General features: G+C 47.3%; 1 protein-coding gene and 1 non-coding gene across 2 annotated transcripts; both read right to left on the bottom strand.

The window, feature by feature from the left end:
* Positions 1 to 84,862: 84,862 nt before the first annotated feature.
* On the bottom strand, positions 84,863 to 213,038 carry BTLA (B and T lymphocyte associated). The gene is made up of 5 exons (XM_085621175.1): positions 212,820 to 213,038; positions 179,071 to 179,418; positions 139,430 to 139,588; positions 101,534 to 101,580; positions 84,863 to 87,302 (listed from the first exon to the last, which is right to left on the bottom strand). The coding sequence occupies exons 1-5, from the start codon at positions 212,884 to 212,886 to the stop codon at positions 86,970 to 86,972; spliced, it is 954 nt and encodes a 317-aa protein (XP_085477301.1). The 5' UTR covers positions 212,887 to 213,038; the 3' UTR covers positions 84,863 to 86,969.
* LOC146801710 (U6atac minor spliceosomal RNA) lies at positions 121,012 to 121,133 on the bottom strand. The gene has a single exon (XR_014968127.1). It is a non-coding gene; the product is annotated as a U6atac minor spliceosomal RNA (small nuclear RNA).
* Positions 213,039 to 288,358: the final 75,320 nt, after the last annotated feature.

Below are 288,358 nucleotides of genomic sequence, written 5' to 3' on the forward strand. Positions count from 1 at the left end.
CCTTCGCACGCTTTCATGTAAAATAGTAATTACAGATGGCACATGTATGAACGTTGCTCTGTGGGTTGAACAAAGGATTGGATGTGCAGGTAACATGAGCACCTGCATGACCCACCGGCAGGCACTGTGAGTAACTCACTGCTTTCATCCTCAATTCCAGAGTTCTTAATTGTTTCAAGTGTTATATACTCATCCTTAACCTGGATTTACCCAGACAGCATGAGGGAAACAAGGTCAGAGTATGCTCTATACAAGAGTCACATTTGCATTGAAAAAATGCGCAAAATATAAAATCGGATAAAAGCATATATTCTTAGGAAATACAAGATGAAGTAAAATGTGAACTGCAACCAGGCACCACATCACTGACATGGTTTTCACTTTGGTTTTTCTATTGCTTTTAGCGCTCTACAGAGATCCAAGAACTGGATGAGCATGTATTCTGAACCCCTGCATCAATTACTGTGCAATTTGTGAATCTCTCTATGTCATCAGTCTCAGCTCCAGAGCTTTCAGTCATTCCCCATCTTAAACACCCAGCCACAGCCAGAACTTACCCAGACACAGAAGTAACTCAGTTCACATTATGTGCCTTAAACATGTTAGATCTGTCAGCCTTGGAGTGGTCTTCCTCCCAACTTTTTGCTGTCCTCACAACTCTGATCACTTTCTACTGCTAACCAGTGCTAAAGTGCATGTGCTCTCTCCTCTAAACATGACAATATTGGCTCCTACCTAATTGCCATATTTAATTAACTTAGAAGTCACTAGTAAAGTAGTACTGTAAGTGGCCAGGGCCTGTAATTGAATGCTACTAATGGGCCTACAGCACTGATTGTGTGACCCACTTAAGTAGCCCTTTAAACATGTCCAAGGCCTGCCATTGCAAAGCCTGTGTGCGCAGTTTAAACTGCCATTTTGACCTGGCAAAATAAACCTTTGACCAAGTCCAAAGGTTCCTTTTTAATACATATGTCACTCCTAGGTTAGGCCCTGGACAGCCCAGAGGACAGGGTGCAATATATTAATTTTACATCTCCTAGTCGTGAAAAGCTCTTAAATTGTTTTTTTCACTACTGCAAGGCTTATACTGCCCGTAGGATAACATTGGGATTACCTTGTTACACTTTATAAGTGTCATTTCCTAATGTGAAGATATCATAGATTCTAGTTTGGTGTCTCTGGAATCTTACTTTAAGATACTAACTTATGGTGAAGTCGCTTTTTAAATTAAAATTCCATAAATGTCACTTTTTGAAAGTTGGCATTTTCTTGCCTTAGCCATTTGGAGCCTGCAGCGTGTATCTGGTCACCTGACTGTGTGTAGTTGACAGTTGGGCTTTGTGCATTCCTCCTAGAGAGCCACACACAATGGGAGTTTAGGTGTGACTGAGTGGGCCATTATTGGCCGGATTGGAGGGAGGAGTGGGATCTAGTTTCACTTACACCTGAATAGGCTGTGTCCTGTCTCCACATCATGGCTGAAAACCCCCTCTAGATAGTTTGGAGCCAGGACAGGGAAGGCAGGGCACCAGTGCATTACAAAGACATGCCTCTAGAAGTATCTCCCCACTTAAAAGGCTCAACTGTGTATAAAAGAAGGACCTTAGACACCACCACTTCAGTACACTTCTGCACCTGTGGATACTTTGCCAGGCGGGAGGCCTGCTGTGCTGCTGAAGGACTGCCACTCTGCTGGACTGCACTTTGCTGGACTCCTGCTTTGCTGTGCTGACCTGCTGCCTGCTGCCCTCTTTCCTGGGTGAGAGGGTCTGGACCTGCATCTCTTGAACCCAGAGTGAGTCCAAGGCCAATGGCTGGCCTCCTGATCTGAAGCCTCAGGGACATCACAGGCTTCCAACAACCTTGCACCTGTACCTGGACCCTGTCAAGTGGTGGCACCCCAGTCTTGGACTCTTGGAAGTAGGCCTAAGGTGCTTGCCAGCAGAACCGAAGTATCTTCTCTGCTGAGTGACGCATCCCAAGCAGAACCAATGCATCGCTGCTGCTGCATGGTTTGAACCCACCATAAAGACCTGCATCACCGCCACAGTCCTCAGAACGGATGCATCAATCAATCAACCAATCAATCAATCATGGCATTTGTAAATCGCACTACATACCTGTGAGGGTCTCAAGGCGCTGAAGGTTAGGAGGTCTTCGGTCTGACGTAGGCAGATGGGGAGGGTGTTCCACGTCTTGGCGGCGAGGCGGTCACTCTTCAGATGCGGGGGACGGTGGCGAGTGCGCGGTCTGCGGAGCGGAGCTGGTGGGTGGGGGTGTAGAGGCTGAGTCGGCTGTTGAGGTACGCTGGTCCGGTGTCGTGGAGTGCCTTGTGTGCGTGGGTGAGGAGCTTGAAGGTTATCCTCTTGTTGATGGGGAGCCAGTGCAGGTCTCTCAGGTGGGGTGTGATGTGGCTGCAGCGAGGGATGTCGAGGATCAAGCGTGCGGAGGCGTTCTGGATGCGTTGGAGCCGTTTCAGGAGTTTGGCCGTTGCCGTAGTCCATTCTACTGCTGACGAGGGCCTGGGTGACCTTCTAGTTTCCGTGGAGATCCACTTGAAGATCCTGAGAAGCATGCGGAGGGTGTTGAAGCAGGAGGAGGAGACGGCGTTGACCTGCTTCATCATGGAGAGTGTGGAGTCGAGGATGACCCCTAGGTTGCGTGCGTGGTCGGTGGGTGTAGGGGGTGCTCCTAGTGCAATCGGCCACAAGGAGTCGTCCCAGGCCGAGGGGGGTGGATCCGAGGATGAGGGCCTCCGTCTTGTCCGAGTTCAGCTTCAGTCGGCTGTTTCTCATCCAGTCGGCGACGGCCTTCATTCCTTCGTGGAGGTTGGTTTTGGTGGTGTGGGGGTCATTGGTGAGGGAGAGGATCAGCTGGGTGTCATCGGCGTAGGAGATGATGTTGAGGCCGTGCCGTTGGGTGACGTGGGTGAGCGGTGCCATGTAGACGTTGAACAACATTGGGCTGAGGGATGAACCTTGGGGTACGCCGCAGATGATCTTGGTGGCTTCGGAGCGGAAGGGGGGGAGGCGGACGCTCTGAGTTCGGCTGAAGAGGAAGGAGTTGGTTCAGTCCAGGGCCTTTTCCTGGATTCTGGCGTCATGGAGGCATGCTGTTAGTGTGCGGTGGCAGACCGTGTCGAAGGCGGCTGACAGGTCGAGAAGGATGAGGGCCGCGGTTTCTCCGTTGTTGAGCAGGGCCTGATGTCTTCGGTGGCGGCAATGAGGGCAGTTTCGGTGCTGTGGTTGCTGCGGAACCCGGATTCGGACGGGTCCAGGATGTTGTTCTCTTTGAGGAAGCTGGTCAGTTGTTTGTTGACGGCTTTTTCGATGACCTTCACCGGGAACGGGAGCAGGGAGATGGGTCGGACGTTCTTGAGGTCCTTGGGGTCCGCCTTGGGTTTCTTGAGTAAGGCGTTGATCTCTGCGTGCTTCCAGCTCTCCAGGAATGTTGCTGTCTCGATGTTGATGGTTTTCCGGAGGTGGGGTGCGATGGTGTTGCTGGCTTCGTTGAAGATGTGGTGTGGGCAGGGGTCTTCCAGGGACGGTGTTATGTTATGTTATGTTATGTTATTAGGGTTTATAAAGCGCACGATTACCTTGCGGTGTCCTGGCGCTAAGCAAATGATAACCTACGCTAAAATGAGAAACTAAAACTGAGAGAAAAACCAAGTCTTGAGATTTTTCCTAAAGGAGCTAAAATCTGATGCATTTCTCAGCATGAAAGGAAGTTCATTCCAGATTTTTGAGGCCCCATAAACAAAGCTCCTTCCTCCCCAATTTACCTTTTTGATGCAAGGAATTTTCACTAGCTTAGCTCCAGTAGATCTGAGCATTCTGCATGGAGTATACCAGGAAAACTTGTTTTTAAGAAACTCAGGACCTGTCCCGTTCAAGGCTCTGAACACTATACACGAAGCCTTGAACCTGGCTCTCAGGTGGGTCGGAAGCCAATGCAGTGTCTTCAGATCACCTTTAACTGACACACATCTGGGAGTCTGGGTCAAAAGTCTGACAGCTGCATTTTGAATAACCTGCAGCCTGTTTTGATATTGTGACTGCATATTGACATAAAGACTATTACAGTAGTCAAGACGGGATAATATGAGTGCAGTCACCACTGTACGGAGACACCCCTCAGAAAGATATGACCTGATTTTTCTGATCATTCTGAGTACCATAGAACATCCTGAGGTGACCCTGCTCACTTGGTCCCCCATGCTGAGTTTATCATCGACCACCACTCCCAAGTTTTTAGCTTTCCTACAAGGTGTGGGGCAGGGACCGAGTGAGTCAGGCCACCAATCGGGTGTCCACATACGAGGGTTATTACCAAACCTCACCACTTCTGTTTTAGCTGAATTAAGCTTAAGGCAATTAGCCGACATCCATCTGGAGATGGATAACATGCATTGCGAAAAGCGGGTACCTGTTTCCTTTTCAGCTCCCTCCCTCACAGACAGCACAATTTGCGTGTCGTCTGCGTAGGAGGTGAGTTGGAACCCAAAAGATCTAATGATGCCAGCCAGGGGTGCCACATAGATATTAAAAAGTGTGGGGCTCAAGGAAGAGCCCTGCGGCACCCCGCAAGGCAGGGAGAAGGGTTCAGATGTAGCATCATTTAGTTCGACTATTTGAAGTCTATCCTTCAAGAAGGAATCAAGCAGATTCCATGCTTGTCCTGTTATCCCGATCTCTGACAACCGATTGAGCAGTACTTTGTGATGCACGGTGTCAAAGGCCGCGGATAGGTCCAAAAGGATAAGCATCGCGCTACCTCCTTTATCCAGGACTTCTCTGATCTCCTCAGTCGATTTGATAAGAGCTAGCTCGGTACTATGATGAGTTCTAAAGCCATATTGTGAGTGATCCAGAGAATCATTCATCAGGAGAAAATCACTGAGTTGTTTATTCATGGCTTTTTCAAGCATTTTGGCTGGTAGGGGCAGTCTGGAGTTAGGGCGATAGTTAGCTGGACCTTTAGGGTCCAAAGATTGTTTCTTCAAGAGAGGGAGCACTGAGGCCTTTTTCCAGGGGCTGGGAAAAATAGCGGTTCAAAATATCTTGTTAAAAAGGGGGGTTATAACCCTGCAGGTTATATCTGCAAGCTGTTTAATAATCCATGTAGGACAGGGATCACTGGGAGCGCCTGATTTTATATTGTTCATGAGATTCATTGTTTCTTCTGTATTCAGAGGAGAAAAATGATCCAGGGTACTGGCCGGGGGAGAGGGAGCATTAATGGTAGAATCCGAATGCTTTTTATTAACCTGGTCTGACAGAGAGGAAAAAATAGTTTCTACTTTTGATTTAAAAAAAGCAGCAACAGTATTACAAAAGTCAGGTGCGACTGGACCGCTGGGCGTCCTAGGGTTTGATAGTTTGATGACTGTTTTAAAAAGCTCCTTCGAGTCAGATTTGGCTTTAGTAATTTGAAGTAGGAAATATTCTTTCTTGGCTAACAGGAGGGATACTTTATAACTCGCAATCGGTGATTTTAGGTCCATTTTATCAGCCGTTGCATAGTTTTTTCGCCACAGTCTTTCGGCCCGTTTGCATAGTAGTTTTTTTTCTCTGAGCTCATCTGAATACCAAGGGGCCGTAGGTAGGACCCTTCTCGGTATCCATTTTCTAGGGGGGGCTGCGAGTAGACACGCCTCGTCTAACCAATTGTTATACAGGCGTGTTGCTACTTCAGGGTCGGGTGAGTCTATAGGCATTGATTCCATGAGGGAAGATTCTAGATGTATAACATCAACTTTCCCCCAGGCTCTGGTCATAATCTCCTTCTTATCTTTTGAGTCTATAGGACCCCTCATATCATGTTTGATTTCAAAGGTAATTATAGAGTGATCGGACCAGGTAATCGGGAGGACAGAGATGTTGCCCAGGTCACAATTGTTTGAAAAAATCCCATCTAGGGTGTGTCCTTTTATGTGGGTGGGGAAGGAGACCAATTGTTCAAGGCCACCTAAGGCCATGATACTATTAAGTCTAGCCGTATCAAGGTCCTCCAATTTTTCCAAGTGGAAATTGAAGTCTCCTAATACGACAAAAGTTTGTTGACACAGAGCTTCTTCTAATAATATATTAAGAGAGTTAAGAAAATCAGTCTTACCTCCTGGAGGGCGGTAGATTAGGATCCCTTTAAAGGGTTTATAGTGTGCAGATGCAATGTTGAAAGACAGGGCTTCGCAGCCTTGATCAAACACAGGTAAGAAATGTGGAGTCTGTGAATCGTGATATATCACTTCAAGCCCTCCGCCCTTTTTATGAGTTCGGTCGTGGGAGTAGCAGCAAAAACCAGTGGGGGTGGCCTTCACCAAGTCAGGACCCGAAGTGCTGTCCAGCCAGGTCTCAGTTATTAATGCAAGTTTAACATTATTGTTTTCCAGAAAAAGAGCGCATTCCACTGAGTGTTTGACCAGCGATCTAGCGTTAAATAGGACACAATTCAGGTGATTGTCCGTTCCGGCAGTTTTAACCACGTCATGCGCATGTGTTCATGATCTTGATGGTGTCGTCGTCATTGAAGTTGGTCCAGGTGAGCAAGCAGTTGGTGCCGGTGGTGGTCGTGGGAGCGGGGGTATCGGCAGTTGCCAGGGTGGTGACGGCGTCAAAGCTGTTGTGGATGTCTGCGATCTTGCGATGGAAGAAGGTGGCCAGCGAGTCGCACAGGTCTTGTGATGGTGGGATGTCGTTGGTGTTGGAGCTGGGGTTCGAGAGTTCCTTCATGATGCTGAAGAGCTCTTTGCTATTGTGTGTGTTGTTTTCTAGGTGGTCTTTGAAGGAGGTCCTTTTGGCGGATCTGATGAGGTGGTGGTGTCGGCGGGTGGTGTTCCTGTGGGCTGTGTAGCTTTCCGGTGTTCCTTTGCAGGTCCAGTTTTTTTCTAGTTTTCGGCAGTTTCGCTTGGAGGCCTGGATGTCTTCGGTGAACCAGCTGGCTCTCTTGCTGGTGTGGGTGTTAGAGGGCTTCTTGAGCAGGGCGAGGGTGTTGGTGCAGTCGTCGATCCATTGTCTGAGGCTGCGGGCTGCGGCGTCCGGGCCGGTCGGGTCTGCGGGTGGGTTCTAGGCAAGGGTGGTCGTTAGCTGGTCCTCGGTGACCTTGCTCCAGCTGCGGCGAGGCATCTGCTGGGTGCGGTGGTGTATGGTGGGTTTCCGGAAGGTGAAGTGGATGCAGCGATGGTCGGTCCAGTGGAGTTCGGTGGTGCGGTTGAAGAAGATGTGGGGGCTTGCTGAGAAGATGGGGTCAAGCGTGTGGCCGGCAGAGTGGGTGGGAGTTGTGACGAGTTGTCTGAGTCCGAGGTTGTCGATCAGGGTGGAAGAGTTGGAGTCGTTGTTGTTCTCGAGGTGGAAGTTCCCCAATGGCGCGGTGCATCCACAGCCTACGTCACTGCATCTCTCGTCGACAGCAGCCTTGATGACGACACAGGGTTCCGCATTGCAGCTTTGCAACTCCTTGGAACCGATGCATCGCCAGCTGTGCCCAGCATCACCAATGCTGGCCTTCACATCGCAAGCCCCGTTGATGGAATCCTCGACGACGACACTACAGGACCTTGTACCGCAGCCTGGCTGCATCTCAGAACTTTGGCTGCGTGATGCATCATTAAAGCGGACCCACACAACGTTCTGCAGATCCAATCTTTGAGGCTCCTAAATTTCGTGTGCTCACAGATGCATCCCCGTATGTAGATAGTACCACCATGGCAAACACAACATGATGATGGACGGGGTGCTGAAACTTTTCAACCACTCATCCCTAGTGACAGATCCATTGTTCTTTTGCTCACCATGCTACCCCAGTTTGGACCCAGCCATATGCAAATCAGTCTTGACCCTGTTACTTATGGGAACAGTCCAGTCTGAATTGCCAGGCCAGGTCCTCCCTGGACCGGGAACAAGCATCCTGTGACTAGTTTTGGAGTAGTACCCCTCATCAGCCAGGCTAGCTTGAATCCAGTGGCACAGCGATCAAGGGACCCATAGGCATACTCTCTCAGAAAGACCAATTTAGCCAACCCTGTGTGGTGCTCATCTATGGCTAGTTTCCTCTGACAGGTAGAGTTGTGCCCTGACTGGACACAGTCATAACACCTGGGTATGTGAAAGTGCGCTCTAAGGCTTCCGCTCTGCGGGGTGTGGAAACTATCTCATACCCATTTGGGCAGGGTGGTAGCCATGGGGGACATTTGAGGGCCAGGACAGCACTTTTTTTTTTTTTTTTTTACATATTTTATTGGTTTTGTAGTTATAAACAATTCAAGTTTACAGTACGCCAGTATGCATAGAATAGATATGATAATTACTTTTTAAACATTCATACCCACCCCCTCCCTGATAGTAGAAACTATACAAGCCTCTCACCTTTCCCACTAGACTCAATCTTACATTATATCCTAGTCATATTGTCATTCAAGACATAGTACTCTGCATGTATTTTACATTTTAGTTTGCAGTATTTATAAACAAAGACCCACTAATACCATTCCGGGCCAGGCCAGCTCCAAAAAATCTTTGCCCCTCCCCCTCCCCCAAATGACCGAGGCAGATGGCACGGTATAGAGGTGCCAGAGTTCAGAAGGTGAATGGCCAATAAAAATGCCTTTACATTTGTTTTTATCTTTTTATGTTTGATGTGTGATCAATGACAGTATACATGTCAGGCTTTGTTTTATGACATAGTGCTGATTATTCTTTTAACAGACATGGTGTTTACTTTTCTTTCTTTGACGGTAAATGAAGATTCTGTAAAGTTAACTCTGTGACCATCTTTCTGGGGTACAGACAGGGCCGCTGGAATTATGCAGCAGGGAAAGCTTAAGTTATGCATCAATGTTCAGTAAAGTATGCAGCAAGGAAACACAAATGATGAGGCATAATGCAGCACATTTTGTCATAGTGACACCATCATTTTGTAATTCTTACACATTTTAGCACTATCTTGGCAAATGTTTTACTTCATTAGTACAAGTTCCAAATCCAAATGCAGATTTCAATAACTAGAAGGTGACCAGTCAGCCTTTGCTAAGGACTAACCATTGCACGGCAGCATCTTTTCCAGCATTTGTAGTATCTTTTGATAATTGGCTAATTTTCATAATCGTGCGGAAAACAGCCACAGAATCACATAATTCCAGTTGTCTTGTGTACAGTGAGTGTGAAAAGAAATACTGTAGGATGTCAATTTGTTTCTAATTTACAAACAATGTAAATATCTGTAAATGAACTGTACAAATATTTCAACATACACCAGTAGTTATGAAAAGACAAATGAAGCACATTTTGCTTTATTATTCTGAAGTGTGATGAAACAAAGATTTTGATAGGATGAAAACAAATCAATATCAAAACAAATCTTGGTGATGCACAAATGATAAATATTGTATTGTATTGTAATTCACCTTTGTACATTGCTTTCTACCCCAGTGTGCGATACTGAAGAGCTTACCTATATGGACATCAATCTACGCTATGTAGGGTGGTTAGTGCTTGGAGAGCTATTATATTTGTTTTGTGATCCTATGTGAGGGGCCTTTCGTGTCATGCATGATGACCACCAAGGTGCGGTTATTGTGTTATGAGATGCAGCGCCTAATACTGTGGTAGCTGATGAGATGTGCCAGATACAGATGCAGAGTTTTGGGTTTTTCAGTATACTGGTAGCTTTGAACTGCTTTGCAAGTCCCTTTATGGTATTTCTTATGATTATAATCTGCTCAGCTGGTTACTGTGCTGGGTTGTCTAATCAGAAATTTAGGGCAGATTTACTTAAATTTCATGCAACATAACAAGGCAACTTGCTGTGCTGTGTTGAGTGAAAGGCAGACAGTAAAAATGCACCATATTTACAAAGAAATGACACATTTCTGTTGTTTCCGTGCACTGGAGCACTGTGCGCTACCAAGTCTCAACATAGGCACCCTTATGCCATGGTGCAAGAGTGCCTGCATTAAGTTCAGGATTGATCGTGTGCAGGAAGGGACACCTGTCTGCAAAAAAACCCTCCTTTGAGGCATATTCCTCTTTCTAAGTGTGCTGCATAATGCAGCACACATAGCATGAAGAAGTAACAAGGAGAAATACAAATATTTCTTATTGTTACTCCTCACTGAGGAGGGCGTAGCATTTTGACGCTTTCCCAGATTTACTATCTTTAGTAAATCTGAGAATGCACCAAAATCCATAGGTGGATCGTGGAATGCCCACACTTCACTCTTGGAATGCCTTCCCAATACAATGTAACGTCAGGCAGTGATTTGAGCTGCCTTGTTGTACTTTGTATTTACTAAACTACGCAAAGCCATGAACAACTCTACAGGACATTGAGTCATGTTGTTCTTAAGTCAGCAACTTTCATGACATTACCTATTCCTGATACATAAGTGGTTGTCCCTATCTAAACCTACCAGTCATTCAGAAGCAATGCCCAGTCAGGAAATTCTAGATCTCAATTTGGCATGGTGCTTTGATTAGCCCATTGGACTGGGGAAGAGTCATCACAAGTCTGGTACGACTTACATTGCTCCACCCTACACTGGCCTGTTTTGAAATATAGCCTGGTGAGATAATCAATCTGCTCTGGAGATCTTTATTTTGCTTGCGGAAGCCAGATAGTTTGTTGCACTAATGTGCCTGCTGCAGATGGCTACAAATGCCTTAACTAGCAGTAGTGTAAATATAAAATTGCCCAATATAGCCTGCCTTGTCACAAAAGGTTGCTATAACAGACTATCTTTCATAAAATGGTTTAAAAATATAGATAGCCCTGCCAGGCTCAACACACTGAGGATTCAGATCCTTGACCCAAATATTGTGTAAATCGTAATCAGGGAGTGTGAAACTGAAGGCATTTGTATTGTGATTGACCTCCCCAGACTAAGGGTGGGCAGTACACTCATCTCTGCTGGCAGAGTTCACCGGGTTTTACCACTCCATGATCTACTTGGAGTGCAGCGTTTGGCAAAAACTCTGCCAATCGCCTTGTGGCAGAGTTTGCCGACGGAGCCTGAGGTAGCATCCATTCTCTGAGAGGACTCCATTTTCAATGAGGCAGTCCGGCTTCTGCGCTCAGCGCCACCCACGAGTACAGACAGAGCACCGCTTGACCTGCATGCACCATGTCTGTGGTGGACATAGACATGGGCTTCCAAAGCTGCTATATTGCAGTGGCCCATGCTGGTGGCATCGAGACTGTAGCCAATAAGTTCAGTGACCACTGCATGCTGTGAGTATCCTACTAACTCCCACAGAACAAATTGCGGCCACACTAGCCAAGGAGGCCTCAGTGAAGTGTGAGAGAAAGGAGAGTGTTTGAGCAGTTGACAGTCACAAAGTTAGGTTGCACATTTTATATAGCGCTAGGAGCTTTGTCTGAATTGTGGTGGCATGCAGAGTGATGTAGCTCTAGGCCATTAGTTCACGGAGTAATAGCGTTGCTCTAGATGCTTTGTCTGTGACTGTGGTACAAGTTACAAGCACAAAGTTAGGTTACACATTTACATAGCTCTAGGAGCTTTTTCTGTGGAATAAAGCACAGTTACACAGCTCTTTGTTCTTTCTTCATGACATCCAGTAGAGTTTTAGAATTTCTTTAGTCACTTTGCTGGGACAGAGCACAAGTTTTTTTTTTTTTGGCATTGATCACAGAGCATACAGCTCTGAGTGCAGGGAGCGCGCAGGTCTCTGGCTGTATTACCTTTGTTAATGTTGCAATGCACCATGTTACACAGCGCACAGCACTATACGAGCTCTAGGTTACTTGTCTGTGGCTTAGAGCACTGATACAGACAACTAGAGCTTTGTCGTAAGTGCATTGCACGAGGTCAGACAGGTTTGGGTGCTATGCTTGTATCTGCTGCAGAGTTATGAACTGCTCCAATATTATGCCAGTGGCACATTCCATCATCCCAGGCACTGTGTCTGAGTCACACAGGAAAGTTAACTTACACCCCCTAGCACTTTGTCCACCGTGCATGGTACATGGTTACCCAAGGCAGGGTGCTGTGAGTGTATCACAGTGCTGGGTAGGACAGTGGCAACTCTCAAGGCAACTAATTTAAGTTTTAACTAAGACTAAAGAAATTCCAATGCATGTTCAACTCATTGGCATCACTTCATTGGTCTAGTCTATAAAGTCCTAATTTTCAGACTTATTATGTTGAATTCAAAGCTTACATTGGCTTGAGCACAGCTTTGCCTGTTTTTAAAACATAAAGCCTCAGTCAGGACGACCACAGGTATTTTGTGAAGACGAGAACTTTTTTTGACTGTTACTCTTATTTTTACCTTGCTAGTTGAAGACCATGAATTTAACTTATAAATGCTACCCGTGATGGTGTGCACAAATGTCAATGAGCTATGAGGGAGTGCTGCGCTATATCCACCTACCCATTATAAAAGGGGAGGTGAAAATGGCTCTAACGTCATTGGTTGTAAATTAAAACTAGGGGTGGGCTGAACTCTGCAAAATCTTGTGGATTTTTTATGTAACTCTGTGGAATTCCATGGAGTAAAACTCTGCGAGTTCCACCCACCCCTACTCGAGACATCGCTGCAGAACATCCCCTATCATTGCCTGATTTTTGTATATTGTAATTTAAGATCTATGTAGTATGGATCTGCTTTATGAAATGTAAAGATACCTTTGAAATTCTGCTTTATCTTTATCTCAACCTGACAGCTGACCGCATTCTTGCACGTCTAGCTGCTGCTTCGCTGTGCCCTGCTACTAATTTCCTCCATTGTTTTAATATGTGAAATTTCTAAATGTGTTCTTGCTGCTATCAAATGAAATTAAATTTTAATCTGTTTTAAACCTTTGCACTATTCACTAGCGGGAGGGTGGTGGCCGGCTTTCTTGTGCAGAGCTGAATTGCCTCACGGTTGGGACATAGAGCGCCTCCATTTTGGGGAGGTGTGCACTCTAGTCTCACATGGTTAAAAGCAGAGATGCTGTGCGGCTGCGCCGCTGGTGCACCCAAGGCGTGCCAAAGGCAAGCCTGTATGCATCCGTCAGTTTCCCGGAGGTGGCCGGCGCCTGCCTAGCTGCCCGTTTGCCCTGGGATTCGACACCAACTATCCAGTACGGGCGTGAAAAACAGCTCAACCTTGGTACCTACTATTTCTGCCAGGGTGCAGCGGCTAGCTGCGATAATTGGGCTAACTTTCGCTGCCCGACTTGCAACTAGGCTTGTCCACAGGACATAGTGGGATCTCCCACGCTGTCTGCCCCAAGTAAGAAGGTCTGCAATCCTGTTGGATTTGAGCACTGCGTTTGATGCAGTGTCTCACTTCATTCTGTTAGATCGCCTTGAAGCCTGTGGGATTACGTGTCTGGCTCTGAAGTGGCTGAGGTCTTTTCTTACTGACTGTACTTTTCAGGTTAACAATGGGAGATAGCACACATTAGAGTTGACCTCTGGTGTTCTTCAGGGCTCTATTTTGAGCCCCTTACTTTTTAATATATATGTTCGCCCTTTGGCCAACATTGCGGAGAAGTCGGGTCTGCCTATCTTCTCCTATGCTGACAATACTCAGATCGTCTTCTCCCTCTCTGCTGCTCAGCACTAGGATCCTTCCTTATTGTAGCATTGCCTGAGGAATGTTTCATCCTGGCTGACCTGTAATGCCCTGAAGCTTAACAGTTCCAAAACTGAGGTGCTTATTGAGGGCAATTACCCTGAACTATGGGGTATTAAACAATGGCTTGATGATTTGGGCCCTGTGCCTGTCCCTGTGTCCAAAGTTAAGAACCTGGGCTTTATTATTGATCAAAAGCTCTCCCTTAAACCTCAGATTTCCAGAGTTGCCTTATCTTGCTTTGCTGATCTCAGATGGATTAAAAACATCCTTTGGCTAATCCCACTGACAGCTCAGAGAATGGTTCTGCAGGCTCTGGTGATATCCAGGTTGGACTACGGCAACATCCGGTACTTGGGCGCTGAAAAAGCCTCTTTACATCGGCTACAGGTCATCCAGAATTCTGCTGCTCACCTTCTTTTCCCACCTGCCTAGATCTGCCTCAGCTTCTCCTCTGCTCCACCAATTTCATTGGCTTAGAATCAGTAAGCGCATTGAGTTTAAGACCCTCTGTTTCATGTTTCATGTCAAATAGGGCCTTGCTCCTTCCTACATTCAAAGCCTGCTCACCCTTTATGTTCCAGCTCGACAGCTGCGCTCGTCCAGCCTTTCATTGTTCTCTGTTCCCAGGATTTGGTTGGTCCATATGAGGGGTCGCTCCTACTCATGTCTTAGACCCAGGCTCTGAAATGCCCTTCCAATTGACCTTAGAAACTCTCAATCCCTGTTGGCCTTCGGTCAGAGCTTAAAGACGTTGCTCTTTAGTGACTCAGTCTGATCTCTCTTTTTCCTCTTAATTTCTACTACTTTGTCTCTGCTTAGCTGTTTTGGCCCCCACATGTCCAGTGCCGGGAGACCCTATCAGGTAGCTGTGAGCTTTATAAATGTAAATACATACATACATACATACATACATATATACATACATACAGAGAGACATGTGAAGCCTTTTAGAGCAGTGTTGCTCAATACACACTTCCTTCAAAAACATGAAGCGCAAATTTATGACCTCCTGTCTCAGGTCCGCCCTGATTTTCTATTTCTCACGGAAACTTGGCTGTTTGACTCCTCTAACCCCACTATTGCTTCAGCCACCCCATCTGGATACAAAATACTGTGGATAGAACATTCGGTAGGGTAAGGAGGTGGTGTCGCCATTGTCTTTAATCAAGAGTTTGACTGCACCCCCATTACTTTGGACATCGCTGAGGGTGCGAAATGCATAGGATTCCGGTGCACACAATCTCCTCGGCAATGCATAGCGGGGATCCTTATTTATAGGTCCCCAGGGCTGCCTGGGAAATTCATATAGTCCCTTAATGAAGTTATTCACCCTCTTGCCCTTAGGTACAACCACCTTCTCATCCTACGCAATTTTAACTTACATATGGACAAACCTATGGATCCATATGTCATTTCATTGACTGAAGTAATGACAGCATGCAGTCTTGCCCCTTTTATCTCCTGTCCCACACATAACCTGGTCCACACCCTTGATCAGATTTTTTGCAATGGTGAACTGGAGACGGACCTGCCGTCCCCCATAACCTGGTCAGACCACCCCTCATTAATTTCAGGATACCTAGCATAGGGACAGATATACCCCCCTCACTGAATAAGGCGGAATACAAATATAGAGCCCTACACAAAATACACAATAAATGATTATGCAGAACACCACAATCTCCTGCATATGACTCAATCTGACTTCAGGGCCAATTACAGTACAGAGACGGCTCTGTTGGAAGTCACGGAGCACGTGAGGAAAAGCTTGACCAGGGGGCCAGAGCTATCCTGATATTGTTGGATCAGTCTGTGACCTTCTACACGGTCCCACATGATAAACTTTTGGAAAGGCTCAGGGATATTGGCATCGGTGGATCAGCACTTGCATGGATCACATCTTTCCTTATTGATAGAAACCAGGAAATCTGATTACACTCTTTTGCCTCCCCCATGCCCACTATAAAAGTAGGAGGCCCTCAGGGCTCCATCCTCAGCCCTACTCTTAATAACTTATACATGTCCCAAGTGCCTTCCTGGCAAAGGCCAGTGGTGCTGAGATAATCTCATATGCTGACGACACGCAGATGATTTTCATCTGCCACAAGGGAGAGGACTTTGAAGGGGAAAGAATGAGTTCCTTCCTCACAAAGGTGTTCAATTGGCTCAAGGGAAGACAACTCAAATGCAATTGGGAGAAATCAGAGATTGTCTTCTTTGGCTTGCCTTCCGCGATCAATTGGAGTCATTGGTGGCCTGAGGAGTTGTCCCCCCCTCTTAACCCAAACCACAGTAAAAAATCCTTGGCATCCACATTGACAGGGCTCCCTCTATGAGACCCCAAGTCCAGGCCTTAGTGGACACCTGCTTTAGCATGCTACACATGTTAAGAAAGTTCCTCCTGCTTCTTTCATTCAACACCAGGAAAACAGTGGTCCAGGCTTTGGTGACTTCTAGACTGGACTACGCTAATATATTGTACCTGGGTCTGCCTGGTTACCTCCATCAGCGCCTTCAGGTGATCCAAAATGCTGCGAGCAGGCTGATCCTTAGGTTGAAGCCCAGGATGCACATGGCCACTTATCTCAAAGTACTACATTGACTACCGGTCAAAGAAAGGATTAGGTTTAAGGTCCTGGTAATATTTTTTAAAGCACTCCATGGTAAGGGCGCGGGTTATCTCAAAAGGAGAGTTAGCTGTTACTCACAGGCCAGATCCCTGAGATCCTCCTCTTCGGACCTCGCTTGCATCCCCAGAGTACACCTGACCCGTATGGGGGGCAGATCTTTTGGGTCTTTGGGAGATCAAGCGTGGAACCAAATACCAGCTGCTCTGAAACCCCAACTGACTTGACAACCTTCACAAAACATCTTAAAACCTGGCTCTTCCAGTGCTAAATGTGTTTATGGGTCCTGTTTGCGTGAACCAATCAGCACCGGGACACTCTTGTTGAGTAGCTGTGCATGTACATGTACATGTACATGTACGCTCATTCATTCATCTAACGTATGTTCGTAGCAAATAAATAGCTGTCATGAGGTCCTATATAATTAATGTACAAATGCATAACTTTTGGTGAACATTTGGGTTAGCATTTTATTGATAGAAGTGTGGGAACACTAGGTGGAAGGAATTTTATGAATCCTCAGAAATTCTGGAATTTTCCTTCACAGAAATATGTGATTTAGCCAAACTTTGGAGTTTGTAGGTCATTCTTGGTGATAAAAAACATTGGGATCCACGCAAGCCACACCATCGCAGACCACTAGGTACCTATTTTTCAGAAATATCTGAGCCTGGCAGGTTTCCCTGTGTGCCGACCGAGACCTGGCCTAAATTCCACAGCTACCTACATCACCAGAATTGGTCCATTTGCAAGGCAAAACCTTGATCTTGCCTTGTATCTAAGGGGCCACAGGAGCCATTCCTTATGCAGGTGATAGCTCAGTCACTATGGTTGTAGGGAAAACTGGAGGAACGCTGTGTGGTAGGATACTTATGAATCCCTACAGATTCCATTAGCGCTGTTTGCTTTCATTTTTGTTGTGCTATGTATCGCCCTTGCGCACAGCGTGCTGCTTAATACTACAAAGCAATACATTAAACTTGGGAGTTCCGAGAAGCATTTTCCTTGCATGCCAACTTTGATTGTGGGAAATAAAATGTCAGGTGTTATTACCAAAAACATTTTCTTATCTAGCACTGTTGAAGTCCACCGTACTGTAAAAATAGTGTGTTGGACATCAACAGGTCGTCGTCTGCCCTAAAGCAGTTAAAACCCATCAAATCCATGAAGCCTGATGTCGTATCCAACAAGACTTATTAACAAACTGCACGGATGTAATGGACACATTGCACTAACTTCTTTGTCCCATGATAGTAGGGGACTTCTCTAGTTCTAGGAGGCCCCCCAGGAGGGCAGCCTTTTGAGACTAGGGAACAGCAAAAGGCACAGTGATCAAAGAAATGTGCCATGTGCTGCAATTGGCCATGCATAGCCAAAAGAAAGTTTCAGTTGCCATATGTGGTCTATGGAGAAGAGGGCTAAAGAAAGAATAAACACATTGAGAAGCACAAAGAAGATATAAGGGAAGATAGAGAATAGGTTCTATTAAAGAAGAGACGCCTAACAGAAAGAAAGGAGAGTAAATAGAAAATGCAAGCGAGAGCAGGAGAGTTAGGCATGACAAGAATGGGAAGATAGATGCAGCAGCAAACAGAAAGGGATCGTGGGGAAAAGGTTGAGAGGGGCAGTGATGGCTAGGTACATGTAAAGAAATAGTGATTGGAGATTGTAAGTGGAATGTATAACTTACATGTTTTGGTCAATACAGCTTGCCCAATGTGATTTTAAAGCACACTTTTGCACTTTATTTTCTAAAAGGAATCTTAGCATAAGATCCACATATCAACTTGGATCGGGGTCTTTAAAATCCTAATAAGTTCTTACCATTGTTACTTGATCCACAATCTCCTTCTTATTCTCTTCTGCCCCATATTTACAAGGACACGTAAAGCCACCCTGTGTTTTTTTTCGTGTCCTTGTAAATATGGCCCCTTTACACACAACAATTTGCATGAAAGGAGCGTGCCATGGGTGTTGCTGTGGGTGTTCCTACGCAACACCCATGACTTCTGCCACATTCGCAGATGTACGAGAAATTGTAAACCTGGAAATGAACCCGAATGCTACACCTCCCCAGGGGTGGTGTAGTGAGGTGCAATAAGGTGCGATGTTTAAATTTCTTCTCGTTTTTTTGTTCTTTCTATGTGTGGTGCATTTTGCACAGGAAATCACCTCTTGTGCTTGTTTATGTGCAGGAAGGTGCCCCTTCCTGCACTTCAACAATCATTAAAAAAAGTTATGTTTTTCAACTTCTATGTGTGCTGCATTAAGCAGCACACATAGAAGTTGAAAAACAACATTTCAGATTTGTTTATGTACAGAAAGGAACACCTCCCTGCACATAAACAATCATTACCCTCAACGCAGGCAGCCTTGCACTACAGTGGAAGGGTGCCTGCGTTGGTGCATGGCAGAAAATTGTGCGCCAGCGAATGGGAGAGCAAAGGGTTCCGTCAGTTCGTTGTAGATATGACGCATCCCTGTGCTCCGGATTTAACGCAGCGCGGCGCAGCCGCACGGCTTGCGGCACTACGCTGCGTTAATTCCTTGTAAATGAGGCCCTGAGTGCATATTCTGCATCTGGTGTCAAGTGAGAAATATAAACACACATTGAACATTATGTATTTTAAAGATGGATTCAGAGCCTGAGGCCTATGCTCCATTTAGACTCCATTGAGTCTTCGTCACGAGACATGCGGTGCAAAACAGCTCTCCGTGCTGAGCGTGTCATGAAGATTCTGCGAGGGAGCGTTATGCAAAGGGACCGCTGTGAGCTGGCTGGCAGGTCCCTCCTGATGTTAACAGAACTTTAATAAAGCTTATTATCTTAACTCTGGTCGCCGGCACCTCTTTTCAGCCTAGTTTAGTCTAAGCCAGAAAAACACATCACAATGATTTCATTTCAATTGTAATAGCTCCATGTCAATACAACTATATAATTCAAATGTGGAATAACTTCCACACCTGGAAAAACCTGGTTGCGCCCACCTTTTCAGATCGATTCTCACTTTGCATGTATGTGAAGGACATGACCCGAGAACATTTTACACACACATAGGACACAAGTGTGCACTATTCTACTTTAATTTGCTCACTATGTATTCATACATTTCTCCAGTAAGTCTATGACAGGGAAGTGTTTTATGACCCAAGACATTAGAGCCCTTGTGTATTGTACATTATTGCTAAACACTGTCACAGATTGATGACGTGCTGCTTGTTACTCTAGTATTTCAAATGTGGCTTGACATCACATGATATCTTTTGCAGCTGTGTGTGGTACTCATTGAGCTTCCATCACCAGCATGAAGGGGAGACACCCACTGAAGTGTTTACACATTTACATTAGGCTTCCACTTTTTACTTCTAACACAAAAACATGTTTTAACACCATAATACAACCACTGCTGATGTTCCTGTTCTTTTCTACTTTTCCAGCATGATCACATACTTCATTTTGCATTAATCTCCAGTACGGTCCATTTTATATGAACCAGTAGTATACCTTTATTCCATCTTACCTACAGGACACGTAAGCTCAGAATAGCAAAACTAAATGTCTGTGCCTTAGTCACTTATTTCATGGCTAGTCAGTGGCCTTCGAGCATTCATCACACTTGTTTCCTCATATTTCTTCTTAGGAATCTCAGAAATCATCTCAGCTGGTTCTCCTCTTCTCTCGCTGCCCACTTCTCTCTCCACTCCACGCTATCAGCTCAGTCTCAGTGGGCTTGGTTCTTTTCTCTCTGTTACTGTCTCCACTGCTTGCAATATCATGTCATCATTCAGTTTCAGATCAACTATTTACCGAAGACATCCATGGCAACTTCTCCTTCCTCCCTGGAACCCATAACTCCAAGACAGACTGACGGGCCAACCCAGAGCCATCAGTATCTATGTGGCACTTTGTTTTCTCTTGTTGAAAGTGGCAAAACTCAAACTCATCATCTTGCAGCATCGCCAGGCTTCATCACTGCCTCTTCCATCCCAGTGTCCTGTACCCCTCACCCATTCTTCCTGGCTCAGCAATGAGCAAGGACACTTTGTTTACTTACGTAAGCTCATCAGCAACTGCGTAGAGAAAGCTGGAGATTGCAGTGCCCCCTACTTTTGGGTGAAGGGCATTGCAGAATTACAGCTGCTGTGTAAGGTCCACCACACAGACCTGACACAGCAGTAGCAATCCTGCAACGTCCCATGCCCCAAAATTAGGGGGCAAGGCAATCCTCAGCTTTCTCTACGCCGATGACGTGATCTTGGGCAGTCACACTGAGGTGGGGCTGCAGAGGTTGCAGCAGCCCCTTAATGTCACGAGGCCCTACTCTATGGACAATGGTTTTACCATTAACCTTGGGAAAACCAAGACCATGACATATAACAACAACAAAAAACGAGCTTCGACATGGTTCTAGGGAGACACCCAGATTGAGAACACAGAAGAGTAAAAGTGTTTAGGGGTAATCATTGAAAAAAAGGCTCTTACATCGCACAGAAAGAAGCGTTTAAAAGGAAGGGCATGGTTCTTGCTGTAACACTTAAAACCTTTGAAAGGAAATTAGCAGGTCCTTCACTGGCACCCCTTCTTCGAGTAGTACAAGCCAAACCTGTACCGAAGAGTTCATACAGGAGCGAAACATAAGAGGCCAGGATGCTAGAGTTTTGGACAACATAACGGCACGCTCATCTAGAATCATCTTTTCACTTCTGTGCTTTACCTCCCTGGCACAGATTTGGCTACAGTTTGGCAGTTAAAACAGACACTGGCTAGGCGGGGTGCCTACCTAATATGCCGGAACAAAATCAGAAAAGCAGAGCCCAACACTCTGAATTCCCACCTATGGAAGAAGCTACAGGATTGTAACTTTTCGCCCGCAACTGCCTACCTTCAGGAATCACTAACAACTGGTAGACCTTCGCAGCTTTGGGACTCACCTCCTAGCCATCAAGTCTTCAAGAAGCTAGTTTGGAAATCACAAAAAATTCGCTCACCAGCCGAAGATAAAGCTTCACTGACGCACAGAGCCCACGAGTGGATGACACTCAATAAATGCAAGACTCTCACGCCACAAATGTAGTTTAACACCGGGTACCAAGCCTTTGACAAGGAGTAGTTTTAAGATACCAATTGGGGTTACTGCTCTCAAGATTTCATTCCCCCCTCCCCCGGATGCGGGAGAGCCATTCTGACACTTGCAGACTATGTAGCTCTGCGTCCGAAGACTTGCTCCAACTGGTCTGCTCTTGCACAGGGTTGCTTGATGAAAGGAGACATAGTGCCAATATCGGCAACAGTTATCACAAAACACATAAGTACATAAATAAAACACACGACACTGAATGTAAGTGGAGAAATATTGCTGCAGGTTTATTAGCATAAGCAATATGCAAACATGGTGGGTTATCTTACGGGCGATCCCAGGGCAGGCCAGCCCCTATGCCGCCTGCCCGTCTGATAAGCCTAGAGTCACCATGGCAACGCCAATTGGTGTATACCAAATGTTGGGAGGGTCCCCCCCTCCCATCCGTGGACCACCAGTCCACTTGCTTCACACGCCCCCCCGTGATGGGTGGGCGGAGCATACATGGCAGCCCCCGGTTGCTCAGACCCACAACCGCCTGTCGGATAGCGGGGCGCCGTCGGTCTTCCAGTGGACACGCTAAACATCCCTGGGTATCCTGGCTTAGCACCACGCGGTGCTGCTGCATGCTATACCCCTTGGTATGTGCAGACCCTGGATCGCCCTGTAACTCCTCCTGCAACACAAAGTGAAAATTGTTAGAAAACCTGGCCCCCCCTTTGTCCCTCCGGACGCCGGGTAAGCGGATGGGCGGGCAAGGCGAACGAGCGGACAAGAGGGCGAGGAGGGGGCGGAGACAGAATATGTACCCACCTGGCTCCTCCCCGCCGGAAGCAGCTATCTGCTGGGGTCTCCCTTGGTCTATCCCAGGGACACGACCTCCCACCCCTGTGCCTTCCTGTGGCACTAAGGCGGCCGCCCTCAAAGGGGCGGGCCGCTGCGCAACCCCCCCCCCGGGCAGCCTTACAGTTGTTAAAGGTCTCCTTTAACCGGAGAGTCATACGCACGTGGAGGCAGGCGGTGCTGGCCTGCTTCGATCCACCGGACCCACAGCTAAACCGCCATTTTGTTAAATTTTTGCTGATGGTAGGAAAAAAGATTCCTCACAGTACACCTAATCCCCTTGCTACAAGGGTGCCAGTAAGGACTCATGCAAGAGCAGCAAGGTATTTCTCATGGAGATGGCCCTGTCGGGGCCAGTGGCAAACTAATCACGTGCCTTGCTCTATTGTGATCAAGGGGCATGGTCTCCATGCAGGGACGAACCTCAGAGGCCTGTCGTCCCTCCCACGTCCTGCTGCCCCCCAGGCACTCGCTTTCAGGGTCGGACTGGCCATAGCGGGCACCGGGCAATCCCCCGGTGGCCCGCACGGGTGGGGGCCGGTTTTGGGCCCCTGGGGGACGTTATGGTTACACAGCTGTTTCTGCAAAATCGGCCGAAAACCGGCCCTGGCAAAGAGCTCGGCGGCACCCCCAAGGGAGGGGGGGGGGCTGCCAAGCTCTTTGCCAGGGCCGGTTTTGGTTCACAGTCCGGCCCTGCTTGCTTTCTGTTCTGCACTTAGCACTTTAAGTCAGGCGAGGTTTTGATCTCTTGCCATCTCGCTATTTTGAACAAGACATGGACAATATTGGCTGCACCAGTAAAATGAGTTTAAGCTGTTGTTATCATCTGTGGAGAACTCCTGTATAGTCATATTTTTAAGGATTGTATTACCTGTGGCACCATATTTAACCTTTTTTATTGCCAGTTTTACGCAAGGGATCTGTTTGCTTTTGCATGTGGCTGTTTAACTAAGATTAATTAATTTGTGGTGGATACTATTAGCCATTATAGAAATGGTATTTCATGTTTTAAAGTCATAGTATTTTATTGCAAAGTATGCAATTAATAAAAAATTCCAAATTCTAAAATTCATCAGAAACTGCTACCTATTACCATCTCCTAAATAGTAAGCCTGGGTGATTAACTCCGCTCCGCTTGCGTAGTTTGCAGAGTTTTCAGCACTCCGCGTTACGTGGAGCTCGCGGAGTTCCGAAAAAAGAGCTGAGATTTTTTCCTCGCTTGCACTCAACAACATCAAGTTGGCGAGCATGATTGAGAGGAAATCCACCTCCCGGCAAGATTTTTTCTCATTCGCGTTCATCATCGCCAAGTTGGCGAGCATGAGCTAGGGAAATCAACCTCCCGGCAAGATTTCTCAATGCGGGCAGTCAGATTTCTCAATGTTAGTGGCCGCGTAGTCTCGCGTCTGCTCACGTTGAGAAACCGTCCGTTCGCGTTGAGAGAGCTGCCGCTCAAGTAGATAATCTACTCGAGCGGCAAAAAGGAAGCAGCGCCCGCTTGTGCTGTGCATGGTGCCGTTTGCAAAAATTTCACAGCACGGACAAAGACCCGGTGCTGAAAATTACAGCAAACTGCATTTTTCTAACGCACTCCACCACTTGCAGAGCTCCAAGTAGCGCGGCAGAGTTTTTTCTGCACGTAGCGGAGTTGCACATAGCGGAACTCTGTGAACTCCGCCCATGCAACTAAATAGAAACCTAATCCAGTAACTCTTCTCATTTTACCCATCCAAAACCATTGTCAACTCCCTGTTCATAAAAGAAATATACTGTGGTTTTACCCTCTTTCATGAGCTCCCCAGTACACATCTCCTCTTGGGAAAGCCACTATTTTCATAATGTGTACCGTGCTTTTGCTTCTTGATACACCCCTGTCTCCCTCGACCATTTCCAAGCAGGCCGACTCTCCACACGGAAAGACTCTGCTCAAGTGTCTTATTCTGATGGTCAAAGCGGTCCACGGTCTACGCCCTCTGTGCGACAAGCATTATCAAGCCACCGACTATAACCCAGTGACCTTTGTCCTGCCATCACGTGGCTTCCACCCCCTTCCCCAAGTCCCCATAGTGAAGCACACTGGCTCTGAGTCTTCACACTCTTGAATGCCTTTGCTGGAATTTCCCACACTAGATCAGCAGGAGCTCACGCTATGTTCAAGAGGGCCCTCAAGTATTCATTGTATGTAAAAAAAAGTCCTTTGATAATAACCTTATCTTCATAATACAACAGATTGTGACACACAGTCACCCTTTAGCGGCTTCTGCATTCTGAGAATTAACTACCTACAACTATTGAGAGCAGAACTGTAGGCATCCTGAGATACAAGGAAGTCACTGCTGTATGCAAGCGTGGTTATTGAGGTTTCCTGCTTGAACGCATGTGCAGCATTATTTCCAAATGCTAACACTGACAGAGCTAATAGGTCTGTGATAGATCTACTGTGGGACGCTGCACAGACAAATGGCGACTCGTTCAAACCATACACTGGCAAAACACTGAATATGTACATGCAAATGTATACCTCCCCCAGAGTTAGGGCGTTGTTCAGATCTGCCACAAATATACACTGATGAAGCCCATGGGACACCAAGACATTGTGGATTCTCTGCATTGTACTGGCAGGGAGACAGGACAATGGTGCATGAACATAGAAAGAAGACTACAGAGTACACGATACAACGGTGGCTTTTGTAGAGGACTTATGACGTGTGAATGTACAAACAAGGTAGAAAAGGGACTTTTGCTTTCGTCTAGTCATTGTCATTCTCCCTCCCAGTAACTTCTCTGTCTGTGACACTCAGTCCTGTAAAATACCAATCCTCCTACTGTTATCACCACCAATCCTATGACTGCTACCTCCATCCCCAGGCCACCATGTTTGTTCAGCCCATTTTCCAATGCCCTGTAGGGAAAAGCTGTCCCTGTTAATTCTGACAGACCTCCATACTCATTTTTAAATAATTTTTTGGGAACAGTACCTTCTGTATGCCCCAAGTGTAGGAACTGGGTTTCTGTTGCACTAACCCCCCCCACTTTTTGCCAGACTACTGATGCATTTTGACTTGATACCAATCAGGTTCCCAGGGCCTGTGTTCTTTCACCAAAACGAACCCAATTGGCATCTCTAGCCACAGGTCAGCCCCTGGTAAATGATACCTTAGGTACCCAGGGCACTGTGACAAGGGAAGACCTCTATGGGCTACAGCACTTATTGAGCCACCCTTAGAGGCCCTGTACCATTACACTCACACCCTGTCCTTGCAGGCTGCGTGTTGTGGTGTAGAACAGTGAAGAGTCAGCTTGGCACACCTCTGTGTGCCATGCCTACAACCCATTGCCCTGGCAAAGGTCAGTCACCCCTCTAGCTGGGTGCACTATACCAGTGGTGAGGGTACAGGTGCATGAGCCCTGTATCCCATACAGTGTCTAAGTCCTTTCTTAGACATTGTAAGTGCAGTGCTGCCATTAAGAGTATATGGTACTGGGAGTTTGTCATTACGAACTCCTCTGCACCATAATGGCTACACTGAAAACTGAGAAGTTTGGTATCAAACTTCGCAGCACATTAAACCCACACGGATGCCAGTGTGGGATTTAATGAAAAATGCACACAGAGGGCATCTTAGAGATGCCCCCTGAAAACTAACCCACACTAGTGTCCAGGCTGAGTGGCTGCTTTCAGCTTCTACCACCAGACATGTTTCTGGACCTCTGGGTCGAGAGCCTGCTACTCTCTGTGGCCTGAAACAATGCACTTCCTGGGACGAGGTGCCAAGCCTCCTCCCCCAGGATGGGCAGGGTTCACGATGGGAAAGCTTCAAAGGCTTGCCGCATTTGTGAGCTTCCCCAGGCCACTTGCTGCCCTCAGCAACTGGTCCCCACTGGTTCTTACCCCCACCTTGGGCGGGAGAACCGGCGGGAAAAACAAGTGAGGAAGAGAAGTGTGCCCACCTCTGCCAACTCCACCCATCATGTGGGGGAGGCGAGGTGAAGCACAACTCTCAGTTCACACCATCTTGAAGATGGGGGGACTCAGCCAACCAGGGACAGGCTCATGCCCGCTCCCACTGGAGGGTGGCATAATAGAGGGTCTACCCACCCCAGGAAAGGGACCCATTGATCCCTGCCTTTTACCTACCTGTAACACCTCTAAATCTAGTATTTAGGGGCACCCTTGAACCTTGCTTCCTCAGACAAGAACCTGCAAGAAGAAGAAGAAGGACCAAACAGCTGTGCAGCAGCTAACAAGGGGAAGACGCCCACTGACTTGGCCCCAGCCCCCCGGACTCCTCCCCCTCGAACCTGCTCCTGTGAAATCCCGGTGTGTCCTGCAGCCAGCAACCTTGAAAACCCCGGCGAACCTGCCTGCCTTCAACTACAAAGACTCTGTCACCCGTGAACACCGGATTTGTTAATCTGCAACCTCTGGCCGGACACCGCCCCACTCTGCACCCGCCGTCCACGGCCCGAACTCAAGTGTGCAAACACCACGAGGAGGTCACCCCAGCGATCCTGACCTGAGATCTGGCTACGACCCCTGACCGCCTCAAGCCTCCAGCTGAAAATCCAGTAACCTAAATCCAGAATGCCCCCCTAACCGCAACCAGGAGCTGTTAAGAAGATCCAACCTCAAAAGGCACCTCTGCACCTGACGCCCCATGGCCTTGTGTGCCCAAACCAACGGTACCTAACCAACCCCTAACTTTCCAACTTACCTCTCGAAGTGGTGGTCACACCCAGAAGACCTTCGCCCCGAGCCTGCAGTGCCTTTGCAAACCAGAGGTCCCACATTGAAACCAACAGGGCGCCCGACGTCGAACCTGCACCCGGCCGCCCTAGTGCCGCTGAGGGTGCACCTTTGGTGCTACCTTGTTTCCCCATTTGACCTGAGCTAAAGTCCGGGAGCTTTGCTCCCACAACCCAGTGGCATGCTTGCCAGCAGCCACCAACCGGAGGCCCCCTATCCCCCATTGGAAAACATTGGGCCCCAGCACTCTGCACCCGGCAGCCCTAGTGCCGCTGAGGGTGTAACGAGAGTGCATACTTGACCCTGTGGGAACCCTTGTTCTAACCCCAGAAGCTCAACTCCAAAGACCGATTACTTACCTGGTAACCGTTAACTTCATTTCTCTCCATAGGAATCCAGTGACTGCTTTTTCTCTGAAAAATGTTCTAAGTGTGGAGTTCATTTGTATGGAAATCTGAAAAATAACAATTGTGCAAAACTGATTTTACTTACCTTTTCTCTGTGATCAATGACAGTCCAAATCTTAAAAAGACGGTCACAATCAAGGTAATCTTGTGGCAACGCTAAACCCGCAGAGAATTCCCATAGAAGCCCATGTTGACACCAGAACATGGGCTTCTATGGGAATTCTTCAGGGCATATTATCAAGCCCACTATCGCCGCTTTAGCGGCAGTTTTCTGCCGCTAAAGCGGTGATAATTTTAACGCCGTTTGTTGATAATATGCGCCCATATACTCAAAAACAAAACGACGCACTTGCCAAAGATAGCTACACTCACCAGCACCTACTCTGCAGAGACACGGCAAAAAGCAACAATCTCACACTGGAAAGAAAAAAAAACAATTACTCACAAGACAACAAATTACACATTGAGCACAAATGCAAAAAGATTTTGACACTCAAAAAAGAGAAACCAGACATACTGCTATTCTTACACCATTTGCAATAAGCACATTTATGCATGGAAATGAAACTCATTTAGAGTAAATAGTACAAAACAAATCTTTTAACTAACACATGCAACTACACAAACTGCAGAACCACCAGTAACAAAACTGCAACCTGGAACATCAGTCTAAAGAGCAAAAGCCTTGAACTAGAACAAAAAGGAGAAATTCAACATTAGAACTGCCATTCACAAGAAATAAAACAATTAACATTATAACATCCTATGTCACTACGCAAATGGTCAATCTGCCAGATGGGCCTTCAAATAGGGCCGAGAAAAATGGGGGGTGATCTTGCCCAAAGGATCTGGTGGGGTTTTCTACCAGGCCGATCTGTCCCCAAGTGGGGCAGAAAAGAACAGACAGATATTTGCCCCCTTGCTTAAGAAATAGACCCCTGGTGCCTAATTGGGTTTTCAGTCCCCCCTCCCGCCTGGGAGCAGAAAGGCCAAAAAATAGGGAGATCTGGCCTCAGAGGGGGCAGAAAATACATATACATAATTAAATCCCCTGGAAGCGACCCCTGGCCATGGGGCCGATTCCATATGCAATAAAAAAAGAAACCTTGGTGCCTAGTGACGAGCCAATCTGCCTCCGCGGGGGCAGAAAAAACGTAAACTTTATTTGAAGCGACCCAAGTGGTTGCTTCCAACTGCAATAAAAAAAAATCCCTGGTGCCTACTGGGTTTTCTGCCTCCTCTGGGGCTGAAAGACCAGAAAAAGGGCCGATTTTTCTGCCCCCCCCCCCAAGGGGGGGGGGGCAGAAATTTTTTTTACCCCCTTGTAAGTGACCCTTGCCCGCTTCCATTACACACAAAACAAAATCCCTGGTGCCTAGTGGGGTTTTCTGCCCCCCCCCCCCCTAGGTCAGAAAGGCCAAAAAAACGTGCTGAACTGCCACCGGGGGTGGGGGCGGCAGAAAAAACATGCACTCAATTTCACCCTCTTGAAAGTCGCTTCTATTATAATAAAATTCATTCCTGGTGCCTAGTAGGGGCATTTCTGCTTCACGATTGCGATGCTGTGCGCGATTGTGCAGTAGAAATGCCCTGTAAAGAGACATCAGGGAAGATGAAAAACTCTTTCCTCTCCCCCGATGCCTCGATGCACAAAGAACCCCCCCCCCCCCCGGTAACAGGAAGCACCTACCTGCTGCAAATGGCTTCCAGCGCTTCCGGGGCTTCTTGATGATGTCGGCCCACGCTGTGAGATGCTGACGCCATGAGATTGCCACGGGGTCGGGGGTGGCACGAAAACTCTTCTGCTGCCATCCCTGTTTATCAGTAGTTGATGGGCTGCCCATGGAGGGAACGCCAGCGCTTCCCTCATGGGTGGGTGCCATGACGGGACGGTTCCATTATGAGCTCACGTCCACAGTGGCTCATGACGGAACCGTTCCGTCATGAGCACAAAAGGTTTTAAAACTTAAAACAACAAATATAAAACATAAATTAAAGCTACAAACTCTATTTAGATAACATTATTAAAACTATTGGAGTCTAAGAATATTAAATATACTATTCTCACTCTAGTTTTTGCAATGGTAGGGAAAGTATTAGACTTTGGAAATGTACTATTCCCACTCCAAACAGCGCAACTGTAGAGAAAGTGTTACACTTTGGAGGGGTAAAATACACTATTCCTACTCCAGTCCATGAAAAAGTAGAAATAGAATTGGATTTTGGAGGGGTGGACTTTACTATTCCCACTCCAAACAGCACAACAGTAAGGAAAGTGTTGAACTTCGGAGGGGTGAAACTTACTATTGCCAACCACTACAAACAGCACGACAGTAGGGAAAGTGTCAATTTGCAAACAGGTTAAATTTACTATTGATAGAGCAGTCTAAATAAGAGTAGGGAGAGTATTTCACTTCAAATACATTACATATTCATGGTAACAACATGAATGTAGAGAAAAAATTAAACGTACTATAAAATTATTAATTAACATAAATATTTCTGTGTAAAAAATTAATCAAGTTACATAAACAATGTATAAATCTTTGTTATTCACTTACAAATTAACTTCCCTCCCTATTACCCTACAAGCCTAGCAGCCTAAGCCTTAAATATTACTTAAAAACAAGTATTTCATACATTCCGTATTTAAAATCAATTAAATAATCAATAAAAAATTAATAATTAATTGTTAATTAATTATTACTTTATACATTTCCCACCATGTACACCTGCAAACCTAACAGGCTGCAAATAACATATAATGAAACTAAATCAATATTGCATAATTTATTAACTAAATACATAATTCTTATTATCTATTTAACTACCCACCCCCTATAAACCCAGCAACTCGCTACAACACTATTGTGAGAAGTTGGCCTGGTATATGCTGTCCACTAGTTATAGTTGGCACCCTGTACCAGTCCAAACAACCCCTTATTGATGATAGGTTAAAGACAACCTTTATTGAAAGCTATCCCAGTGGTACCTATGGAGTGCAGCCTTCAGGCTAAGTCTTGAAGGAATGTAAAGCAGCTTGTTTTACCAGTCTATAATCTCTTGAATGGCTAAATGAAAGACATCCACATCAGGTATATATATAAAATATATGTATTTATTACTAAACACACCCTCCTAGTCTCTTTATGAGACTAGAGGTCAAAACACATAAGTTACACTTCAAATATTACAGTAAAATAGCACAAATACACGTCAGGCCCTAGGGGCGGGCCAAACCATATATTAAAATAGTGGTATAAGAACCACGACTTGACTAGACACAAGGCCCAGAGCCTGTAGAATCGCTGGGACCCCAAGGAACCACCCAAGGTAGTGACACAGGGGACCCACGGGTGCCGTGTGCAGTGTGAGAGCACAGCCGCGAGCTCCCCTTAGCTTTTATGGGAAAAATCGCGGTTGGATTTTTAAAGATTAGGGACACTTAGAAATGAGTCAGGGACAAACCCTTTGGGACTTAGGAAGTTCTAGGGCTAACACCCACGGGAGCAATGGCGTACTCGTGTTACCTCACTCAGGGAAGCCGGGTGCATAGGTGTCAAATGGTGTCGGTCGCGTCGTCGATTTCAATGTGAGCTGGCAAAGAAGTGCGGCTGCCGGGAAGATGCAAAGTGTCCGAAGGGATCCAAGCCTGAATCGAAGTCGAGAAGAACTTGAAAGCAGAGGGGACAGAGTCTGGGTCACTAGCCAGTGACCAGGAGGATGATAGGCAGATGCCCACCGATGTCGGGTGATTTCAAGTGAAGAAGGTGAAGCTTGACCCTTCAGCCACAAGGACCAGGAGGCGTCGAGGACAACCAGGAGCTGGATTCGAGCTGTCCCACAAAGGATGTTGAGTGCTGCAGTGTAAGTGCCCAGATTGGACACAACAAGCCTTGGCAACAGCAACCCACGCAGAAAGAGAAGAAATGCTTTGGTGCAGACTAGCAAGGTCTGAGGCACTCACCACTTGGTGGGGAGTCGGGGCACATCTGGAGCAACCAGAGAAGCCCAACGAAATTCAAAGTTACCCCCTCAGGGACCCACCAGTTGATGGATCAGGGATCGCAAAGGGACCTAAAAAAAAACACAAAATGGCAGCCCACGGGTCACTTGGGGTGACTAGGCTGACAATCTTCGGTGGATTCTCTGCTCGAGGTAAGGGCTACAAGTAAGCCCAAGCACAACTTCAAGAGACGTCGAGAAGTCAATGCACTTGCAAAAGTGCATGGTGACCAAGAGTTCCGGTTCCACGCTACTCACGAGAGCTGCGGGTCTTAGCTTTGCTGGGGACTCAGGTCTGCCTCTGAGATGTCTGGAAATCTTCTTCCTGGGCTACAAATACCTCAGAGTCTGGGGGGAGCTTTGGAAATGCAGACCGGCAAAATGCTTTGTTGGTGCCTGCCAAGCAGGGGAGTCATTCCTTGACCCCAAGGGAGAGTTATTCCGTCTTAGTAGAGCGTCGAAGTTCCAGGATTCAGCTTCAGAGTTTCGTCCAGGGATATCTAAAGTTCTGGTTACCGAGGTTCCTTACTTATACCTAAGGAAGGGGTTGGACTAGCTCTAGGGACCCACCTATGCGATGGTTTGGAATGAGGGGTGGCTTCACCCATTTCCTTTGTCCAGTTTCATGCCAGAGCACGGGCTGGGAGCCCCTGAACTGATTTGAGCTGGACTATGCACAGAGACACCAAATGTGCAACCAGTGCAGGACTTCAAAGCACTCTGAGAGTGCTCCCACCCAGCCCCAATACACATAAACCTGTCTGGGAGGTGGTTACACCTCCCTGTGACAGGAAACCTATTGTCCAGGCCTCGCCTGCCGGAGTTTCGGTCAGAAGCAGGAGGCCAGACCCGTGTCTGTGGCTGCAGCATCCATTTTGTTATGCCAGGGCTCTATTAGATTTCTACCGGGTATACCAGTACTACCATGTCTCTCCCTCTAGAAGGGTGGGATCATATCCTCACATCAGCAATTGATGTGGGGGTATGATTCCAAGGTGTTTGACACCAAACACGACATGTTTCTGTGCAGCCAGTCCAAAGTTAGCATTAACCATTTTAGATATAATGAACTCAAGAGTATATGGTCAGGCTGCACCACTGACAACCCCAGAGAAGAGATTCTGAAGGTTGCAGAGGGGCTCAGCTCATGCCTGGGTACCCACTCACGTATAACCTAGCACCCTGCCTTCAGGATTGATAAGGCTTGCCATAGGGGTGACTGATAGGTTACTATGTGCAGTGAAAGGTGAGGTACAGTGAACCTATACCTCAGTAAGGGGTGCATCCACCACCTTACCCAGGCTGTAGTAGCAGACCTGTAGTGTCATTTTGCATGGCTTTCCAGGGGTGGCACAATACATGCTTCAGCCCCTGGTAGGCCTCTGGGGTACCTATGCCCTGGCTACATAGTATACCATATACTAGGGACTCACAAGGGTACCCCAGTATCCAACCTGGAGTGTACCTAAAGTACATGCAATCAATTTAGAGAGGAAGAAGCTAGGCTGGTGCCCTGAATAGCAGGGTCCAAGCCAGACTAAAGTCGAAAAACAGTAAAACACCTGCAAAAAGTGGGGGTAAACATGTGAAGCAGATCCTACTCTCCTACAACTATGAACTACTAAAAAAAATTATAATAAAGATTCTAAATCACATAAAATTACAAGCTATATTTTAAACAAAATAATCTTTAAAACAATAGTAACACATAACATTAATGTATCAACTAAAACACATTCAAATAATTAAAAAACAATATTTTTAACCACTTTATTATTGAAAATGATATTACAACATCAATATTATTTAAAGCAATGTTACTTACCTAAAAAAACAATATCCTTGTCGACAATATTTGTGCATCATGATATTTGTGTATCACAATATTTATGTTCCAATATTTCTGCCTTCAGATACTTTTAAATCAATATTTTGGCCAAACACCATGGTCTATCCGCCCTTCTAGGGCATTGGCTGGCCACCTGCGCTCCCTCAATCTGTTCCTGCAACATATCGGCACCAGCTCTCCTCCCGCACTCCTCCTCAACTTTATTTTTGGAGGCAAGCATGCTAATACAGCAGCTGTCACCCCAACAGCTGCCCTCCTCGCTGGATGCATTGAGCGGTGGATCCAAGTCGGATCAAGTACTCCAAGCTTGATCAAGTCATCCCTCCCAGCCGCCTGCAAAATGTGAAAAGTCTTTAAAATTACTTCCCACCACTTTTTCCCCTTGCCCAACTGCTACCCAGCAGAACTATGGCCTGCACCACTTGCCTGAAGAATCCCAGAGGGACAAGATTTCTTCTAGCCTGCACTCCCTAAATCCCCTCAAGACACCCAAGAAACCAGCCCTGGAGAAATGCCTGGACGCATTGGGAGATTATATCTGAGCAGGGCTGAAACTAGCTCTCTGCATACTTGTATTTGAGGAATGCCCCTGCGCTGAACACCATCAGACCATAGTTACACACATGAAAACAGACCCGATTCAGATGGGAGACCCAAGATTTGAAAACCCCCAAATTGCTTCAATTTACCCTTCTCACACCAGAGATTTGCCCCACGTTAATGCAAGTTTAATGGGGGAAAACATCCTCCCAATTCTTTATTTAAAATATCACCGTTTCTGCTGTCCCAATGTTGGCATGGATGTACTTAGATCACAACATGTGTACCCCTCTTACACACCTGCACCATCACCATTAATATAGATCAGCATCATCTTCTTCTGACCCACTTAACAGGTCATCTCTCCTGACTCGTCCCTTACATTGACATATCCGCCTCCCCCAAACCACGAGCGCCAGATAACCAGCCCGTGCAAGCATCACTACAGACGTACGCAGTACACAGCTGAATCAAAGTTCAGATGGGCCTATAGGGCAATCTAGCGATCCTAGAGAGGCTGGTATGATAGGTCAGTGGTTTGGTCAGTTTTTGGGCTATCTATGAACCTGATTTATGGTCTGGGGAGTGGGTTTCTATTGTTGTTTTCCCTGATATTACCACAAATATTACCTTCAGCAAGCACTAATTCACACAGCCTCCCCTACCTTGCAAAACACCTACACAGCATGTCTCCATAAGTTCTACGCCACCCTCATTCGCTTTTTTGGCCATTTTTTAGCTATCTCATTTGCTAATGAAGCTACTTTTATTTTGGTACCCAGCCCTATTTTCTGTACCAGTCCGAGCCTAGCCAAAACAGTCATTTTGAGTTTCCATGACTGCCATCTCAGCGGATAATGAGTCTGATTACAACTTTGGCGGTGTGGCAGCAGGGTGCCACGCCAGTGCCCTGCTGCAACCCTGCCATACCTGTATTAACACCGTCCACCAGATTAGGAGTTGTATCCTGGTCTGGCGAGTGGTACTTTGGCACGCAATGGGAACACCAAAGCAAGTTCCTGCACGGCATGGACTGTCAAATCGATGCTGTGCAGGAACTGGGCATACATGCATACAGGGGGGCACATAATACAGGATGGCACACTATGTGCCCCCCTGCATGCATCCGCATGGCCCTGAGGCACCAGCCCTAGTTTCCTCACCGCCACAGTTTTCATAGGGGGCTGAAATTGTGGTTGTGAGGAAACTCATAATATGCAGCGGCACTGCCAGCATATTGCGGGCCTCACATCGATGCAAGACCGCTGTAGCGGTCCTATGGCGGTCTGACCTCCCAACTGGTAATAGGGTAGTCGGACTGCGGGTGTGGCAGTGCCCACGCTGCCACCATGGATACGGGTGCCGTAATCATAATCAGGCTCAATGTATTATTCAACATGCTTTTTTGGGGGGAGTTTTATATAGCGTTAACTAAACCTGAAGGTATCCGAGCGCTTTACATGAGCACCAGTTGCGTTACAGATTAACATATTCATTTTTGATAGGCCCGGGGAGATTAAGTGATTTGCCCAGAATCAAAGGATGTTGAGTGTCCCTGCTGAGACTCGAACCCAGTTCCTCAGCTTGGTGGTCGACCGCTCTAACCATTAGGCCATATTCTCTCAGAAGGTAGTGCCTGGGTGTCTGTTGTGCTTTTCTTTCTTTCAAGAGCTGCAGGAAAAAAAAGAATGACTGGTGCTATCTTAGCCTGAGCAGCTTTTCCTGTTCCCCTGTATATGCAACTACCTATCACAACAGACCTATGCTCTCTCAAGCCCTCTATGTGCGCTTATACTGGCCCCGGTTGATGCACAGTCAGTTGTTTCAGAGGCGGTTGCAGCTGGGAACACATTGCATCAATCTCACCGCCTCCAAGTTGGCCTTTTGATATCCTGAGAAGCTAAAGCATTGTGAGCAGGTCATGCATTTGTCTGCTTCACCACCTCCCTTTGTAGGTCTCTCCTAAAGCCTCATGTTTTCCAAAACATATCATACAAAAATACATACATGCATAGAGACTCTCAATTAACCCTTGCTCGCCATTGGTCTGTTCAAATATGACTAAAGTAAGGGCCCCTCTCACCACAGTACAAAATATAGGTCAATTAAGGAGCCCACTCCACCCATTATACACCTTCATTTTGACTAACTGCATTTTATCCTTACACATGTTTACATGCACCTGAAAAAAGGTTGTTCATGAATTTTTTTTTAGATACTTGTACCTTCCCGTGAATACTAAACACTATGTTATCAGCTATTTACATAACACTCAAAACATTTATTGTAAGTAGTAAGTTGCAATAATGACTGTTCACTATCATGCAGTTCTGGTATATTTATTTACTTTCTACTCTTTTGTGGGGACCTCTATTGGTAGTATACAATGACTGCAGCTCTTCATTTGCATTATACTCTTCTTTGAGGGCTTCAATTTGTATTTGTATTTGTCATAAGCCACGTACCTGGATCCCAGATGATTCCAATGGTGCGGCGACGCTAGTTCCCGAATCCTCCCGAGACTTGCCCTCGGCTTACAGGAGGAGACACTGCTCTGGTAGCAAATCCCAGGGGGAAGGGGGTTGGACTGGAGAGCGTGTAGAGTTAAAGATGCTGTGGCTCGTCTACTCAACAGCAACACTGCAGCAGGCATTCCCACCGGTCTGATGGATGGTAACGGCAGATATGGTACCTATAAACAAACAAATAATAAGGCTTTAGTCTAGAATTAACTCAATCTCTTAAGGTATCACCTCACAAAAGCTTCTCAAGTCCCAACCAACCTTTAGTTTTGTTGTTGTTTTATTTTAATTTAGATTGTCTGTAGCGGCCCTTTCATCAAATTTTCGCAATTGTAGTGAGTATGATTTCGGCATCAAACACACAACCAAATCTGGACGGGGTTAGCTTAACCCAGGTCCTCTCTAGCAGAGCCCTCCTAACCATATGTTCAAGTTGAACAAAAACACTTGTTACCTTGCTTGCAACACAATGTTGCGAATGAGCTGTGTAGTAAAATCAAGTCTGTTAATGCATCTCTCTTTTTCCATCCATGTGCTAGACTAATGCGGGATGTTCTTTTTGGCGAGGTCGAAGCGGGAGGATCAAGGAGCTGGCAAGTGGCAGGAGAAGAGGATAAGCAAAGGGGAGGAGTGTGGACTGTCTTTAAACAAGACTGCTTTAGAATGTTCATTGTAATTGTTTGTAAAATGGAACAGGTGCAGATAATTACCTTGATGAGGCTGTCATCTAGAGGGTGCTTCAGAATGTTTGTAAAGGCTTCGTTCTAATTGCTTATAGCAAGGAACAGGTGCAGATGATTAATTTGATGAGGCTGTCTTCTAGAAGGTATTTTAGAATGTTCACAAAGGCCGCGTTCTAATTGCTTATAGCAAGGAACAGGTGCAGATGATTAATTTGATGAGGCTGTCTTCTAGAAGGTATTTTAGAATGTTCTCAAAGGCCGCGTTCTAATTGCTTATAGCAAGGAACAGGTGCAGGGGATTAATTTGATGAGGCTGTCTTCTAGAAGGTATTTTAGAATGTTCACAAAGGCCGCGTTCTAATTGCTTATAGCAAGGAACAGGTGCAGGGGATTAATTTGATGAGGCTGTCTTCTAGAAGGTATTTTAGAATGTTCACAAAGGCCGCGTTCTAATTGCTTATAGCAAGGAACAGGTGCAGGGGATTAATTTGATGAGGCTGTCTTCTAGAAGGTATTTTAGAATGTTCACAAAGGCCGCGTTCTAATTGCTTATAGCAAGGAACAGGTGCAGGGGATTAATTTGATGAGGCTGTCTTCTAGAAGGTATTTTAGAATGTTCACAAAGGCCGCGTTCTAATTGCTTATAGCAAGGAACAGGTGCAGGGGATTAATTTGATGAGGCTGTCTTCTAGAAGGTATTTTAGAATGTTCACAAAGGCCGCGTTCTAATTGCTTATAGCAAGGAACAGGTGCAGGGGATTAATTTGATGAGGCTGTCTTCTAGAAGGTATTTTAGAATGTTCACAAAGGCCGCGTTCTAATTGCTTATAGCAAGGAACAGGTGCAGGGGATTAATTTGATGAAGGTTCACAGGGAGGTCATCTATGACGATTGTTTTATTTTATTTTTTTATTACACCATTTTATTGGGTTTTCAGCATTCCAAAAGCAGTATACATTATTATCAATCATAGGTAAAGGCATAACATCAAGGACATATCAGGGGGAACTGATGCATTGTTACAGGTAATAGTCATAAAAATGGGCAATGCTGAAGATCAGAGTGCTGCCTTAGAGTAGCAAGTCCCTCCAGGGGAAGGGGTTTGTCCTCCTATGAATATACCCTGGAAGAGAAAATGGGGAGAGATAATTAGCTACTAACTTGGGGTACCAACCAGGGATATGTGGCGGTTCGGGTTCTGGTCGATGGTGACTAGACGACTGAGGCTGTGGGCTTAGGCAAGAGGTGGCGGTGAATGTCCTCGTAGGGGGCTGCCGGTGATTAATGTATATGTGTGTAGTGTAGGGTACCTTGGGAGAAAAGGCCTTCTTTAGGTCCCGAGAGGGACGTTCTGCGGGGTGTCCCAGGTGAATCCTACTGTGGTAGGGGCGCTAAGGCATTCTCAGTGGCTTCTCAGAAGTGCAGGAGTAGTATAGATCATCCGGGGAGATGTGATGCCGGCACACTCCTCGTACCTCCTCGTGACGGATCGCGTCTTCTTCAGCAGCACCCCACCTACAGACTGCCCTTATCCAGGCGGCGAAGGGGGGCCCTGCAGGTGTGCGCCAATGCATTGTTTTTCCTCACTTAGCTAGGATGAGTGCCAGGGCTATAAACCACGTCTGGAATTTGTGGTGTGGTGGAGCAGGCCTCCCAGGTAGTAATGTCAGGAACCCCGTGACCTCACACAGTGTGATATGGATGACACCCCAGTAATGCTGTAGGGTGGGACAGTCCCAGAAAACATGTAGAAATGCTGCACTAGGGGCCCTGACAATGGGGGCAGGAAAACTGTGACTCCAGGTAGTAGTGCTGATGTTGCGCCGGTGTTAGATAGGCTCGTGTAAAATAAAGAATTGTATATTTTTGAACTAAGAGTTTTGGTATACTTTCTTCGGGAATTCTAGGGTACGTTCCTACTCCTTATTGTGTAGTGGGGCCTCTCAAACTCCTCTCATTTGTGTGTCAGTTGTGTAAGTGGTGCTGATGTGAGTTCCGAATGGCCTTGTATATCCAGGTAATTAAGTGATGGCTGGGGCCCATGGACAGTACTGGGTGGAGTACCAGGTGAGTTGCGGGTTCGCCCCCAGACAGATCCCAGAGACAGCGGCGGTCTGCAATAATTTGCCGGTGGAGAAAGAACTGCCCACCCGGTTCCTGCTCTCCTCTGCCAATTGGTTGAAGGGGAGAAGCTGGTCTTCAGCAAAAAGGGACTCTACTTCGAAAAGCGAGAGATCCTTCCATGCCTGTAGTGCATGGGCAGTGTAGTAGCTCCCGCCCCAGGGTAAGCCCGTCAGCGGCAACAGTGGGGTGCAAAGCGGGATCTCTTGGGACAGGCGATGGGCCTTGTCACAGCTACCTGGATTGAATGGGTTGAGGCAGGCCGGGCTCCCAGCAGGAGCAGATGTCTGACTGCCGGTATCGATAAGGGCCCAGCCTCAGAGCAGGCCTCTCCCAAATAACGGCCCGCCGTCCAGCACGATAGCCACTGAGGCTGTGCAGTGAGGAAATATGCTTCAAATGATGGGCCCCCATGCCTCCCCAGTCCATCTGCAGATGCATCTTCGCCACGGCGACTCGCTGACAACCTTATCCCTAGATAAGAGAGCAGAGTAGGGTCTCCAGTTCCTGAACAAAGGGGTTGGGGGCAATGACTGGAAGGTTCGCAAAGTGATAGAGAAGGCTATGTAAAAGGAACATCTTTGCCATGGCGAGTCTCCCAATGGGGGCAAGGGAAGGGTCCCCCAAAAACCAACTAGTGAGCATATGCTCACCAGTACTCTGTGGTGGTTGCCCTCAAAGAGATAACGGGGAGTGTGGTAGAGTCGGACACCCAGATAGCGAGGTGCCTACGCGCACCAGGCAAGGCAGGTATCGCCTATATATACCTCCCGTGGGGGAGGTCGGGGCTAAGAGTGTAAACAGATGATTTTGCCTAGTTGACCCTCAACCTGGCGGCAGCACAAAAGTCTGCAAGTGTGGCCCATATTGGTTCAAGGTCCATTAATTTTCCCGTATTTAGATTAGCAAGTCATCTGCGTACAGGGACACCTTGTGGCTATCGCCTGCCAATGGTATGCCCCAATGCTTTCCCTCCCCCTTGGGACTCCATTGCTAAGGAAAGAGGGGGGAGACTGGACATCCCTGACACCTGCCCCGTGACACTGGGAAGGGAGCCGAGATCTGGAGGCCTAGATGAACACGAGAGACAGGGTCCGAGTACAGCAACTTCGTATAGGCCAAGAGGCTGCGGCCCACTCCCATGAGCCGAAGTACCATTAATAGATCGGGCCAGGATAAGGTATCGAACGCCTTTTCCAGGTCCAGGAGCAGACAAGTGGCACAAGGGAAAAGGCCTCTCACTCGATCCTGGACGGCGAGTGTTCTGAAAGGTGTTCCTGCCCAGGACAAACCCGCAGTGGTCTGGATGCACAAGCACTGGGAGGATTTGGGCATATCGGGCTGCCAAGATCTTACCAAGAATTCTGTAATCTGTCGATAGAAGGGGAATCGGTCTATAGGAGGCCAGCAAGGTTGGGTCTCCATATGGCATTAAAAACGAGACCAAAAGAGATTCACGAAGTGAGCAGGGGAGCTTACCGTCTTGCCACCTTTTACATGTCCGCCAATCGAGGCGCTAGAAGAGCAGAAAAGGTGCTGTAATATTCTAGTGGTAGAGGCCATCTAAGCCTGGGCTTTACTGCGGGCCAAAGCAGAGATCGCCTGTTTCACATCAGCTGATGTAATCTCCGCGTCTAGGGAGGCCCTCTCCTGTGGACCGATCCGCGGCAGGATTAGGGTGAAGTGGAACCAACTTATTGATTCCGAGCAATCATGCTCCGGAGTCCTGTATACCTCGACATAATAGTCATAAAAAGTCCGTAGGATTTCCGCTTGGGGGTGGACCGAAACATCAGAGGGGGTGACAATTTCTGTAATGGGATGGACGTCGGAGTCTAATATACCAGGCCAAAAGTGCACCCGGTCTGTCTCCCTCTCGATGCACCCTGGCAGCGTGCGCCTTAAACACCGCCGGAGGTCTGCCAGCTCTACAGTGTAAGCAGCCTTTGCCTCCGCGGTCTGAGTCGTAGACGTCAAATTGGCATCTGCAGCCTTGAGGAGAGCCGCTAACTTGCGCTCCACCTCTTGCAAGTTTTTGTCCAGTGTTCCGCGGACTCCCACTATCTCTTGAATACATGCCCCCCTGGTGACAACTTTAAAGGCCATTTAATGGAGTATATCGTATTGGCAATAACTGAGAAGTAGCAGCGAATATTAGTTTCTTGCTCATGGTGAAATACTGGGTCCTCGCGGCAGTCGTGCGCCAAACGCGAAGGGGAAAAGGGGTGAAGAGGGATGCCACCTAAGGGTTATGAGGTGCGCGTCGTGATCTGATAGAAAAGGACCTAGGTAGTTTGTGCGCTGGACCAGGGGGGTGATTGCAGGCAAGAATAGGAAGCAATCAATGCGCATGCAGAGGTTATGCGGAATGGCGTGAAATGAATATAGTATAGGCGTGGGATATGTAAGGCTGCCCGGGGGGGGTTGCGCAGCGGCCCGCCCCTTTGAGGGCGGCCGCCTTAGTGCCACAGGAAGGCACAGGGGTGGGAGGTCGTGTCCCTGGGTTTGACCAAGGGAGACCCCAGACAGGTAGCTGCTTCCGGCGGGGAGGAGCAAAGGGGGGTACATATGCTGTCCCCGCCCCCTCCTCGCCCTCTTGTCCGCTCGTTCGCCTTTTACACAGCAACGGTCGCTGGTTGCTCGTCGCTGTGTCCCGGGTTTCACGCCGCATCGGTCATCGTCGCTGTCCCCTTAACGGTGAGTCTTGTTGCCTCCACTCCGCCCCGGCCCCGTCCCTGGGCAGTACCAGGCGACGGGGCCCTGTGGCTTGGATGACCACGGGCGGAGGGGGCACAAGATCAAAGCGGGGGCCTAATTTGTATGTAGTGCGGCGCCGATTGGGTCGGCGACGAGCAGTGTAGTTAAGCGCCTGGGGGGAGCGGGAGCATTATTCTCCTCGGTTCTCCGTCGGAAGGTCCAGCGTGTAGGGCACGTTGGTGCCGAGAGTCACTGTGGTAATGGGTAAGGCCTGGTACTCTTACTCGTAAGGTTACAGGTTCCATGTCCCTTGATTCTGCTCGATTATCTTTCTTTCGCCTGCAATCCCGTTTTAAGCAGTAAACCCCACTCCCCTCACCCCCGGGCCCGCCCGCGCATCGGGCTAGGCTCCGTAAGGTTTGCATTGCGCGGCATGCTGTGTCATTTGGTAGAGCATGACCCACTTAACTGCAGTGTAGTCGAGCGACTGCGGGCGCGCCTTGGGGGAGCGGGAGCAGTAATATCCTCGTTTCTCTTACTCTCAAGGTTACAGGTGTAATGTCGGGGATTTTCATCTAGATTTCTTTGCCGGCGATCCCGGTTAATTAGTATACCCTCCTCCACCAGCCCGCGTATCGAGCTAGGCTCCGGAAGGGTTGGCACGGCATGCGGTTTGACACTGGACGATTCGAGCGTGCGGGCGGGGTCACAAGCTGTTCACTCACCCTCCAACCCCCCCCCCCCGCGGGCTCCGAAGTGTGCCTTCCTTGATATTGTCCCGTCGGCTGCGCCACCGCCAAGTGTGAGGAGGGACGGCAGGGCTTCGAGGCACAGTGCGAACGGGGTCCGTCGGCCACGCGGGTGCGGCCAGACGGGGGGGGCGGGGGGGTTGAGCCCCGCGGCCTCAACCTGGGTGTCGGACCTGGTGCCTCACTTAATGAATGGCAGTAAATGCGCAACGGGTGTAAAAAGTACAACGCTCCGAGTTCGCGCTCGCTCATTTAAAGAAAAAAAAATATATATATATATCCCGGGTCGCTGGTTCATACCCGGTTCGCGTGTATTTAATCGAGCTTTGAGGTCGTGCCACATCTTGTGTCCTGGGCAAATCACTTAATCTTCCCGTGCCTGTATGGGTTTAAACACAGGGTCAGAAGAGTCCCAATAACCTTCGGGGCGAGTACATGTTATATGAATAGGCACAAATAATCGAACAACCTGCCCCGGGGGCTTCTAGGGGCTTGGGTAATGAAAATGCGATGCTAATGGAGGCGCTCGCACTGCGCCCCTTTGTACGGTGAATACGATGCCCAGGTAATGTGCTCCTATACCGTGGGACGATTTTGTGTCCGATCGGTATTACGGCACTGGCGCGACATAGTAGCGACAGGTCGGTTGGCTGCACTAGAGGTCTGAGACCAAGAGCTATGCTCGACAGAACTCTTCTTGTTTACGGACGCGATGCAATGCTCGCAATGTCCGATGATCGCGTACCGGTTGGTTGGCTGCACTACAGGGTTGGGACCAAGAGCTATGCTCAATGGCAAGTCTTGGGCCTGAGTACCGCAAACGCTGACAGAGTGACATACGTTGGTTCACTCAAAACCCTTCTTGATTATGGACGCGGTGCAAGGCTCGCAATGTCCGTTGAATGCGTTCGGCGCTCCAACACCTCCGCTAATTGGCGCGTTATATTAGGTAACAGGTTGGCTGGCTGCCTATCGGGGCTATGCGCGAGGCATGAAAGCGATGGGCACAAGAAACTGCCGCCAATTTCTGCAAGTCGGGTGAGTCACGTGGACCCATGGCTTGAAACCTGACCCACATGTAGGCATTGTCCACCTCGAGTCTATTTGGTACGGCGCACTCATACGGCCCTATAATACGTTGGCATGCAGGAAGGGGTAGGGAAACGCCCCGCTAGTGGGGGGCGCTATGTTAAGGAGACAATGGGGGCCACAATGGCTGTTGCAGGGGAAGGGTGCTGGGGATAGAAGGGGAAGAAGCGCCACGGGGCGGCCGAAGTATCTAGATCTATCCCTGGCATCTCCAGCCTTTGCCATGCTTATCTTGGACTTGAAATAGAGAGCTAGGCTGGCACCACGATGAAGGAAGAGATATTCCTTCATTTGGGTGGAGGCCCCCGTTTAAGCTGTCGGACGTCTGCTTGTCTAATCCCATGACATGGGTCTATCTCACTTTGGTAGCGGCTCGCTCGCGCAGCTAGCAGTATACTAATAGGCGCCCTTCTGACCACCCCCCCTACCGGAACGTGCTTCACGTGCCCCCCCCAGAGCATCAGCCCAAAAGGTTAAATGGGCCTCTACCAGGAACTAGGCCGCAGTCCGTAGGATTTGACCCTAGCTCCGGTGTACAACAGGAGTGTTAGCAAGAACAGGACAATTATTGTAATACAGAGATTGCTGGCATTAGGACCAAAACGGCTGTGGAGATTAGTTGAATAAGCAAATGGCCTGCTGTTAGGTAGGGCGGTGCACCGGGGCCCAGCGCACCGAGTGCGTGCGCCTTCGGGGGGCGCCGGGTTTGGAAGTTTATTACGCTTCTTGAAGCACCGGATGCTGCGCTCCCCCTGGAGAGCGAGCAGGATTTGTATAGTTGAGGTTTTGACTTCGGTGAAGTTCGTGCAGAGGGAATATGCCTGCTGCATAGAACGTGTGCCAAGTAGATTACAGAGTGCGTATGATGTAAATAGGTCAGCAGGTCACTGTTTTCAAAGAGGCATCCTTTGGTTATTTGCAATTTATAACTTAAAGTCCTAATATTCAACAGTGAGCTACAAACGTTCTTCTCAGAACTGCATACACATCGCAAAGTATACATTATTAGAACATTGATTATTGAGGCTATGAGTTAATTTGGCCAGAAAGCGACTCTGAGCTTGTGATTCTCCGGACTAAGCAACCTTTAACTATATTGCCTTCCAGTAGGGATGACATGAGAATCATACACTTTGAGTCCTTTGGCTTAGGTAACATTGCCGATACACCGATTCACACACATATGAATGTTTGGCTCTGCGTAATTTGTGTGCGAGGCAGAGTGTTCCGACACCCTACACTGGTAGGAGTGTCGCTATATACTAATTCAATGCAGCGGAGTGTGGTTAGGGAGACTTGGTCAAAGGGGGCGAGTGAGAGAATGCGTGGGGGAGGTGGCATTGGGGGGTGCCAACAAACATTGTTGCACAAGGCGCCACCAACACCTAGGCCGGCCCCGGGTTTAACCCCCGGCATCTCCAGTTCTATCCGGTTGAGGGGTGGGACCTTCGCCTGGCTTGGGCGCCCCTCCTGCCCGCGTGCCTTGCAGTCCAGGTGCCAGTGCTAGCCATGAGAGCATTTCATCCATATATCCTGCAGCAATGTGTGCATGGATGCGCGCACCAGCTATAGATAATTTTAATCAAGGCTAAGCAGCCTTGGTTGTGGAAACGTAAAGTGTAGTTTGGTAGACAGTTGTAATGGGGGATGCAACTTCTAAGTGACTGATTAGGAGTTACACAGCCTCTTCATTCCGGAACCATGACATGTTCAACGGAGCCACAGTTGTTGCTTAAGGTACGGAGGCAACTATCTCCCCAAAAGAAAAAAAAAAAAAAAAAAAAAACTGGGGCCGCACTTGCCACACACAGGCACTAGGTGGTAAGAGTAGGAGGTTAGGTATATGCCCAACAGGTTACGATGACTATGGAATTATATCGTTATTGGCGTTGAGTGAGGATCGGCGGTGCTGACGGTTTGCCTCTAACGGAAAGGGAAGAGCTGGGGGGGCCTTCCTTTGAAGGAGGTCACTGTATAGCCTGTGCATTTCCTTCTTCCTCGCCTTTTATTAAGGGATCCTCTGGGTGTTGTGTAGAATTTGCTGTCTGCGGGTGTGGGGATGCCAGCCCAGCTTTCGTTTCGCTGCAAGTCTGACATGAGGTAGAATAGCCCTCAGTTGGCCACGCAACTGAGCTATAATGGGGAATTATTTCACTACGTGCATTAGCAGTACTGATTAACAAATAGAGGGGCTTGTTGTAGGTAGTGCACCGTGTGTAGTAAATACAGGGATGCGATGATGTGCTCAGGATGTCAGGTAACTGGAGTCATGTTAAAGTTTCAACACCTTTGCGTTCACATACTCTTAATAAATGTATTTCTCAATGTGCATAGATTAACGCCATGAATGGTGATCAGTCAGGTTCGCAGTGAATGTTGTAAATATACCTGGTGAAGCAATGATCTGCCTGACTTTGCCAAAAAAAAAAAAAAAATAAAAAAATGCACCGGGGGCCCTGGCTCGCACGGTAGTGGGCAAAGATCTCTCACGCCACAGGTGCTGAGGCCTGGCGTTGGGCTCCTACGTTACTTCGGAAGGGCTAGGCCTCCAGATGCTGAAAGGATGTCCGTTGTTATTTACTCGCTTGTGTACGATGGGTTATTTCCTGGGTCTTCCAGGGGTGTAGAGCATTAGCTGCTTGTCTTTCCATCGGGTCGGTTTGATGCGGGATGGTGGTTTTTTGGGGCAGGTCACAGGCTGCCTCCTCTCGCTGTTTTGTATTTCTAGGTGTGGTCGGGTCAAGTGACGGAGGAGAGCATTCATCGCCTGGTATCGCTGGGGATGAAGGAACGCCAGGCAAGATTGTAGCATAGGCAGATAGTAGTACTTATCGGGGACTGGAGGTTGGTCTCAATGGAATGCCGCCATGCTAGGGGACCATGTACCTAGGTCACGTACATCAGGCAGTGACAGGTGAACTGGGACCATGTGTACTAGAATATACAGGAGTGGTTCCCACCACGGTCGGTCAGATGGGAAGTTGTCATCTTGATTCTCACTGGATACCCTCACTCCATCACGCCTATGGTAAGCTGAGGATGCCTGTTGACGCTGTTAGACCTGCTATTAGTTAGTACACTCACTGTTGTGCCTTGGCCCGGTTTGTCTCGCATCAGGGCCAGTTTGGGGGTACCGGCGAGTTGTTTGCTCCACGGCTGAAGCGGGCGCTGCTAGAACAGGGCAAGATTGATGAGGCCAGGCAGCATGACAAAGGTCTTTTCGGCACTGGCAGAATGGTGCAGGCTGCGAAGTAGTGCCATTACAGAACATGGATTTGTCAACATTCAGCTAGGAAATGATTAGCAGCAGGAAGGTATTAAACCATGGTGAGCAATTGGTTTTGGGTTCGTGCTCAACAGGAGCAAGGGATTTGCATTCTGTCCCATCAGGGTACGGGGACCGTCTATAGCACCAGGTACTGTAATGCTGCCATCTTCACCCTGGGCTGGGGGGTCAATGCCTTCCAACTTTACAGCCAGACTCTGAGCAGGCAAAGGCATACTTGCGATGGTGCAATGGGCACTCAGCAGTCGAGTTAGATGGGTCATCATACCCCGGTATGACGCAGTGAGGAAACCTAGGTTGTGGCTACACACGACCAGGCACTCGAGGGCAGCTGTGGCGGGGGTGTGCCAGTGCCAAGAGGGTGCGGGTTGCCTGAGTAGGGCTGCTGGCTTGGAGGGAGCACTACTCGGATCGCCACAAGGGCACGTTTGTTTCATAGAAGGTTGAATTGTTACTTTTATGGCATGGTGCCAGTTGCTTTAGTTATGCGCATGTTTCTTGGCAGCGTCAGAAACATTCAGAACTCAATGCTGGTGGTCAGCTTGTTGTCAGGCTGTTCAGAGGTATTTTAGCTCAGGCATGGCCAAGCATGGATTATAGGCCGGTGGTCTGCCCTGGGATTCGTGTTAACAGCCAGGTGAGGCAGCAGAACTTGGAGGGGCTTGGGTTTGGCCTCGGGGTACTAGGGCGGGGCCTGGTTGCTCACTTAGTAGCACGCCCTTGAGTTAGACGAAACAGGTACCTTTGATGCGAGCATCAGTACGGGGTAACTTCTCCCGACCTCCAGCACTGGCTGGCAGCTATGCAGGTGGCCTTCCAACAGGGCCATGGTCCATATGATTAAGGGAAGCACCGGGGTAACACTTTGGGCTACAAATCTGCAGGAGGACAATTTGGCTTTCCCAGTATTCAAATAGAGAAGCATTTTACACGTTGTTCTCCTCTGTGGTCACCCTGTCCTGTCTCTCCCTGGTATAATAGCAGAATTTTGGGAGGGCAAGGCTTCACATTGGGTGGTGACTGATGGAATACGATGGGCGTACTCCAACGGAGTGAAAGAGGAAGGAAGGCAGGCTTGCAACCCTTACCTCCTCCCGCATGGGCACTGCCAGGCAGGAGTGGGCGGAGCCTGGTTGCTCACTTAGTAGCCCGTCCTTTAGTTCGACGAAACTGGTACCATGGATGCGAGTATCGGTACCGGGTAACGTATCCTGCCCTTCAGCACTGGCTGGCAGCTATGCAGGTTGTGGAAGTGGCCTTCCTCGGGGGCGATATGGTCCACATGATTGAAGGAAACCCCGGGGTAATGCTTTTGGGCTACCAATTAGCAGGAGAACAACTGGCTTACCCAGTATCCAAGATAGCGAAGAATTTTACACGTTGGTCCTCCTGTGTGGTCACTCAGTCCTGTCTCTCCCTGGTATACTAGCAAAAGTTTGGGAGGGCAAGGCTTCTCATGTGGTGGTGACTGGTGGAATGCGATGGACATACTCCAACTGAGTGAAGGAGGAGGTCAGGCGGGCTTGTCAACTCTTACCCCTCCCGCATTGGCACTGCCAGGCAGGAGTGTCTTGTCAAGGGGATTGTTCTTCAGCCATTCAAAGGCTACATTGGACCAACGCCTAGTTATAGGTTTACGGTCATTTCAGTCAAAATCCACGGGGGAGTTAAAAAGGATGAGGGCACCTGCCCTGAGGGGCACGCCGCCCGCCGGTTCGGTTGGGCGTAGATTGTCTTGGCTGGACCTGGGAGAAGCCCGGTATCAGTTGCTGTAGGTAAAAAGGTCTACCTGGAGCCATGCGCAGTTGCGCAGAGCAAAGAGGTTTGGGCTTCATCAGGCATGGTCTTATACACGCCAAGTCCACAGGGTGCACCTCTCCAGTTTAGGCACGGTTCTTTTCCTACTGGACCTAGGGGAAGCTTTGGCTGCAGCCGGTTGTAAGTACATAGGTCTACCTTGGTGGGGGGCCCTGGTAGTGACGGTGGCCACTCCCAAGGCTGTGGAGGAGTTACAGGGCGATCCAGGGTCTGCACATACCAAGGGGTATAGCATGCAGCAGCACCGTGTGGTGCTAAGCCAGGATACCCAGGGATCTTTAGCGTGTCCACTGGAAGACCTACGGCGCCCCGCTAACCGACAGGCGGTTGTGGGTCTGAGCAACCGGGGGCTGCCATGTATGCTCCGCCCACCCATCACGGGGGGGCGTGTGAAGCATGTGGACTGGAGGTCCACGGATGGGAGGGGGGGGACCCTCCCAACATTTGGTATACACCAATTGGCGTTGCCATGGTGACTCTAGGCTTATCAGACGGGCAGGCGGCATGGGGCTGGCCTGCCCTGGGATCGCCCGTAAGATAACCCACCGTGTTTGCATATTTATTATGCTAATAAACCTGCAGCAATATTTCTCCACTTACATTCAGTGTCGTGTGTTTTATTTATGTACTTATGTGTGTTGTGATACCTGTTGCCGATATTGGCACTATGTAAGGCTGCCCGGGGGGGGGGGGTTGCGCAGCGGCCCGCCCCTTTGAGGGCGGCCGCCTTAGTGCCACAGGAAGGCACAGGGGTGGGAGGTCGTGTCCCTGGGTTTGACCAAGGGAGACCCCAGACAGGTAGCTGCTTCCGGCGGGGAGGAGCAAAGGGGGGTACATATGCTGTCCCCGCCCCCTCCTCGCCCTCTTGTCCGCTCGTTCGCCTTGCCCGCCCATCCGCTTACCCGGCATCCGGAGGGACAAAGGGGGGGGGGGCAGGTTTTTCTAACAATTTTCACTTTGTGTTGCAGGAGGAGTTACAGGACGATCCAGGGTCTGCACATACCAAGGGGTATAGCATGCAGCAGCACCGTGTGGTGCTAAGCCAGGATACCCAGGGATCTTTAGCGTGTCCACTGGAAGACCTACGGCGCCCCGCTAACCGACAGGCGGTTGTGGGTCTGAGCAACCGGGGGCTGCCATGTATGCTCCGCCCACCCATCACGGGGGGGCGTGTGAAGCATGTGGACTGGAGGTCCACGGATGGGAGGGGGGGGACCCTCCCAACATTTGGTATACACCAATTGGCGTTGCCATGGTGACTCTAGGCTTATCAGACGGGCAGGCGGCATGGGGCTGGCCTGCCCTGGGATCGCCCGTAAGATAACCCACCGTGTTTGCATATTTATTATGCTAATAAACCTGCAGCAATATTTCTCCACTTACATTCAGTGTCGTGTGTTTTATTTATGTACTTATGTGTGTTGTGATACCTGTTGCCGATATTGGCACTATCCGCATCTCCACACATCTGTGACCGACCAGTGGTTCACCCAGACTCGATAGCGCTCTGCCTGTGCGCAAGCCGGGAAACGGGGGAGGGGAGCGTGGGATCTGTCCAGGGAAAGGTCGAGCACACAATTGTAATCCCCTCCCAGAATCCATGGCAATGCTGTAAACTGGGCCAAGATACCCCAGAGAATCTTCCTTGTTCAGTGTTAGGTGCATAGATGCTACCTAGGATTACTAATTGGCCACCTAGGAACCTTTCTACAAGTTCATACTGCCCCTCCGTGTCATTCACCATGTGAATTTCTTGAAAGAGGACCCCAGGCCAAAGCCATATCAGCGCCCTGCTGAAATGCTGAGTAGGTGATGGCGCAGAAGGTGCTGTGTAAGCGCTTGTGCAGCCGGTCCAGTTCTCCTTCAGTAAGGTGTGTTTCTTGCAATAGGGATACACGTGTCTGCTGGTGCTTAATGTAAGAGTAGAGTGAGTAGCATTTACAGGCAGTGTGCATGCCTCGTATATTCAGAGTGAGGAGACAGGTGTCAGCTGGTGGGGTCATGGCGAGACAAAAGTGGTGCAACGAGGGAAGGGGCGGAAAGGGTAGCGCCCCAGAGGACTCGCCCTCGTCCGGGAGATAAGCATTTTCTGAGTTCAGTGCCACCTGCCCACCACATAGTTGGGGCTAGAAGGAGGTGGAAGGCCAGATGATGGGGTAAGAACTGGGAGTGGACATGTTCCCAATACTGAGGGCCTACTGCACCTGGCAGTACGTTCAAAACAAACATGGTGTAAGCGAAGTAGTGTATCGTGGGGGCGAGCCTCGTATGCACCCAGAGTGAGTGTCATGAGCAGTCCAGAAGAAACCTGAAAATCAGTTGGGGCCGGGAGCATGAGGAAGCTGCGCTACCGGCGCTTCGTTAACATTCGGAGTATGACATAGGCAAGAGTGAAAGGGGATCTGGAGATGCAGCAGTTATCATTTAGATGAGCGTGTCCGCTAAGGATGGGGTCTCTGAATCTGATTGAGAGGTGCTCGAGTCACTGGGGTCTTCCTCAGGGGTGAAAATGTGGGGGCCTCTCTCGTCACCTAAGGTTACAGAGGTAGGTCCCAAATCCACTGCAGCCTGCTGGACTCTCCTATGTTCAGCAATGATTTGTTTTAGATTGGGGTAGCCAGATACGGAGCAGAGGGGCAGAGATTTCTAGCGCGGCTTGGTCCTTTTCCCACAACATCGCTTGTTCCTAGGCCCCCATGCCCCATGTAGACTTCACCTGGCCTCTGAGGGCCGAGGGTCATGCAAGTGATGGTTGACCCAGTCTGATGCTTCTGACGAGTCAGTGAAGAAGGAGGTGGTACCATCGTACCATCATGAATTAACTTGACACATGCTGTGAACAACAGTGTGTCCTCTCTCCCCTTCTTGCCCTTCACCTCAAGAAAGGATGATCATTTGCGCTCCATCGCTCTAGTGTAGTCGGGAAATACAATGATGCGTTTTCCTTGCACTTGGATAGGTCCATTTTGTCTGACAACTCGTAGCACGGTGTCTCTGTCATGGAAGTTAAGAAGTTTCACCAGTTGTGGCTGAGGAAAAGACACCCGAGGTGGGTGGCGCGCCTTGACCCGATGTGCCCTCCCAATGGAGAAGAAGGTTGTTAGGTCTGAGGCTGGGGTGAAGGACTGGAGCAGGCCTCCACGTAAGCAATAGGGTCCGACTCACAGCACCCTCTGGTAGTTCCAGAATCCAGACTTTGCTAATCATCCTTCTAGGTCATCCGCCCGACCATCCAACTGTGTAACACAGCTCTGAAGATTCCGTTGGGCCTCCTGGTAATCTTTTGCAAGGGGTTGTAGGGTAAAGAGGGTTCTCTCCCCGTCCCCCACGCTGTCTGCTAACTTGTGGATCTCATCTTGAAGGAGGTTAAAATGTGTGGCTAGGGCCCCAAATCTGTCCTACATGGTGTCCCTGGAGTACTCTATGGCAGCTAGCACCTTGTCCAGTTTATCAGACATAGTGAGGGTGTCGGAGGCCTCCTCATCCACCTGCGGGTTATCGATGGCCGGGGAGAGTCGTTTCACCGTGGCCGGTGCCCGTGGCCCAGCGTTCGAGCGGAGCCTTCCCATGGCTTGGGGGGAGGGCGATTCCTCAGCACCAACTGGTGTCTTTTCTCTGGGTCTCCCCCACTTAAGTGAACAATATCATGCCCCCTGTGGTCGGCACATTGAGAGATCAGGTCGGCTGAAGAGCTTTCCACGTGGATCTGAGATCAGGAGCTGTGGGGGACTGTCCCTTTTAAATCCATTGGGCTCCAACACATAATAAGGGTCGGGAGGGGAAGCAAGTTGCAGTTGGCTCCCCCCAGCCAGGATAGCTTGATTCCAGTGGCATGGAAAGCACGGGACTCACGTCTGAGCATACCCGTCCCACTCAGGGTGACAAATGCAAAAAGAACTATTGATGGACAGAATGCAGAATAATGTCATACATTCACCCCAGTACAGAGATCTGGGCCTAAATCCATCGTTTTTTGCTCACCATGCCGTTCCAGTTTAGACCCAGCCATATGCAAATCAGTCTTGACCCTGTGTCCAATGGGAACAGTCCAGCCCGAACTGCCAGGCCAGGTCCTCCCTGGACTGGAAACAAGCATCCTAGGACCCGTTTCGGGGTTTCACCCCATATCAGCCAGGATAGCTTGACTCCAGTGGCATGAAGAGCACGGGACCCACGTCTGGGCATACCCGTCCCACTCGGGGTGAATAATGCAAAAAGAACAATTGCTGGACAGAATGCAGAACAATGTCATGCATTCAACCCAGTACATGGATCTGGGCCTAAATCCATCGTTTTTTTGCTCACCATGACATTTCCAGTTTGGACCCAGCCATATGAAAATCAGTGCCCAATCAGCGCCCAATGGGAACAGTCCAGCCCGAACAGTAAGGCCAGGTCCTCCCTGGACTGGAAACAAGCATCCTAGGACCAGTTTCGGGCTTTCAGCCCTCATCAGCCAGGATAGCTTGACTCCAGTGGCATGGAGAGCATGAGACCCATGTCTGGGCATATTCGTCCCACTTGGGGTGAATAATGCAAAAGGAACAATTGATGGACAGAATGCAGAACAATGTCATACATTCAACCCAGATCTGTGACTGGGGGTGAGTGTCTGAAAAGTTTAACCTCTATGTCAATGATCTCCTTGTGTTCGCTTTGTTCGCCCTAAGTTGGTAGGGTATGCCCAGACGTGGGTCCCTTGCTCACTTTGCCACTGGATTCAAGCTAGCCTGGCCGATGAAGGGTGTTACCCAGAAACCGGTCCCAGGATGCTTGTTTCCGGTTCAGGGAAGACCTAGCTTGGCAGTTCGGGCTGGACTGTTCCCATGAGGCACAGGGTCAAGACTGATGTGCATATAGCTGGGTGTGAACTGAGGTGGCGAAGTGAGATAAAGAATGATGATGGATTCAACCCAGATCTGTGACGGGGGTGAGTGTCTGAAAAGATTCAGCGCTCCGTCTATCATCTCCTTGTGTTAACTTTCTAAAAGTGGCATTTCTACAGTTAACTATAAATCCAACTTTAAAGTTAAAGATGGCTTTTAATTACAATTCTTTAGACACCAAATTCGATCCGTCTGCTCTCAATTGGAAGTTACAGCTTATTAAATGTATTAAGGTAACCTATGGGAGAGGTAGACCTTGCAGTATTAAAAAATAAATGTAGGGGGGGGCGTGGCCAAGATGGCGGGGTGAGCGGACGCTTCCTCCCGTAGCTCCTCCGGCCCGGCCAAGCTAGAGCCCTTTTCTTATGCTTTTCTCCCCCCGCTGAGGCTCAGCGCGGGAGAGGAGCGTGGCGGAACATCAGGGGCACACATCGGTGCTGTTTTGGTCCGGATCGCCCCGGGGGAACCCCCCCAAAAGTTCGACCGAGATCAAGGAACGACAACGGCGAGCCCGAGGGGCGGAGCGCATTGGAGAGCTGTCCGGGCGCTTCGGCTGGGCCTGGTGCTGAAAGTTGCGATCTGGAGGGGATCTGGCCCGCCGTTCGACGGTGACTGAAGGAGCCTTGCGGGAAGGGGCCCGACGGTGTGGAAGGCTTGGGACGGGTGCCCCGGCACTCGGACTGGTGACGGCGACACCTCGCACTGCGGAGGCCCTGACCCCTAGCCGAGGTACAGCGGACTCTCTGATGGGGTTGGACCATCTGGGCCCCTGTGCGTGACAAACGGGGGCCGGTGGTGGAACTTATTTTACTGCGGGGTGCCTCGGGGGCCCCGGTGGTGTCGCCGGGCCTAGTCGTTTTGGCCTGCTCCGCCCGGCCGCCATTTTGTCCCCGAAGGAGCAGTGGTGGCAGCCTTCGCTGGAATCCTGGCTGCTGGAGGCAGGCGACCCCCCGCTATTGCTGGGCTGACTACCGGAGGGATGTGCTGTTGGGACCCCTCCGCTGCGGCCCCCTTGGTTGTCTCACACTAGCTCTTGCGGCTGACGGTGACCGGACTGGGCCGCCATTTTGTCACCTGTGACGCAGCGACTTCACTTGTGGGGGATACCCAGGCCGAGTGCTTGCCGGCGGCTGAGCATCCCTGGGGCGCCTGGATCGGTGCCCGACTGCGGAGCTAGCGATGTCTGGAAAAGGAGGCCCGAAGAAAGGGGACCGTACCCTGCCGGACATGCTTGGCAGGGCCCAGCACTTGCGGGACAGGACGCAGCCCTCACCGGGGCCCTCCCGGGCTCCGGCGGATGTGACTGGAGGGGAGCCACCCGTCACGAGGGCCTTTATGGAGGAACTGTTTAGCTCCCTCAGGGAGGACTTCCAGACACTGAAGCGGGAGGTGGCCAGCGAGGTCCGAGAAGTGCGCAGGGAGGTGGAGGGCCTTGGTGAGCGTGTGGAAGCGGTGGAGACGGAGGGCCAACAGCGATCGGAGGAGATAGTCCACCTCCAGCAGGACGTTCTTCGTCTCCTGGAACAGTGTGTGGAGCTCCAGGCCCACTCTGAGGACCTTGAGAACAGATCTCGGAGGAACAACATCCGAGTGCGTGGCGTGCCGACTGCGGACGAGGGGTCCGATCTGGGGGGCTACCTGCGGGCCCTGTTCCGAGAGATCCTGGGGGAAGCTGCGGACTTTCCCATCAGCATCGACAGGGCGCATAGGGTTGGCCGTCAGCGCCAGCCATCGGCACCTCCACCGGACATTCTGGCCTACCTGCCCGACTTTCCACTAAAGGAACGCATCATGGCTGAAGCCCGCAGGAAACAGCCCCTGACTTTTCGGGATCGGCCGGTGGCGCTTTACCAGGACCTCTCCGCCATCACTCTGCAGAAACGCAGGTCCTTTAGGATTGCCACTGACTTTTTGCGCGAGCATGAGACGCCGTACTCTTGGGGTCACCCCTTCCGCCTGATTTTTCGGTGGAACGGAGTATTACACCAGCTACGCTCCTTGCAAGACATTTGTGGTGTCCTGGGGCTCACGGCGGCGGAGGAGGAGGAGGGAGCTACGCCGTCGTGGAGGTCCTCGGAGAGACGGAATCGGCGGAGGTCATCGAGGCGGCGCTCAGCGACCAGTGTGGGGCGCCCGGACTCCCCTACCATCAGGGCGGACATGGCCGACGCCCTGAGGGCGGCGGCCGGGGACTCGACCGGCTCCTCTAGCGTGGCCTTGACGGCCTAACACACACTCCGGGGGGAGATGTCTTTAGCTTCTTAACATGCTTGGCACGGGGCGGGGGGGTTGGGGGGGAGCGGTTGGAGGTGAGTGGCTGGGCGTCCATTTCGCTCTTTTCTACGGACTTGCCCGTTTTGGGGCTTGACTGAGACTATGGGGTGTTTGAGTTTGTGGGTGGCTAGTTGCCAGGGTTGTGTTTTGGGTGGGGGAGGGGGTTGTTTTGGGGTTGGGAAGGTCCCGTCCGATGCTGTCTATGCCCGCTTTGTTTTGGCTTGTCCTGCGCTGCGGCCCCGCGCGCCCCACCCGCTGATTCCCTGCCCATTGCATGGCGCTCCCGATCCCTGCGAGGAATGCCGGGCCTAAAGGTAGTGACCCTTAATGTTCAGGGTCTGAATAACCCGGTGAAGCGCAGAGCGATCCTGTCGTTGCTGGAGGGGACGCAGGCGGACATTTGCCTTTTGCAGGAGACACACTTATTGCCCCGAGATTGCCATAGGATGCGCTCTGCTAAGTTCCCCACCCAGTTCTTTTCCTCGGCAGCGAACAAGACGGCGGGGGTAGCCATTCTCCTAGCGAGCTCCTTTCGGGGGGAGGTGTTGCATAAGTGTGCTGAACAGAAGGGGAGGCTCCTTGCGTATCGCATGCGCCTGGGAGGCATAGCATTTACGGTCGGCTCCGTTTATAGCCCAAACGATCACCAAGAGCGCTTCCTAGATTCCGCGCTGGTGGATGTCACTGCTTCCCCAGACCGACACATTCTCTTGGGGGGAGACCTCAACATTGTCTTTGACTCTGTGATGGACAGATCGGCGCAGCGCTTCCCGCAGACGGGGGAACTGTCCCAGGCTGGGAGGGCCCGGATTGCGGAAATGGACTTGCACGACCTCTGGCGCTCCATGCACCCCACGGATAGGGACTACTCTTTCTTCTCGCACGCACACCGCACCTACTCACGGCTGGACTACCTCCTGGTGAGTGGACCGATGCGTGCCGCTGCCACGGCGGCGGACATCGGGGTCCTGACCCTGTCTGACCACTCTCCAGTCACCGGCGTTTTCCAGTGGCCGGCGGCCTCCCCCTCTCCGGGGGTGTGGCGCCTCCGGGAAACACTTCTACACAAAAAGTCGGTGGTGCAACGCGTCGGGGAGGTCATACAGGACTATCTCACTCACAACAGCAACACTGACACCTCGCAGGCGACACAGTGGGCGGCATTGAAGGCCGTCCTCCGGGGGGAATTCATCTCTATCTCTGCAGCTGAGAATAAGGAGCGGCAACTGAAGAGGGATGAGTTGACAGCTCAAGTCCGGGAGCTTGAGCAGGTCCACCGCCGTACGGGGGCGCCGAGGGTGTGGAGGCAGTTGAAGGCAGCGAGGAAGCTCCTCTCGGCTCTGGATCTTGACAGGGCGGAGTACGCCGCCCTACGCTTGAAACATGCCTATTACACTGGGGGGGACAGATGTGGCAAGCTCCTAGCACACCGGCTCCGGGTCGCGCAACAGCGCAGCGTTGTGAAAGAATTGGTGGGCGCGGACGGGGGGGGTTGTCTCCGGGGACACGGAGGTAGCGGAGTCTTTCCGCGGCTTCTACGAGGCGCTGTATGCTGAGGAGCCCTCCTCGCCACGGGATGCCGACAGCTATTTGGAGTCGGTGACCCTCCCGGTACTGGACCCGGCTCAGGCTGACCACCTGGAGCGGGACATCCATGTTGAGGAAGTGATTTCAGCTATCGCGCGGCTGAAACATGGCAAGGCCCCGGGCCCGGACGGGTACACGTCGCTATTTTACAAGACTTTTTGCACGGCCGTGGCCCCTGTCCTTACTCGGCTATTTAACTCTTTCTCAGAACCGGGAGCCATCCCTCCGGATCTCCTGAGGGCGACGGTCGCGGTAATCCCGAAGCCTGGGAAGGACCGGGCCCTCTGCGGCTCGTACCGGCCCATCTCGCTCTTAAATGTCGACCTCAAGTTGTACACGGGGATTCTCGCATCCAGGCTGAGTCCACACCTCCCCGACCTGGTGGAGGCGGACCAGGCTGGTTTTGTGCCCGGCAGACAGACGGTTGACAACACCAAGAGGGTGACGCATGTTCTGGAGAAGGCCTCAAGGATCTCGGGGGAGCGGATGTTGTTGTCCGTTGATGCGGAGAAGGCCTTCGACAGAGTTCACTGGCCGTATCTTGAGCGGGTCCTCAAGAAACTGGGAATCGGCGATAAGTTCCGCACCATGGTATTTAATTGCTATAAGCATCCTTCAGCGTCGGTGCGGGTAAACGGGTGTAGCTCCGGTGGCTTTGCCATCGAGCGCGGCACGCGGCAGGGCTGCCCTCTCTCGCCGCTCTTGTTTGCCCTCTACATGGAGCCGTTTGCTCAGAGGATTCGTAATAATCCGGATGCTGTCGGGGTCCGGATGGGCCAGTACGTCCACACCGTCAGTCTCTACGCGGATGATGTCCTGCTGACTTTGGACGACCCTAGGAGGTCGCTGCCTGCTTGCCTCCGAGAGTTGGACGCCTTTGCGGGGGTAGCCGGCTTCAAAATGAATATGAGCAAGTCGATGGCATTAGACGTGTCCCTGGCTGCGGCAACCAGGAGGGATCTTCAGCGGCTCTTCCCCATGCAGTGGTCCTCGTCCACGGTGCCGTATCTGGGGATTCTGCTGGCGCCTACATTACCGGAGATGGTTACGGCCAATTATGCCTCCCTCAGCAGGAAGATCAAGGACGAGCTTGGCCGCTGGAACAAAGGCCTGCTGTCCTGGCTGGGGCGAATCGCGGCGGTCAAAATGACGGTGCTGCCCCAGATACTATATCTTTTCCGGGCCCTTCCGCTCCAACCCCCGGTGGGCTGGATACGACAAATGCAGGCTGACATCTCCCGCTTTGTCTGGCAGGGCCGCAGGCCACGCATGAAGAGGGTCCTCTCCACGCTTGCTCCGGAAGCGGGGGGTCTCGGCATTCCGGACCTCCGTAAGTACTTTCAGGCGGCACAGCTCCGCTATCTGGTGGAGTGGAGCAGGTGGGAGTCTGACAAACATTGGCTCTTCCAAGACCAGGCAGTGGCGGGCCGCACCTTACAAGAGGTTCCATTCCTGCGCCGCGCGCATCGCCCCCCTAATCTTTACGCTTCCTTTGTTACGCGGGTCCCCCTGCGTGTGTGGGACGCGGTCTGCGAGGCCCGGGGCCTCACCACCTTCCCTTCGCCGCTCACGCCCATTGCGGGCAACCCGGACTTCTCCCCAGGGATGGAGCCGGGGGTTTTCTCCCACTGGGTGCAGGCGGGCTGCAGGGCACTCTTCCAGATCTATGGCCCGGAAGGAGTGGTTCCTTTTCAGCAACTCCGCCAGGAGTTCGGCCTGACGGAGCTGGACAGATTGCGCTACATGCAGGTTCGGCATTGGGCCCTCCAGCCCCATGTGCGTGCCACCGCTGCCCGTCCAATTACACCGTATGAGAGGTGGTTGGCTACTCGGACCTCCGACGCTAAACTGATCACTGATCTGTACAAATACCTACAACCCCCGCCGTTTCACTATTACAATCCGGGGAGGGAGCGTTGGCACAGGGAATTGGGTAGGACACTCAGCCACAAGGAATGGGACAAAATTGCGTATCGGGCGCGGCACTCTGCATATCACACGGGCCTTACGGAGACCTTTACTAAGGTGTCCACATACTGGTACTACACCCCGGAGAGACTGTATGAAATGCATAAACACACTGACAAGGGGTGCTGGCGGAGCTGCGGGCAGGAAGGTACCCTTACACACATTCTATGGGATTGCCCAGTGCTGACCGCCTACTGGAAGGAAGTCTTGGACGAGGTGGATAAGCACTTTGGGATAGAGCTGCCGCGACTCCCGGCGTATGTCCTGCTGGGCCTCCCCAATGACCTAATGTACCCACTGAAGTCCCGTAGGGGTAGGCAGATCGCAATAGCGCTGGGGTCTGCGGTTCAGAACATTCTAATCCACTGGCGCACAACCACCGTCCCCTCCATCACCGGTTGGTTGCATAGGCTCTGGCATGTGCTGGGGATGGAGAAGCTGTCGCTTACGGTTGCGGGGGAGATAGACCAATTTGAAGAGCTATGGCAACCCTTTCTAGCGCTGCTGTCCACTGAATTCCGGGAGCTCACCTGCCTGAGGTATCTTAGGCTTCTCAGGCTGACGCCGCCGGTGACCCCGGCGGACTAGCTTACATGTGAGATGGGGACCCCCGGGGAGGGGGGGGGGTGCGGGGCTTCCTGGTTAGGATTACTCTGATGCGGGACCATAGGACGGGGGGGAGGGGGGAGTGTTGTTGTTTTGTTACTGGGAGGATGGGGGATGGGAGGGGGGGGATTGTGTTCTGTTGAGGTGTTGATGGGGGGGGGTTTTATTGCTTAGATCTGGGGTGTCGGATACGCGCGCGGGGATTCCACAGCTTGTATTTCTAGCTTTCATTTACTGTGTTCTTCCCTCTGATCCACCGCGCTACCTATTGCCAACCCTCTGGAGGTGCACCCCTTCTTCTTTGACTGTATTCCATGTATCCTGCCTCCTATCCCCCTCCCCCATGGTTTGTTTTGTCTCAATAAAAACGTTTTAAACATAAAAAATAAATGTAAAACATTTTTCTATCAGGAAATCTAAAACATAAATGTATATCTCTAATTTTTTAAATACACTGGCCCTTGCCTTCTGGACTGTTCAAGCCTACCCTAGAGGTGACTTACATGAATTTAAAAGGAAAATTTGGGCTTGGCAAAACGTTTATTTTGAAGTAATGATCACTTACATACTGTAACCGTGTCTCTACAAGCACTAAATAGATTGAGTTCTGGGCATCTCAAAAAATGTTAAGGACTGTCCTCACACTCCACCAGGTGTCATGCTTCCTCATAGGCAGTTCTCACTCTCTAAAAACCAGGTTTGATAGAGAGCGGGCCAACACCTGGAAACAGGGAGGAAGTTCTAAATATATTCATTACTTCAGGGTAGCTTCTACAGCATGAGTAGGTTTGGAGGCCAGCTCACCCTGAAGACCCCGTAGCCTCTAGTTCCTTTCCTTGGATAGGTATAAGGGTTCTGTGTTTGTGAAAAGGTTTATTTTGCCAGGCCGAAATGATTGCTAAAAACTGCACACACAGGCAGCAATTGCACGCCCGAGACAGGTTTAATGAGCTACTCAAGTGGGTGGCACAACCAGTGCTGCTGGCCCACTAGCAGCATTGAATTTACATGCTCTGGTCAAATGTAGTACCACTTTACTAGAGACTTTTTTTAAAAAGAACTTTATTCATAAAATGTCTGCAATAAAATACAAACTGGAGCAGTCGTTTACAGAATTCTTCAAGACAATACTCAACGACATATCTTTTGTCCACCCATGAGAGTCCCAGGCGCCTAGTACAGGTAGTTATACTTTTACACTTTCCGTGGCACAGCAGCGCATTCAATGACATGTTATAAAGAACGTTAGGGTTGACACAAGCACCTCACATACTAATTTCAGACCCACTAGACTGTTCACCACCTGATCCCACAGAAGACAACAGTTCTCTACACAACTCTCTTCAACTTGCTATGTCCTCATCCAGCTTTTCTTCTCTTCGACAGGCCTTGATATGCAATTCCTCAGCCAAAGACCACTCGACTACTTTACTTGAGACTTACGTGTTAATTAAGTAGCTAATTAGGTGTAAGCCAATTTTACCATGTTTAAGGAGGGAGCACAAGCCCTTTAGGACTGGCTAGGATTAGTAGAGTGCACAGAGTCCTAAACGTCAAAAGTGGGTTCAGAACACAGGAGGATGAAGGCAAAAGGTTTGGGGGTGACCCTGCAGAGAGGGCCAACCAAGTTCAACATATGCCAATGTGTGATTTCTAAGATCCAAAAATATTTTAGGTTTTAATCAATTGTTCTTGATTGACAAGGACACAGCAGCTTTCCCAAAAATAAATTTTGTAAAATCCAAAATAAAACGAAAAAAGAATTGAAAACTGGAAAAGACTATCAGCCCTCGCCAACCTGTTGGCTTGCCAATGCTTGTTTAAAAAAAGTAATTACTATATCCCTTGGCACTAATTATCCTAGGCACTGCTGCAATGAAATTGTAGTTAGAGTACCGAGTGACTAGGCCCACTATCCTAAAGGATGTGACTCCACTGGTTATAAGCACTACGGGTATGTGGAACCTAGGACGCCAGCAACAGATTCATACGTGAATCTATGTGTCTAGAAGACACATGGGATTTGCAAACTTATTGTGTTTTCCTCACGAACTTTCCTTATTTTCAAAGGAAATTTTCCATTCTGATGGCAGAAGCCAAGAACAATGTTAGATTGTATAATGAATACAGTTCCAGTCGATATTTTTATGAAGGCAATTTCATTTTAAACCACAGAAAGGCACCCGTGGTTTGATTGGATAACTAATTTATTCTTGAGTAATCAACACAATACTAGCTTGTGACTTATGAGCTGCACAGAACCACAAATCCTTGCATCTGATGGACTCTTCACAGCTTCTCTGCAGATACCGCATTGTTTGCTGGTACGTAGGTGGTTTGTGTATTGGGGTGGGTAACACCCATCTAAATATAGCTTCAGTAAGTGTGAGCGCGGTACTCACCGCAGCTAACTTTCCACACTAACCATGTTTCGCACTCTGAGGCTTGTTATGTCACGCTATTGGCTCACCTGATGCTGTCCTAGTTACTGCCCCGCTGCCTTTCACCGGCCTTCTTTCGCTAGGCGAAGAAGGGGTGGGTAATGCCTCAACGGAGGAAGTAACCTACCACAATTTAGAGGTGAGGTTCAGATAAATATAGCCACTCTGCTCATCTTTCACAACTGATGTCAGGCCTCAGAACCAAGCTTTAATCATTCACCAAACTCTTGATGAGCACTGTGAAATGTAAAGTTATAGGGATATGGACTGTCTGGAAGGGATATCTAAGCATAAGTAAATTACTGATCAGTGTCCTTGAAAAAACGCATACATTCTTCAAGTTCAGCTGAGATCCTTTTGTGTAAAGGTCCTCACATTAATCCCAAGTAGTATATACCACATAAAGAGTCTGTGGACATACTGCGGCAGTTGCAGGTTGGGCAGGCATCAGTGCTGAATGTCCTCCATGGCCACACCACACTGCTGACACAGATGGTGTCGTTCATGGAGGGCATGTCAGCAACAATGTCTGACCAACGCAGGATTCTGCGGTCCATGGACTCTTCCCTGACGGCAGCAGTGACTCTCCTGCAGTACTTCCCCCCCCACCCCAGCCCCATCCACACTTCCCTCTCCCATACCTGTCCCATGCACACCCAGACATTCCCAAGCATGCACCCCACCAGACACAGGCAGCACACCACCAAGGAAGGGCAAACGCACACCTCCTGGCACGCACACTCAGGGGGATGTAGGCACACCCACTGGGTCTGGGGCAAAGAGACATACACTCAGCCACAGTCTGAGTCCGCAGGCCTCACAACCCAGTCCCTCCAAAAGCACTCCCCTTGGCTCCCCTGCTAAACGGTCACCCCAGCAGCTGTTCCTTGCTGAGCTGGACCTCGCCCCTGCTGAGCCACCACCCCCCAAGCGGGCGAGGAAGTCCCCAGGCAGGGGAGTTGAGTCCCCCACCACCTCAACCCTCTCCCCCATGAGCGCTGCGCCCCATCCCTCGCCCACCACACCCTCCCTTGACCCTGGGCAAACCTCTGGTGCAGTGGTTAGCATGGCCGTCCTTGCTGTGGTGTGCAGCGACGAGCTCACCAACACCTTCGGCGCTGCCCCACCCCCTGTGGTGGAGATGTCCACCCCTGCACCCACCACACCTACCCTTTCCCCTCCTGTCCCTGCGGTGCCTGGTCCTTCCCCACATGATGCTCCCCCCCGGTCGACGAACCTGAGGGTTCCACTGTGCAGGCAAGCTAGGGGAGACGCGTGCCCATGTGTCACCCCAAGGACTTCTATTATGGACTGGCCATTGGCCTTTGTAAATAGTGTTATTTTACAAACTTTGGTTTATGCTGAATAAAGCAATTTATTTTTAGTATGATTACTATTGCATTTCAGGTATTGATGTTGGTGCTGAGGGTCCAGGAGTTGGTGTTGTGGTAAGGGGTTATGGTTCTGAGAAATGTTCTAGTCTTCTGGTCATGAGGTGGACCATGTTATCTGCGTGCCATCACAAGGTCTCTGCAAAGAATCATTGCTAGTGTGTGTTATTTTGGTTTTGAGACATTGTCCTAAGGAGTGTTCCTTCCTCTGTGGCACCTGACATCTTCCCTGCAAAGAGTTGCACAATTGTTGTGCTGACCTGTGTCTACATTTCCTTTGTTGGTGACGGATCCCTTCAACTATGGCCATGCCTGCTCAGCAATGTCTCCGGCTGCATCGTCTGTGCCATCCTTGCTAGTCACTGTACTTGAGTATTGAGTATGTTGAAATGCCTTCATGGAGAAATTCTCCATTTTCAGCACTATGAATGTGTGTAATCCCGGCCTAGCACGCATATGGTACTTGTTCTGCAGGGTATTTGGGCACCTGACTCACAATTGTGGGCATTGTATCTGTGGGAACTCCACCCTATTCCTTCCATCAGAGACAACATCTTTGTGGCTGGCCCAGCACCTGTGCATTCTTATCAGTCCGGGGATGAGCGTGACAGTGTGTGTTCCCTTTGGCTCTCTTAGTTTAGTAGGCAGTGACATGAATATACAGTCTTGTGGCATGATCTCAGTGTATGTATTGTGCTGCATCCGCCAGGGGTGGGTATGCATGTGTTATTTGTCCTCACACCCACATGTGGTATGTCATGCAGTGAGTGAAAGACATCCATCCTCCTGGGAGTGGGACACTGCTGTCAGTGATGTGTTGTTATGGCACTATCATCATTGTTAGAAGGGCGCCCTCCGGGGAGTCAGATGGTGTCGGACTGACCACCCCGAGAGCCACCGTTCCGTAGGCGAGTAGCCGAGCGCCGCTGAGAAGCCTCCTGGGCGAGGTCCTTCTCCTATGATCGTACCAGCCAAGCAACTACACCACCACAAAGGGACACAACCAGGGTATCAATTCTCACAAGTCTTTATCGGTAATCAAGGCAGAATTCTGTGGTAATATTTACCGGTGGATCGAGGGATCCAAAAGAGTCTCAAAGTCTTGTAGGGAGGGGGTAAAGGGACAGTCTCAGTACCAGCCTGGTACGGGAGCACCCCGCGCCCCGCTCTCAATCCTCGAGCTGGGGGGTTTCCGGGAGCTGGGACGTCGTCCACAGGGCTCGGGGGATTGCCTCGAGGAGGTTGAGTCGCGACGAGGTCAGCAGGGCTCCGATGGCTACTTCTGCAAGGTCGAGCCACGATGAGGTCAGCAGGGCTCCGATGTTCCGGGAGGGTCTTCTTCTCAGCAAGGGGGGAGCCGCGATGCAGTCAGCAGGGCTCGAGTTCCAAGTTCCAGGTAATGAGTCTCTCTCCGTAGGGTTAGCCGCGATCCGGTCAGCAGGGCTCTTGACTCCAGGATACAACTGCTGTCCGGGTTTCGGGTTGCCCCAAATATAGGTCTGGAGCCCTTTGATGTCCGGACCCTCGTGCCTGGGGGGTCGGAGGGGCTGGGATGAGAGAGTCCAGACATCCAGCGGGAGGGGGCGCCAGCGCCCAGGGATGCCGGAGGGCGATCGAAACCAGGCGTTGGGGGACGGCTGGAGGGCCCATCGAAACTCTCCTCCTCCGGGATCTGTGGAGTGGCCACTCGACCCCCCCTGGGCGGATCTTAGTGCCTCGATGTCAGGGAACCGCGGCCGGGGTGGGTCGCGTCGGGAAGGTTGGTGCAGGTAGCGAGGTACAATCCAGGGGGACCCCGAAGGGTCTGGTAGGGGGGTTCAGGACCACGCCACGGGGCCGGGTCCAACAATCATAGTCTAAAGTTAGGGATGCGTACATGCACACATGGAGTTGTGGTCATCTGATAATGATGTACACTCACCCATGTCTCTGTCCACTGCTGGGAGTCCTCTGCACCCACCCCTCACATGTTTGTCCACTGCTGGGAGTGATATGCACCCACCCCTCACATGTCTGACCACTGCTGGGAGTCCTCTGCACCCACCCCCATGTCTCTGTCCACTGCTGGGCGTCCTCTGCACCCACCCCTCACATGTCTGTCCACTGCTGGGAGTCCTCTGCACCCACCCCCATGTTGCTGTCCACTGCTGGGAGTCCCCTGCACCCACCCCTCACATGTCTGTCCACTGCTGGGAGTCCTCTGCACCCACCCCTCACATGTCTGTCCACTGCTGGGAGTCCTCTGCACACACACCCATGTCTCTGTCCACTGCTGAGAGTCCTCTGCACCCACCCCTCACATGTCTGTCCACTGCTGGGAGTCCTCTGCACCCACCCCCATGTCTCTGTCCACTGCTGGGAGTCCTCTGCACCCACCCCTCACATGTCTGGACACTGCTGGGAGTCCTCTGCACCCACCCCCATGTCTCTGTCCACTGCTGGGAGTCCTATGCACCCACCCCTCACATGTCTGTCCACTGCTGGGAATCCTATGCAGTCACTCACCCACCCACCCACCCCCTTGGTGCAGTACACTGCTGTCCTGGGCCCACACACCAATTTGACGGTAATATGCAGTACCAGGCCGTAAGCCAACATTCGTGGCGTGTGTACACCTTGTATCCCAAATGTACTGGTGGCGTAGGGGTACGTGTGATACGGACCGTACCCCCGCATTCGTAGGGTGTGTGCGGTCTGTACCACGCGTGCCCCTACGGCCCCAATCCAATAGTGATATGGACCGTAACCATGCTATGAATGTGTGGGTACGGCCCGTATCACTATAGTAGTGGTGCCGTAGGAGTACGCGTGGTACAGGGCGTACACACGCTCGGAGAGCGTGTGTACGGTCCGTACCACGCATACCACTACGGCACCACTACAATCGTGATACGGGCCGTACACATGCTCTCAGGGCGTGTGTACGGTACGTACCACGCATACCCCTACAGCACCACTACAATAGTGATACGGACCGTACACACGCTCTCAGAGCGTGTGTACGGTCCGTACCACGTGTACCCCTACGGCACCACTACAATCGAGATACGGGCCGTACACACGCTCTCAGGGTGTGTGTACGGTCCTTACCACGCATACCCCTACGGCACCACTACAATCGTGATACGGGCCGTACCCACGCTATGGATTTGTGAGTACGGTGCATATCACTATTGTAGTGTTGCCGTAGGGGTACGCGTACACGTCCACTTCCGTTGTTGCGGGACGCCGGTATTGGTGGACACGCCCCCGAAGTGACCAGACCCTGGAGGTAATGTATGTCCTCATTATTGTAGGTACAAATTTGGGTAGGGGGTATGTTTCCTGCCCCTCACCCCCCCTTGGCCCCTGGGTGTTGTTCTCACCTTCTGCGGCGTGTGCGTCGGGTTCGGTGCACCAGGTCGTAGGCTAAGAGGGCCGGGATGACACGTAGGATGGGGTCCATGGCTGTCCGTCGCGTACCGGGGCTCAGGTTTCGCGTCGGACTCAGTTTTCCAGGAGTTTTTGGCTGCCGTAAAGAAATAGCTGTGCGGAGTGACGTAGGGACGAATCGTACTTGCTGGTCCGTAAAACGCTGCCTGACTCCGTACGGACGTCGCGTACGCGCTGTCCAGGATCAGACTAGTAGGTATTTTTCAGCCGTACTGTGTTTTGTACGAATCGTACGGAAATGGTATTTCTGTACGAATCGTACTTGCTTGATTGTAAGGTGGACTTTCCGGGTACGAGTCGTATGGAGAAAACGCTCCGTACGACGAATCGCACCCGGTTTTTACAGGATTGGAATCGGCACCTTAGTTGGTGGCATTGGTAATAGGTAATACTATTGATGATGACTTTGCAAAATAGATGGAAAAAGTAGACACAATCGGTAATGCCACTGGAATTATGTGGCAGTGTAGAGTCTGATTATACAGCCGGTGAAAAACTATGCAGCATGAAAAGAAAAATTAGGTGCTATTATGTACCACAATCTGTGGCTGTATCAGCTCGCTTTTGTCATTTTAATATACAATGATCCAAGAGAGATCTCTACTGTATGCAAAATACAAAGAATTCTTAAGAAAGATATGTATACCCACTCTCCGGCTCTTTCTCAATTTGTTACTGACCAACGAATTGCCTGGCATGGTGGAACAAGAAACCCACTTTATTGACATGCCCCTTACTTCCACAGTGAAATATGTTCGGTAAAACAAAGAATGCTTCACTCCAGATCAAAATACTTCAAGTAGTAATGTCATGGAATACAAGGTGTGCATCTCTTACTCTGCATATTCGGATCGTTTTAGATCTGGTCCTCAGTTTTATTGATCACACCATGGGTCTCTAGAGGAACTTCTTTTCATTTATAAACAGCCTTGCAGAACAGTATTTTAAACTCAATACTGTTGAGGATAATGCCGAGGTGCATGCCTGGTCTGTAGGTGTAGATGTAAGTCTAAATTCTGCAGGACACTGGTTATGGTCCCATACATAGATGTTCTTCCTGAAGATCAGTGCTTCAGTTTTGTAGCAGTTGAGTTGGGGGCAGTTGTCTCTCATCCATTTGGCTACGTCGGTCATGGCGTTGCAGATGTTGGTTTTGGCACTGGAGGGGTCCTCGGTGAGCGAGAGGATCAGTTGGGTATCGTCTGCATAGGAGATTATGTTGAGTCTGTGGATCTGACAATGTGTACAAGGTGGGTCATGCAGATGTTGAATAGGGTGGAGCTGAGGGAGGATCCTTGTGGTGAAGTAAGGCAGTCAGATGCTCTGTGCCTCCTGTAAGGAAGGAGGTGATCCACTTGAGGGCATCTTGCTGTATGCCTATGTTGCAGAGTCTGTCGATGAGGGTGTGTCGAACCCCGCAGAGAGGCCAAGGAGGATTACGGCCAGAGTTTCTCCAAGGCCGAGGAGTGTTCTGATGTCATCTGTGGGGGCAATCAGTGCACTCTCAGTGATGTGATTGGCATGGATTCCTCATTGCAAGGTTTCCTGTAGTTGGTTTTGTTCCAGGAATTCAGTGAGCTGCTGGTTAATGGCTTTCCTAAGTACTTTGGCCAGGTAGGGAGAAGGGAGATCGAACGATAATTTGTGAGATCGCTGGGATCAGCAGAGGGGTTTTTTTTCAGGAGGGGTCTGACTTCTGCCTGGGAAGTTGCTGTGGGGATGGAGATGTTGAGGATACATGCTGATTGAGTTTGTCTCAAAGTTGTAGATGTGATTGGGGCAGGGGTTGGTGGGTGCTCTAGAGTGGATGGAAGACATGAAGACATGACGGCTGAGGTAGTCTGTGCGGTGAGCGGAGACCAGGTGGTAATGGTTTGGCTGATGTTCACTGGTTGGTTGAGTTAGTTGGTGTTGAGGGTGGCAGGTTTAAGGTTGAAATTGTTGTAGATGTTGGTGATCTTGCTGTGGAAGTAGTCTGAGAGGGTGTCACAGACTTCTTGGGAGGGGTTGATCATGTTCTCTATGGCTTTTGAGTTGGAGAGTTCTATTGTGTGGTTGGCCACAGAGAAGATGTGGGTTGAGATGGCTGGTTTCTTGGCTTCCTTGATGTGCCTGTGATAGTTGCTGAGGACTGTTTTGGGTGCTGCTCTGTCAGAGAGGTTCTTAGTGACGTGCCATCGTTTCTTCAGATGGTGGCAGTTGCGCTTGGTGGTCCTGAGTTCTGGGGTGTACCAGCTGGCATGTTTGGAGGTCTTGTTATATTTTGTAGGTTTCAGTGGGGCAACTCTGTTGGCGCTGTCAGTGATCCAGGCGGTGAAGTTCTGTTGGGGCCTCAGGTTGTGAGGTGGTGAAGACCTGTGACCACTTTCTGTGACTCTGCTCAAGCTTTGGTGGGAGGAGATATGACGCGCCTGGTGATGTCGTGCTGGGTGTCAGTGATGGTGAAGTGTATGATGGTGTGGTCAGTCCAGGTGAGATCTATGGTGTGGCTGAATTTGATTCTGTCGCTGGAGGTGGGAATGGGGTTGAGTGTGTGTCCGGCTTTTTGTATGGGTTCGATGACCAGTTGGGTGAGGCCGATGTTGTTTAGGTTCTGCAGGAGAGCGATGGAGTTGGCATAATTGAGGTCAGCAATGTGGAAGTTGAGGTCACCGAGTAGCATTTAGTGGTGAAAGTCGATTGCTAGGCGGGTGATGATGTTGTGGATTGCATCACAGAATTTTGCTCGGGGTCCCGGTGGCCTATTGGTGAGGGTGCCTCTTATTGTGGTCTTTGCATCAGTTTGAAATAGGAAGCTGAGGTGGTCCATGAGAGGCATGAGGTTGGCGTTTGTGATGGTGCATCTGATGGTTTCCTTGAAGATGATGGCGATGCCTCAGCCTTGTTTGTTGGTGCGGTCTCAGTGTATCATCTTGCAGCCTTTGGGAGTGGCAGTGTAGATGTCCGTATTCGAGGAGGAGCTGAGCCATGTTTTGGTGATAAAGGCAACGTCCGTGGAGAGGGTGGAGATAGTGTCCCAGATTTGCATGGCATGTTTGCTCAGTGAGCGTGCATTGAGCAGAATACAATGGAGCAGGTGCCGGGTATTCTTGGTCTTGTGGGCAGGAGTGTTGTGGCCTCTTTTGTAGGTTGTGTCACAGGAGAAGTGACAGTGCTGGGAGGTGAAGTGTTCTTTGGTGAATCGTGGGTAGGAGGAGACGCAGTTGTTCAGGTCCAGGAATTCCCTGGCGGTGTACCGTCAGGTGGCCGGAGGGCCAGGGATCTTGGCTCTGGGCACAGTGCAACCAGTGGTGAGCTGACGCATACCAGCTGATCGCATCCCCTGCGTGGCCATGCTGTAGCCTCCATTAGTGGTCCTGATGGGTGGCCCTAGTGGTCCTGGGCACCGGGCAAGGGCAATGGCCTGGAGTGGGCAGCTTGAGGACAGGTGCACCTGGCAGCGCAGGGGCAGGGCAAGTGGCAGCGCAAGGGGAGCGGCAACGCAGACAGGCATTGCAGGCTGCATGGGGGCAGTGACATCAGTGGCACAGGGGGAGCAGCAGCGCAGAAACAGGGGAGGGGAGTGCAATCCAGTAGGAGCAGCGCTCAGGAACAGGGACTGCAGGCAGCACAGGGGTAGGGGGAGCGGCAACACAGGGGGAGCGACAGTGCAGGGACAGCAGGCAGCGCAGGGGCAGGGGGAGCGGCAGTGCAGGTACAGGAACCACAGGCAACACAGGGACATCAGGCAGTGGGGGGCAGCAGCACAGGGGTAGGTGGAGCGGCAGTACAGGGACCAAGGGCGTATTCATGAAATGCCAGCTGTTACTGGTTCTTTACTTGTGGCTCACTTCCACCGACTACCTTCATAGCTGCCCTTTCTCCTGCCCTCCAAGGCCACTTCCTGTCCCCTCTGCCCTCTCCTCTGGGAGGGATCAATATCCTGAGATGTCAGACAACCTCCAGACTCTAGGATCCTACACCCTACTCAACATCTCCCCCTTTTTGATTTGTTTTTTCATTTTTCTGTGTTTTCGAACAGCAAACTGGTTTCCCCGCTGTCCACTACATTTTTCAATCCGTGTTCATAGGCGTACTATGGTACATCTGAACTTCCGTTGCTCCTCTTGATGCTTGCCCTGCATTTCCATAACTTCCATTAGCACTTCTGCTTTTACCCTCCTTTTCAAACGTAATATGTAATGGGTGATGGATTTTCCACTTCAAGCAGCCGTCACCCTATTTCACTTCTTTTGCATCACACTTAAAGGTCTGATGGAATTGGGAGGGTCAGGCTTCCTGTTTTACAGTTGTTTGACCAGCACCCAGTATCAACTTTTTTATGTCCATCTCTTGAGCCCATCTCCTGGTATCTGTGTACAGTTTCATCTTCTTCTTCAGGGTTGCATTTCTGGTTCTAACTTTGTCTCCAAGCGGGGGCATCCAAGCTGCGGTTTTGCTGCTTATCAACCTCCCAAGCATGAGAGTGGCTCCCTTGTCATTCAGTGCAGGGTGTCCCTGCAAACTATCGGCACTGGGCATAGGGCATTGGTGTCTGTTCCGCTTCCTGTCTTTGTATTGTCTTTTTCAGGGTGCCCATGAATCTGTCTGGGCACCATGAATCTGGCTTATGGCCATAGCGGTGAGATCCTTTTGCATTCTACGGTCAGCTGTCTGAATAATTCCTGAAATTCTCTAGTGCTGAAAGGCGGCCCATTGTCTGATTTCACCATTGCCAAAATGTCATCCAATGTGTTAATTATCTTTGCCGAACTGGTGGATGATATGATCTTCACCATTGGAAATCGAGAATATTCATCTATCAGTACTAGTAAGTACGTTCCTCGAATTATTAGACCAAACATAGACCAAACATTGATGTTTACCAGATCCCATACCTTCCCTGGCAACTCAGACATTTCAAGTGGCAAAGGTCTGCTGGGCTTGCAAATATGACACTTTTGAAGTGCAACTTCAAACATAATGTCCAACTTGGAAACTAAATCCTTTCCTCAGTGCTCTTCTGGTTGCCACTACTCCCCAGTGTCCTTCATGTGCAGTGTCAATGAACTGTCTCTTTAAGCTCTTAAAAATGGAACCCTAACACTTGGAGAATAAACCCATCAGCCATGGCTACCAGCTTATCATGGATGTTGCCTTGAGTTCTTCTGAGTTTACTCTCAATTCTCTTGCATGCTTCTATTTGGGTGACTTTAACAGATGCTTGATCACTTCTAGGTTGTTTTTCTTTTACTTGGCTTTTATCACACGTTGCACTGGTGGTATGGTGGCTTTTACCAGGAATTTAAGGTATTCCTCAGTTACTGAAGGGTTTGACTCTGCTTTCTTCAGAGGGCGGATGAATAAGTAATTTGCTGGTTGTGGTTTATTTTTCCAGGCTTGTGAATGATAATGTCTTCTTACTGTTATAGTTAGATTCCCATCTTTCAATTTGTGGGGGCATTTTGGCTTTCAGGTTCCCAATAATGGTTAGAAATGCTTGGTAGTCTGTTACTACAGTGAATTGCATGTGATACACAAAAGTGGGGAAGTATTTATACGCCCAGACCACTGCGAGGGTTTCTTTGAAGGGCTATGAGTATGTTTTTTTGCTACTACTCTGTGAAGTGAATACTTTCTTGACTCATGTTGTGAAAGGATGGCCCCAACCCCATTACTCTTACATCAACCGTCAACTCGATGTACAGCTTTGGGTCGAAATATGCCATGACTATGGCTTCTTCTACTGTTTTTTTTATGCTCTGAAAAATGTTGTCACATTCTAGAGACCGCCTGAATTCCTTGTTCTGTTTTGTCACTTCCTGTAGTGGTGCTCTCACAGTTCGGAGTTTCTGAAAAAATGTGTCCAAAAATATTTGTTTCAACCTGTGAAACTCACAATTTTCAACATTTAGGGTAAGTTTTGCATCACAGAGTATCTGACATACTTGCTGTAAAGCTGTGTCATGTTCTTAATCTAATAATGTCATCACTGTAGTTAAAAGTGTTGACTGTTGGTTGTTTGGCTTTGTGGATCATTTTCGGAAACAGTACTGCTGCTGTAGACACTTGAAAACTGAGCCTCTTGCATCTGAACAACCCTAAATGTGTACAAAATGTTGTGATGTATCTGTAGTTTTCTTCCAACTCCAACTGATTATAGCCTTTGTTCAGATCAAGTTTCTTCCTTAGCTCCATTCAACTGGGTTATGGGTTTTCTTCGCCACCTTCACCGCAACACATATTCTTACCAAGCCGTTTGTGTCTTTTTTTGGTACTACAACAATAGGAGACACTCACAACGTCGGCCATTTAGACACCTCTACGATTTCCAGTTTGAATACATTTCTCAGGTTCTTTTCTATCGCTTATTGCAGATGGATAACCACTCTTTGATGGCCTTGAGCTAGAGGCTTAATGTTCTCATATATCTGCATTTGAATCATTTTTTCTAATCCACTGAATAGTTGCATTGCATTGACTGATGCACCACAGTCCACTGCAAATCTCATTTGGTAAGCTCTCACCATGAAGCCGCATCAGCCATGTCTCTCTTCGATAGCATTAATATTTAGTCTTCCTCCCACTTTCAGCACTCCAGCTCGACTTTGGGAAACTTGTGTAGGAGGATTTGGAAGGTTGGGCTTTCACTTTCGATTTCGCTCCACATGCACGATTCTTTTCTCTACCTCTCTACTTGATCTGCAGATAGTTCTACAGTGGTTTTCTTTCCAACATTGCTTACACATCTGTCCCATGAGTGAGCATTTCCCATCATTTGGATATGAGAGACCACACCTATAGCACGTTCTTTGCCCCCATCAGTGGTGTAACACAGGGCCCCGCAGGGTAGGCGGGGGGGGGGGGGGAGGCTGAGCTGCAGGGGGCCCTCAGCATAGTACCCTGGCCTGAGAGCTCCTGAATAAATCCGGAGCTGGGGCCCCTCCATGCACCTCGCAGCGGGGCCCCCTCAAGTTTCGTTACACCACTGTCCCCATCCACTTTGCTGCTCAGGCAGCTTTTCAGGTTTGTCCCTTTCCTCTTCTGTTTCCATTACATTTTCAATGGAGCGCTTGCTGGTCTCCATTCAGTTACTTGCTTCTCAGCTCTTTCCTCCGCCCTTATCACAAACACATGTGTATTTAACATGTGTATTTGCTTTCCATTTTTCGTCACAATGACTCTGACCAACAACCATCTATGATGTGTAGATGCATTGCTCCCTCATCACTGAATTCACTAAAGCAACAATGGTTGAGTATTTATTCAATCTTTTTGTAAACTCGTCCATAGTCTCCACTTGTTATTTTGTCACTTTGTTAAACATGCATCGTTTATAACCTACATTCATGTTAAGATGAAAGTTTTTTGCCAGTATATATTTTACTTTTTGATATGCCATTGTTTCTTCTTTTGAGGGTTTCTTGGTGGGTAGGTCACATCACCCCCTGCCAGGTTCCTTAGGTAATTTATTATTTTCTTATCATCAGTCTCTGCTAATACATCATATATGTCTTTCCATTCCAACCACATGGCAGCAAAGTGTTGTCTTTTTGCCATTTCAAAGGTTGAGGCTGGTTTTTGGAAAGAGGCAGTATCATACCTCAGTTTTCAGTTCCTGGACATTGTCACCTTGCGCCTGCCTTGTCGCTGCAGCTGTCTGCCTGCCTGTGCTCAGGATTTCCTCTGCCTTGGTGACCTAAAATGTTCTATATATGTTTAGGTACCTCTCCTCCTGGTCCTTCATGAGTTGATTCACATTTCACCTTCCCCTCTTTAGGTTTTTTTGTTTCTCCCTTTTTAGAATGGTGGAGCCTCGTTCACATTAAAATGGCAGCTCTCTGGTACCGGGTATGTGTTTGAGTGCTCCCCTTTCTAAGATGGTGGCACACATGTGAGTACAGATGACGGTGCCCAGCTTATGGTCTCTGAATGGGCTCAAATTATCGGTGCTCGCCACACTTCTTAACCGCCTCTCTTCTTTCAGTCATTTGTTAGAGTGACGCTCTCTCTTCACGTCTTGCTCTGTCTTGGTTTCTGAAGCTGCGTCGGCTTCTTTCAACCACACACAAATGCACATCCTTCGGGGGTGCTCCTAATGTCTGCAGTGCAGGACCTGCATCTGTTTCCTACAACCACCAAGAACCGCACTGCCTTCTGGGTTGCTCCCTATTGCTGAAGCGCAGCACCTGTGACTGTTTCCTCTCCCTGGCGACAACGAAACAGCCTTCTGGGGTGCTTCTGTGCTTGCACTTAGGTGAGGTATCTGTGTCAGCTTTTCTTCCTTGCGTGGTTCCTAGGGACAATGCTCCCTGTGCACCAGGTTCCTAGGGACAATGCTCCCTGTGCACCATTCTTTATGTAGTGACCCTTAATCTTGGGGTTCTCTTTTACGTTCCCATCCGTTATGGGTTTTCTGCATGGCCCATTGTCGTTTTCCCTAAGTTAGCCTAGTTTTGCAAGTTGTAGAGATTGTTTCTTTTGCAGACATTACTACAATAAATATGCTTGCTTTTCTTCCACATTATATTTCCACACAGAATCAGCGTATGTTTTTGTAATCTGTTCTTTTCCTGGGATTTAGTCTGACCACCATAGACAAGGTCAAACAACAAAGCCCCTGGCTATTCTCTCTGGTCAGGTACTAGCCCCTAGACATAACGTGAGAATGCAGCTGCTGTTTGTGAGTAAATATCTTGTCATATCACCGAGGATAGGAGTTCTAAAAACACACTCTGAGCGAAGGTCCTGAGGCAAGATCACTCATCAGCTGAGATGTAGATCATCCATCAATGTATGCTTAGGTATGGGGTCTGCCAATAATCCCAGAGATCTTTGATGTATAATCATTTAGCTTCACTGGGTGGGGGGTGGGTGTTAGGTTAATCTTTCTTATAACATGACAGGGCTTTTCATGGTATACAGTTTGTTAATCATGCTAATGATATTTGTGGTATGCATTTGTTTTCTAATTGAGGTGCAAATACTGCATCTTAGAGCACAATAAAATTTGTTTAAATAAATATTATAAACTTCTTTCGTGTCTCTTGTTTATCTTATTGTGGACAAGTACGAGTGAGAGAGTGAAAGGGTGTGTGCCCTGTTACTGCTATCCCTGAGAGGGTCGAGAGTGTTGTGTTCTGGGGTGCCAATTTACCTGTTTCTCTGGAAATGTTAGGAGGACATGTGAGGCACTATAGTTACTCGGGCTCATAGATACTGATATGGTATGGAGACTCACTCCCTACATGCTGATGTTCTATGGTCCCAAGCACAGTTCTGGTACTGAGCAGAATCCCTGCAACAATTCCTCTGGGTTTTGTTCTAAATCTGCCCAGTCTAGTCCCATCTACCACTCACGCCTCTCTGGTTCTGCATGTACTTGTGTTCTTTTGTCATCGTTGCCAGATGTCATTTCATTGTGCCAGGGTAGACATCAATTTAGCAGGACAGCTACCGCACCACACTATGGTATGGTGAGCATTTTGTTTTTGGCTCCAGTGCATATACATGCAATCAGGGCATTAGCCCTAAAAAAAAGAAGTGGGGAGACTAATCGAGTTAGACAGCACGCAAGTGACATCATGGCTCATGACATCACCGGGTGTGACATCACATGTGGCGTCACTGAAAGTGGCATCACAACGCAAGACCTCACAGGCAGTGAAATCACAAGATGTGAAATCAGATATTAACACCGCACACATATGTTTAGCAGGTCCATCATGGGTACATTTGAGTGCACTACAAGATTTATCAAATTTGCTTTTGCTTCGGCGTTGTGTCAAACAAGTAATACAACCCCAATGCAAAATCTGGACCTCAACATATACATTTAGGGGCATATTATCAAGAACAAGGTTAAAATTATTGCTGCCTTAGCGGCAGGAAACTATCACTAAAGCGGCGATAATGGGTTTGATAATATGCCCTTGAGAATTCCAATAGAAGCCCAGGTTCACACCAGAACATGGGCTTCTATTGGAATTCTCAAGGGCATATTATCAAGCCCATTATCGCCGCTTTAGTGGCAGTTTCCTGCTGCTAAAGCGGCGATAATTTTAACGCCGTTCTTGATAATATGCCCCTTATTTTTTAATTATTCTTCCAGAGAGATATTGGCAACAAGAAGAAACATGGAGAGTTAATCTATTTGGCTCAATTGTTTGCAAAGTCTGCATTTTCAAATATCCTATGGTGTCAGGGCACCTGATGCAAAGATCTTTGTGTGCTCAGAAAATCTTAGGGAATAAAAATAACTCTGGAGGTTAACACATTTGCCGTAGGGATCTCTTGTTTTATCTAGTTTCAGTTTTGAATCAAAGTAGCATAAAGGGTTAATATGAATCCTGCAAAGCACATCATGCAACATACAAATGACAGATTTGTATTTTATGTAGCTAGGTAAGTGGGTTACTACTTGTAAGACAGATTCTTTTGCTACTTGCAGTTCATAAATTGCAATCCTTCTAATAAAGTACAGTGAGCTATGAAGAACATGTGACTATTGTGCCTTGTAATCCTCGCTGTCTTATGTAACACAGCCTGTACATTGATTTATACACTTGCATGATTTATTATCAATGTGTAATGTGTACATGTGATATAAAATGCTCTGACACCCTGCACCGGGATGAGTAGAACTGTAAAATAGTGGCATTTTAAATGTCATATGTGTAAATACTGGGACATATCAACACATATGACATTCTTACAGTGCATGCATATCTCTTATATACACGGACTGACGGAAGTCAAAACTATGCCTCTCTTGAGTACTTGTAAAGTGACAACAAGCTGTGTACCTTAGTTTCCCCTTCATTCAGTTTTCATTTAGGTATGATGCTCCAGATAGCTCCCAGCTAGGATACTTGAACAAAAGAAGGCATGATGGCCCCTTAACTTCAGACTTGTTTTGATTTCCATTACTTGTGTGTATTTTGCTTTTTCGCCATAGGCCACTGGATTCAAGCTAGCCTGGCTGATGAGGGCTGAAATCCCGAAACCAATCCTAAGATGCTTGTTTCCCGTCCAGGGAGGACTTGGCTTGGCAGTTCCGGCTTGACTGCTCTCATAAGGAACATGGGCAAGACTGATTTGCATGAGGCTGGGTCTAAACTGGGGTGGCATGGTGAGCAAAAGAACGATGGATTTAACCCAGATGTTTTGACTGAGGGTGAATGTTTTGATTTGTTCTGCATTCCACCCATCAATTGTGTGTCTTTTGCTTTCTCGCCCCACAGTGCGCCGGGTATGCCCAGACATGGGTCCCGACTTACTGTGCCACAGGATTCAAGCTAGCCTGGCTGATGAGGGGTGAAACTCCGAAACTGGTCCTAGGATGCTTGTTTCTGGTCCAGGGAGGACCTGGCTTGGCAGTTCAGGCTTGACTGTTCCCATGAGGAACATGGGCAAGACTAATTTGCATATGGCTGGGTCTAAACTGGAGTGTCATGGTGAGCAAAAGAACACTGGATTTAACCCAGATCTCTTGCCTGGGGATGAATGTTTCGATTTGTAATGCGTTCCGTTCATTCTTTGTGTGTCTTTTGCTTTCTCGCCCTGAGCGCGCCGAGTATGCCCAGACAAGGGTCCAGGGCTCACTGTGCCACTGGATTTAAGCTAGCTTGGCTGATGAGAGGCGAAATCCCGAAACCAGCCCTAGGATGCTTGTTTCCTGTCCAGGTAGGACCTGGTTTGGCAGTTCAGGCTTGACTGTTCCCATGAGGAACATGGGCAAGACTGATTTGCATATGGCTGGGTCTAAACTGGAGTGGCATGGTGAGCAAAAGAACAATGGATTTAACTCAGATCTCTTGACTGGGGATGAATGTTATGATTTGTTCTGCATTCCGTCCATCACTTGTGTGTCTTTTGCTTTCTCACCTTAAGTGTGTCGAGTATGCCCAGACGTGGGTCCCCGGCTCACTGTGCCACTGGACTCAATCTAGCCTGGATGAAGAGGGGTGAACCCCCAAAACCGGTCCTAGAATGCATGTTTCCGGTCCAGGGAGGACCTGGCTTGGCAGTTCAGGCTTGACTGTTCCCATGAGGAACATGGGCAAGACTGATTTGCATATGGCTGGGTCTAAACTGGGGTGGCATAGTGAGCAAATGAACAATGGATTTACCTCAGATCTCTTGATTGGGGGTGGATGTTTTGATTTGTTCTGCATTTCGTCCATCACTTGTTTGTCTTATGCTTACTTCTGTGCCCAGCTGGAATTTAAAATAACAATTTCTCCTCGCTGCCTGCTTGTTGCTACTTGGAACGAAAGCATACAACGTGCAGGTGCTGGTGAATTTGTCCCAGTGTCTGAAAATTACACTGGACTGAGTTCATCTTATTTCTGTGGGGGCCAACTTCTGGGCAGGGTCAACTGCATCCACCCTGTGAAAATAGTGGGTAGACGCTGTCTATCCGTGTGTACCCTCAACTTGTGCCCAGCATGCAATTCAAGCTGTTACGAGATCTTGTCCATCTGATTCTCTTACCTGTCTACTGATTCCACAACTGCTCATCCTCCTGCCCTCCCACGCCACTTCCTCTCCCCCTCAGTCTACCCTTTTATGAGGGTCATTGTCCTGGGCGGTGAGGCGGTCTCCAGACTCCAGGGTCCTAATCCCTGGTCAATACTGCATTTCCAAGCTTCCCTCTCCACATGTTCTGCCAATTAATGTTTTTTGTGTAATGGGGATTTCTTTTTTTATTGGATCATCTAAACTGCATTGGCAATACTGATCTAGTAAGTGCAGCATCATTCCTGCTGCTAGAGTTCTGTATTACGCCTCTCCCTACATAACGAACCAGGGTAGCAGTCAAAGACGCCAAGCAATATTGCACATGAGAGCATCTTGAAATACATGAGTCTGTGCTGTATACAAATTTCTTGTGCTTGATTTATTAGAGTATAATGTTGTCCCATGTCTAATGAGAATCTAGCCCACATATAGGGTGCACATGATAACTGGCTTGCCTCTCAGGGGGATATTCTCAAGAACATGTGATAACCATCTCAAAAGTAACTTAACGCAACCTTCAACATCGCAGTCCATCGCGGGAAATGTACGCCGTGTTAACCAAGTATTCACAACACAGCGGTACCATGCGATAGTCTCCAGATAACGCGTCCATTTTTCGGAGGGTCGCTATCTTTGTCTGCGCTGCCTCAGTGTTTGTCCGGGGGGCATAAGGGGGGGTGGTGGGTGTTCGGGGGGTTGGGGGTGGTGCTGGGGGTGGTGGCGGTGGGTGTTGTGGGCCTGCTGGGGCTCCGAGCTGCATGATCAGTAGCTCTGTGGCATCTGTTGTTCTTCAGGTATGGCTCTGGGCTCGGCTCCCTTTTGTGGTGCAGGCTGCCGTCCGACTTTACACCAGGTCAGAGCAGGTGTTACTTTCCTGTTTCTAACGCGCCTTATCGCCTGTTTTGGGTTCGTATCGCCGATCTGGCTGGTCGTTGAGAAGGTTGCGGAGTGGTGTTGTCGCCGCTTTTGGCACGGGAACGCCTACTCTGCATCTCATTAGCGATAGTTGCCGGGGTCATCTGTGGCAATGTTTTTTGCGGTTGCTGTCGAAGGTAAACTGGTGCTATGGGCTGTTAACACCAGCTTGTGAATGGGGTGATAAGCTTATCACGACTTTGGCTGCGATAAAGTGCCGTTAACTTGGCGATAGATCCTTGAGAACATGCCCCTCAGTTTATTAATCAAAGTGTCATTAGAGCAGGGGCGATGAATGGTTCTAAGTTTAAGTTCTTTTATTTAAAGCCTCTCAATGCACTAACATGCTCTGATGTTATAAAGTAAAACGCTTCTGCATTTGAAAGAAATACACTTTTCTGAATATTGAAGAGACTTGAGGTTTTTTGCATGGTTTGCATGCCAAACATGCCCCTGGTTCATGCACTGGCTCTTAGAGCCAGCCAAAACTCTGCCTGTAAATGTGTTTGTTTGCTCAGCTCTTACAAGATAAGAGCCATGGTCAACTTGAGAGGGAACTTGTGCCGAAAAATGTAGGATTTTCGCTGTGTAAGAATCTCAGGGACGAATCACTCCTCTCTCTGCCAACAGATGGCTTGGGGCTCGCTTGCACACTGCATATTGGGATATGGGTTTAAGCCCCACTTGTCCCCTGATTCAGGAAATGTGGTATGCAGTGACGTTTACTGGTTTCAGTTCTATTTAATAAAGCCCAGGTTCTTACCCGTTCGACCGCCACTTAATTACTACAGAAAGTCGTGGACGCTCACCGAGGTTATGTTTATGATTTGAACCTCAAAGTAATACAAAAATACAGAAACAAGTATACATCAAGTACAAAATTAAGAAATATTTACTTTAATTCACCCAAAAAAATGCAATATTGACATTTACATTTTAATGGGAAGGTTGGCGATTTTCATAGATTCTAGATGCTAGATTCTAGCATATCACTTTGTTTTTTAAATTCTAATGCATCTTCTCTTTTTGTTTGTGCACAGTGGCAATTTAATTGAGGCCACCAATCACAGCCCCATGCAAAGGAAGGAGTGCCATTGTCGCTGCATCATATTACAGACACATGCACAGACCATTGATAGATGCTCTGATGAAGAGGTGTACAGTCAGTGCCCCCTGCCATGAGGATACCCTCTGGACCATTGAGTTGGGTAACAATAAACATCTGTTATTCAGCGCCAAGAAACCCTTCTGGGTGAACGTGTACTTTACAAATGCTTATGGTATGGACCCACCAGCCTTCCCCCATACAGTCACACACTGCACCGGCCTGCAGTTGGGTCTCTGAAAATGTGGCAGGACCTGTTGCCCATCAGAGATGAAGCTGCAGTTCAAACTGCAGCTCGGTCTGTCATGATGTCCTTTCCCCAGCACAGGTGCAAACTCGGAGCATTTGTTCCTCCATTGGGGAGTTTGCAGTTTTTGCCCTAACTGGACATACTTTAGGATGCCCCTCACTCTGTTGGACGCCCCTGCTGCGCTACAGCAACTTCCTCCAACAATCTCCTTTTTAAAAATTTGCTAGCTCAAAGTGGTGGTTATAAGGCAGATATCATGTGAACTGGAAACAGCCTGTGTGTGTTTCCTGCCCATTCTGCTGGTGACGTCACTGTGTTACCTTGACAATTTGAATGCACCCATGCCTGTGAGATCTTAAGAATAAGAACCCATTCTTTTGATCTGATTATGTTTGATGATTTCATGGTCTATCTTAACTGAAAGAGTCATCCTAGGGTCTTTACCATTGTGGGGGCAGCGCAGAGAAGGCGCTGCATTCACTGACAGGCACTAGAAGCATATAGTTTGATCTTGTGTTAAAATTCAATATTATAATGTGGTTTGTGATGTGGTGCATGACTGCCTCCCTTTGTGCATATGGTCGTCTAAATGAAGGCGCACCACAGTCATATTTGAAGACCAGTTTTTGACCCAACCTTTTACATAACATTGTTTTCTCTACATCCTTCAATGCTGTCTAAATGTGCCCTCTTATTTGCAGCTCTGGCACTTTCCTTTAAGCCCCATAAGAAGCCTTTTGTCAAATGATTGGACTTCCTATTTTAATGGAACCCTTTTCCTTCAACTGTGGCATAATCAAGCACGCGTAACACAGTATCCCCAAAGGTAATGGTATACGTTTCATTTGATCAATGGCCTGGGCTGAACCCATCTTTCAGCAGCTACTTTTCACCAAATGGCCAATAGTTAAACATGAGATGTGATAAGGGGGCTGGGCGTGGCTGACATTTTGAGGGGGGAGGGGCACATTTTTTACACTAATATAGGTATGTGTCCTCTGCAGAAGTGTGTGGTTTCCGAGCTGAGGAGGAGCCCAACAGAAAGCAAAGTGGGTATTCATAGAGCAGAAATCCTCTCTTGGACATAGTGGATTCTTTCTGGTGGGTCATTTCCTCCTTTCACCTGTAGTTATGTTGATGTTCACTGAAGAGTGATTATTGAGTGATCAATCAATAAATAGACCATGAAGCAGTCCTTCCCCTCCATGTCTCAAGCACTACTGTACCTGCATAGCAGCCGGTTGAGGCCAATCAATCCTTTCCTTGCTGTTAGATCAAAACATTTAGCTGACAGCAAATAAGCAGCGACTCAGCACATGCAGCCAATGCTGCATCTAAACACTCATTCGTTTCTGCTCAACCTCACGGGGGGTGGGATTTACTAAATGATAGGGCAAGCAGAGCAGCCATCAAAGTACTAAATGTAGCCTGCTGGGCCTATCCTTCCTTCCGCTGAACATAAACAAGGGTGCCTAGTGCCACACACCAACCTTGTCCTGTAGTGCAAATATGTGTCTGTGGGTGTGTATGATGTCTACCACAGGTTTTGTATTCTGAGGATAGCTTTCCAGTGCGAAATCATTTGCCTAGACAAACATGAAAAGATTTCACACGTTGGATGTGTGCTGTTCAGTGCAGCACACGGATATGTGCTATATAGGGCGGCACAGGTTGGATGTGTGCTGTACATTGCGGCAGACGGATGTGTGCTATATAGGGCGGCACACGTTGGTTGTGGGTTGTATAGGGCAGCACACGTTAGATGTGTGCTGTATAGGGCGGCACACGTTAGATGTGTGCTGTATAGGGCAGGACATGTTGGATGTGTGCTGTATAGGGCGGCACATGTTGGATGTGTGCTGTATAGGGCGGCACACGTTGGATGTGTGTTTTATAGGGCAGCACACGTTGGATGTGTGCTGTACAGTGCGGCACACGAATGTGTGCTATATAGGGTGGCCCACGTTGGATGTGTGCTTTATAGGGCAGCACATGTTCGATGTGTGCTGTATAGGGCGGCACATGTTCGATGTGTGCTGTATAGGGCGGCACATGTTGGATGTGTGCTGTATAGGGCAGCACATGTTGGATGTGTGCTGTATAGAGCGGCATACGTTGGATGTGTGCTGGATAGGGTGGCACATGTTGGATGTGTGCTGTATAGGGCGGCACACATTGGATGTGTGCTGTATAGGGCAACACATGTTGGATGTGTGCTGTATAGGGCAGCACATGTTGGATGTGTGCTGGATAGGGTGGCACATGTTGGATGTGTGCTGGATAGGGTGGCACATGTTGGATGTGTGCTGGATAGGGTGGCACATGTTGGATGTGTGCTGTATAGGGCAGCACACGTTAGATGTGTGCTGTATAGGCAGCACACGTTAGATGTGTGCTGTATAGGGCAGCACACATGCAATGTGTGAGATGCTAGGAGCAATAAAAACATTTCTCCAACTGTGCGCCTGCCTCAAGGAACTGTTATTTATAGATGCAAAACCCAAATCAAACATTTTAGTAGGTAGGGCTATGAGTCAATAACCATTAGGTCATTGTGGTTAAACGCCCAAGTACCACCCATGGAACAGCCTTTTGACACAAAGTAGCATAAAGCAGTGTAAAGCACTATTTATGCTGAATAGGGGCTCTTTCCATTGTAAAAACATACTTTTGCATCACTTTGCATGACTCTGTGGTTGTGCAAAGTCCTAATAAATCTGACAGAGATGGAACTACCTGCAATTAGATCTACTGTTCAATCCACGTCTCACAGATGTCCGTCATTGCCTATATTGTGTGGGTTTTAATTGCCAAAATGAACACTCTTTGGAACCTGGAGAGACTCAGGCTCACCACTTACTATAAATTGTTGCTTTATTTTAAAGAGACCTCTACATTTTTGTTATCTTGTGTTCCACCCTTTCTTTTGCCCCAGTTGGTGGCTATTAGTAAATTATGGCAACATATTCTATATACAACTGTTTTGTGAATACAAAATTCTAATAACAGCTACCCTACCTACTCTACATACAATTCAAGAGACAAAATGATGAACAGAAAGGCACATACTTTTCTCTGTTTTCAGCATACATTCCACGACTAAAGTCTGTACCTTCAAAGGTAAACTTATATGGCATAAACAAGGGTGCCTAGTGCCACACACCAACCTTGTCCTGTAGTGCAAATATGTGTCTGTGGGTGTGTATGATGTCTACCACAGGTTTTGTATTCTGAGGATAGCTTTCCAGTGCGAAATCATTTGCCTAGACAAACATGAAAAGATTTCACACGTTGGATGTGTGCTGTTCAGTGCAGCACACGGATATGTGCTATATAGGGCGGCACAGGTTGGATGTGTGCTGTACATTGCGGCAGACGGATGTGTGCTATATAGGGCGGCACACGTTGGTTGTGGGTTGTATAGGGCAGCACACGTTAGATGTGTGCTGTATAGGCGGCACACGTTAGATGTGTGCTGTATAGGGCAGGACATGTTGGATGTGTGCTGTATAGGGCGGCACATGTTGGATGTGTGCTGTATAGGGCGGCACACGTTGGATGTGTGTTTTATAGGGCAGCACACGTTGGATGTGTGCTGTACAGTGCGGCACACGAATGTGTGCTATATAGGGTGGCCCACGTTGGATGTGTGCTTTATAGGGCAGCACATGTTCGATGTGTGCTGTATAGGGCGGCACATGTTCGATGTGTGCTGTATAGGGCGGCACATGTTGGATGTGTGCTGTATAGGGCAGCACATGTTGGATGTGTGCTGTATAGAGCGGCATACGTTGGATGTGTGCTGGATAGGGTGGCACATGTTGGATGTGTGCTGTATAGGGCGGCACACATTGGATGTGTGCTGTATAGGGCAACACATGTTGGATGTGTGCTGTATAGGGCAGCACATGTTGGATGTGTGCTGGATAGGGTGGCACATGTTGGATGTGTGCTGGATAGGGTGGCACATGTTGGATGTGTGCTGGATAGGGTGGCACATGTTGGATGTGTGCTGTATAGGGCAGCACACGTTAGATGTGTGCTGTATAGGCAGCACACGTTAGATGTGTGCTGTATAGGGCAGCACACATGCAATGTGTGAGATGCTAGGAGCAATAAAAACATTTCTCCAACTGTGCGCCTGCCTCAAGGAACTGTTATTTATAGATGCAAAACCCAAATCAAACATTTTAGTAGGTAGGGCTATGAGTCAATAACCATTAGGTCATTGTGGTTAAACGCCCAAGTACCACCCATGGAACAGCCTTTTGACACAAAGTAGCATAAAGCAGTGTAAAGCACTATTTATGCTGAATAGGGGCTCTTTCCATTGTAAAAACATACTTTTGCATCACTTTGCATGACTCTGTGGTTGTGCAAAGTCCTAATAAATCTGACAGAGATGGAACTACCTGCAATTAGATCTACTGTTCAATCCACGTCTCACAGATGTCCGTCATTGCCTATATTGTGTGGGTTTTAATTGCCAAAATGAACACTCTTTGGAACCTGGAGAGACTCAGGCTCACCACTTACTATAAATTGTTGCTTTATTTTAAAGAGACCTCTACATTTTTGTTATCTTGTGTTCCACCCTTTCTTTTGCCCCAGTTGGTGGCTATTAGTAAATTATGGCAACATATTCTATATACAACTGTTTTGTGAATACAAAATTCTAATAACAGCTACCCTACCTACTCTACATACAATTCAAGAGACAAAATGATGAACAGAAAGGCACATACTTTTCTCTGTTTTCAGCATACATTCCACGACTAAAGTCTGTACCTTCAAAGGTAAACTTATATGGCAATTTTCAGGAAAAAAAGGGTTTTGGCTAAGATCACATTTACAATCAATCCCTGCAGAACCTGGCCTTATCTCTTCATGTGTTCCAAGTTCTCAGCGATTTAGAAGTAGAACTCAAGTTTTGAGGTTTGCGAGGAGAGGCGCTGCAAAGCCAACCTCAGTCCTTCACGCAAATGGCGGCATATTCTGTGACAGCACCAGACCTTTCTCTGACAGGTCCTGCAACGTTCCCTGAATGGTTCAGAGCGGCATAAACCAGAACCCCATTGTTATCCGTGAAAGAACTGCTCAAATCGCAAGCAGGGGTGGTATTGGAAGGAGGTGGTCCGGTTGGGATGGGGTTCCAAGAAGGGAGAGCATCGTTGTCGTACACCGCCTCCTCATGTGGGTCTTGCGGAAGGCCAATCATTGAACTATAGTTTGGAGAACCCTGTGCATGTTGTGTTGATGCAAAGATGTCGGATGGGCAAGGAGCAACAGCACCGGCAACCTAGAAGAGATCACAAAATATTCAAATGACTACAGGTTATGAACATATAAACGATCACCCAGTCACATTAATTGACAAATGAAAACCCCAGACTTGCTCTCCAACTAAATGTCACACAATCACATTGGATTAGGAGGAAGTAGAGCCATATCAGCATACTTGAGAGCAGTAATGCAGACATATGGAGGCGCATTGAGGGAGTCTACGACTCTAGTTTGGATTACCACATCTTTTGAACTGGTGAAATTTACAGCCAGGATTATAAATTTGAAAGCTTATGACTACTTGATTTTTCATTATGGTAGTTGGCATGATGGGCTGAAGAATAGGTAACCTGGGATTTGATGTCTTAGAGTTAAAGTGTTTATTTGTAGAATTTGCTGATCTATAATAAATGGAATGGTTGAATCTTAGTCATCAATTAGCCCTTAGTTATGTCTGTGAATTTGCTGGATGTGCTGCCAGCATATCCAGCAAATCAGAGAAAGGAAGCAGGGTACTTTGTTGTAAAATGCAGAGTACAAAGAAGCCGTGGAGCCCTTCAAAATATGAGTGATGTTCATTCTGAAAAGGATCACGGGCAGGTGGCAGGTTTCAGGAAACTCTATAGATGGGCTGTGGGGGAAGCTGGATCTCTGCTCCACCAGTAAAAAGATGAAGAAGAAAAAGAAGAAGGAAGTGGAGGTTGCGACTAAGGTATGGTGGGGAACTGGAGTAGGAAGAAAACACCACTTTCAAAAAAAACATTGAGATTTCCTTATCACATTTTTCAAGTGTAATTCCCAATTCTGAAGAGACAGACTTTTTAAGTTTGGTGTCAGTGAAATCACAATTTAAAGTCAAAACTTATGGTGAAGTTGGATTTTAAGTTACAGCTTAGCAAATGCCACTTTTAGAAAGTTGGCACTTTACTCACTTTAGCCGTTCTGTGCCTGCTGCCTGTCTCTGAATGCACGTTTGGGGTTGGTGCCAGCTGGGCTTTGCGCATTCCCTCTGGGCAGCCACACAGAAAGGGAGCTTAGGTGTGATTGATGGGTCATCTACATTCTGCTGGGCCATCCTGGGCAGGATGGGGTGGGGCTGACAATTACACATGAATAGGTGGAGTCCTGTTCTCACACAAAGGGCTACTTACCCCCCCTGTAGTGAGTCTTGAGCCAGGACAGGAAAGGAGGACCTAAGTGCAAATCTCCCCCACTTCAAAGGCACAACTGCCTCTGAGACCATGACTTCAGTACACTTCTGGACCTGTGACTACTCTACTGGGGAGAAGAGCAGCAGTGCTGCTGAACGGACTGCCGCTCTGCTGGACTGGTGCTTTTCTGGATTCCTGCCTGGCTGTGCTCCTGCCTTGCTGAGCTGCCCTGCCTCCGGCTGTGCTCCTGCCTGGGTGAGAAGGACTGGACCTGCATCCCTTGAACCCAGAGTGACTCCAAGGGCTTGCTGGCTTGTCTCCTGTTATAATTCTCAGGGATATGAAAGATTTCAACTACCTGCATCTGCATCTGGACTCTAGAAACGGTGAGTCTGTACTGCCAAGTGGTGCCAACACATTCCTGGATCCTTGGAAGTGAGGCATAAGGTGCTTCTACATCCAGAACCCACACATCCTCATCGGAAGTGGCGCATCTTCACCTCTGCTTGGGTTGGAACCAGCACGTCATCGCCTTCCCGTGGATTAAAACCGGCTCATTCTCGTTGAAGCATGGAGCAGAGTCGGTGCATCGCACACGGACCCAGCGAATCGCCATCGGAAACCTGTTGCATGAGCAGTAGCTGCGCATCTACTTCAGCCCTGGCGCCTCGCACTCAGAAATGATGCATCACTACCAACTGCATGGCGTGCCTGGCATCTTCTTTGATGCTGATGCAAGTCCAGATCAAGTACTTTGGTTCAGGGGGCCCAAGTGGGTCCCTGTATCCAGCTCACGCAGCATTGTGGTTGGCCTGAACTTTTAACTTTGCCCCAGTCCAGCACAACCAGATTACTTCTAAGCGCTATTTTGCATTTATACTTTGAAAAATAATGGGGCAGATGTTTCATCATTGTATTTTGAGAGTCCTTAATAGCGAATTTAGCGTTTCGCTATTAAGGACTCGCAAAATGCAATGTATGTAGGTTTCGCAATAATAATTGTGATTCCTACATATTCCTTAATTGCGAATCGCAAGGAATACCTTCCCATTCATTCCTATGAGGCTACAGACCAATAGGAATGAATGGGAAGACATTCAGAATTTGCGAGTACCCAAAAGGTACTTGCAAATTAGGAATGCAATTTCAAGGGTGCAAGGGTGCCAAAAGGACACCCTGTTGCACCTCTGAAATATACATGTGTGCACATGTGGCGCACATACATTCTCGGAAATTGCAAATTGCCACCAACTTGAAGTTGGTGGTAATGTGCGATTTCTTAAGGCCAGATTGCAAATTTTGGGTGCTTGCAAAATTACATTTAAGCAATCACACTTTGCCATTTTTCTTAAATGCATTCGCAAAATAGGGAATTGCAGATTTTGCGATTCCTTATTTTGCAATGGCCTTTTTGGATGATACATCCCAAAAGGCTTTTTCCCGTTCGCCATTTGCGAACGGGAAAACCCTTAATAAATCTGGCCCAATATCTCTACTTCTACTTGTTGGATTTTTATGGTTTTTTTTCTTGTTTTATTTCTATAAATTATATTTTATATAATTATATTTTATTTCTAAACTGGTGTGGAGTCTTTTGGTGATGTTTTCACTGCTTTTCTGTTTGAAGTGTTGCACAAATACTTCACATAAGGCCTCTTAAGTTAACCCTGACTGCTCTGTGCCAAGCTACAAGAGGGTGAGCACAGGATAATTTAGAGTGTGTGGTGACTTACCATGAGTAGGATTGTGGATCCTGCTTGGTCAGAGTGCATACCTCTGCCAACCTGAAAACCTATTTCCAACAGGAAACTTTTATAATTTCAGTATAACTTAACTTTGAATTGAGCTTGGAGCATGAAGAGGTATTTTCACACATCGAAAGCATGATGGCTAAGACGCAGAATGCGGACAGTAATGCATATGCATATAAAATAACAGTGGTGAAGAGAAAGACATACTCTTCCTTGAAAGCACCAGAGATCTCATTGATCAAACCCTCAAGACAAGACAAGCAAAGAACCCACTATCCTCGTAGCTCCACCCATATTCCTCTTGCAAAGCTGCCAGCACCTGTTGTCTCCTGAGCCACACACCCCTCTTCTGGGTTTCCTTCAGTGCCTGGCCTTCCTCTTACTGCTTCTTTCACCTAGTCCTGCTAGCCAGGCCTGACACAAATACCTAATCCCTGGGCCTCAACGTGCTCCACCATTATCGCTCCTGGGACTTTGCTTAAATTAGAAATGTATATTTGCAATTAATTGTTAAAAGCAAGCCGACGGACCAATGATGTCAAGGAATTATATCGCAACTGTAGGCACCTAATCATATAATATTAAAGTGTGAAGATTTCCCTTGAAAGATCCATCCCCTGAGAGTGTCACATAACTGTACAGAGATGAAAAGCATGCAAACAGCAAGCAACTCCTTGAATGTTAGGTGAATCCTGCTTTGCAAAATCTGGGCATGCTAATGCTCGCATAAATGATTGGATGGTGTGACTTAGTTTCTCTTCACTTGCATCAGGATTCAGTGCAAACTTGATCCAAGGTCATAAGTCCTGTTTGGCCAAAGTCTGTGACCACCGCCAGCAGAAGAGATCATAGTGTTGCAAAACCAGCGAGAGGAGAGCCGACTAGTAGGTACACATGGGACACCAAAGACCAGGAAACGTTGCTTTGTCTCTGCACTGAAACTTTTCCTTTTCAGCGTTAACTGTCTATTGTGGAAGATCTATTGTAGTACAGTCCCTAGAGTGGGCTTTGGGTCAGCTCCTTATTCAACAGATGGATGGTTTTCTTGTCTAGTTATCTTGCCTGCTCATGATCAACAAACACTACAAAGATGACAATGGTAATTATATTGCTAGGACATACAAGAATTCAGGAAATTTTAAACACACATGTCAAGTTGGCGTGATCAATGAAACAAAAGACACTATGTCATCCAAATAGTTTCATATGTAGGAACAAACCATACACACAAATTTTGAAATAATGTTCAGAGCACCAGCACAAAAAGAAGGTATCAAGGTCAGTGTTTTTAGTGGGTTCCAACAGCTGTTCAAGTTGGAATTTTGAAATAAAGAATGTGGAACTATCCTTTGGCCTCCATGTACTGATTGCGATGTGCTGTTGAACACAACAGCATGTGTTTTGATTGGCTGGTAAGTATCCTTCTGCTGCGGAGGTCAGGCCTGGCATCTCATTGTATCTAAGGGACTAGGTTGCCTCCCTCTTTATATCTCCCTGCTCACCCTTCTCCAGTGCAACAATATTCCTTTATTAAAAACTATTCCCGTCAAGCGTCTCCGTGCCCCTGCTGCTGTATCAGAAGATGGCCATTTTAGGATGTTTTTTGCCATTTTAAGATGGTTGACTACGTGTGCACATGTCTGGCGGGCATCTTTGAATTAATTTTCTTATGATTTAAGAAAACCCCAGAACAAAATATGCATGCATCAATGGTGGCCATCTTTGAATGGGAAACTTAGGAAAATTAAATCATTTGTGTGTACCACTCATGCACAGCAGAGAGCAGCCTTCTAGGAGTGAAAACATTTGCAAAGCCACTAAGTATTACGGGAAAGAACTATTGACTTTGCCATCGTTTGTTCTGAAGACTCATCGAGAAAGCTTTATTTTGTGCAGACTTCATTGGTTGAAGGATTGAAAGAACTACTGCTGGGGAAGACTGAGCTCCATACAAAGCTCTTCCAAATAGAACTGCTTCTACTCGTTCCAAGCCCCAGTAATTCCCCAGTAGCCTGCACCTACGAGGCATCATACGCTTTTCAAAAATCCCGTTAAAAACACCCCCAGTGGGGGGCGTGGCTTGGACGGCAGAGCTGATGGCTGCCTGATCCTGCCGATGCGCCGTAACTGGGCTAGCAAAACGAAAATACTCCAGTAATAGCGAGACACACAAGAGGAAAAAATACGCCCTGGTCGTCGGAACACCTACACCGAAGATTGGCGCTAAAGCGGAGGGACAAGAAGGCTCCGAAGAGCAATTAACTCGGAAACTCCTGCGTAGGGTGGAGACGACCAAGATGGCGCCCATAGGAAGCAGTGAAAGAGACTGATGAAGCAACGTACGTAACGGGACGAGGAGGAACGAACCCCACCGAAAACGCCACAGGAGAAGACGGCACCTCCAGCGAGCAGAGACATGTCTGCCCACAAAATCGGTGGTGTGCGATGAGCGGGGGCAAGCAGGGGGGGGAGCGAACACCCGGATAAAACAGATTGAGACTGGGGTGGCTGGGAGACCCTCCCCCGATTCAAGAGCGCCCTAACCCGCCCTGCCCTCACCCCCACGGACGTACACTGCCAACCGACAAGGCATCAGGGCAGGCCCGTGTACAACGAAACAAAGAGGGGGGAGCGAAGATAAACCAAAGCGCTAGGTAAGAAAGGAGGAGAGAGTGGAAAGCCAGAACTGAACACAAACACCCTATAAGTCGAGATCCGAGACAACCGAGCGGACGGTAAGGGGAACAAACAGATACAAATAAACACAAATAAACAAGGCGAAAGAAGGACCGAAAAACACAGAAGAAGGTGGGGGCAGAATTATCAAAACCATACTAGCCTACAAGAATAAATCAGCGCAAGATCAAATTAAATGAACAACGCGGGAGGACAATAAGAAACAGATAAAGAAGAGGACAGACAACCAACAGGTAAACAAGAGAAACAAACAGATACCAAGCTTATATGCTCACCAAGAAGGGGACATAACTAGCGCGACCCTGAGACCCCTGAGACCCCGATCCCCAGCACATGGGATTAACACGGGTGCCCTGAGGACAACAACCAACACCCGCAGAAAAAGGGAGGTACAACGCCATAGCTAAAAAACTAACAAAGACAATCCACCGCCCAAAATCAGACTATACAGAAATTGTGGGAACAACACAGGGCAGGGCAACAAGAACGGCGTCAGATGGGGGCACGAAAGAAGGAGACTCGGGTCAGAGCAAGATAAACAGCAGAAAGACCGAAGGAGGCGCTCATGGGCAGGAGCCCTAGTACGGACAAGATAGAGAGCTGTAAAGAGAAAAGGACAGTACCAAGGAAAGTAGGGGGCCAAGACACGAATCAGAGACTCAAAAGCATTGCAAGGGAGTAACACAGAGACCAAACAAGAAGAAATATGACCAACAGGGAGAGCAGGCTGCACCAGCAGCAAAAGAAAAGCAAGGGGGAACCACTGACATCTGACTCGCCTATCAAACAAAGACCGGACATAAACAGTACACTTGAAACGATTCTTAAGAAACTAGCAGAGGTGCATGATTTGGCAAAATCAACAAAGCTCACCACAGAAACAATCCAATTAGAGATTGCGGCAGTTAGAGCAGATTTGAACTCTGTGAATATCAGGCTAACAGCAGCAGAACAGAGGATCAGTGATACGGAGGACATTGGTCAAGGCGTGAGGAAAGAAGTAAAGTCACTAACACAAATTACGAGCGCCCTACAAAGGCAAGCGGAGGAGATGGAAGATAAGAACCGGAGGGGTAACATACGAATACTCGGGATCCCTGAAGGGGCAGAAGATGCAGCAGGATCCTGTTCCACATTCCTGGAAGACCTAATACCAAAACTCACCAATCTAAAATTCAACAGACAATTTGAATTAGATAAGGCGTTCAGAGTACCAGCTGTCAAAATACCATTGTCCCAATTTGCAAGACCCATCATATGCAAACCATTGAGGTCGCAACACACGGAGGAGATCTTTAACTACGCTAGGAAGAACCACCAGATCAACTGGAAGGGCCACAGAATTATTTTAACTCAAGACTATTCGAAACCCACCGTGGACACAAGGAAATGTTTCATCGCTCTGCGCCAGAAACTCAACCAATGAACATACAATTTTCATTTGTGGCCCCCACGAAATTCAAAATAATAGACAAAGGGAAAAAACACTTCTTCACAGACCCCCGAGATCTGCACAAATATTTAGAGGGCCCACTGTCACAACCATGGACACCGCGCTCCATGGTACGGCTAAAAGAGGCCCATCACCAGAGCTCAACAATGAAGGAGGTGCTGGGTAAAAATATAAAAGAAGAGGAAAGAAGGGAAGATCCTTGGAAACAAGGAATACGCGCAACACATCTACCTCAAATAATCACGAGCTGCTACCTCACGACAACTACCTCAGGCAGAGAGTCGGGAGAACAAAAGAAAAAGATACCAGAAAACTGGTAAACTGTTTCCGAAACCCCTGGATGAAGACCGGGAAAAGACTAAGGGCAAGATGAACCGCAACTAAAAAGGAGTAAATCAACAGGAATCGATGGGACATTAAGCTCTGAGAGGCGGAAAGGCGATCCTGCCGTCGCACCTTCTGCATCCTAATGAAGAAGGGGGAGGGGAGGGTGGGGGGAGCTCTACAGAGGGGGGGTGGGCTATGTTAGTACACCTCAGGTACTCAAGCGACCCTTTTTCCATGCTATTCTTTCTCCAAACTTTATATATCCTTCCAAATATCGATTGTCTAGTTCGGAAAATGTAGAAGGGAAGAACCCTTGCCAAAGATACAAGCAACCCCGGGGAACCATGAGTGTTGGGCGTACAGTAGTGCCACAACTTAGGAATACAAATGGCAGGTAGCAATAATATCACACTGTCTACAGACCTTAAAATAACATCTCTCAATGTTAAGGGCCTAAACCATCCCATTAAACGCAATAAAATGATAGACTACCTAGCAAAGTCCAAAAGTGACATAATCTTGCTACAGGAAACAAAACTAGATGAGGAAGACACTAAACTAATCAGAGCCAAATGGATAACGCAGATAGCAAGCTCACCCGCACACAGAAAGAAGAGGGGAGTGCTGACACTAGTCTCCAAGAACTCGAGGCTAACAATAGACTCACATACACAGGACAAAGAGGGCAGACTACTTATAACGAGCCTCTCCAGAGGGGGTGAAAAACTGCACGTAGCGAACATGTATGGGCCCAACATAGATGACCACACTTTCTGGGCAGAGGTATCCGACTCACTAGACAAACTCCCACAAGACGATCTCACTATCGTTGCTGGGGACTTCAACATCCCGTTAGACCCCCTAATAGACAGGCAATCCTCCTGCAAATACCACCCCACCAACTCCCACACAGCACTACAAAACATATGCTCTAAATTCAACCTCAAAGACGCATGGAGGCTACAGCACCCAGTTGCAAGGCATTACACCTTCTATTCCAACCCTCACAAGACATACACGAGGATAGACTACATCCTAATCTCACACACACATGATCGAGGAATCTACGATCGAGCCAAGGTTAATCTCTGACCATTCAGCCATCAGTCTAAATTTAAGTGGAACACACAACGAAGCAATCCCGAAAAGATGGCGCTTCAGGAACGACCCCATTAGAGATTCTGGCAACAAAAAGGAAATTGAGGAAGCCATAGAGGACTACATAACCAACAATGACAATAAAGAGGTTAGCACTAATACTATGTGGGAGGCACTAAAAGCAACCATTAGAGGCAGATTAATCAGTATCAAGGCAAGAATAAACAAGAAAGCGAATCTACAGTTGGCCGAGTTAGAGAGGGACATAAAAAAGTTAGAACTCGAGCAAATAAACAACAAACAAGACAAGACAACACTTTAGACCCTGACACAACAGAAATACGCATCTAACAAAATCATAAGCGAGAGAGCGGGACTGTGGTTTGACAAATGCAAGGCTCTTAACCTCTGCGAGTCGAATAGAGCAGGGAAACTGCTGGCATCATACCTGAAGCACAAACGTAACCAGGTAGCGATCTCAGCAATCACAGACCGACACAACAGAACACACACAAGCCACATGGAAATACTCAACACATTCAAAGACTTCTACTCAGAACTGTATAGGAGCCAAAAGACACTCGATAAAGAGGTGTGCAAAATATTTCTAGAAAGACTGAAACTCCCCAAACTAGACCAAGCTGACACGGCAAAACTAGGACAAGAAATCAACCGCACGGAGATAGAGCTGGCAATCAAATCACTTAAAAAAACAAGGCCCCGGGCCCAGTTGGCTTCACAGCCGACTTCTACAAGGCCTTCCTACCCCAGCTAACACCTACCTTGGAAAAGGTATTTAACCATACAGCAGCGTCAGGGGTTGTCCCACTGTCCATGACAGAGGCGACAATAATATTTATACCGAAAGAAGGGAAAGACCCCCAACTTCCAGGGAGCTATAGACCAATATCACTTATCAATGTGGACTGTAAAATATACGTCAAAATCTTGGCGGCCAGACAGGACGAGTTTCAACCCAGAATAATAAGTAACACCCAAGTCGGCTTCATGCGAAACCGACTGGCGTGTGACAACACACGGTTGTTTTGTCATGTACAAGAGCAAGTTTCAGGGAGCCAGACACCAGCAGTAGCCATAGCACTAGATGCAGAGAAGGCCTTCGATAAGGTGTCGTGGGATTTTCTGGAACAATGCATGTACAGCTTTAACCTGGGTGAGGACTTTGTCAGAATGACAATGGCCCTATACCAGACCCCAACGGCCCGCATCACGGTAAACGGTTCTCTCTCTGACACGTTCAAACTCCAGCAAGGGACCAGACAAGGGTGCCCACTCTCACCATCACTTTATCTACTAGCTCTTGAACCCCTAATAAGGGACATAAAATTAAATGAAAACATAAAGGGGATTAACTTCAAAGGGGTGAACATAAAACTGGCAGCCTACGCAGACGACATTCTGATATTGACAGAGCAACCCAAGACATCAATAAAAGCGCTAATGGCCACAATAAAAGAGTACTCAGAACTCTCGGGGTACAAGCTTAATAACGAAAAATTGGAGTGCAAGCCACTAAATATATACTGCTCCAGGGAAGTGCTGGGAGACTCAGGACTAGCCTGGCAGACAAACTATATCAAATATTTGGGTATTTTCTTTGGCAGCGACCTAATCTCCACAATACGGCACAATGAGAAACTTCTAACGACAAAGATAAAAAAACAATTAGAAGACTGGTCACCAAAATTTATGACATGGTGGGGACGGATTGAAACATTAAAAATGATGATCACGCCTCTGGTAAATTATTTAGCGGGGATGCTCCCCATCTTCCTATCGGATGAATTCCACCAAAAGCTAGATAAAATGTGCACCAAATTCCTCTGGAGAGATAAGAAAGCGAGGATTAGCATAAAAAAACTAAAACTACCAAAAATACAAGGGGGGGGTGAACCTAGCGGATTTCAAGCTCTTCCAACTTGCCTTCCTTGCCAAAGAGGGCACACAGTGGATAGACCAGACACCAGATTACACACCAGTATGGTTTCAGATAGAAAAGGCCATTCTGAACAACCTAAACCCACTAGCACTACTAACAATAAACGCATACCCCCAAGCGAACAATCCTATCTTAAGAAATACTAAACTAGCTCTTTTAAAACTTGACAAAAAAATGGAGGTCAGTATCAAAGGCTCAAAATCAGAAACTCTATGGGGGAAAAATAATATCAAATACAAAGGGAAAACCCTTAGATTCGACACATGGATAGATAAGGGCATCTCGCACCCGCATCAACTAGAAAGGAAAGCATCACCAATCACTTTCTCTGAACTGAAGACAACCCACCAGCTAGAAGACCTAGATCTATACAGCTTCCTAAAGATAAAGACAGCCATAACAAAATCAAATATAACAGACACCACGCCCTCAATCTTCCAATATGTAGCAAACATAAATAAACTAGGCCACCAAGCATCGAAAATATACAAAACACTACGCCCCCTTAAGTCCAAACATAACAATAAAACAAAGGGATACTGGGATACACTGATACAACCCCCATTAAATGAACAGGAGTGGGGATATGGGCCTCGGCCACCCGAAATAAAATCACAGCAGTTCTAGCTCAAACCAAACTATGGCTGATTCACAAAACATACTGGACCCCAGCCCTCTTACACACATTAGGCCTCAGAGATAGCCCAATCTGCTGGAACTGCAACATAGGGAGGGGGGAACTGGAACACCTGATCTTCCAATGTCCAATGCTCAAGTCTTTTTGGGAAAAGGTGATGGACTTTATAGACAAGGTTTTTAAGTGCAAAATCACAAGGAGCTCACGTGATCATCAGGTAGTGAGAATATTACAAATCGAAGCAAGGCCACCACCTCCACCACCCCCAAACCCTGGAAGGGATCAGGGGAAGAGAAATGCTGCGCACAGTGGACGCCCCTGGTCGCGCATCGCAGTGCAAAAGGATAAATGGTGGGATTCGCTAACTTAAAAATGTATGATGCCCGGTCCTCGTGGGAGGGTGTGATGAATCATTGTGCCAGTTTGCGTGACACGCCCAGGGCACGTTTTGCTCCAAAGAACATTTCCACTGATAGGGGTTGGATTGGGATTAGAACTCGGCCCGGACACGCTAAAAAAAAGTGGTGCATTTGCATATTAACTTTCCTCAAAACACTGCGTCGGTGACGTTTTTATAAACACCTGAAAACAAGTGAGACCACTTCTGCTCAGGCCCCCTGCCCCACTCAGTATGCAAACATTAATTGGCCGGCCCAACAAAAGATAGGGAGTGACACCACTGCCCTTGAAAGGGAGGTAATGGACACCCATCTGCCTCCAGAAAGGCCACTCAGGGCCCCACTGGGCCCCTGGCGACACCTGAACACACCAGACACAGTCCAAATCGCCCACTCCCAAGGCTGCCAAAAAAGCAGCCCACAGCTGAAACTTCAATACCGTCCCCTCGGCCATTGCCCGAGTGCACGCCTTACCAATCCGACCCTGTCCACTGCTGTGGGGGTAGGGGGAGATAAACACCTAATGAGGAAGAGGAGACTGGGGCCATACAATACGTGATTGGGTGAAGGAAGGACAGAACTTGGATTGGGGGCACTACGCAGATAATGAGGAAGAGGGGGCAAAATTGTGTTTATTCCGCTTGCAAAAACAGGAGGCTACAAGGACATTTATAAGCCTCGGTGAAATCCCACCAGCAAAGCAGCTCAAAAAAAGACGGTATAGTTGGTCTTCTTTATGTGCCTTTGCGTCCCCATGTGCAGAAGAATTGCACAACACCGACCTCAGCGGGAAAAGAAAGACACCAAATTACACACACCACATTTTTTGTGGTTGTGGCCTCAGCAAAAGGCCGGTGGAGACAGTGTATAAAACTGCTGCAAGACGAAAAAGCAGAAAGAGGCAAAACTTTATTTTTGAAAAAATAATTCCACCAATGCGGATGTTAACAGCATTTTGGCGGCAGGAAATTGATAAGAGAAGCAGACCAGGAACAAGCATTGGTAAATGAATAAAAAATATGCTACAGCCAATAGAAATGTAGGAAAGGTAATTAGCACGCACAGGAACTAATGAAAAGCCACGAAAGAGAGGAGGCAAGATGTAACTCCTTCTTAAGTTTATATTAAAAACAATAGATTTCTCAAGCACAGCGCAAGAGCTGTGCTGGTGAAAACCTAAAAAAAGTATAATGCTTATTGTAGGTGCTGAAATGCATTCTTAAAACTCAGACCCCAGAGTGATGATATATGTGTGATCCTTTTAGCTTTGGTTTAATTTACCATTCCAAGATGGCGGATGCCCCTCTTGAAGAGGTAAATAAAAATAAAAGCTGTGCAGAAAGAAGTGTTCCGGTTGCAAATTGCAGCTAATGGACAGTATGCAAAAATTTAAAAATGCAAAAAAACAACTGGACAGAAATGGGCAGAGGAGCAACTAATAAGTGGTTGTGTGGGGGCGAGAAGAGCAAATAAATTCAGCTGACATCTGGTGGTGAGATGGGAAAGGTGGGGAAGCCACAGAGGCACCATGGTAGAAGGAGAGTTAAAAAAAAACCACAAGAGTAGTTTGGGAAGCAATGGAGGAACTTGAGAACTGGCAGTGGAATAGCAACATGGAGAGCACAGAGGCAGGGATGTGAAGAAGGAAGCAGCACACAGGGGGGAAAAAATAGAGCACTCATATGCACACCAATGGAGTGCCAAAAGAAAAAGAAAAAGGTTTGATGCAGTGCAAGGATACAAGTCATCTAATTAAAAAGGATAATAAAGAAGCTATACGCAAGTGGATAGACAAACACAAGGATAGGAAGAAAAGGCATTGGATAACAAGCAAGCAAATGAGTCTGATAAGAAAGCCAAGCAGTAATAAGCAGCGGGATGTCCCAATGTCCAGTGTAAGTACTTTCCACAAAAGATCGTTCAACAACAGGCAGCTAAACCTGTCTCCAGGCAAGACCTAAAAAAAGCAGGCACACAGTACTTAGCCACTTAAACAACAAGAAAAGTAGAAATCCTCAGACATTTGTGCCAAATGCACGTGGCTACTTATTAGTACATTCAGTCTGGTGACACCTTCCTGGCTTCCAGCAGGGATCCAGGAAGTGACACTTGTCCTCAAACTCCTACCGAAGATTATTGAGGTTTTAATAACAGAAAAACAAAGACCAGTCTCATCCCCCTCTTTCAGCATGCTTTCATTTAGCTCTGACTTACATTTCCAGACAATAGCTGGTTCTACTGTTTAGCATTAACACACTACTGTGTTGTCTAATAAATATATATTTTTTAATGTTATCATAGAATTAATATGGATATGATACAGTATATGTCAGTGAGATTAAACTGAAAAGAAGTGATGTCTGCACATTGTCTTTCTCCTATTAGAACAGATCCATAATTTAAAGAAGGATTTCATTTGCATTTGCTAAGCCAACTGTTAAAGAATGGTAGTTTGATTTTATGTAACACATCTGCCATTTTTATATTCTGTAAATAGGAGGAGTTAATGTTATTCAGTTTAATGGTACTTCAAGCTTTCACCTATGATGATGAAGGCTGAGCTAGACTCGCCAGATCTAAACTCATTGCCTGTAGGCCACTGCATGTGTTAGAGGTGATCACTAAACTCAGTGAGCCACCCAGCTAGCCAATGTGGACGTGTAGGAAACGAAAAACAGATACCTCAAAATTCCCTTTATAGCTTTGACTTTGCTTTAAGCAGGGCTGTGGTACATTTAAATAGGACAGAAAACAGAGTTAAAGCAGAAATCATACCCCTTTAGATTCCTCTTGTGCAGGCTCGTCGGATTTGATATAATTTTCTGAAACGAAGGAAGGAAAGGATGATTAAAAAAAGGACATGGATTTATGAGCAATGAGATCAAGAATATATTTGGAGACATTATTAGCCATGACAATGGGCCACTTAATGGAAGTCAGAACTCTTAAGGGCATCTCTTTCTACAAGGAGTACTGGCTGTACCACCTGACCACACCTATGCCTTAGTGCACCAGCTGTCCTAGTTAGTCTGACCGCCCTACCTCAATCACTTGTCACTCTACCACCGTAGAACAACATAGAACTAGATTTAGAGATTCCAAGGTGCAATAGCATCCAACAGAAGCGCTACACTGTACGCCTTGCCTTACTACAAACACAGTACTACAGGGCTCCTCATTATTGATGTCAACATTCATCAGCATGGTTTCCCCATGTTATAGACTCAGCGATCCTCCGCGCACCCTCTTCTTGATTCTCATGTGCTTATCAGCCTACTTACCACTCAGCAAGATACTCTGTTTTAGCTTTTTTTGATCCCTCACTGGTGTGATTGCCTCACTACGTCTGTAGATCTCTATTTGGTTTATCCCATTGGTGGTGCTTATCTCGTACGTCATTTGTGTTTGTTCAGTAGTTTAGCCTGGCTTAATTCATTGCTTCCCAGGCCTGATTTAGGGCAGCTTGCGTTCTCTCGATAGATAAGCATAAAGTTGCTGCTCACCGCCCTGTACTCATGACCTCTGTCTACTACAACTCCGTTAGGCTTACACCATAATGCTGATGGTGCTCACTGGAGCAGTGTGTTCTTGTTCTGCACATAATACCAAGGGTAACAATGCTTAGTCACGTTCTCAACGTTCATCTACTATCCCCACCACTGATACTCCCTTTTACCCAGCTGCACCACATCTGGAATTGACCATTGCAACATCTCATTGCCCTTTATGTTATTTTGGCACCATAGAAATATGCTTATTGTTTGATTGATTAATTGAGCTCCATCAGCTCGGTGCAGTTGATCAGGGTTTCCTCCAGATCTTCTCAGTTGGCTGAGCTGTAGTTCAGAAGTCTGGATGTCATTCCATCCCTAGTTACTCTCAGAGTCTCACTCAGCTCTATATACCTTCATCCACCATCTGCAACCAAAGCCTCATCGCCACAGCGATTCATTCTCTGTCCACAATCAACTAACTTCTGGTGTTCGCCGGGTAAACTTTTCTTCCAGCGACAGACTTGAGCCACAGATTCCGGCTAGCAGTCTCCCAAGCAGCTCAGATACCAAGGACTAAGAAGCCCAATAAAGGATATTTCATTCATTCAGTCAAACCAGAGGCAGAAAAGAAAGGCAGGCAGTGTCATTCATTCTACTTAATAGACCATCTGTCCCCTAAAATAAGACAGGATAACTTTATTTGCATGATTACTTAAAACCATTGCCATAAAAAAAATTAAAAATATATAAGAGTGTCAATTTTTTTAACTTCTATAAAGTTAGAACCGAAAATTGCAAATAGATTTTTACATATTTTTTTTTATGCAAAACACAAATGATGAAAAAAAGCAGGTTTTCAGCTGTACAATAGATGAATTTAGCAAAAAGGGTTAGGCAGCTCGTGGATGGATTGGGAGGGATGGAACATGCCGCCTGATTGTTAGCTGTTGCCAAAGCAGCGTCTCTGGGGAGAACCTTTTGGTTGCAGTGAGAGAAGTTATTAGCTGCTGGTTTTTAGAATTGTTTCCCCATTGTGTCCATGAATCGAATAAAGCGACAGATCAACTGGACACCTCCACCTCCACCTCCAAAAAATACTTTAACTGCTTGTCTGCAAGTTCTTATCCCCTTGATCTTGAAAATGGGTTTTACTAGCAGTCCACTTTCAGATTGCAGCTTTCCACAGATGCACAATAGGTGTAGGAAATTCTCTTTTGCTTTCCCACATAGGCGGCAGATAGTCGATGTCTGTGTTCGTTTCCAAGGTGACAGGTGCAGCAAAGTTGGAAGAATGCCCATTCGGAAATGAAAATATTTTTCCTTAGTTGCCTTCATGAAACCAGCACCTAAATAAGGTTGGCGGGAGGAATTGGTGTAACTCTGCATGATGAACCATCCATGGGCCCTTTCTTTCAGTGCCGCCTTGTCTTCCACCATGGACCCCCTTTTCACTGTCTTGTTAACAAGATGTTTGAAGCTGTTATGCTTTCCTGAGGCCACCCAAAGTTCACCTAGGCCCAAGCGATCAATCGAAGCTGACAAGTAGGTCATGTCTGCACTTTCCTTTTTTGACTGTATTTCCTTCCACAAATAGGCATTTAGTGATCCGGACTCAGCCCTTTTAATTTTATGCCAGCACTTGAAGTAGGCACCTTTACAGGCAATTTCTTGGATCTGCAGAACAAATGCCAATCTGATTTGGGCAGGCGAGGCGTATTTAGGTAGATTAAAATATCATTCTAAATGTTCTTAAGATATACTGTCCAATGTACCCGCGTCCCTTCCCCTCAAGCACTTGTTCCCGTAAGTGATGGTTGGGATGAGTTTTGCTTGAAGCACCTGAAACAGTGGTGACCTGGACCAGCAGTTTTGTGTTTGATGTTTTTTAGTGGTACAAAAGGGGGTGGTGATGGACGGAGCATCAGAACCAATCAAACACTCACACCCAGTCGACAGATCTGGGTTTGATCCATCACCGTTCTTTAGTCCACTCTGCCACCCCAGTTCAGACATGACCATATGCAAATCAGTCTGACCCAGTGCCTCATGGGAACAGTCCAGCCCGAACTGCCAAGCCATGCCTTCCCTGGACTGGAAACAAGCTTCCTAGGACCAGTTTCTGGCATTTCAGCCGTCTTCAGCCAGGCTTGTTTGAATCCAGTGGCAAAGTGAGCGATGGACACATGTCTGAGCATACCCTGCCAACTTATGGCGAACAAAGCGGTACAAAAGGGGGTGGTGATGGACGGTGCATCAGAACCAATCAAACACTCACACCCAGTCAACAGATCTGGGTTTGATCCATCACCGTTCTTTAGCCCACTCTGCCACCCCAGTTTAGACATGACCATATGCAAATCAGTCTGACCCAGTGCCTCATGGGAACAGTCCAGCCCGAACTGCCAAGCCATGCCTTCCCTGGACTGGAAACAAGCTTCCTAGGAGCAGTTTCTGGCATTTCAGCCGTCTTCAGCCAGGCTTGCTTGAATCCAGTGGCAAAGTGAGCAAGGGACACACGTCTGAGCATACCCTGCCAACTTATGGCGAAGAAAGCAGTACAAAAGGGGGAAGGTGATGGACAGAGCATCAGAACCAATCAAACACTCACACCCAGTCAACAGATCTGGGTTTGATCCATCACCGTTCTTTAGCCCACTCTGCCACCCCAGTTCAGACATGGCCATATGCAAATCAGTCTGACCCTGTGCCTCATGGGAACAGTCCAGCCCGAACTGCCAAGCCATGCCTTCCCTGGACTGGAAACAAGCTTCCTAGGACCGGTTTCTGGCATTTCAGCCGTCTTCAGCCAGGCTTGCTTGAATCCAGTGGCAAAGTGAGCAAGGGACACACGTCTGAGCATACCCTGCCAACTTATGGCGAAGAAAGCAGTACAAAAGGGGGAAGGTGATGGACAGAGCATCAGAACCAATCAAACACTCACACCCAGTCAACAGATCTGGGTTTGATCCATCACCGTTCTTTAGCCCACTCTGCCACCCCAGTTCAGACATGGCCATATGCAAATCAGTCTGACCCTGTGCCTCATGGGAACAGTCCAGCCCGAACTGCCAAGCCATGCCTTCCCTGGACTGGAAACAAGCTTCCTAGGACCGGTTTCTGGCATTTCAGCCGTCTTCAGCCAGGCTTGCTTGAATCCAGTGGCAAAGTGAGCAAGAGACACACGTCTGAGCATACCCTGCCAACTTATGGCGAACAAAGCGGTAAAAAAGGGTGTGGTGATGGACGGAGCATCAGAACCAATCAAACACTCACACCCAGTCAACAGATCTGGGATTGATCCATCACCGTTCTTTAGCCCACTCTGCCACCCCAGTTCAGACATGACCATATGCAAATCAGTCTGACCCAGTGTCTCATGGGAACAGTCCAGCCCGAACTGCCAAACCATGCCTTCCCTGGACTGGAAACAAGCTTCCTAGGACCAGTTTCTGGCATTTCAGGCGTCTTCAGCCAGGCTTGCTTGAATCCAGTGGCAAAGTGAGCAAGGGACACACGTCTGAGCATACCCCGCCAACTTATGGCGAACAAAGCGGTACAAAAGGAGGTGGTGATGGACGGAGCATCAGAACCAATCAAACACTCACACCCAGTCAACAGATCTGGGTTTGATCCATCACCGTTCTTTAGCCCACTCTGCCACCCCAGTTCAGACATGACCATATGCAAATCAGTCTGACCCAGTGCCTCATGGGAACAGTCCAGCCCGAACTGCCAAGCCATGCCTTCCCTGGACTGGAAACAAGCTTCCTAGGACCAGTTTCTGGCATTTCAGCCGTCTTCAGCCAGGCTTGCTTGAATCCAGTGGCAAAGTGAGCAAGGGACACACGTCTGAGCATACCCTGCCAACTTATTGCGAACAAAGCGGTACAAAAGGGGGTGGTGATGGACGGAGCATCAGAACCAATCAAACACTCACACCCAGTAAACAGATCTGGGTTTGATCCATCACCGTTCATTAGCCCACTCTACTACCCCAGTTCAGACATGGCCATATGCAAATCAGTCTGACCCAGTGCCCCATGGGAACAGTCCAGCCCGAACTGCCAAGCCATGCCTTCCCTGGACTGGAAACAAGCTTCCTAGGACCGGTTTCTGGCATTTCAGCCGTCTTCAGCCAGGCTTGCTTGAATCCAGTGGCAAAGTGAGCAAGGGACTCACGTCTGAGCATACCCTGCCAACTTATTGCGAACAAAGCGGTACAAAAGGGGGTGGTGATGGACGGAACATCAGAACCAATCAAACACTCACACCCAGTCAACAGATCTGGGTTTGATCCATCACCGTTCTTTAGCCCACTCTGCCACCCCAGTTCAGACATGGCCATATGCAAATCAGTCTGACCCTGTGCCTCATGGGAACAGTCCAGCCCGAACTGCCAAGCCATGCCTTCCCTGGACCGGAATCAAGCTTCCTAGGACCAGTTTCTGGCATTTCAGCCGTCTTCAGCCAGGCTTGCTTGAATCCAGTGGCATAGTGAGCAAGGGACACACGTCTGAGCATACCCTGCCAACTTATGGCGAAGAAAGCGGTACAAAAGGGGGAAGGTGATGGACGGAGCATCGAACACTCACACCCAGTCAACAGATCTGGGTTTGATCCATCACCGTTCTTTAGCCCACTCTGCCACCCCAGTTCAGACATGACCATATGCAAATCAGTCTGACCCAGTGCCTCATGGTCCCTTGCTCACTTTGCCACTGGATTCAAGCAAGCCTGGCTGAAGACGGCTGAAATGCCAGAAACCGGTCCTAGGAAGCTTGTTTCCGGTCCAGGGAAGGCATGGCTTCGCAGTTCGGGCTGGACTGTTCCCATGAGGCACAGGGTCAGACTGATTTGCATATGGCCATGTCTGAACTGGGGTGGCAGAGTGGGCTAAAGAACGGTGATGGATCAAACCCAGATCTGTTGACTGGGTGTGAGTGTTTGATTGGTTCTGATGCTCCGTCCATCACCACCACCTTTTGTACCGTGAGGTTTTTTAGTGCCACCACAATTGAGCTTCCTCTTCTCCTGATGGCATCTTTTTGTGCCTTGAACATGCCTTTGTTATCTATAAGGACCCCCAGGTACTTGTATTCCTCGACTACTTCTATTGTTTCACCAGCCAGATGCCAACGATGATTAGATGCATTCTTTGTTTAGTTTAATCGAATCACTTTAGACTTGTCTAAGTTGATTCTTAGACCATTGTTATCAGAGAAACGTTCCATAGCATCTAATAGATGTTAAAGTCCAATCAGTCCTAATTCAATATCTCAATGACACTGAATTGATTCAATAGCAAACTTTTATGTAGTTTATTTTGTCTTAGATGTGTTTTATTGTTCTCCAATCAATATTAGCCTATTCTTAACTGTTGATTTGTCTGTCTCACGCATATGTTTGCCGGTTGATCAGACCAAGTGCTAATTGTGTTATCTCCATGTAAAGCACTCTGATACCCTCGAGGGTCACGTTTGCGCTATACAAAACTTTCTAAATAAAAATAAATAAAGAGTTCGGCTGATCAATACAAGGTCATCGGCATACAGTAAATGAAAAACTGAAAGCCCGCCCATCCTTGGGGCGTGTGATTTGCAGTTATCCAGCTCTGTGGATAAATCTGCCATAAAAAGATTGAACAAAGTCAGGACCAGCACACACCCTTGTTTCAGGCCCTTTGTAGTTGGCATTTTTTCTGGACAGGCAGTCACCGGCTCCAAGCTTCACTTGGACCCAGCTGTCAGTATGTAAGAGGATCAGCTGGTTTAAGAGAGCAGGTGGTATATTTATTTTATTGAGTTTAACCCAAAGTTTCTTCCTATCTATATTATCGAAAGCCGATGAATAGTCGATGAAACACATGTAAAGTGGTAAGTTTGCATCTTTAACAGCGTCTGTAAAAAGGAGAGGGCAAGTATGTTTGTGGTAGTTCCCATGCCTTTACAGAAACCCATCTGGTTGAAGGGGATGACTGATTTTTCAATTGCTCAATCTGTGAGATCATCCAGGAGAAGACCGGCATAGTATTTGGCATCGTTATCTATTAATGCTACCAGCCTGTAGCGTTTTGCTTAGTTCTTATTGCCTCTCTGGGATGCCGCTGGGATGCTCCAGGGTAACCATGCGCTCTATAAGTGTCTTTTATTTCATTTCTCTTGTATATTGGGGATATGAAGGACCCTCTCCAAGAAGCCGGTATACTTTCTCCTCCCGAGATCTGTTCAAACAGTGGTAATAATGCAGCCGCCCAATAGTCCAGGTCTTTCTTAAAGACGATCGGTGGAATCCCGTTAGGGCCTGTCGCGCCCTCCAGCCTGCCTTTCGCTATCCTGTTCTTAATCTGTTTGTTTGAAAATGAGAAAGAATCAGTTGCTAGTGGTTTTGTTTGATCAGGAAATTCACCCCAGAAATATGCCTGGGTCTAGTATTCCCAATCCTAAATCCTTCAGGTTCTGTATTAAAGTGTTGCAAAAGGTGGGTTGCACAGGCTTCTTCCATTAAATGTGAATTAACTCTATGTACGTCTGGATTCTGTAAACTATTTATTATACCCAAGAATCTTATGCTGTTCTTAGTCATATAGTAGCTTGGCCCACAACTTGTCCTTTGCTTCCCTTTTTGCTTGCCAGATTACCTTTTCTTGTTTGTTTTTAGTTGCGTTAGCTCCTCCTGGATGGTGGGGTCTGAGCCTGTTTGCTGGAGCCTCTGTAGTGTCCTATTCATTGAGTTCTTGAGCTCCCTTAAGTTAGAGTTTTGCGGGATGCAAAGGTGATTGGGTATCTTAAACAAAGACTTAGAATACCAGCAATACTATCTTGTTGTCCGATCTTGTAGACCGTTTTTTTAGAATATAGAATGGCGCTCGATGGGGTGGACCGCACAATTCTTTGGTCTAATCTTCAAAGATGGGGAATTTCGCCCCCGCTATTGAGAGCCATTCAGTCTTTATACTTGAACAGCAGGGTTCAAGCTAAACTCGCAGACAATGGGCATATTTTCAGCACAATAAAAATCAGTAGAGGCCTCAAACAGGGCGGTGGGCTGGCACCCTGCCTTTGGTTTATCACAGAGGATAGGCCTGATGCTATTAAGGCTCAAGGGTCCCAAACTTGCCTCTTTGACTCCTCAGTCTCTGCAATATGCAGATGGCACAGTGATCTTAAATCACAGGCCTGCAGGCTTCCAGAAAGTGCTCAATGCCTTGAATATTTAGAATACTGCCAATAAATTAGTAATTAATTCCAAAATATCTGCTGTATTCGTTTTTAGGAACAAACAGGGTAAGTTGAGGAGGTGGAGGATTGGGTAAACCACAGTAGAGAGACAAAGAAAGTACTGTTATCTGGTTTGACGACAAAGACATCGGGCACAGTTAAAAGTCTAACGCTGCCTTGGTTACCAATACCATGAAATGACTTCATAAGAATCTTTAGGCATATTTGTCATCTTCCTAATTCTGTAAGCCAATCACATATCAGATTTGAATTTCATTTACAGCAGTCATTACTAAAGCTGATGCTTCAGTTTTCCGTTAATTTCCTTAGGCTGAGGAACGCCAATGGCCCATCTCTAAAGGCCGCGATCCAGTCAACAGATCTGGGTTTGATCCATCACCGTTCTTTAGCCCACTCTGCCACCCCAGTTCAGACATGACCATATGCAAATCAGTCTGACCCAGTGCCTCATGGGAACAGTCCAGCCCGAACTGCCAAGCCATGCCTTCCCTGGACCGGAATCAAGCTTCCTAGGACCAGTTTCTGGCATTTCAGCCGTCTTCAGCCAGGCTTGCTTGAATCCAGTGGCAAAGTGAGCAAGGGACACACGTCTGAGCATACCCTGCCAACTTATGGCGAAGAAAGCGGTACAAAAGGGGGAAGGTGATGGACGGAGCATCGAACACTCACACCCAGTCAACAGATCTGGGTTTGATCCATCACCGTTCTTTAGCCCACTCTGCCACCCCAGTTCAGACATGACCATATGCAAATCAGTCTGACCCAGTGCCTCATGGTCCCTTGCTCACTTTGCCACTGGATTCAAGCAAGCCTGGCTGAAGACGGCTGAAATGCCAGAAACCGGTCCTAGGAAGCTTGTTTCCGGTCCAGGGAAGGCATGGCTTCGCAGTTCGGGCTGGACTGTTCCCATGAGGCACAGGGTCAGACTGATTTGCATATGGCCATGTCTGAACTGGGGTGGCAGAGTGGGCTAAAGAACGGTGATGGATCAAACCCAGATCTGTTGACTGGGTGTGAGTGTTTGATTGGTTCTGATGCTCCGTCCATCACCACCACCTTTTGTACCGTGAGGTTTTTTAGTGCCACCACAATTGAGCTTCCTCTTCTCCTGATGGCATGTTTTTGTGCCTTGAACATGCCTTTGTTATCTATAAGGACCCCCAGGTACTTGTATTCCTCGACTACTTCTATTGTTTCACCAGCCAGATGCCAACGATGATTAGATGCATTCTTTGTTTAGTTTAATCGAATCACTTTAGACTTGTCTAAGTTGATTCTTAGACCATTGTTAGCAGAGAAACGTTCCATAGCATCTAATAGATGTTAAAGTCCAATCAGTCCTAATTCAATATCTCAATGACACTGAATTGATTCAATAGCAAACTTTTATGTAGTTTATTTTGTCTTAGATGTGTTTTATTGTTCTCCAATCAATATTAGCCTATTCTTAACTGTTGATTTGTCTGTCTCACGCATATGTTTGCCGGTTGATCAGACCAAGTGCTAATTGTGTTATCTCCATGTAAAGCACTCTGATACCCTCGAGGGTCACGTTCGCGCTATACAAAACTTTCTAAATAAAAATAAATAAAGAGTTCGGCTGATCAATACAAGGTCATCGGCATACAGTAAATGAAAAACTGAAAGCCCGCCCATCCTTGGGGCGTGTGATTTGCAGTTATCCAGCTCTGTGGATAAATCTGCCATAAAAAGATTGAACAAAGTCAGGACCAGCACACACCCTTGTTTCAGGCCCTTTGTAGTTGGCATTTTTTCTGGACAGGCAGTCACCGGCTCCAAGCTTCACTTGGACCCAGCTGTCAGTATGTAAGAGGATCAGCTGGTTTAAGAGAGCAGGTGGTATATTTATTTTATTGAGTTTAACCCAAAGTTTCTTCCTATCTATATTATCGAAAGCCGATGAGTAGTCGATGAAACACATGTAAAGTGGTAAGTTTGCATCTTTAACAGCGTCTGTAAAAAGGAGTGGGCAAGTATGTTTGTGGTAGTTCCCATGCCTTTACAGAAACCCATCTGGTTGAAGGGGATGACTGATTTTTCAATTGCTCAATCTGTGAGATCATCCAGGAGGAGGCCGGCATAGTATTTGGCATCGTTATCTATTAATGCTACCAGCCTGTAGCGTTTTGCTTAGTTCTTATTGCCTCTCTGGGATGCCGCTGGGATGCTCCAGGGTAACCATGCGCTCTATAAGTGTCTTTCATTTCATTTCTCTTGTATATTGGGGATATGAAGGACCCTCTCCAAGAAGCCGGTATACTTTCTCCTCCCGAGATCTGTTCAAACAGTGGTAATAATGCAGCCGCCCAATAGTCCAGGTCTTTCTTAAAGACGATCGGTGGAATCCCGTTAGGGCCTGTCGCGCCCTCCAGCCTGCCTTTCGCTATCCTGTTCTTAATCTGTTTGTTTGAAAATGAGAAAGAATCAGTTGCTAGTGGTTTTGTTTGATCAGGAAATTCACCCCAGAAATATGCCTGGGTCTAGGATTCCCAATCCTAAATCCTTCAGGTTCTGTATTAAAGTGTTGCAAAAGGTGGGTTGCACAGGCTTCTTCCATTAAATGTGAATTAACTCTATGTACGTCTGGATTCTGTAAACTATTTATTATACCCAAGAATCTTATGCTGTTCTTAGTCATATAGTAGCTTGGCCCACAACTTGTCCTTTGCTTCCCTTTTTGCTTGCCAGATTACCTTTTCTTGTTTGTTTTTAGTTGCGTTAGCTCCTCCTGGATGGTGGGGTGTGAGCCTGTTTGCTGGAGTCTCCGTAGTGTCCTATTCATTGAGTTCTTGAGCTCCCTTAAGTTAGAGTTTTGCGGGATGCAAAGGTGATTGGGTATCTTAAACAAAGACTTAGAATACCAGCAATACTATCTTGTTGTCCGATCTTGTAGACCGTTTTTTTAGAATATAGAATGGCGCTCGATGGGGTGGACCGCACAATTCTTTGGTCTAATCTTCAAAGATGGGGAATTTCGCCCCCGCTATTGAGAGCCATTCAGTCTTTATACTTGAACAGCAGGGTTCAAGCTAAACTCGCAGACAATGGGCATATTTTCAGCACAATAAAAATCAGTAGAGGCCTCAAACAGGGCGGTGGGCTGGCACCCTGCCTTTGGTTTATCACAGAGGATAGGCCTGATGCTATTAAGGCTCAAGGGTCCCAAACTTGCCTCTTTGACTCCTCAGTCTCTGCAATATGCAGATGGCACAGTGATCTTAAATCACAGGCCTGCAGGCTTCCAGAAAGTGCTCAATGCCTTGAATATTTAGAATACTGCCAATAAATTAGTAATTAATTCCAAAATATCTGCTGTATTCGTTTTTAGGAACAAACAGGGTAAGTTGAGGAGGTGGAGGATTGGGTAAACCACAGTAGAGAGACAAAGAAAGTACTGTTATCTGGTTTGACGACAAAGACATCGGGCACAGTTAAAAGTCTAACGCTGCCTTGGTTACCAATACCATGAAATGACTTCATAAGAATCTTTAGGCATATTTGTCATCTTCCTAATTCTGTAAGCCAATCACATATCAGATTTGAATTTCATTTACAGCAGTCATTACTAAAGCTGATGTTTCAGTTTTCCGTTAATTTCCTTAGGCTGAGGAACGCCAATGGCCCATCTCTAAAGGCCGCGATCCTGTGGTGTAACATTAGCTCCCGCAGCCCTGCGGTGAGGGCGCGCCCAAGCTACAGGGGGTCACTTCCAGCACTGTGCACGGGCGGCGGGCCCCTGGCCTGAGAGCTCCTGACTGGGTCCGGGGGAGGGGCTCCCTCAAGTTTCATTACGCCACTGCCGCATCAGCTGAGCGTTTCAAGATGGCGGCTAAAAAGCTTAAAACGTTATCCAATGCAATGGATTTGGAAACTTTTAGCTCCAAAAAATACTATTCGGCCGCTACGTTTTCACAAAACTTTGCACCATGCTGCCTTTTTGCCCCAATGTCCAAGGCAGTCAGACATTTTTTATTTGCCTAAATTTGTATTAGTTCCAGTCTTGGGATTTCGACATGCCTGGCCAGTGTATTAGTGCCAATATCGGCAACTGTTGTCACATAACACATAGAAAATACATAAATAAACCACACGACACTTTTTGCAAGTGGAGAAATATTGCTGCAGGTTTATTAGCATAACCAACATGCAAACATGGTGGGTTATCTTACGGGCGATCCGATCCCAGGGCAGGCCAACCCCTAGCAGCTTGCCCGTCTGATAAGCCTAAATTACACCATGGCAGTCGCCGATTGGTGCATACCAAATCTTGGGAGGGGCCACCCCTCCCATCCGTGGACCACCAGTCCACGTGCTTACTCACGCCCCCCCCGAAAGAGGTGGGCGGAGCGTATGCTGGCAGCCCCCGGTTGCTCAGACCCACAACCACCCGTAGGACTAACGGGACGCCGTAGTTCTTCCAGGGGACAACTCTAGACATCCCTGGGTATCCTGGCTTAGCACCATGCTGTGCTTCTGCATGAAGTACCCCTTGGTATCTGCAGACTCTGGATCGCCCTGTAACTCCTCCTGCAACACAAAATAACATGTTAGAAAGCCCAACCCCCCTCCTTGTACCTCCGTCTGCTGGGTAAGCGGAGGGGCGGGCAAGGCGAGACGAGAGGGACAAGAGGGCGAGGAAGGGGCGGGCACAGCCTAAATACCCTGCCCCCTCCCCCTCCGCCGGAAGTATCCATTCGCCGGACGTCTTCCCTGGCTGAGCCCAGGGACTAGACCGGCTGCCCCCAGTGCCTTCATGCGGCACTAAGGCGGCCGCCCTGTTAGGGGGGCTGCTGCGCAACCCCCGGGGCAGCCTTGCATAGTGCCAATATCGGCAACTGTTGTCACATAACACATAGAAAATACATAAATAAACCACACAACACTTTTTGTAAGTGGAGCAATATTGCTGTAGGTTTATTATCATAACCAATATGCAAACATGGTGGGTTATCTTACGGGCGATCCGATGCCAGGGCAGGCCAACCCCTAGCAGCCTGCCCGTCTGATAAGCCTAAATGACACCATGGCAGTCGCCGATTGGTGCATACCAAATCTTGGGAGGGGCCACCCCTCCCATCCGTGGACCACCAGTCCACGTGCTTACTCACGCCCCCCTCCGAAAGAGGTGGGCGGAGCGTGTGCTGGCAGCCCCCGGTTGCTCAGACCTACAACCGCCCGTAGGACTAACGGGGCGCCGTAGTTCTTCCAGGGGACAACTCTAGACATCCCTGGGTATCCTGGCTTAGCACCACGCTGTGCTGCTGCATGAAGTACCCCTTGGTATCTGCAGACTCTGGATCGCCCTGTAACTCCTCCACAGCCTTGGGAGTGGCCACCGTCGCTACCAGGGCCCCCCACCAAGGTAGCCTTATTTCCTTACAACCTGCTGCAGCCAAAGCTTCCCCTAGATCCAGTAGGAAAGGATCCATGCCTAAACTAGAGAGGTGCACCCCATCTTCCTCCAGGCACCCTGTGGACGTCGGCGTGTATAAGACCATGCCTGATGAAGCCAAAACCTCTTATTGCCGGGCTTCTCCCAGGTCCAGCCAAACAAGTCTTAACCAATACAGGACCGGAGGCCATCATGCCCCATCAGGACAGGTGCCCCATCCATTCTAAACTCCCCATGGATTTATGACTGAATTAACCTGCCTAAAAATAGGCGATGGTCCAATGATACCTTTGCCTGGCTGAAGAACAAAACCTATTCCAAGCCACTCCTGCCAGGAAGTGCCAATGCGAGTGTAGTTAAGAGTTGACAAGCCCGCTCTACCTCCTCTTTGCTCGGTTATCTGAGTCTAGCACTAGTCGGAGTATGCCATCACCTTCCGACAGTCACCACCCTATGTGAAGCCTTGCCCTCCCAAACTTCTGCTAGCATACCAGGGAGCAGACAGGACAGCGTGACCCAGGGGGGAACCAAAGCATAAATACCTCTCTATGTTGAATACTGGGAATGCCAATAGTTCTCCTGCTACTTTGTAGCCCAAATATGTTTCCCAGGAGTTTCCCCCAATCATATGGACCAAATCGCCCCTGTTGGAAGGCCACTTCCACAACCTGCATAGCTGCCAGCAGTGCTGGAGGGCGGGAGAAGTTGCCCGTTACCGTTACTCACATAAATGGTCCCTGTTTCGTCGAACTCAAGGACGGGCTACTAAGTGAGCTTACCAGGCTCCGCCCTTGAACCAGAGGTCAGACCCAAGCCCCTCTAAGTTCTGCTGCTTCACCTGCCCGTTAACACGAATAACTGGAGCAACTGAACCACTTATCGCCGTGCTACATGTCCTCTTGGACAGGTGCACGGGCACCTGACCCAGCATCCAAACGCAACCAGAAAGTCAGACCGTACCCAGAACGGTAACCCCCAACTGGCCTGGAAGCGAGACAGACAATGCTACTGCCTCAACAAGGTATGTCCTTTGCCTATTCCGTGTCTGGCTGTAAGGGTTAGACATTGCCAGTCCCAGTCCCGGGTGAAAATAGGAGCTATACAGCTGCAGGTGCTAAAGATGGAACACGTGGCCTGATGAAGCAGACTGTAATTCCCTTGCTACTGTGGTGCACAAACCCACAACCATTGGCTCTCCATGGTACAATACCTTCATGCTAATCATGGTTTCCTAGGAGAATGTTGGCAAGTCTATGTTCAAGAAGTCTAACCGTATCCTGAACAGTAACCCCCAACTGGCCCTGATGCGAGACAAACCATGCCAAGGCACATAGGAGATTTTAATAACTAATAGCAGGTCTAACAGCGTCAACAGGCATCCTAAGCGGCATCCTAAGCTTACAATAGGAGTGTCGGAGTAAGGGTATCCAGTGAGAATAAAGACGACAGCCTCCCATCTGACCAACAGTGGTGGGAACCACTCCTGTACATTCTAGTACAAATGGTCCCTGTTGACCTGTCACTGCCTGATGTACGTGACCTAGTTACATGGTCCCTTTGCATGGCGGCATGCCATTGAGACAAACATCCAATCCCCGATAAGTACCACTACCTGCCTACGCTACAATCTTGCCTGGCATTCCTCCATGCCCAGATATACCATGCGATGATTGCTCTACTCCGTCACTTGACCCGACCATACTTCGGAGAACAAACACAGCGTGAAGAAGCGGCCTGTGACCTGCCCCAAAACTCAACGGAATCATCCTATGAGCCGAATGATGTGCGAGCTCGCCGCCAACCTCTGTCAAAGCCTGCCAACCCCACCAGTATTTGGACCCCTATTGCTCCAAAATTGGAGGGGGGAGAGGGGGCAGGGAGGGGCAGTCCTGTCTGGAGATGTGTGTAATGGTGCACATGTGTCCTAGAGTACCTATTGTTTGGGTGCAAATATAAGTACCACAAGTACCTGGTGTGTTCAATACTAATAACAGTACTAACAACTCAATCATCGTCTTAAAACCGTGAGTGGCAAACAGGGAGATTAAAGACAGGCTAACCCCAGTGTGACACAGAAAGACCCACCACGCAGCTGTGCCCCAAAAACCACCATCCCGCATCAAACAGACCCGATGGAAAGACAACAAGAGCCTAACGCTCTACACCCGCGGATAACCCAGGAAATAACCAATAACACTCGAGTAAATAACAACGGACATCCTTTCAGCGTCTGAAGGCCTAGCCCTTTCAGAAGTGACCCGGGGACCCAGGGCCAGGCATCAGTGCAGGCCTCGGCACCTGTGGTGTGTGTGATCGTTGCCCACTTCAGTGTGAGCCAGGGCCCGCGATGCATACTGTCTTCCTGATCACTAAAGCACACGTAAACCACCCTAGCTGTTCCTTGCCGCTAGGTCATCCTACCCTAAGGAGCCCCAATGAACGACCCGGGAACATTAAAACTCCTTCAACACTAAGCTTAACTCTTTGATTAGCATAGGTGCTGAAGGCGGTGAGTACACCTTCCCCCTGATCCCGGACACAGCAGTGAAGAGACCCCGGAGAACCCGGCCAGTCTAAAAGACACCCAGAGCCGAGGGAGCCCTGCGCAAGCTTCAAGTGTTGTTTAAGAGTTAAAACTAATCTGCAGTGCTCCCCAGCTAGCTCAGGCAATGACTATGGCATGCAGAGCCACTGGCACACCGCACATTTACTAGGTGTCCCGCTCACTGAAAACCTGACTGATCACCATTCATGGCGTTAATCTATGCACATTGAGAAATACATTTCATTATAAGAGTATGTGAACGCAGAGGTGTTGAAACGTTAAACATGAGCTCCAGTTACATGATATACTGAGCACGTCATCGCATCCCTATATTTACTACACACGGGGCACTACCTACAACAAGCCCCTCTTTTTGCTAATCAGTGCTGCTCATTGCATATAGTGAAATAATTCCCCATTATAGCTCAGTTGCATGGCCCGAGAGCTATTCTACCTCAGATTAAACTGCCTGCGAATACGAAAGCTGGGCTGTCCTTCCCACACCTGCAAACAGCCAATTCTGCACAACTCCCTGGGGAGCCCTTAATAAAAGGCGAGGATGGAGGAATTGCACAAGATACACAGCGGCCTCCTCAGAAGGAAGGCCCCCCCAGCTCTTCCCTTTCCGTTATAGGAAGAGATCTACCTGAACAGAATCAATGGGAATTGAACCTGTAACCTTGAGAGTAAGAGTCTCCGACCTTAACCATTAGGCCACAGTGACTCTGCCGAACTACCAGCACTGACGAATCCTCACTCTTAACACCAATAATGATGTGATTCCAAATAATCGTAACCTGTTGCGCTTTTACCTTATCATCCTACTCTTAACAACATAATGCCTATGTGTGGCATATTGCGGCCTCTGTCACTGCCTCAAGCTACGCACTACAAAAGGACATTATACCTACAAGCCAAACTTGTTGGGAGGTAGTTGCCTCATTGCCTAGGCAACCTGTAGCTCCGTTGTACATGTAATGGTTCTGGAATGAAGAGGCTGTGTAAATCCTAATCAGTCCCTTTGAAGTTACATCCCCCTTGCAACCGTCTACCCAACTACACTTTATCACCGCATTGCTTCAATGCGCACCCAAACGCGAGCCACCGTCGACATACCTAGCTGACAGCCCGAATGTGACAAAGCACACAAATATAAAGGCATGACAGCACATCTTAAAACATTCCAATGCAGCCCTATCTTACAAAGGGGACCCCAACCTTAAGGAAGGGTACTGCTCATCTGGTGGTGTGGCACCTGGGGAGGTAATGAAAGCATGAGAAATGAGTGGCTAGGGGAGGTAAGGAGCGCGCGAGAAATGGGCGGCAGGTCTACTGAAGGTAACTGGAGGATGTACGAATATTGTATGTCTCCCACTACGTCGTGCCTTCCCAACTGGCAATAAGTTCAAGAACTGCATCAACCAGGAGCTCTGCCCATGTGACTGCGCCCATACTTCAAGACCCGGGAAGGAAGGACTGTGACCGCCCCAATCTCCTTGCCCTAACACCGGCCCAGCTGTGTCCAAAAGACCTCACAATTCAGCACGTAAAGTGCTTAACTCGTTTAAAACTCTGTCAGGACTGACACTAGGCGGCCCCTTATATTGCGCCATACATACTCCTGCCGTGCTGCCAAACCTGCACACCCTAACTACTGACCCTTACACTTGCGCAACTAAGTGCCCCGACTGGCGACAGGCGGCCACTTCAGTTTGCCCCACACATGGCTCCCGCTGCGCTGCCACTCCCAGTAACATCACAACTCCTAACCCTGACACCAGTCCAAGTGTGACAATAAAGACTATTCCATACTCCCACGCTAATAGAACGGCCTGGGCAGCAGGCAATAGCAATCTTAATGAGATTGAATTACTCAATGCATGCTGTAGTGGTACTCTCTAAAATTAGACCGACAGTGCTAACTGGTAGCCTGTCACAAGCGCCGGAGCTGAACAATAAGAGGCGGTGCCACGCACCAGGAACCACCCGCTCACACTTAGCTCCGGAAAACCTGATCCAGCGAATCACATTGGTAGGCCATTGCAGCACCTGGAAGTCCAGGTTAACTATATCACCTTGCGGATCATGACGAAACAAGGCTGTAACTTAATGCAAGGTTCAAATCTGCAATGGTTTATCCCTGTGCTTGTATTGGCAGGGGTGAGAGTGTATTAGTCCCTCACCCCCTGCCGTTTTAATAAAAACAATTGTATAACACCTAAACTGATCCAAAATACATGAATGAAAAGTCATCATTGTACCACACCATGTCAAACCATCTCAGAGGGAGATGACCGAGGCTGCGCAGTAACATTTATATTCCTCTGCATTCCCCAGCCAGGCGCCGTCAGAGGGTTGAAAGACTAGTGCCGTTTTGTAAGGCTGCCCGGGGGGGGGGGGTTGCGCAGTGGCCCGCCCCTTTGAGGGCGGCCGCCTTAGTGCCACAGGAAGGCACAGGGGTGGGAGGTCGTGTCCCTGGGTTTGACCAAGGGAGACCCCAGACAGGTAGCTGCTTCCGGCGGGGAGGAGCAAAGGGGGGTACATATTCTGTCTCCGCCCCCTCCTCGCCCTCTTGTCCGCTCGTTCGCCTTGATGCCGTTCGTTCTGCCTGGTCTGGCGTCGGGTTTTCGTGATCCCGGTGAGTGTTGGTGGTGACGAGAGCGAGAGTCGGAGGCATGCAGCTTAGTGTTAGAGCTCATGCTTTGCATGTACGAGGCCCCGGGATCAGTTTCCGGCATCTCCGGACTTTTTTTTTTGCCATGCTTGTCTTGGGTTTTTGGGCAGAGAGCTAGGCTGGTATCACGAGGAAGGAAGAGATATGTTCTCCATATGGGTGGAGGACCCCGCTTAATCTGTCAGACGTTCGCCTTGAAAAATCCTTTGAATTGGGGTTTTCTCATTTAAAGTTATCTGCCCACTCGTGCCGCCTGCAGTCTATAATTAGGCACCAGTCCGACCTTACGGCTCGAGGAGTCTGGCCCGAACTGCACGGGGTCCGGAGAGTACATCTGGAACCTCATGCTTTGGTGGGCTGTGGATTTGTAAAAGTACCTGTAAATTGGGTGTCCACACTTTAATATCACGCATAGCATTATTTTTTCGGAACGCAACTCACCTGCCACTCCCACCCCTCAGAGCAACAGCCCAAAACGTTAGTGGGGGCTCGCACAGGAACCAGGCTGCAGTCCGGAGGGTTTGACCCTAGCCCCGGTTCACACCCCAAGTAAAACCCAGCTCAGGGATTTCGTGGAGGAAGCCCCGGCAGGGCTGGATTTAGGACGGTGCGACCGTGGTGCTAACTACTTGGGGGCGCCGGGTTTGGGAGTTCATTAGCCCTTTGAAGCACCGGAGGCAGCGCCGCTTTCCGCGGCGATTACCAGGTCTCACATGTGGGTCAAGATAACTCGTGATTAATTTTCTTCCGGGAGAGAGATCAGCATTTTGTGGAGTGGAGGTTTCGACTAAGGGGAAGTTAGTGCAGAGGGTCGATGTCCCTGATAAGAACGTATGCCAAGTAGATTACAGAGTGCATTTGATGTAAATAGGTCAGCAGGTTACTGTTTTCAAAGGAGGCGCCCCTTGTTACTTGCAAGTTATAACTTAAGTCTGTATATGTGTTGTAAAGGCCACTAGGACCTCTTCCATCCTTGTGACGGGGAATGCTACCTCCCCTTTCATACAATACTATGTGTACATACCAGCATGAGAGGTAACTGGTGATAAGAAAGCGCTTGCTGCCCGATCCGGGTCAAGCTCGCGCTATGCAAACTCCCGCCTCCCAAAATTAACCTTTATCCAACAGTAATCCATGTTCTATTAATGTATGGTTAGCGGTGTGTATGCTGTTATAGGATGAACGTTTATCGTTCACGGTTGAATATACGGACTTTAAGGCACGGTCACTTACTACGTGGCGTCTAACCATGTTTTTATGCACAGCAGGCATGATGCGCGCTTTTATTAATTCCACTGTGGGCTAGAGAGGCCGGGTCAGGGGCCCCCTCCTTTCTGGGTCAGCACAGTATGTGCTGGGTCAAGGGGCACTGAAGCGAATTATGCGGTGTGTTCCACAGCTCCAGGGTTGAGTCCACATCCGGGTGAGGGGGGGGAATTTACGCATTTCCCACTCGTTCGGGAGTTGTCTACATTTGACGCTGTGTGGGAGGGGTCCCGCGGTTCGTGGTTAGCGCCTAGGCAGTAAGGGAGATGCCATCTTGTTTTGTACATTTGTTATGCATTCGATCAATGTGAAATAACTTTAGCCAGGCGGTCGATGCCCATAGCTCTGCTTCCTGTCACGCCGGGGCACTCTTAGTAGTGCCCCTTTTGGCCTCCAGGCATGAGTTCCTCATGTGCACGTGACCGGCGGGGGTGAGGGGGGGGCTACTACAGCTCGGCAGGTTTGAGTTGGACGCGCCTCGGGGACGCGGCCGGTGGCTGTGGTGACTGTCCCCGGGGCCGAGTATTGGGTTATCGCGGCCATGCGGTCCAAGGCGCTGGTTTCGACTCAAGTCTCTCTGGAGCCGTAGGTTCGACCCCACCGCCGCCATTTGCGGGCATTTATTTATACTCCTTCAGTCAGTACTCTCTGGTGGGCCCACATAATATTTCATTAGTTGTTCCCCCGGAGGCGGGCCTAGTGGGTGGGGGGCTACCTCGGCACGGGACGCCCCCCCACGCGACGCGCCTTTGACTCATTGCCTCGCGTGCTTATGCCCTGCATTAGCACACCCGCAGCCCGGTCTCCGGGGCGCGCTTTTACCCCCCCCCCCCTGCCCGAAAATGTAGGTCTATACGGTGCTCAGGCACAGTGCTCCGACTTCTTTCGGGGCGGGTTCGTGCGGTGATTCAATTTCTCCCAGTGCGCGAATTGTACTCAAGACGGCGCTCAGGCTCAGCGCTCCTACTCAGTTCGGGTCGCGTTCGTGCGGTGTATACTCTCTCCCTGCGCCCGAACTTGTGCGGAATTTGGTGCTCATTTACTGCGCTCCAGTATCTTCGGGTCGTGTTCGCGCTGTGTCTCAAGGGCAAATCACTTATCTCCCCGCGGCAGATATTCATGTACAGACGGTGCTTATGTACAGCGCTCCAACACCTTCGGTTCGAGTCGTGCAGTGTCCCTGGGCAAATCACTTTAACCCAGTGCCCGAATATGCATGTAAGTATGGTGCTTTTGTACAGCGCTCCAACACCTTCGCATTCGCGCTGTGTCCCTGGGCAAATCACTCTATCTCCCCGGGCCCGCACTTGCCACCACTAGGTGCACACCGCCAGCTGGCTGCTGCTTTCCATTATCGGATTTAAAAAAAAAAAAAAAAAATGTTTTAACCTCTCGCTTCTCTCTTGGATCGTGCCAGGTGTCCGGCAGACCGGTGGGTCTCGCTCGGTACTGGACGGATATCTTAAGCGTTTCTTAATCTTTGCACATTTCACTCTAGCATTGGACACTACCATGCTAGGTGTAGCTACCCCCCTGCAGGGCATGCTGGGAGTGTAACGTCACTATGTTTAGCTAGTAGAGTGCTTTAATAAAGGCAGCACGGCGGGAGTATGTATGGCGCCAGATAAGGGGCCGCCTAGTGTCAGCCCTGACAGAGTTTTATACGAGTTAAGCCTTTGTCGCGCTGAATTGTGAGGTCTTTTGGACACAGCTGGGCCGGTGTTAGGGCAAGGAGATTGGGGCGGTCACAGTCCTTCATGCCCGGGTCTCGAAGTATGGGCGCAGTCACATGGGCAGAGCTCCTGGTTGATGCAGTTCTTGAACGTATTGCCAGTTGGGACGGCACGACGTAGTGGGAGACATACAATATTCGTACATCCTCCAGTCACCTTCAGTAGACCTGCCGCCTATTCCTCGCGCGCGCCGTCCTCCCCTAGCCACTCATTTCTCATGCTTTCATTACCTCCCCCAGGTGCCACGCCACCAGATGTGCGGTACCCTTCCTTAAGGTTGGGGTCCCTTAGGGACAGACTTTGGCAAGCAACTAATTTTGTGACCTATAATCGGGTAGTTATGTCGCATGACCAGATCCAAATTGCCACCCGTTACTTTTATCCTTCAACGGATGTGCTTGTTCGCAGTAATGGCCGCCCCGCACGTGAGGTGCATTTACGGGGAATCGAGCGTGGCGCTTGCTGGCAACACGAGCAAAGGTATATGGCTTCGCGCTTTACCAGGAGCTAGTGCTCAATGGTACGTCTTGTACCGGTGGTTGTAACGGGCCACACAGGACAAGGGTTTGAGTTCCGCAAAAGCTGTCAAAGTGTCATAAATTGGCAAAATTTCTAACTCTTCTTTATAGTCTAAGTAACGCTGCAATAATCTCGGCGGGCCGGTGCCCGGCCCCGCGCAGGCCTGGGAGGCAGAGTGATTTGAGGAAACAATTTCAGCCGAGGTACTTTGCTGTATGTGTGGGAACGAGTGTCCGCCTCTAACTGCAAGAGAAAATGCCCTGGGTCTCACACAGAATCGGCTTTCATTCGGTTTAAGGAGATGAGTATTGATAATGCGTAGGGATTGTTGGCCCAATTCTGAGCTTTAAGATGTGCTGCGATACTGGCACAATTGAGAGATGGAGTTTGTGTCTCTTGTGAGAAAAAAATTTCCAGTTACAGTTGCAGCTTCATTAAAGGTGTGATTAAAATGGTATCTAAAAGGAATGTCGGCCATGCGGCTGATCACATCCACAGTCAGTCTGCCCTTTCAAACAGCAAACTTTTCGCACCAAGGGCCCTCCTGCTTCTGGTGCCTTGCGGCAGGGGTGCGATCCTCTAGGGGTTTTTGTTTCTCAAACTGATGCAAGTGCTGAGAATTTTTCGCCGTCGTCTTGTTTGGATTACGCTCGCGATAAAGTGTCACTCATAGGTGCATTCTCACGAATTACACTGACTTAGGGAACGGTCACACATAGCAGTCTAAACTTTGGCTGCTTTGTTCAATGTGTTTTTGAACCCAGATCATCTGTGTAGGTTTGGCTGATGCGGCTATTGCATAGCACCCAATCTTTGCCTACTGGTCATACAGCAGTATAATTGTTCTATCTGCAGCAGTCTGTGGGGAATGTCTGAGAAGTTTTGCAGAAATGGTGAGGGAGGTCAGGTTCGGGAACTGGTCCCCGGGACATGGTTTGGGCCATTAATCACGTTGATGGTTTCTTATTTGCGGGCACATTACAGCCTTGGGTACAGTAGCCACACGTACCTCTGCTTTACTGCTATATTTAATAACGCACAGACGGTAGGTGCATTATGTGGTGGGCAGTTGATAGGCGGGATGCATTAGTGTTAGAGCAAATGTTTGGTCTCACGTCCCCTTCCCTTCCACAGAGGTCCCAATTCTGTCGTAATGCCTTGCTCCAAGCTGAGTTCACTAATTTCAGAATTCATCAGGTCAGACTTCCACAGTTGACAAAGAGTAACTGAGCAGAACCTTAACCACTCTGCGCTGCAGGTCACGGTTCGTTGCTGAAGATAGATGATAGCTCTAGCTCACTGAAGGTACCACATACTGGTCCAGTGGCTACCGGGCTGACCACTGCCCATGATGTTTGTATTAATTGGGGGTTTCTGAAGACCTCGAATAGTCGCACTTACACACAGGTACTTGGCAGCGTTGGCACTGGGAATAGGTGAAGGAAGCTGGAGTGGTTCTTGACGGGTGCCCTGGCCTGACAGTTATTTTAAAATTATGCACTGCCTAAAGTAAGTGTGGTGTGATGCAGTGGAATTTATTTGCATTGTCGTGTGCTGCACTGTTTGACCAATATTAGGCCATAGATGAGCATGTGCATTGAACAACAGTCCCACAGTGTCGAGGTCAGCACAGGATACGTCACGTGTTTGAGCAGCCACGACATGAGCCATGCTTCGCAGACGCCTCACACAAGCACACAATTTGATTAATTTCATTATAGGACCACTCAATGCAAATACAGTTAGGGGCACAGTCTGAGGGAGAGTTCTTTCCCATGATGGGGTTGACTTCTGGAGCCAGCGAGACAATTTGAACTATACCGGCAGTCAGCATCACAGGTCCCGCCGCCCTAACATGTTTCAGTAATGTGCATGGGTAGGTTGGACATGCGCCGTATCATTGACGGATTTCGCTCCCACTGTAGTGTCATTTATAGTCTTGGAATGTCACCCACAGGGGCGCGGTCATTATGAAAATGTCATACATAGCAATATGAAACCTTGGCAGCTAGGGATGTAGGCGGCGGGCCCTCGTTTGGCTTGCTACGTCGCTTTAATTGTGGCCTAGTTACCTTATGGAAATAAATGTATCGACTGACAATGGTTTGGCTTGTGGTAATCTGGGATTTTCGGTGAATCCTCGGTGTCCTGTCCGGCGCATGGGTGGCGGGCGCCGCGAGAAGTCTTTTCGTATTTTGCTTTGAGCGAAGATTTCGCTGCTTGGCCAACAAGGCCTTTGGCCACCAGGAGGTAGGCAGGTGGCCCTTATCAATGTCTTATTGAGGCATGTTCTACTGTTGACAGATGGTAAACTGGTTGTCAGTTTTGGCCTGGGGTCGGCAAGTATGGTTTCATCTTTCACCTACCACTTGTGCATTATTGGCCTACAAGCCAAGAAATACTTCACAGGGATCTGCTCACACCAAAGTGGGCCAAGATCACACAAAGCACAGGATGAGTGATTGGTGTCTGACAGATAGGCGAATCATGAGATAGATCCCTGAGGTAGCGCATACATATCTCAGACTAGATCAGTGATATTATTCTGTCTGGTTGCGTTTGGTTGCTTGGACAGGTACCCGTGCACCTGTCGAAGTGGACATGTACACGGCGATAAGTGGTTCAGTTGCTCCAGTTATTCGGTTAACGGGCAGGTGAAGCAGCTGAACTTCGATGGGCTTGGGTCTGACCACTATTTCAAGGGCGGAGCCTGGTAAGCCCACTTAGCAGCCCGTCCTTGAGTTAGACGAAACAGGTACCATTGATGGGAGTAACGGTAAAGGGCAACTTCTTCCGCCCTCCAGCACTGGCTGGCAGCTATGCAGTTTGTGGAAGTGGCCTTCCAACAAGGGCGTTGGTCCATAGGATTGGGGGAAACTCCTGGGAAACGCTGTCCTGTCTGCTCCCTGGTATGCGAGCAGAAGTTTGGGAGGGCAAGGCTTCACTTAGGGTGGTGACTGTCGGAAGGTGATGGTTGTACTCCGACTAGTGCTAGATTCAGCCATGTGAGGTAAGAGGACGTAGAGCGGGCTTGTCAACTTTTAACTACACTCGCATGGGCACTTCCTGGCTGGAGTAGCTTGGAATAGGTCTTGTTCTTCAGCCAGGCAAATGTATCAGTGGACCGTCGCCTATCTTTAGGCAGGTCTATTCAGTCATAAATCCATGGGGAGTTTAGAATGGATGGGGGCACATGTCGTGTTGGGGCATGATGGCCTCCGGTAGGGTATTGGTTAAGACTTGTTTTGGCTGGACCTGGGAGAAGCCCGGCAATAAGTGGTTCCTGGCTTCATCAGGCATGGTCTTATACACGCCGAGTCCACAGGGTGTTTGGAGGGAGATGGGGTGCACCTCTCTAGTTTAGGCATGGATCCTTTCCTGTGGACCGAGGGGAAGCTTTGGCTGCAGCAGGTTGTAAGGAAATAGGCTACCTTGGTGGGGGGGCCCTGGTAGTGACGGTGGCCACTCCCAAGGCTGTGGAGGAGTTACAGGGCGATCCAGGGTCTGCACATACCAAGGGGTATAGCATGCAGCAGCACCGCGTGGTGCTAAGCCAGGATACCCAGGGATCTTTAGCGTGTCCACTGGAAGACCTACGGCGCCCCGCTAACCGACAGGCGGTTGTGGGTCTGAGCAACCGGGGGCTGCCATGTATGCTCCGCCCACCCATCACGGGGGGGCGTGTGAAGCAAGTGGACTGGAGGTCCACGGATGGGAGGGGGGGACCCTCCCAACATTTGGTATACACCAATTGGCGTTGCCATGGTGACTCTAGGCTTATCAGACGGGCAGGCGGCATAGGGGCTGGCCTGCCCTGGGATCGCCCGTAAGATAACCCACCGTGTTTGCATATTTATTATGCTAATAAACCTGCAGCAATATTTCTCCACTTACATTCAGTGTCGTGTGTTTTATTATGATTATGTACTGATGTGTGCTGTGATAACGGTTGCCGATATTGGCACTATGTAAGGCTGCCCGGGGGGGGGTTGCGCAGCGGCCCGCCCCTTTGAGGGCGGCCGCCTTAGTGCCACAGGAAGGCACAGGTGTGGGAGGTCGTGTCCCTGGGTTTGACCAAGGGAGACCCCAGACAGGTAGCTGCTTCCGGCGGGGAGGAGCAAAGGGGGGTACATATTCTGTCTCCGCCCCCTCCTCGCCCTCTTGTCCGCTCGTTCGCCTTGCCCGCCCATCCGCTTACCCGGCATCCGGAGGGACAAAGGGGGGGCCAGGTTTTTCTAACAATTTTCACTTTGTGTTGCAGGAGGAGTTACAGGGCGATCCAGGGTCTGCACATACCAAGGGGTATAGCATGCAGCAGCACCGCGTGGTGCTAAGCCAGGATACCCAGGGATCTTTAGCGTGTCCACTGGAAGACCTACGGCGCCCCGCTAACCGACAGGCGGTTGTGGGTCTGAGCAACCGGGGGCTGCCATGTATGCTCCGCCCACCCATCACGGGGGGGGCGTGTGAAGCAAGTGGACTGGAGGTCCACGGATGGGAGGGGGGGACCCTCCCAACATTTGGTATACACCAATTGGCGTTGCCATGGTGACTCTAGGCTTATCAGACGGGCAGGCGGCATAGGGGCTGGCCTGCCCTGGGATCGCCCGTAAGATAACCCACCGTGTTTGCATATTTATTATGCTAATAAACCTGCAGCAATATTTCTCCACTTACATTCAGTGTCGTGTGTTTTATTATGATTATGTACTGATGTGTGCTGTGATAACGGTTGCCGATATTGGCACTATGTAAGGCTGCCCGGGGGGGGGGGTTGCGCAGCGGCCCGCCCCTTTGAGGGCGGCCGCCTTAGTGCCACAGGAAGGCACAGGGGTGGGAGGTCGTGTCCCTGGGTTTGACCAAGGGAGACCCCAGACAGGTAGCTGCTTCCGGCGGGGAGGAGCAAAGGGGGGTACATATTCTGTCTCCGCCCCCTCCTCGCCCTCTTGTCCGCTCGTTCGCCTTGCCCGCCCATCCGCTTACCCGGCATCCGGAGGGACAAAGGGGGGGCCAGGTTTTTCTAACAATTTTCACTTTGTGTTGCAGGAGGAGTTACAGGGCGATCCAGGGTCTGCACATACCAAGGGGTATAGCATGCAGCAGCACCGCGTGGTGCTAAGCCAGGATACCCAGGGATCTTTAGCGTGTCCACTGGAAGACCTACGGCGCCCCGCTAACCGACAGGCGGTTGTGGGTCTGAGCAACCGGGGGCTGCCATGTATGCTCCGCCCACCCATCACGGGGGGCGTGTGAAGCAAGTGGACTGGAGGTCCACGGATGGGAGGGGGGGACCCTCCCAACATTTGGTATACACCAATTGGCGTTGCCATGGTGACTCTAGGCTTATCAGACGGGCAGGCGGCATAGGGGCTGGCCTGCCCTGGGATCGCCCGTAAGATAACCCACCGTGTTTGCATATTTATTATGCTAATAAACCTGCAGCAATATTTCTCCACTTACATTCAGTGTCGTGTGTTTTATTATGATTATGTACTGATGTGTGCTGTGATAACAGTTGCCGATATTGGCACTATGTATAATGCAACCTGCCCAGCAAGTATAGGAGCGCTTTACATGAGGGCCATATACATCTCACCCGGACCCGGTCAAGGCTATTTGTTGATTGGACACGGGGAAATGATGGGAATCGCCCAACTCACAAGATTAATGTGTCCGCATGCTGGAGCACGCCAGGTCTGGAACACGAGCGGGCTGCCACAATGGTGCTGCTACCCTGCCCTACTGATTAACCATGCCGCAAGGAGCCTGAAAACTGCATTTCCGTTCGTTGAGAGTGCTCCCCTGGAGCCAGAGGAACTCGCCCCGGAGTCGTGCGGCACTGCTCACCGCACAGGAGGTAGCCACGCGCTTGCCGCACTACCCCCCCCCGCCCTCCACCCAGCAACCAAAAACGCGGTTAGGGGAGGAATCGGGGGAGGGAGCCTCTCACGGGCTCATACTACGCTGGCCCCCCTCGCAACTTACTTTGCTATTGGAGGTGCGCCGCACATGACATCCTCTCCCCACTGGAGGAGGCTCCGTGTGTGAGACCGACCGCCGTGACTTGTGGCAGGCAGATAGCCCGCACTGGAATTGCTGTTATACCCTGCCTTGTCCCCGAGCCATAACCTAACATAACGAGCGCACGTGCACCCGTAGGTAGCCTGGCGCTAAATACGCACTAAGACTGTGACGGCATAGAGAGGGAAAGCTAAGGTACGTGTGCGAAGGGCAGAGAGATGGAGCGATACTGAGAGCACACTGGAGCAGTGCAAGGCCTGCTCCCAGATGGCTCAGTGAGCTGAACTGACGAATGGTCCGCTTTGATCTTGAGAGGGGCCGTGATTAACGAGACCAAATCCAGCCAGGGCACCCTTGGCCCATCATCCTTCCCCAATTCAGAAACAAGATAACGGGAGAGTGGCTAATTTCAGTGCTTAGGAGCGCGAGGGGAGTTCAGTAATACTGCCTAACATCGAGGTGGCCTTCCCATACCTGGTATGATTGGGGCCTTCCTGGGCCCTTCTCTCTGCCACCTCGTACACACGTCAGCACAATACTCTCAGATCTACACCTCAACGCCCGGCCCGGCAAAGGTGCATAAACAGGGTGTAGGCAGACTGCAAGGCGCATAGTGCCAATATCGGCAACAGTTATCACAACACACATAAGTACATAAATAAAACACACGACACTGAATGTAAGTGGAGAAATATTGCTGCAGGTTTATTAGCATAATAAATATGCAAACACGGTGGGTTATCTTACGGGCGATCCCAGGGCAGGCCAGCCCCATGCCGCCTGCCCGTCTGATAAGCCTAGAGTCACCATGGCAACGCCAATTGGTGTCTACCAAATGTTGGGAGGGTCCCCCCCTCCCATCCGTGGACCTCCAGTCCACATGCTTCACACGCCCCCCCGTGATGGGTGGGCGGAGCATACATGGCAGCCCCCGGTTGCTCAGACCCACAACCGCCTGTCGGTTAGCGGGGCGCCGTAGGTCTTCCAGTGGACACGCTAAAGATCCCTGGGTATCCTGGCTTAGCACCACACGGTGCTGCTGCATGCTATACCCCTTGGTATGTGCAGACCCTGGATCGCCCTGTAACTCCTCCTGCAACACAAAGTGAAAATTGTTAGAAAAACCTGCCCCCCCCCTTTGTCCCTCCGGATGCCGGGTAAGCGGATGGGCGGGCAAGGCGAACGAGCGGACAAGAGGGCGAGGAGGGGGCGGGGACAGCATATGTACCCCCCTTTGCTCCTCCCCGCCGGAAGCAGCTACCTGTCTGGGGTCTCCCTTGGTCAAACCCAGGGACACGACCTCCCACCCCTGTGCCTTCCTGTGGCACTAAGGCGGCCGCCCTCAAAGGGGCGGGCCGCTGCGCAACCCCCCCCCCGGGCAGCCTTACATAGTGCCAATATCGGCAACAGTTATCACAACACACATAAGTACATAAATAAAACACACGACACTGAATGTAAGTGGAGAAATATTGCTGCAGGTTTATTAGCATAATAAATATGCAAACACGGTGGGTTATCTTACGGGCGATCCCAGGGCAGGCCAGCCCCATGCCGCCTGCCCGTCTGATAAGCCTAGAGTCACCATGGCAACGCCAATTGGTGTCTACCAAATGTTGGGAGGGTCCCCCCCTCCCATCCGTGGACCTCCAGTCCACATGCTTCACACGCCCCCCCGTGATGGGTGGGCGGAGCATACATGGCAGCCCCCGGTTGCTCAGACCCACAACCGCCTGTCGGTTAGCGGGGCGCCGTAGGTCTTCCAGTGGACACGCTAAAGATCCCTGGGTATCCTGGCTTAGCACCACACGGTGCTGCTGCATGCTATACCCCTTGGTATGTGCAGACCCTGGATCGCCCTGTAACTCCTCCACAGCCTTGGGAGTGGCCACCGTCACTACCAGGGCCCCCCACCAAGGTAGACCTATGTACTTACAACCTGCTGCAGCCAAAGCTTCCCCTAGGTCTAGTCGGAGAACATCCATACCTAAACTAGAGGGGTGCCCTTCATCTCCCTCCAGGCACCCTGTGGACTTGGCGTGTATAAGACCATGCCTGATGAAGCCAAGACCTCTTTGCTCTGCGCCACTGCGCATGGCTCCCGGTAGGCCTTTATACCTACAGCATACCGGTACCGGGCTTCTCCCAGATCCAGCCAAACAAGACTACGCTCAACCGGGCCGGCGGCCAGCGTGTACCAACAGGACGAATTCCCCCGTCCTTTTAAACTCTCCCATGGATTTGACTGTAATGACCTACACCAAAATGAGCGATGGTCCAAGGTTCCCTTTGCATGGCTACAGAACAATCCCTTTGACAAGACACTCCTGCCTGGCAGTGCCCATGCGGGAGGTGGTAAGAGATGACAAGCCCGCCTTGCTTCCTCTTTCGCTCCGTTGGAGTACGCCCATCGCATTCCATCAGTCACCATCAACTGTAAGCCTTGCCCTCCCGAAAATTGCTAGTATACCAGGGAGGGACAGGTCAGGGTGACCACAGAGGAGAAAAACTTGTAAAATGCTTCTCTAATTGAATACTGGGAAAGCCAAATGTTCTCCTGCGGAATAGAGCCCAAAGGTGTTACCCCGGTGTTTCCCTCGATCATATGGACCACACGCCCCTGTTGGAAGGCCACTTCCACAACCTGCATAGCTGCCAGCCAGTGCCGGAGGGCGGGAGAAGTCAACCGGAAACGATACTCGCATCAAGGTGCATGTTTCGTCAAACTCAAGGGCGGGCTACTAAGTGAGCAACCATGCTCCGCCCTAGTATCCGGTGCTATAGACGGTCCCCGTACCCTGATGGAACAAAATGCAATTCCCTTGCTCCTGTTGAGCACGAACCCAGAAGCAATTGCTCACCATGGTTCAATACCTTCCTGCTGCTAATCATTTCCTAGCTGAATGTTGACAAATCCATGTTCTGTAATGGCACTACTTCGCTGCCTGCACCCTTCTGCCAGTGCCTAAAAGACCTTTGTCATGCTGCCTGGCCTAATCAATCTTGCCCTGTTCTAGAAGCACCCGCTTCCGCCGTAGAGCAAACAACTCGCCAGTAACCCCAAACTGGCCCTGATGCGAGACAAACCGAGCCAAGGCACGACAGTGAGTGTACTAGCTAATAGCAGGTCTAACAGCGTCAACAGGCATCCTCAGCTTACAATAGGCGTGCTGGAGTAAGGGTATCCAGTGAGAATCAAGATGACAGCTTCCCATCTGACCGACCGTGGTGGGACCCACTCCTGTAATTCTAGTACAATGTTCCCTGTTCACCTGTCACTGCCTGATGTACGTGACCTAGGAACATGATCCCCTTGCCTGGCGGCATGCCATTGAGACCAACATCCAGTCCCCGCTAAGTACCACTATCTGCCTACGCTACAATCTTGCCTGGCGTTCCTTCATGCCCAGATATACCACGCGATGATTGCTCTCCTCCGTCCCTGACCCGACCACACCTAGAAGAACAAACACAGCGAGAGGAAGCAGCCTGTGACCTGCCCCACAACTCTACGAAATCCTCCTACCGAATGATGTGGGAGCCGTATATTGGACCCCTAAGCTCCAAGGATTTATGACCGGGGAAATAAGTGTTTTTAACGGTAATTTTGTGCTCACAAGACCTGCTCTCACGGGACTTGCTGCATACCGAGGGACGATGGAGCGGGCAACCCGTTTTAAAACTAAACCCAAGCTGTTTCCCGGGTTCGACAAAAACGATGGGCTGCATCATCCTCCTTCTGTGTATGTGGAATTTTGCTTTGGAATAATTGCGTGCGCCTTGATGCCCGAGATGTGGCGGGTGCGGGCCTCTAGCCCAGCCTGGGCGTGGTCCCAGGCCTGACGGCATTCCACCAGACTCGTTAGTTGGGTGTATTGTTTCTTTGTCGACATAGGTGCGTTAGGGCCTGTCTGGCGCGAGTTGGCTGGCGCGTGGTCGCTTCGCCAGTTTGCGACATGTGGAATTTCACCCCCCCTCCTGACTTTCTTTGGCCGTCGCGTCCGGGGCGTTTTCACGCACGCGGGGGGTTTTATTTGGGCGCGCGCGCCATCCCCACTCACCAACGGGGACCCGGAGCACCTGTCAGTTCGCATAGGTGTATTTATCTGAACAGGCTCGTCAACGGCCTCGAGCCAGTGCGTTACTTTAGGAAGGGAATTTGCTCAAATGGTAGAGCGCTCGCTTAGCATGCGAGAGGTAGCGGGATCGGTGCCCGCATTATCCTACCTTCTTTGTTACATCAGCGAGGGAGCGGATGTGGTCTGGGGAACCGGGAGACAAACTCGAGCTTGCTGATAATGCCGAACAGCCTATATTCTGCGCAATCCTTTAGCTCCATTTCCAAACAAAAAAAAAAAAAAACAAAAAAAAAAAAAAAAGTGTTGTCATTGCCCGGCGGGGTTTCTCCCCTCCCCCAGTCTCGTGGTGTGATAGGCCTTGCGTCTTTAAGGCAGATTGCGTGAGGCGGCTTGTACTGCATGCATGGGACAGTGCTGCTCTTCAGGGATGGGGCGCTAGCTTCAAAGGTGTCTTCAACTGCCGCTTGTCTCGCCCTGGTTGTCTGGCGTCGGATTCATCGCTGTGCATCAGAGATCGTCGCGTTGGTGGGTGCCGGCTTGGTTTTCGTGGTGAGTCCCCCCGCAATTTTTGCCACTCTGCCAGTTTGCGCAAGTTCAATTGACCCCCTTTCCGCCCCTTGGGGCACGCCATCCAGCAAGCTGAAGCCGCGTGTCGTTTTCATGGCGGTGGGGGCACAGTAGGCGTGAGGGTGTAGGTCGAAGACAGTGGGGGGAATCTTCCGGGAATGTCGGCGCCCAGAATCACAGGATGTGAACGCGTCCCCGAGGCTCGAAAACCCCCGGATATTGCTCCCACACGCAATCGAAGCGTTATTGGGTATTCTACCTGTGTAACCAAATAAACTCACAGCGTACAAACACTTGTGTAATTGTGCGAGTTAGGTCCGGTGTTATACCGTAATATTATGGCATCACTCCCTAGAATATTCGGTGAGAAGGAGTCCGCCTCCCGGACCACAGAAACCAGGAACCAGAATGAAGGGGGCCCTATTACCTTCCATGAAAGGGGTAATGGTGCGCCCTTGGAGGGGCCTTGTACTAAAGCACTGCCTTTGCGGGCTTTATAAGATTCACGCGGTTGGTTGGACAAATAACGCTGGGGACGAGAACCTGAATTGTGCATGGCGCGTAGAGGCTGTGAGGCCTTTATGATCGGTACCGATAAAGTCCGGTGAGATAAGTGAAAGCCTATTTCAGCCGACATCAGTATAACGTAATATACGGGGGGCGCCCATCCCCGGAGATAAGTGCGGACATCTCAGGACATCCTTACTGGTAGGCCGTATAGTTTTAAGTTGCAAGTAACAAAAGGATGCCTCTTTTGAAATTAGCTACCAGCTGACCCACCTACACCCTACGCACTCTGTAATCCTCTTGGCACACGTTCTTTGCAGCAGGCACACCAACCCTCTGCACGAACCTCACGGAAGTCAAAACCTCAACTATACAACATCCCGCTCGCTCTCCAGAAGGATAAAGAATCACACGAATTATCTGACGTTAATGTGAGGCTCGGTAATTGTCGCGGAAGATACGCAGCCTGTGCTGAACTGCTACACCCCGCTACCAAATTCCCCAGCAGGGGCAGTGCATGCGAGACGACCATACCAATAACACAACCTCCGAGCTACAAGCTCCACGACTCACCGCACACAGAAGAGGCGCACCAGCCAGACCAGCGGGCCACCCCGTGGCACCTCGCCAGCAAACGATGGACGACGAGCCTTGCCAAGGCGCGCGAGTCACGACCAGGCCCGGAGATACCAGCGACGAGACGACGCAAGCCCTTCAAGGCGAACGAGCGGACAAGAGGGCGAGGAGGGGGCGGGGACAGCATATGTACCCCCCTTTGCTCCTCCCCGCCGGAAGCAGCTACCTGTCTGGGGTCTCCCTTGGTCAAACCCAGGGACACGACCTCCCACCCCTGTGCCTTCCTGTGGCACTAAGGCGGCCGCCCTCAAAGGGGCGGGCCGCTGCGCAACCCCCCCCCCGGGCAGCCTTACAGTTCGCCCCCAGTCAGGGAAGCTCAGACTTCTGTGTGTCCTGGAGTGGGGTCCGAGCACAGGCAGAGACCCACCCCCCCACCCCCGACGGTGTACTGACTTTGCCCCCAGGGGGTTGCACACAATAAGGCTGTGAATTGCAATCCTGTCTGCGGTGCTGGGTGGGCACTACGGAGTGAGCTTAGGGTCAATTGACGGCCTCAATTCAACAATGACTGAGACTCGACCTCAAGGCTGAAAACAGCCGCTGCTGACCCCTACCATGCGCGGGGCACAGAATGCTCCGTTCGAGGAATTCTGCCCGTACTGTTGGGTGTGTAAATTTTTTTCGCCCATGCACGAGGAAGCCACGAGGTAAGCCCAGGATCCCAATTCACATGCGGCGCCGGCCGCGGAGAGAACTGAACACTGCCTGGCCATGCTGACGCCCAGTCCCCCGCCCTCCAGGCTACACACCTCACCAGCAAGGGCGCGACCAGAGGCTCGAACCCTTCCTTTTCTCACCGCAAGCGACCGCACAAACGACGACCCTACGTTCCTCTCGGGGTGGTGGAGGGCAGCAGCCCCAGACTAGTCCGAGGTCCGCAGGGGGAGCGGGCAGGAGGCAGTGAGCATGCGTGCCCCAACTCCCGGGGAGAGTCCGCGACCACTTTCTCGCTCCAGCTCCAGGCAAATGAGGCAGCGGAGCAAACTAGACGGAACTACCGCGGCGCATGGAGGAGAGGTCCAGGCATAGCTGGCTAGTCGGCGAGGGCGCAGCATGGGAAGCTAACTGCCTGCCGCCCCCCAAGTGCAGCGCGGTCACCCGCACACGTGGTGATCCTCAAAGGCGATTTCAAGCCAACTAACGCCTGTTGCGACATTAATCACTGTTCAGCCGGCACATGAATCCTCTGCCCGAGCCTCACCGCAGCCAAAACCACAACCCTACAAACTCCTGCTCGCTCTCGAGGAGGATAATACACCAACGCTAACGGTGGGAGGATCAAGGCCGCAGCGCAAACCTAGTTACCTCCGTCGCACCCTGGCGCCACCGAGCCGGCTGTAGCCAAACCGGAGGCCCCGAGAGAGGAAGGGGAGCGGGAGAAACGACCAGTGTCCCCAACCTAGGCATGGACTTGCCCCCCCCCCCACACTCGTCCCGGACCCGACCATAGGGGTTAACTCCGCGCTCGCATTTTGAAGATATTGTTGGCACATCTCCGTTATTTCTTTTACCCACCGTAGAGTTGAGCCTGTCTTTTATGGTTTCAATAAACTGAAATAAAGGCTAATAATAATAATAATGTAGTGCATATGAAGTTCTTGCAGCTTCATCAGGACAGTAGACAGTAGAGTTTCTATGGGCTCTTCATGCTCACAGTCACTGGTCTGCTTCTTGTCAGAACCCACACTGCCACTCAAAATAACATTTTACAATGCGCTATTTCCGGAATAGAAACAAAATGGAATATCCAGACCGGTTTTGCCCAGCGGATCTCGGGGAGTCTTTTTTACCCCTATCCCTAACTTGGACATGCCATTTTCTCGTTGCATGAAGAAAGTGACTTCAAAACAGAACTTTCACAAGGAATTAACAAGGTTCTTTATTTCAGAAATCCATTTGTCAAGCTTTAATAGAACCTTAAATGGCAGTTGCTAGGTTGCATATATCTAGTCCTTCTACACTTTCTAAAAATAGTTGGGCACAGTTTTTTGCTTGAAGTACTGAGGAGTTGACTGGTACTCTAGCCTACATTAGAAAAATGAAAATTGCAACTTTTCACCCCTCTTCGGGTTCTCATGAAGTTCCTAATACGGCTGACCTTGAGGGGTCAGAGGAGGCACCGAAGGCAAGTAAAGCCTGCAGGGACACCACGCGTGGGCCAGGGTTGGATGCAGCTCTAGGAGAGGACCTTATATCAGACTTTATATCTTTATACCTTATATCTGCTTTTGTTCGAACTGTCTGAGGCTCACTAAATCAGGTTGTGCTCCAGCAGACTCATGCCTGGTGCACAGTGAATCTGCTAGCCTAAAGGCTGCGGCCTGAGGAACCTCAGAAGTCTTGGATTGCCAGGCGCAGGCTCTGTTTCAAAGGATAGTCCCAGAGCTGAATGCAGTGAAAGGATACAGTGTGCACCTGCAGCAAGAGGAATAGGTTCATCTGCAAAACCCTACTGGAAGATATGCTGGGTCGCCAGCTTGACAGATTGGTGACAAGAGTTGCTGGAGAATGATGTCTCATGCCTGCCCAGATGAAATCCCAGCTGACAGAGGTGGGATTACTAGCTCCTAGATGGGGTTCTTGGAGCCTGACACCTTTGATGATAGAAGAAAGGGTGACCCAGCGACCCTGTGTCACTGTTAGACACCTAGAGGAGTGGGCCGCCTGTTACCTAGCTATTATGTCAGCCCTCCTTTTAACACGGGTGCTATGAGGTCGCTTTGTTTGTTGGCTCAAGGAGGGATATTTGACCCTGCTTTCTCAGGTGAGAAACAGGTCAATATCCCATGGGTTAGCCCCTACAACGCTGTCACCCTGAGGAGTGTGTTGGCTAACCACTAGGTAGGAGGAGTCAGCCCTCTTGACACCATGTTTGTTGTGGTTCACTTTAGAGTGTATTGGACCATGATATCGCAGAGAAAACCCAGGCCTATAGCCCAGAGGTCAAACCATGTTGTGTGGGTACCTAGGAGAGGGAATGGGCTGCTCTTTCATTTTGTGATGTCAGTCTTCCTGAAAGCCCTGCTTTCTGGTCTTAAACTGTACCTTTAGTGCATAGTGACCTTGCGAGCAAGGTGGAGAGTGGGGTGTGTCCCTATCCCTTTAGGTGGGGATTGCCTTGTAGACCTTTCCTTCGTCATCCTGGGATTGTGTCAGTGCAGAGTGAGGAAGGAGAAGGCTTGAGCAGTGTGTCTGCTCCTTTATGAGATTGTCCTTCCAGTTTCAAATATCTCATCGTTTTACATTATTACATGTTTTCACTTTCAAAGCATTGGTGGTTCTAGGATGAAGTGTTGGAAAGAAATGATCTGTGAGCTGAAGCCACTTGCCAGCCTTCCTGCATTATATGTATAAATGAAAAAGGCCTTTTTCCAAAGAGATTCCCTAATATGTTCAAGCACCAGGAAACCCACTCCTCCTGCCAGAGAAACCATGCACCATGGCTCTAAGCTCTGTCTATCAGGTCCCATCCACTTCACCAGCCTCTGGTAGCCATCCACCCATCCTAATGGTGAATTAATGAAAGAGAAAAGGCACTCAAGACTCCAATAGACTCCAAATGTGTGCATTTGCACAACTCATGAACCGGTGTTTGGGGAGAGGTATTACTAATATTAACTTGGTCCCAGGAGCATTGCAGCTATGCTTATTACCCATGTAGAGGCATTCCACATTGACAAAGCAATTTTGTACTGCTGGGAATCATGGCTGATGCACTGAGGTGACTACTGCTGGTAATCTTGCACATGGAGGGCACTAATGTAATCTCTGACCTGGTCAGTATTCAAACTCTAAAAATATTAGTAGCTCGGGTGATTTTCACTGAACACGAATAGCTCTTACTACAGAAAAGGTTGGAGACCCCTGGCTTTGCATTCACTGCTAGGATGCTACTCCACACAGAAAAGGCACTGAGGAGATGGTTGTGAAAGAAGTACATTGTAGAGTTAAACAATGACATCAATTGAAAATGACTGACCTTTTCTTCTTCGGAAGCTGATGTACACGAGGAATGAGCTTGTGATGATGATGAGGCAGAAGGTCCCCACTGATGCACAAACATACACTAGCCATTTCACGCTCGCCTTTGGAGATGTCACCGGGGTCTCCGTGTTGTTTACGAGCTTTGTCCCACCATCTACAAGTGGCAGTCAATTAGATTATTTATTATACAACATGTCAGATGTCCATCTAATCCCACAGTTAATAGAAGTAAAATCACATCATAAGACAACATAAAATCACTTAAACTCAATGGTATGTGAGTGCATGCTAACAACCAGATGCCCACATACACCATGGACCTTATCATTAACAAGATGCACTGTGCAGTAACTGGCTTGCAAACATCCATTTGTACACACACAGAAGCGTTCTTATGATTTTTATGTCTATTAATCAGTTTGTGCACATGCCTAATGCTGTAATTAACACATATGAGCATAGTAACATTTTTTGTGGGTCGGTGCTCATTTCATATAGTTGTTCGTAACTGGGACTATTACAAAACGTGTTTTGCCATGTTGCTTGGTCTACTTTCTGGCATCATCAATTCAAGCACACACGTCCCCACTTTTGCCTTTTGTGCAATATCGGCAATTGTTCATTAGAGAGGGAGATGCCCCATACCAGCTGCTGTGAACCTCTATGCAGTGGACTTCATGATGTACATTCCTGTTTTCCAACATAATCTATAGCAGGCTTCTCCAAAGAGTAGTTTGTCAGCTGCCCATAAATAGCTCTCCTTTGAGCAGCACAGCCTAAGTTAGAAGTTGTTGCTTGTTTGAATAAATATATGTGTACCAAAATTGAAAAGTCTGTATTTGAGACAAAAATGTGTGTATTTTCAGAACTCCTGAGCTGGTGTTTGAGGAGACGCATTACTAATATTAACTTGGCGCCAGGGGCACTGTAGCTTTGCATATTACCCATGTAGAGGCATTCCACATTGAGAAAGCAATTTTTACATTACTTCAGGGAACCGTGCCTGTTGCAATGAGGTGGTTAATGCTGGTGATCTTGCATATGGGGGGCACTAATACAATCTTCTATTATATGGTCAGTATTAAAACTCAATAAATATTAGTAGCTTGGGATTATTTTCACTGATCACGAGTAGCTCTTACTACAGATAAGGTTGGAGATCCCTGGTCTACAGCTTCAGCTTTGTAGACCGCCTGCGTATCTGCAGAACATCTTCGACCTGCCATATAAAAGGCATCTTACCTCTGCCCTCAGACAGGACTAACCACTCTTAATAAAGCCGAAACATGTTTGCAATTTACTTCTGTTATTGTTCAAAGGTGATCAGGCTTTAAAGTTCGTCCCCTTTGGGTCAGGGCCAGCACTGATTTGCAAAATATTGAACCGTTTGTGATGGCACAAACAAGCTAGTAATTACCAGTGGTTCTGATTCATATAAGCAGTGCGAATCCGCTCTTTACATGCTCTTAAACTTTTTTCTGCTTCTTGTGAAACACATGCAGTGCTCCTTCTTTGCTCTTACACAGTTTCTCAGAGGAGTTACATTTTTTCCTTTGTAGATCAGTCTCGTGAGACAGTGCTGCTGCTTTTACGTTTTCTGTAATATGCACCTTCCTCATTGACGCTTTGCTCGTTTGACTCATATTTTATCTTGCAAGCTCATTCTTACATATTCTCACCTTACAATATTGTGAGCTGTCAGTGTTATTTTAGTCTTGGTGCATTTTATAACGGATCTGCATTAACTAGTTGCATGATACATGCACGCTATCACACTATGCTGGTTGCATCATTCTGCCCTGCACTGGTGCATCCTGCCCCCGTCTTTGGCATTCTACCCCAGGGCACTTGCTGGATTCGGAAATCCTTTTCACAGAATGAGTGTGAAACCGCGAACAGGTGTAATGAACCAAAGCTGAGTGCACATGAACCTGATTTTGATACAGTGCCGAACAACACACTAGGCAGGTATTGTTAACAATCTGGCACATGCATCAACAATGCCATTTGCGATTCCTTATTAGCGAAAAATAAGAATTCGCTAATAAGGAATAGCAAAAGGCTATGCATGTAGAAATCGCTTACAAAATAGCGATTTCTAAACATTCCTTAATTGCGACTCGCAAATTGCGAGTCGCAATTAAGGAATACCTCCCCATTTATTCCTATGGGCCTAGAGGCCCATAGGAATGAATGGGAAGACTTTCTCAATTTGCGATTCTCAATTAGAGAATCGCAAATTGCTCATGCAATTTTAAGGGTGCCAGGGTGTCAAAAGGACACCCTGTTGCACCCCTGAAATCTGCATATGAGTACATCTTGCACACACACATGCCCCAAGGGCATGTGTGTGTGTAAAATGGAACTTTGAAAAATGCACTTTAGTGCATTTTTCAACGTTTTTGCAAATTACCATGAAGTTCAACTTCATGATAATTTGCTCCCCCTATTAGCGAAATCGCTAATATTTTTACTTTAATGCATTGCATTTAAAGAATCTCAATTTGAGATTCCTTAAATGCAATCGCAATTTAAGTAATCGCAATTTAGAGATTACTTAAATTGCGATTTTTGCATTTGGGATGATGCATCCCAAATGCAAAAATACCGATCGCAAAGGGGCAGATTCTGAGAATCTGCCTGTTTGCGACCGGTTTTTGCTTTGATGTATCTGCCTGAATGTCTGTAAACCTAGTGCAATTAGTGTTTAAGTTCCTTTGGCTTTAAAAACTGTTTTTTTCTTTAAAAACAATGACATAAGTGTTACTAACATTTGCGGTCTAAAGATGGACTTGATGCCAAATGATTTATTAACAAAAAGAACAAGCATTTGCAATGCTATAGGTCTCGCATTTGGGAGAGTTTGAGCTATTGGCATCGTAAATAACAATGCCTTTTATTTTTGTGTTTAAAAACATGTAAGCGGTGCATAAACACGCACTTAGTACTTATAGTTGTTGCTTATGAGAAGCAAGGCTGGTAGTAACTGCGTCTCTTTTACTGCCAGCCTTGCTTCTCGTAAGCAAGGACTACAAGTACAAAGTGCGTGTTTACACACCGCTTGCAGGTTTTCAAAACAATTAAATAAAAGGCATTGTCATTTACAATGCCAATAGCGCAAACATTTGCCAAAGCGTAGTGCAGATGATGGATTATGTGGCAAATGTAGCAAATCTGAAATTATGCAAAAAATACAATGGCACAAATTTGCATAAGCACAGTGGCCCTGCCTATGGTGCAGAGGCGTGATTTACATCCTTGGATTGCAGTGACATCGCTGTACCTTTGCAATCTGCAAGTTTCCCATTATACTTCCTGAATCCTTATAACTCTCCCACTATAGGGCAATCAGGCAATGCCCGATGAGCTGGTTTCACGGATCAGTGAGTGAGACCGTTTTTCTGAAGTTTGTGGGCCCGTTTTTTGGCCAGGTGGGCGGTTTGTTTGTTGTTTTCTCTCCTATTGAAACAAACATTACCTGCAGCAAACACAAATGCATGCAGTCGCCTATACCCTGCAAAATACTCAAGCGGAGCGCCTTTACAAGTTCAAAACTGTCCTGATTTGCAAATGTGGGCCACTTTTTTAGCTATCTAGTTTGCAGGCCATTTTTATTTCAGTGCCTGACAGAGATGTTTTAAGGCATGGGCATAGTGGGCTCTGGTCTAGGGCCACAGCCTTTCAGAGCCCCCCCTTCAAAGAGCCAGCTCTGTTCTGCAGATCCTTTCCCTTATGAACTTGAATAATTACTAAACAGATTATTTTGAATACCATTGTCCTTTATTTTAAAAGTGTGTAATGTGTGAGTTTATTACAGACATTTCGCAGAGAAATGTTGTGTTTATTTTTCATGCAACATCCATGAAAATGGTTTCTTTTAGAGCACAATCGGACCAAACATATGAGAAATGGGGGAGTGTTTGGAGAATTGTGTCTGTATGGTGTCAGAGACCTGGCCAAAGAGAAAGAGCTGAAATTGAATCATAAATTCAAATCAGTTCTGAACAGGGAAACCCAAAATAGATTTGGCCCACGGCCCCCAAAATCCTTCAAATGTCCCTGGTGTCTGAATATATTTTTTGTCCCAGTCCAACGACCCAACTCCACTCAGCTGGTATGGTAACAAATATTAGTACCGCAATGTAGTTCATAAGAGTTAATGTACACCCAATGGAGCAATATTTTTTTTTTTTTACTCTTTTTATTTTTATTTGTTACCTGTCATGGAACTGTATCTTTAACAATCATTGAGACCTTTGCATAGTACATCTGTTCATGCAGTACATTATACAGCAGTAATCGTGAATGTTCATTCTGGAGCAACACTTTTGCTAACAATATTTAAGGAACGATATGTACGTCAGACGATACTTTCGTTATAAAGTTTCTGACATATAACTTCTCACTGCTTACTTTGCTTGTCTATGAAGACAATTTGGGCAGGAATGTCTGCAAATAATGAGGGGGCCCACGTACATCATTATATTTTACATTGGCAAGTTCTACCAAACAATATTTTGTGGAACCACAGACAAATAAAAACAACTTATTTTCATAAATAGTGCTTCATACTATAATTCTGCTCTTTCTGAGCTTTGTAAATGACAGGTGTTGCTATTACCCTATTTAGGGTCTTCAATTTTCATGACCTGGGAAGGATGGAAGGGTGAGTTTTCCTTGCCAGTATTTGAAACTGTGCCCTTCAGATCACTGACAGCAACCCTTCAAATTAATGAGCCAAACTGTCCTGCACGTTTTGCTCTACATACACATATGATCCTTACTACAATAATACATTTACATCACACCAATAAACCATTACATGTTTAGCATGCAAGCAATGTTTCACTAAATACATACGCCGGCCCCCAAAAAATAACAATAATGGCAGTGATAATTTTCTAAGGAGAAAAAAGGATTAAAATTGGAATGAGTGGAAAGATTTATCATGTGCCGTGTTTATTGAAGTGATTAGGTCTCGCCTAGAGTTGCAGCGCATTGCTTTGCGAGGCATGCAGTATACACTATAGTGTGGAAGCTTTGTGGAAGCTCTGCCCACTCTCTGGCCCATCTTCTTCATTGGCTTAGGTTATAAAGGCTGCCTTCCGATTGGTTTTAAGCATGTTAGTCCCTCCCCATGACAGCCATATCAGTCATTTGTATCCTTCCATGGCTACTGGCCCCTTCACTGCATAGACTACTTTCTTCCCCTCCCTCCCTACCCCTCCTCCCGCAGAATGTGACTTCTTGGGGCCCCCCACTCCCCTCCCGCGCACTCCCAGTCGTGCTCGTGCCTTCTCGCGCCCGCCTGCACTCCCGTTTTCAATGCAATAGGTCTCGCATAAATGCGAGTCCTATTGCATTACCAATGCTTGTTTCTTCATGATTCCACCCAATTCTCACTGCTGAAGACACCTTGTAAAGCACACAGTCCAGTGTTGTGATTTCTCCTCCTGGTACATGGTCAGTTGACGTTCTCTGCCTCAGTTTGGTCTTGTTTGCTTCTGTGCTTTCTGTTGACATTCTCGTTAAGTACGGGTGAAATACTCTGCTGTTCTCCATTGTAGTGTGTTTGAGGGGCTGTGATTCGCACGTACGTATCCCATACCCCGCCTCTTTCCTTTGCCCACTGGGCAGACAGATACAATCGAGGATGCAGGCGTGTTAATTTGCCCTTTGAAGTGCCCTGCCAGCCATTCCAGTGGGGGCTAGGGACACAAAGCCCCATTCATGGCAAGGAATGGGTGTGGGGGGATCGGATGACATTTTTTCTTCGGGCCAGGCAGCCTCGAGCTCTGTTGTGGCACGCGCCGCATCAGCAGCCACTCAACCATGGAAGGCCAAAAAGCCCTGACCCCTGGGGAAGTGTTCAGAAAGGGACAGAGAGGAGGCCTCAGCCGTGTGAAGACGGCTTCCTGCGGCCCGGGAAGGGACAGATTTCCCATACCCATAAAGGTGCCTTCCTGCTGCCCTGGGGGTGATAGAGGCCTTCCAGAGATACTTTTAGTAACTGGCACACAACGTGGGAAAGTATCCTTTGATGGATGGCGCAGCATTTCACCCTTCTGTGGTAGAAAAACGAGCAATATTAAACTGCTCCGGGTTCCCTCCTTTTTATTTTAGCGCCTCAACCCAGTTCCGTTGATGGTGTGCGCTACATGATTGTATTTCTGAATGACCGAGTGAGGAAGCATCTCATGTTACGTACAGCCCTGGTCTCTCGCTGGAGAAGAAGGCCTGTGGTGCTCTGCTGTCCATGCGTGCACGCATTTCATCGCCCTTCTTTTGCTCCCACCCCTGCCGCCTGCGGAAGCTTGCATGCTGTGAAGTTAATTAGTCACACAATAGCCCTGGAAACGTCTTCCTGCTGAGACAATTTAAAGGTCTCCTTGTATCCGGTTACAAGTCATCATGCCCGCCTAGTTTCACTCAGTGGATGCAGGACCAACTTCCTCTTATTGTGACCCCAACTCCCCCATTCTGAACCTGCTATAGTTGTGCTATGCACTGTTCAAACATGTACATTAATGGGGTCCCATAACAAATAAGTACTGTTCAGTATTTTATGTCATTTTTTATGCAAATCAAAAAGGTTAGATCCAATTGGCTTGCGTGAAATATTTGAGTCTATCAGGAGAACTCGAGCCGAATCACCAACTCAGATAAAATTACAGAATATCCTACAAAATTGTCTCTCCAAACTATGTACAGAAGATGTTGAAATGTTGTGGCACAATAATCCCCACGTCCCCATCGCAGAAGATTTTTATTGCAGCAGGATCATCGCCGCTAACCTGAAGCGCTGTCTGGGCAGCTCGTGTGGAGCATGTGAAAACTGAATACATAAAATAGGATCCAATGGGAGGTGGGGGCGGAAACATGTAATTGTGGCAGTAGAAGTTACATTGCAACGAGGTTGTGCGCACCATAGCAATATATATAACAGCATTACAGTGTCTTCAGAGACAGGGAGATTAGGTGAATTTTCCATAAACTTAAGTGCCTGAGTAAAAATTGGGCAGACAAGTCTCATTTTCCAAAGTCTGAGCCTTTGCCACCGGACAACATCCAGGTCAGGATACGTGACTACTGACTGCCATGTCACAGTGGAGTGCACAGCACAGACATAGCACTCAGGGACAAAAATAGCACTCATGGCCAGTGCATACATTTTGCCCATGTGCAGCGAGCTTGGCCAACATTTCATCCATGGGGATGGGTGCTTGCTTGGGTTCATGCCTTATTTTGTGACCAACCTTTTCAGGGACGTGAAACGCTGACGGGATGCGGGACACGATGGAGCTCTAGTCTGGAATAATCCCAATTATTAACCACGACTGTGATTCTGCTATTTGACGAATCTTCCTACTGAATTTATCGCCCAAGTCAGCCCCGTTTCTTTAAGTAATGCGGTTGGACTCTTTTTGGCCTACCAACAGTTTTAGGATCTCATTTAAAATTATGGCATTTTTGTGGCCTGATACATAAAGATTGGTGCTTCGCCCTCAATGTAGGCTACAGAGATCCTTAAAGAAAAGAAAGTGGACGCTTGTATATTTGAAGTCCTTTTGTCCTGAAGATGACCCCTAAAGTATTCGTGGGTCGAAACGCCGTCGACGCATCAAAATGTGGCCTAATTAAGAGAGGACAAAGGGGCATATCATCAACGAGGCGAGAAAAAATTATCGCCGCTTTTGCGTCCATTTTCGGGCGAAAAGTGGCGATAATTTTATCGCCTAATCAGCAAGGTCACGCTATTACGTGAAACCTTGCATTAGCGCCTGAAATCTGAACGCCCAGCTTTGCATCTCTAATGAGATGCAAAGTGGGCGTTCCTCCCCTGACATGACTGGAGAAATGTCGCTAAGCGACATTTCTAATATCATCAAGCCCCACGCTATGAAGCATAGTGGCAAGAAAAGTAGCGATAACCCCTGATATCGCTACTTTCCTTACGCCTGCTTCAAGACTGACTTAGCCATGATATCCTATGGAAGGTGGATATCATGGCTAAGTTTACCTTGCCCTATCATCAAGCTAACGCCAAACTTTGTGAGATTATCGCTGGATTTCCAGCGATAATCTCACGTTTGGAAGTTAGCGCTAGGATTTTTATAGTTTTTGAGATAAGCGTTGCTAATAGCACGATATCCCAGCGATACAAATCCACGTTAGCCAGTGATAATTATCCTAGCGCTAAGTGCACTTAGCGATAATTATCGCCGGTCCTTGATGATATGCCCCACAATTGTTATTTGTGTATTTTGTTAATTGTTGTTTTATGTTTTTTCTTTGCCACTGTTTGTTCAGTTTACACTTGTCAATGTCCTTAACTTTATCATTGTCTGTGTAACTGTTTGAGCGCCCTTATTTTTCTGTTATGTTGTATTGAATTTATATTAAACACTTTTTGAGATTATTCATGTACATGGTCATTGCGAAATTAAGCCAGCACAGCTTTCCCCTTCTTTACACAATTTCTTTCTTTTTTACACCAATTGTTCTATAGTTTGTTATATTAGCTCATGAACCACTGTTTGGAACACAGTGGAATGCACAGCACAGACATTGCACAGACATAGCACTCAGGGACAAACATAGCAATCATGGCCAGTGCATACATTTTGCCCATGTGCAGCGGGCTTGGCCAACATTTCATCCATGGGGATGGGTGCTTGCTTGGGTTCATGCCTTATTTTGTGAGCATCACGTGTGATAAATTAGCATGCAAGACATTGAATTCTGAGTTGTTTACGTAGAGGTTATCCTGAAACTCTGGTATGGATCAGCCTTGGGGGCTCGGCGGTGGATAACCTCGACCCAAACTGTCGCTCGATGCAGGTATGTTTATGCCAGAGATCTAACACAATACGTAAGGTTATGAAGACACGGAAGTCTTAAGTGCTCAGTGGTAAAGCCTCTTAAAAGACCCTTTTTCCTACTTAAAACAGTGAGATTTATCAGGACAACACTGAATACTCCTGTGTCTGCCATGCTGCTGTCCCTGTGTGTCTCCTTTGCTGTGCCCATGCACATGCCTCACAGCCCTTTTTAAAAAAAATCGCTTATGTTGCAAGTTTTGTTTACTCTCTGTTGTGTCTACAACTCAACTGGAAACTAGGGGGGCAGATTAAAGAAAATCAAAACATCAGATACGGACCTGCAGAGATGATCGGAGCTGCCAGCATGCTGTATGATGCAAACCGCGAAGGCGCGTCTATCTCTCACATTTCTTCATCCATCGCACCGCTAAGCGCTGCGCACCAAGTTGGCTATCACATACGGCATAGAAACACTTCCCACAGTGGATCAAAACAAGGACACAACCCCGCTAACCACTCTCCCTGCACGATACAGCGTGCCGGCAAGTGCTTTACCACAACTCTTAGTGGTAAGGTAAAGTAAGTCAATTCAAGGATAAAATACAATATTGAGACCACACACATTTCATACTCTGCCATCAACAGGCAGCTGTACATTACTACAGAGAATATTAGTTTTCAAAAGAGGCTTGAAGATACATCTATTCAAGGAGTCTTTGGACACTCAACATGCCACCATCAGGAGGGTCACCCATCCTTTGGAAAGGGTCTGGCTCCCTTTAACAGTCAAGAACCTATTGAGCATTGTTAACCTGTCTAGGTGTGATGGACCCCATGAACAGGTGGCACACTAAAAGAATACAGGATCCTAATCTGCATTGCCTGACTTCTCAGCGCTAAGAAGCAGCCAAAAGGTGATATGTTGCAGCTTCACTAAACTCTTAAACAAATAAATAAATAATCTAAACTCCCTAAAACGCACAGGGACTTTACACCAGTTACCAAAAAATTCCCTTACATTAGGGTCACTCAGGGCAGAGGTACCCATCCTTTATCATTACTAGGAGACAGCCCAATCCAACTGTAGTTAATTATTTAGGGCGCGCATTCGAGGCCTCTTGTATATACTTTAGTATATATTTTTATGTGTATGTACTTTGTGGGCTCTGAAGCTCAGCCCAAGGACTTGTTTGCTTCCGCTTAGGGACTTTTTTTTCTGTTCAGCTGCCTCTATTCAACTGTCTTGATAAAAAAACGACCGGAAGAGGTCTGTAAAATACCCGAATTTCTTTCTGCTGAGGGACTTTCTTTTTAAAAAAATTCTGGGAACTGCCTCTTTTTACCTTTCTTGATAGAAAACGACCAGCAGAGGTCAGTATAATACCAGAATCACTTTAGCAATCTCTAGATTCCAGTCCATAGAAATTGTCTTCCACGAGCACCCGAAGACAATATTATTTTTTTCAAATCTTGCATTTTCAGACACATGACCACCGAAGGCCCTGCTTTTATATTAAAAACAGAGCTTTGGACTATACCATTTCCCGCTGAAAGGCAATATTTCTCTCCATGTGTTCCCATACCTGGTGTGTCACGCAGTTTGGTGCTTACGTTCCCTCCATGTTAAAGAACAGTAGATGTTTCAGCACCCAGGCTAATGTGCTGCATGGCTAAATACGTATAAGGTCCCAAAGGCGAGACCGAATGCATTGCAAAATGCTTGTGTTTCATTAGTAACAACTCCGAATGTCAGAGCAGTGTCTACATTTTAAAACTTTTAAGTCCGAACTTCTGTTCACAGCCTGTCACTCACAATGGAATATTTGATCTGCAGAATCCCCCTAGTACCACCGAAAGGTATTTATAAATAGCCTGCTAATCTCCAACCAGCAGCGAGTCTGTCACTCCCTGAAATTCCCTGTCAGGCAGAAAAACTGGACGAAAAGGCGTCGCGTTTCCTGGAGACTGGGACTGGGGCTGGAGCGGGCTTGTAAGAGCTTGCAGGCTGCACTGTAGAACCTGAACATTTTGATTCTCTCCTTACTGTAGCCGAGGCAGCGAACTTCCATCACCAGACAGAAGTGTATTCATGCAAAGCTCCTAGACATGGAGCAGCATTCTACAGAATAAAAAAAAAACAGACAGTTCTCAGTGCTGTGAACTCGGCAACACCGAAACAGGTTCGCCGATATGGAAGAGCCCACGTCTGTGAGTGAGTCCAAATTTAGCACACTGCCAGGGCCGGACTGTCCGTAGTGGGCACCGGGCAATCCCCCGGTGCGCCGCACGGGTAGGGGCCGGTTTTGGGCCCCTGGGGGCCGTTTTTGTTACAGGACCGTTTTTGCAACATAGCTGCAAAATCGGCCCTGTAACAAAATCGGCCGAAAACCGGCCCTTGATTACGGTCCAGGGAAGACATGGCTTGGCAGTTCGGGCTGGACTGTTCCCATGAGGCACAGGGTCAAGACTGATTTGCATATGGCCATGTCTGAACTGGGGTGGCGTAGTGGGCAAAAGAACGATGGATTTAACCCAGATCTCTTGACTGGGGAAGAATGTCTGCATTGTCAGCATTCCGTCCATGATTTGTTTGTTGTAACGCTTTTCGCCCTAAGTGGGATGGGTATGCCCAGACGTGGGTCCCGTGCTCACTACGCCACTGGAGTCAAGCTATCCTGGCTGATGACGGCTGACAGCCAGAAACCGGTCCTAGGATGCTTGATTCCGGTCCATGGAAGACATGGCTTGGCAGTTCGGGCTGGACTGTTCCCATGAGGCACAGGGTCAAGACTGACTTGCATATGGCCATGTCTGAAGTGGGGTGGCGTAGTGGGCAAAAGAACGATGGATTTAACCCAGATCTCTTGACTGGGGAAGAATGTCTGCATCGTCAGCATTCCGTCCATGATTTGTTTGTTGTAACGCTGGTAAAGAGCTCGGTGGCACCCCCGGAGTGGGGAGGGGAGTGGGGGGGCGGCCGAGCACTTTGCCGGGCCGGTTTTGGTTCCCAGTCCGGCCCTGCACACTGCTCTAGTAACCTGCTTTTCCGCCGACACCTTCAATGGTTCCTGGCACGCAGGTCAGGGTTTTCAAGAAGAGTAATAGGGTGCAGTCCTGCCAAGTATCACACATACGCGTTAGACTAATGTATTTCAGTGTGGTTCTCCGCGTTACCACACTGAAATGCATTGTCACGCATACGCTGTGTGGCGGCTGTCTCAGAAAGCACTGAATAAAACTTGGAGTCTGTGGCTTGCTCGTGACTTGCGCGCGCTGCTCCAGCAGACTTGAGGCTCTCAGCTGAGCTAAGGCTGCTGGCAGCCTCACTCAACTGTTGCAGTGTATCATGATGGGGATTCCAATCCTGCGGCGCGGCTCTCACTGTCAGCCTGACGTCATCGCGGGGGACATCGCCTCCTACTACTGGAGCATGGGAAGTTTAAGAGAGCTAAAAAAGCAGGCTGACTACATTATCATGACCAGCGAGAGGGCTGTCTATAATCATGGCCGGAGGGAGCGCAGGATAATACCGTCGCCGGAGCGCTACAAATAACCGTGGCCTGAGCGCTACAAATAATCATGGCCGGAGCGCTACAGATAATCATGGCACCCGGTCATGACGCTAACGGCGCTTCCTGCAGCAGCTCACACAGGCCAGGGCCACCGTGTGCTATAAGCTGCTGTTATTTTGCCCCCCCCCGCCCCCCCCCTCCCCGCTGAATTCAATATTTTATTGCAACCGAAGACTGGACGGCCCCGCCCGAGACTCACAGGAGTAAGGACAGTACAGCGGCCTGGACCCGGCTGTCACTGGAGGCAGGCCTGGGGGCCAACTTAATTGCCATGGCCCGCGGTGGCTACAGCCTGCCTTCAGCCAACTGTAGACCAGACTCTACCTGCAATTATAGAGTGCGCAGGGCCAGAATTGGTAAAAGAAGTTATAGGAGCCCGGAACCAATCTGCTGCTTCTAAAGGTGTCCAGGGGACTCTTGAGCAGGGATTTGACATGCATACCTGGATGATGGTAAGATCATTTTTTCTTGAAATTGTGACGTGGAAAGTGAGATGTTCTAACCTTGAGCTTTGCGAGGGAAAGGTTGGTGTTTTTCCTGAATAGAGGTCCCAAGTACAGGGACTGTTTCTTAAATTCGTTTAAAGCAAGAGCTGTATTATTTTTTATTAGCTCTTCTGCTTTTGCATTCCCAATCCTGAAGCACTGTAGCACTGAAAATCGTTACCTGCATTAGAGTCGTTTAGCAATATAACTTGAAAGGTAATTCTTGCTAAATACATGCACAAAAAACTATTTAAAACAGTGCACATTATATTTTATCACAAAGCATCAGTCCACAGACCTGCAGGTACCTGAACTCACTGCTGTCTCTCGAGTGCTGCTCTCTTTGATTCTCTCTCTGGGATTGACGGTCGGGCTGACAGCTCTTACCCGTTTATGTGCTATAGTACATATATGATATGTTTCCCTCATCTTCATTGCTTGATTTTGCTCGTGAGAAAGTGTCACTCATAGTCTTTGAAAAGTCACTCATAATTACACTGAAATTATGAAAATGTCACACATGCCAATATGGAACCTTGGCAGCTATGAGGGTGTAGCTATCAGTAGTGCAACAGGTGCAGTGGCACCGATGCCTACAGTTTAGAGGGCCGTTCCGGACCGCCGAATAAGCTTGCCTCTTGCTACAAATCTAGGGGGAGGAGAAGGCATTTTCGTTGCTCGCATTAGGACCCAGGGCACACTTACAGGCCACTCTGTATATCCGGACACGTATTGTAATGAATGAACCAGCAAATGTTATTCACTACTTCATCCATGCTCAGCGTTCCGGCGAGCTTCATGAAGCCCAACCCGACGAGCTGGATGTCTGAACCATGGGCTCTGACTGGAGAGTTTGGCGCCCCTGGTGTTGGTTCGTTGTAATGCCGCCACACCAATGGATTGGGGGGGGAGGGGCGATGACTGAAAGCGGGGCGCACTACCCCGCCGTCAGGCTTTTTAGGTCTCGCTGAGACAGCGAAAGCTGTCTCTTTGAGACATTTTGTAAGTGGGTTTTCAAAAGTGCTACCCACATGATTTTGCTGGCCTAGAGCTTGAGTGCACGATGGCGTGCACATGCACAGCTGCTCCTCTGCTCCTTGCATTCCCCCCTCCCTTCTCACCCAGCCCTTTGATGCTCTGCTCGCATCTCCCTCCTCCCGCATGCTGTCTAGTTAGTTTCGCTTCAGTAACGAGCGAGGCAGTATTGTATTTATAGAGCTGGCTCTGAAAACCAGAGATCTGGCCCAGGAAACACCACTGATCACCGCTGCCAAGGTGCGAGCTGGAGGGGTTGCTGCTGCCTCTCAGGTCACAGCATGGACATGGCAATCCGAGCTGGCAGCTGCAGCCAGCCCTGGAATGTTTACAAGCACAACAAATGCCCGTCTCATCCCACTGCCACCCCTCAGAGAGATAACCGCTTTATTTATGGCTTAATGTAAGTTTACTTTCTGCTTCTTCCCAGGCAGCCTGCATGCACAGGGTTTTGCATCAGCTGGGCCCCCACGGAAGCAGGTAACCCGAGCTGTGCCTAAAACGAAGGATAGAAAATGTTAGCTTGTAGACACCGAATTCCTGCTGCTCATAAAAAGCCACCCGCGATTGACGGCAGAGTAAACAAACCCTTGCAGGGCTGGCGCACATGTTTAAAAACTGACAGAAGTGTGCATTTTTAATCTAGGTTTATTTATTTATTTTTGGCAACTTTATACAGCGCGGACATGGCCCAAATGTATCAAATTGCTTTACAACATAAAATGATGGGACAACATTTTTGCAAAACCAGGAGACATATAATTTTGTAGCAAAATACTTACGAGACTTCTCGTAAAATAGCAAGAGTTCATGAGTGTGCTTCTGTAAGACGCTTTACGTTTTTCACAACCCCGGTTAGGTATCCATGGCGCTACATGTTTTTCTCTTCCCCAAGAAGTCCCTGTTAAGTGCTCCGGTGTGTTTATCCAGCTTGTACAGATCTGGAATACTTCTTCAAAGACATACAGCAGACACAGGGATAACGAAAATGGAACTACCCAACTTTTGAACAGATAATTTCACACAACATGATGTAACATGACTTTTGACTTCCAAGATATAACAGGAAGTGATATCGCTCAACCTTTGACCCCTGGTGTCTATTTTTAGGTCTCGCCTGACCCAGCGCATGCGTTGGCCTTGCGAGACATTTTGTGAGGGCTCAAAAAAGTGCTACCACTATAGACTAGAGCTACAGTGCATGTGCACGGGGGCGCGCGCCTCACTTTCGCGGCCGCTTTGATGTTCTCTCCGCTTTTTGGTTCCTGTTTATTACTTCTATGTAGTAATGGTGGCACCCATGCGCCGCCATTACTACAGAGCAGTAATAAACAGAAACAAGCATTAGCATAGCCAATAGGTCTCGCTTTTGGGACCTTATAACTATTTAGTTATGCAACTGTTGCATGGCTAAACACTTATAAGGTCCCAAAAGCGAGACCTATTGGCTATGCCAATGCTTGTTTTTAATGATCGCATTTTCAAGTTTCATCTCCTCCTTGCTGCTTTTCTGGTCTTGTTTCTAAGAAGTACAATACTTTCGGTTTTTTTCTCCGAAAAGTGAAATTTTTACGAGCCAGTTGTTGAAGAGAATCCAGGGTTACTAACGGGTTGTCGGCAATGCCACGGTTTTATATGGAAATATTCTTGTGCTATTATCATCATTATCATCAATGTTGTTTTGTTATTACTGTCATGATTTTAACCAGCGGTATGGATGTGGATGGGGACATAATTCCCTAAAGTGAATAATGTTGTTCACACTCCTGGACCACCTCTTGCAACCGGCATTAGAATATACGCAACCCTTCTTATTTTTTTGCATGTTTACCTATTGTGAACTCGATATTTGAGGCATTACATGAGCACCCACCACAGGCTGCAGTTAGGTGCGTCTCACAGGCTCCCCGGTGCACACTTGCTATCTCGGGGCTGCAACCGCGAAATACATTCAAATGTGTAGTGAGGCGCTTCTGGTATTTAGAGGCAGACACGAAGTGCGTTTATAAGTATTTATTATTTATATATATCGGAGCGCCGGGAACAACTTGCGCTCGCCAACTGCTATATTCTTTTTTCTTACATCGCCGTCCGCTCTCCAAGCATTCCTTGCCACGTCACGGCAGGAACACTGGAGCGCTACACTACATATCTACCCCCTTTATAAACATTGCAACCAACTAACAAAACGCTACAGTGTCCAAACTTATTCCTGAAACGTATGATTATGTCTTCATGTCGAACTCTTGGTACCTTTTGGGAAGTACCACTGTCCTGCCAGCACAAGTGTGTCTCGCCGGCGTGCCTACCCTGGTATGTCCGCCACTACTAGGTATGGCGTGGTATAGTGTGTTTTTCCTTCCTTTGCCCTGGCACTTTCTCCTGGGACTTCTCGTTGCGCCCTTGTACCTTTGTCCTCCGTAGTCCATGCTGTACTATTGGTGTTTTTCTTCTCTACGTTGGTGCTCCTCAGGTCGCTGTTGGTTGTTTCCCTTTCTGTGGGCTGTTCTTACCCCTCCAGGTTCTCCTCACTTTCTCTTTCAGGTTGCGTGTCTCCTGCCCTGGTTCAATTAAGCACCTTGTTGCACCGTGCCATTCTGTCCAAAGACCATATTTTTCCGTCGCTTAAGCGGGCTGATCTCGGGTATACTTCATGTACTTGCAACGGTGTGCTATACATGCTGTCGCCCTTCCTTCTCAGCTGAGCCAACTTTACTCTGACCCACTCCCCCTTTTCCAGTGATGTGTCCTTGACGTTATGTCGCATGTTGTAGTTGTCAGTGTAGATATTTTGCGTCCTCTCCAAATTGCTCCGCACCACCGGGCTGTATCCTGTCTTGGTGGGGGTGATTCGGTATGCCCAGACTGTGCTTTTGAGTTCAGCTTCCCAGTTCTTCCCGGCATTGATCGCTGCCTGTACCGACCCCATAATAACTTGGTTAAATCTTTCTGCTAGACAGTTCCCGGCCGGATGAAATACCGGGGTGTGCTTGATCTGTATCCCATTCCTCTCCATGAATGCATTCCATTTGTCTGACGTAAATTGAGGCCCATTATCTCAGGTTATGACTCTTGGTATCCCTTCTCTCAGGAACGTGGCTGTGAGAAACGCCAGTACCACTTCTGTGTCCACGGTTTCACCCACCTCTACTTCCGGCCACTTTGAGTACCTGTCTACCAGTACAATCGCATATTTGGGTACGCTCTGTTCATCCAGAATGGGGCCTAGTATGTCCACGGCTAACTCTTCCCAAGGATTTACCGGATTGGCAAATTTCCCCAGTGGGGGTCGCAGAGTGGTCTGCGTCTTGTCTGCATTGCTGCACCGGACACAATCCCTGACGTGTTTCTCCACTTGGTGGTCTAGAGCCGGCCACCAGTATGCTTGCTTAGCTCTCTGCTTGGTTTTTACTATGCCCAGATGTCCCTCATGCAGTAGTGTGAGCAATCGTTTCACCAATTGACTGGGTGGACCACTTTGTCTCCTCTCAGTATGAATACATTTTTGTCCCCAACTGACAGTTCTTCTCGAACTTCATAGAATTTGCGGTGTTCTGTCCCCAATTTCTTCTTCTCTGGCCATCCCGCAATTATGAACCTTTTGAGGGAGGTGAGGACTGCTTCGTTGTCATATGCCTCCTTCCACTCTTGTGCGCTTATGACCGCTTCCTGGTCATCTGTGAAGGCTATGGTGTAGTCATCTTCGTCTGTAGGTGTCGGCGCCTCTTCCATAGCCGCAGCTCGACTGAGGTAATCCGCCACCTTATTCTTGGAACCCGGGATGTATTCGATGTCGTACACGTAGTCCAGCAACCTCAAAGTCATTTTCGCAATGCGAGGCGTGGCATTCGCATGTCCACTGGATGTGAGCACCTTCACTAGGGGCTTTTGATCTGTCCTAAGTAGGATCTTGGATCCCCAAAGAAATTGGCGGAAGCGTTCCATTGCCCAGATTGCCGCCAGCATCTCTTTTTCTATCACGCTAAACTTTTCTTCGTCAGGGCTTAAGGAACGAGATGCAAAGCTGACTGTCGACATTTCGCCCTCTTCCGACCGCTGCATCAGTACAGCTCCTACCCCTCTGTCACTCGTGTCTTTGGTGAGAATGGACAGAGCTTGTCGGTCGAAGCCATGTAGAGGCATCGTGTCACAAATGTCTTCCTTGATCTGTTGGAATTCTTCCTTAGATGCTTCCGATCATGCGAAGGCAGTCTTTTCCTTCAGTAGTTGTCACATGTTGTGCGTTTTTGTGGCTAAGTGAGGCACGAATTTGCTATAAAATTCCGCCATTCCTAGGAAGGAACGAACATCATCCTTGCTTCTCGGCGTGGGAGCTTCCCTTATCGCTGTGGCGTTGGCTTGTTTGGGTGTGACTCCCTTGTCGCTAATCTCATGGCCCAGATATGTGACTGATGTCACTACGAACCAGCACTTGTCCCATTCCGCTGTGAGCCCGCTCCTAGCCAGAATGTGCAGGACCTTGTTTAGCTTGGCGTCATGGTCTGATTTGGTTTTCCCTATGACCAGGATGTCGTCTTGGAAATACTGTACTCCTTCTGTGCCCTTGCATAGTTTGTGCATTAACTTTTGGAATACAGCCGCCGCGGAGGCTAGACCAAAGGGCATGCGTCGGAATCGGTAGCACCCGAACGGCGTGATGAAAGAAGTTCGTTTTTTGCACGTAGGATGTAGTGCAATTTGGTGGTAGGCTGAGGTCAAGTCTATGGTGGAAAACCATTTGACGCCTTTCGTGAGGGCCAACATTTCGTTTATCATGGGAAGCGGAAACGTATCGATTATTATGTTTTTGTTGAGCTCCCTCAAGTCTATACATAGACGCACCTTCCCATTGGGTTTCCGAGCTACGACCAGAGGAGCCAGCCATTCCGCGCTCTCTATGGGTTCAATCACCCCATTGTCCTCTAGGCGCTGCAGTTCTTGTTGTACTGCCTCCCTACAGTTGAACGGTATATTCCGTACTTTATGGCTTACTGGCTGGGCGCCCTCCTTGAGGCACAGTCTGTGAGTGAACTTTGTCAACTTGCCGATGGTGCCTCCAAAGACCATTGGGAAGCTTGTCTTCCACGTGTTGCCTTCATTCGTCCATGGGTAGTCTGTCATCAAAACTTGCGTTATGCCTCCTGGGTTGAGTTGGATCCCTAGTTCTCCTCGATCTACCCACCCTAACACTGAGGGTCCCTTCTCCGCCACGTATAGTTTTCCCTCTGTTATGCGCCCTTTGAATTCGAACTGTACCTGGCAATACCCCACCATGGGGATAGGTTCTCCTGTGAAGGTGACGGGATGAATGTCCGGAGGAAGGAGGTGTGTGTCTATACTGTTCACAAAGTCTCTGTCCCAAATGCTGCATTGTATGATGGTGTATGGGGACCCAGGGTCGGCAACCATGGAGACCTGAACACCTCCGTTGGACATCTCGCACACTGGTTTGCGTGCCCTAATGCTGTCTATGCCTAAGACTTGGTCATTGATGCAGAGCACACTGTCTTCGTCCTCTTCGCCTCCACCTTCCTCCGTCTCTGAGTCTTGTGCCACGTACTTGACAGCCGTCTTCCGGGGTTTGCGCCTACACACTTTCTCAAAGTGCCCCATTACTCCACAGTATAGGCATTTGGCTCTGAAGGCTGGGCACCGTTTGTCGTTGGCAGCGTGTGCCCAACTTCCGCACCTGTAGCAACCTTTCTTGTCTTCTCCATGGGTTCTTGTGTTAGTGGCCGTTCTAGTGGTATTTTTCTGGGGCTGTTTGGATCTTCCCTGTGCTGATTGCCTCCGCTCTTGGGCGCCGGTTTCTGTTACTTTGCTTACCGTGGCTCTACTGGCACTATCCTTTTTAGCGGCCTCAGTGCACCTCTTTGAAAGTTCCGCTTTTTTTGACCATCGCGACTATCTCCTTGAGCGGTGCGTCGCCGCTGACCCACAACTGCTCCTGTATGGACGTATTCACCGTATGCATGATGATTTGGTCTCTTATTAGGTCATCGTGGAGTCCCCCAAACTTACAAGTGGTCGCCAACTTCTTCAGCGCCGCTACGTAATCATCCACAGATTCTCCCACTTTCTGTTTCCGCTGGTAGAAATTGAATCGGTCGATCGCTGTACACACCACTGGTTGATAGTGGTTATCCAGGTCTTCTATGGCATGTTGAAATACGTTGTCGTCGTCTGCGGACCTCGTCTTCTTCACTAAGTTCATGTACACCCTGATGCCTTCTGGGCCAAAATTGTGTAGCAGAATCTTCTTTTTCCTTTTGCTCGGAAAGACTTCGTCCCCTTCGTCTTCCAGCGCAGACAGGTAGTTCAGGAAGTATTCTTTCCAGTCTTCCCATCTCATGGCTGGTTCTCCTGGTTTCGGTAAGAAGGGAACCAGATTTGTGAGGGAGAAGGTTTGGGCGCACATGGCTGCCTGCCGTCTGTGGCACCTCGTCCGTCCTGGGTGGTGGGCTCCCAGGTGCACTAAGCTCGCTCGAGCTCGCCGCTCTCGCTGGAGATGTTTGATCCTCTCCACCTCTCCACCCCTGGTCTGTCCTTGGTGCGCCAGGGTCACTCTTCGCCTCAGGCGCGCATCTCCTCCAGTCACCAGCTCGTGTGGCCCTATGCGAGGTGCGTGTGGCTCGTTATGGGAATTCTGGGGAAGTTCTGGCTGTGCTGGTGAGAAGACGCTGGACGCGGTGCGTGCTCCCTGTGTCCTCTTGGGGGATGACTTGCAGCACCTTGCCCTGCTCTGGTCCCCCCCTGGTGCTTTGGTGCTGGGTTGGGAGCTGTAGGGTTCAAGAGCGGTGGGTGCTGCCCTGTGAGGTGGTGGGGGTGAGGAACACTTTGTGGGCTTTCCTCCCCCTGCTGGCCCTTCGTGGCTTGCGTGCTATTATATTGCCTGCCCTCTCAATCGTGGGTGCCTAGTCCTGCACTGGAGGGGGCGCTGCTTCACTCACTGCGCAGCATGTCGTCCTCCAGCTGGGTGGGTGCACTGCTTCTAACCAGCCTCTTCCAGCGCTGCAGTCTCGCGCAGTCTATGTGCCAGTTCGGTGGGCAGGGCTCCGCGGCCGCTACTCTGCCACGCTCCGACACTGCTCCTGAACGCGATCCGTGTTGGAAAACGGACGGCGAAACGGGAGACAACTCCGGAGTCCGCCTCCCCACCCTCGTCGCCAATTTGTAGTAAGGCGCTTGGGGTATTTAGAGGCAGACACAAAGTGCGTTTATAAGTATTTATTATTTATATATATCGGAGCGCCGGGAACAACTTGCGCTCGCCACCCGCTATATTCTTTTTTCCTACATCGCCGTCCGCTCTCCCAGCATTCCTTGCAACGTCACGGCAGGAACACTGGAGCGCTACACTACAAAATGTGGCACACTATTAAAGATTACACGGTGCACTTGCCCAAACGATGATGTTCACATCATCGCACTATGTAACAGTAAAATGCAAGACTGTACATGGACACAGCAGCCCTGTACATTACAGCGTCCGTTTGCCTGACCCTACTATGGCAGCCAATTACGATACTCTACTAAGTGCACGCCAAAACAGAAAACTAGCATTTTAAGTAAAAGCACCGCTTTGTGCTTTCACTTCAAAGTTACCTGAAATCAGGCAACATAGAGTGGCTCCTATGAGAGAGCTGCTGTTTTAAAATAGTGGGAGGGGTGAGCAGGCACAAAGAGGAGAGGGAGACCAGACTAAGACTTCAATAAACCCAATCCCCTTTAGAAGAAAGCCCAACACAAAACAAATAGCCAACAAAACAAGCACTGGCATAGCAAATAGGTCTCGCCCTTGGGACCTTATAAGTGTTTTGCCAGAGCTATTGGCTTTGTTAATGTGTTTAAGCTATGTTGTAGAGCACTTGTGACTACCTGTTTAGTAATAAAATATTGCAATATTTGGTGGTTGGAGGGGCTCCTAGAGCTTTGGCCCCAGTGCCACTACACCTGCTGCACCATCTAAATAAAGCCTCTTTCAACTGCAAGGTAACTGCAATTTGACTGCCCGTTTAGTAGTAAAATATAGCAATATTAGGTGTTTAGAGGAGTTCTGACAATTTTTGGGCCCGGTGCCATTGTCAATCAGTACAAGCCTAACAGAATGTCCCTACATCATAGTAAACTAATACTGAAATGCATGATTTGTAATGGATCCATGACACTTTTATCACAATTTAAACTCCTGAGAAAGTTGTTGGGCCCTCGTAGTTCAAACAAAAAAAACAATGACTGCAAGCACATTTTTGGTCTAATAAAAGCCCACATTCCCATAGTGGTCCCAACCACCGAAGGGCACCTCTAGTCAGTTTGCTCCACCACCAAGATGTGTTACCGTTGGCTATGTTATGGGGGTGCCAGCCTTGGATAGGGGAAGCCAAGGTGGGATAAGGTTGTGATCAGAGGCCCGGAGGCTGGTGGGGGCACTTGATGCATTTATTTTCTACTTTAGATAAGTTAAGAGTCTGACATGTAAAAAAAACTGCTATAAGTAGTAAAATCCGCATCTCCTTTGTATGCAACCTTTCTGAGGCTGCGCACCATATAACTAAACTGACCTGGTTGGGGGCTGTCTCACTTGTCCCCTAAGCAAACCTCTAGCACGCACGTGCCTCTCTTACATGATTTCACAGGCACAGAAACAGCCAAAAAATGCACGGGATGAGGTTACTACATTCGTGCGCCTTCTTGACAAACATGAGTGTGCCAAGGTAAACAACGACCTGCAGTGGAACCAACGGCTGGGAAAATATAGAGCTGGGGTCTGAGGCAAATGCTGTCTAACAAGAAGGGCGAAGAGCAAAGAAAATAACAGAAGCGTCCCTAGCCCTCCGCCGCCCGTCTCCTATAAGCACCGCTGTCCACAGAGGACATCTGTTGGCGCGTAGACGCACACTGGGGCCTATTCTGCGTTGCAGTGTTTTTTCCCTCACCGTTTGCCCCCGGGCGTTAATAATAACAAGCTAGCGCCAACAGTTCGGCGCTGCAAAATAATGCCAGGACTGTGTGTGCACACACGACTGTAGCCAGACATGTGTTTTTATCTTGTTCTTTAAATCGTATTTTAATTGAATGACATCTCATTACAGCTTTGTTATTGTTCTGTTGTTTCTATGGTTACTGTGAGAGCTGGACGTTCTACTCCTGTCAGTTGGCCTTGAGCTGGCAAGGAGAGAGGTCACACTCGACTATGAAGCACAATAAAGTTATCTATTTCAAAATCCATGAGTTTCAGTGCTTCATATTCACAACATATTTTGGCGACGATTTGCCGGCTCAGGGACGAGGTTGAGGTCACAGTGTGAACTTCATTTTTCTGAGATAGCAATCAGGATGAAAAAGTGAAGAAGAAGAGTGGCGAGAGACGGTTGACAACCACGTAAGATATAGGAGAGACTGTCTGCGTCTTCGTGGTAAGTCAAACAAAGTGCAGAGCAGCGGATAATGTAAGCTCAAAGTAATGCGCGTAATACAGCATGAGAAAGGTGAAAGTCTGTGGAAGTGAGGCAGCTACGCCACAAGCAAAAGTTTCGGTGAGGCTGTTTCATTTATTTTAATTGCAGCTCTTTGTACATCAAGACGAGTAAAAGAGGAATTAAGAATTTGACATTGACCTATGTAAAAGGCGCAGTGGCGCAGTTCAGAATTGATAAGCGATGCGGATAGAGCGAAGCATTGAAGCTGTAGTGCAGAGTGCAAGAAGGCGAGTGCGTGTCTAGCCACTCAAAAGGAAAGACAGCTGGTGAGGCAACAATGTTATAAATAAAATGCTAAAGAGACAGTAAAATTAGCAAGCGTGAGGAGAGGCGAGTGCACGGAGTAAAAACAACTTGGTTTAACTGCAGCTCTATTGTATATCGAGACGAGGAAAAGAAGAATCAGGGCGCTGTGGCGCAGTTTGAATTTGAAACTCGCTGTGGATAGAGCGAAGCAGGAAGTTGTAGCGCAAGGAGTAAGAAAGAGAGTGCAAGCTAATTCACTCACAAAGCTAAGACAGTTTTGTGTCAAACGACTGTTTCAGTAAAGCAGACCTCTACAGTGAAAGTGATCGCGAGACAGTAAAATTAGCAAGCATGAGGAGAAGCGAGTGCACGGAGTAAAAACAACTTGGTTTAACTGCAGCTCTATTGTATATCGAGATGAGGAAAAGAAGAATCAGGGTGCTGTGGCGCAGTTTGAATTTGAAACGCGCTGTGGATAGAGCGAAGCAGGAAGCTGTAGCGCAAGGCGTAAGAAGGAGAGTGTGAGCTAATTCACTCACAAAGCTAAGACAGTTTTGTGTCAAGCAACTGTTTCAGTAAAGCAGACCTCTAAAGTGAAAGTGATCGCGATCAACGGAGGAAAGACAGATGGCGGCTGCGCGCGTGCACGCTCACGGGCACGCAAGCTTTAGGCCACCTAAAGCTTGTGGCAGCACTTTCAAAACCCACCTACTAAATGTCTCGCAGTGCAGCGCATGAGCTGGCTCAGGCGAGACCTAAAAAAGCCCAACTGACGGTGGATCTGAAAAATGCAAAAAGGCTAAATAAATACAATCAGCAGAACGGGCGACACTGAGAGGGAGGCTGCACTAATACTGTGGCATCAAGAGGAGGTGGGAGGGAGGAATGCTATGTATACATGTAAGCAGCTATGCCTCCAAAGCTGAACACAGGCAAACAGTAACAGAGTCTAGGAAACCAACAAAAAATAGTCCCCAAAGAACACATAAACAACATTGGCGAAATCACACAGTACTTAGTCCCTGCTGCCTGGGAGAAACAGAATGGAAAAAGGAGGGACAAAGAGGGAGGGCTGACCACTAGCAAGCAAGGATTTTTAAAGGACACTGAAACAAACAAATCCAAGGTAAGGGGATTGCTTTAAGCCAACAGGAAAAATTACAACAGGTCTCAAATGCTCGACCTAAAAACATGCAACATTGTAAGGCTGTTTTTAACCTTCCTTTTTTCATGTTGCAATAACTAATTGTATGTGCTTTTTAGAAAACATTTTTAATCTATTCTGGTCACACAATGATTTAACCTCCTTTGAAGTCAATGAATGCACATTCTGTCATTAGGGATTCATGTTTAAACCTTTACTTTTCCTATCACAATTAAATAGTCTAACAATAGGGCATATGCATCCTGCCAACACACTCTACTGTTTCAAATACTGGAGACCCAGAAGCCCACACTCTAGACTTCTCTAGCCTGTAGGGTCGTATTGTTCCTGGTATAGCAATGTCTGACAAAGTCCTATTAACATGGAGAACAATTTCCCCATGATTGAGTCAGAGACGGTGTTCGGATTCAGGTCGTTTTGTACAGGCTGCATTCCTGCATGAGACCAGGCAGCCGCCATTCACAGGTATAGATCCCATCCTTTCCCATTGTCACAGGTTAGGACTGGATGCGAGCACCGTATGTGAGATTTGGAGCCTTGTCCTGACTAACTGTATTATATTCCTTAACTTGTATTGGGTATATTGTGCTGAGACGCCTCGTCACGCTGACCTGCTCCACTGCCACACTCCCGGCCATGGCTGTGGGTCGCTGGTCCCTTTAGAAGTGGAGCTGCTGTATTTGTTCCCCACTGAAGTTAAGAGCAGGGCTTTTGTTCCCTTGCAAACTTGATCAAAATATTTGAGTCAAGCTGAAAGGGAGAAATATGTGCTTATAGTATCCTGATTTGTGGAATACCAGAAAAATGTCATACAACATTAAATGCGATGAGTAGACACGCTGTGAGAAATTGGGTTGTTGGTTGACTGGTGTGGGTCAAGCAGCAACCGTTATCCTTGTCAGCAAACGCCATATCAACCTGTGCTCAACCCTCTGCTAGCTTGGCACAAGGCAGCCATGCTTACTTTAGAGGCAATATGCAGAGTATTTGTGCAACACTTCAGACAGTAAAAAAGTGCAAAACACCACACAAAAAGGATTCCAGCAGTCAGAAAAGTAGAGTAAAAGTTAATAAATACAAGACCCACACAACAAAAATCTGATCAGTAGAACCGGAGGTAAGAACTTCAAAATGTTCTAGATGAAAAAAGCACCATAAAGCACAAAGCACCAACTGGGGATATCTGTTTGCACTGGGCTAGGTCAAAGTCCAAATTTCAGGCAGACCGCGATGGAGTGCAGGTCGGATACAGTCAACAGGTTAGGCCCATTGAGGTTTTTGTTCTCAAAGTTCATGCCAAATATCTCGTTCACATTGGAGGGGGCCGCGAAGAAGGAATGAATGAATGGGTATTTGTAAAGCGCACTGCCACTCTAAAAATTAGCCTTCTGGTGCTGATTCAAAACAGCAATGTAAACCTTTTCCATACCCTAAATGGGGCGGTTTCAATAAGGGAGTGACAAAGTGTGTCTGAGGCTTTAAAAGCCATGTCTTCAGAGTCTTTTTAAAAGCTTATAAATCAGGGATGCATTGGCAATTGATTCCATGCCCTGGTGCCTATCACCATGAAGGATTTTCCACCTCACATTTTTAATCTGGAAAATGGGAGCTTCAGCAGATTTGCATTAGAAGATCTCAGTGTTCACAGGGTCTTGTAGTGGCTGAATCTGGCATGGAGGTATTTTGGCCCGTGGCCTTAAAAGCCATAAAGACTAGAATTAATGTCTTAAACAAAATTAATTTATGTATAGGTAGCCAGTGGATACATGACGGAACCTCCCCTGCATTTCCCACGCATGCCTTTACTCGCAGTCACTACCCCGACTGCGACGTTGCCACACATATCTATACCACGCAAGTCGTTATCATGCAAATCATTACAACGACTTGCCTTAGGTAGGAGCTGGACTATGGCATAGTATACATTTCTATTGAAAATCCAGTCAGGGTATCAGCAGAGAAGGTGCTGGACATGAAATCCAACACCATTTCAACAATGCGTCCCCTAAAGCAAGTCATTGTAATGACTATAGTGTTAAAGGAATAGGGATAGTGACCGCAAAGTAAAGACAGGTCGTGGTTCTACCTGCGGAGTAAAGGATGTTTCCTGTAGCCAGTGAACTCTTTTTCATGCAGCTGATGGCGAGCTCCATTTAGGGAGCTATAGCACCATTCTGACTGCTGCATGGACCATCAGAAGTTTCTGTTATGCATGTTTTGCACACACCACATACAAGCTGTAACAATAATCTTATGTCAACATAATAAAGGTATATGCTACAGACTTCCTAGTGTTAAGCCGCTTGAGGTTGAAAAGATAGTTTGGTGGCAAATTTGATCCCCAAAGTCTTGGCTACTTTAACCGTGTCTGGTGGAGAGGGGACTGAGTTTGGCCACCAGCGTGTAGGAGTAAAGAGATTAGATTCTCCAAAGAGGAAAATTTCCATTTTCTCAGAACTGCATTTAAGATGATTGTTTTGCATCCATGAAATCACTGGGCCAGCTGACTCCTCATCTAGAGAATCAACTGGTTGTCATCTGCGTAGGATGTAGTTGCGATTCCGTAGGAGTCAATCAGAGAAATATGAGGGGCAATGTAGATATTAAACAGAGCAGGGCTAAGGGATGATCCCAGTGGTACACCCCTAGTAATCTGTTTTTCTTCAGAAGAAAATTCTCCTAGGACAACAGTTTGTCTCCTATCAGTTAGAAATTATCTAAGCTACAATAGGGCTTTATGGGAGACCCCTACATCTTGAATTTGCTGAAGAGGAATGTCATGCAAAATGGTATTGAATGCTGCACAGTGGTCCAATATTATAATGCATCATTCCCAGCATCTAGGGTCATTTTACTGGTCTCTGTGATCTCGAGTAAGGTCAAGTCAGTAGAATCTTTAGGCCTAAATCCCGATTGGCTTATATGGAGGGAGTTGGAACTTTCCAAAAAAGCAGTGAGTTGCTGGTTCACGGGCAGAGCGTGCAGGAAGTTGCTGGTGCAGGGCGAAGTGCAGGCCAGGCGTCGCAGATGGGCATTGCTGGAGGTTCACGTTGGAGGTCCCCACAGGGGTCAGTGTTGGGGCACGAAGAGTAAGGGTGACGGAGCTAAACGCTGAATCGTGGTGCGAGTGGCAAGGTCTCTGTGCTATTTGGCCCATTTGCGGTTGCAAACGTTACAGAGTCGTAACAAAGGTCAAGGACCTGGAGGGTACCACTTGGGGTTCAAAGAACTCATTTCACCTGGGTCCAGGGACTGGTGTAGGATGATGGGTAGCCTTTTATATCCCTGGAGCTCAGATCAGGAGGCCAGCAGACTAGCCTTTGTAGTCACTCTTGTGTCCTGGGTTTAAAATGAAGATGCAAGTCCAGTTCTTCCTCCCCAGGCAAGAGGGCAGCAGATCAGCACAACAGGGCAGCAGTTCCTTTAGAGTAGCAGTCCAGCAGAGTGGCTTTCCTTTTAGCAGCACAGCAGTCATTCTTCCTGGCAGGGTACCCCAGGTCCAGAAGAAAGCGCACTGAAGAGTTGGTGTCTGAGGTCTAGTATTTATATGCAGTTGTGCACTTTTGAAGTGGAGAGAAGCTCCTATAGGCTTGCCTTTGAAGTACACAGATGCCCTGCCTTCCTGGCCCTGGCTCCATATTAACTCCAGAGGGTATGTAGCCCTTTGTGTGGTTACAGAACATAGCCTATTCAAGTGTAAGTGGGGCGGGGCCCAGCTCCTTCCTCTAGTCCTGCAGGTGATGGCCCATCCAGTCAAACCTCAGCTCCACATTGTGTGTAGCTGCCAACTTTCTAAGCAGGTTGCTTTTTTAGACAAAGGCGAACCGAGGCAGAGAGGAAGATTCAAACCCCAGCCGTGGGAGATGAGGACTCGACGACAATACTACAAGTCTTGAAACCCTCTAGTATTATTAATCTATCACAGAGACAATTGACAAAAGAGACATCTTCCGTATTAGAACTGGGCCTTAAATTTGTCCCCAATAGAATTACTGATTTTACCAAACTGAAATTGGAGGCATTAGAGTTTTGCCAAACAATTCGCCTGAAGGCATTTTTCCATGGAAAAGTATATACTAAAATGAATGAGGTTTCTGGTCTTTCTAATAAATCGAAATTTGTCCCATTCCCACATACAGTACCAAAAGAAATTTTGGCTTATGAACAAGCGGTGTTATCAGGCATCAGCCAATTAGAAACAAAGAAAGTCTTCATTAAATGTAATATCACGAGACAGCAGCAATTGGCCATTGAGAGATTGAAACAGGACACATCGGTGGTGATAAAACAAGCCGATAAAGGCGGTGCCGTAGTCATCTGGCCTAAGGAAATGTATGTGTCTGATGGAAGGCAGAGGTTATTTTTGGAATATTGAGAACAGGGTTCGACGGAGGTTTCTTGGGTCCGATAGAGTTTGAATATTTGTCCAAAAAGTTCCCAAGGATCCCAGTCTTATATTTTTTAACCGAAGTGCATAAGAGGTTGGATAATCCCCCGGGCAGGCCAATAGTGTCCAGGAGTGATTCTCTATTAGAGCCCATTTCCAAATACGTGGATTTTTTCCTTAAACCCTTCTTGACCTAGGTACTTTCTTATGTGCGTGACACGGCTGATTTTATCAATAAGATTGAAGGCCATGAATTTGATGAGTTGACCCAATGGATGGTGTCATTTGACGTCACCTCATTATACATGCAGATACCCCAGGATGAGGCACTTCAAGTGATTGAGGCCTACTTAGAAGAAAGACCTCGTCCTCATAGGGTACCCTCACAACTTATTCTTCAACTAGCAGAGGTTGCCTTAAAGAAAAATTATTTCAGATTTGATGATTCCTTTTTTATTCAGATCAAAGGATCAGCTATGGGCTGTCCGTTTGCGCCAGAAATGGCAATCCTCTTTATGGCCAAATATGAGGATAGATTTATTTTTTACAACAATCCATTTAAAGAGCATATAGCGTAATGGTTGCTCTATATAGATGAAATCTGGTGCTTGTGGAATGGGTCTAAGGAAGAGTTGGAAAGTTTCTATGGTTGGCTAAACACCCGCCATCAGGATATCAAATTTACATTGACCATGAGCAGGGCAAAGCTGACGTTTTTGGATGTTGAAGTAGCGTCCAATGATAAAAAGTTAACAACTACTTTGCACAGAAAGGCAACTGATAAAAATACCATCCTTCACCCTACAAGTGCTCATCCTAGGAGCTTGAAAGAAAATCTTCCGTATGGACAACTATTAAGAATACGTCGCAATTGTTCATCAAAATCAGATTTTGAACATCATGCGGCATTGTTTAAAGAACAGATGATCCTTCGTGGGTACCCAAAAAAGCTCTTGAAGCGTTCAATAAAGAGAGCGTGGTACACGCCTCGGCAAGATATTTTACAAAAGAAGGAGAAACCACCATTGGAACGTATGATTTGTGTGACCACTTTTGGTCCGGATACAAACAGATTCAGGCAAGTTATAATGAAAAATTGGCACTTGTTTGAAAATTAGAATGCGGTTTTCCAAAACCCCTGTTCGCAATGAGAAAAAACAAGAGTATTGGTCAACAACTAGTACGAGCAGACATCTTTCCCATTCAAAATAAACAGTCTTTAAGATCGCAATGGCAATTGAAACCGGTTGAGGGCCATCATAAATGTGGAAGCTTGCGATTCAACCATTGAAGGTGTTGAATTTTTCCATAATGGTACCAAATTGCGCCATTCAGAATTCACTAGTTGCAAATCAAAAAACATAGTGTATGCAATTGTCTGCCCATGTGCCTTATTATATGCTGACAAAACAAATCAACAAATAAATCAAAGGATCACGCAGCACCTTTCTAGGATTAAAAAGAAAGTGTTGACTGCCCCTATGGTGCAACACTTTATTGACAATTCCCATACTGAGAAGGATTTTAAATGGACATTCCTTCTTGTTTTTAAGTGAAAAGTAAGTCACTGTTTTGCCCCTGTGTTTGTTTGGTTAAAAATGACAATACTAAAAAACATACGACCGTATGCTTAAATGCGCTTACGTTTGTACTTCTTATAGATAATACTCGTGAGGGAAAGCACGCCCGTATTTGAGCAAAAGGAAAGTCCATTACATTCAGAGTTTTGAATTGGTGAAGATGCGGTAAAGTAAGTCCGCTTGTTAATAGTGTTTTAAAGTGCTTCATGCATTTTGCCTGTTTAGATACATTGTTAAATGAGGACAATATCGTTTTTTCATTTGTAGAATAAAGAGTCTTCAAGGAACTCAGTCCTGCCCATACTCTGCAGTAAAGGTACATATCTTTTTGGTGCTTCCCTCTGGGGGTGTAAGTCGAGAGTAGCAGTAGGTATATTCAATACTTTGGTTCTTTCATTTCAGAAATTCATACTGGTAAAGTGTTAAGGGAGCCTCGTAGGCAGTAACATAAACGAGTCCAGTGGTAGAAAAGCCAAAAACTCTTGGAGCAAACGAGCTGGAGCGGCCGCTCCATCTCTAGAAAACAGGTACTCATTAAGTTAGTTACATGTACAAGAGAGAGAGTTAGTTCGGGTTGACGCTGTTTTTGCATCATTTATTTATTTTGTTTTTTGTAGAATATCCGGTACATTTATATGAAGCCCTGATGATAGTCCCAGTACTATTCGCCTGGGTCTTGAAACGTGTTGGCATTTTGGGAGGCATTTAGTTAATTCTGAATGCGGCGAGAGTTGAAGGAAATTATTGGATAAAGGATTGATATACTATTCAGACACTCTTTTGATGCTGGAGTTGGAATAACACATGTGGTTCATAACATTGGATATTTTCATGTTTATTACTAAATTTTGTATATGATGTAAATTTTCCTAAAAATGTGTTTTGCATCAGATTAATGTATGAATTCATTTGCTGCCAATAATTTTTTTCACAGTGTCTAAGTCCATTTTTGTCTTTAAGTGTAATGTGAATTGTATATACGTGTAAGTTCATGTGTGAATTTGATAAGTCTGTGTTTCTTTTTCTGTCCAAAAAATTGTTTTGATCAATTGTTAAATTAATAAGAAACAGTAATGGTCTAATAAAATTTCTATTTGGACAGATAAAAGAGTTGACTGTCCGTTACTCCATGAGTAGTAGGAGTGTACGGTAGTACGGAGCCGGGTTAATTGTTTTGTGTTCTGAACTTTCTGAAAGAGGCATTTTCAAAATTGTAATTTAAAATCCAACTTCACCATAAGTTAGGATTTTGAATTCCAATTCCAGAGACACCAAGCATGAAATCGTTACTTGGTCCCATTACACTTCTAAAATGTATTAAGGTAACTCCAATGTCATCCCATGGGGGAGGTATACCTTGAAGTAATGAGGAACAAATGTGGGAGTTTTTCACTACTAAGAAATGTGAAACATTTTAAACACACTGAACCCTGTCCTCTAGGCTTTCCCGGCCCTACCCTAGAGGTGACCTATATCCATTAAAAAGGAAGGTTTGGGTCTGGCAAAGGGTTCCTTTTGCTAAGTCAAAAAGGCATAATAAAACTGCACATACACAGTGTGCAATTGCAGGCCTGGTATATGGCTAAAGTGCTACTTAAGTGGGTAACACAATCAGTGCTGCAGACCCACTAGGAACACTTGATTCTCAGGCCCAAGGGATAGGTAATGCCACTTTACTAGGGTCCTAAATTAAATGTGCCATTTGGGTATAAGCCAATTCTTCCATGTTTAGAGGAGCAAGCACAAGCACTTTATCACTGGTTAGCAGTGGTAAATTTCACAGAATCCTGAAAGCCAACAAAAACTGGTTCAAGAGGAATAAGGTTTTGAGGTGACTTTGCAGAGAAGGCCAGCTCCAACATAATTTCTTCATATCGCCTTAGGATTTTATTGCAGCTGGCTCCGAGAAAAGCTGGTAATATTTTAATTTGCTTACCCTCGATTAGTTACCTATAATATACTTGATTTCACCTCATTTCGGTCGCCATTTTCATTGGTGAGCGATCTATTGTCATTATATCAACTCCCAATCACTTATTTAAGGAGAACAATGCCATAGACATGCAACGGGCTCCAAGAGCAGCTGGTCATTTTTAATTTGCTTACGTTTGATCAGTTGCCTGATTTTAAAACAATTTTTATGTTTGATTGCTTAGATACATTTTAAAGTAAAGAAACTGCTAAAATGTTTGGGGGGAATTTGCAAGGGAATTGCTGCTAATTGAATTTCTGCTGGAATATGAGCATTTTTCTCTTTTGCACATGGCACTTTAGTTTTGTGGCATTATTGTGAACTTCTTTTGGGGCATTACACTTCATTTCACCAGGAGGGGAACACCTGTTTTATTTCATTTTCTGGTCACCATCTTGATTGGTGAGTGGTCTAGTGTCAGTAGGACAGCTCCCAATTACTTATTTTAAGAGCATCTCACACCGGGTGTGCCGGTGGAGTGCCAAGGCCGAGCCCGGATCACGTGTAACGCTGGCTATGCTGCCCGTTCCTCTAATGCTCAGGTCAGCACCCTCTCTAGAGAAGTACTGTAATCCTTATGTTGTGGCCCGTGCCATTTAGCCATGCTGTATAATCCTTGGGCTGAAAGTACCTCAGACTTCATGAGCAAGTCCTGTGGTTTTAATCCGAAGGCAACCTGGGATGCTCTAGCTATGCCCGGGGATGGCGCCCCTGTCTCATGGTACCATCCAGACTGGTCAGCTATAAAGCCTGCCTCCTTATTTGTAGGGCCGTCCCCAAGCACTCCTATGATATACTACTCATACTAAGTGATAACAAAAGGATTTCAAGTTTCTCACCGAAACCTGGCTCAAGGAAGGTTCCAATCTGCCTCTTGCCATTGCCATCTCTCTGTGCTATTAGATCTTGTATGCTAACCGGGGTGGAGATAAGACAGGAGATGATGTAGCCATCATACGTAGGGATACTTTGAAGGTCTCATCTTCCTTGTTGGGCCAATTTGGGAATATTGAGGGCCTCATTTCCATATTAAATTAACCCCCAATTTCTCCTTCTCAAGGTTGCCTATTTACAATCCCCCTGACTGCCTCACTAGCTGTCCAAAAAGTAAGAAACCCACACTCATGCCAACATAGGGCATCTTGTAAACTTAACAAAGGGTTTCTTTCAACCGCATAACAGTAGTAGGCAGAGGGTATCTCTCAATACTTGCTCATCCTTACACAGGACACTACCTACAATGGTAAAGGGTGTCTCTCAGCCCACACTCATCCCAACTTAGGGCACCTTGTGAACATATACAAAGGTATCTTTCACCCGCATAAAAATAGTAGGCAGAGGGAAACTACAACCCTCACTCATCCTTACATAGAACACTACATAAACTCAGGAAATGGGTATCTTACAACCATCATTCAAGTACGCAAAGGGTTTCCTATGGCAAAATCCTGTTTCAAAATAGCATCATTACGTTCAGAGCGATAACATCACTGGGTCATCACGCTAGTGACGGCGTTCCTTCAGTGAGATGGATGTCAGCGCGAGGGCTTAGCTCACTCTCCTGTTACTGCTACTGAGAAAGTCCTCTTGCTCGAGCTATGCCTCAGCTCGCCTCTTGTGGCCTTTGGTTCTTCCACATGCCCCGATACCAGTAAATAGGACTGCTGCTGCTATAAATGCATGCGCCAAGTCAGCTTGAATAATGTCCTTGCACTTGCCCATGCCAAAGAATCTGGCAGTGCAGTCACGTGCTTGTGAAAACACGCGCAGAGAGATGCATACAACTTTACCCTCGCTCTCCAAATAACTGCTCCTCCACTCCCATTAACGATCACATGAAGAGCCTAAATAGTAAAAGCAACATACAACCCCAAGGTACCTCAGTTTTGGCACGTTGTCTAGTTCACTCACAAGTATCTCAGTACTTCAATTTTAGGAGCAATTCCACTCCTAACCTGTAAGTCTCATAAAATGACTCTGAAGAATCCAACTCCGCACCTTGTTGACTCCAGTATAGAAACGTCAGTAAAGTGGTTTACAAGTGTACCTTCAAAGTAAACAGGTTAAACGCTTAACCACCCTCTTCAATTCAGTTGACTGCAGGCTGTAGCTGGCAGTTCACTCCCCACATAGCTGTATGATGCGTATAAGCTAAACTCCAAGATCACGAGAAGGAGACGGCATACATTTGAAAGTCCAAAGGCGTCCCATAGAATTGAGTACACTGCAGGCCGTCTGTTAGAAAGGACACTGGTGGGACCTCAGTGCGTTTATTTTTAAACTGAAATGTCTCTTCCTCTTTCTCACTTGTAGACTTTATCCTCCTTGTTTTCTTTTTTGCACTTTGTTTCATGTAGACTTGGCCCAGTCACGCATAGTTAAGTTCTCCAATCATCGCCATTGCTACAATCAAAGAATGATCGTCTGTACTGCAGGTAGCGTAGGTTTTAGGATAAAGTTTAATAGGAGATAACAGTCTTATTTAGTTACAGTTTACAGTTGTAATGTAGATGTAATATCAAGGCCCTACCAGGAACAACCTCCTGCTGCTCAGCCTGCTCTCTCTAACTGATCCCTCAGGTATACATAAACATAGTATGACATCACACACAGAGGCTGAGCAGCAGGCATCCCGGTCACTAATGAAAGAATGCATTATATCAAATACAGGATATAATAGCAGGCCACATACTGCATTTAATCTTTTCCAACTTGACCTGTCGCCATGCCAGTGTCCCTATTTTCCTGGTGTAGACTAATCATTTACTTGTCCCGTTTATTTTTTATGGTCCTTAGAAGGGGAAAAGAAGCAGAATGAATGTTATGAAGGAGTCCTTTGTGCTCTCTCTTTAATCCTCCTTTCCTTCATTCTCATGCAATACTAACTGCAACGCTATCCTATTTAATCAATGGATCTCCAAGGCCTTGAATCTTCTTGCACCCTTGCAAATGTATACTGCCACAAGATCCAAGCCATCTGCTCCATGGTTTTCCCCAGTCTTAAGAGTAGAGAAAAGCCTCTGTAAAAGGCTAACCGCAGCTGGAGAAGGTCCTATGACCCCTGAGGCAAAACTGTTATGGCTGCCAACTCATCTTGGGGAGTTTTCAATATTGTTAAATCTTTTATCTTCCCTGATGCAGTAAAAAGCGCCTTTCAACCCTTGCCTGATCTCTGCGCTAAGCTCTCAGGTTGTTATAATTGAAAAATCCAAAATCTTCACTCCACTTTCCAAGGGGAAGTCGACACAGTAGACCGATCAATGGCTACTGCCAGTCACTTCACTTACCTACTCTCTGAGTTCTGTCTTATATCGGAAGACCACTCGCTTGAGGAATTGCTGAAATGCAAATCAGGCTCACTGGAACACACTTGCCCTCCAAAAATCCTCAGACTGATTGCACACTCTGGAAACCCTTTTCTACATAAAATCTGGAACCCCTCTCTGAAATCTGGTATTTTTCCTGTCATCTTCCGCTCCTAAAAAAACAAAACAGTATGGACTTTAGTGTGCTCAGCAATTTCAGGCCCATTGTATTGCTTCCAACCCCTGCAAAGATCTTGGAGAAGCTAGTAAATCACCAACTTTTATCCTTCGTGGAGGCATATTGTCTGCTTCATGACACTCAATCTGGTTTCTGTGCTGAATACAACATTGAAACCGCATTTCTGGAAGTATCGGAGTAAGTAAGAGAAACTTTGGACCGTGGGGCTTAGTCTACTTGGCTTTCAGGGCACAGTTCTGTCCTGCATTCATTCCTTTTTGGAAGAGAGCTCATAGCAGGTTTTCCTACACCCTTTCTCTTGCTGCTCCAAACCTCTGGTCAGTGAGGTCTCTCATGGCTTGGCACTCAGTCCGCTGCTTTTTATTCTCTACGTGGCCCCTTTGGCTACTCTTATTGAAACTTGGAAAGTAAAGGTAGTCTTCTGTGTAGATGATATGCAACTGTTGTTCTCATTCCAAGTTTCTGAAGCAGCCTTCTTTGAAAGACTATCACCTGGATTACGCCAACAGCCTTTATATGGGTCTTCCTGCCTTTCTGATCCACAGACTCCTTATCATACAGAATGCAGCTGCTAGGCTGATATGGCGGATACCTATTTGCCAACATATCTCACCTTGTCTCAAGCAGCTACACTGGCTCCCTGTGGTGAAAAGGATTACATTTAGAGCACTTACCTTAGCTTTCAGAGCCCTTGAGGGCAAAGGCTCTTTCTATCAGAGAAACAGACGTGTCTGGTACCAACAGGAGTGATCCTTGAGATCTAACCACCTCTGACTTATGCATATCTCCAAGTTTGCCAAAGTTCGGCGGGGAGGTAGGTCTTTTACGGTACTGACGGCAAAACTCTGGAACACCTTGCCAATCTAACTTCGCATGGCTAATTCTAAGTACTGCTTTAGGAAAGAACACAAAATCTGGCTTATTGACCAAAATTAGATATGATGGTCTAGCCTCGTTCTCAGTCTCTGTTTGACTGCCGGACACTACTTCCGAAGCAGCCGAGTGCTTTACAAATGTCATTGATTGATTGAGTATGATCCTCTTGTAATGGTCTCACAAGATACAGAAGATTTTGAGCTACTACATATTCTTAGCATATCCCTTTCATGGATTGTCGAACATACATTGCAGAATGGGGGCATTGGATCTTCTTGGTTTTCTCCGCTGTATCTCACTTTTGTTTGTATGTATCCGGTTCTTGTTTTATGGTATTTGCTTTGTATTGTACTCTTATATGAGATATATATTGCTTTTTAAAAATATTTTCTTATGCATCTATTTCTATTTTTTTAGCACCAGGTTTTCTTATTAGAATAGAATATTATCTAGTATTGGATAGTGTAAAGAAAATAAACATTACTCAACATAATGTTAACATTTACATCAGTTTGTTAAAAGGAGAAAACATATAGATTACTCAGCTAGGCATAAACAAGTAATTTCTTGTTTACAAGAGACTCATATTGATGATAAGATGTTATCTACTGTGGTCAACAGTTGGGTTGATTACTTTGTTTCATCAGAGGCTATAGAAAGAGAAAATTGTGCTGCGATCTTTTTGTCTAAACAAATCTTGTTGTACAAAGATATTATAAACATAGTTATTCTGAGGGTAGGTTTGTATATGTCAAGGTTAAACTCTACACTATATATGGCCCAGATGCAAAGTCACCCCTGATATTATTTGTCTAGGTCATGTTCCCCTGCTTGTTAGAAACTATATTAATGCAATGTGTGACCTATTGATAGGTGGATTATCTTCACTTAAATATAAGCCTTTAAAATCCTACACTATTTAAAGCCTTTTTTTTAAAAAAACCCACACAAAACTTGTAGATCGTTGGCATCTTACTTTCCTAACTAATAAAGAATTTACAGTTTTATCCAATCCACATTGCACGCGTTCAAAGATTGATTATCTATTATCTTCACAAAATCTGTCACTCTATCTGTAGTCTTAAAATCGAACAAATAGATATTTCTGACCTTGCACTTATCTCAATATTTCTTAAACTGAAATATAGTATTTTCTATCTATTTGTAAGTCATATGCACTATATGTCCCATTACTAACAGTGCAAATGTTTTATTTGATTTCTTTGTGTTCTCTGTAATCAAAACAATTACAAGTAACTGGAAAGAGGCTAAATCACTTTCTGTGTACTCTTGATCGCCGTGGATTACATTTACTCATAAAAGTGTGAGACTATTACTAAATAAACCTTAAACATCATCACTTATTGATCAATTATTTTCAAAACCTGTAGATTTATATAATAACATCCTGTTGATAGATTATATGTGGTGTGTACAATAGTATTTCTTATCTGCATTATGTTTAATTCTTTGCTATCAATTATATTAAATATTTATCCATCTATATATCATGTAGCTAATGTTTAATTATCTTTAAATGTATTGTTTATTAGTTTACTGTTTTTGTGACTTGCAACATGATTATTTATCAAATCCAATCAAATATTTTGAACTAGAGAAACATTAGGCATTTTTCTCCTGTTGACAACTGTTTGTCAGATTTTTCCATTTACGGAAATTGGGTTTTGTGTGAATCCAAGGCTAGCTACAATATTTGGTACTTTTCCCCTCTTCTTTAGTTATAGCACCAAGAACACATTTCTTTTACTGATTCCCCTACTTCTGAGGTAACTTGTGACCCATCCGCTACAACTTCACTGTCCTAGTTTTCTAGACCTGCGTTCCTCCATTTCCTCTTTGCTCATCCCATCAATGGCTTCAGGGTCAGAAGACTTATCTTCTGCCCCTGAAGGGTTGATGCCACTACCTGCAGGGGGGGGAGGAGGAGCGGAAAAAGAAAATGCATGGTGACAACAATATTTTACCAATCAGTGTTGTTTTAAGGATTAGGAGGGCAAGACATATTTTGGGGGCCCCTGTACAAATCAAAATTTGAATTTTATTATCCCTTTACTTCTAACTCTATCCCACATTATACCAAACAGGACTAAATTCTAAATTAAACTTTACGAGTCAAACAAAAACAGCTAAAATATGTCCTACCCGGGACCTGAAAAATCCTTATGATGACACAGGGACTAGAGAGACATAGCCAGGGATATGCAGAGGAGAGCGATTCAGAGACAGAGAGTAGAGAGAGGTCAATGAGAGAAAGTACACTTTCCCAGGGGGCCCCTTGGAAGGTAGGGCCCTGGGCAATTGCCGACTTTGAACATTCTTTAAAACATCTCTGTACCCTATTATAGATAATAAGGTCTTGCTAAGAACACTCAATGATCATGCAAACAAGACCCTCTCACAGAAAAAGTTCACAAGTATCATGTCTCAGAATCATGAATTCGCCAGTATCATGTTTCTATTATAGAAAAGTAAAGATGGATTTTAGTACTCACCAGCTATCACACGAAGATATATTGTGTGGCTCACACTGTTTTGGCCACTCAGAGCCACAGCCTTACAGCGATACATTCCAGTGTCGTTTAGCTCAACTGATTTAAAGCTTAGGGTAAAGTCACCAGCGAAGAGTGTCTGTGTCCCTGTTGTCCATTCAGCAGTTATTCTGCTTTGCAGGTGTTGAATAGGTATACATTCACTTCCATTATATTTGCACCAAGTTGCCTTCGGCTGTCTACTGCCACAATACTTCACTGGGCAGTGTAACTTTTGTGACCCGCCTGCTGCGACCTCATAGCGAGTATTTCTTTCAACGATAACGTCCACATCACAGGAAGTGTCATCTCCTGAATACAGAGAGAAAAGACAAAAAACAAAGAAAATGAATGAGAATCCGCAGTCGTATGCGCTCTCCTGTTAGATCCCACAGTCATGGTCTTCCTAGCGCCTTGTAATCAGAAGTGCTCCTAGGCTGGGACAAACCCATAACCACACACTGTCCTGAGATCTGACAATATCATGACAGTGGGATGAGCTTATCAAAAAGCCCTTCCCTGTGGTTCTTCATTGTATAATGGTGATACTTAACTATGTGTATGCATTGACACTTTGCTGTACAGTGTGATGTGTGCTGCATGATAGTTTTGCCCTAATCTATTTTGTACAACACCGATGAATACAGGGAGTTTATCTTCTAGATAACAAAACACTTTTTACCTCCATTTTTATTTTGTGATTATAGGGAAATTCACTTAGTAAAACATGGTATTACATACAATTCATTTTGTATTTGAATTTCAACACTGTCAGTGAACGTTGTTGCCAACCTTAATAGGCTGCAGTATTCTCAGGAAGCCGGATGTATTTGAGGATAGGACATACGTCTGACAAGGGTAGAGGACCATTCTAATCTCAGTGTAGAACCTTGAGGCCCTCCTATGTATGTCTTTAGTGAGGGCCATATGCCTCCCACTCTCGCCCAAGTGTGAGAAGCATATGCCATGAACCCTCTGTTAGGTCTGATGTTAGTCAAGACTTTTTAATTATACTAAAATGATATACAATATACTTTCTTATGGGGGCTTCGAGACAGCCCTCTTTAGCCAGTGGTCTGTTGTTGTGTCATTTAAATGTTTCTACCACCCACTACAGCACATAATCATGGGGCAGTGGATCAGCTTACTTCAGCCATTTTTATATTTTCACTGTGAATGACATAATTCTGCTCATTTGCAAGGAGCACATGTACACCCTATGTAGATCCCTTCAGTGCCAGGGATTATTATGGCAATGTGTAATTCATGAGAATAAAAAAAACAGCTTTTAACCATTTCTGTTTATATTACAAAAGGTCTTGCAGCTCTTTCAACCATTTGGTTTTACAAAAACAGTGATAAAAGAAACACAAACCAGCATTGGGAAAGGCAAAAGGGTGATACCAATCCAACACCTATTGATTTTGTAAATGAGTGTTCTGCAATGGTATCATCTGGGGCCTGAGATCACAAACGGAAGAGCTAGAAGAGTCTCCAGGGTGAACCAATGCTTTTACTATGAGTTACCACATGCTCTTCATCCCCTTTGGCCATTAGGTGACTCCCCAAGCCTGTATCAACCCAATTTCATCACTGCCCTCTCTTAAGTGTAGCCCTCCAAAACGCATTCAACAATGAATGGTTGCATCACTGTTATTTAACTCAAGAGACCAAACTCCTTTTCTAGCCCATACCCCCTACTGTAAGAACTGCATCCTTCATCATCTGGAATCCATTGTTGTGTGCGTTGTTAACTTCATGTGGGACCTGGTGGACTCAAAAATCGTTGAAGGCTATCTGCAACTCTAGCACCCATGTGGCAAACAGATATAGCTGCTGGCACCCAAGAAATGCAAGCGTTCAACCCGGCTTACCTACAAAAAGGTAGACCATTGACTACTTTGAATTTGAAAGCCCACATTTTTCACTTGCTGCATGTAGTGGCGACACACGGTAGGTGCCTCTAACTACAGTACTGATTACCATATGTGCTCCATGATACATCCGTGCGTGCAGAGCGACTTAGTCTTGTCAAAGCACTGTAAACTGTAAACCATCTGCTTGGCAGCCCAAATTATAGCTGCTGATTATCATGATTTACTGAACAGGATTAGTTCTTTAAGCATCAAGTCATAATCTTATTGAAATATTTAGGTCTGATTGTACCTCCCAAATGATGTGCTATTTACTTGTTTGCATATTTTGTGGACCTGGAAAACTAGCCTAGCCAACAAACTCACAGCCGCCAGAAACAACATCCAAAGCGGGATGAAGGTCGTCGCCACCTGGATGAAAGACAGTTGCCTCAAACTTAACTTGGACAAGACCGAAGTCCTCATCCTAGGACAGACTTAAGACAGACTTAAGTTAGGAATTTGTCTTAAGTCTGTCTTAAGTCTGTCTTAACTTTGTCTTAAGTCTGTCTTAACTTTGTCTTAAGACAAACTTAAGACAAAATCCTAACTTCTGTGAATACCAAAAGTGGTAAGTTTAGGATTTTGTCTTAAGTTAGTTCTGTGAATCGGCCCCGGAGTCCTTTATTAGAACTCTATGATCTCCACAGGCAGCTATGAGGGGGTGAAGGCGTAGTGATATTTGGGTAATGAGGCTTGTCTCAGGAACTAGCTGTGAATCTTTTAGGTAGGTATTAACCAGCTAGCCGACAATCCAAATGCAGCATTTTGGTAGACTTCAGCTGTTTGATTTACAATACAAATAAACTTTGTATCTATAAAGAAATAAGGTTGTATCACCACCTTCTTCCATGTGAGGAGAAGTGTTCCATAAGAGACGGACATCTGATTTGCCCATGTCAGAAAATAAACAAACCTTTCTTTTAAATGTGCCTCTTCCATCCCTGCGACAAAGTCCGGCCTGAACACAGAGCTTTCTGTAGATACAAAGTTGAAGACACCAGGGGCAAAGATGAGGAAGAGAGGAAACAAACGACTGACAGACAAGAAAGGCTGGCTCCAACTAATGAAGATTGCCCACAAGTAGTCTAATGTATATGGAAATGGAAATGGATATTAATAATGGCATGAGGTGATAAATTTCTATTATTATGGGGTTAGTCTGTAAATAGAAAGTCATATAATAGAAAGTAGTACATTGGAAATGATTAGTGAAAAAACGAAAATACCTCACTATTGCATAGTGGTAATAATGTTTTTGGATCTGATTCACAAAGGTTAACTCACTCTTTTGTGTAAGTTTACTACTTTTTGGTAGTCACAATCTATGTGCAGAGTTTTATGACTCCGTACTCCCTATAATCATGTGTGCAGAGTTCTCCGCACCGATTGTGAAGTCTGCACAAAACTCCACACACATAAATATAGGGGGCAGATTTGCAAGCCCCTTGCGCCACTTTTGCGTCACTTTTAAAATGGGAAAAGTGACGCAAAAGTGGCGTAAGGGGCTTGTAAATCTGCCCCAGGGAGTGGAGAGTCTTAAAACTCTGCATTTAGTTTGTGAGTACTGAAAAGTAGTAAACTTACACAAAAGTGTAAATTTACATTTGTGAATCAGGCCCTGTGCTTACATTTTGGCAAAATATGATCTATAATTGCTTTTAAGTGCTTTTAAGGTCTTCTTCATTGGGCAAGACTCACTTAAATTGTGTAGATAATTCACATTGTAGAAATTTGGACTTGAGGGTGCTTCTCAAGTACAAAATTTACACAAGGGTGCCGATTCCGATCCGGCAAAAATATTCCCCGTACGAATCGTATCTGGATTTTTTTCCGTACAAATCGTACAAGTCCCGTACAAACTGGCAAGTACGATTCGTACGTGAAAAAGACCATACGAATCGCATTGGGAAAATTCCCCGACACGTCCTCGGGTCGGGAAAAGTGTCCGACACGTCCCCGCACAGCTTTACGTACGAATCGGACAACTGAAGTCCGAGCGCGCAAGTACGAACCGTCCCGTCCGTCCGAAAATACAACCGTATGGTAAAAACACCGTACGGAGTAACGGTACGAGTCGTATGTACGAGTCGTGCCCCCACCCGTGTATGTACACCTGTGTATGTACGAGTCATACCCCCACCCATGTATGTACACCCGTGTATGTACGAGTCGTACCCCCACCCGTGTATGTACACCCGTGTATGTACGAGTCGTACCCCCACCCGTGTATGTACACCTGTGTATGTACGAGTCGTACCCCCACCCGTGTATGTACACCTGTGTATGTACGAGTCGTACCCCCACCCGTGTATGTACACCCGTGTATGTACGAGTCGTACCCCCACCCGTGTATGTACACCCGTGTATGTACGAGTCGTACCCCCACCCGTGTATGTACACCTGTGTATGTACGAGTCGTACCCCCTACACAGGTGTACATACACAGGTGGGGGTACGACTCGTACCCCCACCCGTGTATGTACGAGACGTACCCCCACCCGTGTATGTACACCCGTGTATGTATGACTCGTACCCCCACCCATGTATGTACACCTGTGTATGTACGAGTCGTACCCCCACCCGTGTATGTACACCTGTGTATGTACGAGTCGTACCCCCTACACAGGTGTACATACACGGGTGGGGGTACGACTCGTACATACACAGGTGTACATACACGGGTGGGGGTACGACTCGTACATACACAGGTGTACATACACGGGTGGGGGTACGACTCGTACATACACAGGTGTACATACACGGGTGGGGGTACGACTCATACATACACGGGTAGGGGTACGACTCGTACATACACAGGTGTACATACACGGGTGGGGGTACGACTCGTACATACACGGGTGGAGGTATGACTCGTACATACACGGGTGTACATACACGGGTGGGGGTACGACTCGTACATACATGGGTGTACATACATGGGTGGGGGTACGACTCGTACATAGGGGGGGCTGGGAGGGGTGTTCGGCTCGTACTGGGCCCCCTTTTCCTCACGCTGCGCGGCGTACTTAGCTTTTCCAGCACTTTTTGGGTGCCGTAAAAATATTGCCTTCCGGAGTGCTGTCGGTACGAATCGTACTTGCTGGTACGTAAACAGCTGTCTCACTCCGTACGAATGTCGCGTATGCACTGTCCCGGATCACATTCGTCTGTATTTTTCTGTCGGTCGGTGTTTTTTCCGATTCGTACGGAAATGGTGTTTCCGTACGATTCGTACTTGCATGTTTGTATGGTCTTTTTCCTGGGTACGAGTCGGACGGAGAAAACGCTCCGTCCGACGATTCGTACCGGGTTTCTCCAGGATCGGAATCGGCCCCAAGGCATATCTTGCTCACCTTTGCACCATAGTGAGCAGCTTAGAATTGCACGAACATGCTAATATTTTCACAAGTGCAGCTGATGAGATGATCAGCCCAGCAACTAATAGTAAATATGGATTTCACTCATTTGGTTGTTTGTGCAATGCTGTGCTGTAGATCAGCGCAAAGCATTGCACATAGGGGCGTATTTATGAGAGGCTTATGCCTCCGGAGCGTCACTTTTTCTGATGCTTCGGTGGTGCAAACCTCTCAACCATATCCATGAGGCCGCGCAACGCTACTATGCATCATTTTGAATGACCTCAAAGATATGGAGTGAGACAAAGCAGTGCAAATTGCTGCGTTGCCGCTACTCTGCACCACTGTTCCATGGGCGTTGCGGTGGGTGTTCCCATGCAACACCCATGAGTTTTGATGCTGTACCAAATTAACGTAATCACGTAAACCTCCACAACCTTACGCCTCCCCAGAGCAGAAGAAATAGTTTTATTTCTGCTCGTTTTCCCTCTTTCCAAGTGTACCGAATTGTGCAGCACACAATGAAAGAAGAAAACACCTCTCTGGATTGTTTTTGTGCAGGAAGGTGACCCTTCCTGCACAAAAACAATCCTGCATGCAACGCAGACATCCTTGCACCATGGTGCAAGGGTGCCAGCGTTGGCACTAGGCAGCCCATTGTGGGCCAGCGCAGGGGGAAGAGAAACAGCAATACAACCTTTTTCATAAATACGGGGCATTCCTTCACTTTCACATTGGCGTAGGGCAGTGCAGGAAGAAGACCTGCGCCTCTGCCCCACTCCAATTCCCTATAAATAAGCACCATAGTTTAGTCAGTTTTGGCTCTGGTGTTTTACCAGTTTGCAGTGGCAGAAGCTGGGCATGGTTGTGTAATTCTTTGGAATATTTAGCTATTTGGTGAGTTTATACAAGGCACAATGGAAGGGGCTTTTTTATTTGAATCATAAAACTTTTTTACTAAAACACATGAATTCCATGCTTCTGACTTATAAGCCATGAAAGGATGTGTTCACTTATGTAATAAGTTAGGGCCACCCATACAACCCAAAAAATGAAGCAGCAGTGCAGGAAATCCATTTTGTGTTGTATTTCCATGGAAATGTTTTGATTTTTGGACTCTTGATTCATGACCTCTTTGCAGTTTAAAAAATGTTTTTAAAAATTACATTAGCATGCCCGAGTTTTTTTTTAAGACTGCCAAACAAATAGCAAAGTGCCTAAAGTCAAATTCCAAATGTAAACATGCAGGGCATGTTTGGCCACTCTCATTGGGAGCACACCTTGTAGTAAGAGCTTAGAAACAGATGGGTTGAAAGATAAGCGTAGAAGGAAACTGTAAAAACTATTTTTTTCCCCATTTAAATACAAGATTTAACGCTGTGTAAGCAAGTTATAACTGTGCCTTGCAAAGTTAGGCCCAGCTCCTTTATTGTTCAAATATAAAATGTATGATGTGCCCACACTGAGATTTAAAAAAGGTAAGATGAACTTGGGTGCTATGTTACAAGGGAGTGGAAGCAGCATTCTATCAGCTTTCAAAATTGCAGTTTACTAAAACCTCTTTTTCGCCAGTAACTTTTAGGTATAGCCAAGATTATTTGTTCTAGCAACATATATATTAATAAAGTAAATGAAATAAGCATTTGCAATGCATCGGTCTCGCCTTTGGGACCTTATATGTATTTAGCTATGCAGCACATTAGCCTGGGTGCAGAAACATCTACTGTTCTTTAACATGGAGGGAAAGTAAGCACCAAACTGAGTGACACGCCAGGTATGGGAACACATGGAGAGAAATATTGCCTTTTAGCTGGAAATGGTATAGTCCAAAGCTCTGTCTTTAATATAAAATCACGGCCTTCAGTGATCATATCACTGAAAATACAAGATTTGTGCTCGTGGAAGACAATTTCTATGGACTGGAATCTTAAGAGTGCTAAAGTAATTCTGGTATTATACTGACCTCTGCTGGTCGTTTTCTATCAAGGAAGTTAAATAGAGGCAGTTGCCAGAATTCTTTTTTTTAAAAGAAAGCCCCTAAGCAGAAAGCAATTCTGGTATTTTACTGACCCCTACTGGTCGTTTTTTATCAAGATAGTTAAATAGAGGCAGTTGAACAGAACCTAAGCGGAAGCAGACAAGTCCTAGGGCTGAGCTCCAGAGCCCACAAAGTGCATACACATATAAGTATATACTAAAGTATATACAAGAGGCCTCGAATGCTCGCCCTAAATAATTAACTACATTTGGATTGGGTTGTCTCCTAGCATGATAAAGGATGGGTACCTCTGCCCTGAGTGACCCTAATGCAAGGAAATCTGGTAGCTTGTCTTTATTTTGGCCATTGCCCACAAAATAATCCTGCCTGGGCACTGCAGGCTTAGGCCCGAAATTGAAACGGAAGCCCAAAACTTGGCTCTGAGGTCATAGAGGGGAACCTAAATCATACCCTTGGCTGAGACCATTGTGTGTGTCCCAGGCTAAGGAAAGCTAACGGTGGTGTCTGCATACCATGCTCTTAGTCATCAGTAGCTGAACAGGCCTTTTTACCTATTCAGGGGTATGAGGTGATCCCTATACGCCTACTCAAGTAAAGTTCCAATTGCATGTCATGACAAAACTCTACATGGGCATCCCCATGTGAATGTCAACTGAATGTGCATGTATGGTAGCAGGACTCCAAATTGTCTGCAAGTGTGTATGTATACTGTTACCAGTGGGATCCATATTTGATTGCCCCTGGTCAGACACGGCACAAAATGAAGGCTTGGAAACAAATATAAGAAAGTGTATTCCAACATTCCTGAGGAGGGTGTAGTTCTAGTGTGGAAGGATGGAGACATGACTGCCTTCAGAAATGATATGCTACCTTTTTAGCAAGGGATTGATGATTAGTTCTTGGTGAGCACTGCCATTTGTTTAATAGTGGAGAATTGGGGCGAGTAAGTAATGACTGTCCAATTTAGCGATTTGAATGGAGAAAGACACAGATGTTCTGTCCTTACTCTACCTTCATTGCAGTTCAGCGATTACACCAGCGCCATGGACTGAAAGAGGAAGATCCTTCCAATGCAACTGCAGGAGCAGACTGCTGGAGGTGTCTGTGTGGGGTCACTGCTGTGCCACCTGGTTGACCATGGAGAAACGGGGGAGGGTTTGCCTAAACAAGTTCCGGGGAATGAATGCATATGATATTTATAGAGCGCACAGTCACTCAACAAGAGCATCCTGGCGCTAACCCAGACATCAGCTGCACCTATCGATCAGTGCAGAAAAGAAACGACCAAAAGACATCAACGGCGGAAGGCAGAAAGTGAGTAGAAAAGAGATCCCACCAAACTACGATAGCGAGTGGGACAGTGTATCCCATGCAAAAAAGAGCCAAGTCTTCAGACTCTTCTTGAGTACAACAGCTCATACCCTTTCCCTTCCGCCAGCACACCTACACATGGTAGTCGAGTATGAATCACATGAGGTAATTCAATATGCCTGAGGCTTTGACTGTGAACTTTTGTGAGTTAAGTGTAATAATTTGTAGAACATTGATATTACTGAGCTGGCTAGCCATTTGTTGTAGATGGGCCTGTGGGTACAGAATGCTAGGAAGCAGCTCCTCCGCAACATACTGCTCCTACCCAGTTCTACTTCAGGAAAGAAGAAAATTACTCTGCAGCCATTTAATTGCAGGAATATCTGGTCTTGAGGCAAGCTATCAATGCTTGTTTTGACTCCACAGTTATTATCCTGAACTTTCGGTTTGTAACGTTTTTAATTATGACAAAAAAAACTGAAAACACACAAAAGGTGATAGGAGTATGCTTTCAATAAATCTAACTACTGGCAATTGCTTGGGGGTAGCATTCCAACCCATCATCCTTTTGCCCACCATTCCACCTCAGATTAGACCCAGTCACATTCAAATCAGTCTTGGCCTTGCTCCAAATGGAACATCTCCCCAAATTGCCAAGCCAGGTACTCTGTGAACCAGAACACAAGCCGGTTTTACCCTGATAAACTGGGATGTGACCTGAGTAATTACCAGTGACTGAAATTAATTCAAGCATTCCATTTATCACTTTTTGGATACTATAGTGTGCCACCCTCAGTGGGACGGGTATGCTTAGATGCAGGTTCCATGCACACTGTGTCACTGGAACCAATCTATATCTGGCTGATGAGCCCTAACTAGGGTGAAACCAGTCCTAGGTTGCTTGTGTTCCGGTACAGGGGTGACCAGTCCTGGAAGTTCGGGCTAGACTTTTCCCATTGGAGCAGGATCAAGACTGATTAGCATATGGCTGGGTCCAAACTGAGATGGCATGGTGTGCAAAATAGCAATGCGGTCTGAGTAATTACCAGTGGTTCAGATTCATTCAAGCATTCAATTCATCATGTTTTGAATACTTTATTGTGTTGCCCTAAGTGGGACAGGTATACCTAGAGGTAGTTCCTGTGCTCGCTATATCACTGGAACCAAGATATGTCTTTCTGAAGAGCCCTAACTGGGGCAAAACTGACCCGTGATTGCATGTTTTCCCGTTCAGATAGAATCTGGCCTGGCAGTTTGGACTGGACTGTTCTCATTGGAGCAAGGTCATGACTAATCTGCATATGGATTGGTCCAAACTAAAGTGGTACGGTGTACAAAATGGATGAGGACCAAGTTCTTAACAGTGGCTGAGCTCGATTCAAACATTCCATTCATCACTTTTTGTATACTTTTGTGTGTCGTTCCAAGTTCCGAGGGTTATGCCCAGATGTGGGTCCCCTGCACACTGGGTTACTGGAACCATGCTATACCTGACTGATAAACCCTAACTAGGGCAAAACTGGTCCTGGGTTGTTTATGTTCTGGTTCAGGGAAAACCTGTGTACAACAATAAGGAGCTGTAGAGGGTACAAAACCTAGGTCGCCCTCCTCTCAACCAATACATTTCTCACAAACCTAGGTCTTTAGAAGGAATCCTGGTCAAACACAAAATGGTTCAGAACCCTATCAGTTAGGTTATTCTGTGCTCCCCATATTGTCAAAGCTTGGGGTAGTCACCAACAGGTTCGCCACCTTCAATTTCAATTTACAATTTGAAAAAACTTTACTTAAAGCAGTCTCCCCAATGAACCTCGTGGTGTAAAAGCTTGTGTAAAGTACACCGAATGTTTCTCTAATCATTTGATTAGTGCAGAAAACGTGAAAAAATGTGAAAAGAGACGAGATGGCACCTCACGTGCGCAACACCAATTGAGCCTGCTGACTGGTACTCATCAGCTTTGCCCACTCTTCTCATCATTGGTAGCCATCACGCTCTAAAATAAAGATAAATGTAGAGTGTCCACACTTTAAACCCAAAAGAAACTGTTGCAGGTAAGTGGTGCGACCACTGCTTTAAGTAAAGTTTTTTCAAATTGTAAATTGAAATTGAAGGTGGCGAACCTGTTGGTGACTACCCCAAGCTTTGACAATATGGGGAGCACAGAATAACCTAACTGATAGGGTTCTGAACCATTTTGTGTTTGACCAGGATTCCTTCTAAAGACCTAGGTTTGTGAGAAATTTATCAGGGAAAACCTGGCCTGGCAGTTTGGACTGCACTGTTCCCATTGGAGCAGAGTCAACACTGCTTTGCATAGGGCTCGGTTCAAACTGAAATGGCATGGTGTGCAAAACAGTGGAATGGGAGGCTGACCAGAATAATTACCAGTGGCTGAGATTAATTCAAGCATTCCATTCATCACTTTTTGTATATTTTAGTGTGAAACAAACTGATGACATGTTCTTAAATCTCTGCCCAACCTGTGGGTACTATTCATTGAATTATATAAATGTTTATCTCTTTTCTTCCTACTGTACATCATTTATAAGTAAGGTAATGTAACAAGTGTATGCAATAATGTTAACTAATCAAATGTAAATAAATAAAGTTGTCAACTTTTATAGTGAAGTTGTACCTAAACTTTAATCATGATTCCTTTCATGTTTTAATTCTGTAGAGAACCTCACAGACCTTGTACTTCATCCATGTAAATTTACTCCATGTGTAGCATAATATATTTTGTTACGATTAAAATACTTATCATTTTCTAAGATGACAAGCAATGGGCTGGGCTGGGCATTGCATTATTACATCTACCTTGTGATTGTTTGGGTTTGGAGTCTCCACCCTGAGACTCATTGAACTGCTCGCCATTGCTACTTTGAGAGTCAAGTGAAAATGGGTGCACTTAGTCTAGTGTGCAGAGCAATGACAGGACAGACCCCAGAACACAAGTGGCAAACGACCTCAACCACCCGTTTGCCCTGTCTGCCCTGTTGTTCCGCTGAACAGGGTCTTCAAAACCTATACTTGAGTTTTACTATATATAGAGATTTTATTAAGTTTTAACATTTCTGCCAATATTCTGACTAACTTATTATGGTAGTGTACTTCCCTTACTGTGCAGGACACTTTGTGCTTACAGATAAATAACACCATTCACACCACTACCTCCTGGAGGGAGTTGGCCATCTTCCTGTCACACCAGCCCATTCCATCTGCCTGTCTATTCTCTGGCGGAGAAGGGTCTCACAGACAGAGAGGAGCCTCTTACCACAGATGTGCTGGACAGGACAGTAAGCATTGGGTTTTTGAAAGTTTGAACAGAGAGGGAGAGAAATTACAATTAGGCTCAGGGCTACCATTTTGGATTTCTGCAGCATACTGAACTCGGGGATAGCGCCACATATCAGTCACGTGTTGTAAACTCTTAAAAGGGCTAGTGGAGGCCTTTATGTGTAATTTGAGTTTGGAGGCTGCCCCCATTTTCATCCTGTGTACCTGAAAAGATTCTGAAACAATTAAATAAGCTAGCCTCTTGCTGAACCACAAGGAGAAGTGGATCCATGTTCTTCCAAAGGAAAAGAGTTCCTACTCTGATACTTCCTTCCTGTGTTTTTGACCAATGAAAAGCTCAGGTAAGGCTAGTCTTAAATGAATTTGAAAAGATTTTCATGACCTCCCTGTCATTCCTCCAACTCTCCTTCAATAGTCTTTTCCAATCAATGCCTGATCTTGACATAAGTTATATTAGTTGCATTTCTTGTGAGGGTGCAGACCTGTCGTATACCAGCTGTTATAGACTGCATTCTAAGGAATCTGGTTGGGTGTCCCAATCAACAATCTAATGAATTTTTCAAGGAAGGGCTATCATTCTTTGCACAATTTTGATAATGTGACCTCCTCCTCCTCCAAATTTAGTGTAGAAAAAGTAGTTCACATGTGGCCTTAATTGTTAGCCTAATAAGTAAATGTAAATCGTTCAATATAAACGAAAACTGCCTCTGTGTCAGTCAACTAAATCTGGAAACCACAAATGATGGGTGTAACCAACTGTAAGATTGCAAGTAAAAGGTTCAATTTTATTGTTTACTCCAAGACAAAAATATTATTCTCTTTTATTTAGTGTTGCTGTCTTTATAAATTTATATAGTAAAACTCAAGTGTAGGTTGCCAGACCGTGTTCATCAGAACAACGCGGCAGACAAAGGCTACAGTGCCCCAAACATGGTGGTTGAGGTCATTTTTCACTTGTGGTCTGGGGTCTGTCCCCAATGCACCAAACAAGCATATTGCCTGTCACCATAACCAACTCAGTGTAGGCTTTACTACAAGGCAACCATTTGACACAGAGTCATAGAATTAGAAATGTATTCACAATTACAGTTGGCTAAGCAAAATAGTATCTCTTCTAAGACATCCTATCAATGATTCTCAGAGCAAACCTACTATAACCACCTTATGTCACACCGAGTGACCAACACCAAAACCACTGCCTATTACAGTAATCTGTGAGATTCTATGTAACAAAATACCTTTCAGTGGGCTTTAATTCAGAGTAATAACAATCCAACCTTAAATGCCTGTCGATTTTAACATATGCTTTTCACAGGCCCTGTGCCTTTATCAGAACATTTCAAAATAAACGAGCCTATAACCATGATCATTAGCTTGCCAACATAACCAACCCAGTCCTCTGTATCAAGTATAAACTTTGCCACAATACAAAAAGTGCAGTACCAGTATTCCTTTTAGTGGCATCACACAAGTTCGATGCAATCAAATCCTGCAGTCATGGGAACCAACATGGTGGAGCCTAAGCCCCTCTCTCAGGAGAACTGTGAAAGCTCTTTTTTTGATGATCACAAAAGGTCAACGGCAGTTGCACTGTCCAGCCAGACCAAAAACTCCATGTAGATTAGTGTAGCCCTGGGCTCTCAAATATAATATTGCACTCTGAAGACTAAAGGTAATGACTGCCTGCCCTCCTCTCATCAGTGCTGGTGCCAGAGCAAAACAAACTCTGTAAATTAAGTGAGCAGTCTAAAACACTTTAATAGGATCATAATGTCAAGTCAAAATAATGTAAAAATAATCACTGCTACATGAGGGCAAGCACTTTTTTCCTGTCCAATCAAAACATGCAGACCTGACTACCAATATGTGGGCGGAGCCAAAGCCACTCCCCTGGTAGTGCTTCTTAAAGCCCTTGTTTACGCTGATCACCTAATGTTTAGTGGCAGCAGCGTTATCAAGCCAGGCCTAAAAAATGAGGAAACTGTTTATAATAAAGTAATTGTCTCAGTTGTGAAAATTGGTTCTAATTTTAGGATAGGACCTGACCCTAATTGAACAGACAATACTATGATTGGGATTAGGAAAAGAAAGTACCTATGCAGAACTGGCAATGGTATTTTGCTACCCTAATTTAGAATGATATCTAGTCATTACAACGGTGGTTCAATGTATGCTGAGTTTATAAACACTAAGGGGCATATTTACTATACTAAGGACACCTTTCTGCACAAAAACAATCCTTGGAGAAATGTTCCACTTTCTACGTGTGCTGCAGAATGCGGCACATCTGGAAAGAGGAAATAATGGGGAGAAATAAACATATTTCTCCTTGTTACACCTCACTTGGGAAGGCGTAGCATTATGATACATTTACAGGTTTAAAGTCTTTGTTAGATCTGGGAATGCGCCAAAATCCATGGATGGATGCATGGGACCGCCCATGCATCACCCACTGAATGCCTTCCAAGTTGAAATGTAACACGACGCAGCGCAAGCAGCTGCCTTACGTTACATTTCCTAACAAAGCCATGCAAGGCCACGAAAATCAGACCTTGTTTAGCTTTATAAATTTGACTGAAGCCTTTGCTTTGTCCTTGCATCGCCTTGCATGACGGGAGGACAATGCAAAGGCTTCATAAATATGGGCCTAAGTATGATATAGTTCTTTATTTTCATTTCTAACCTTCATTAAAGTGATTACATGTATTTCTTTAATAGGGAGGAAAGTTCTTAGGTAGGGATCCAGCTATCTCATCCACCATTGATTCAATTTTCTTCCAAGAGTCCCTTGCAGTTTTGCTTTTGGGATCTGTTCAAGGGCCGTCTAGTCGATGAGATCCAGTGAAAAGCAGCCTCTGTTTGTTTTTTCTATGAGAGCGGTGTTCGCGAGCATTAGGGAAATGCTGATTGGGATACTGATCACAAGTTTAGGAGTGTATACAGACAAAGAAAGAATTGTGATCAATTTTGTGAACTAGAATATCAGGATTGCTCCTGGATGAGAGCAAACATCTTTTGTACGACAGAGAAATATAAGTTTAGGGAAGAATGCAGTTCAAAGAAATAGAGGTTTCAGCCCACCCCCACTTTTTATAACGATGCTGTCTGGGTTGGATGCACATGGTTTAATGTGAGGTCAGTCCTCCTGGAGTGGTTGGTTTGTGTTGCAGCGCAGCCACAAGCACTACTAACCATTCTAAAGAAGGAGAAACCTGCACCAGCCTGGTTGGATGGGATTTGGGAATTGTAATTTGCATACATTATAATCGATGCCAGATCTGCAAGGGCACAGATGAGGGGCTTACTGGGCCCTGAGGTGCACGCTGCCCATTCACCGAAGTACTGGACTAAGCATAATACCTGCTAAGCCTCTGTTGGACTCTCATGCATCTATTCTAATACCAAGGATAGCAGAATATGCCAATAATGGTCAATTCAACACCACTGTGTGATAAGCACGGGCAACATTGTGCTGGGGTTAGCACAACCAAGCCACAGATGGCCACAACAAGCCTAGAATTACCTGCAGTACCCCAGGGCGAGCTTTAAACCATGCAGAAGCATTATCATAGCCATGATTCTGACTCGTATTATGTCAATTTCTGCCAACTATATGCCAGGTTTCATTGCCCTCGTGTGAAGGATGCCTACAATATATCAACAAATACCAGCATTATGCTAGAGCCTGTATTTGTGCCACAAGTAGATGACACCAAGGTAGGATGCCCACAACATGATTCTGTTTCGTATGTCAAGAATGACCACCATTAGGCCAGGGCCGGTGTTATGTTAGGGGTGACCATAATTATACAAGTGTGGAAAGAATAGTCCCCATCAGGATAGAGATGGAACCTAATATGCTGTAGATGTCCCTATTTGCTGGGTGGGCCAACAAATGCAATGGAAACCTGTGATGCGAAGGGGCTGGCAGGTGGGGATACCGCCGGGATGGAGAAACACTACGCAATGGACACACATTATCAGACACATATGCACATGTAAGACCGGAACATGAAGACAAGCCGAAACACATGAACATACCCGCAAGCAGAAATGTGCAGGCATGCACACAGCTACAAACACCAACCCAATAAAGTAAGGGGCATATTTATCAAAGAGTTGTGTCACCCTTGCGCCATGCAACGGGGCGCAATAGCGATGCAACTCTTAAGTTTGATTCATCAAGCCACGCAATGCCACCTTGCGTGGGCCTGCGTGGCTCTATAAATCTAAAGTAACACAGCGCAAATCACTGCCTTCCGTTACTCTGCCCCAGGAAGGCGTTCCTTGGGTGGAACATGGGTGTTCCCATGCATCCACCCATGCATTTTGGTGCATTCCCAGATTTTCCATTTCTGGTAAACCTGGGAGTGTGTCAAAATGCTATGCCTTCCCAGGTGAGGCATAGCGAGGAGAAATATCCTCATTTTTCTTTGTTCTTTCCTCTTTCTTGTTTGGGCTGCAGAATGCAGCCCCCATAGAAAGAGGAAAATGTCTCAGGGGATTATTTTTGTGCAGGAAAGTGCCCCTTCCTGCACAAAAATAATGCTGCTTACAAAGAAGTGGTGGGCGCATTACAGGGGTGGAGCGTGGGTGTTTCCACACATCCACTCATGTATTCTGAAGCATTTCCAGATTTACCAACACTGGTAAACAAAAACAATCCCGTCTGTAATGTAGGCACCCTTCTTCCATGGTGTAAGGATGCCTGTGTTGGCTCTAGGCTGCAGATTGTGTGCCAACAAAGGCAGAGGACAGGGATGTGCCATATCTTGATAGATATGACACATTCCAGCCCTCTCCCTTTTGGGCAGTGCAGCGCAGCAAATTGTCTTGCTGTGTTGTGTTTTGTGAAATAGTACTAAATATGGCCCAAAGTCTTTGGACTGCAATCTATAATACTCGTTAAGTAAGTGCAGAAATATCCTTTTAGAAAAACCTTGTAAAAATGCTTCACACAATGTTTTTCTTTAAATTAGTTTAATGAACCTTGTATTACAAACTTCAAATTGTAATACTTTTCCATCAGTCAGTGAACAGATTTCATTCGTCAGGGCAAAAATGTTATTTATGTATCAGCTCAACGCCCCGTCTGGGGTAGTAAGCGCTGTATAGTAAGCGCTGTATAAATCTGCGTTAATTTCTGTGTAAAAAGTGCCAAAGTCAAGTAAGGTGCTAAAAAAAAGCCTCTGACTGGGATAAGTGTTTCTATTAGGCCCTAGTATGCCTTCTGGCAGCACAAGACACATGTAAACGTGTGCAGTATGTCACTCTTCAACTCGTTCTGATTGGCTGTGTAGAGCCTGCACCGCAGCCAATCACCATGAGATAAGAGCAGCATGGTTGCAGAGTCAATGCTGTCAGTCACACTGAGTGTGGGTTGGCTGCTTGTCTCTGGGGTGGCTGCTTGCCTCTTGAGTGTAAGTGGCCATTCCTCTGTGAGAGGGCAAAGGGCAGCAAATTCAGCAGCTGCCAATTAGAACTGCATGCTTGCCAGCGCAGGATTCAATGCTGCTTTAATGGCTTGTACGCCAGGGGTTACTACCCCCCACTCTGGGTTTGGCAAGGACCAGTGGTATCTGGGTGGCCTAGGGCCTGGTCCTGGCCGTGGACAACTAGGTAGTACCAGTGGGGTAGCCTAGTTGGGCCTGAGTTCTTTTCGGTTGTGTTTTTTCAGATGGAACCATGTTGATTGAGAATGGCGTAGAACCGGAGAGTGTCCCTGCAGTGCGGGCCTGCGTCCGTGTTCTATTGCCCCAAGCAGGGAAGACCATCACGGTGGTGATTGGTCTGACCTGCGTTTTGGCTGGAAGGGGGTTGTGTTGGACTTGGCCCTTCTGGCAGGTTCACCCCTGAACTTTTTTGCTTTTTACTGGTGACTTGGTGTGGTGATTTTTGGTTTCTGCGCACTTTCCCTGTGTCCCAGGGTAAAGTACGTGCACACTCTGAGTGCATGTGCTGAGATAGGCCTGCCCTCCCATAGGAATGCATGGGGAATGTATGTGTCCCTAGTAGTTCCTGATGCGTGGGGTGTGCAGGCCCGAGTTTGGTATGTGCGGACTCGTGGGAGTGAATGCTGCGCGATGATGTGTGCGGCGTGCATGTACCTAGTGTGGAAGTGCCACTTCTAGAAGTGGGCACTTCGGTGTGCAGTGTGTCTGTCGCGTGATTGGCTGATCATGTCATGTGACGGGCTAGGGATTCCCCAGAGTCAGGATGAGTCACCCAGTGGTGAATGGGGAGATCAGCAGCTAGATGGATGGGAGGAGTACACCTGGGTCCTGAATAGGACAGGGTTTTCCACACACAATGCTGGCCCCGCCCCCTGCGGTGCGACTGACGACCCTAGCCCTGCCAATGAATAGAGTGAGGGGCTGAGCACATCAAGGGTGCTCCCCAACCAGCTGCGACTGGTTTTCCCCCTCACCCTGAACCCAGACGAAGGGATTTGGTGTATAAAAAGGGGCTGTGTCCCCTTACAAAATGTTCTTGCTCTGTCTTGAATCTACTAGGGGCGTGCTACTGGTGGGGCCCAGGAGGGACCGCCATGGGGGCTACCTCCCTGCTGGAGGGCCCTGTGTGCTGGCCCCTGGGCCCTACCTTGCCCCCTGGATGCCTTCAGGACCTTCTGGACCCTTGTGACTTTCCTTTTACCTTGCCAAGGCTTGATGCTGGCCTAGCGCCCTGGGAGCGCTTTATTTTCCTTACAGCAAGGTGCTTTTCTGGTCCTGAACATAGCACCTGGAGAGCGCTTTATTCCCCCAGAGAGAGGAGCTGGAGCTGTGCAGCGTTGCGCTGCTACGAGCGAGAGAGGGAATCCCCAGCGTAGGGATTCCCCCATGATGCGTGCCTTGCGGGTGCCCACCCCGCTTATCTGGTTGCCGAGGGTGCGCAGGTGCCCACCCTGCGTCTTCATTGGATATTCAGGAGTGATGCGGGTGCCTACCCCGCTTATTTAGTTATTTAAAATTGCGGGTGCCCACCCCGCACTTTGCCCGCAAAAGAAATCACCGCCGCGGCCCGAGCCGCATTCAACATTGCCGCTGAGCCCGCGGCCCGCCTGGTTGTGGGCGGGGCCACGGGACGGAAGCGGAAGTGCCGCCATTCCCGGGAGAGGAGGAGGCCCGGGTGAAGTTAGAGCGCAGCGCGAGGCTCCCATCTGCAAGGGAAGCCCCACGCCGAATGAGAAGTTCTACCGCTGAAGAAGCCCCGCGAGAGAAGAGTCCGCGTTGGGACGAACCAAAGAGGAGTCGACCAGGAGTCCAGAGGGTTCTCCCTGCTCCCCAGCCTTCTGTGCACCCGGCCGCTGGAGCGAGGGAGAGTGCCTCCAGTGAAGCCGAGCCTGCCGGGGATCCTGCAAACCGGTGAGTGGGGGCTCCGTGTGGGCGGATGTTGGTGCCGGTTCGAGGCACGGTGCCCAGGCTGATTTCCTGAGCGGCCCCCGCCTGATAGGGGGGGCCGCTCCAACGAGGATGGCATGGGTTGTTTTCAGGACCTGTGTGGGGTTCTAGCGTCAAGGGCACAGATGTGCCAGGCCCCCCGCTTCCACTTGTGACTTCAGCTGCCCCGCTTGCAGAGGGCAGCTGCACCGAGGGGCAGTGTTGCTTTTAGAGCGCGAGTGCGCTCCAACCAGGGGCATAATTGTTATAGAGCCCTGAGGCTCCAACGAGAGGGCCAGTGTTGGCAGTGGCGCCGCCGTAGCGGGCCACTGTAGTTCTTGGGGACATGGTGTGTAGAGCCCAGAGATGGCTCCCACGTTTGGCGTATATTGATTTCAGGAGCCCGTGTGCTCCATGCGGGACATGTTGTTTTTCGAGCCTAGGTGGCTCCAATGTTGTGGATATTGTTCCAGGGGCTAGTGAGAGCCCATGCCTACTATTGACCTCCCCCAGCTGCGCAGCACTTAGTGCCAGCTGCAGCGTTTAGGCCCTGTGCTTGTCCCCAGCTGCCCAGCAAGTAGTGGGCAGCTGCTACGTTTAGGTTTTGGCGCAACCTGGACTATAATGTGATTTTGGGTGCTAGGAAATGTACTGTGTAGTATGTTTGGCGCACCCTGTGTTCATGCTTTTGGTGCTAGGAAATGTACTGTGTATAGTATGTTTTGCGCACCCTGTGTTGTGTACCTCTAAATGTGGTCTTTTCTGCCTAGGAGGTTGTTTTACCTGAGTAGGTTGATGGTAGGGAGAATGTACTTCCCTGTGTTATGTACGCCCCTAGTGTAGGTATACTTAGATGGCTAGGTCTAATGCGTTAGACTTGCGAGAAATTGCATAATGTGGTTTATGCCCCTGTGATGGATGCAGGATAGGTTTTATACCTGATGCTAGTGTGATGACGCTGAGGTCATTATTGCGCCAGTAGATACTGGTTATGTTCTACATGTACACTTGGTAATTTGTGTTATGTTCTAAGTGCTAATTCCTGACAGTGGTCCATGTGGCCCTGTCCCCTGTACATATAATCCCTTGTAAATTCTGCCCGTGCCTGTTGGCACATTGTAGAGTGTGTGTTTTTATCTAATGTGTTGTGTATAATACAAAGGCTATTTTTATAGAATACCTTGTGTGGAGTTTCCTTTGTGGTGGGCCTTGGGTGTTGTTGCTGGGTGCGCGCGCAAACGCTTTACACATCGCCTCAGGGATAAGCCTGTCTGCTCGTGCCAAGCTACCAAGGGGGTGAGCAGGGGTTATCTTTGGCGTGTAACTTCCTTGCCCTGACTAGAGTGGTGGTTTCTGCCTGACTTTGGCGCAAGCCTTAGCCAGCCAGAAATCCCATTTCTAACACAGAGTCACAAACATGTCATGAAACGCAGCGCAGTACCCAAAGAGGCTGGGCTGTGTTGCGTGACAGGGAGAGAGCAAGAGAGCACCATATTCAAAGAGCTATGGTACTCTCCTCCCCTCTGCCTAGTGCCGGAGCTGACTTGTGCTGTTGTGCACCATAGTGCTAGAGTGCATGCCTGAGTCTATCATATGTTCTGTACAGGAAGCGCACGCTTCCTGTACGAAATACTATTGCTAGACAAGTTCAAAACATTTTCCTACTTTGTATTTCTGCTGTACAGTGCAGCAGACATTGAATGTCGGAAAATTAAGGCGAAATTAAAACATTTCTCCTTTTAACGCCTGCTTTTCAGCTGCGTTCATTTTATTGCTAAACCCTATCTACTAATGGTAGTAGATAGTGTAGGAAGGTGGAATATGACTACATGGTTGCCCCCACTTTTTTCCTGGTGTTTTGATGGTTTTTGACTTAGTTTGGCTGAGAACCTGCTATTCAGGTCCCCAGCCTATCTGCTTTCTCTTATAAATTGATTCCATGTACCTTAGGTACATGACAGTATGGATTCGGAGGTGCCCTTATAGGTCCCTAGTATATGGTATACTATGTACCCACGGCATAGGTACCCCAGAGGCCTACCAGGGGCTAAAGCATTTATTATGCCACCCCTGGAAAGCCCTCTAAAATGACACCTCAGGTCTGCTACTGCAGCCTGGGTAAGGTGGTGCATGCACCCCTTACTGAGATGTAGGTTCACTATATCTCACCTATCACTGCACATAGAAACCTATCAGTCACCCCAATGGCAGGCCTTATCAATCCTAAAGGCAGGGTGCTTGGTTATATGTGAGAGGGTGCCCAGGCATGAGCCGAGCCCCTCTGCAGCCTTTGGGATCTATCCTCCGGGGTTCGTAGTAGTGCAGCCTGACCATACACTCTTAAGTGCATTATATCTAAAACGGTTAATGCTAACTTCGGAATGGCTGCACAGAAACATGTCATGTTTGTTGTCAAACACCTTAGAATCATACCCCCACACCAGTTCCTGATGTGAGAATATGATCCCACCCTTCTAGAGGGAGAGACATGGCAGCACCGGTATACCCGGTACCAACTTAACAGAGCTCTGGCATCACAAAATGGATGCTGCAGCCACAGACACGGGTCTGGCCTCCTGCTGCTGACCGAAACTCCGGCAGGGGAGACCTGGACAATAGGTTTCTTGTCACAGGGAGGTGTAACCACCTCCCAAACAGGCTGATGTGTATTGGGGCTGGATGGGAGCACTCTCAGAGTGCTTTGAAGTCCTGCACTGGGGGCACATTTGGTGCCCCTGTGCATAGTCCAGGTCAAACCGGTTCAGGGGCTTCCAGCCCCTGCTCTGGCGCAAAACTGGACAAAGGAAATAGGTGTAGCCACCCCTCTTTCCAAACCCTCCCATAGGTTTGTCCCCTGAGTTAGTCCAACCCCTTCCTTAGGTATAAGTAAGGTACCCCTGGCAACGGGACTTTAGATATCCCTGGACGAAACTCTGTAACTGAATCCTGGAACTTCGACTCTCTACTCTAGACTAGAGGACGGAAGAAATCTCCCTTGGGGTCAAGGAGTGACTCCCCTGCTTGGCAGGCACCAACAAAGCATTTGCCAGTATGCATCTCCGAAGCTCCCGCCGGATGCTGAAGACTTTGCAACACAGGAAGAGGATTTCCAGACTTCTCAGAGACAGACCCGAGTCTCCAGCAAAGCTGAGACCCACTGTCCTCGTGAGTAACGTGGAACCAGAACTCCTGGTCCCCGTGCACATTTGCAAGTGCATTGACTTCTCGATGTCTCTAGAAGTTGTGCTTTGGGTTACCTTTAGCCCCCACCTCGAGCAGAGAATCCACCGAAGATTGTTGGCCTAGTCACCCCGAGTGACCCGTGGGCCGCCATTTTGTGATTCCTATCGAGGTCCCTTCGCGATCCCTGGTCCGTCGACAGGTGGGTCCCTGTGAAGGTAACTTTGATTTTCCTTGGGTTTCGCTGGTTGCTCCACACTTGCCTTGACTCTCCACCGAGTGGTGAGTCCCTCAGACCTTGCTGGTCTGCACCAAAGCAATTTACCCCTTTCTGCATGGGTTGCTGTTGCCAAGGCTTGTTGTGTCGAATCCAGGCACCGACGCTGCAGCACTCGACATCGTTTGTGGGACAGCTTGAATCCAGCTCCTGGTTGTCCTTGATGCCTCCTGGTCCTCGTGGCTGAAGAGTCAAGCTTCACCTTCTTCACCTGAAACACCCGACATCGGTGGGCATTCGTCTATCGTGCCCCTGGTCACTGGCAAGTGACCCAGACTCTGTCCCCTCTGCTTTCAGGTTCTTCTCGACTTCAATCCAGGCTTGGATCTCTTCGTACACGTCGCATCTTCCAAGCAGCAGCGCTTCTTTGCCAGCTCCCATTGAAAACGACGACACGACCCGACACCATTTGACACCTATGCACCCAGCTTCCCTGGGTGAGGTAACTCGAGTACTACGGTGCTCCCGTGGGTTTTGACCCTAGAACTTCCTAAGTCCAAAAGGGTTTGGTCCTAGCTCATCTCTAAGTGTCCCTAATCTTTAAAAATCTAACCACGACTTTCCCCATAGAAGCTAATGGGAGCTTGCGGCTGTGTTCTCAGACTGCACACGGCCCCCGTGGGTCCCCTGTGTCACTACCTTGGGTGGTTCCTTGGGGTCCCAGCGATTCTACAGGCTCTAGGCTTTGTGTCTAGTTAAGTCGTGGTTCTTATACCACTATTTTAGTATATGGTTTGGCTCGCCCCTAGGGCCTGACGTGTATTTGTGCTATTTTACTGTAAAATTTGAAGTGTAACTTATGTGTTTGGACCTCTAGCCTCTTAAAGAGACTAGTAGGGTGTATTTAGAAATAAATACATATATTATCTATATATCTACCTGGTGTGGTTCCCTTTCACTTGGTCATTCAAGAGATTATAGACTGGTAAAACAAGCTGCTTTACATTCCTTCAAGACTTAGCCTGAAGGCTGCTCTCCATAGCTACCACTAGGATAGCTTTCAATAAAGGTTGTCTTTAACCTATAATCAATAACGGGTTGTTTGGACTGGTACAGGGTGCCCACTATAACTAGTGGACAGCATATACCAGGCCAACTTCTCACAGATAGCGTTTTGCATCATAAAGCATGGGTGATTGCATGGGAACGCCCATGTACCACCCATGTAACGCCCCCTTCATGCAAAGTAATGTAAAGCAGCGTTTCGCACTGCTTTGTGTAACTTTTCCATAAAAATAAAAAAATGCAGATAACAATTTGCACTGGTTTGTTAATCCCCAAACCAGTGGCGGCTCCTCCGCCAAGGTGGAGGAGCGTCGCCCACTGCTTTTCAGCAGTATGAAAAAGGAAAAATAAAATTAAAATAACAAGATGCTATTATCATTTTATTTTTCCCTGCTGAGCCAGTTTTGCGGGGCGGGCGGGGCTGCTCTGCTCACAGGGGGTTGGGGGGGACTGGTGGGCACTCTGTAATTGCGCATGACGGCTTGGTCAGCGGTCTTGGGCCGGCCAAACAGTCATACGCACTTAGCATGTTCCGGTGGAGAACATGTACAGGCTCATAGTCCTCGTCTGAGCGGCGAGCCACACGCTCAGACCAGTCACGAACGGTGCTGACAGCAGCGTTGAAATTGACTTAGGAGAGAGCCTGTGAGCTTCCTGCTTCCGTTCCGGCCGGACTCGTTGGGAGGAGAGACGCTGTGATGAGGTAAGTTTATTTTTATTTTTATACACACTCCCCCCTTCGTGCCAGCCGCCACTGCCCTACAGGCTTAGCGTTTGATGTGCATTAAAAGAGTAACGCTAACCCAACGCTAAACTTTTGGGAATCTAGTCCTAAGAGGCTGAAACTGTGACGAGCCGCTTCCTAGAAGGTGGCAACGTACGATTCCTAAAGGTTTTGTGATCTTTAATGCATGTTGAGAGGGAATCCAGAACTTTAGGCCGAGGACATCGATTCTCAGTCCAGCAGCCCTGGGTTTCAAGTGCCAGAGAAGGGCCATGGTCGATCTTTGGGACTTGGGCAGGTGGTGTCAGTCAATAAATCGTTTTCTGTTTCCCTGTGGTAACACTCACATCAGAAAAAAAAACATAACTGTTGCCGTTATTTCCTCTTTCCTTGGTTCATAAACAACAAAGAATTACTATTTTTACAGTTTGCTCTATTTTTTTCATTTGTGCAAAACATTCCTTAATACAGCTCTGGTGCAGTGCACTTGTGCAGCAACGGCTGCATGGATGGACCAGTGCAAACATGATATAAAACACACACACGAAGCACCCGGTGCAAAGCACATACTTTCCACATAATTTAGAAAAATGCTTCTGTGTTGGTAGTTAATTGCTAATGTGCTGAAGTGATGAAACATGCATGTAGCTTGGCCGTTTTTGACCTTTTATAACCGAGTGTTAGCAAATGTTTTCATAAAGTGAACTGTGCCTCTGTGGGTGACTGACTGTACTTCTTTCCGCCCCCCTGGTTCGGAAATTCTTACTTACGCATTGCATTGCTTTCAATGGCAACGCGTGCACGTTTGGCGATTCCCTTGCGGGAGCGAGCATCGGTGCCATATGTTAGCAATTATCGCGCCTGGCTGCTCGCTCCCGCAAGGGAATCCGGCACAGGCCCCCTCCTCTCTCCTCTCCCCCTGCTGCCGCGCACGCTTGTTTGATTCTCTAAACAATCCCAAACATTCAGGCATTACACACAAACATTGGCACCATCGTTCACAAAAGACCACAATGCCAAATGGTGGGCTAAGCGCTGCTACCTTGCCAACATGTTCATATTAAACTCATATTCACGCTTAACCCTGCAGCAGCCAAACAACACCTTAGACCCTACCCCGGACACTAACCTGTGCAGACCAGAGTATCAAATCCATGGTACTGAATAGATTAAACGAAATCAATGGGAAGTCTTGCGGCATGGAGCTGAAAAGTGCTTACTTGCTATACTAAAGACTGTACAAATGCTAGTTAACAATAAAAATGGCATGAATTGTTAAAAAGTGATAGGAGACTCGTTTGATTTTGAGCTCAGAAGGTATGGGGACGGGCGGGTTAGGGCTCTGCTTCTCCCTCCGGGTGTGAGAACTCATTACTTGTTCATTTGCACAGGCCGCACCTCCAGTTTCTTTTTAAGGACCCCAAAGGTTGTACTGGAGCATATTCTACATGCTAGAAGTTCTGATCTAAAATGAATGATTTCTTAAACTGAGGAAAATTAATGTTGAAAGGGGTCATACCAGGGCCACACGTTTAGGAAGCAACTACAAAATCCTGAGACAATATACCTCTTGTCAGCCTCTTTCACCCCATGACGAGCCTGGAAACAGAGCACTGCCGTCTCCTTCATGCTTGCTAACCTCGGCCAATGTAAAACTTTTAAAACTTTTACAACTTTCACGGGGGGCCTTGCTGAATAGTGGCGACGGCTATGAGGAAAAGTTTAGATGTTTAAAAAAAGCCAAGTGGTCGGTCGGTCAGTCAGTGCCCTGCTGTGGGTGAACAGATTAACAAATGCATGTCGACGGAATCCGGATAAAGTAAGTTCCGATGCTTTCGGCCCGACATTAAGTGCGACGGAACAGAGGCATCCTGTTGTAGTTTTTTGGTAAGTATGGGGATTGGAAGACGTGTGCCTTAAAAACAATCTTACATTTGTACATCTCAGCGCCTTGCGACATGCTGTTTTTGTAATAGAGTGCTCAATGATGCAGAAGGAGTGCGTCAAAATATTGTATTGTGTTTTTTCATTTAAAATAAAACATATATATGCAACATTTCCATGGCAGAGAAATGTACTCTTAACTTGTTTGAACATAGCCTTTATTTTCAAGGAAAGAGGCAAGGTAATAGGCAGATTAGCCCAGAAGGCTGCATATAGACCACACAGCAAACAAGCATTGGCATAGCCAATAGATCTCGCCTTTGGGACCTTATCAGTGTTTAGCCATGCAACACTCAATGTTGTTGCACCAAGGATATTGTGCTGGATAACTAAACACTTATAAGGTGCCAAAGGCGAGAACAATTGGCTATGCCAATGCTTGTTTGTTAGGCACAGGGAGATTAAGTGATTTGCCGAGAATCACAGGATGTTCAGCGTCATTGCCGAGACTCTAACCCGGTTCCCCGGATTCGAGGTCAATCGCCCTAGCCGTTAGGCCAACTCCTCTCCCTGTGCGAATACCAAGGCTGCATAGTCCTGAATTAATCTCCGGCTTCTTTAATCCACTGCCAGCCACTCCCCGCCCCTTAGTCTCACCCTTTTACGTTCCTACTTTCTACTTCTGTGATGGTTTTCTGTCTTCTCTTTCTCCTTTTTCCCTGTCTGTGTATTTTTCCTTCTCTTGCTCTCGAGGAAAAGTCAGATCAGGAAAAATAAGGGCTGTGGCCCCCATAGGCTCAAGTTGAGCACTGTGAGTTCTTCCGAGGGAACTTCTGTCAACTTTTACTTTATTAGATCATCCTCCCCACTCACACGCCCCCTTGATTATTTTAGATTATTTTCATTTACTTTATGCTATTTTTTATTTGGAGTTATTGGCGGGATTACGAGCTATATTAAGGCCTTTATTTACAGCGCTAAAAAGAGGTGTAGCAAGCGCTATGTCAGGATAGCCTCGTTATTATCAAGAGAAGTTGGTACAGCTGTCATTGTGTATGGAGCACTTAGAGCTCCCAGTGGTACCTGAACTACTTTCAACAGATAGGGCGCGGTTCCTCTGAGGCTGGTAGTACAACTCTCGAAAGACCATTGATCCTATAGTGACTCAAGAGCCTTGGCAGGCAGAATCCTGCATCTCTGGTTACAGGCCTTGGAGGATTTGGGCTTCCAACTGACAGCCAATGGAGTCTCCCAAAGTTTGTACTCACCTGTGGGTCTTGTTCACATATCTTCCCACATAGCTGTTCTACCCTTTAAACCAGGGTTCTCCAAAGTCGGCCTTGGAGGGCTGGATCCATGCCAGATTTTGAAGATACCTACATTTATCTAAATGGGGATATGCTAAAAATCTGGCATGGATCCGGCCCTCCCGAACCGACTTTGGAGAACCCTGCTTTAAATCCCAACAGTCGGCTGACCAGTAATGGCCTTGTAAAGGTCACTGTAGCTTTGCATAAGAAGAGGCTGCATGTGTCAATGGAGCTGGAAAAAAATCATTTTTCTCTGCTTAAGTTGAGGACCTTCCAGAGCAAGAAGTACAATATCATGGTTTGATTTGATTTGTTTTCTTTTCTATAGGATTTTGTTGTATATTCGGTTTTTGTTTGTAGTAGGCTTAAGTTGTGCATTTTCTGTTTTACAGTTTGTGTGGGGTGGTTTCCGGGTCTCTCTTGGCATTTCCTGTGCATTATAGATCTATCAATCAATCAATCAATCAATCAACTAATCACACCTAGAGACTCAAACTCAATTCAATGTCAATAAATTGATGAAAAGCATTTTATAGAGCGCTAACAGCTTCTCCCAAAGAAAGTATCCCTGCACTAAGCTAACATTATAATGGATCCAGAGTACACCCCTCTAAAGATGGGGATCATAAGAAAACAATGAACGAGCTATGGTCGCAGTCTTGAATTTCAGTGTCTGTGCTTGGATGTTGATTTAGTAAATCACCAGGAGTGGCTGAAGAGGTATTGGGCTATGCCGCCCCCCATGACTTCGTAGGGCCCTATTTACAACTTTGGCGCAGTTGCGCCGGCTCTCCATTGGCACAGCTGCACCAAAGCCACGTGAGAACTGCCCGCCCTATAATTACTTTTTTAGTCATTGGCAGGCATTTCCTTTGCCGTTCCCAGGGTGGTGCCTTTAAAATAAGCCCCGCAATGGGAACGTCAAAGAAATTCCAGCACGGCATGGACTGACAAGTCCATGGTGTGCTGGAACTTCTGTGCATGCACACATTTTGTGCCCCACTGTGTGCATCCACAAGGCGGGAAGCACAAGGGGCCCTGCAGGGCCCTCTTTCTTTCCTCACCACCACTGTTTTCATGGAGGAAAGACATCTGTGAAATCAGTTGCAGTGATGAAAGTTGTTATATGCTTGGCAGGACCACGTGGTCTCGCCAAGCACATAGGTACCTCTGGACCACCGTGCCCCGCCGTTCCCTGGTGGAGTAGTCAATCCCAACATGGCACGACCACTAGGATTGCATTGTGGCAGTCACAAAACTGCCACTGCCGCACCACCACGAGTCTGGTGGTCCTCAGCCCGCCAGACTCGTAATCGAGCCATTAGTGTTGACCCTTTGTCTCAATCCTAGGCTCCAGTAGTGTCCTATTTGCTGCTGAGGTTTCTAAGGCATAGGGAGGTTTCCAAAGTGTGGTTAAGAAACAAAATTTGGCAGTGACAACCCTGTTGTCCTTTTATGTTATGTTGCAAAGATTTATACTACACATGCAGTGCTTTATTTGAGCCGGTTGTGTCCGGTGCTCTGCCCCGGCACTTAATTGTCAGCCTTGGCACTTATGATAGAGTTCCACATGGTGGCGCTGTTTGTTCAATTTAGAGACGAGCACAATAACATTTCTTTGTTAATTCAATATACCTTAAAAATGACTAATACCTGCCTCCCAAGCCATTCTTATTTGCCTGGGAGCCTGGAATAGTGTAAATTGTCACATTGGGAGGCGTGTGATACTTAATAGTTGTGTTCGTACTGTCATTGGCAGCGGTGGCAGGGTAATGGGTGGTGCAAGCTTCACTGGCCTCCTGCCAAGGGCCCGGCACTTATTTTTTCACAAATTAAGTACTGCACGCATGACGGCCCAGACAAGGGATTCTCAGTGTGTTTGTTGCAATAGGGGTTTGCCCTAAACCGAAAACAGCCAGGACTTCAGCTGCTTGAGGAAACTCAGATGACTGGATAAATTCCTTAAATGAGTAGGCAATGTATTCCATAACATGGTGCCATAACACAAAAGGAGCTTTCCCCCTTTCGGCCAGCTTGCGGCGTGGCATCACTGCCCGATTGAGGTCTCCAGATCTTAACACCCTAGTTGGGCTGCAAGGCTGAAGTAAGGAGAACATTCTTGGTGCACCCATCTCTTTAAAAATTAGATGGGCCACGTATAACGCCATAAATTGGATGCGCTTCTCCACAGAGAGCCGGTGTAGGGTGCGGCGTTGTTGAGAGACTGAGCAGGTTGTAGGCATCTGGCATAACAGCCTTTCTGCCGCATTCTGGATAATCTGCAGTCTCTTTTCACATAGCCAGTGGTACCCAGATACAAGATGCTACAGTGATCTAGGCGCTGGATCCTTCCTGAGCTCTGAGACAAGGGGTAGCACGGTTAACATCCGGGGTAGCAAAGTCAGCCACGGGCTGCAAATGTCCGCGGCTAGCCTTAATCGACGGCCTTGAAAATAACTTAACTCTGTTTAAAGACGGGCATATTAAGAGGGGCCAGGCATATTTCATGCCCCCTCTCTTTTTAGCACCAATGTAGGTACGTTCCATGGGATCCTGGGTGACAGGGGGCGTCAGAGGCACTCCTAGTGTAGTCTGTGAAGAAGCAGCTTTTTTTCAATATAATACCTCGATATGTATTCCTTTTGGGGTCTGTGAAGGGTTCACGCCCCTGAACTTGGCTGAAAAACAGACGTGTCATCCATCTACAGTGAACCTCTTCTCATCAATTTTTCCCCCACAATTAGCTTCGAGAAGGTTATTCTGTGATAAAAATCGGGCACTTCTGATGGGTGATAACCTCAAAACAAGAGAAAGGAAGACCCTCCGTGAGTCACCGACCTGTTTGTCTTTCTGGGTTGTGTGGTTGGTTGGGAAGGGGAGGTTTAAGCTCCGTAACACAATTGCCCCAGAGATAATGTACAGGGGCCCTCAGCCCATCTGATCTTCAACTTCAGGAACACAGAACTTCACGTGCTCACTTCGCGATTTCTGGTGCCTCGAGATTTCTACTCGAGTTGCTGGTCCACGAACAGATATCTGATCTATAAATGTCTCAACAATTTAGCTCTTTAAATCCAGGAGAAAATCAACAATGTCAGCCTTGAGTACAGACATCATGATACCTAAAGCTTCTAACAATCCCAAGACATATCGGCGCTGGCAGACGTAAAAGTGCTTTTTACGTTTCTTTATTCAGTTGGCACTTAAGATAATTTAGTTTCAAGAGTCCGCCCTGTAAATTATAAATAATAAAATTGTTATATTTTCTATTAAAAGTTAATTCCAAACGTGTGTGTGGCTGGTTACCTGTCAGAATACAGTTATCCTTTTTTGGGTACCTACGTCAATGATACTGACACAGAGAGGCCTTGGGAGGAGACATACAGGACTCTGACCTTGGATGAGGGTATACTCTGGTATTTAAATGGCGAATATCTGAGAATTACAAAGACCCGCCCTAGGTCAAGTATGTCCAGACATTTAAAAAAAAAATCTGCAGAGTGGCTCACCAAAAACACTGACAAACTTTGTCCTAAAGCTAAATTTGTGACTGTGGAAATCCCACCGTGGTGGCAGAATGTCAAATACTCTTATGGGTGCAACATTCCATTCAGTCAATTTTCATTCTGTGACGCGGGAATGGCAGTGCTTTGATTGCACAGTGGAAATTCCGAGCACTTTTGTTCCACTCCAGTGTGCACAACGATTAGTGAAACTGGTCCGTAATCAGAATGTGAGAGTCTTGAGGCTGCAAATGCAGAGTGCACTCAGGATTCACTGGAGGTGACATCATGGAGCTGGCCTGGACCCATTCAGAATGGAGCTGGCCTGGACCCATTCAGAATGGAGCTGGCCTGGACCCGTTCAGAATGCAGCTGGCCTGGACCCGTTCAGAATGGAGCTGGCCTGGACCCGTTCAGAATGGAGCTGGCCTGGACCCGTTCAGAATGGAGCTGGCATGGACCCGTTCAGAATGGAGCTGGCCTGGACCCATTCAGAATGGAGCTGGCATGGACCCATTCAGAATGGAGCTGGCCTGGACCCATTCAGAATGGAGCTGGCCTGGACCCATTCAGAATGGAGCTGGCCTAGACCCATTCAGAATGGAGCTGGCCTGGACCCATTCAGAATGGAGCTGGCCTGGACCCATTCAGAATAGAGCTGGCCTGGACCCTTTCAGGTACGGATGCCTGTGTGGTGTTCAGATGCCAGTGTAGAAGCTGGCGAAAATAGGAACTTTTAGGCCAAAATTTACTAATTTTTCACAAAATGCAGCAGAGCAACGAAACCTGCTGGGGTGCCTTGAGCAAAGGGGAAAACACAACTCCTTTCTCCTGAGATTGACCCCTCCGCGGGTGCACAAGCATGCTGCTCGCATGATGCTAGCCTTGCACCAAGGTGCAGAGGTGTAGGGGGGTGACAATCCCCTGCCGCCCATGTGGTGTAGAGGGCCCCCGGGTGGGGGAGGGGCACCCTTCACAGAAGGCCCCATTCGGCCAAAGGTCAAAGAATATCTGTGAGATATGGGAGACTCGGGCCCCTTATGACATTCTGCAGGGGTGGGGGGGCATCATTTTGCTTTACACCACTGTAGAGGTGAGTGGGTGCTGTCTAGTATAGGATTTGTACAAGAAGCATACCCACCCAGTGCAAATTCCTATGCCTAGATAAATCAATCAATTAATCCGGAATTGTAGAGCGCGGCTTATCACCCACAAGGGTATCCAGGCACTAGATTCTTGCTGGGCTTATAGTCAAAAAGCCAGACCAACTCAGAAGCCCATGCAGTAGACATGCAGCGTGCATTTTTTTTTAAAGAATTCAACCCTTTTCAACCTTCTTAACTGATGCTTCAAGGAGGTGCTAGTTTTTGACACAAAGTCCGGCCTAGCTGTCTTAGTAGGTTGGACTTTGCATCAAAACCTATGGGTATTTGTGCTGACCTGCCCCATAACATTCCTTTGATGCAAAGCAATACAAAGGGACGCAAGTGAGTTTTTGTACTGAGACAAGGCCTCCTTTCTAGTGCAAGACTTCTTGAGCGCTGGATAGGAAATAATCTGGTGAGATTTTGCAATGCTTCGCGTCGCTTTGCACCGGTGCAGTCCTTTACTAGATCTGAGCCTTAAGCCATCCATGGGGATAAATGCAATGAAGCCAAAGGGAATGTGTCTGTTTCCACCGGGAGATGGAATGAAAGGTACTAGTCATGTGTTACTGCTGCCCTAATGCAGCATATTTACAAGCCCTTAGTGCCACCGGAGTGTCACATTTTTAGACGCACCGGTGGCGCGCCACCATTTTCCATATATACAAGGTGGCGCTAACCTTGCAAATATGCCCCTTTTCGCAGTCCTCTGCGGCAAAGGGGCGTGCAATCGGCGTTGCTGTGGGCGTTTCACCGCAGCACCCATTGCTTTTTGATGCTGCCCAGATTTACAAGGCTGGGGCAGGGCCACGAACTAACACCATGGAATACCAGGGGCTAGAATGGGGCAACAAGAAGAAATTATTAATTTCTCCTAATTTTTTGCTCTTTGAAGCGCACATAGAAGGCTCAAATCGCCATTAATTTATTGTTCATCCCTTCCTGCACATAAACAATCGTCCCTGTAGCGCAGGCACCCATGCCACATGGTGGCAGTGTGCCTGTGCTGGCGCTAGGCAACTTTTTTTGCACCAGCGCTGCGGGAAGCACAGGGATGCGCTGCATTCTTGTGAATACAGCGCACCCCTGCATTTTTAAAATGTCGCAACACGTTGCCAAATTTGGCGCAGCTCCGCGCTCCGACATTTTCTTGTGAATACGCCCTTCGGTTTGTTGTGAATTGGTAATTAAAAATTTCAGTGAGTTTAATTAAATTGCTGATATCTGGGTGCGAACCACGTATAACCAGCTCAGCTACTTGCACGGCCAGCTCCGCATTTCATCTTTCAGCATTAAGGACATTGAGTACTGTTACGCTGGGTAACTGTCACACGTCATTTATAGCGCTTAGAAACTGTGATCTGCAGCAAGAAGGGACTTATCAAAACAACAAGTTATTATTAGAATGAAACCAGAATGATCTTACCCCCCACTTGTACGAAGAAATGCACCAGGGAGGCGATGAGAAGGAGCAGGAGCTGTCGGCGACACATGGCTAGTCGCGAGGTACTTGTTGCTGTAGCATCGTGTGGCTTTAATGAAGGCGCTGCCGGTTTCGCGCGGAGTTAGAGAATCAGCATGGTCGCCCCCACGCCCCCTGTTCTTGCACGAGCCCGGCTGTATGATATAATAACCCTCTCTCACTGGGCCGGAGGGCAGTCACAACAAGATGAAAGCCGGGACCGCGAGGGCGTGTCTTGCAGGTCGCTTCTTCCCCCCTTGCGCTGTTTGCGTAGGTGTCTTGACTGAACGTCACATGAAACGGAAACGACTGCCCCCACCCCAGTGATAAACGCCCCCGCTGTGGTCTGTGTTCAGACTGCTTCCTCCTCGGTTAGGGGCGAGCTCACAGAAGCCTCTGAGACTGAACTGTCCTACATGATGGAAAAAAAAATGTAAATCAGTGAGCGGTGTCCCTCGGCTGCCAAAATTCTGAAAGGTGCTAGGACAGGGGAACCCCACGACAGGGGTGCAAAGAATTAAAATTCCGCGATGAAGATGTATCTTTCCGTCTTTTACACATTTTTTAAAAATTTTTATGAACGTTGCTCAAGTTTGCCTCTGAGCGAAGATTCCAAGACAAAAAATCCTACCACATCATTTTCAAAGTTTTATACTAATGTAGTGTTTCGCAATTTTTTCAATTTTTATACCCTGCTAAACCTAATGTTATTGCTTTTCAAGCACTGTTCTGGAAGCTTGCAGTGTTGAACATATCATCATAAGATTTACAGGAGCTAAGTCCACCAGTTTTAAAGCCCCTGGTTAAGTCGGGAAAGTTGCTAAGAGGGTGATTTAATGAGGCATGGCCCTGGAGTAGGGTGGTCAGAATAAAAAATGTCAGCTGGCTTAAATATTGTGTCCTAAACCTTGTTTTGGAGTTTAAAATGGAAATTCCACATTAAAAGGGACAACATTTGTTAGTGGCATTTACAATATTTATGTTATGTGCCGGGTGAATGTCCTTTGGGGGGCTATATTCAGATTCCAGTGGAGCAAGAATGTAGGGGTTAAAGGGGGGGCGGTTCTGTGACTTCTGTTACAAGGTGCCACCACACTGTCCTCTTTCCCCAAACTTTCACCATCTGAATCTTGCCTCCTGGCAATAGGGGTGGTAATGTGCACTACTGCTCCATCCTTATAAAATCCAGAAGGGTCTCTGATGACTAGGGAGTTGTATTTGTGTGTGTGTGGAGGGGGGGGGGCTGCATGTCCTCCCCCTTCTTCCTCTTCATCCATGGCTCCTGTTGCTCAGCCCTGGTCCCAAGGTCTGCTTCCCTTTGCCAGTGTGTAGTCAGCTCTTCATGTCAACGGTCCCTTCTGAGAGAGAGAGAGGATGTTATTATCACAATGGCGTGGTATTCACACACGTGTTAGGAGTGTTGTCAAACAACTATTTAAATGTCCACTCCTGACACGAGTGCATATCCCTCATCAGCCTCACAGGGCCTGATTCACACATGTAACTTAAACTTTTGAGAAAGTTTACTCTTTTGAATAAGTTTACTACTTTTCGATATTCACAAACTGCACCTTTGTTGTAACTTACACTTTTGTAAGTGCAACTTTTGATGTAAGTTCAGCACTACAAAGGGCCATCCACTGGTCCTGCAGCCCCCTCCCATAGAAAATAATGAAGGTGGGGACTTACTACAAAGTGTAAGTTACTCCGAAGTGCAGTTTATGAATACCGAAATGTAGTAAACTTTCTCCAAAGGGTAAGTTACTACAAAAGTGCAGTTTGCGAATATCTCTTTGTATTACTACTTTAGTACTAAAAAGAAACTACAAAGTGCAGTTTGTGAATCAGGCCCACATTGTACACATAAACCTCTTACTGTTCTATAACACATTAAGGGCCTTATTATGAGTTTGGCGGTCCCGAGGACTGCCATATCGGCGATGACGGTTCAAGCGTGGTGCGTTCTGTGTCCGACCACCGTTTTACAAGTTTGGCAGATTGGCTTTACGAAGACCGCTGCCGGATCACCGAGACCGCCAGCAGACCGCCGACCGTCGGGATCAGAACCGAGGAAAAGCAACCGCCGCAGGGTAGCTGCACTACCATGCGTATTACAAGTTGCCTGTTCCATGAGTGGACCACAGAGGTCCGACCGCCAGCTTCAGGGTGGGGGTGAAGAAGGATTTGGGGTGAGTACTCATCCCTTTCTTCTTCTTCCAGGCAGACTCCAACGTGGATCCCTTTCTCCAGGTCTCCCTTTCACAGCAGGATCTTCCCCCCAAGGATTACGACCCTGTGTGCGGCGATCTACAGGTGAGTCCTTTTCGTACAATATACCCATTGCCAGGACCACCAACATATGGTCCAAACCCCGGTAATGGGTATATGTTATTGTCCCACATATATCATGCATATGTGTGCATCCAACACATATGCGGTCGAATTGCACACACAGGCATCAATATATTTGGTAACAGTACCCACCACAGCTGCAATATCCCTGTCTTCGCCGGCCCTGTGGTAAACTCCTAATGTAGTGGTCTTTGGACTGCCAGCGTCGCGGGCTGTTGGAAGGGGGTCCTATGGCGGTTGGACCGCCAAACTTGTAATAAGGCCCTAAATGTACAAGTCCTGTGGTTGACTGGTCTGAGCCTTATGTTTTGTTTATGGCGCTACTCATATTGTCCCACCCTCTACTTTCCATCTGGGTCCAGGAGTATTGTTTCTTCTCAGCCTCAGCAGTTTCCTCAAGGATCAGCATGCATCCCTCTCACGTTTGTCCTGAAGGGAGTAGGGACACATCATCCTCAGCCACCCTCCCTAAGACCATCTCCATCAGCAGGTTCCTCTTGGCCAAGAAGGTATGGTTGGCGTTATTTTGACACACTAAAGTTCCATCGGTGACCATCTCTCACACCATTGAGCTTTCTTAACACAAACATAGACGTAGTGCAATGCAAGTTACAAGGTCACATTCTAGACTCCACTACCACTATACCTATCCTGGCACATCACTTGAGCAGTTTGCACTTGCCAATTATGAGCTGGAGATTGATGCATTGTTCAAAAGTCCCCAAGCCAGGACGGAATCCAAACTGGACCCCGACAAAACATTACTCTCACCAATCCATAGTTCCAGCATTTCAAGTATAATGCGGCTCACAATCCTAACAGTGTCTAAAAAGAAAATGGGATGATAGCATGCCGAATCCTGTCTGTTCCCTTTTTTTAAAAACGGGCTCTATAACAGGGGACCTCCAAGACTCTGGGAACCCACGCTCACAAGCAGAGCAAAAGAGATTCGTGGGCATGGGGGCCCAGAAATCAGTTTTAGTCTTGTACAGTTCCATTGGGACGCCATCTGGGCTAGGGGCTTTACCAGCTGGGCTGTGCTGAATGACTGCAATAACCTCTTCCGAGGAGAAGGAAATATCCACATGGAAATTTGAGTGAGCAGGAAATAACTTTCTCTGAGTATTGTCTTTCAGAGCGTAAATACGTTGGAAGTAGCTCACCCAGCTCTCTGGGGCAATATTGCAGTCCAAGGCTAGCTTGGGTGCATCTACCAGAGAATAATTGTTGACCAGGTTCTAAAAAGCCCTATTGTCATTTAAATTTTAGGCCTCTACCAACTTACTACAGTTTATTGCTATTAGTTAATAAAAACCATCACAATACAAGTTAAATACATATGAAAAATATCCGCTTTTTAAAAAAAATAATCAATTTTCATAAAAACATTGATAAATATTGGTGTAACACAAAGTAATATTATAGGTTTGTTAATATAGAACATTATAAAATGCATGCATTTCATAATTGTAGGTACACTTCACCAGTTTGTTAGTGTAGGATATGCATCTGTAAGAAAAGACATAAATTCTGCAGTTCTAGATTTCATCATCCTGCTATTGTTTTATCATCATATCAATATCTTATAGTCTTGCGTCTGGACAGGATCCTTGTGCTGTTGAATACTACTTACGATTCTGTTTTACTGCTTTGTCATGAGACTGTAAAAACTTCAAAAGTTTGCAATTTAGCTGGGGGTCTGTAGAGTCCAGACTTCTCATAATGGCTGTTCTACACGTTTTAATCCCTCGCCCATTAAATAAGCGCTTTAAAAGTGCTTTACGCGCATTATTCAGTTTAGGACATATACAGACCAAATGCACAAAGTCCTCGTCTGGGGCATCACATAGTCTGCACATTTTTGATCCTTTATATCGCCATAGTGGTTTGTCTGACAGAGACGGTAGATCACCTAGGCGCATGGCCAATAGTTTTTTCTTAAGATACACCGGATAGGTTAGATGTAGGTAAGTTGCCGGTTGCAATGTAACATACGTTTGGATTGTCATCCATGCATGGGCTCGCCAAGAAAATATACTTTTATCATCAACTATCAAATGAATTTTTGCCGCTTTATTCATGGCCTGACAAAATGTAGGATGTGACAAATTTAAGTCCCACAAATCACCACACTGGTTAGTTGTAAAGATGAGAACAGATATTTATTGTAACTTGAGTTGTCATCGTTGGTCACAGCTTCCCATAAAGCGCTGGCTAGAGGGCTAGATTGATTATTTTGTATTTTGTGCATTGATTTAATGAACTGGTACCTTCTTGCTATGTTTTGCTGTGTCAGTCCGAATTCCAAACGAATTTGGGCTGGCGAAGCATTACAGGGCAAATGAAATACCTGTTTGTATGTTTTGATTTGTAATCTGTCTAACATTTTGGAATCCCTACCATGCATCACCATACTTGCATAGGTTAGAGACGGAAGCAATTTTGCTTTAATAACAGAGAGAAGTGGTTGGTAGGAGGGACCGTCTAGTTTTTTTCGAGCAAGCTGAATGCGTGTATTAAAGCATTGTTCTTCCTAACCATATACTGCTGGTGGGCATGAAAGTTGAAATGTTTATCAAAATTGAAACCCAAGTACTTATAGGTACTGACTTCTTCTATAATTACATTATCCAGCTTGATCTTTAAAGAGGCACAGAGATTGTTCCCAATAAGCATGGATTTTGTTTTGGCAATGTTTATTTCTAATTTGTTAAGTTTTGTATACGCCGCTGTTTCTTTGATCAATCTTTGAAGTCTGATTTCTGTATGACTCAGCAGCACAATGTCATTAGCGTATGATAGATGGGATATTGTTCGTGGACCTAATCTTGGAGCATGAGAGTTAACTAGATCCAGGTGGGTAGTCACATCTGCCATAAATAGGTTAAACAGATGTGGAGCTAGCACACACCCTTGTTTGAGACCCCCTGCGGTTGGTATTTTCCTTGATAGTTTGGTCCCGTCCCCTACCTTGATTTGAATCCATGTTTCTGTATATAATGATTCAATTGCCCTTAACATTTTTTCATGTATTCCCCAACATCTTAATTTAGCCCATAGGAGTGGTCGATCCACCCGATCAAAAGCAGCTTTCAGATCTATAAAGCAGAGTTGTAGTTTTTTCTTTAGGCGTTTGCTTTTTTCTGCAATTAATGCTACTGTTATCATATTAATTGAGGTACCATACCCTTTCTGGAATCCTGTTTGCTGGAGTGGAATCATTTTCTTAGAGTTTGACCACTCTATTAGATCTTCCAATATTACTGATGCATAATATTTTGCTTCAACAAGGGCTAATTAATCTATAATTAGAGGGTTTTGTTTTGTCTCCAACCTTAAAGATAGGGTTTATTATAGACGCCGTCCAACCATCTGGAATCATACCTGTATTTTCCACCTCTTTAAATAGTTGCATTATCGGATTGGCCCAATATTTTGGGTCCAATTTAAATATGGCCTGTGGGATGCCATTTGGTCCTGGGGCACTGTCACTTCTTCCTGATTTCATAAAATTTTCGACTCTAGTGAGCGTACACGATGTATTATCTAAAGTGGGTACGAGCTCATGATATGGCAATATTTTAATCCCGGTTGCTAATCCAGGTTCAATAGCTTTCTTAATTTTCTTATTTTTATTTACTTGCAGCTGTTCTTCGTCGATAAAAAGTTTTTTCAGATACACTACCAAATCTTGTTCTGTAACATTCGATAATACTGTTTCTTTATGTCTTATTCAATCCGTTTATTGTTTTCCAAAATGCTTTGGCATTTGATTGTTTGCAATTGTAGACCAACTTTGCCCAGAACTCATCAGTTGTTTTTCTTTTTTCTTGCCAAACATGTTTCTTAAATTCCTTCTTAAGTTGTTTTAACTTGCCCCATGCGTCTGGTTGGTTACCTCGTTTTTTTGCCTTCCTTATTTCTCTTCTCAGTTCTTTTTTTAGCTCTTTAATTTTCTTTAATGATGGGTGAATATAGATTTTGGTCTGTCTCGATGTTGAATTTGATTTCTGGTTCGTTACTTCAATCACAAATTTGTTCCAGGCATTTAATGTGAGATAACGCTATACTATGTTCCAATATTGTTTTGGCTTTGCCTACAAGTTCCGGAAGGCGATTAGATGACCAATTGACTAGTTTGTGGGTAGTTACTGTTCTTCCCTCGTCGATTGTTTGGAACAGACTGGTATCTGTCCAGATGTATGTTTATTGCTATTTGCTGAATTGAATGATCGCTATCCGTTGTGCACTTAATTTTAAACGTGCTTAATTGCTGGATTAGTAGCAAGGAAAGAATAGTATAGTCAATGACAGACCCCGAAGTTGGTCCATAATATGTTAAACTTGGTGGATTATCATCCGGCGTTCTCCCGCTAATTACTCTTAAACCTAAATGTTCTAGAGTGGTGACCAATTCCTTACCTACTTTATTAGGTTTCCTCCAGGGATTGGCCGTTTGATGGTTAACCAACCAAATTTCATTTTCTATTGTTAACTGGTCGTCTTCGTCCGGTATAAAAATAAGATGGGTATTGAAATCTCCTGATATTACTATTTCCCAATTCGGAGTATTATATATCTTACTTCGGATATTTCGTGTATTAACTTTTTGAATGTTATTGATTTATCTTGGGCATTTGGATGAGCATACATGTTGAAGAAAATTAAAGAGGTTATCCAGTGATTGCTGCCAAAGTTGAGTCTAATAATTTGTATATTATTTGTAGTTGTCGACATCTGTTCTGATTCTACCTTAATGTTGTTTGATATGTAGACCGATAATAAACCTTTTGGTCTTCCGAAGCGGTTCGTTTTTACGGCATCCACCTGATGTAATGTAAATCCCGTGCAAAAACAACAGTTGATGGACAGAATGCAGAACAATGTCATACATTGACACCAGTACAGAGATCTGGGCCTAAATCCATCATTTTTTTGCTCACCATGCCATTCCAGTTTGAAACCAGCCATATGCAAATCAGTCTTGACCCTGTGCTGCACGGGAACAGTTCAGCCCGAACTGCAAAGCCAGGTTCTCCCTGGACTGGAACCAAGCATCCTAGGATCGGTTTCGGGGTTTCACCCCTCTTCAGCCAGGATAGCTTGATTCCAGTGGCATGGAGAGCACGGGACTCACGTCTGAGCATACCCGTCCCACTCGGGTGACAAATGCAAAAACAGTTGATGGACAGAATGCAGAACAATGTCATACATTTACACCAGTACAGAGATCTGGGCCTAAATCCATCGTTCTTTTGCTCACCATGCCAATCCAGTTTGAAACCTGCCGTATGCAAATCAGTCTTGACCCTGTGCCTCATGGGCACAGTCCAGCCCGAACTGCCAAGCCAGGTTCTCCCTGGACTGGAACCAAGCATCCTAGGACCAGTTTCGGGGTTTCACCCCTCTTCAGCCAGGATAGCTTGATTCCAGTGGCATGGAGAGCACGGGACACACGTCTGAGCATACCCGTCCCACTCGGAGTGACAAAATGCAAAAACAACAGTTGATGGACAGAATGCAGAACAATGTCATAAATTCACACCAGTACAGAGATCTGGGCCTAAATCCATCGTTTTTTTGCTCACCATGCCATTCCAGTTTGAAACCAGCCATATGCAAATCAGTCTTGACCCTGTGCCTCATGGGAACAGTCCAGCCCGAACTGCCAACCCAGGTTCTCCCTGGACTGGAACCAAGCATCCTAGGACCGGTTTCGGGGTTTCACCCTTCTTCAGCCAGGATAGCTTGATTCCAGTGGCATGGAGAGCACGGGACTCACATCGGAGCCTACCCGTCCCACTCATGGTAACAAATGCAAAAACAACAGTTGATGGACATAATGCAGAACAATGTCATACATTCACACCAGAACAGAGATCTGGGCCTAAATCCATCGTTTTTTTGCTCACCATGTCATTCCAGTTTGAAACCAGCCATATGCAAATCAATCTTGACCCTGTGCCTCATGGGAACAGTCCAGCCCGAACTGCCAAGCCAGGTACTCCTTGGACTGGAAGCAAGCATCCTAGGACCGGTTTCGGGGTTTCACCCCTCTTCAGCCAGATAACTTGATTCCAGTGGCATGGAGAGCACGGGACTCACGTCTGCGCATACCCGTCCCACTCGAGGTGACAAATGCAAAAAGAACAGTTGATGGACAGAATGCAGAACAATGTCATACATTCACACCAGTACAGAGATCTGGGCCTAAATCCATCGTTTTTTTGCTCCCATGCCATTCCAGTTTGAAACCAGGCAAGACTGATTTGCAATTTTGCATATGGCTGGATTCAAACTGGAATGGCATGGTGAGCAAAAAAACCGATGTATTTATGCCCAGATCTCTGTACAGGGGTGAATGTATGACATTGTTCTGCATTCTGTGCATCAACTGTTGTTTTTGTAATGTAAATCCCGGCAATTGAATTGAACCTGTCAACCAGGTTTCTTGGAATGCTATGATGTCATATAGAGCCCAAGTTTCCGCTAGGATCCTATCGATAAGCTTGGTTGTCGCACCTGAAATATTCCAGGAAAATATGTTTAATTTAGCAGCTTGCAGGGCACATGTTGGTTCAGAAACTGGTCATTGCATATTTACGTTTTTTGATATTAGCGGTGACCAATGCCTATAGTTATGCCTACTTTCTGTTGGAGTTACTGTTTCTATACCCATGGGTCCTCGGGCATTATGCAAAACAGAATATAGAGAAGAATCGGTGCTATTCTTATTATCCCAATGTGCCAATGGAGCGGGGTACCGCCTTGGTGTAGATTTTATTATTCTTATGCCCCATGATTCGAATTGCTCTTTGGCGTCAAGAATTTGATGTGCTATTTTTCTGACTTCCATGATGTGGCAGTTATCTCTGTCAGTTGATTGTGTGTGTTTGGCAGAAACTTCACCGATAATAAGTCTGTTGTTTCTATAAAACGTAATGTTCGCACCTCACCTAGCAGCCTCAAAGTATTTCCCCTATTTAAAATATCTTGCTTGCCTCTTGAAATGCATTGGGGGATTAATGTGATTTGCCACCGGTCTCTGGAATCCTTTGTTTCTGTTGGTAAAATCTGTTCAGACAATGCTTCATTTATATTTTATTTATTTGTAGGTTTATATAGTGCTAGAATCGACTCCAATGGAGTATCTCTGCGCTTTTCAGGAACCGGTAAAGCAAGGGTAAGAGAAAAAAGAGGAGCTAGATCTCATTCCTAAACAGCACAGTTTTCAGGAGTTTCCTGAAAATGAGGTGTTCTTTGCACTGTCTCAGTGATAAAGGGAGTTTATTCCACAGTGTGGGGCCTGTAATTGATGATGCTTTGTTTCCATGTCTAGCTTTTTTAGCACGTGGGATCACTAAGAGCAGGCTATTGCTAGATCTTAGTGATCGAAGTGGAATGTAAGGAACAAATTTGTTTTGAAGATAAGCCGGTCCTTGTCCGTTGATACATTTATGGACAAGGCAGCATATCTTAAATTTTATTCTCTGACGGATCGAAAGCCAGTGTAATTGATCCAGGAGGGGTTTAGAAGCAGTTCTTGGGGGAACATTAAGAACAAGGCGAGCTGCCGTGTTCTGAATGACCTGGAGCTTAGCCAGCACACCTTCGTTGGCAGAGAGCAACAGGCCATTACAGTAGTCAATCCTACTTAAAACCAAGGTCTGAACCAAGGTTCTTCTACAGGAGTCTGGTAGGAGGGGAAAAACTTTCCGTAACAAACTGATGGTATAGAAACAGATTCCTGAAGTGTAATTAACATGTTGTTTAAAAAGCAGATCTTGATCCAAGCGGATCCCAAGATTCTTCACAACCTGTTTGGGTTCGGGAACTATTCCCAGATCGAGTGGCCACCAGTCAGGGGTCCATAATATTTTTGCCTCACCAAACAACATTACCTCCGTTTTACTAACGTTACACTGGAGAAAGTTGGAAGACATCCAGTGTGCCACTGCCTTCATGCCAGCAGAAAAGGAACTTTTTACTTCAGCGGCGAGAGTCTTGAAAGGGTAGAGGAGCTGGGTGTCATCAGCATACGATACTGGAATGAAACCATATCTCCGCATCACTCTAGCCAGGGGCGCCACATATATGTTAAAAAGGGTTGGGCTTAAACAAGAGCCCTGGGGCACACCCTTAGAGATCTCAATCTCCGCTGAACGGTGGGAGTCCATGATGATTCTCTGAGAACGATTAGAGAGAAAGCTTTTCAGCCATTCGATGGCCCTATCCTTGATACCAGCGTTCGATAACCGTTCAATAAGGATAGAATGTGACACGGTATCGAACGCTGCCGATAGATCTAAAAGCACCAAAATTACTGAAAAGCCCTTGTCCTGGTACATCTGTAGATTATCTGTAACAGACAGAAGAGTTGACTCAGTACTGTGTTTAGGCCTAAACCCTGACTGAGAATAGTCCAGAGCACCTACCAGTTCGATGTAATTAGACAGGTGGTGGTTGACATGTTTCTCAGCCAGTTTCCCTAGGAATGGTAATAGGGATATAGGCCTAATTGGAGTTTTATATTTTATTTGGCCTGTACAATGAGAAGAATTATTTCTTTTATTTTTATCGTAATTGGGGAGCAGAGTACTGCTTCTTGTACAATGAGACTCATTCTCCGTGTTACTTACTAATAGGGGACATGTGATCACAATTGTTTTGTCCACCCTAGAAGTTATTATACGCTCGTGTTTGTTATTTTTATTATGATGATTAATTGCAGGAACCACTATTGGACTCTTATTGGTTGATTTGGGCCTTTCCAGTAGGTTCTGTTCAGAGCAGTTACATAATGGTACCTCGGGGCGACTACGTTGATCTTGGCCTTTTGCGTTCTGTGATGGTATGTCATGTTCAGGATCCGAAGTTAATGTCTCCATTTGCGAGGTGTCTGGAAGGCCGCCCTATTTTTTTGTTTTTTTATTTGCATCTATTTCCTTTGGAGGTAAGGCTGATTTGGGTAGGGTATGCTTGTCTTTGTCCTTCTGACTTGCCTTCCACTTTTTTGCACCATTTTCGCTAGCTTTATTTTCTAAATTATTAGAATGAGGGTGCGATATTCTATCCGCTGATTGATCCAGTCATGTCCATTTTTCTTCTGTGATCTTAGTTTCTGGAAGAGATTTCTTTTTTTGCGTGGTATTAAACAGTGAATAGAATGTTTTGGCCTCTGGATCCTTTTGCGTGGTGCCGTTCGTATTCAGTCTTCCCTTTCTGGCGTGTTTTTTTTGCTGGTTTGGTAATACTTGGGTGAATGTGTTTTTTTGCTTTTGTAGTAAGAGATTGTAGGCCAATATTTGTTAAATGGATCAGCGATACATCGTTTTGGGTTTCAGTTGTGCTTACACAACCCGCCAAAATTTTTTTGTCCTCCCTGTTGTTCATAGGTATCTTTTTTTGATGAGTTGCCTATTAACTGCAATTGCTCTTGTGTGTGTTCGTCTGAAATTGGTTTATGATCGGGCTTATGCTTTATATCTGTCAATATATCAGTTAGTATAGCCGGCAGAGTACTTAATTTATCTAATATTTGGTCGCATTTTCAGATACATTGTGGGTCTGTGCTCTTAGGTGATTGGACCTTCTTCAGCTGTTTAGTAAGTATATCTATTTTGGTGTTAATGCTGGAGACGTGAGTTGCCATAATATTCATGAGGTCGATTTGAAGGTCTAATTTATCTGATTGCATATTTAGTATTGAAATCGCCGTTTGCAGAATGCTTAATAATGAGAAGTGTAAGGAGGATAGGTTGTCTGTCTCAGTTTGGTTGATATACGTTTACAGGTTTCATATCCTCCTATTTTGTAATTATCCTGCTGAAATGATGAGATACTTAAACTTTTTCCTGTTTACATATCAAATTGATCCTGCCTTGGGTTAGGTACTGGACCATATATTGAAATATTCTTTATGTCCGTTAAGATTTGGGATGAAGAGTGGCTTGATATTTCTATAATGAGGAAAGGTCCTGATTTGTTTCAGTGCCAATTGATCTTGTTGCAGGAACTTGTTTTGTTTTGTATAATTGATTTGTAGTTTCTATTTGTGGGGTTACAGGGATAATTGCCAAATTTGACTGATTTATTGTTTTTGTCTCCAAGGCTTTTACAAGTTCAGCGTTGTCCATTATTAATGTGGAGTGCAACCATGAAGTTTGCAGACCGTCCTCATTTGAAGCCTTTATAGCATAGGGTGTTGAAGGAAAATCGTAGCATTGATTATCCTCAACCTGCTTATCTCTGTTAGGAGTTGAGTGAAAGTGATCCAGTGTTTTGAACTTAGATGCTATTGCTATTTCACCATGTTGTTGGTTTCTTTTATTAGGTTCAGTAGTCAGATCTATACCTGTTTGCTTAATGTCTTCCAGATCGTTCTTGGGATTATTCACCAAGTGTATAATTGCCTGTACAATGATTTTTTTCGTACTTTTTGTTTGGTGGATTTTTAGCTGATTTTCCCCATCTATTGAGTCTGTTATTATTTGTTCAATTTTTTCGACACTTTCCCTGTATCTGGGCTCTGTAAATGGTGCCATTGCTAAGGTGCTAGTTGTTGTACCTCTGTTTCTGAAGCCATTGGTTTTTGTGGGGTGAGAGGTGTGAGCAAACCAACTTGTCCCAGGGGATATTTCTCACATCTGCTTTCTTTGTCTTCAATGAGGTTGTATGACTGAACAACAAATACCTTAACCACACATACCTTTACAATGTAAGTGCTACAATGACCCTACCAGCACAATGCAAGTCTTTATCACGCATGTCTCTACCGCGCACATACATAAAGATACATTGCACTTACCTTTACCATGCATACCATTATCATGCATGCCTTTACCACGTTTACTGTTACAACGTATATACTGGAATACAGTACAAAGGAGAACTTCCTCCTCAAAAAGTAATTTTTGGGGGTTTTCTCTTCCTACAACAATGACAATTTGAGTCTTTCATCAATTCCTTTTTGTTTTGTGCCACAGCGGACTGCTTGTCAGAGGATTGCTGGTTATATCCCCAGTCCCAGGCCCGTGAGGGGGCAAAAAACTTAATTTCCCTGCAGCCTCCGCGTCACGCACGCCGCCAACGTTGAGGAGAGCGCCAGGAGGCGCTCAAATAACGGCCAGGGCTCCCGCAGTACAGGAGCCTTTGAACATTTCCTTTTGCTTTGTGCCACAGCGGACTGCTTGCCAGAGGATTGCCGGTTATATCCCTGGTCCCAGGCCTGTGAGGGGGCAAAAAACTTCATTTACCTGCAGCCTCTGGGGCGCACACGCCGCCAATGATGAGGAGAGCGGCTCGCGCAGACCGGACGAGGCTGGGCTGGGCTACACCTCTTGGTTTGTAAAATCTATAAGCATATTGGTAAGGAGGTAACCATCTTTTGATTTAATGGATTGGAGTGTCCTGGAGAAATGGGGAAAAGAAAATTAGTAACAAGTAAGGGCAAACTTGCCGGTAAAACTGCACCCATAACAAACTATCTGAAAAGTGCTATGGAAATTATAAATAGTGAACTTGTACAAGTAGAAGAGCAATTGGCAGCTACTAAGACGGTCCTGAATGTTGTTCAAAGGGAGGCTAAGACAACTATGGAGGTTCATGAGAGTGAAAACTGTTTTGGCTTCGGTATTGAAGAACAAGACCTGAGGAACTGTAGCGATAGGAGCAACAGTTCAAAGGACAATAGATCCAACAGATCCATTATCCCTAAGTTAGATCCTCCAACCAAATCGGGCCCTCGCGTATTAACTACTCCCCTGGAAATCTCTACGGTATTGGATTAACCTGATTTGACTTCACCACCTGCCAAAAGGTGTAAACAGCATAAAGTACCTGCGAAGACTAACCTCTAGAAAACCAAACAAAAAAAAGGGGAAAGCATAGAACAGGATGGAAAGGGAATAGGGATGGGACATGGGGATTAATCGCCTCACATGTTAGGTATCGACACCCTTTTAAAAAAATTACACGGGAAAATTGATACCATTAAAAGGCGTGTCATGACTGAAATAAAATCAGTGCAAAAAGACATTATTCAACAAATGGAGCTGGTCGCTGATCTACGGCTACAAAATGTCCCGAAAATATGCCCGAAAAACATGCCTAGTAGAAACTCTGTTAAGACATCACGACCGGACCAAAGCCAAGTAGCCAAAACAGAGACAGTTGACACTGATAAACTACCTGTAAAACAAACAGAGGAAAAACCTGGTACATCTGGCATATTGAGTTCAGGCCCCGTTTTAAAGAGACAAATGGTAGCTTACGAAATTGTTCCAAATACAAATTAGCAACTGAGGGCCACCGACAACAGGAGAAGCATCAGGGTGTCTTTCTTAATCTGCCCCCTCAGGTTACCCCTTATGTTATTGTTTTAAAGAATGTCCCCAAATTGCCTGACAACTACATAAAATCTTGGGGAAGTTTGAAAAACCGTGTGGTACATTGGTTTTCTATCAACACTTGTTGTAGCACTAGGCTTTTATCTCAAGAAATAATAATTCTTAGAAGAGTGAGTTGGGTGGGTAATATGGATAAGTCTTGTGAAAGGGACTGTGTTGTTGTAAATTCTCCCCAACCCAAAATGGTGGGTTGTTTATTGGAAGAAGTATCAGCAAAACAAAGCTGGCCGAGCAACTGTCCAAATGCTGCCATTACTGCAGTACCCTTAGGGTATTTCTATAGACCCAAAACTGAGCAACACTACCCAAATAACAGAGCTCAATGCAGCATTGCTAAATAAATGATTCCTTTTATGCCAAATAGGTTTGACCTCCTAGGAAGCTGTAGTGAGGTTGATTGACTGAATGAAAAAGTAGTACAAATAGACGACAGTATTATTACAAGCAGGCATTTGAGTACTCCAACGGAAACAGCCTGTGTAGAATTACCACTAAGGAATGAAGATAATTTCTTTCCCCCCCTATTAGCAATGCGGTAGTGCCATTCGAAGTTATGCTACCAGGTGCTTATAGTGACTCCATGCCCTCCAGGGACCTCATCGGCACTGACCCAGTCATTTGTCCACTGGCTGGATCACTACAAATTATGTCATGGAATGTGGCAAGGGTAAAAAAAAAATTGCATGACACATTATGGCTTAATAGCATACTGTATTGTACATTGATTTTAATCCAGGAAACATGGCTTATAGAACCTTTTTTTATTAATGGTTTTAAAACCATTTTTAATTAAGCACTCCCGTCAAAGGCTGGGAGAGCGAGTAGAGGTTTAGCAGTACTAATATCGGTGACCTCCCCACTGACCCTAAAGAAAACCTTTATTAATTCACAATATTACCAGTTCCTACTCTTTAGTGTTAAGGGAAAGCAAAACATTGTAGTGATTCATTTCTATAATAACATTTTTAATAATATGAGATATGGGATAATCACAACACTGGAGGAAGAGCTAGATCATTTTTTGAAGAAGTCGGGGGGTGAGTACATATTGATATGGGTGGCGATTTTAATATTGAATTATGTAAATTTTCGACAGGGGACCAATGGTGTCACAAAGATGATCTAGGTGACCATATTGCTAATTTTCCACACAATTCCTCCGGTGAAACAATTAACAAAGTTATGTACAAAAATAACTTAGAAGTTATGAAGCTGGCTGCCCATGACGGAGTTCACGGTGAATATACATATGAGGGGACTAGGTATTCTTCATGCATTGATCACTTCTAAATATCAAGGAATAGCAGGCCTTTCGTTAATGAATGTTTTATACAGCATAGCCTGCTTAGTGATCATCACCCTCTCTTGCTAATGTTGAACTCCAGTTTATATCATACTGTAAAGGCACATGTCTCTGCAGTTGACATTAGAACACAGGGGGAAAATGGGATTTCTATTAAGTGGACAGGTGTCAATCCTATAACATTTATGGAAAACATAGTTGTAAAAAAAAAACATAGCATAAAAGTCTGCTTGGAGGAACTCTCTAGTAATACTGATATTGTTATGGCTTTTCAAAAAATATCCGTAGATATTAATAAAGACCTGAAACTTAAAAATAATGAAAAAATGAAAATAATAGGGATTTTTCCCCACGATGGTCTAACCAACAATGTTCCATATTAAGTAGAGATCTGAAGGAAGCTCTAAAAGTTAAACCTAGGAATGGGGAAAAAATTAGTACCCTCCGTAAATGTTATAAACAAGCCCTAAATGCAAGAAAAACAAAAATTAGAGAGATAGCTTGGGACAATCTGATCCAAGCAGCTGAAACTAAGAATTCCACCCTATTTTGGAAAACTATAGGTCAACTCCTGTTTAAAGATACTTCATCTGCTAGGGTTGATACAGTAGTGATGCCAGAAGACTGGCTAACACAGTTTGAAAATATTTTTAATCCCACTAAACAAATCACCAAAACAGATGAAAGCTGTAATATTATCTTGATCACTGTAGATGAGATTAAAATTGCCTTACATAACAGTGCAAGTGGGAAGGCTGCTGGTCCGGATGGGGTCCCCATAGGTATTTTTAAGCATGAGATAGACTTTTGGGCTCCTATTTAAGGTAACCTTTTTAACGCAATTACTGATGGGGTGCTGCCTGCAACATGGGCCGAAAGTGTGATCGTCCCTATTTTTAAAAAAGGCAGCAGAACTAGCGCAAAATGCTACCACCAGATTTCCCTTCTTGATTCCACTTTTAAACTTATGAGCAGAATTCTGTTAACCAGATTAGAAGGCTGGGCTAAAGACAAAAACATCCTAACCAAAGCCCAGTACGGTTTCAGGAGGGGAATCGGAACGGTCGAGGAGTGCGTTAGTCTCGAATTGCTTACTGGGAAATATACCCTTGCCAAAGAGGGTCTACTCCATCTCTGCTTTGTTGACCTAGCGCGTTTGATTTAGTAAACCATACTATGCTATGGCAAACGCTGGAAGGGATGGGTGCCCCACTCGATATTATTAGTCTTTTATCACAGATATATGTTCACTTAACATCAAAGATACGATATGGCCAGAATGAGGAATGCACTACGCACTTTAAAGTAACCCGAGGGATTAGACAAGGCTGCATCCTTGCTCCGCTTTTATTTTCACTATATATCAATGCTATTGATCTTTTATTGCAGCGTTTGAAAGCTGGTGCTCCTATCGTTGGTAAGAGCGTAACCCCAGTTTTATTATATGCTGATGATGCAGTCCTGATTTCTAGGACTGCAAATAGCCTTCAACTCCTGATAGATAACTTTACAAATTTTATGACCAATAAAGATCTATCAATAAATTTGACTAAGACTTTAGTCATGATGTATGGGAAAAGTAAAATTAAAAGTAGAACCGACCACGTTGACGGAGTACCCATTGAAAGGACATCTACATTTTCTTATCTGGGGTTACTTTTTAATTGTAAAGGTACATGGAGCGTACATATCAACTCTTGCAAATTGAAATATTTAGGGTCAAGCGAGGCCATCTTTAGATTCTTCCAAAAAATAGGCAATAAGCCAGTACAAGAAATTTAAAAATTATATGGGAGTAAGTGTATAACAGGGGTAGGTTATGGTGGAGCATTATGGGGTATGGCAGACACTTCCCCATTACAAATATTGGAAAATAAATTATTAAGAAGGGTTTTATCAGTCCCAAACTCCACAGCCACCTTTATTGGCCATAGGGAGACAGATGTGCCATAACTTAGCGACTTGGTTAGCATGTCTGCTCTCGTATTGTGGTATCAAATTTGGACAAAGGATGAAACAAACTTAACTAACGAAATAATACGAGATTGCCTCACACTTGATCATCTAAGGAAAATACCATGGCCACAACATATTCATAGTCTTTAAATCGAGTGCAATGTGGCAACTGATTTTAAGGACCCCGTGAGTATTCAGACCTATAGCTAGGGGGAGTTAAAAAGGAAACTTTTTATATCTAGGGAAAAAATGAGGGAAGTCGCGACGGGTACGAAATCATGTGGTAGATCATACTGTGAAGGGCCATTTTCACTGGGTACTCAGCCATATCTTATTTTTATTAGAAATATTCAACACAGATTTTATTTAACAAGATTAAGGCTGAGCACGCTCCATTACCGATAGCATTCCCCAAGATGGGTAGGTGGAGCGCAAATTTACCTAAGTGCCCGTGTGATGGTGTAGGAGAGTAGGGTCTGCTATCCTATGGTCACCCCAAATTTTTGCTTTTTGCTTCACTGGTTTTTGACATATTGAGGCTGTGGGCCTGCCAATCAGACCCCCAGCCTGCTGTTCTCTCTACTAAATTAAAACTATGCACCCTAGGTGCATAACCAATTGGAAGTGGATCACCCTGTCAGCCCCTGTACCAGTGTACACTAGGTACCCAGGGCATTGGTGTACCCAAGGCCTGCCAAGGGCTGAAGCATGTATTATGCCACCCCAGGCTTGGCCTAACAATTTGACACAACTGGCTGATCACTCAGCTGGGGTAAGTTGGTGTAATCACCTCTTACTAAGGTGTAGTATACCTATACCTAACCTTAAATGGGACACCTGGTAACCTATAAGTCACTCCTATGGCAGGCCTTAACAATCCTGAAGGCAGAGTGCTTGGTTCCATGTGAAATGGTGCTCTGGCATGAGCTGAGCCTGTCTGCAGTGGTCGGAACAACTTCCTTCTACTGTTTCCAGATATCGTCATACCATATACTCTTAAGTGCATTATGAACCTCGCGGTTAAATGCTATCTTTGGTTTGGCTTTATCAAAACATGTCGAGTAAGGTGTCATACGAATTGGAATACTAACCCCTCGCCAATTCTGGCGACGGGGTTAGCATTCCACCCTTCTAGAGGGACACGACATGTACAGTACCTGAAACCCGGGTAAAATCAGACATAGCCTCAGCTCCACAAAATGGATGCTGCCACCACAGACACAAGTCTGCCCTCCTGCTGCTGGGAGTCCTTCCAGCTTGGGAGGTGTGGACAAAGGGTTTCCTGCCAGGGGAGGTGCGTGCACCACCCCAGACAGGATTTTGTGTATTGGTCAGGTAGGGCTTGAAAGAAACCAGACATGCCTGTGGCTCACAAGGAGCCTCGGTGCATATGCCAGTTCAAACCGGTCCTGGGGCACACCAGTCCCGGGCCTGAGGCGAGCTGGACAAAGGATTGGGGGTGTAACCACCCCCCTTCCTGGTCCCACCCATAGGGAGGGACCTAGCAGGTAGTCCGGCCCCTAGAATCCGCTTAAAGGTAGGAGCTGTGTCCTAAGACTTCAGACATCCTGGAATCAACTTAACACTAAGAAGAAGACGGGAACTTCGACGCTCTGCCGCACAGAGGACTGAAGCCAATCTCCCCTGTGGTCAGGGAGTGACCACCTTGCTAACGCAAGCACCATCCAGCGAATCAACGTCTGCTTTGCCGCCGCCTCCCGCTGGAGCCCGAGCCCAGAGACTGACAAGACCTGGACCTCCAGACCTCTCACCGCCCGATCCACAGTCCCTGAAAAGAGGAGACCCGTGGAGGCACCGAGACACGTGGAGCCAGCCATCTTGAAACGACCACGACAAGCTGACAAGTGCAACAACCGAGGCTTCCTCCAAGTTGTGCTTTGGGATCTGAGAAGCCCAACCCTCGAGCAGCATCTGCACCAAAGGTGAGCCCTCCAGCATCTCCATGATCTGCGTGAGGCCCTTCTGCATTTTGCCACTCGACGCGCCTAACCGGTTGCTGGCCCGCTGGCTAGTAGCCATCTTGGCGACGAACTTCACGAAATACACCGCTGGTCTGGTTGCTCCAGACTGGCCCTTGCTCCCCTCCAAAGGAGCAGTTCTTCTGACCTTGCTGGTCAGAACCATCAGCTTATTTCATCTCCTACAACAATTGCTTTTGCCAAGGCTTGTTTGCTTCGATCAAGTCGCCGACACCGCCGACAGCGAGAGCCTGCGTGGGACAGCTCGTGAACCGACTCCTGGACGTCGTCGACCTCCAGGGACCACGTGGCTGCAGAGACAAGCTACACCTTTCTTCCTGTTTGCACCCGACATTGCCTGGCACCCACCTGGTGCCACGCTGGTCACTAACTAGTGACTGTGAACACTGTCCCCTCTGCTTACAGGTCTTCAACATCTCCGATCCACTCTTGGATCCACTGCATCTCTCCCGGACCGACCGCCTGCAGCATCTTTGTCTTCAGGCTCCACGGAACAGATAGAAGAAACCCGACGCACTTCGAGGCCTATGCACCCGCTTCCTGTGGGTGAGGTAAAGCTGGCACACCTGTGCCCAAGTGTAGTATTACATCTCTAGTGCCTGTGTTCCAAATCTTGAGTTCCTAGTCCATCCGGAAGATCCTTTTTGCAGTAACTTTGTACTTTTTACGCACCCATTGAAACCTATGGGAGCACGCGTGTGACTATTTGCTCTGCACACGCCACCCGTGGACCTCCTGGTCACTAACTGAAGTTAGCTCCTTGTAGGCCCAGCGATTCTAGAGGCCCTAGGCCTTTTCCCTTTTCTGTTCGTGGTACTTATACCACTATTTTAGTATATGGTTCGAGTGGCCACCAGGGCCTATCCATATAAAGTGCAACTTCTGTGTATTCTGTGGTAATCTTGTTTGACGATTTGTGCTCCTGTGCTCATAAAGAGACTAGGGGTTACTTTGAGAAATAAATACATATATATTTTGAATATATATCTGTGTGGTGTCCTTTCATTGGTATAAAAGGGGGTTGCATTTGGTAAAACAGCTGGCTTAACACGCTTCACGAGTTTAGCCTCAAAGACTGCTTAGCCTACGCTACCACTAGGGCAGCTAGTCCGAAAAGGTTGACTTACAACCACACCATAAGGGTTGCTTGGCATGGTACAAGGTGATCACTTTAACTAGTGAGCATCATATACCAGGCCAACTTCTCACATTGGTGAGCAGCGGTTGTATTTGAGCTTGCTGTGTTGTACCATTGTAATCTCTTGGTTACCAATTGAAAGATCACATAGGTACCTATAGGTACATATAAAACAAGATTAGATATACATAAGTTCTACTGAACTTAGTTGTTGTAGAGCAAAGGGAGTAGCACACCCTGACTACAACTACTAGATAGGTTTAGTAGGTAAACCCAAGTGTAGGTAGATTGCAACACATCCACCCACACTTAAGAGCAATGGCCGGGGCAGAGGGGTCCACTGTACCCATCTCTGTTGAGAGTGACCCCCAGAGGGCACCATCCAGCTTTGCTACCCTTAACCAGAATGAGCTCAGGCATTTGGCAACTCTTAGAGGCCTTAAACAGCCCAAGAACCCTACCTCTGCTGAGCTCAGAGAACTCTTACAGAATGATGAGAATCAGAGAGAACTCAAGAAAGCTTCCCAGTTAGCCCCCTTAGGGTCAGGAACAGGAGGCCCCCCTTCTGAAGATGCTACAGAGGTACCCAGTTCCAATAGCCATCCCTTAGATGAGAATCATACTACAGGGGAGGAAAGTGGTGAGGATACAGAAAGTAGTGATGATGAAGGGAGAACTAGCCCAGTGCCAAGTGTTATACTTGGCGCAGCTAAACTAAGGCTATTGGGGATTGACAGTGGGTTTACCCCATTGGATCTCCCCAGTGGACTTAACACAGGGCTTGGGAGGCAAAGGAATCGCTCAGGTGACTCCAATGCTTCCCATGGCTCTAGAGGCTCTCAAGGTCACTCCAGGAAAAGGATGACCACCCCTCAGAGGAGGGAACATGAGGCCAGGATGCAGGAAGCCCAGCTGAGGATCAGGAAGCAGGAGCTAGAGGTAGCCCTGATGGAAGAAAAACTGAACAAGGCTAGGCAACCTAGAGAGAGTGGGTCTATACCCACTGGTGGCAGCATTGTCCCTAAGGACAAAGATAGGCTCTTTGATAATAGGAACCTGTCTAAGGTTGTGCCCCCCTACAAAAGTGGGGATGACATCCACAAATGGATAACTGCTCTTGAGAGAGCCTGCAAGGTACAACAGGTTCCTGAAGACCAGTGGGCAGCAATCCTCTGGCTCTCCTTTGAAGGAAGAGGCAGAGACAGACTCCTCACTGTTAGAGAAGAGGATGTCAGAAATTACAGAGTCCTGAAGAGTGTTCTGGTAGATGGGTTAGGCTTAACCACTGAACAGTACAGGTTAATGTTCAGAGACACCCAAAAGACACGGACTCAGGACTGGTCTGAATATGTTGAATGTGCCACTAAGGCTTTGGAGGGTTGGTTGCTGGGAAGTAAGGTATCTGATTTTACAGGATTGTATAATTTGATGATGAGAGAACAGATTTTAAATAACTGTCAAAACCAGCAACTGCATCAACACTTGGTTGACTCTGATCTGACCTCTCCCCAAGAATTGGGAAAGAAGGCAGACAAATGGGTCAGAACCAGGGTTAAGCAAAAGAACCAGAACCAGGGCCAAGGGGGTGATCAGAAGAAAACAGACCAAAAGGGTGGAGATCAGAAATCTAAAGACCAGAAGTCTTCAACAGGGCCCCAAACTACTGCTAAGGAGGGTGGGTCCCAACAACAGTCCAAAAAGAAGAAAGAAGGTCAAAAGAAACCCTGGTGCAATCATTGCAAAAATACAACTCACTGGACTAGTGATTGCAAAAAGGGTGGAGCCCCCAACACTGTTGCCCCTAAGGCACCTGCTCCCAGTACTACTGTTAGCAGTGTTGGTCCCCAGACAAAGGGTGTAGTGGGAATCACTATGGGAACTGAAGGAGATTCTGACTTAGACAGAACCCTGACACAGGCAGTCTTGATCTGTGATGGGGACATTGATTTGTCCCTGACTGTGAGCCCCAGTAACCTGGGCAAGTACAGACAGACTCCTTTAATTAATGACAAAGTGGCTCAAGCCTACAGGGACACATGTGCCAGTGTCACTATGGTGACACCAGGCTTTGTGGACCCTGGACAGTACATACCAGGTGAGAACTACCTGGTGACCAATGCCAGCAATGCCACTACTTCACATAGTGTGGCAGTTGTTAACTTCTCATGGGGAGGGGTAACTGGCCTCAAAAGGGTTGTGGTTAGTGCAGACCTCCCAGTAGAATGTTTGTTGGGCAATGACCTAGAGAGTTCTCTATGGTCAGAAGTGGAGTACAGGACTCATGCAGAGATGTTAGGTATATCATCACATGTCCTTGCTGTGACCAGGTCACAGGCCAAAAAGTGCCTCACTGAACCTCAGGTCTTGGATCCTGGAACAATGGACCAAGCACCTACCAAGAAGAAGAACAGGAGGGTCAAGGCTGTGCCTTCCCCCCTGCCTCAGAGTGATGATCAGCCTTCCCAGGAAGCTGATCTAGAGGACCCTGAAGGAACTGTCCCTGAAGAGCTTGAACCTGATCAGGTTGAGTTTCTGGGGACAGGGGGACCTTCAAGGGCTGACTTGAGGCAGGCTCAGTTATCCTGTCCCTCTCTTGAACCCCTCAGACAGCTGGCTGCTGCTGAGGCTGCTGGGAATGCTCAAGGTACCCATAAAGTGTATTGGGATGAAGGACTCCTTTATTCAGAGGCTAGAGACCCCAAGCCTGGTGCTACCAGGAGGTTGGTTATACCTCTGCAATTTAGGGGCTTCCTTCTTACCTTGGCCCATGACATTCCTTTAGCAGGACACTTAGGCCAGAACAAGACTTGGGACAGACTTGTCCCTCACTTTCACTGGCCTCATATGAATGAAGATACAAAGGAGTTTTGTCGCTCCTGTGTGACCTGCCAAGCCAGTGGCAAATCAGGTGGCACAACAAAGGCCCCCCTAATACCACTACCTGTGGTGGGGGTCCCCTTTGAAAGAGTGGGAATAGACATAGTGGGTCCCATGGATCCTCCCACTGCATCTGGGCACAGATTTATACTGGTGGTAGTGGATCATGCCACCAGGTATCCAGAGGCAATTCCCCTTACGACCACTACAGCTCCTGTTGTGGCCAGGGCCCTGCTGGGAGTATTCTCCAGAGTGGGGTTTCCTAAGGAGGTAGTATCTGACAGAGGTACCAACTTTATATCAGGATACTTGACAGCTATGTGGAAGGAATGTGGTGTCAACTACAAGTTCACCACCCCTTATCACCCACAATGCAATGGGCTTGTTGAGAGATTCAACAAGACCCTAAAGGGTATGATCAAAGGATTACCTGAAAAGCTCAGGCGAAGATGGGACATCCTTCTACCCTGCCTTCTGTTTGCTTACAGAGAGGTCCCACAAAAAGGAGTTGGCTACAGCCCCTTTGAATTGTTGTTTGGGCACCCTGTGAGAGGCCCACTGTGTTTGGTGAAGGAAGGATGGGAGTTACCTCTCAAAAAGCCTAAGCTAGACATAGTGGACTATGTACTTGGTCTCCGCTCCAGGATGGCTGAGTATATGGAGAAGGCATCCAAAAACCTTGAGGCAAGCCAGGCCTTACAGAAAGCTTGGCATGACCAAAAGGCTGTCTTGGTTGAGTTTCAGCCAGGACAGAAGGTATGGGTGTTGGAGCCAGTGGCCCCAGCAGCACTCCAAGACAAATGGTCTGGACCCCATACAATCCTGGAAAAGAAGGGAGAGGTCACCTACTTGGTCGACCTAGGAACTCCCAGGAGTCCCCACAGGGTACTCCATGTTAACAGGCTTAAAGCATATGTTGACAGGGCAGACATGGGCTTGCTCATGGCTACAGATGAGGGACAGGAGGAAGAGAGTGACCCTCTCCCAGACCTGTTGTCTCAGAACCCTGAAGATGGCTCAGTTGAAGGAGTGACCCTTGGAGGCAACCTCACTGCCCATCAGCAGACTGAATGTAGACAGGTTCTACAATCATTTTCACATATGTTTTCCTTGATACCTAGTCAAACTGACTGGTGTACCCATGTGGTGGACACTGGTGACAGTCTGCCTGTAAAGAACAAGCTTTACAGACAACCTGACCACGTCAGGGACTGTATAAAGGCTGAGGTACATAAAATGCTGGAATTAGGTGTCATTGAACCCTCAGAGAGCCCCTGGGCTAGCCCAGTGGTTCTGGTCCCCAAACCTCACACCAAAGATGGCAAGAGAGAGATGAGGTTCTGTATGGATTACAGAGGACTCAATGCTGTCACCAGGACAGATGCACACCCTATTCCAAGGGCAGATGAGCTCATAGACAAACTAGCTTCTGCAAAGTTTTTGAGCACATTTGACTTAACAGCTGGCTATTGGCAAATCAGATTAGCTGAGGAGTCTAAGGCCAAAACAGCATTCTCAACCCCAGGTGGGCACTACCAGTTTGTGGTGATGCCCTTTGGTCTGAAGAATGCACCTGCCACCTTCCAAAGGCTGGTGAACCAAGTCCTTACTGGGTTGGATGACTTTTGCGCAGCATATCTTGATGACATTGCTGTCTTTAGCTCCACCTGGGAGGATCACCTGATCCACCTGAAGAAGGCTCTTGAGGCTCTGCAAAGGGCAGGCCTCACTATCAAGGCTACTAAGTGCCAGATAGGGCAGAGTAAGGTTGTATATTTGGGCCACCTTGTAGGTGGAGGCCAAGTTCAACCACTGGAGAGTAAGATACAATCCATCAAGGATTGGTCCCCTCCAACCACCCAGACTCAAGTTCGAGCTTTCTTGGGCTTGACTGGGTACTACAGGAAGTTTGTTAAGAACTATGGGTCCATTGTGACTCCTCTTAATGATCTGACATCCAAGAAGATGCCCAAAAAGGTTCAGTGGACAGTAAGCTGTCAAAAGGCATTTGATGACCTGAAGGAGGCCATGTGCTCTGCACCTATCCTGAAAAGTCCTGACTACTCCAAAGAGTTTATTGTCCAAACAGATGCTTCTGAGTTGGGTGTGGGAGCTGTGCTGTCACAACTTAATGTAGATGGTCAAGACCAACCCATTGCTTTTATTAGCAGAAGGTTGACCCCCAGAGAGAAGAATTGGTCAGCTATTGAGAGGGAGGCCTTTGCTGTGGTGTGGGCCCTGAAGAAGCTGAGGCCATACTTGTTTGGCACTCACTTCAAGATTCAGACCGACCATAAGCCCCTCTTGTGGCTAAATCAGATGAAGGGTGAAAACCCCAAACTGCTTAGGTGGTCCATTTCCCTACAGGGGATGGACTTTACAGTGGAGCACCGGCCAGGTACTGACCATGGGAATGCAGATGGTCTCTCCAGGTACTTCCACTTAGGACATGAAGACGAGACTGGTCAAGGCTAGTTTAATGTCCCAGCGTTTGGGGGGGGGTTGTGTAGGAGAGTAGGGTCTGCTATCCTATGGTCACCCCAAATTTTTGCTTTTTGCTTCACTGGTTTTTGACATATTGAGGCTGTGGGCCTGCCAATCAGACCCCCAGCCTGCTGTTCTCTCTACTAAATTAAAACTATGCACCCTAGGTGCATAACCAATTGGAAGTGGATCACCCTGTCAGCCCCTGTACCAGTGTACACTAGGTACCCAGGGCATTGGTGTACCCAAGGCCTGCCAAGGGCTGAAGCATGTATTATGCCACCCCAGGCTTGGCCTAACAATTTGACACAACTGGCTGATCACTCAGCTGGGGTAAGTTGGTGTAATCACCTCTTACTAAGGTGTAGTATACCTATACCTAACCTTAAATGGGACACCTGGTAACCTATAAGTCACTCCTATGGCAGGCCTTAACAATCCTGAAGGCAGAGTGCTTGGTTCCATGTGAGATGGTGCTCTGGCATGAGCTGAGCCTGTCTGCAGTGGTCGGAACAACTTCCTTCTACTGTTTCCAGATATCGTCATACCATATACTCTTAAGTGCATTATGAACCTCGCGGTTAAATGCTATCTTTGGTTTGGCTTTATCAAAACATGTCGAGTAAGGTGCCATGCGAATTGGAATACTAACCCCTCGCCAATTCTGGCGACGGGGTTAGCATTCCACCCTTCTAGAGGGACACGACATGTACAGTACCTGAAACCCGGGTAAAATCAGACATAGCCTCAGCTCCACAAAATGGATGCTGCCACCACAGACACAAGTCTGCCCTCCTGCTGCTGGGAGTCCTTCCAGCTTGGGAGGTGTGGACAAAGGGTTTCCTGCCAGGGGAGGTGCGTGCACCACCCCAGACAGGATTTTGTGTATTGGTCAGGTAGGGCTTGAAAGAAACCAGACATGCCTGTGGCTCACAAGGAGCCTCGGTGCATATGCCAGTTCAAACCGGTCCTGGGGCACACCAGTCCCGGGCCTGAGGCGAGCTGGACAAAGGATTGGGGGTGTAACCACCCCCCTTCCTGGTCCCACCCATAGGGAGGGACCTAGCAGGTAGTCCGGCCCCTAGAATCCGCTTAAAGGTAGGAGCTGTGTCCTAAGACTTCAGACATCCTGGAATCAACTTAACACTAAGAAGAAGACGGGAACTTCGACGCTCTGCCGCACAGAGGACTGAAGCCAATCTCCCCTGTGGTCAGGGAGTGACCACCTTGCTAACGCAAGCACCATCCAGCGAATCAACGTCTGCTTTGCCGCCGCCTCCCGCCGGAGCCTGAGCCCAGAGACTGACAAGACCTGGACCTCCAGACCTCTCACCGCCCAATCCACAGTCCCTGAAAAGAGAAGACCCGTGGAGGCACCGAGACACGTGGAGCCAGCCATCTTGAAACGACCACGACAAGCTGACAAGTGCAACAACCGAGGCTCCCTCCAAGTTGTGCTTTGGGATCTGAGAAGCCCAACCCTCGAGCAGCATCTGCACCAAAGGTGAGCCCTCCAGCATCTCCACGATCTGCGTGGGGCCCTTCTGCATTTTGCCACTCGACGCGCCTAACCGGTTGCTGGCCCGCTGGCTAGTAGCCATCTTGGCGACGAACTTCACGAAATACACCGCTGGTCTGGTTGCTCCAGACTGGCCCTTGCTCCCCTCCAAAGGAGCAGTTCTTCTGACCTTGCTGGTCAGAACCATCAGCTTATTTCATCTCCTACAACAATTGCTTTTGCCAAGGCTTGTTTGCTTCGATCAAGTCGCCGACACCGCCGACAGCGAGAGCCTGCGTGGGACAGCTCGTGAACCGACTCCTGGACGTCGTCGACCTCCAGGGACCACGTGGCTGCAGAGACAAGCTACACCTTTCTTCCTGTTTGCACCCGACATTGCCTGGTACCCACCTGGTGCCACGCTGGTCACTGGCTAGTGACTGTGAACACTGTCCCCTCTGCTTACAGGTCTTCAACATCTCCGATCCACTCTTGGATCCACTGCATCTCTCCCGGACCGACCGCCTGCAGCATCTTCGTCTTCAGGCTCCACGGAACAGATAGAAGAAACCCGACGCACTTCGAGGCCTATGCACCCGCTTCCTGTGGGTGAGGTAAAGCTGGCACACCTGTGCCCAAGTGTAGTATTACATCTCTAGTGCCTGTGTTCCAAATCTTGAGTTCCTAGTCCATCCGGAAGATCCTTTTTGCAGTAACTTTGTACTTTTTACGCACCCATTGAAACCTATGGGAGCACGCGTGTGACTATTTGCTCTGCACACGCCACCCGTGGACCTCCTGGTCACTAACTGAAGTTAGCTCCTTGTAGGCCCAGCGATTCTAGAGGCCCTAGGCCTTTTCCCTTTTCTGTTCGTGGTACTTATACCACTATTTTAGTATATGGTTCGAGTGGCCACCAGGGCCTATCCATATAAAGTGCAACTTCTGTGTATTCTGTGGTAATCTTGTTTGACGATTTGTGCTCCTGTGCTCATAAAGAGACTAGGGGTTACTTTGAGAAATAAATACATATATATTTTGAATATATATCTGTGTGGTGTCCTTTCATTGGTATAAAAGGGGGTTGCATTTGGTAAAACAGCTGGCTTAACACGCTTCACGAGTTTAGCCTCAAAGACTGCTTAGCCTACGCTACCACTAGGGCAGCTAGTCCGAAAAGGTTGACTTACAACCACACCATAAGGGTTGCTTGGCATGGTACAAGGTGATCACTTTAACTAGTGAGCATCATATACCAGGCCAACTTCTCACAGATGGTAAATCCCCCCCAAAGCACTTTGCACTTTCTACTGTTTTGCAATTTTTATAGGGATATTAGGAAATCAATTTTATGCCCTCTTTTTATTGGTAACAGATTGTACTCCTATAAAACCGCTTTTTATCAAATTCATAATTTGGAAAATGATTCGATGTGTAATGCGGTTATTGTTTTTACTCAATTGGCCATCAAGCGAAGGAAGAAACTAATATATCTGGAATCTTTTAATTATGAAATAGAATAGATTGTACATTTTAATATTTGGAAATCTGGTCCTTTTTAAATAAGAAGATCACTGTATGCATTTTAATTTCTATTGCTCCATACGATGATTTGTAAAACTGATTGGCATGGTGTATTTACATTAATGTGGGAATGTGTCCTAAGCAAACTAATCAGGGTGAAATTGATCAAAGGAGGTTGTATTATTAGGAGATTAATTATGTTTATTGTTAAATGTGTGATGTATTTACTTCTTTTTGTGTAGTATGCTTGATTCCACTTTTTAAACTTATGGGCAGAATTCTGTTAGCCAGATTAGAAGGCTGGGTTAAAGACAAAAACAGCCTAACCGAAGCCCAGTACGGTTTCAGAAGTGGAATTGGAACGTTCAAGCAGTGCGTTAATCTCAAATTGCTTATAGGGAAATATTCCCTTGCCATAGAGGGTCTACTCCATCTCTGCTTTGTTGACCTCTCTAGCGCGTTTGATTTAGTAAACCATACTGTACTATGGCAAACGCTGGAAGGGATGGGTGCCCCACACGATATTATTAGTCTTTTATCACAGATATATGTTCACTTAACATCAAAGATACGATATGGCCAGAATGGGGAATGCACTACGCACTTTAAAGTAACCCACGGGATTAGACAGGGCTGCGTCCTTGCTCCGCTTTTATTTTCACTATATATCAATGCTATTGATCTTTTATTGCAGAGTTTGAAAGCTGATGCTCCTATCGTTGGTAAGAGCGTAACCCCAGTTTTATTATATGCTGACAATGAAGTCCTGATTTCTAGGACTGCAAATAGCCTTCAACTCCTGATAGATAACTTTACAAATTTTATGACCAATAAAGATCTATTGATAAATTTGGCTAAGACTTTAGTCATGACGTATGGGAAAAGTAAAATTAAAAGTAGAACCCACCATGTTCACGGAGTACCCATTGAAAGGACATCTACATTTTCTTATGTGGGGTTACATTTTAATTGTTAAAATACATGGAGCGCACATATCAACTCTTGCAAATTGAAATTTTTTAGGTCAAGTGAGGCCATCTTTAGATTCTCCCAAAAAATAGGCACTAAGCCAGTACGAGAAATTTTAAAATTATATGGGAGCAAGTGTATAACAGGGGTAGGTTATGGTGGAGCATTAAGGGGTATGGCAGACACTTCCCCATTACAAATATTGGAAAATAAATTATTAAGAAGGATTTTATCAGTCCCAAACTCCACGGCCACCTTTATTGTCCATAGGGAGACAGATGTGTCATATCTTAGCCACTTGATTAGCATGTCTGCCCTCGTATTGTGGTATTGAATTTGGACAAAGGATGAAACAAATTTAACTAAGGAAATAATACGAGATTGCCTCACACTTGATCATCTAAGGAAAATACCATGGCTACAACATATTCATAGGGGCAGATTTATGAGGCCCTTGCGCCTCATTTACGCCGCTGTTACATCACTTTTGTGACGCAGCGGCGGCGCAAATCCTGCGCCATGCTGCGGGGTAGTTACAACGTGACGCATCTGGGAGATGCGTCACGTTGTAAAGCCCTGCGCCAGCAGTAGGCGTACCTGTGCAGGGGGGGCCGTTCCGTCGCAGGAACGCCTCCTAAAAGTGGCTGAGTGAAATCTACAAGATTTCACTCAGTCACTTTTGAGCCCATGCTGCGTCAAAACCCTGCGCCTGCTTGAAGCAGGCGTAAGGATTGACGCAGCATTGTGAAGATAGGTCCCCCCAAATAATATTGCTGGAGCTGCGTCACGCTTGCGACGCAACTCCAGCAATGCGCCACTTTTACTGCACAGATGCGTCGCGCATCTGTGCCGTTTTTGCCCCATGGTGCGCCGCATTGTAAATGCGGCGCATCCATGGTGGCGGAGCTGTGGTGCACAATAACTGGCGCATCCCTGCTGATATGCAGGGATGCGCCAGTTATTATAAATCTGCCCCATAGTCTTTTAACCGAGTGCAATGTAGCAACTGATTTTAAGAACCCCGTGAGTATTCAGACCTATAGCAAGGGGGGAGTTAAAAAGGAGACTTTTTAAATCTAGGGAAAAAATGAGGGAAGTCGCGACGGGTACAAAATCATGAGTTAGACCACACTGTGAAGGGCCATTTTCACCGGATACTCAGCCATATCTTATTTTTATTAGAAATATTCAACACAGATTTTATTTAACAAGATTAAGGCTGAGCACGCTCCATTACCAGATAGCATTCCCCAAGATGGGTAGGTGGAGCGCAAATTTACCTAAGTGCCCGTGTGATGGTAAATCCCCTAAAGCACATTGCACTTTCTACTGTTTTGCAATTTTTATAGGGATATTAGGGAATTAATTTAACGGCCACTTTTTATTGCTAACAGATTGTACTCCTATAAAACCGCTTTTTATCAAATTTGTCATTTGGAAAATGTTTCGATGTGTAATGCGGTTATTTTTTTACTCAATTCGCCATCAAGCAAAGGAAGGAACTAATATATCTGGAATCTTTGAATTATGAAATTGAATAGATTGTACATTTTAATATTTGGAAATCTGGTCCTTTTTAAATAAGAAAATAATTGTATGCACTTTAATTTCTATTGCTCCATGAGATGATTTGTAAAACTGATCGGCATGGTGTATTTACATTAATGTGGGAAAGTGTCCTAAGCAAAATAATCAGGGTGAAAATGATCAAAGGAGGATGTATTATTGGGAGATTAATTATGTGTATTGTTAAATTTGTGATGTATTGACTTCTTTTTTTGTAGTATGCTGTTATGGATATATTTTTATATACCAAATAAAGCTTATTTTGACTTTGACAATTTAAATAGTACACTAAAATTAGCAGCAACATTTCAAAACTCGAATTTGACAGTGAAACGTGGCCAAATGCACATTATATTTAGATAAATAGGATTCCTGATATCACAATTTTAGTGTAGTCCTTCCTTTAGTTTCACAAAACAATACATGTACTCCACATTAAAATGGCTGAAATTCTATGTGAGGAACGCAAATAAACATAATTTTTCAACCAATCAAAATTTTTTAACTTTCTTTTGCAATCAAATGCTCACTTTAAAATGCTACCCAAAACATATTTTAGTTTGAATTATAGAACACCACAAAATAAACATATATAAATAGGCGCCTACAATTTTGTGATCAGTGGTACACTGACTTCCTTCGTGATCACACACAGCGTTAGGAGCAGAAAAGTGACAGTAACAGCCCGTTGAAAAGAGTGCCATATAGCTACCAAAGTAGGTATAAAATTATAAAATATACTTCCTATTAACAATCGAACAATACCAAAACCTAAATTTAGCCAGATTTTTTTGAATATTTTGCAGACTTTGAAAAAAATTACAACAGTGGGGTACACAAATTTCATGACTTATTCCACAACTATTGAAGGTAAAAAGAACTGTACATTTTTACAATACTACTAAGTTTAATGGCTTTTAGACAATTTTACCAAATTGTAACAAGTCAAAATGATATTGCAGCAGGACAGTCACTCAATAAAAATGTGGGCTTTAATATAACAATTGTAAGGCACCCTGAAACAGACCTCAGTGAAAATTCTGTACACTGCCTAGAGACAAAATTATTAAAGTTACTCACGGCAGGTGTTGGGGAGTGACTGAGGGCCAAATTACTATTCTAAGCCCTTTGGGGGCTTGCTTCAGGGCAGGTGATAGACATTGACTAGGGTCGTAATTACTATGCTAACTCCTCTGAGTACTTACCTGGGGGCAGGTGCTGGAAAGTGACTGGGGAAAAAATTACTATTCTAACTCCGCCGGGTACTTACCTAATGGCAGGTGACAGACGGTGACTGGAGGCAAAATTTGTCTTCTAACTCTGCCGGGTACTTACCTGAGGGCAGGTGCTGGACAGTGTCTCGGGGCTAAATTACTATTATAACTCCACCAGGTACTTACCTGTGGGCAGGTGCTGGACAGTGACTGGGGGTAAAATTACTATTCTAATTCTGCTGGGTATTTATCCCATGGCCAGGCACTGGACAGTGACTGGGGGCAAAATTACTATTCTAACTCAGCTGAAGGCTTACCTCAGAACAGGAGCTGTACAGTGACAGGGGTAGAATTACTATTTCAACTCTGCCGGGTACTTACCTCAGGGCAGGTGCTGGACAGTTACTGGGGTCAAAATTACTATTCTAACTCTGTCTCTGTTTGACCTCGGGGCAGGTGCTGGACAGTGACAGGGGGCAAAATTACTATTCTATCTCCATCTGACACTTACCTCAGGGCATGTGCTGGACAGTGACAGGGGGCAAAATTACTATTCTAACTCCATCTGATACTTACCTCAGGGCATGTTCTGGACAGAGACTGGGGCAAAATTACTATTCTATCTCAGCTGGGGGCTTACCTCCGGGTGGGTGCTGGTCAATGTCTGAGGGTAAAATTACTATTCTAACTCCACCGAGTTCTTACTTCAGGGCAGGTGCTGAACAGTGGCTGGGGGGCAAAATTACTATTCTAACTCTGACAGGGACTTACCTCAGGGCAGGTGCTGGACAGTTACCAGAGGCAAAATTATTATTCTAACTCTGCCAGGTACTTAGCTTAGGAAAAGTGCTGGACAGTGATTGGAGGGGAAAATAACTATTCTAACTGCACTGGGTATTTACTTCAGGGCAGGTGTTGGTCAGAGACTGTGGTTTTAAAATGAATTATTAAAAAATACACAATTTAAACAATTGAATTTACAGGAAATTCAAAAAATTCAAAGTTGGCATAGGAAAAAAACAGAGAGAATAAAAAGATAGTCCCCATATATTGTCATGCATGTAGAGAAAAAATAACATTTTCTTTTTTTTTCTTTTTTCACAGATGCAAACAAAATCCAAAAGTTCCAGTATCACCCAAAAGAACATCTATCAACTTGAAGAACCAAGTATCACTCCCTTCCTTCAACAAGCCACCAACCATTTCATCGTCAGGTTATAAAATACACTGTAAATATCCACTAGCCTAACCCAGATAGTTTGCTTGCAACCAAAAAAGACAGCATACCATAAACTTTTTAAAGTTCAGCATGGTATTTTAACTCTTCCCTTTCTTCACAGACCTTAACAATTAACAAAGTTGTCTCTTTCTCTTACCAGGCAAAACACCAGAAGACAGAAATGCAGGAAAATAATAAAAACATATACTGATGCATTTTTCTATTTTTCTTTTTCAGCAGATCTACCACCATTGGCCTCAGTTCGTCAAGCTACTCTTGTAAAGTCGTAAAGAGGAAACAGGCTGTTAAAGTATGGTGGCTATCTCTACTGTAAGGATGACTGAGCCCAGGAGTCATTGGAGGTGCATGCAATATTTCTCTTCCCATTGCACAGGCAGTGCCGTTCCTCTGGAAGACACAGTTGTTAGGGCAACTGAACACAACCACCCTACAGTGGAAATTGAAGTATAAGAAAATGTACAACAAATTAGACTATTTACGAGCACCCTCAATGAGCCTTTGCTTCTTAGTTTTGAGGAAGGTTGCTCAAAACATTCCCATGCACATTGCTAATAGCATGCCCACCATTCCCAACCTAACCAGAATAGTCCAGAGACAAAAAATGGCAAGTAATCTCCAGCATGTAACACACCAAACCTATGGAGACATTAACATCTCCCCTGAATTAATTGTGACTTTCTCTGATAAACCTTTCCTCCTGCATAACAATGAAAACCCTCTGAAAAGAATAATAATTTTTAGCACAACCCATAACCTGGTCACTCTTGAGAATAGTGAACATTGGATGATGGATGGGACATTTAAGTCAACACCCCATTCATTCGCCCAGATTTATAATGTCCATGCCAACATAAATAACACAATTGTTCCATTAGTGTCTAGCTTACTCCCTGACAAGCAATCCTCAACTTACACAGTGATCAAATCCAAAACAATCAATCAAAGTCCTAGAAAAGCAATAATTCATTTTCAAGTCACCAAATTATACCTTGGAACCCAAATTCAAGGATGGTTGTTTCACCTTTCAAAGGCATATTGGCGAAAAATGTAAAAAACATCCTTAGTTGATGATTACATGGCAAGCCGTAAACTACAGTGCGAGTTAAGAAAATTAACTGAATTATGCTTTGTACCACCTAACAGTGTAGATTCAATTTCTGAAACAAAATGTAGTCAAATTGGCACCCTTGCTAAATTACTTTGAAGATACATGAAAAAATGTGATATACATTTCTTTACCCACTTTTTTAAACCTATTTTTGAAAAATAGCACCCATCGCGACGTGGACATGCAAACACAACCTGTATGGAAATGAAAATGTAGCTTAAACAACACAGACATTGGTTTTCCTACTAACTGTAATTTAACTACCTCCCCCCTCTATCCTTACATTAGACCTAGTCACCTATATGCCTAACATGATAAGTAAAATCATTCTTACCTGACCGCAGCTCTTCTTTGCTTCCAATCTTGACTGCAAGGCTCCACCAACTGTAAAATCGGACGCACAATGCGTACGTGAGGCCTAACAGTAGAAAGGAAAAAAGGACAATTTTCACCATTGAAAATAATGTAAAAGCGTGGAAAACTACTTTCTACAATATAAAAAAAAGTTATTTATTGAAATAAAATCTCGTTTTATTTCTAATCCATTTTTATATGTATTTCTATTTTTTTATTAATTGTTTATTTTTATACTGTCTGTAAATAAAATTAAAAAAAAGAAACATTGTGTTTTTCTTTCGCTCCTAATGCTTACTGTAATGCAATTTATTTTACATTATAATTATTTATAAAATTCAAAAATTGTGTTCTAAAAATGAAATAGATGTCTTAATAAATATTCTCCCAAATATATTATGGTTTCTTCAAAGAAATACAAATGTATCTGTTATAATTAATACTCGGGTAGTACAATTAATATCTGGGTATTAATACTCTTCCCCGCCCATTACCCTTATATCCCTTGCACCCCATCCCTAAAGGTTAGTCTTGGAGTTTAAAAAAAATGTTTTATAAGTTCAATGATAATATTTAATATAAATATATTTTTATGTCAATTAATAAATACACAGGTATAAAAATGAAAACCTGGCTATTAATACACTTCCACACACATTACCCCATATCCCTTTTGTCCCGTCCATAAAGGTAAGTTTTGGAATTGTTTAAATTAAAATTAAAAAATATTAAGGTTTAATGGTGAAATTAAATTTAGATGTATTTTGATGTCAATTAATTATTACGCAGGTATTAAAATTTATACCAAGGTATTAACATACTCCCCCACCCATCACCCATATATCCCTTACATCCCGTCCCTAAAGGTGAGTGTTGTAATTGATCAAAATATTCTTAAAATGTAATAGTCAAATTTAAATTGAATATATTTTAGTGATTATTATTTAACACACCTGCATTAAAATTAATACCTGGGTATCAATATATTTCCCCACCCATTACTCCTATATCTCTTGTATCTCATCCTTAAAGGTGAGTGTTATAGTTGTTGAAAAATATTTAGACCATATAATATCATTAAACTTACATTGATTTTAATGCCTATTAATACGCAGATACTAAAATGAATTTCTGGGTATCAATAGAATTCCACACCCATTACCCCTAAATCACGTGCATCCTGTCCCTAAAGGTGAGTGTTTGTAGTATTATGTTAATTATAATTTAACATTAATACCCATAAATTAATACTCATGTATAAAAATGTATATCTGAGTATTAATACACTTCACATCTAAATACCTCTATTACCCTCACAACCCATCCCAAAAGGTTGGTTTTACTGTATTTATTATAAAAATTCTAAAAATATTTTAATTAAAAAAATCATACATTTTAATAACTTTAACAAATTATTTATATTTTCAAAAATCTACACCATATATTTACCTAAATACTTATATAAGAAATGCATGGTAAAGACATGCAGCGCAATTGACCAACCCTAAATTGCATGGTAAAGGCATGCCTGGTAAAGACATTTGTGGTAATGGTATATGCGTTGTAAAGGCATGTATTGTAAAGGTAAAGACTTACCTGTGGTTAAGACTTTGTGGCTTAATTCATTGAGTGGTTTAGACTTTGTGGCGATGGTCGTTTCCCCTTCAATGCCCATGAGTAGTTTCTTCTACAGTTAGCTATTTCCATTCTTTTCCCAGGAATTTTCTCTGGGGAAAGATGTAGTTTCCAACATAACAGCCTACAGGCTTCATCAAACCAGGAAGCCATATCTTGATCGCCTCTCCTGACCTATTGTGTGAGAATTGTTCTTATGACGACTCTCAGGGCCACAAATGAATCAACTACTAAGCGTCTGTCAACCTGCAAGGAGAGGCAGTCAGAAATATTGGATTGGTTACCTGCCGCTAATTTGGCTAACAACAGAACGTTGTCAGCGTGCCTCCATACCAGTCTGCTCAGATTGTCTTTAATTTTCGTTATGGCGTGGCACACCAAGGTGCCCTTTTGAACCAACACAGGATAATTAATGGAGAGGTGGAAAGAATTATGATCCCTAAAAACATTGGGAACTACACCACCCTCGACAATTCTAGCAGACCTATCTCTAGAAGTAAAAACATAATCAATGATGGAGCACTGTCCTTTCCCAGTAAAAGTGACAAGCTTAGAGGCATCATAGTCAAGAAAAGCAACAGCATTACACAACTAACTGGCTAACTAGAATGAGGAAAAGTAAAATGCCCTGGCATCACAGGCCTGTCAAAAAGTTGGTGAAACAGTTTAGAGGGCTGGGACCCGATATGATCTAGTGTGTCCCCCATCTTTGCATTAACATTTCCTGCAACCAACAAATTGAAACTCCCACCCGAATAGAGAGGACTAGAAATCAGGTAATCAATACAGGAGGAGAGGGCAGTAGAATTTCTGTTACCCTTGATCAAGAAGACATCATTGTAAAAAGTAACAACAAATAGCCCTCCTTTTAGTGCTCATTTTAAATAAAAAGTCTGGAAAAGCCTGTAGCCAGGATCAATACAAGTTATAGTGCAGCCCAATGAAACCTTAAACCAAGCTAATTAACCTGCACTAGCCCGCCCTGATGATGACTGTAGGGCATGTGAAGCAAAACATACATAATTATCACAGAAAACATCCTCCGTGGCCCAGGTCCCCTGCAAAATATATCAAATTGCTGGACCAGGTCCAACCAGGCCTGAGACACCATCTGAGCCTTAACCCCACTACAGTCCAACTAAGGGGCTGATTCCGATGTCGGACGGACCGGAGTCTGACCGACATCGGACAGGAACTGGAACCGAACGACATCTTGTCGTCAGTTCCAGACCTGCAAGTAGGACCTGTCCGGTCGTAATCTTATACTTAACAATGGGAGCATGCATCCCGAACTGAATGCATGATCACATCGTTAACTGCAGAGGTGCAGTTCATCCCTACACCTCATGGCAGGTACCACAAGGTGCCTGCCACCAGGTGCAGGGATCAACAGGGGGGAGCCGCTATTCGGGAGTCTCGCAACCATGGGGGCTCTGCTGGGCGCCCCCAAAGACAGTTTCCGCCTGCCTTTGTGTGTCGGAAAGGCTGGCATAAAGAGGCAGTGGGAAACTTTCATCGGTCTCCCTCTGCCGGCCGGGGGAGTATTGAAGGGTTTCTGGATGGCAGACGGGCCCATCAGAATGGCTCGGTCTGAAAGGAATCTGAACGGCACATTCCCATGCGGGCAGGAGGGCACTGACTGAAGGTTGGAGCCCTTCCTGCCCGCATCGGAATCAGCCTCAAAGCATATTAAGATGAGGCTGCCTAAGGTATGTTAGGAAATGGAGTACCGCAGACACCCTTGTGAGGTCCTAGGCAAGGATGCGTGGACTTGAACATTGCCCGATGACACACTTGGGGATTCCATTATACTCTGTGGAGAGGCAGGGGGCAGGGCACCGGTAACACATAGATACTTTGCCCCATATCAGAAAGTCAGTCCAACTCTGACAGGGGGGAGTGCAGTTCAAAACGGATAAAGACAATAAGCCCTGGGTATTAGACCACATTTGTCTGGGCTACCGGACACCTCGATACTTGAGTCACATTGCAAAATCTGGATCAAGTTGGATTGGATCAGACCCCTGTTGGGCTGAGAAACCAGTCCATCCACAATCCTAGGCTGACGGAAGTTCACGATAATACAATCCCCAGAAAAACATTTCGATTGCAAGCCCACACACCTAATTCTTTGCACCATTAAATTGTTAGTAGCAGGACAAACAGGTAAGTTAGTCTTTGTCCTTAGCCAATGGGTGACCTTATTTTTTAGATCGGTGGTTGTTTACACAGACCCTAAGGCCAACTTAGGGGCATTGGCCAGAAGAAGCACAAATGGACTTGAGGCCAGTTGTAGGTGTAGCACAGAGGGCCCATCCCTCCGTGGTGGCACCATAGGCATAGTAGCCAACGGCTGAGTTCTTCCCTGTAGTACAATAGTTTAATCAATATGAGAGCTGCCCTCAATGGTCACAGACTGCTCAAGAGTTCCCAAAATTCCAAGAATTCTAGTGGTACGATTGCAGCTGCCAACTACAGTTGTGGAAGGTATAATGTGGTGGCCGGAAGCTGAATCAGTACAGGTGTGACTGCTTTGTTTCACCTACCCTGGGGCACCGTGCACCCCTTGCCTAGCTCCTTTGGTTTCCATAAATCTAGGCAAGGTAGATTCAATAGATGCCAGTCTACAGATGACTGGGTATAACTTGGCACTCAGGATGGCATCAAACCCCGCTTTGAGCAACTTAACCAGTTCCCCCACATGGTTAACACCTTGCCCGAGTAGGACATCATTTTGTGGATCAGAGTTAATCTTTACAGATTTCCTTTTAGTGCTAGCAGTCCTTCTACATTTGCTCACTAGACTGGAGCTTTGGGACTCGCTGTGCACCTGTACCAGGTCTATCACTGAATCAGTAGAGGGAACTAATATTGTCAGATTACAGGAGCTCTGCTGGGTGAAATGATTGCTTGACAGGAAAGTACTCTCGAGTTCAGGGTGGATAGAGCATACAGGGGGGTCACCCATGGGTAAAGAACCGAGGCTCAGTCGGCAAAGTAGGATGCCTTCCTTCATCAGGGAGAGACGATGCTCTGCTAATTCAACCTCTTTTGAGACAACCCCTATGGCTCGGGCCAATAAGCCATCAATGGTAGTAACTCTTGCGGGTGCAGGAGAGGGTAATGGTTTACTGGGAGCAGTCTTTATTTTCTGCATGTTAGAAACAGGCTAAGCGGTAGTCAGCAAATTAATAGTTTCTGTGGCAAAAAAATAGGATTAAATAAGTAAAATAGGGTACCTGCCGCAGTCCAGAACAAAAACAAGTGAGTGGCTCAGCCTTATCCGGTCAATGATGGACACAGGACAGGCTTGCCCTTGGCCCGGTCTTTGCTTGGGTGCATCCCGCGCCGTGGGAGTAAACCAAGAGCTTTACAGCACAATTGCAGTGGTGATAGGAAAAGCTCAGGACACAGCCCCTCCTCCTTCAGGGGCAATGGATGATAGGTCTACAAGTTCCTGCAGAAGAAATGTGGCAAAGCCGTCCTGTGCAGCAGGAGTAATTCAAGCACTTTATAGCGCAGTTGCAGTAGCAGCGGGCCAATGCTTCCTGTGCCGCAGGAGTGACCCAAGCTCTTTATAGCACAATACCAGGAGCAGCAGGAAAAGCTCATGAGACAGCCCCACCTCCTTCAGGGCCAATGGATGTTGGGACTACGAGTCCCTGCAGCAAAAATGCAGCTGATGTGTCCCATTCTGCGGGATGTAATCCAAGTGCCTTATAGCGTGATAGCAGTAGCGGCGGGAAAAGCTCATGTGACAGCCCTGCCTCCTTCAGGGGCAATCGATGTTGGGACTATGAGTCCCTGCAGCAGAAATATTGCCAATGTACCACAGATAATCACCCCATGCCTCAAGACACCCATCAACGTCAGCCAGACTAGCCACACCCGGAGCAGCATCACCGAAGCAGACTGGGCCCACCCCCTACACAAGACTAGACCCATCCACACTGGAGACATAAATGCCAACCGCAGACCAAATCAACAATTGGTAAGTCGGTTGCACCTACTCCCTGGGATCCCTCAAGCACAGTCACTACAGAAGAGCCAGAAAGCAGGCCAACTAGTACCAAATTAGAATTCCAAGCAACCAAAAAACACTGCAAACAATTAGAGAGGAATAGGAGAACCAGCTGAAAAGAGACTGCCAAGAACACTTTCAGAGCCACACAAAGATGAAACTACGGACAGATCAAGGAAACCAATAAGAAGGCCCTAGATGAACGCATAGAGAACAGCGCCAACAACAAAAAGGAGATCTTCATGATCATCAAATACTTCACTTCACCCTCTGTCTCCTCAAACATCACCCCCTCGCAGGATACATGTGACAGAGTATGACTACAGCAATAACATACGAATCATCTACAACAACTTCGACTCTCAACAAGACCCTCCAACCCCCCACATCTTATGTCGAGCAGAATGGCTTGTTGGCATCTCACCAGGCAGGCTTCCGTCCGGGCCATTCCACGGAGGTGGTGGTCCTAGCGGTCTTGGATGAGCTCAAGGGGAAAGCCGATCTCAATCTTCCCCAAGCTCTGGTCCTCCTCGATTTGTCCGCTGCATTTGACACGGTCGACCACTCCATCCTTCTCGACCGTGTCAGATCAGTTGGTATTCGGGGTGTGGCACTCTCCTGGATTGCGTCCTTTCTTCAGGATAGGTCCCAGGCGGTCCACCTCTCTGGTTTTTCGGCCCCTTCCCGTCCGGTTACCTGTGGCGTTCCTCAGGGCTCCTCTCTTTCCCCTCTTCTTTTTAATCTTTATATCCAACCCCTCATTACTTCCCTCCTCGAGCTGGGGGTCTCTGTATATAACTATGCCGACGACCTTCAGCTCATCTTTGACTTATCCTCTTCTCCCGATTCCCTTCCCAAATTCTGTTCCACCCTAGTTTTTATATCTGAGTGGATGAGCGCCAACCATCTGAAACTCAATCCTGACAAGACGGAGCTTGTCCTCACGGGTGGTCCCTCTAACCCTTGGTCCCCTGTTCATTGGCCCCTTTCTTTTGCCCCCCCCCCCCCCCTTCACCTGTTTCCTCTGTCCGCACTCTTGGCATTAAAGTCAGCCATGACCTTTCGATGCACAGCCAGATTAGCTCCGTGGTATCTTCCTGTTTTCTGTCCCTTCGTCTCATCCGGAAGATCTCTCGGTTCTTTTCCACCGATGCCCTCAAAACCATTGTCTTGGCTCTTGTCATCTCCCGCATCGATTACGGAAATGGCCTGTACGTCGGTATCCCTGCTTTTCAATCTCGCCGACTTCAGGCCATTCAAAATCAAGCTGCCCGCCTTATTCTTTCCCTCCCTAAATCTTCTCACATCACTCCTGCACTCAAATCCCTTCACTGGCTCCCCGTTCACTCTCGTTCAATTTTTAAGTTGGCCTGTTTAGCCTTTCTGGCTCATTCTCGGTCCGCTCCTCTCTTCATCACTTCCCTTATCTCTTCTTATGCCCCCTGTCGCACTCTTCGTTCTTCTTCCATGTCTCTCCTGTTCATCCCCCGTTTCCGCAAATCCAGAACCGGGGGCACTCGCTTCTCGGTTTTGGCCCCTCAGCTCTGGAACAGTCTTCCCTTATCCATCCGCTCTATCCCTATCTATTCCCATTTTCGCAAAGCTTTAAAAAACTTCCTTTTTTCTCAGGCTTTTTCTCCCTAAACTCTTCGGTTTGATTTATGTGAGTCTTGATCAGGTTTTAGCGCCAGGAAGCCGCTTGGTCGCAGTGCGCTTTACTAAATACCTTTTTCATTTCATTTCATCAGAAGCACCCTGTTCGCCCCGAAAGACCAAAGCCACGGAAGACGCAACAAGCATCATGAGAACCATTCAGGATCCCCTACGGACCCATACCCTCACACCATGTACAAGAGTCCGAAATAGAGGAGTAAACCTGTTAACCCAGTTGAGACCGGGTAGAGTATGCAACAAAACAACAATGTCTCAACCGGTAATCAATAGCGAGGGCAATTACAAGGTATGTATAAATCACTGGAGGCAGGAGAAGAAAGGGGGACCTTTTCTTGTAAGGTGGCTCCTGATTGGCTGTAGCGACCAAAGTGTGGGCTATGTTTCAAAAGCATGCTCTACTTGGCTTCCAAGGCAGTTCTTCTCTTCTGCTTTCTGTTTGAAGGGAAAAGAGCGCTTCTGAGAAGGTGGTGAGAGGTGGGCGCAGGTACACTCCACGCGGCAAAGGGTGGAGCTTTTGCCGAACTCTGCACTCCAAGTTTAGCGTCTACAACTAAAGAAAACTGATGAAGTGAATGAGTGCTGTGGTGAAATAGTGTTTCAACTTGGTGAATGTTTATATGATAATCCCAGTAAGACTTTATGTCTGGAACATTCAAAAGTTGGAACGTATTTTGATTCATGTTTGTTTTTTAAAAAAAAATCCAAAGAGACTTATCAGAGATTAGAAGGTAGCTGCAAAGTCCTTGAAGCTATGGATGTGAAACGAGGCAGATATGGTGGAAAAACAATTCCAGTGTGTGGGTATTTCTATGGTTGTGTTGAATTCAAGGAAAGGAAGGCGGAGGGAAAGATTTCTGTGTTCTAAAAAGGGGGTGACATACTTGGCTGGCCTATGGAAAGTGATCTGGTTGTTTATCTTGATCCAAATGCTAAACCTCAAGTACAAATTTGAGAGGAAAGTGCAGGATGCATGAATGTTGTGCAAAATGTTCCAGAAGCTTTTGAAAATGAAATCGGATGTCCGAAGTCTTATGTGCACAGAATTAAATTAAAGAATGTTCCTGTGCTGTGTGTTTCTAAGGTGAGATGATTACTCATTGAAGTTTACGATCAGGTGAAGCCTGAACTGGATAAATTGAAGGACCAAGGTATTGTTGTTCCTGTTGATGTGAGTGAGTGCTTGGCACCTATTGTGGTGGGCAGGAAGACCAATAGTGATGTACGATTGGGTGTGGACTTGAGGTCACTCAATAGGGGGGTAGTGGTGGATCATCATCCTATTCCAAAAATGTAAGGATAATTGTAGTTGGTGGGTGGAACACGTTTTCCCCTCCTTAGATCTGGCCTCTGCCTATCGTCAGGTGCGTCTACCCAAGGAGTCACAGCACCTCACATCATTATCACGCCCATGGGTACTTATGAATTTGTATGAATGCCTTTTGACTTGGTTTTATCATCCTCATTCTTCCAGAGAGTTATGGAGCATTTACTGAATGGTATCCATGGAATGAGGTGTTATCAGGATGATGTTTTAAGTTATGGAAGAACATGGGAGGAACATAATGATGGATTATGTTGAGTACTTTCACAGTTCACTTTGGTAGCAGAGAAATTAACATTTGGAAAGAATGGGATTTGTTGTATGGGGCACAGATTATCTTCCAAATGAGTTTCTCCTAAAGGTGAGAAGGTAGAGACTATTTGTAAGATTCTGTTTCAGAATAAGTATGAATTGCTATCGTATCTAGGTATGTTAGAATTTTATGGACATTTCGTGGAAGGTCTGACAAGGAAGACTGAGCAATTTACCTTCTTACTTTTTTAATTTATTTTTTCTTCATTTTCTGAATCCCATGTACATATTTTTCTAGATATTCTATTGAAATTCTATGGACGCTCTCATGTTTGATGTACTGTCCCGATGATGACCTGACAAATTCCGATTGGTTGAAACGCCATTGACACTAAGCTATGGCTCTTATTGAAGAGGATGCACATTGTTTGCTATGTGTTGTTTCTGTTTTGTCCAGAACCTTGCTTCTGTACAATTTTCCCTCAGCCACTTTTTGTTTCTTTACACATTGTATTGTCTGTATTTCATGCACTGTTTGTGTAACACCATGAGTGCCATTACTGTTATGTAATTGTAATTTTGACTGCTGACTTTGGATAATAAATTTTCTAATTGAAGAAACTGCCTGTACACAGGTACGTTGTGCCTTCTTTGCCTGTTAACACCACTTTTCCTTTCTTCTTTTGGTGCACATTTTCTATTAGGCTTATATTCTATTTCTTTACTCCTTTCTAAAACTTATTTCCATTTTAAAATGATTTCCATTTCCACGGGTGCTGCTGGCTGCAGCAAAGGCCGCAATGGAAAAAATGCAAGTTTTGTATTTCCCTGCACTACGTGGCAGGCACCACGCTGTGCCTGCCACATGGTGCAGGAAAATGTAGGGGGGCACCATATGTGCACCCCAAGTGCAAAACCGAACTGCCCCTGCTCAGTGGGAGGCCCGTTCCATCCCCGCCAGCCTTTTCATGGCGGGTGAACCGCCATGGAAAGGCTGATGGGGATCCAGCATCGTAATCAGAGTGCTAGGCACTGCCGGCATGCATTGGATGCCAAGTGCCTGCACCGCCCCGGGGGGCTCAAGGAGCCCGTCGGATTTGTGGCGGTCAGAGTTCCTGACCGCCACGAACCCGCCCACCAGCAAAATATGGCGGTCTTGAAAAGGCCTCAAGATCGCTCTAACCCTCCCCCCGGGAGCCTGTCGGTGGCGGGTTCACCGCCCCCAAGAGTGGACTCCGCCCATAACCAATGGATGAAGGTATAAAGTATATCAGTCACCATTCACAGTCCAATTCAAATGTCTGCCCTTAGAGCGGACGATGCACAGTTATGGTATCAGAGATTTATCTACAAACAGGGAACTCATATTCATATTTGAGCCTAGTAAGTGTGTTCATAAGGCCTGTGGGCAGTTGTGTATCAAAATATTGACTCAAGAAATTTGTGGTGGAAGAATGTCCTAGTAAAAATACTGACAGCAAAATATTGTGATATCGTGGAGGTAAGTGTATACTAGCAAGTATAGATTTACTTATCTCAACTATTATGCTGCTATAAATATAGATATGGATATATCTACATATATATAGATATATTGATATATATGTGTGTATGTATATATATATATATATTCACAGAAAAAAACATAGGTTTCAGGCACGTTATAGTTAGGAATTAGCATTTAAAAAACCTCAGAAATTCACTGAAAAAACCATAGGTTTCAGGGGTGTTATAGTTAGCTGGACTTTTCACTTGTACAAAACCATTGAAATTCCCCCGTTATAGTTAGTTCTGCTAACTATAACTCGCGCGCCCGCAATGCACTGCTGATGACGTCACATATTACATCACTCATGACATGGTCAGTGACATCACTCATGACATCACTGATGACATCTCAAATGACTACAACCAAAATGAATTTGTTCTTGTGTGATGTAACCAATGCTGGCTGTGATCAAATGCTGTCCCGGCAGCTATGAGGACTGTTATCTCACTGTCCCCGCCCAAATGGGACTTCTTTCAGCCAATAGCCTTCTGGGGTAAGTAGTCCTTCAATAACCATAGTGGAAGCCATCCGAGACTTTGTCATACAAATTTAAAAACCAAGTGGGTCCTGTGGCAGGAAACACATCACATACTCTGCTGACTTCTTTACCCCCACAAAATTAGGCATGTCCAACTCCTGTGCGTGCCGATGACTAAAGGCACGCAGGTCCGCTTTTGTTTGCGGCGGGGCGTCTCCGCGGCGGAACACGCCGCAATTAAATTCCGAAGTCCAGGTTTCACCCTGTTGCGCTCTGCATGGAAACGCCAACACAGTTGAGCATGAAAACCTCCTTTAATGTGGGCAGCAGACACAGCACGTAATCCCCACCACAAGTGAAGTACCAGACATGTTTCGGGCTCCAAGCCCTTGTTCACTGGCTGTGATCAAACGCTGTCCCGGCAGCTATGAGGACTGTTATCTCACTGTCCCCGCCCAAATGGGACATCTTTCAGCCAATAGCCTTCTGGGGTAAGTAGTCCTTCAATAACCATAGTGGAAGCCATCTGAGACTTTGTCATACAAATGTAAAAACAAAGTGGGTCCTGTGGCAGGAAAAACGTCACATACTCTGCTGACTTCTTTACCCCCACAAAATTAGGCATGTCCAACTCCTGTGCGTGCCGATGACTAAAGGCACGCAGGTCCGCTTTTGTTTGCTGCGGGGCGTCTCCACGGCAGAGCACGCCGCAATTAAATTCCAAAGTCCAGGTTTCACCCTGTTGCGCTCTGCATGGAAACGCCAACACAGTTGAGCATGAAAACCTCCTTTAATGTGGGCAGCAGACACAGCACGTAATCCCCACCACAAGTGAAGTACCAGACATGTTTCGGGCTCCAAGCCCTTGTTCACTGGCTGTGATCAAACGCTGTCCCGGCAGCTATGAGGACTGTTATCTCACTGTCCCCGCCCAAATGGGACTTCTTTCAGCCAATAGCCTTCTGGGGTAAGTAGTCCTTCAATAACCATAGTGGAAGCCATCCGAGACTTTGTCATACAAATTTAAAAACCAAGTGGGTCCTGTGGCAGGAAAAACGTCACATACTCTGCTGACTTCTTTACCCCCACAAAATTAGGCATGTCCAACTCCTGTGCGTACCGATGACTAAAGGCACGCAAGTCCGCTTTTGTTTGCGGCGGGGCGTCTCCGCGGCGGAGCACGCCGCAATTAAATTCCAAAGTCCAGGTTTCACCCTGTTGCGCTCTGCATGGAAACGCCAACACAGTTGAGCATGAAAACCTCCTATGATATGGAGAGTGAAACATGCACTTTTAATACCAGGAGCAGACTTCCATGGTGAACAGTAGTTTTACTACAGTGATCTAATGAGCAACTAGAGTGCTAACTTTCAGAATTTATGGCAAATGTGTGACATATCTGAATACCTTCATGATGGAATCAAAGTAAAAAACTGAAAGCATTTCCTACTGAGGAGACTGCAGTACATGAGGAAATTAGGAAACTTCATAACAAATAAATCTCCCAAGATGGCCACCGGAGACAAAAGAGCCCAAATGTAGCCCAAAATCACCCAGATGTAGCCCAAATATAGCCCAATGACAGAAGTGTGCAAAACACTTATTATTTTGTGTTTTTGCAGTGTTATATAGTGCAGACTTGTCAGGTATTGGAGTGCTTTACATGAGCATTGGTTACATCACACAAGAACAAATTCATTTTGGTTGTAGACATGGGGAGACTAAGTGATTTGACCAGAATCACAGAATGTCGAGCTGAAGCAGAAACTCCAACCTGGTTCCCCAGTTGCAAAATCTGCAGTTCTGAAAGTAACACCACATCCTCTCCCCTCAGTGCAATATTCAATCAAGTGGTCAACTGGATAAAAAAACATAAAGATAACAAATAATTTAAACGTGCTTTGTCGCTATTTGAAAACTCAGAAAATATGTCCTTCTTTTAGTCTTTTAGAGCACTAACCACAATTTTGATGCCACTAAGACGCTCTCATATATGTAATTTCTAAAGGAAATGCTCTAGGTATTACAGTTTTGATTACATCAAGATGACGTCAGGCGTTCCACACTTTTGTAATAAATATAGAATGTTAGCAATCTAGTTGTTCATTAGGATACTGTTGAGAGGCAGAGGCCAGGGGCACGGACTCTGAAAATTGAAGGCAGGTAGGAGGGTGCAAAGGCAACAATTTAACCACACTGAGCAGGCAGGAAGGGCTGTGGCAGCACAACAGACTATGGAGGGCAGTGGAAAGGGAGACAACAAACCAACAATACAGGACTTGCAAGAGAGTCTGTGGCAATGTAATAGACCATTGTGGGCAGATGGAAGAGTCAATGGTAGTACAACCATACATGCCAACAGACCCGATTCAGCCAGGAAACGTCCAATGTTTTTAAGCTCAAATGGGCTTTATTTGATCTGTCTCCTGTCTACAATCTCCTCTTTTTCAATGTAACTCAAAGGGGAAAATCAATACCCCAGTTTTTTTTAAAAATCTCCCTCTTACCAAGTTCAAAATGTTCGCAAGTATGGTACATTGGCTCATGAAAGGAAAGGGGGTAGGGACATGGACTTGGATAACAGAGGACAGGAGGGACATGGAGAGGTGCACCAAACTGACCCTGCAGAGCAGGCATCAGGGTTTGCAGCAGCACAATACACCACACAGGGCATGCGGGACGGGAGTGCAGCACAACAATCCATAGAAAGCAAGAGGGAGGGGACATGACCATGCACATGGACAAAAGAGAACAGAGGGGCAAGAGGCAATGGTAGCTAGCTGACCATAATGGACAGACAGGAGAGAAAGCTGCAGCATAACAGACCATAAAGGGCAGGAGGGACGGATCAGGGGCATTACAATGGAACAGACAAGCCAGGAGGGAGGGAGTAGGGGTCTGCACATGTAAACAGAGGGCTGGGGGCAAAGGGGCAGGGCAGGAGCAGCAAGATAGCCATGGAGGTCAGGCAGGATGGGCACTAGAAGCAAGACACACCATGAAGAGCAACAGTGAGACTGTGATGGAATACACACAGACCATGGAGGGAAGGTGGGAGGGGGTCAGGGGCAGCTAACTGACCACACAGGGAAGGTGGGAGGGGCCATGGAAGCACAGAAGACCATGCATGGTAAGTGGGAGGGTTAGTGGCAGCACAATGGCTATGATGGGCAAGAATGAGGGTGCAGGGGCATGCACAAAGGACGATGGATGATAGAAGGGAGGGTCAGGACCTGTGCACAGACAAGAAAGTTCAGGGGAAGGGGCCTCACAACAGACCACACGGGGCAGGCAGGAGGAGCAGTTGCAGCACAACAGACCAGGGAGGGCAGAAGGGTGTGGCAGTACAATGGACCATGTAGGACAGGAGGAAGAGGATAGGGGCATGGCATGTGGACAGGCAGGGTGGAGGTGGCAGGGACAGGTTACAGTCATCTGACAATGCTAGGCAGGTGGGAGGGGAGTGGCAGCTCAACAGAACACTCAGAGTAGATAGGAGTGGCAGGTCCATGGAACATGGTGGGCAACAAGGATGGAGCAGGGGCATGCACAAAGACATCGGAGGGCAGGGGGAAGGAGAATAGGGGCAACAAGCTAAGCACAGAGTTTAAGCAGGAGGTCAATGACGGGGCATAGAATTGGGCAATGGAGGGCAGGAGGAGTGGACTGGTACATCATACTAAATTGAGGGCAGTGATGTCATTTGAGATGTCATCAGTGATGCCATGAGTGATGTCACTGACCATGTCATGAGTGATGTAATATGTGACGTCATCAGCAGTGCATTGCGGGCGCGCGAGTTATAGTTGTCAAGAATCAGTCCCAGGTCCAAACACTCCTCAGGATTCGGGCGACGCTATATGGGGTCCACCTCTCGACGTCACCAACTTCCTGCACTAAAGGCACGGAAGACTGGAGCAATCGAGCAAGGGAAGGGAAGGATGGGAACAGCGGGGAGTAGAACCTGTAAAGAAAGTTAACATACAAAACAAAACATAACACAATGCGAGACAGTAAATACCTACTCTCAGTAATTTCTCACTAGTTTGTCTCATGAGGATGAAGAGCCTCCTATATGTCATCCGAACATAACATCATTCTTGTCGTAACCATACACAACTGTCATAACATCAAGTACGCTATAGAAAACACAGTGGGTATGGGTCATTCTTCTTCTCAGCTACTTTGGTATGGACAGTACTGCACGTACTCTGGAGAACCTAACCGGACTCTATGTTAGTGTTAATATACAGAAGGCATTAATTCGAGAAACGAGCCATCCGCCGTGATGCTTTGGTGGGTTTTATGTTTTAGTCTCGGTATGGAATATTGCATACAGTGTGCTGGATACTCTCTCCAGCGTTAGCTCCACAAAAGGAAGTAAAGTAAATGATACCCCACCTATCTAGGCAATAAGAATTCTCTTATAGTCTACTTATATGACTTCTCTCTCGGATGTCAAACAATGTTAGATGTAGGTCTTAATCCAGACCAATTACTGCAATTCTAGGACAGCCAAAACAACTTTCCACGGCCAGCCGGCCATGCACGCCTTATGTAGCAGGCTTGCTAGTACGGTATGTCACCGACACACCTACTCTATAGATACTTGCTGTTTGTTTGTCCGGGCACCTCCGGGGGTAGCGGGAACCTCGGAACCCTCCTGCTCCGCTACTCAGATGAAGCCAATCAGCTCCCCGTCAATCGGCCGTGGCTCTAAGGAACCGGAGACAACCCTCCGCGGAACAAGTGCGGAAATGCCGACGTGCTCGGCCAATCAGGTGCTGTTGCTCCAGTCGTTCTGCCGGGAACTCCGGATTCTGCGACAGAGCTTCGCGTTAATGGAAGTCGGGAAGCGCCGAAGCGTTCGGCCAAAAAGGTGCTGCTCACCCTACGTCTCTACTAACGCGGGAACGTGTTGTCCGGGTCGCCGCCCGTCAATCCAGGAAATTCATTAATTACGCACAACGTGGTGCGTACGTTCCGGGCTTTTATGCCCGTGGCTCCTCCCATCACTCCTTGGGTTCTGGGAACCGTAGTCTCTGCAGGCGCGTAGTCTCGGCCGGCGCTCCACCCCCGGATCCTGACAATAGTTAGCTGAACTAACTATAACGGGGAAATTTCAATGGTTTTGTACAAGTGAAAAGTCCAGCTAACTATAACACCCCTGAAACCTATGGTTTCATCAGTGAATTTCTGAGGTTTTTTAAATGCTAATTCCTAACTATAACGTGCCTGAAACCTATGGTTTTTTCTGTGAATATATATATATATATATATATATATATATATATATATGTATATATGTATATATATATATATGTATTATCTACTGGCGGTCGCCAGTAGATAGTTATAGTTAGGACCGTGTTTCCATAGGAAACCTGAAAATTCTATTTTGAATAACTTTGGCGCCGGTTGACGAATCTTCACGAAATTTTCAAAACTAATGGGGCGCTCCCCTCAGCTCCTACCCTGAAAGTCTCGGGGGGATTCGCCAAGCGGGGGCCGAGAAAAAAGGGGGGTCCCAAAACGCGTTTTCCCCATGCATTTTCCCATAGGACCTTTAGTCGAAGGTACAGCCCGAACGGCTGAACAGAATTACTTGGAATTTGGCAAAGAGGTAGTCCTCAGGTCAGGGAAGTGCCTTTTGCATATATGGAGTCAATCTGTTCAGTAGTTCCTGAGAAAATTGAGTTAAAAGCACATAAATATCTATAGCCGCGCACCGTGCGCGCACCCTAACGTGCGCGAGCGTAATTCTGATTGGTGGTTACATGTCAGTCAATGTTCGAATTGGTCGAAATCAGGAAGTGTCGGCCGCCATTTTATTTGTTTTGAGTGCGAGAGTGAAAAAGGAAGGTGGCGAACGTGAAAAGGGGGCAGGGAAGAGAGTTCCTGACCCCCTAGCCTTTGTCAGGGGGTCCCTGAAGGACCCCGAAGGCAGAAAAAAACATTGCATTTTTTTTTTACAAATCGCGGGGTGCGCGCACCGTGCGCGCACGGTGAAAAACCACTAAAAAAAACAAAACTTTTTTTAAGACGTAGTTTATTGTAAAATAAATAAATAAAAAATATAATACTAAATACATAACTTAGCATTTAAAAAACCGTACAAATTCACTGAAAAAACCATAGGTTTCATACACGTTATAGTTAGGAATTAGCATTTAAAAAATCTTGCAAATTCACTTAAAAAACCATAGGTTTCACACATTTTATAGTTAGGTGGACATTTCAATCGTAAAAAACCGATGAAATTCCCCCGTTATAGTTAGTTGAGATAACTATAACTCGCGCGCCCATAATCCTCTGCTCATGACGTCACATATTACAACACTCATGACATGGTCAGTGGCATCACTCATGACATCACTGATGACATCATCCTTGTGATAGAGTGGCGGTCGCGTGAGTTATAGTTATCTCAACTAACTATAACGGGGGAATTTCATTGGTGTTTTACGATTGAAATGTCCACCTAACTATAACATGTGTGAAACCTATGGTTTTTAAGTGAATTTGCAAGGTTTTTTATATGCTAATTCCTAACTATAACGTGTGTGAAACCTATGTTTTTTTCAGTGAATATATATATATATATATATATATATATTCACTTAAAAAACCATATGTTTCACACACGTTATAGTTAGGAATTAGCATTTAAAAAACCTTGCAAATTCACTTAAAAAACCATAGGTTTCACACATGTTATAGTTAGCTGGACATTTCCCTCGTAAAAAACCAATGAAATTCCCCCGTTATAGTTAGTGCAGGCAACTATAACTCACGCGACCGCAATCCTCTGCTGATGACGTCAGATATTACATCACTTTATTTAGACACCTATTTACCCATGTCTTCTTCCATTAATCTTTAGCTATACATATATTACAAATATTTATTTTTCAGAAAGACACATATTTAATCAGTGATGTAATAGAGGTGCAGAAACAGGGAACAGGTGTGTAGAAAGAGGCAAGAGAGGTGCAGAAATAGAAAAAAGGGTGCAGAAAGAGGCAAGGGATCTGCAGAAGAAAGCAACAGAGGTGCTGAAAGAGGCAAGTGAGGTGCAGAAAGAGGCAAGAGATCTGCAGAAAAAAGTAACAGAGGTGCTGAAAGAGGTAAGTGAGGTGCAGAAAGAAGCAAGAGAGGTGCAGAAAGAGGCAATAGAAGTGCAGAACGAAGCAACAGACGTGCAGAAAGAGGCAAGAGGGGTGCAAAAAAGGAAGAGAAGTGCAGAAAGAAGCAACAGAGGTGCTGACAGAGAAATGAAGGGTCCAGAAAGAGGCAAGAGAAGTGCAAAAAGACCCAAGAGAAGTGCAGAAGGAAGCAGCAGAGGTGCAGAAGGAGGCACGAGGGATGTAGAAAGAAGGAAGAGAAGTGCAGAAAGAAGCAACAGAGGTGCTGAAAGAGGCACAAAGGGTGCAGAAAGAGGCAAGAGAAGTGCATAAAGAAACAACAGAGGTACAGAAAGAGGCAAGAGTGGTACAGAAAGAGGGAAGAGAGGTGTAGAAAGAGGCAAGAGAGTTGGGCAAATAGGGAAGAGGGATGCAGAAAGAGGCAGGAGGGGTGCAGAAAGAAGCAACAAAGGTGCCGAAAGAGGCAAGTGAGGTGCCGAAAGAAGCAAGTGAAGTGCAGAAAGAGGCAACAGAGGTGCAGAAAGATGCAAGGGAGGTACAGAAACAGGCAAGAGAAGTGTAGAAAGAAGGAAGAGAAGTAAAGAAAGAAGCAACAGAGGTGCTGAAAGAGGCATTAGGGTGCAGAAAGAGGCAAGAGAAGTGCAGAAAGAACCAAGAGAAGTGCAGAAAGAAGCAACAGAGGTGCAGAAGGAGGCACAAGCGGTTCAGAAAGAAGGAAGGGAAGTGCAGAAAGAAGCAACAGAGGTGCTTAACGAGGCACAACGGGTGCAGAAAGAGGCAAAAGAAGCAACAGAGGTACAGAAAGAGGCAAGAGTGGTGCAGAAAGAGGGAAGAGAGGTGTAGAAAGAGGCAAGAGAGTTGGACAAATAGGGAGGAGGGGTGCGGGAAGAGGCAACAGAGGTGCTGACAGAGAAATGAAGGGTCCAGAAAGAGGCAAGAGAAGTGCAAAAAGACCCAAGAGAAGTGCAGAAGGAAGCAGCAGAGGTGCAGAAGGAGGCACGAGGGATGTAGAAAGAAGGAAGAGAAGTGCAGAAAGAAGCAACAGAGGTGCTGAAAGAGGCACAAAGGGTACAGAAAGAGGGAAGAGAGGTGTAGAAAGAGGCAAGAGAGTTGGGCAAATAGGGAAGAGGGATGCAGAAAGAGGCAGGAGGGGTGCAGAAAGAAGCAACAGAGGTGCCGAAAGAAGCAAGTGAGGTGCCGAAAGAAGCAAGTGAAGTGCAGAAAGAGGCAACAGAGGTGCTTAAAGAGGCATTAGGGTGCAGAAACAGGCAAGAGAAGTGCAGAAAGAACCAAGAGAAGTGCAGAAAGAAGCAACAGAGGTGCAGAAGGAGGCACAAGCGGTTCAGAAAGAAGGAAGGGAAGTGCAGAAAGAAGCAACAGAGGTGCTTAACGAGGCACAACGGGTGCAGAAAGAGGCAAAAGAAGCAACAGAGGTACAGAAAGGGGCAAGAGTGGTGCAGAAAGAGGGAAGAGAGGTGTAGAAAGAGGCAAGAGAGTTGGACAAATAGGGAGGAGGGGTGCGGAAAGAGGCAGGAGGAGAGCAGGAAGAAGCAACAGAGGTGCCGAAAGAGAAAAAAGGGTGCAGAAAGAGGCAAGGGGTCTGCAGAAGAAAGCAACAGAGGTGCTGAAAGAGGCAAGTTAGGTGCTTAAAGAAGAAAGAGATCTGCAGAAAAAAGCAACAGAGGTGCTGAAAGAGGCATAAAGGGTGCAAAAAGAGGCAAAAGAAGTGCAGAAAGAACCAAGAGAAGTACAGAAAGAAGCAACAGAAGTGCAGAAGGAGGCACGAGCGGTGTAGAAAGAAGGAAGGGAAGTGCAGAAAGAAGCCACAGAGGTGCTTAAAGAGGCACAAAGGGTGCAGAAAGAGGCAACAGAGGAACAGAAAGAGGAAAGAGTGGTGCAGAAAGAGGGATGAGAGGTGTGGAAAGAGTCAAGAGAGTTGGACAAATAGGGAAGCGAGGGGGGGAAAGAGGCAGGAGGCAAGCAGAAAGAAGCAACAGAGTTGCCGAGAGAGGCAAGAGAGGTGCAGAAACAGGGAACAGCTGTGTAGAAAGAGGCAAGAGAGGCGCAGAAAGAGAAAAAAGGGTGCAGAAAGAGGCAAGGGATCTGCAGAAGAAAGCAACAGAGGTGCTGAAAGAGGCAAGTGAGGTGCAGAAAGAGGCAAGAGATCTGCAGAAAAAAGCAACAGAGGTGCTGAAAGAGGTAAGTGAGGTGCAGAAAGAAGCAAGAGAGGTGCAGAAAGAGGCAATAGAAGTGCAGAACGAAGCAACAGACGTGCAGAAAGAGGCAAGAGGGGTGCAAAAAAGGAAGAGAAGTGCAGAAAGAAGCAACAGAGGTCCTGATAGAGAAACGAAGGGTCCAGAAAGAGGCAAGAGAAGTGCAAAAAGACCCAAGAGAAGTGCAGAAGGAAGCAGCAGAGGTGCAGAAGGAGGCACGAGGGATGTAGAAAGAAGGAAGAGAAGTGCAGAAAGAAGCAACAGAGGTGCTGAAAGAGGCACAAAGGGTGCAGAAAGAGGCAAGAGAAGTGCATAAAGAAACAACAGAGGTACAGAAAGAGGCAAGAGTGGTACAGAAAGAGGGAAGAGAGGTGTAGAAAGAGGCAAGAGAGTTGGGCAAATAGGGAAGAGGGGTGCAGAAAGAGGCAGGAGGGGTGCAGAAAGACGCAACAGAGGTGCCGAAAGAGGCAAGTGAGGTTCAGCAAGAAGCAAGTGAAGTGCAGAAAGAGGCAACAGAAGTGCAGAAAGATGCAAGGGGGGTACAGAAACAGGCAAGAGAAGTGTAGAAAGAAGAAAGAGAAGTGAAGAAAGAAGCAACAGAGGTGCTTAAAGAGGCATTAGTGTGCAGAAAGAGGCAAGAGAAGTGCAGAAAGAACCAAGAGAAGTGCAGAAAGAAGCAACAGTGGTGCAGAAGGAGGCACAAGCGGTGTAGAAGGAAGGAAGGGAAGTGCAGAAAGAAGCAACAGAGGTGCTTAACGAGGCACAACGGGTGCAGAAAGAGGCAAAAGAAGCAACAGAGGTACAGAAAGAGGCAAGAGTGGTGCAGAAAGAGGGAAGAGAGGTGTAGAAAGAGGCAAGAGAGTTGGACAAATAGGGAGGAGGGGTGCGGAAAGAGGCAGGAGGAGAGCAGGAAGAAGCAACAGAGGTGCCGAAAGAGAAAAAAGGGTGCAGAAAGAGGTAAGGGGTCTGCAGAAGAAAGCAACAGAGGCGCTGAAAGAGGCAAGTGAGGTGCAGAAAGAGGAAAGAGATCTGCAGAAAAAAAGCAACAGAGGTGCTGAAAGAGGCAAGAGAGGTGCAGAAAGAGGGAAGAGAGGTGTAGAAAGAGGCAAGAGAGTTGGGCAAATAGGGAAGAGGGGTGCAGAAAGAGGCAGGAGGGGTGCAGAAGAAAGCAACAGAGGTGCTGAAAGAGGCAAGTGAGGTGCAGAAAGAGGCAAGAGATCTGCAGAAAAAAGCAACAGAGGTGCTGAAAGAGGTAAGTGAGGTGCAGAAAGAAGCAAGAGAGGTGCAGAAAGAGGCAATAGAAGTGCAGAACGAAGCAACAGACGTGCAGAAAGAGGCAAGAGGGGTGCAAAAAAGGAAGAGAAGTGCAGAAAGAAGCAACAGAGGTCCTGATAGAGAAACGAAGGGTCCAGAAAGAGGCAAGAGAAGTGCAAAAAGACCCAAGAGAAGTGCAGAAGGAAGCAGCAGAGGTGCAGAAGGAGGCACGAGGGATGTAGAAAGAAGGAAGAGAAGTGCAGAAAGAAGCAACAGAGGTGCTGAAAGAGGCACAAAGGGTGCAGAAAGAGGCAAGAGAAGTGCATAAAGAAACAACAGAGGTACAGAAAGAGGCAAGAGTGGTACAGAAAGAGGGAAGAGAGGTGTAGAAAGAGGCAGGAGGGGTGCAGAAAGACGCAACAGAGGTGCCGAAAGAGGCAAGTGAGGTGCAGAAAGAAGCAAGTGAAGTGCAGAAAGAGGCAACAGAAGTGCAGAAAGATGCAAGGGGGGTACAGAAACAGGCAAGAGAAGTGTAGAAAGAAGAAAGAGAAGTGAAGAAAGAAGCAACAGAGGTGCTTAAAGAGGCATTAGTGTGCAGAAAGAGGCAAGAGAAGTGCAGAAAGAACCAAGAGAAGTGCAGAAAGAAGCAACAGTGGTGCAGAAGGAGGCACAAGCGGTGTAGAAAGAAGGAAGGGAAGTGCAGAAAGAAGCAACAGAGGTGCTTAACGAGGCACAACGGGTGCAGAAAGAGGCAAAAGAAGCAACAGAGGTACAGAAAGAGGCAAGAGTGGTGCAGAAAGAGGGAAGAGAGGTGTAGAAAGAGGCAAGAGAGTTGGACAAATAGGGAGGAGGGGTGCGGAAAGAGGCAGGAGGAGAGCAGGAAGAAGCAACAGAGGTGCCGAAAGAGAAAAAAGGGTGCAGAAAGAGGTAAGGGGTCTGCAGAAGAAAGCAACAGAGGCGCTGAAAGAGGCAAGTGAGGTGCAGAAAGAGGAAAGTGTTGGACAGGCCACACGAAGGGCTTGCTCCCTCCCCGCACGACAGGGCCCGAGCTTCGGCCCACCAGGCATAACCCACGAAAAGCACCTGTACCCCGTCTCCCGACGGATCTTCTGCCCTCGGACCTCTACTCATCACGGGGCCCAGCCCCACCGGCTTCCCCGGCCGGTTCAAGCCGCCATCTTGGGCCCTGCACCACGAGGCCGCGTGGCCTCGGCCCGACCCTAACCCCGGGCCTGGCCGGCCCCGACATCCCGGCACCACCCTCCACCCAGGAGGTGAGCGGACCACTTGGCAGGTCAATGGGAGAACGAAGTGTCAAGAGCTCTTCCCCCGCCAGGTGCCGATCGCCTCCAGCTCCCCCAGGCGCGGGCTCCACCCCCTGCTGGGTGTCTGGACACCTTCATCCCGGGCCCTCCGACCTCCAAGTGCGAGGGTCCGGACATCAAAGGGCGCCTGCCCTATAACTGGGGCAACTCCGGAGCAGGAAGGCAGTTGTATCCTGGAGTCGAGAGACACCGAGAGAACTCAGCCTTGACGGACTACTGGCGCTGCCGTAGCCGCTCTTGTGAACCATCGTCCTGCCTGCTGGCGCTGCCGCGGCTCTCTGCAACATCCATCCTCGTCGGGACCTGCTGGCGCTGCCGCGGCCCGTTGTAACGACCATCCTCGTCGGGACCTGCTGGCGCTGCCGCGGCCCGTTGTAACGACCATCCTCGTTGGGACCTGCTGGCGCTGCCGCGGCCCGTTGTAACGACCATCCTCACCGGGACCTGCTGGCGCTGCCGCGGACCGTACATCGACCATCTTTCCGGGACCTGCTGGCGCTGCCGCGGACCGTGTACCGACATCTCAACCGGGACCTGCTGGCGCTGCCGCGGCCCGTACCAACTAAACCACCAAGCTCGAGGATTGTGAGCTGATCATCCCCTCATCCGAACTACCTGACTGGTAGACAGACTGTCCCGCTACCCCTTACCCTGCTTTGAGAGACTTGAATCGAGGGGACCCCTGGGTCCAGACCTCCTTGTACCATTCAACCGTACCTTAAGAAGGGCTTATAAAGAACACTGAACCTTACCCATGTGTGGTATCTGTCTGTGGGGGGGAAGTTACTTGTCTGTACGATCGCTGGAGACGGCTCTCCCCGGAGACCTCTCCCCCTGACCCCGGCCGACCCTCCCGGTCCGTCTACCCTTTCTAACATTGCTGGCCAGCGGCGCGATCCGAATCAACGCGTAATCGTACAGAGAGTAGCTCACCCCACGACAAAAAAAACACGATGTCAGCCAAAGATAGCAGCTCCACCGAGAATTTCCAAATGGATAAATTAGAAGAATACAACCACCGCGAACTGAGACAATTCTGCATAGAACTTGGCATTGCTACCACCGGCCTGAGTACCAAGGATGATCTAAAGCACGCCCTAGAGTCATGGACAGAAACGGGGGTCGCCGGACCCTCCGACCAAAGCAGCATCACACCAGAGGGGAACGCCACGGCTCCCGAGGAGCGGGGAACGGGCCTCTCGCAGGAGGAGATCCGAGAAAGAGAAAGAACCAGATTGCACGAGTTGGAAATGGCACGACTCAAGATGGATGGGGAACTCAAGTTAGCTGAACAGAAACTCAACCTCGAGCATATGCGGCTCCGAGATGAACGAGAAGAGAAACAGAGACAGAGAGAGCTGGAGGAGAAAAAAATAACGCTCGAGCACGAGCGCCAACTAGCAGAGATAGAACTTCGGAAACAGAATAAAGAACTGGGGGTGCCTGAGCGACCACACACCCCGGGGCCAATCGAGAAAAAAGTCCACATCCCCAAGGATGTTGTCCGCGAGTATGTCCGAGAAGACGACATACAACAGTGGTTTAAGGCCTACGAGATCGCCATGACCTCCCACCGGATCGACCGGAGTGATTGGGGAGCCGGACTTTGGGGGAGGTTTATCAACGAGGGTCGCGATGCCCTACTGCAGCTCCCAGATCACCAAATGTCGTCCTACGACCACATGAAGGCTGCCCTCCTCACCCGCTACGGCCTCACACCCGAGATGTACCGCCAGAGGTTCAGAGATTGCAACCGGATCCCAGGTACAACTTGGGTAGAATACGTGAACTATTTCAGCCGTGCCTTCGAGGGTTGGATAAAGGGGAGCCATGTCACCACCTACGAACAACTCTTTAACCTTATGGTATGGGAGCACCTGTCGAACAACTGCTTCGTCGAGCTCAGGCAGCACCTCCTCGACAGTAAGCTGACTGACCCCCGGCAGCTCGCCGCCGAAGCTGACCGATGGGAAAGCACCCGAGTGGGCCGGAGGGGGCCACACGAACAGAACAGAAGCAACCAAGGCCAGCACCGTCCTCGGGGAGGAGGAGGGGGCCAGGGGCGAGGGAGAGACGCCTTGCCAGCAACACCCGTGGCCAGCACCCCGCCTCCGGCCGGCCGGGGCAACCCCCCGTGGCGTCCTGGGGTCTGAGCCAACGTCACGTGCCACCGATGCCAGCGAGTCGGCCACTACGCCAATGACCCGAGCTGCCCGCAGAACCAAACACCCAAGCCCCGCCAGGTAGCTGCCGCCGCCCTGGGGGAAGAGCAATCATCGGAGGAACCAGAAGAGTATGAGCCGGCCCAGCAAGAGTGGGAACCGGCCGCCATGGTCCTGGCGTGCTTAGGGGGAAGAGACATGGTCCCGCGGGCTCCCCTACCCGCTAACACCAGGAAGTACGGTCAGTGGGTGACCATTAATGGACAGCGAGCCGAGGCCTTGCGTGACACAGGCGCCAGTGTGACGGCCGTCCGCTGTCACCTGGTGAAGCCCGAGCAGATCCTGCCGAACATTCTCTGCCCCGTCCGCTCGGCAGACAACTCTGAAAGTATGTGTCAAATGGCCTGCGTCCCATTCGAATGGGGAGGGGTCTCCGGCCTGTTGAAGGTGACGGTCCGGGACGATGCCCCCGTGGACTGCCTCCTGGGGAATGACCTCGAGAGTTCCCCGTGGGCCACCGTTGAGAGAAGAGAGCACCTGGGGATGCTGGGCCTCCCGGACTGGGCCTGCATAACCACCCGGTCCATGGCCGCCCGTGCCGTCCCTCGATCAGAAGAACCGGAATGGCCGGCACCTCCGCCCCCGGTCGCCCCAGTAGAAGACAACGACAAGGCCAGCCTCCCAGACCCGACGACCGAAGGGGACGCGCCACCCCAGGACCTTCCTGACCTGGCTTAGTGGCGTCAAGAAGGGGGGCCCACCCAAGAACAGTTCCGCCAGGAACAAAAGACCTGTCCCTCCCTCGAGGGACTCCGCCAACAAGCCAGCGCCCAGAACGCAGGGGACTCCACCGGAACTCACTGGGTCTACTGGGATAACGACCTGCTATACAGCGAGCAAAGAATCGCCGAGCTGGGGGCCGGTCGAGTACTGGTGGTACCTCTCCGCTTCAGAGACTTTCTGCTCAACCTGGCCCACGATGTCCCCCTGGCTGGACACCTGGGCCAGGACAAAACGTACAGCCGCCTAGTGACCCACTTTTTCTGGCCGAAAATGAGGAACGACGTCCTGAACCACTGCCGATCTTGCCCCACATGCCAAGCCAGCGGGAAGAGTGGTCGGAAGCTGAAAGCCCCTCTGCAACCCTTCCCTGTGGTCACCACCCCGTTCGAGAGGGTGGGGATAGACATTGTGGGGCCTCTGGACCCCCGCACGGCACAAGGACACAGGTTCATCTTAGTACTGGTGGACCATGCCACCCGCTACCCCGAGGCGGTGCCCCTACGGACCGTGACAGCTCCGGTGGTTGGCCGGGCCCTAATGGGGATCTTCTCCCGGGTAGGCTTCCCCCGAGAAGTCGTCAGCGACCGAGGCACGAACTTTATATCCAAATACATGAAGTCCCTCTGGCAACAATGCGGGGTCACCTACAGATTCACGACCCCCTATCACCCCCAAGGGAACGGACTAGTGGAGCGTTTTAACCGCACTCTCAAGGGGATGATTGGGGGATTGGAAGAGCCCCTCCGTCGCCAGTGGGATGTACTACTCCCGTGCCTCCTCTTCGCCTACCGAGAAGTTCCCCAGAAGTCCCTCGGTTTTAGCCCTTTCGAACTCCTGTACGGGCACCCTGTGCGAGGGCCCCTCAGCCTAGTAAAAGAAGGTTGGGAGATGGCCCCCCTAAAGACCCCTCCAGACGTCTTCAAATACATCCTGGCCCTACGCACTCAGACCCGGCGCTTCAGAGAGATGGCCAAAGCGAACCTCGAGGCCAGCCAGGAGGACATGAAGAGGTGGTATGATCACCATGCCTCCTCCGTTGAGTTCGAGCCTGGACAACAAGTATGGGTGATGTCCCCCACCGAACCATGTGCCTTGCAAGATAAGTGGACGGGGCCCTTCAAAGTGGTCGAGCGCAAAAGCCCCGTCACTTACCTCATCGACCTGGGGACCTCCCGGAACCCCCTCCGGGTCCTCCACACCAACCGACTCAAACCACACTTTGTGCGCTCAGAACTCAGCCTCCTGATGGCTACGGACAGTGGGGCAGAGGAAGACTCCGAACCCCTCCCGGATCTTCTGAAAACTCAGGAGAATGACGGTTCCGTGGACGGGGTCCGGCTCTCTGACGCCCTCACTTCGGAGCAACGCCAGGGCTGCCGGAACCTCCTGCTGCAGTTCGCTACCCTGTTCTCCCTCACCCCCGGGGTCACCCCTTGGTGTTTGCACGACGTGGACACCGGGGACAGTCCCCCTGTCCGACACCGGGCCTACCGCGTACCAGATCGGGTACGGGCCTGCATACAGGAGGAAGTGGCCAAGATGCTCACAATCGGGGTCATCGAGCCCTCAGACAGTCCCTGGGCCAGTCCGGTTGTATTGGTTCCCAAAGCCGCTGCCCCCGGCACCGCACCTGAACTGAGATTCTGCGTCGACTACCGGGGCTTGAACGCTGTCACCCGGACCGACGCTCATCCGATTCCCCGAGCAGACGAGCTGATCGACCGGCTGGGGGCCGCCCGCTACCTTAGTATCTTCGACCTAACAGCGGGCTACTGGCAGATCGGCCTCACACCCAGGGCTCAGGAACGGTCAGCCTTCTCTACCCCCGATGGCCACTACCAATTCAAGGTCATGCCCTTCGGCATGAAGAATGCCCCCGCCACGTTTCAACGCCTCGTGAACCAGGTCTTGGCGGGGCTCGAAGAGTTCAGCGCTGCCTACCTGGACGATATCGCTGTATACAGCCGCCACTGGCCCGACCACCTCCGTCACCTCCAAGAGGTCCTACAGGCCCTCCAGCGGGCCGGCCTCACAATTAAGGCCGGCAAGTGCCAAATTGGCCAAGGGTCTGTGACCTACCTTGGGCACCAAGTGGGAAGCGGCCTGGTGGCCCCGCTACAACTTAAGATTGCTGCCATCCAGTCCTGGCAGCCCCCCGTCACCCAGACCGAGGTCCGAGCCTTCTTGGGGCTCACCGGCTACTACCGGCGGTTCGTGAAAGACTACGGCAGCATCGTGGGGCCCCTCACGGGTCTCACGTCCAAGAACCAGCCGAAGCGGGTTAACTGGACCCCCGATTGTCAAGCGGCCTTCGAGAAGCTGAAGGCCGCCCTGTGCACCGCCCCTGTGCTCCAGGCCCCCGATTACAGTCAGGAATTCGTGGTACAGACCGACGCCTCCGACCACGGCATCGGAGCCGTCCTTTCTCAGTTAAACCCCGAGGGTCATGACCAGCCGGTGGCCTTCATCAGTCGACGTCTCCTGGCCCGAGAACAGCGCTGGAGCACCATCGAGAGGGAGGCCTTCGCAGTGGTGTGGGCCCTCAAAAAGCTCCGGCCCTATCTCTTCGGTACCCACTTCCGGGTACAAACCGACCATCGACCCCTGCAGTGGCTGATGCAGATGCGGGGGGAGAACCCAAAACTCTTGCGCTGGTCCATTTCCCTGCAGGGAATGGACTTCACTGTGGAGCACCGACCAGGCCAAGACCACGCCAACGCGGATGGCCTGTCCCGCTTTTTCCGCCTCGACGAAGAGAGTCCCCAAGGAGATGGGTGACTCTCCCCACCTTCAGCTGAGGGGGACGCATGTTGGACAGGCCACACGAAGGGCTTGCTCCCTCCCCGCACGACAGGGCCCGAGCTTCGGCCCACCAGGCATAACCCACGAAAAGCACCTGTACCCCGTCTCCCGACGGATCTTCTGCCCTCGGACCTCTACTCATCACGGGGCCCAGCCCCACCGGCTTCCCCGGCCGGTTCAAGCCGCCATCTTGGGCCCTGCACCACGAGGCCGCGTGGCCTCTGCCCGACCCTAACCCCGGGCCTGGCCGGCCCCGACATCCCGGCACCACCCTCCACCCAGGAGGTGAGCGGACCACTTGGCAGGTCAATGGGAGAACGAAGTGTCAAGAGCTCTTCCCCCGCCAGGTGCCGATCGCCTCCAGCTCCCCCAGGCGCGGGCTCCACCCCCTGCTGGGTGTCTGGACACCTTCATCCCGGGCCCTCCGACCTCCAAGTGCGAGGGTCCGGACATCAAAGGGCGCCTGCCCTATAACTGGGGCAACTCCGGAGCAGGAAGGCAGTTGTATCCTGGAGTCGAGAGACACCGAGAGAACTCAGCCTTGACGGACTACTGGCACTGCCGTAGCCGCTCTTGTGAACCATCGTCCTGCCTGCTGGCGCTGCCGCGGCTCTCTGCAACATCCATCCTCGTCGGGACCTGCTGGCGCTGCCGCGGCCCGTTGTAACGACCATCCTCGTCGGGACCTGCTGGCGCTGCCGCGGCCCGTTGTAACGACCATCCTCGTCGGGACCTGCTGGCGCTGCAGCGGCCCGTTGTAACGACCATCCTCACCGGGACCTGCTGGCGCTGCCGCGGACCGTACATCGACCATCTTTCCGGGACCTGCTGGCGCTGCCGCGGACCGTGTACCGACATCTCAACCGGGACCTGCTGGCGCTGCCGCGGCCCGTACCAACTAAACCACCAAGCTCGAGGATTGTGAGCTGATCATCCCCTCATCCGAACTACCTGACTGGTAGACAGACTGTCCCGCTACCCCTTACCCTGCTTTGAGAGACTTGAATCGAGGGGACCCCTGGGTCCAGACCTCCTTGTACCATTCAACCGTACCTTAAGAAGGGCTTATAAAGAACACTGAACCTTACCCGTGTGTGGTATCTGTCTGTGGGGGGGAAGTTACTTGTCTGTACGATCGCTGGAGACGGCTCTCCCCGGAGACCTCTCCCCCTGACCCCGGCCGACCCTCCCAGTCCGTCTACCCTTTCTAACAGAAAGAGATCTGCCGAAAAAAGCAACAGAGGTGCTGAAAGAGGCAAGAGAGGTGCAGAAAGAGGGAAGAGAGGTGTAGAAAGAGGCAAGAGAGTTGGGCAAATAGGGAAGAGGGGTGCAGAAAGAGGCAGGAGGGGTGCAGAAAGAAGCAACAGAGGTGCCGAAAGAGGCAAGTGAGATGCAGAAAGAAGCAAGTGAAGTGCAGAAAGAGGCAACAGAGGTGCAGAAAGATGCAAGGGAGGTACAGAAACAGGCAAGAAAAGTGTAGAAAGAAGGAAGCGAAGTGAAGAAAGAAGCAACAGAGGTGCTGAAAGAGGCATTAGGGTGCAGAAAGAGGCAAGAGAAGTGCAGAAAGAACCAAGAGAAGTGCAGAACGAAGCAACAGAGGTGCAGAAAGAGGCAAGAGGGGTGCAGAAAGAAGGAAGAGAAGTGCAGAAAAAAGCAACAGAGGTGCTAAAAGAGGCATGAAGGGTGCAGAAAGAGGCAAGAGAAGTGCAGAAAGAACCAAGAGACGTGCAGAAAGAAGCAACAGAGGTGCAGAAGGAGGCATGCGAAGTGTAGAATAAAGGAAGATAAGTGCAGAAAGAAGCAACAGAGGTGCTGAAAGAGGCAAGAGTGGTACAGAAACAGGGAAGAGAGGTGTAGAAAGAGGCAAGAGAGTTGGACAAATAGGGAAGAGGGGTGCAGAAAGAGGCAGGAGGGGTGCAGAAAGAAGCAACAGAGCTCCCGAAGGAGGCAAGAGAGGTACAGAAAGAAGCATGTAAAGTGCAGAAAGAGGCAACAGATGTGCATAAAGAGAAAAAAGGGTGCAGAAAGAGGCAAGGGATCTGCAGAAGAAAGCAACAGAGGTGCTGAAAGAGGCAAGTGAGGTGCAGAAAGAGGCAAGAGATCTGCAGAAGAAAGCAACAGAGGTGCTGAAAGAGGCAAATGAGGTGCAGAAAGAAGCAAGAGAGGTGCAGAAAGAGGCAATAGAAGTGCAGAACGAAGCAACAGAGGTGCAGAAAGAGGCAAGAGGGTGCAAAAAAGGAGGAGAAGTGCAGAAAGAAGCAACAGAGGTGCTGAAAGAGACACGAAGGGTCCAGAAAGAGGCAAGAGAAGTGCAAAAAGAACCAAGAGAAGTACAGAAAGAAGCAACAGAGGTGCTGAAAGAGGCACAAAGGGTGCAGCAAGAAGCAAGAGAAGTGCATAAAGAAACAACAGAGGTACAGAAAGAGGCAAGAGTGGTACAGAAAGATGGAAGAGAGGAGTAGAAAGAGGCAAGAGAGTTGGGCAAATAGGGAAGAGGGGTGCAGAAAGAGGCAGGAGGGGTACAGAAAGAAGCAACAGAGGTGCCGAAAGAGGCAAGTGAGGTGCAGAAAGAAGCAAGTGAAGTGCAGAAAGAGGCAACACAGGTGCAGAAAGTTGCAGGGGAGGTACAGAAACAAGCAAGAGCAGTGCAGAAAGAGGGAAGAGAATTGCTGAAAGAAGCAACAGAGGTGTAGAAAGAAGGAAGAGAAGTGAAGAAAGAAGCAACAGAGGTGCTGAAAGAGGCATAAGGGTACAGAAAGAGGCAAGAGAAGTGCAGAAAGAACCAAGAGAAGTGCAGAAAGAAGCAACAGAGGTGCAGAAGAAGGCACAAGCGGTGTAGAAAGAAGGAAGGGACGTGCAGAAAGAAGCAACAGAGGTGCTTAAAGAGGCACAAAGGGTGCAGAAAGAGGCAACAGAGGTACAGAAAGAGGCAAGAGTGGTGCAGAAAAGAGGGGAGAGAGGTGTGGAAAGAGTCAAGAGAGTTGGACAAATAGGGAAGCGAGGGGGGAACGAGGCAGGAGGCAAGCATAAAGAAGCAACAGAGTTGCCGAGAGAGGCAAGAGAGGTGCAGAAACAGGGAACAGGTGTGTAGAAAGAGGCAAGAGAGGTGCAGAAAGAGAAAAAAGTGTGCAGAAAGAGGCAAGGGATCTGCAGAAGAAAGCAACAGAGGTGCTGAAAGAGGCAAGTGAGGTGCAGAAAGAGGCAAGAGATCTGCAGAAAAAAGCAAGAGAGGTGCTGAAAGAGGTAAGTGAGGTGCAGAATGAAGCAAGAGAGGAGCAGAAAGAGGCAATATAAGTGCAGAACGAAGCAACAGACGTGCAGAAAGAGGCAAGAGGGGTGCAAAAAAGGAAGAGAAGTGCAGAAAGAAGCAACAGAGGTGCTGACAGAGAAACGAAGGGTCCAGAAAGAGGCAAGAGAAGTGCAAAAAGACCCAAGAGAAGTGCAGAAGGAAGCAGCAGAGGTGCCGAAGGAGGCAAGAGGGATGTAGAAAGAAGGAAGAGAAGTGCAGAAAGAAGCAACAGAGGTGCTGAAAGAGGCACAAAGGGTGCATAAAGAAACAACAGAGGTACAGAAAGAGGCAAGAGTGGTACAGAAAGAGGGAAGAGAGGTGTAGAAAGAGGCAAGAGAGTTGGACAAATAGGGAAGAGGGGTGCAGAAAGAGGCAGGAGGGGTGCAGAAAGAAGCAACAGAGGTGCCGAAAGAGGCAAGTGAGGTGCAGAAAGAAGCAAGTGAAGTGCAGAAAGAGGCAACAGAAGTGCAGAAAGATGCAAGGGAGGTACAGAAACAGGCAAGAGAAGTGTAGAAAGAAGGAAGAGAAGTGAAGAAAGAAGCAACAGAGGTGCTGAAAGAGGCATTAGGGTGCAGAAAGAGGCAAGAGAAGTGCAGAAAGAACCAAGAGAAGTGCAGAATGAAGCAACAGAGGTGCAGAAGGAGGCACAAGTGGTGTAGAAAGAAGGAAGGGAAGTGCAGAAAGATGCAACAGAGGTGCTTAACGAGGCACAACGGGTGCAGAAAGAGGCAAAAGAAGCAACAGAGGTACAGAAAGAGGCAAGAGTGGTGTAGAAAGAGGGAAGAGAGGTGTAGAAAGAGGCAAGAGAGTTGGACAAATAGGGAGGAGGGGTGCAGAAAGAGGCAGGAGGAGAGCAGGAAGAAGCAACAGAGGTGCCGAAAGAGAAAAAAGGGTGCAGAAAGAGGCAAGGGGTCTGCAGAAGAAAACAACAGAGGCGCTGAAAGAGGCAAGTGAGGTGCAGAAAGAAGCAAGAGAGGTGCAGAAAGAGGGAAGAGAGGTTTAGAAAGAGGCAAGAGAGTTGGGCAAATAGGGAAGAGGGGTGCAGAAAGAGGCAGGAGGGGTGCAGAAAGAAGCAACAGAGGTGCCGAAAGAGGCAAGTGAGGTGCAGAAAGAAGCAAGTGAAGTGCAGAAAGAGGCAACAGAGGTGCAGAAAGATGCAAGGGAGGTACAGAAACAGGCAAGAGAGGTGTAGAAAGAAGGAAGAGAAGTGAAGAAAGAAGCAACAGAGGTGCTGAAAGAGGCATTAGGGTGCAGAAAGAGGCAAGAGAAGTGCAGAAAGAACCAAGAGAAGTGCAGAACGAAGCAACAGAGGTGCAGAAAGAGGCAAGAGGGGTGCAGAAAGAAGGAAGAGAAGTGCAGAAAAAAGCAACAGAGGTGCTAAAAGAGGCATGAAGGGTGCAGAAAGAGGCAAGAGAAGTGCAGAAAGAACCAAGAGACGTGCAGAAAGAAGCAACAGAGGTGCAGAAGGAGGTATGCGGAGTGTAGAATAAAGGAAGATAAGTGCAGCAAGAAGCAACAGAGGTGCTGAAAGAGGCAAGAGTGGTACAGAAACAGGGAAGAGAGGTGTAGAAAGAGGCAAGAGAGTTGGACAAATAGGGAAGAGGGGTGCAGAAAGAGGCAGGAGGGGTGCAGAAAGAAGCAACAGAGCTCCCGAAGGAGGCAAGAGAGGTACAGAAAGAAGCATGTGAAGTGCAGAAAGAGGCAACAGGGGTGCATAAAGACAAAAAAGGGTGCAGAAAGAGGCAAGAGATCTGCAGAAGAAAGCAACAGAGGTGCTGATAGAGGCAAATGAGGTGCAGAAAGAAGCAAGAAAGGCGCAGAAAGAGGCAATAGAAGTGCAGAACGAAGCAACAGAGGTGCAGAAAGAGGCAAGAGGGGTACAAAAAAGGAAGAGAAGTGCAGAAAGAAGCAACAGAGGTGCTAAAAGAGACACAAAGGGTCCAGAAAGAGGCAAGAGAAGTGCAAAAAGAACCAAGAGAAGTACAGAAAGAAGCAACAGAGGTCCTGAAAGAGGCACAAAGGGTGCAGCAAGAGAAGTGCATAAAGAAACAACAGAGGTACAGAAAGAGGCAAGAGTGGTACAGAAAGATGGAAGAGAGGAGTAGAAAGAGGCAAGAGAGTTGGGCAAATAGGGAAGAGGGGTGCAGAAAGAGGCAGGAGGGATACAGAAAGAAGCAACAGAGGTGCTGAAAGAGGCAAGTGAGGTGCAGAAAGAATCAAGTGAAGTGCAGAAAGAGGCAACAGAGGTGCAGAAAGTTGCAAGGGAGGTACAGAAACAAGCAAGAGAAGTGCAGAAAGAAGCAACAGAGGTGTAGAAAGAACGAAGAGAAGTGAAGAAATAAGCAACAGAGGTGCTGAAAGAGGCACAAGGATACAGAAAGAGGCAAGAGAAGTGCAGAAAGAACCAAGAGAAGTGCAGAAAGAAGCAACAGTGGTGCAGAAGAAAGCACAAGCGGTGTTGAAAGAAGGAAGGGAAGTGCAGAAAGAAGCAACATAGGAGCTAAAAGAGACACAAAGGGTGCAGAAAGAGGCAAAAGAAGCGCAGAAAGAAGCAACAGAGGTACAGAAAGAGGCAAGAATGGTGCAGAAAGAGGGAAGAGAGGTGTAGAAAGAGGCAAGAGAGTTGGACAAATAGGGAGGAGGGGTGCAGAGAGAGGCAGGAGGGGAGCAGGAAGAAGCAACAGAGGTGCCGAAAGAGAAAAAAGGGTGCAGAAAGAGGCAAGGGATCTGCAGAAGAAAGCAGATGAGGTGCTGAAAGAGGCATGTGAGGTGCAGAAAGAAGCAAGAGAGGTGCAGAAAGAGGCAATAGAAGTGCAGAACGAAGAAAGAGAGGTGCAGAAAGAAGCAAGAAGGGTGCAGAAAGACGGAAGAGAAGTGCAGAAAAAAGCAACAGAGGTGCTAAAAGAGGCATGAAGGGTGCAGAAAGAGGAAGGAGAAGTGCAGAAAGAACCAAGAGACATGCAGAAAGAAGCAACAGAGGTGCAGAAGGAGGCACGAGGAGTGTAGAAAAAAAGAAGATAAGTGCAGAAAGAAGCAACAGAGGTGCTGAAAGAGGCAAGAGTGGTGCAGAAGAGGGAAGAGAGGTGTGGAAAGAGGCAAGAGAGTTGGACAAATAGGGAAGAGGGGTGCAGAAAGAGGCAGGAGGGTGCAGAAAGAAGCAACAGAGGTCCCGAAGGAGGCAAGAGAGGTGCAGAAAGAAGCATGTGAAGTACAGAAAGAGGCAACAGAGGTGCAGAAAGATGCAAGAGAGGTACAGAAACAAGCAAGAGAAGTGCAGAAAGAGGGAAGAGAATTGCTGAAAGAAGCAACAGAGGTTTAGAAAGAAGAAAGAGAAGTGCAGAAAGAGGCAAGTGAGGTGCAGAAAGAAACACGAGCAGTGCAGAAAGAACCAACAGAGGTGCTGAAAGAGGCAACAGAGGTGCAGAAGGAGGCACAAGGGGTTCAGAAAGAAGGAAGAGGAGTGCAGAAAGAAGCAACAGAGTAGCTAAAAGAGGCACGAAGGGTGCAGAAAGAGGGAAGAGAGGTGTATAAAGAGGCAAGAGAGTTGCACAAGTAGGGAAGAGGGATACAGAAAGAGGCAGGAGGGGTGCAGAAAAAATTAACAGAGGTGCCGAAAGAGGCAACAGAGGTGCAGAAAGAAGCAAGAGAAGTGCAGAAAGAGGCAATAGAGGTGCAGAAAGATGCAAGAGAGGAGCAGAAACAAGCAAGAGAAGTGCAGAAAGAGGGAAGAGAATTGCTGAAAGAAGCAACAGAGGTTTAAAAAGAAGCAAGAGAAGTGCAGAATGAGGCAAGTGAGGTATAGAAAGAAGCAAGAGCAGTGCAGAAAGAACCAACAGAGGTGCTGAAAGAGGCAACAGAGGTGCAGAATGAGGCACAAGGGGTGCAGAAAGAAGGAAGAGAAGTGCAGAAAGAAGCAACAAAGGTGCTGAAAGAGGCACAAAGGGTGCAGAAAGAGGCAAGAGAAGTGCAGTAAGAAGCAACAGAGGTACAGAAAGAGGCAAGAGTGGTGCAGAACGAAGGAAGAGAGGTGTAGAAAGAGGCAAGAGAGTTGGACAAATAGGGAAGAGGGGTGCAGAAAGAGGCAGTAGGGGTGCAGAAAGAAGCAACAGAGGTGCTGAAAGAAGCAAGAGAGGTGCAGAAAGAATAAAGTGAAGTGCAGAAAGAGGCAACAAAGGTGCAGGAAGTTGCAAGAGAGGTACAGAAACAAGCAAGAGAAGTGCAGAAAGAGGGAAGAGAGTTGCTGAAAGAAGCAACAGAGGTGCAGAAAGAGGCAAGAGAAGGGCAGAAACAAGCTAGATAAGTGCAGAAAGAGGCAAGAGAATTGCTGAAACAAGCAACAGAGAGGTAAGTAAGGTGCAGAAAGAAGCAAGGGCAGTGCAGAAAGAACCAACAGTGGTGCAAAAATTGGTAGGAGGTGTGAGAAGTTGACCTGGTACATGCTGTCCAATAATTTTAGTGGGCACCTTGCACCAGTCTAAACAACCCCTTATTGATGATAGGTTAAAGACAACCTTTATTGAAAGCTATCCTAGTGGTAGCTATGGAGAGCAGTCTTCAGGCTAAGTCTTGAAGCAATGTAAAGCAGCTTGTTTTACCAGTCTATAATCTCTTGAATGGCTAAAGAAAAGGCAACCACACCAGGTATATATATATAATATATTATGTATTTCTAAACACACCCTACTTATCTCTTTATGAGGCTAGAGGTCCAAACACATAAGTTATCCTTCAAATATTACAGTAAAATAGCACATATACATGTCAGGCCCTAGGGGCGAACCAAACCATATACTAAAATAGTGGTATAAGAACCACGACTTAACTAGACACAAGGCCTAGAGGCTGTAGAATCGCTGGGACCCCAAGGAACCACCCACGGTAGTGACACAGGGGACCCACGGGGGCTGTGCGCAGTGTGAGAACACAGCCGCGAGCTCCTGTTAACTTCTATGGGGAAAGTCGCGGTTAGATTTTTAAAGATTAGGGACACTTAGAGATGAGTCTCGGAGGATAGATTCCGAAGGCTGCAGAGGGGCTCAGCTCATGCCTGGGCACCCTCTCACATATAACAAAGCACCCTGCCTTCAGGATTGATAAGGCCTGCCATAGGGGTGACTGATAGGTTTCTATGTGTAGTGATAGGTGAGATATAGTGAACATATATCCCAGTAAGGGGTGCATGCACCACCTTACCCAGGTTGCAGTAGCAGACCTGTGGTGTCATTTTGGAGGGCTTTCCAGGGATGGCATACCACATACTTCAGCCCCTGGTAGGCCATGGGGTACCTATGCCCTGGGTACATAGTATACCATATACTAGGGACTTATAAGGGCACCTCAGAATCCAATCTGTGATGTACCTAAGGTACAGGGAATCAATTTAAAGAGGAATCAGCTAGGCTGGCGTCCTGAATAGCAGGGCCCCAGCCAGACTAAAGTCAAAAAACAGTGTTACAGCAGCAAAAAAGTGGGGGTAACCATGTGAAGCAGATCCTACTCTCCTGCACAACGCCCCCCCCCCCCCAAACGCAGGGACATTAAACTAACCTTGACCAGTTGAGTCTTCATGTTCTAAGTGGAAATATCTAGAGAGTCAATCTGCATTGGCATGGTTATTCCCAGGTCTATGTTCCACTGTCTAGTCCATCCCCTGTAGGGAAATGGATCACCTGAGAAGTTTGGGGTTTTCACCCTTCATCTGTTTTAGCCATAAGAGGAGCTTATGGTCTGTCTGAACAATGAAGTGAGTACCAAACAAGTATGGCCTCAACTTCTTCAGAGCCCAAACCACAGCAAAGGCTTCCCTCTCAATGGCTGACCAACGTTTCTCTCTTGGGGTCAACCTTCTGCTTATGAAAGCTACTGGCTGATCCTGACCTTCATCATTCAACTGTGACAGTACAGCCCCTACCCCCAACTCAGATGCATCTGTTTGCACAATGAACTTTTTGGAGTAATCAGGACTTTCCAGAATGGGAGCAGTGCACATGGCCTGCTTCAGGTCATCAAATGCCTTTTGACAGCTAACTGTCCACTGAACCTTTTTGGGCATTTTCTTAGAGGTTAAGTCATTCAGGGGTGTCACTATTGATCCATACCCCTTGACAAATCTTCTGTAATACCCAGTCAGGCCTAAGAAGGCTCTCACCTGAGTCTGGGTAGTGGGAGCAACCCAGTCCATTATGGTCTGGAGTTTGCTCTGCAATGGTTGAACCTGGCCTCCACCTACAAGGTGGCCCAGGTACACAACCTGACTCTGCCCCATCTGGCACTTAGTAGCCTTGATAGTTAGGCCTGCTTTTTTCAGGGCCTCCAAAACATTCCTCAGGTGGACCAGGTGATCCTCCCAGGTGGAGCTAAAGACAGCAATATCATCAAGATATGCTGCACTATAGTCTTCCAGACCTGTAAGGACTTGATTAACCAACCTTTGGAAAGTGGCAGGTGCATTCTTCAAACCACAGGGCATTACCACAAATTGATAGTGCCCACGAGGGGTAGAAAATGCTGTCTTTGGCTTTGAATCATCAGCTAGTCTGATCTGCCAGTAGCAAGCTGTCAAGTCAAATGTGCTTAGACACTTGGCTGAGGCCAAAGTATCTATTAGCTCATTTGCCCTTGGGATGGGATGGCCATCAGTCCTAGTGACTGCATTGAGACCCCTGTAGTCCACACAAAACCTCTGTGGGAAGTTGGCCTGATATATGCTGTCCACTAGTTATAGTGGGCACCCTGTTTCAGTCCAAACAACCCCTTATTGGTTATAGGTTAAAGACAACCTTTATTGAAAGCTATCCTAGTGGTAGCTATGGAGAGCAGCCTTCAGGCTAAGTCTTGAAGGAATGTAAAGCAGCTTGTTTTACCAGTCTATAATCTCTTGAGTCACTAAATGAAAGATATCCACACCAGGTATATATATAAAATATATGTATTTATTACCAAACACACCCTCCTAGTCTCTTTATGAGACTAGAGGTCAAAACACATAAGTTACACTTCAATAATCACAGTTAAATAGCACAAATACACATCAGGCCTTAGGGGTGAGCAAAACCATGTACTAAAATAGTGATATTAGAACCACAACTTAACTATACACAAGGCCTAGAGCCTGTAGAATCGCTGGGACCCCAAGGAACCACCCAAGATAGTGACACAGGGGACCCACGGGGGCCGTGTGCAGTGTGTGAACACAGCAGCGAGCGCCCGTTAGCTTCTGTGGGGAAAGTCGCTGTAAGATTTTTAAAGATTAGGGACACTTAGAAATGAGTCAGGACCAAACCCTTTTGGACTTAAGAAGTTCTAAGGCTAGCACCCATGGGAGCACCGGAGTACTCTTGTTACGTCACCCAGGGAAGCCGGGTGCACAGGTGTCTTTTGGTGTCAGGTCGTGTCGTCGATTTCAATGGGAGCTGGCGAAGAAGTGCTGCTGCCTTGAAGATGCGAAGTGTCTGAAGAGATCCAAGAGCAGATCCAAGATGAGAAGAACCTGAAGGCAGAGGGGACAGAGTCTGGGTCACTAGCCAGTGACCAGGAAGGCGATGGACAGATGCCCACCGATGTCGGGTGATTTCAGGTGAAGAGGTGAAGCTTGACTCTTCAGCCACGAG

Source organism: Triturus cristatus, chromosome 8 (assembly GCF_964204655.1).
Source record: "Triturus cristatus chromosome 8, aTriCri1.1, whole genome shotgun sequence".
NCBI classification, from domain to species: Eukaryota; Metazoa; Chordata; class Amphibia; order Caudata; family Salamandridae; genus Triturus; species Triturus cristatus.

Excerpts from the sequence above, each read along its gene's own strand:
- BTLA (XM_085621175.1), bottom strand. The coding sequence starts at position 212,886 with ATGTGTCGCCGACAGCTCCTGCTCCTTCTCATCGCCTCCCTGGTGCAT. Across the intron at positions 101,581-139,429 it reads CAGCTTCCGAAGAAGAAAAG|AAAATTATATCAAATCCGAC; the intron begins GTCAGTCATTTT and ends CCTTCGTTTCAG. Across the intron at positions 87,303-101,533 it reads CACAAGAGGAATCTAAAGGG|GTTGCCGGTGCTGTTGCTCC; the intron begins GTATGATTTCTG and ends GATCTCTTCTAG.